Below are 263,769 nucleotides of genomic sequence, written 5' to 3' on the forward strand. Positions count from 1 at the left end.
TAATAACTGACTTTTTAGTTCCGCTCTTTCACAGGGAAGCCCTAGCAAAGAAAAAGTCCATAAACAACCAAACATTAATTAGGAGCCAAAGCTGAAAGGATTAACCTTCAAGAAACCCCACTGGTTTCTCCCTCAGTGTTTCCGGCTTCTTTATTGCTGAACCATATGGCGTTTGGAATTACAAAGTGCTCTATTGTGATGGCATGCTCACTGGCTTACACGAGGCTGGCAAGGACAAATAATATTACGACTTTAGAGGTTTGCAGTGCAGTACATCAAGATTAGATTAAATTACATCTAACAGAGTGGAGTGTTTTCAATCAGCCATGCATGCATGTTAACATTTGTGTATGACATGCCACAAATTAAAGAATCTCTTTAAAAACAATTCAATTAAATGGATTTTGGAGACACCAATAAAAAAAGATTGATGTAATTGAGTGAACTACACATTTACCTTCATCATGGGCCAAAGCGCTGGTGTAAAACGAACCAAGATCACATCACTTAGCTCTCATACCGGACAATAGGAAAGGTGCATGTGGATTCTACTAGATGCCAACATACCCATCACAGTATACAAGTAACTGGCTAAAATCACAGGCTTTTGTAAAATATTACATTACATTACATTAACTGGGTTCTAGTTACATCTACTTTTGAAGCTGGATTGTTGGTCATTCTGCAATATTAATCTCTGGTGTTAACATAGTAACAAGTTAGAATATGTATTTGGATGAGACAATCCTAAACTTAATTTAGTATCAAACTAAATGAAAGTTTAAACTATGTAGGGGTTAGTGCATTCAAAATAGGAACAATAAATCAAGTTTAAATTTAAATGTGCAGCCTTAAATGGAAAATCTATCAGTGCGAGAGTAAGTATGGCTTAAAAGAATGGAAAGCAAAAATACATACATTGCTATGAAGGATCAACATCTGATCACAACCACAGTAACTCAAATAACAGATTTTGTGCTGCTCACTGTATATTTTATTAATTTCCTTAAAATCTCTTTATATATACTTACACACATGAAGGCAACATGTATGAATGTTCTAAAACTTATCAAATACACTAAATTGCTTACTGCAAAATGTAATTAACACCCTTTATTCCCAAGAAAACATGTTATTTATTTAAGGGCTTCCAATTTTGTGGATTATGCCTTTAACATTACAAAATGATTTTGTGCGCAAGCATAGATTGATATTGATGTGCCACATACGTCCTAGAAAACATTTTCAAAGCAGTTACATGAAGTTAAATATTTTGGTAGCCTGATTCTTAAATCCATGTTTTAAAACAGAATACAGTTTGTAGAGCAGCAATAGAATGGCAAACTACAACAGCACAATTGCATTTATTGTTAAAGATATATACAAACAGTAGTATTGGATAATCAGATAGTTTTAACCAAACTGGGGTCAAAGAAGGGTGGGGTCTAGAATCTTACTATGATTAATTACAAATTAATAGGTTTAAGGTATGCAGATCATGAAAACACGGACGAGAAACGTTCATGTTAATTTACATTACTCAGGATTGGACAACGGTGCAAACAAAAAGTGCATTTAAAACCCATGTTGACAAAATCGTTCATATATTAATCTTTATACAATGCACATTTAAGCATGGTTATTCTATTCCTAAAGGCAAAGTGTAAAATATTGGAATGTATACATTAATCTAGTTTTTCTTGTAATAAGAAATAGAGAAGCAGCTGGCACTCAGTCCGAGTCTTCATCGTCAAGATATTCCTCTGCATTGCTGTGGGTTCGGATTATGTCTATTACAAAAAACAAAACAAAAACGTATATTTGAAAAATATTGGTAAATGTTATGACTTCTTACAGGAGCAAAAAAACATCTACATACTTTAAACTCCAAGGGATATACAGCTCTTTAGCGTACGTGCTCAAAAATAGGATTTTAAAACTGCAGTCAATTTCCTGGTCTTATTACATATGAAAAACAGTTATAAAAAAAAAAAAAAAAAAAAAACTTTTCCTTTTGTAGCCTAAAATGGTCTGATTTACTTAATCTCACTGAGTGCTGTCTAGATTTTGAACAGAGCATTCAGTCAACACAGCCACCTGGTGGACAGTTACTGCAGCTGTAAAAAGAAAACACTAGCAAAGCAAATCTTATTTTCTAAAGTTTTTAATTGTTTTAAGTGGAACCAGAAAGGCATTCATAAAATAAGTACTGGCAGTCACATACATTTCTTAGCCAATATGTACATGTTCTAGAATAGAATTGTGCAAGATATCTAAGATCAGTTAACTTTCAGATTCTTTCTGCTTTATCAATCATTGGGATCTACAGAAAGGAAGTGGTTTTAAAAAAACATTAGATATGATTTATTCTTTAACAGGGTCAAATGAATAAACTCCAATTAAACAAAGATCAATGAGAAGACCTATCTGATCACACTTACTGGTTCCTTGTTTCCTTTTCAGCAGGGATGCACACTGTGCATTTGTAGCCATTTCCAAGGCCAGTTTCTTCTCATTATTTAGGATATCTGTTCTTGCATCTTAAAAACAAAAGGAAAACAAAATATCAAAAAGAAAAGCATGACATAATATACTGTTAATGAACTTACTAGTTTAGTTAATGAATAGCCTCTACCAAGTACAATTATGAAAAATAACATCCTGATAAAAATAAATAAATAATGGATTTCATTTCTTTTTAAAGGTTAAATGTTAATTATAATGTCTGACAGACATATATAGCATTAGCATACATCTTTTAATTATAATTAATGCCAATCCCTCCTTGGCTATAAAGCATAGAATAAATACAATGATGGTGAATGAAGTGAACAGGTAATGTTTTTGAGTTAACAGAGTTTGTCGAAGTTCTTTGTTACTAGATCAATAAGTAGTGGTGATTCCAGACAAACTGAAATGGGGTGGCCAGAAGGGTCCAGTAGTTATTCTGGAGGTGGCACACCTTTGGTTGGGGGGGGGCGTGATTACATTAAAGGATGTACCTATACTTTCTAAATATGTCCTGAAAGTTTCATTCACATCCATTGCTTATAAGATGGGAAAAAAGCACATTTGTTGTTAGACTGTTTTAAAAAACAAATTGGATTCCTCACATCAGGACATTCACTAGTGTAAACAACTGGCATTGACAGTGAAAGCGACGTTACTGGTTCACCCCCACAGTCCCTGACATTAGATACAGGAGAGCAGGACGACATATACATTTTATTAATATAGCTTCGAGTGACCTGGACGTTTCACAGAGGTGTCACTTCAGATGCGTTTTTTATGCACTTAGCATTCAAACCTACACATCAAAACTACACATAATAAACCTTTAAAGCACGGTAATTTGGCTACAGATTTTAACTTTCTCCCGAAAATTGCAGTGACGAGAGGGGGGGCCAGGCCAAGCTTCATGACGGGTGTCCGTGGCCCCCCTGCCCCCCCCCCCGGAATAAGGTGTTTATTTTATTCTATGCCTTCTGTACATCTGGAGTGCGGATAACTATGTTATTCTGAATTTATTTCTAGGGAACGTTAAACAAGTACTTACTTTTGTTGAGTAACATTTCTACAATGTCTGAGTATCCCTTCCATGCTGCAGCATGCAGAGCTGTGTCTCCAAGTTTATTCTGTTATGAAGCAAACATGCATCACAAACACAAATGTATATGTATTACATATATAATAACAAATATACATGCATATACACACATTTTAATGTTATTACATTATTTTAAGTCTGAAAGCTTCCTACCTGTTGATTGAGTTCCACATTAGAATGGCCAAGTAACATCTCCACTACATCTGTTAAAAAGAATAACAAGTTAAAACCATCGATCACAAAGAAAAAGCAATGTTCATGGGTGTCTACAGTCTCCAATTTCAGAAGCAAGAACACTGTGGCACAGACTGCTGGACAGTTTTTAACTTTGTAAAATTCCAAATAATTTCCAATAAAATTCTGTCAAGACGTTTTTTAGTTTTTACTCTTGTGTAATGCAACTTGGAAAAATTCACTTTCCAGTGACAATAAATCTTGGTGAACTTCAACTTGCTGTTCTTTCCAGCCTTCCCCTTGCACTGCTCAAATCAGGGGTTACATACTGTGTCAATACAGCTGTATTATACTGTATAGTAGTTGTAACAAACCCAAGCTTTTTCCTTTGCAAATAATTTTCCATTTGATAATAACTTAGCTATTGGGGAAATAAGTCTACCTTTGAAGATACATTTTCAAAGGAGTACAGAAGAATCAGAAATGGGCAAGGTCATTACAATATAACAAAAAAACAACACAAAAACAAACACTATACTGATGAGAAACTTTCAGGTGAAACGTATGGAATGTATGTTATTAACAATGTACTTTAGTATTTAACAGCACACTAAGAACTACAACACCTCTATAACCTATAACAGCTAGATGTATAAGCTATAAGAAAATGGGATAAAAAATGAAGGATGTGTCTACATGGAACAGAACTAGCAAAAGACGAAGTAAGAAGGCAAACCTTTGCTTTTCCAGTAATGAAACAGAAAGCTAAATAAAAGACTGCAAGAAAATAACATGTTTATACATATTAGGTTTTCATTTCAAACAGAGATCAATGGTAAAATGTGGATTGCATAGAAACATGATAAATGTATTTTCTCGAAATAGCAGTCAAGCACACTACTAAAAAGCATTTAAGGAGAAGATGAGAGCATTATATTCTATCAGTCGATGGACTTAAAATAAATAGTTATGTACACAACACTGAGCAGTATGTATTCTACAGACTTTACCTTTGTGTCCACCATGACAAGCCCAGTAGAGAGCAGTATTCCCTGCTTTGTCAAGACCATTGATTCCAACCTTGTTTTCCAGGCATTCTCTTAGCCAGCTCACATTGCCTGAAATTCAGGTAAATAGATTAAACTCTTCTGTTTAGGATACTGATCATTTTGATCATCTCCATGCATTGATTTTTGTTTTATTTGTTTGTTTTATATATATATACACACACAAACATTATAAATATATATACACACATATACATACATACAGACACACATTAATTATTGAGACAATATAGTATAAAAACTATACATTTAAAATAAGAAAACCAAATGGATGATTTATTCTTTGGTTGTTGGTTTGCATTTTTACATTTAGATATACAATTGATCAATTAATTTGCTAATCCCTGTTCATGAATGCACTTTAATGAGACAGTAACATGCGACATTTTTGTTTGTTAGTTTAAACGTGATATATTATATTGCCTCTTACCTCTTTTGGCAGCTTCATGCATTGGGTTATCGATTGATTCTGCCTGTTCAGCAACTAGAAATGAACACAATATATGAATTTGCAAATGTATTTTAAGTATGCAGAAAGTGGGAGGAAATATTTGGTTAGGCATTCATTAATAAATGTAACATAATTCACATCACGCTTTCATAACCTCGTTGTCCTAAAAATTTGACAATTTCATATTTCTATGTCAAATGTCTGATTAGCTTTATCTATAGACATTGTAATTAAAATGTATTTTTGCAATGCAAATTAAGCAATTAAGCATTAAGCATGTTAAGCATTAAGGATGTTAAAAATGAGAATCAGACTTGTTTTGTTTTTCACATCTCTGAAAATTACTTTTCAAAACATTCAGTAATATGCAAAGCTTGCTGTTCCCATGAAATCACCAAAAGAGTATTCTAGAATAGAATCCTGGAGAGAATGAGGATTGGGGGCATTGTCACCCCAGCCTTTAAATCACAAGCATCATTCCTTAAAAAAGGCCATTAGACCCATACTTACCATAATTGCTTGGGATCAGCCCTGTCCTGCCTCTACAGGTCCCTTTCCACCAGTTGCTATCACTCTAATAATAAAAACAGTCTTATCAGAGCACAATAGAGCATTCACATTGTACTACAGACCAGATTTCATCAACACATTGGGGGGGAGGGATCCACTGATTGTACTTACTGTATCAGAAATGTACAAAATATCTCCTTCTTCAAAATAGAGTTCATCTGGCTGAAAACAGAACAAAAAACAAACAAAAGTCCTTAATTAACAGTTTTCATCCTATTACAATGCATTACTGTAAACATTATTTTCACAGTATATTTCCTATTTTTATGTTTTTCTAGCTAATAAATTACCTCTCCACATTGCAGAGGTAAGCTTAAATTAGGGATACAGATGAAGGTAGGAAACGTGAAATGGTTACTTTTAAGTTGTTCAGAGAGTTTCTTTATTTTGAGTAATTTAGCTAAGGTATGCATTATAAGTGATGAAATTAGGGTTACATTCTAGTCCTACAAAGTGCTGCCTTAAATGGTACCAGTGGAGGAGTAGTATAGATGCTTTTCCTGCTTATATTAAGTATATTGATATGCTCTCAGTCTTTCTTATTGCTTGAATGTCTGTCTAACCCCACTCATTTCCATTTTCACCACATGGGCAGGGAACATTAATTGGTTGAGGTGTTGGGCTATAGGCTGAAGATGTAAGTCTAGTGGTTATAATTATCTCCTTTAATGTTTCCATTCTTTTAGATCAAATCATGCTCAGACCTTGGCTGACTGAAGCTGCGCTATTTACAAGTTTAAGTTCCCAATTCCTCGCTAGGTTAAATAAATATATATTTTAAGGTTGCAATTATACTTACAGTTCTTGGGTCAAATGTGAACAGAGCTCTGAAGACTTTCACCTGTCCTGAAAAGTGTGGGTGGAGCGGGGGGGGTGGAAATAATATTATTAAAAATTGTGAAGAATACATTCTACAAGGATCATACAATTGTGACTAAACACCAGGCATAAAACAGAGAGTGCACAAACATCTGTATGTTATACCTCCCATAAGGCTTAATATAGCCTAGATATTCATGGCAAAGGTTGATAAATATAGCATACTACAGGAAAATGTACCAAATTATGTTTATGAAATTACAGAGTGATGGTACCTGACGTGTAAAAAAAGTTGTATGTTTCCAACACCATATTCAAGTACTACATCATATATTGTTTTTATCATATCCAAAATACATTAATGGAGTAGGACTATATTTAGCGATTTGGAAGATATCTTAGTCAGGCATTTTGCCAAGATTTGAATTATGATTGCATAGCACACTTTCCAATACAAAATTGCAATGATGACGATTAACAGGAAGGTACATTGACGGGAGATTGTTCAAGAAGCATGAGTTCGAATGTATGTCCAGTGTCAACAGTGAGCTTCCAAAATAAAGACTACTCTGCGAGTATTACACCATATACAATTATAAAAATATGTTATCAATCCAGTTAGATTACTAAAGCAATGCAGGACCAGTAGGGCTCATGTCACAGAAAGGGTATATAACATGCATACTGTAAATTATGATAATTGTGGTGCAATACAGCAGGAAAAATAATAATTATTAATAATAATAATAATAATAATAATATTATTATTATTATTATTATTAATAATAATAATAATAATAACTTAATAAATAGCTGACTTCTGCTTTTTTATTTTCTCCCCCCCATCCCAAAACATGTTTTGCAACGCCATCATGCAAAATCATTGTAATTGTGAAAACCTGACCCCAGGTTTGATCCTCTGGAAGGCTGAATGTAATCTGTTTATATAGAGAATTAACATAAACAAAACAAGGGTCCCATTAAAGTTATTAAAGTATGTTCCTGCATTTCCTCTGGTAAACTCTCAAAGTAGTGAATCACATTTTACTTTTTTATCATACCAGTTGAACTTCCTATATAAAAAAAATATTTTTAAAGCAGAAAATTACATGTAACAAAATGACAAACTAATATATTTTATGCATCTATATTTGTGATGTAATTTAGCAGACTTTTTTATTATTATTATTATTATTATTATTATTATTATTATTTTTGCCATTTGCAAGTTACAGGCTTATTTTGTAGCCTATGCAATCTCTAACGCCTTACAGTATTTTTAAAGATGCATTATATTCTTTTAACCAGTTTGCTTTCAGACCTCCCACCCTTCCCCAAAACATCAGAAGTACTAAATAAGGAACCCAAGGAACGTTTGCTTAATGGTCACTTCCCCTTTCAAACAAAAGGGCTGTATCAATCTACAACACAAAGGGATAATATGTGTAAGCATTATATTTAGGTGTGCCAAACGTCAAACATTATGTTAAACAAGAATGTTTAGGTTGGACTCATTCAACATTAACTGAATGAAACCTGATTTCACACTGATGGAAACTTGCAAGCACTGACTTGTGCAGCTGCATCCCTGGCAGCACACGTCAATGGCAGGGACAGGAATTCACACTATAGCAGACAAGAACATTTAGGAGGACAATTTACAACCGGAATCTACAGAATCTAATTTTTGCCACAGAGTTTGGCTGTTTTTTTCTGGGGGGGGGGGGGGGGGCAGTATATACTTATTCTGCAAGATGTACAAGTAAATGTAAAGACAAATAAAACTAGGTAGCAATTACCTGCACGCATCTTACATCACATAACAGTCAGAATTGATATAATGGTCTTGTATGCGTGATCACAACTGTCAGATTTAGACACTCTTTCAAATAATACAAGGCGCTGGGAAGTCTGGAAAAATATATATATTTGCACATCGCTAGCCGTTTATCCTTGCGTCTGTAAAGTACAATGTAAACACTGCTCAATACCAGGCTACTGGTTTGAAGTGTCTGCATTTAATGAACATACCCCCAATCTAAACAAAATCGTGAGTCTCTAGGTATCAGCTGGACTTAATTGTGCCGGCTCTCTCTCAATACACTACACGTAATCATTTTTTTCAATACAAGTAAATACCACTAACGCATTGGTGAATACCAGTCGCATTAGTGTAAAGCAGTACACACAGGTCATGATCTTCACAGTTTTATATACGTTTTCTTTCCTCAACCCAAGGTACCTACTACAGCAAATGTAGATATTGACAAGACCGTTCAGAGGACCCCACCCCCTTCAACAGAAATGGTTTTGTGCATAGCAATAAGCAGCAGCCTTGCTACTCATAGGGGGAAATGAGAGGATAAAGTGGTATCAAATCTAATAATATATCACAATTTAAAAAAAAAAACCTAACTAAAGTTCCTGATCAAAAGTTTTTTCAATTTTCTTTCTTCTTTTTTTTTTTAAAGTAGTTCCGTTTGACTTCATCACAGATGAGTGGTAACATGAAGAATCGTAATGTTAGCGAAGTTCCTTAGGGTTTCCTCCTCGGTTTGAACTTGAAGTAAGCATTTTTTATCGTACATACATTTATACTTACCGGGTTTAGCGGGCTTAGGAGGAGGCTTTGACATCTCGATTAAACTAACGCCAAAAAGTAAAAAGCAGGATCGATTATTACTTATTTTTTAATTAACTTTCGTGATAAAACAATGAGGAAGTAGAATTCGAATTGCAAAGCAGCTCTACTTGATGCGGAAGAGAGCGTCTGCGCATGCTCTATGTATGAGAAAATACAGGAAGCTGCTCACAGCATCAGGCGGTGGCTCAGTAAAACTGATCCTTCTGCTCGCCATTCCGGATCCACTGAGTACATCTACATACTAAATATACTTGTTATTTGGCGCCAAAATGGAACCTGTTTCACATAATAGTAATGGATGTCATTATTTAGGGGCGTGTTGGTAGATATCGCCTACGAATGGAAAGTTGCTGCATTGTGGCACGACTAACACAATAGGTGCTACTGCTGGTACTTTTCTTCCCCAGAAACAACCGATATTTGTTTCTTTCTTATTCGATCGCAGTGTTTATTTTTTCAATTTTATATACAGATTAAAAAACACGCAAACGTGACATTGAATATGACTCGACGAAATTAGTTTCTGAAATCCCTACGGTTCTAAATAGGTATGTGTGTCTTACAATCTTCACATATAATGCAATGCAATTGAACAAATACAAACGTTAAAACATTAACTCACTCCCAATTCACTTGAAATTCGTTGGGATATTATACAGTAACAAATATAAGATCGTAACATTATGCAAACACACTGGCTGTAATCTGCAAGCATAAACTATTGAAACATGAAGTAGAAATAGATTGCCTTGGTTTGACTTTTTGTTTTGTTTTTCTTTTCAGGAGAAGTGAACAATTATGAATCAATTAATAATTGGTATTGGAGGGTAAGCAATGTCAAGTATATTTTTTTTTGAAGAGGAGGGAAACTTAATTACCATAATGTGAGGCTCCATGTATAAATGTCGGCTAAATTGCATCCTCATTATTATCAACTTAATAATAAATAAACACATACATACTTTAATATGTACAGTTGCATATTTATGTTATATATGCATTGCATTTGTATAGCTCAATGTCATAAAGAGTAGGCAAGACTGTCAAATGATGATACTTTTTTTTCCAAAAGAATTGACAAGTCTCGCCAAGGTATATATCACTCAGATTGTCTTTGTTTAATGTTACAGAGTCACAAATGGTGGGAAAACTACACTCGCAAGACGTGTTCATGAACATGTCCGCAACAGCTTCATTATAGCACAGGACAATTATTTCAAGGTAAAATACATTCTCCATAGTTTCAACATATTTCATGAATATATAGGATTTGCCCGTTGTTAATATATGCCTGCATGACAAATGTATTTGCTTTATACTGCACAGTCTTAATTAGATATGTATGAATTCTCTGCATACATATTGCAACATTTATAGGTGTCTTTTCCAAAGCAATGTCTGTTAAAAAAGAGACTGGCATGTAGGAATAGGCTTTTTTATGTATCTTTTCAGGAGAAGGGTATAATTGAAAAACTGAAATACAATATTGTATCATATAGGGAAAATATCTGCTTAATTTAAGGAGGTTTTTTTTTTTAAGGATGATTCTGTAGTGGCTGTTGATGATAATGGCTTCAAGCAGTATGACGGTGAGAGTTTTTCTACTGACACCTGTCAAAAACAGATATATGTATGAAAAAACAAGACAAACATTGATTATATATTATATTGTGAACAGTGTGTATTGTACACTCAAGTCCAAATTATGGTATACAGATTATAATTTTAGTGTTTAAACCTGTTGGGAGATAATTATTTACCAACGGGTTTAAACACTAAAATATATCATTCCAAATTAATTAATTAAAATATATATAAGTGAAGATGAAGAATGCAAAACATTCCTGGAGATGATGGCATCACAGTGGAGATGCTAATAGAAGCTGGAGACGAAATTGAGAAGATTCTGGCAAAACTTTTCACAAAGTGTCTTAGAAATAAGCAAATTCCATGGAACAATGGAACAATGCAACTGTCACTCTGAAGAACTACAGGTGCATTAATCTACTTCCCATCTTATACAAAGTAATTACAAAGATATTATAAGACACACTGGACTTTGTCCCAACCAAGAAAAGAATCAGGATTTAGAAGTGGATATAACACAATGGATCATATACAAGTAATATGAGAAGCATTTGGAAGTTGCAGAGAATATGAGCTTCCTCTGTGTCTGGGCTTTGTTGATTACGAGAAAGCATTTGATTCAGTGTATACAAACACAGTCATCAGAGCTCTAAGAAATCAAAACATTGATGAAATCTATATAACTCTTATTAAATATATGTACAACGATGCTTCATCAACAATCCGATGCCACCAAGACATAAGCTCAAGATTTTTAAAAGAGTACGACAAGGAGACACAATCTCTCCAAAACTCTTCACGGCAACTCTTGAAGAAGTGTTCAAGAAAAAAAAAGAATCAATTTAAACTGGAGTTTATTTAAACAATTTAGGATTTTCCGATGACATCATCATATTTACAAGAACACTTCAAATCTCAAGCTTCAATTTCAAGAACTATCAGATGCAAACAAGAAAACTGGACATAAAATGAACCCAAGTACAACAAAAATCATGTTTAACAGCTTTGTTAAATCAACAGATACTGGAAGAAGTCAAAAGTTACAGTTAGGTCCATAAATATTTGGACAGTTACACAATTGTCATCATTTTGGCTCTGTATGCCACCACAATGGATTTGAAAGGAAGACTTTCATCTTTAATTTGAGGGTAGTTACATCCAAACTGGGTGAACGTTGTAGGAATTACACCGATTTATTTTTGTGGTCCCCCCAATTTTAGGGACTCAAAAGTATTTGGACAAACTAACATAATCATTAATGAAATTGTGAGTTTCAATACCTGCCTGAAGTCTGGAGCCCATAGACATCACCAGATGCTGGGTTTCTTCCCTGGTGATGCTCTGCCAGGCCTGTACTGCAGCTGTCTTTAGTTCCTGCTTGTTCTTGGGGCGTTTTGCCTTCAGTTTTGCCTTAGAAATCAAAACAAACCAATCAGAGAGAGAGCAAAAACATTAGGTGTGGCCAAATCAACTATTTGGTACACTGGTGAGCTCAGGAAAACCAAAAGGCCTGGAAGACCATGGAAAACAATTGTGGTGGATGACAGAAAAATTATTTCCTCGATGAAGAAAAACCCCTTCACAACAGTTGGCCAGATCAAGAACACCTTCCAGGAGGTAGTCATATCTGTGTCATAGTCAACAATCAAGAGAAGACTTCAGCAGAGTAAATACAGAGGGTTTACCACAAGATGTAAATCATTGGTAAGCCCCAAAAACAGGAAGACCAGACTAGAGTTTGCAAAAACACATCTAAAGAACCCTGTACAGTTCTGGAATAACATCCTTTGGACAGATGAGACAAAGATATACTTGTACCAGAATGCTGTGAAGAGAAGAGTATGGAGAAAGGAAGGAACTGCTCATGATCTGAAGCATACCATCTCATCTATGAAGCATGGTGGAGGTAGTGTTATGGCACGGGCATGTATTTATTTATTGATGATGTGACTGCTGACAAAAGCAGCAGGATTAATTCTGAAGTGTTTAGGTCTATATTATCTGCTCAGATTCAGCCAAATGCTTCAAAACTCATTGGACGGTGCTTCACAGTGCAGATGGACAATGACCTGAAGCATACTGCAAAAGCAACACAAGACTTTTTTTAAGGCGAAGAAGTGGAGTGTTCTGCAATGGCCAAGTCAATCACCTGAGCTGAATCCAATTGAGCAGCATTTCACTTACTGAAGGCAAAACACCCCAAAAACAAGCAGGAACTAAAGACAGCTATGTTATGTTAGTTTGTCCAAATACTTTTGAGCCCCTAAAATTGGGGGGACCACCAATGAAAATGGTTGTAATTCCTACACCGTTCACCCAATTTGAATGTAACTACACTCAAATTAAAGATGAAAGTCTACACTTTAAGCACATAGTGATTGTTTCCTTTCAAATCCATTGTGGTGGCGTACAGAGCCAAAATGATGACAACTGTCCAAACATTCATGGACCTAACTGTATATCTACATTGGACAGCACAGCCGGAGATATTATGGAAGAAATCAAAGGAAGAGTAGAAATGGGATGGAGTGCATTTGATAGAAACAGCACGATGTTGAAAGGAAATCTACCCACTTGCCTGAAGAGAAAAATAATTGATCACTGCATACTACCAGTGCTCACTTACGACTGTGAAACCTGGTCATCCATCCATCTTCGAAACTGCTTATCCTGGTGAGGGTCATGGGGAAGCCAGAGCCGATCTTGGCAGGCATAGGGCGCAAGGCAGGAATACACCCAGGATGGGATGCCAGGCCATCGCTGGAAACACACACACACACACCTACAGGGCAATTTAGTATGGTCAATTAACCTAACCCGCATGTCTTTGGACGGTGGGAGGAAATCGGAGTGCCCGGAGGAAACCCATGTGGACATGGGGAGAACATGCAAACTCCTGTGGAAGAAACTCAGTCTTCAATCAGGGTGGAATGGTCGTTGCAATGCCTTTATTACACGCAGGTTGCTCTGACTCCATGCTAAAAGTCAGAGCTTTTTATATACAGAAATCAAAGATCTGGTTATAATTAACAAGTCATTACTATGTTATCTTAAAAGCTAGCAAAGCAGAATATATTAGAGGACAGAGTCCATAGGTCAATACAAGGATTAAGGAGCAGTCACTCAAATCATACTGTTTGTCATTGTCTCCAAGATGCTCATCGAAAATAACAAACAGAGGTCAAACTACCTTCTGGCCTGACCTTATCTTTCTTAAGTATACAAAAAGTAAAACATTTGTGAGAAAGGAATTTCTAGCTTTACTTCCACACTTCACACAGACAGGCACCCCAAGCTGGGACTTGAACCCAGGACCCTTGGAGGTGCTGTGGGGTAGCAGTGCTAACCACTGTGTCACTGAGCCACCCAAACCTGATCATTTAAGTAAAAAAGTATTTAGAAACTGCAGATGAAACAAAGAAGAATGGAAAAATGTATGAGGCCTTCATCCAGCACTGGATCAATATAGGCCGATGTGATATATATTACAGAAGCATATCAAATCTATTATTAGTTTGCCTTAATGTCTTAACTTTCTCCACCAGCATCAATTAGGATATTTGGTATATATCTAGTATTTGGTTTTGAAGAAAGACACTTCACTGTTTTGTAACATTAGTATTCAATATTAAGAACTGGTTTAAGTTTAAGTTTGTGATTTTAGTTATTGATGCCCTGAACATGGACAGTATGATGAGAGAGATTTACAACTGGAAGAAGGACCCAAAGTCATATTTAATTTCTCATGGACTGAAACAATCTGCACACAGCAAAGAGGCAAATGGAGTACAGAATGAAGTGTATGTACTCATCACTGAAGGCTTTCTACTCTATAATTACAAGTAAGTATGTTATCAGTAACATAAGTAGAAAATGTAGTAAGAATTCAGATATTTAAGAAATGGTTGTGAGTAAATTTGGAAAGTCCACAATATTTGTGGGTGATAACATTTGATGTAATCAGAAACAAAGAAACTAACCAAAACATATAGTAAACCAAGACACAATACACTATTTTGTGTATGTGTTAGTACGGAGAGGAAGCAAAATACAGACTTGTCACCATTGGATAGATTGCCTGCAAATCTTAGAAAATTACATTTTACACTAAGAGCAATTGGTAATTAGTAATGTATATCACTTTAGTACTTTTATCTGTGTCCAGTCTGTCAGCAAATAGGATGTTTCTATGTGAGATACAAAAAAATATGTATTTGAAAAAGTAAAGGACTAAATTACCCCAGTGCCTTTTAAGCTGTCTGAAAACAAATCTATATTTAAGTAAAATAATAAAATATAGTAAAAAAAAAAAAACATGGAATACAATACATTTTATTATTTGAGATAACTTTAATACATCTTGGTGATGATGATGATTTAATTTTATGATTTACAAAAGGTGTTCTACTTTTGTGGCTTTACAATGAATCCACTTATTTATTTTCCAGACCCTTGAATGAGTTATTTGATCTAAGATATTTCTTAAATATTCCATATGATGTCTGTAAAAAACGGAGGTGGTAAGTATCAGTTGATTTACACCTTTTCTCTAGCAGTTACACTCATAAGATGCAGAAAACTAACAGTAGTTTGAACACATTCCAACCTAAGGTTTGGGTGAATGTGTTATCAGTAAGACTGGCATTAGTCCTTCCTAGAAAAGTACTATAGCTCTGCTGTTTGTGCAGGCTATAGATGACTGGAGAGCACAAGTTTCCAAAGACCTGTGATTTTTGTTTCTCTTCCATGATAGTACAGTAGTCATAGTGGTAAGCCAAGCTGATTGAAAATTGGCAATTCCTTATTGGAATGGTATAAAAGGTGAATTAAACATATAATGCATAATGTATCTGATTCGACTCTTTTTAGACTGCTGTACATGCATTAGTCACACATTCTTTGCAACTCTGAGCCTTATGTCTTTAATTCACAGTGCAAGAGTGTATATACCTCCTGATCCCCCTGGATACTTTGATGGACATGTCTGGCCAATGTACATAAAACACAGAAAAGAAATGGAGGACACCGTTTCCGAGCTGGGTACATTATATTTTAAACTGAAGGACACTGAGGCTTTGTAGAAATAATATACATCATTTAATTTCACAAACACTCAAACACACACATATACACATATATGTGTGAAATGTATATAGTTGTTATCTGTCCTGTTTAAGTACAGAAACATTATATATTCACAAACATCAATGTATCCTTGCTGATTATTTTTTTAATCAATTTTAAAGAAAAATGCATTTTAAATGTATTATTTAATACTCATTGAAGGTAGCTCTTTGTGAAATGAAGCTAAAGACAATATGAATGTTTTTTGTTTCTTTGTTTTTTAGTTTATTTAGATGGGACCAAGACAATACATGAGCTGTTTTCCACTGTATATGAAAACATAATGGTACAAATACAAAAAAGAACAGGTAAGTTTTAATCTGTGTCCTATGTAAGTAAAATGACAAACATCATAATATAATGTCCCCATTTTTGTTCAGTAAATGTCAAACTAAAGTAGACTACAGAGATGAGGAATTAATGACCTGTCCTGGACAGAAATAGATCAAACATTATTTGTGAAATAGTTTTTCTTTCTGCATATTGAAATACTGGACTCATCAAATAAACACATTCCAAAATGCAATCCCTTTTGATATTTTGAATTTAAAAAAAAAATAATAATAATATATATATACACTCACCTAAAGGATTATTAGGAACACCATACTAATACTGTGTTTGACCCCCTTTCGCCTTCAGAACTGCCTTAATTCTACGTGGCATTGATTCAACAAGGTGCTGAAAGCATTCTTTAGAAATGTTGGCCCATATTGATAGGATAGCATCTTGCAGTTGATGGAGATTTGTGGGATGCACATCCAGGGCACGAAGCTCCCGTTCCACCACATCCCAAAGATGCTCTATTGGGTTGAGATCTGGTGACTCTGGGGGCCAGTTTAGTACAGTGAACTCATTGTCATGTTCAAGAAACCAATTTGAAATGATTTGACCTTTGTGACATGGTGCATTATCCTGCTGGAAGTAGCCATCAGAGGATGGGTACATGGTGGTCATAAAGGGATGGACATGGTCAGAAACAATGCTCAGGTAGGCCGTGGCATTTAAACGATGCCCAATTGGCACTAAGGGGCCTAAAGTGTGCCAAGAAAACATCCCCCACACCATTACACCACCACCACCAGCCTGCACAGTGGTAACAAGGCATGATGGATCCATGTTCTCATTCTGTTTACGCCAAATTCTGACTCTACCATCTGAATGTCTCAACAGAAATCGAGACTCATCAGACCAGGCAACATTTTTCCAGTCTTCAACTGTCCAGTTTTGGTGAGCTTGTGCAAATTGTAGCCTCTTTTTCCTATTTGTAGTGGAGATGAGTGGTACCCGGTGGGGTCTTCTGCTGTTGTAGCCCACCCGCCTCAAGGTTGTACGTGTTGTGGCTTCACAAATGCTTTGCTGCATACCTCGGTTGTAACGAGTGGTTATTTCAGTCAAATTTGCTCTTCTATCAGCTTGAATCAGTCGGCCCATTCTCCTCTGACCTCTAGCATCAACAAGGCATTTTCGCCCACAGGACTGCCGCATACTGGATGTTTTTCCCTTTTCACACCATTCTTTGTAAACCCTAGAAATGGTTGTGCGTGAAAATCCCAGTAACTGAGCAGATTGTGAAATACTCAGACCGGCCCATCTGGCACCAACAACCATGCCACGCTCAAAATTGCTTAAATCACCTTTCTTTCCCATTCAGACATTCAGTTTGGAGTTCAGGAGATTGTCTTGACCAGGACCACACCCCTAAATGCATTGAAGCAACTGCCATGTGATTGGTTGGTTAGATAATTGCATTAATGAGAAATTGAACAGGTGTTCCTAATAATCCTTTAGGTGAGTGTATATATATATATATATATAAAGCATTTGTGTGGATTATCATGAATTTTCTGTCCATGTCTAGGGAAAGACACTTAAGCTTGCAAAATGGTTGCAGTCAAAAGAGAAGACAACTTCGTCCTATGCCTCCACACTTGGTCCAAAACAGGTGACCTTGAGAGTTGACTTTGTTTTGTAAAAGATATATAGTAAAGTATTAAATACCCTAGACTGACATCATAAGCTAACATAGCCTTTCTCCATTTTCTCAGGTTAATGTATTTCCTTACAATGTGTCTTACCAGATTGCTTTTTTGTTGTTGTTGTTGTTGTAGTTTTTTTTTGTTTGTTTGTAAATTACTTGCAACAATAAATAGGATGAGTAGACCAATGCCAAGCTAAAAAATAAACACCAACATACTTGTCATAAAATGTAATAATAACTTGATAGCTTGAAACATTAGCAAATAATATGCAAAATGTGGAAATGCTGCAATTACTTTAAACTTGAAAACTTAAAAACAGATAGCTATTTTCTCTCATGAAGAGTTACCAAACAGCAAAGCCTTGGCATTGACTGTTAATGTAAACTCATGAGGTATAGTTGTATTTTTTAAATATTTTTTATTTTATTAAATAGAATTTGCCTTTGTTAGTAAAACTGTAGACATAGAATTGTATCGGTGTAAGAATATCAACTTGATGTTTTGCTTGTCTGTATGTAATGTTACTAGACATTGTATCAGTGTCTGTGATACTCCAAAATGTTTCAGTAGCTACTACCACATTTATTAACTTTTGATGGTGCTGTTGGGGTCATTGTGCATTGCAGTGTAAGCATATTGTACTATTAATATGTCATAGAAGAAAATAATATAATGTTTTTCAAACTTATTAAAAAGAAATCACTTGCTTGTCATAGTGCTTTACTTAAACATGTAAACAATAATGTGAGTAAATTATAACTTGAAAGAGTATATATGTATGTATTACAGTGATTATTCTACTTTCAGTAAATCAAAAGTCCCAATGTGAACAGAACACATTTAATCAGACATTATATTAGCTGAGTTGGGTTGCTTCCAAGATTTCATTAAGCTTATGAACCAAGACAACACAAATGTGCAAATGTAATGACAGGACAAAATAACACTATCACAAACCTGTGACAAGCATCTAAGCATAAATTGATAGGGATGACCTGAAAGGACACCTGATGAACTAAGCTTTCAGAATGAGATTAATTTAATTTAATGTACCCTATTATATTACATAAAAGTTATGTAAAATTGTTTGTTGTGTATACTCACGTAAGAATCCCTAAATGTTTTGACATATTTTGAGATTTTAGATCTGCAAATTTGTATTAGTGAGTCAAAAAATCGAATTCTTATAAAACTAAGTAAATAATCATGCCCTGCTAAAGGGTTATTTTTTAACACTGAAGCAAATAATTAGATCAAACAATTGAAGGTGGGCTAGAATAAAGTCCAGACATTGCTGCATAGACATAGGTCAATCACCCCTCAGTCAATACACGTAAGTTCATGTTCATTAAAGTAGAGACCTCACTGACTTTTTCAAATATTGAATCTAGAATTAACCTGAAATCACCATTTTTCCACTGGTTACTTTATAGAACACAAGTTGGAAGTATTAAGCAAATTATAAAATGTTTCAGTGACAACTAAGAAATGTTTCTATTCACCTAAGAAGTATGGGTAATATACTATATATATATATATATATATATATATATATATATATATATATATATATATATATAAGAGTAATTTCAAACATTACACTTAAAATTGCTTTAATTAATTTATATATATATACATGTTCTCCCTGTCTCTGGAGAAAGGAGAGTGGAGAGGAGGTAGAGTTAGTCTTCTGGCACTGGAGGAGCACAGTGGTCTGGAGGGGATGTATGGAGAGACGAGTGTCTGAAGGTAACTTGGTGCAGTGTGGTCAAGACAGCGGTAGGTGAGGGTCAATGACTTGAACTGTATCGGGAGCCAGTGGAGCCAGTGGAGGGAGCGGAGCAGTGGAGTAGCGTGTGTGAATCGTGGCAGAGAGAATACCAGACGAGCTGCAGAGTTCTGGATGAGCTGGAGGGTTCGGGTAGTAGATGCAGGCCGGCCAGGAGGGAGTTGGAGAGGACCAGTGACTGGACAAGCAGCTGAGTCGAGTAGTTGGTGAGGAAGGGACGGATTCGGTGTATGTTGCTAAGGAAGAATCTGCAGGTGTGTGTCAGCGTGGTGATGTGCTGGGTGTAGGAGAGCGCAGGATTGAGGGTGACTCCTAGATTTTTTGCGGAAGAAGAAGGAGAGAGTGTGGTGGATTCCAAGGGGAACGAGATGGGGAGGTCAGCAGAAGGTGAGGAAGAGTGGGGGAAAAACAGGAGATCCGATTTTGAGAGGTTGAGTTTGAGGTGGTGTGAGTGCATCCAGGCGGAAATAGCAGACAAGCAGGAAGAAATGAGAGGGTCGGAAGAGGGAAAAGACAGGAAGATTTGGGCATCATCAGCGTAGAAGTGGTAGGAGAAACCATGGGATGCTATGAGGGGGCCCAGGGAGCGAGTGTAGAGTGAGAACAGGAGCGGGCCCAGGACAGAGCCTTGGGGAACGCCTGTGAGGAGAGGTTGGGGGGTGGATGAGGAGCCTCGCCATGTCACTTGGTAGGACCGGTCACTGAGGTAGGAGGAGAACCAGGTGAGAGCAGTCCCAGAGATTCCAAGGTCAGTGAGGCAGGAGAGGAGGATGGAGTGATCAACGGTGTCAAATGCTGCGGAGAGGTCAAGGAGGATGAGGACTCAGGAGAGGGAGGCCTCCCGAGCACAGCTGAGGGAGTCAGTGACTGCCAGGAGAACCGTCTCAGTGGAGTGAGCTGTGCGGAAGCCAGATTGCAGAGGATCATGGAGTGAGTGTTGGGACAGAAAGTCCGAGAGCTGACGGGTGGACCGCCCGCTCGAGAGTCTTTGAGAGGAAGGGGAGTAGGGAGACAGGGCGGTAGTTCTGAGGAGAGGTGGCGTCAAGGGTTGGTCTCTTGAGCAGTGGGATGACACGAGCTTGTTTAAATGCAGAGGGGAAACAGCCAGAGAGGAGTGAGGAGTTGAGGAGGGAGGAGATGAAGGGAAGAAGATCAGGAGCGGTCGCTTGGAAGAGGCAAGAAGGGAAAGGGTCCAGGGCACACATTGTAGGTTTGTGATGTAGGAGGAGAGCAGAAACTTCAGCATCTGAGAGAGGTGAGAATGAAGAAAAGGAAGCTTGATCAGTGGGAGGTTTGGGTGTGATGGTTGAGGAGGGTGGAGTATTGAAGAGCCTGCGGATGTCTGCAATCTTGGAGGAGAAGAAGGAGGTGAAATCATCAGCAGTGAGAGATGAGGGAGGGGGGGCAAGGAGGGAGGAGAAGGTGGAGAAGAGTTTGCGGGGGTTGTTGACAGTGGATTCGAAGAGTGATTGGACGTCTTCTTGGAGGTAGCACAGTTGACAGATAGATGGGAAAATCAGTCAATGGAAGGTAAGAGAGTGAGGGCAGTGGAGGCAAGGGTGGAGGGGGAGACAGAGCGGAGATTATGGCGGAAGGTGACCGAGGGAGTGGGTGGAGTGGGGAGGGAGGGGAGGGAAAGGGAGAAGGAGATGAAGTGGTGGTCCGAGATGTCCATGGGTGTCACGGAGAGTGTTGAAGGGGAGCAGCCTCTAGAGAAGATGAAGTCAAGCTGGCGGCCTGCCCTGTGAGTGGGGGGAGACGGGGAGAGAGAGAAGTTAAAGGAGTGAAGGAGAGGAAGAAATCCGGCACAGTGGGAAGGGTGGGAGAGGTGGATGTTGAAGTCTCCCAGGAGGATGGTAGGTGAGGACAGCGAGGGGAGGGAGGAGAGAAGAAAGTCGAGTTCATCCAGGAAGGAGGTGAGTGGACCATTACTTCCTGTATGTCGGCTGAGATTATCACTTCCTGTTTCTATGTAACTGAATCTTTAAATATTTAGAGATATCTTTAAATTAAATTAAATTTCATTAAATTAAATTAAATTCATAAACCCAAGATTATCACTACCTGTTCACTTGTTCGTTCATTTTAAGTAACTGAAATGAACAAACAGGAATATAATCTGTTTGCTTTGAAGCTATCTCTATTTAAAGATATATTTAAATATTTTGAAATATCTTGAAATTAAATTAAATAACATACTTAATCTAACTATTTACAAATATCTTTAAATATTTATAATTTGACGAGGGGGCGGTGACGGAGCTTATTCCGGTAAGATCGGGGGTGTTTGTGTACATTTCTTCCTCGAATGATTATTGCGTAACTCATCACAATTCCGGGGGGCTGAGCATCGCATTTTTTGTTGTAAAATAAATAGCAAATATGTATTATTATTATTATTATTATTATTATTATTATTATTATTATCGTCATCATTTGTGCTAGTATATATGTATTTTAAACGGCACAGCGTGACTCCCTTCACGTATTACTCTTACTACAGATTTGTAACTGCAAACAATACTTTTTTCCGTATTATTTATAATGTACTTATCAGACGTCCTTAACCCGGGCAAGTTACAGATGGAACAAAATACACGTTTCACGATTAATCATCCAGCTACAATATAGCAGGTTTAATTGAACTAAAGTGCGCGTCTCAGTCATGGCGTTTATGGACGCATTTATTAAACCAGCCCTTAATGTTTTAGAGGGAAACCCAGATCTGCTGTATTAATGTATTCATTAATTTATCTTGTCAATGGACACGTTAACTGAATCGTGTTCCTTCACACTGACTGTCTCCGGATTGTCCTGCACACATTCACACACACAGCCTGAACACGGCCGGCTGTCATTCAATATTAATACCATCGGCTGCTATCGATCTGATTATTATTATCCTTCAGTTTATTTTAACTAGTCAGCGCTGCACCGGTCCTGTGAAATCACAGTGTTTAATGCACTCGGATATTAACTGTATCAGTCATTGTTTCTGTACGTGGATTTCACTCCATGCTGCTAATAAAACTGTAATTTCTTCGTGATCGCACCGGCACTTGAGATTATATCCTCCGACACAATGTGTCTGCTGTCCTCCTGTGTCTCAGTCAAACACAGTCCTCCGCTCTGATAGAGACTCGTGTCCTCAGTGGACGGACGTTAGTTAACCGGCTCTGAACAGGCGCGTCCGGAAACGGGGCAATAGTTTGCCATAGAGCTTGTAGTAATGCAAGATGACAATTATAGATTAGAAATGTAATCCCAATTCTCTGAAAATGTATCTCTAATTCATTTGAACTAATTGGCAATTGTCAATTGAATTCAGGCGTAACCAATTACTAATGTCTGTATTAGAATAATCTTCTAATTTGATTGAACAATGGATTGATAATGAATTGTATGTGGAGCTTGTATTATAAAAAAAAAAAGAAAAGACGTTCACAATTTGTTGCTACTATTGTGTTGTGTGTTAATTGGATATAAGGTAAGGATGGTGCTAATGATTAATTTATATCAAATGTATTTAAGAACTTCGCCCCTCCTTTTTCTGTATGATGCTCTGAGGAAGATGAGAAAGTCGAAACGCGTAAGCATCATATTGTTCGCTATTTCTTCAATATTTAATACATGTTTATATATATATATATATATATATATATATATATATATAATTAACGATTGTGGACTGTTCATAGACGGGAGATGCTGTCCATCTGATTCTTCAATTTGAGGATAATCCATTTTATATACACTCCCTTGGACAAGTCGGCCTCCATGTAGTTTATTCGCTGCTAACACACAATGTTGGCACAACGTTGAAGCAACGTAATTTACGTTACCACTTTATGTCAATCTTTAATAAACTGAAAAAAACACACCTTGGCAGGTCTAAATGCTTTATCAGAAATCAAACATGTTGCTTATCTATTGATACGTGGTTGTTGTTGCAGAGCAAGGTTGATGACTTGCTAAAGTAAATCAGTAAACTTATTGCATAACTCAGCAGAAACTTATAAATTCAGATACAATTGTGGGGTAACACAACACCTGCCAAACAGATCAAGACGGTAAGTGTTGCATTATAAAACAACCTTTTTCAAAAGCTAAATCATGCCTTATACTTTTAATATTTAATTATATTATTCTTACATTTTTATTAATAATGTTACATGTTAAATCAAAATATACTGGAAAGACTGTTTAAGTTTGACAAATATTAAAGATCTTAAAGATCCTATTTGCATTTCACATAGTTTAATGCATGTGCTTGGGCTAAAGTATAGAATGTCAAAACAATGTAATTTAATATTTTTAAATTAAGTTTAGATCTTGATTTGTAATTAAGAAAACAGTATGTAATATTTAAGGAATGTTGATAATGCATATATTTTAATATTTACTTTATTAAAATAATACTTATTTAATGTATAAAGTGGTAAGGTAGACTTAACTTTAAAGAATGATTTGCCATCACTGCTAAATACAGACTTTCCATCTTGGCTCAATAATGCAATTTCTAAAAGCCTCTGCCAGTATAGTTTTCTAAATATGTCTATGAATCAATAATAATAAGCATATAAAATAGTCACATTGGAGAACTGTATGGTTATTTGTGTTCTGCTTGCATTTGCTACAAGATATTGTATATGTATTGTATTGTAATGTATGTCTCTATCTCTATAATATATCTGTAAATATTACTTGTATATTTGATATATATATATAAGTAATAGGGTTCACACCATTTCCTAATTAATGTGGATTTATGCAATGTGAGATGTTTATTGATTGATGCAATGAACACATTTTTATACTGTTGTTAGGATTGTTTAAATAATGATTTGCTGTATTTCTTCTGTGAGAGAGTCAGGCTAAACATGAAGATTTACCACTTGTATTGTTCCAGGAAACCAAAAAAGGCAATATAAATGTATATTTTGTTTAATATTGCTTTTTAAATCTCATAAACCCTTTATTTAAATTAGATTCTCAAGATGGGGAAAGTCTACTTATGCATCGCAGTGGTTCTGGTCTGCTCTGCTGTCCTGGCTGATCACAATGGAGACCACACACATGAGCACCAAGGTGGTAAAGGCCACCAGCACCACCAAGACCACCATGGACACGGGCACCACCACGGGCATGGACATGGCCACCACCATGGGCACCACCACCACAGCACCTCCACATTCATTAGTGACAGTACTGAGTTCGCTTTCACTTTGTACAAACGCATTGCTGCTCAGCCAGATCAGAAATCCCAAAACATATTTTTGTCTCCCTTGAGCATCGCAACTGCCCTCGCCACTCTGTCAGTGGGTGCAAGGGACCAGACCCATGACCAACTCTTTTCAGGCCTTGGCTTCAATGAAACAGAGATCAGTGAAACTGAAGTGAATGAGGCCTTTGAAAAAGTCTTCCAAAGTCTCAGGCAGAGGACAGAGCTGGAACTCTCAGTAGGCAGTGCATTATTTGCGGATGCAACTCTGAAACTCCTTCCTAAATTCCTGGAAGACATTAAGCGTTACTTCCATGCTGAGGGAATCACGACTGACTTCTCCAAAATCAGTGAGGCTAAAGATCAGATAAATAAGTATGTGGCAGAAAAAACACATGGCAAAGTCCCACATTTTGTAGATGACCTGAGTGAGGATACACTTACGTTCCTTGTTAGTTACATATATTTCAAAGGTAAGAGCTTTATTAAAACTTTTTTTTTATTATTATTTAAAAATATAACAAGTAATTTAAACTAATTACGAAATTAGTTTAAAACTAAACTAATTTAAAAATATAACAAATAATGGTATACCAATGCACTACAAAATATACATTATTATACCTTATTCCTGCATTAAACGCATTTAATATATGTACCTCATCCAAATTTTCACCCTTTAGATTTTTTCCTTTATATCTGCACTGATTTGTTTGACATATATTACATATGTGCATTTTCTGCCATGGCTTTTTAGCAATTTTCTAACATATTTTTGCTTTTTTCAGGTAAATGGGAAAAGCCTTTTGATCCTCAGTCAACACACGACGACGTATTCCATGTAGATGCTAGCACAACAGTCCCAGTGAAGATGATGAGTAAAACAAGCTACTTTGACGTATATTATGAGAGTGAGTCGGAGACTTCAGTTCTGAAACTCAGTTACAATGGATCGGCCAATATGTTGCTCATCACATCTGAAAAAGGAATAGACGATCTGGAGGAGAAATGGTGCCGGCAGCATTTGAAGAAATGGTTCAAAGGATTGAATAAGCAGTAAGTATTAATCAACATGGATATATTTAAAATTAAGGGATTTACCTGGTGCACAAGAAAGAATAAAATTGTAAAGTTGATATGTAAAAATGAAATGGAAAAAGTTTTAAATACAATACCCTCTGGATGATCATTTGTGGATGAAAGGTAGCCATAAAAGGTAGTATGTATAGTGTGGCAGATATTTATATATACAGCTGTTATTCACAACTATCCACACCTATGATTTGGAACAATGTTATTCAGTGATCATGTTTGTTAATACATATTGTTAATGAAACCATACTTATTAAGCAATTATATATTTTCAGAGTTTATTGAAAAAAGCCTAGAGAAAACAAACTAAAAAGATTATAGCTGATTAAAGGACGGGGAAATGAATAATTAGCTGAGTTAGGACGGGGAGTGTGTAAACATTTAAATTGGACTCCATTCATTTCTATACATTTTCAAAGATTAATTTAATAATCTCTCTTACACTAACTAATGTATGTATTTTTTCCCTTTTACAGACGTTATAATGTGTTCCTGCCCAGATTTTCAATTTCTACATCCTATTCAATGCAAAAAGTACTGACTAAAATGGGAATGAAGGACATATTTTCATTAGATGCAGACTTTTCTGGAATATCTGATGAAAAACTGAAGGTTTCAAAGGTATGGTAATCAATTACTTTTGGCTGCAATTGTATTACCATATTTATATAATGTACAATATTGCACTGTCTGCTTTCAAAATCCTGATAAAATGATGTGACAATTGTTTGCAGGTTATTCACAAAGCAACACTAGATGTGGATGAAGAAGGATCAGTAGCAACTGGAGTGACAGGTGTAGAACTGGTACCATTGTCTTTCCCTCCAACATTGAAGTTCGATCATCCTTTCCTTGTCCTCATCACAGATCGTGAAACCAGAAGTATACTTTTCATTGGAAAAATCGTCAATCCTACTGAAAAATAGAGCATCAGCTATTCCTCTAAGAAATAAATGCACATATATGGTTTACTTAATTTAATTTGATTTCTCTTTCATGTCATCACAATAAAAAATTGAGAAATGTCATCAAGTGTTATGATTTGCATTTATAAACATGAAGATATTCAAACCCATTGAAGGGACACATCTGCTTTTTGCAATACCTAACTACCAAGTCAAAATGTTTATTAGGCCATTTACTGATAATAAATGATGTCTCTTAACCGACAGCAATACATTGAAAATGGCAAGGTTTCATATGTGTGAAGCATTCTTCTCACGGAGTGCTTCAGTCATTATTCAAATAACACTGTGTAACTTTTTTTTTTTTTTTTTGTTCCTGGGTAGTAAGTGTTATTTCCTAATTGCTTATGCCTCAAAAGTATAGAAAATGTCAATTATTCCCCACAAACTTTGCTTTTGTGACCAGGACAGTGATATTTTGAAATTACAGTATACTGTAAATACAGTATAATCGTACATTTTGAAAACCTACTCACTTCTAAATCTTTTGTAGTCCTTTTTGTATTAATTTAGTATAAATACATTAGATTCATATGTTTTTTTTTTCTTGCTTTATGTGAACAAAAGACAGTCGCCCTTTTCCTTATTGGAAATAGTTACATTTCAAAATATCACAAAAGCAAAGTTTGTTGGGAATAATAGACATTTTCTATACTTTTGAGGCATAAGCAATTAGGAAATAACTACTTACAAAGTAAGACTGAAAGGGGAAGAATTAATACATCACAATACATTAATTATCCCTGTAATACTATACATAAATTAAGTATAGTGTCAGTAAGCTCATAGAGTCTCCAGCAAAAAGGATCTGAGAGCAGGACTAGTCAAGGAAATTACTTTCTTCTGTCAGAAGTCTTCATTGTTTCGCTATGTAAAACCGCAACATCAGCTTAAGACAATGATCAGTTCCACCAATATTAGGTTCTCTGAGCTGCACACTTAATAGCCTCACACACTTTTTACAGAGTGCTATTCTTAGTTCAACTCTCTTGAGCTGTTTTCATACTATTGGAAATCAAGCAGTCAAATGCACTGAATTTATACAAATATATTAAAATTCATACCTTTTCCAATCACTGTGACAGCTAAAACTGGGAATATACAGATGGGTGACAAATTAAAGGAAAAACCTGAATAAATTAATTGAGGAATATAATGAATGCAGATGCCTCCAGTCAGGTGTACTGCATGATACAATTAAGCAATTCACATCCTATCATGCTCTGTGGCATGTATAAAAATACTGAGCAGGCCCAGTTGACCTCAATTTTGAATCAAGATGGCAAGAGGAAAGGATCTAAGTGACTTTGAAAGAGGGGTAATTATTGGGGGACGAATGGCAGGAGATTCAGTCACAAAGACGCTCAACGGGCTACTGTTCTCAACAAGTGGGCGAGTGTGTGCGTGGCGACACCAAGAGAACAGTACAGGCCTTGTACGGCTCTGTTATGCTGTGGAGGGCATTTTCCGGGCATGGTTTGGGTCCACTTGTCCCCTTAGAGGGAAGGGTGACTGCAAATCATTACAAAGTTATTCTGAGTGTAGACCTTTATCCTATGGTGAAACATTTCTATCCTGATGGGAGTGGTCTCTTCCAGGATGACAATGCCCCCATCCACAGGGCACGAGGGCTCACTGAATGGTGTGATGAGTATGAAAATGATGTGAATCATACGCTATGGCCTTCACAGCCACCAGATCTCAACCCAATTGAACACCTATGGGAGATTCTGGACCGGCGTGTTAGACAGCGCTCTCCACCACCATCATCAAAACACCAAATGAGGGAATATCTTTTGGAAGAATGGTGTTCATCCCTCCAGTAGAGTTCAGAGACTTGTAGAATCTGTGCCAGGAGCATTGAAGCTGTTCTGGCAGCTCATGGTGCCCAACACCTTACTGAGACACTTTATGTTGGTTTTTCCTTTAATTTGTCATCTGTCTGTATATATCCAAGAGTTATTTTTCATATGTCAAAATGCAATATTAGAACTTGAATGACAGTGTATGATCATGGTAATTTATTTTCTACATCATTGTATCATATATTTGTCAATACACCTAAAAGTAACCAGCAGAAGACGCAAGTTCTTACAAATGTGGAAAGTCATCTTCACATAATAATAATAATAATAATAATAAGAAGAAGAAGAAGAAGAAGAAGAAGAAGAAGAACTACAATAACTAGTGTATGCAGTCCCAATTGTGGAGCATTTTTTCATATATATTTTATAAATATATCAGTATATAAGAGTAACACTTTAGTGTTAATTTTAGAACCTGTTACAATATTACATACATTTGAGTTTCTTAGCACTGCATATAACTGTACAAAAATATATACATAGTATGAACATCTGACCATTTTGTTACTCTGCACGTTTAGACCCAGGACCAATAGCATAAAACCTGCCCATCTCCGTTATGACTCGGATTTCGATTTCGACGCCTTGTGCGCCTTCGTTTTCGATTGCTGTGGTCTGATATGGTGAGTTCACAATGATGGCCGAAGCGAAGGAGGATCTGAATGCTGATGGAGAACATGAAGAGACATATTTTTACAGAGAACGGATCCGATGCACGCCAGAGGAGGAAGCCAGGCTTGAGCGGCAGCATTTCTGGAAAGTTATCGATGCATTTAGATACTATAGGTAACTGTAAGAATTCACCATCTATAAATGTCTTGAATGGCATGTTCTAGAATAGGGGAGAGACCTGTTTTGGAATGGGACGACTAGTTATTTTATTGTGTTGTGTTGTTTCTACTAATAAGAAAGTAGGTCAGTGCTTAATTCATGCCAATGCAACAACAACAAAACCAAAAAGCACTACGACCTTCTCGGTACAATAAGGTAGAACAACAATGAGTTCAGGCAGATGAGACCATCCGAAAGAAAAACGTGTATCGACAACAGCCTGTTTTGCTGCTGGGCTTTTTTTTAAGGATTACACCATTTAAACATGATTCTGCCTAAATGTAACGGGAATAGTAGGGACAAGGTATATCTGTTACTTTTAAGTGATTCATTATCTAGTATTTTAAACATCGAAAGAAATCAATAGTATATTACAAGAACGACAACCGTAAAATGCTCCATATTTGCATTGTTTAGGTACTACTCCAGTCTTTACACAGGTTGTGAGTTCGCCACATATTCCTGACTGCCTCGAAGTCATTTCATGTATACCTAAACATCCATATTCAACGTTCACATTATCATCATCATCATCATCGTCATCATCATCATCATCATCATAAACATTGTTAATCCTAATCGACAAATCAATAAAACCAAACCAAATATATCCCAAATATGTACATATACTTTCCAGCTGTTAACGTGACTAATGCAGTGGGGTTAAAACATAGTGTTCTTTGATCAACATTTCATAAAATTGATACTAGTATTGCTTTAATAAAACAACTTTTATTATCTAATAAAAGTACTAACAGCCTTTTGTGTAACATCTGGAATGGGATGGGACTTAATTTTTTTCTCCTGCTAATCCATAGACATTTAAATGGTTAAATGCTGTTACACTAAGTGGAAGCTGGACTCCACTGGAAAACAAGATGTGGCACCACAGTTGGTCTCCTTTTGGGTAAATGATTTCAAAATCAAATATACATACATATATATGAATAACAATCATATAGATATACTTGTGTGGTTCTGTTGAAGCACATAAACAGGCTATGTTTCAAAATGCCGTCTTGATGGCTGGATATTGATTTACTGGATTGTCTATCAGACTCCCTGCAGTTGGTTAGATAATGAGAGCTATATATACAGTACTGTTCAAAAGTTCAAAATATCTAAGTGATATAAAGTGGAACTGGGGGTAAAGGCAATATTGTTTGTGTATTTTTGTTTTAATACTATGTTTACATCCCTGATCAGATAACCATCTGCTCATTAACACTATACCACAGACATTCATAAGTAAGTTGTAATAACTGTAGTTCCAGCTCACTGTCATCCGTTTACTAGGAAAGCTCTACATTGACAAGTTGTTTAGGGAATTGCCTGAAGAATGGACAATATCGTAATCCCTGACTCCAAAGGTTTCCAAACCTTTGAATGGTACTGCTTATATAAACTTCTCATCTGTACCATGGTGAACTAAATTTGTAATAACGTTGAGATCCTATACATGTGATGCTTTAATAAACAACCTGGTAAATTTGGTCTTGTTATTAATCCATTTGAATCATGTTAGTTAAGACTTTTTCGTTTTGGGTCCATAAGTACATTCTTTAAATCCAAGGTGTTGAAAAGCTGAGCTTGAATGGCATTATGAAGAGACTGGTATAAGATTGTTCAACCTATTGATTTAAGACATCTGGTGTAAGTATACAGAGCACTCATCAGAAATAAAATGATCCAAATGCACTACCTGAGAAATTCTTCAAAATGTAATATATGTGAACCATGAACCAAACCACAAAAACAGGTAGTATATATGTATAATTTGTACTTATCACAGTACACTTGATAAAAGAGTAATCTTAATCTGTTGCTTTTGATTTGCTTTCAGAATCCATGTTCATGAGAGAGTGAACCGGGCTGAACGACAGTTTCGTTACCTTCCTGATCACCATCAGATGCTGCTTCCCAATTTCCTCCCCAACCTGAAAAAAATTCGCAGGTGCATTGATCACAATCAGGAGGTGCTGCAGGCCATTGTGCTCAACTGTGTTCACATGTTTGAGAATATGGAGTATGGAGAAGATGTAGGTAAAAGGCTGTATTCTCTTCTTCTGGACAGCTAGGCATTATTAACTGCATTGTTGATATTCACAAAGATTTTCAAAGCATTTTTCTCCAGGTTAAGACTTGGATGATTGGATGTAAACAATCATGTAGGTATGAGTAACAATTTGATCAGTTTGACAGGCATTATTTTTTTACTAGTTATAATAAATGAAAACCGATCATTTTAAAAACAATTGGGGCCCCGAGGGGCCCACAATTGTGGGTATTATTCTTTTGTTTTAGTTTCATTTTTTTATATATGTGGAGCAATTTTTGCACTGGAATAAAATGCTTTGCAAGTTGTCATATTGTTAAGTCTTGACACTGAAAAAGGTAGAAAAGACATGACAGTCAATATACTTTGTCAATAGACTTTCAGTTTATGCTTATTGAGAGAGCTTTTAACAAAATTAATTTAGCTGATTTGATTCACAGCTTTGCCCATGGAAATCTGACATTCAGGAACAATGAGGAAAACCTGTTTTTTTAAGTAGACTTCAGTTGTAAAATACACATGCATAATAATGCCATATGGATTTAAAATTGTGTTTTTTGTCTGGAAAATAAATGAAATTATGTAGTAGTCATTAGGTTTTCATAGACTTACATTGGTTTTAGTAAACTATTGTTTTCATGCGGAGTGCCTCAGTGCTTGGTATGGAGAATTACTGTACTCTTGTCATAGAACAAATGCATTAAACAGAAAAGATAATTGAATACTATATTATAGTTTTTTTCACACTTAATGAACTTAGAGTTGAAAGGTCTATATTTTAAGTTATCAGTGTATTTAGAACTTTGCTACATGTTTATTTTTCACTTGTAACAATATTGGTACTGTACAACAGGAAATATTGGCTGGTAGTACATTTGGCGGACCTGCCACATTGGGAGATTTTAACAGTTTGTGAATTGGTAATTTTAGAAAAATATATAATTTTGCACTTTAAACTCTGTAATTTAAGCTAAATGCTTACTTAAAAGACATTCTTACATGTTTTAATGATACAATCTGCTTCAGGCTTCAATAACCTGGGTGACTAAGGTGATGGTAGAAATTTAGTTCTTGCTTAGAAAGCCAAAGAGTCGGGTACTACAGGCAATTTAGAAATTGCTAGTCAGATTAATTCTGTAAACTATTTCCTCTTCCTCCCCACAATGTATTCAGAGGTGGGATTGCTTCTTTGATGGAAATATAATTGGCTTCTCAATATACCCATCTTTCAATCTAGCATAATAAATTCACCACCAACATTTCCAGATATACTGTATATTATCTGACAGATGTTTGTCTTAAAATGAATAGATATGGAATTTGTTTCAATTTCAGGATGATTTGAGGAAGGTACGGCCGTCTTCTACATTTGATATGGACAAACTTAAGTCAACGATCAAACAGTTTGTGCGAGACTGGAGTGATGCAGGCAAAGTTGAGAGGGAAGCCTGCTACCAGCCACTGATTAATGAGATCCTGAGGCTATTTCCAAGAGACCAGTGGTATTTTTCAACTATTTTTAAAGAGGATTATAAAGGGCTGATCATGTATATTTGAATAGATATTCAATACTTTATACTGGGATCAAATGTGTTTAGACTATAGGTTGTTTTAAAACTGGTAATTAGCCTAATGCAAAAGAACTACATAGAATTTCAATTTAAGGGACTTAAAGCTATTGCTTATTACTTATCACTTGTTAATGCGAGTACTCAATGAGGACAAGGTTACTTTTAAGTCAGTAAAATTAAGTCAGATGTTAGGAAATCATTTGACATGGCCTTGTGTGAATGCTCAAATGGGACCATTTAAGTTACAGAAACTTAAATGTTATTTTGGTATCAGATATAGTTTTCTAATAACTTTATCTAAACCATTGTTGTATATTAAGTGAGATTCTACTTATATTCTGTTTGCTCAGCATATATATTTCTCTTTTGCAGTGATGCTTCAAAGATCAGCATCCTGGTTCCAGGTGCAGGCCTCGGCAGACTAGCCTGGGAGATAGCCAAGTTGGGTTATGCCTGCCAAGGAAACGAGTGGAGCTTCTTTATGCTTTTCTCCTCCAATTTTGTTCTTAACCGGTACTTACAAGTTCATATCAAAGTCATTTAACAAGGAAGTTAAGTCTGTGCAGTGGAATACATCGCATTTAAATCTTTTTAAGTGTATTCCACTTCACTGATTAATTTCTTTATTTTTTACTTATGTTTTTTCCCCAAACTGTTTGAATTTTGCTTGTATTATGATTTTTCTCGTTTAACATTTGATAGGTTATGAGGGAGGAAGATGCTTTATCCGAGTTCTTCCAGCTTTGGTTAATTTGCTTTCTTTTCACATTTTAATATTACTTACCAGTATGTATTTAAACATGGGCTCTATTATTATCCACATTGTTGCCTGGAATGTACAGTGTGCTCTAGAGTTGCACAGTATACCACAAATTCTATACATTTTTGATACTAAATAAAACAAAACGGTTCGATACTAGAATTTTTGTTATGTTCAATACTTCTGTCAAATGTGTATCACGTCTCATGATGGAGAGAATCAAGTCGGTCTAGTGATTTATCTGAATCCATTAGTGAGGTTTTTTTAGGCGCTTAACTTTTCTCTGCATATTATTAATAATATTGCAGACATTCAGTGTACAATGTATCTACAAGCATATACGTAATAACTGCATATACGTATTTCAATTATCAGTGTAAAAATTGACAATTTTTTGATGACAATAACATTACTAGAAGATATCACTAGTTTTTGTATTCTTTCTTACAGCAATAAACACACCCATGGAACAAGTGCAAACAAGAGAGAATATAATAATAAATAAACAATTATTGATTACAATTAAATTGCTACAAAGATAGATAGCTAGAATTTGCTTTTTCAGACTCGCACAGCATTAAACACACCGGGAAAACAACCACAAGCAAGAGAGAAAAGGTTGCATTCTTGTAGCGCAGATGTCCACAGTTCTGTGCAGATCTACAGAATTTCACCGATCCCATTGGTGGAGCAGTGCAGATCTGTGCAGAACTGCAGAAATCTGCTCTACATGAAGTTGATGCATGGATACCTTTGCAGGGGCAGAGTGTAATTCAGCACTTGCACAAAGCAAAACAAAAGCATGAAACAAACACGCACACAAAACTTCTGAAAACATAACAATCTGTCTACTACAAAGTATTTACAAAATGTAATTTTGATTGGGAAGTGGCATAAGGAGTAACAGTTTTCAGTAATGCTTCAGAGTGTGGGAAGCATGGCATTTAAAAAGTATTTATTTTTAACCAGTATGCGGACATGATGAAGGTTGTATTTTAAATAAGGTTGTAAGTTAGTTATCGTTGTTGTTCCAAGGAGCTAAGAACGGTTTGTTTTCCCCATCAGGTGTGCTGAAGTGAATTCAATGACACTGTATCCATGGATTCACCAGTTCAGCAATAATAAGAAGTCCTCTGATCAGATTCGCCCAGTTTATTTTCCTGATGTCAACCCACAGAGCCTCCCAGCTAATTCAGATTTTTCCATGGTAGCTGGAGACTTCCAAGAGGTCTACACAGAACCTAGTAAGTTATTTCCCTTCTTAAATCCTTAGTATCTTTGTATTTGTTTTAAATCTATTAAGCAAGGCCATTTTCTTATTGAAACCATTGAGCTGTTGTTGTGCTGCACAGGATAAGTTAACTATGTGCTGACAAACATTGGGAAACGTGGCTTTAAATTATTAACATAACATCAATACATGAGTTCGTATAAAGCTTTTAAGCACATTTTATTATTGTTTATGTATCAAAGATATTTACCCTGCTTCACAATCCAAAGTAGTAAGATTATGCAACTTTAGCTGAGAGAATGCCCATCACAATACTTATTACTTATTTCTCTCCTCCCCCACCCCCCTATAACAGATTCCTGGGATTGTGTAGCAACATGTTTCTTCATAGACACAGCACATAATGTTATTGATTACATTGAGACTATTTGGAACATTCTCAAACCTGGTGGAACATGGATTAATTTGGGTAAGTTACACAGTCATGTTTTTGTTTCAAAGCAATTTTTATAAGCAGTTCAGTAAGCAGCATTGTATATTATTAGGTCCCTACTTTTTATGCAACTTGTTTTTTTTCAGTTGTAATTCAACTGCTATGCCCCAGATGTCCCTGCAACTCAAAGTAATTAGTAATTGAATTCACACTTGAGAAATCAATTAATTATGCTTTGACTAATTAGAAAAAAACAAACTAATTGAGTATAAATGGTAATTGAATAAATTGATGCGTTACAAGAAACAGTGTGAATCATGGAGTCAAATACATTGCAATCAAAAAGCATTTAATTGTGGGACCACATGCATCAATATCCACCTGGTGTTCTGTACACTGATGGGTATCATTTGTTTTGCACAACTTGTAATTTCTCTTTGGACCTCACTCGAAAGTCAACAATAGATGGAAATTTATCATCAGAAAATCACAGAAAACAAAAGGCTGACATTGGCAGCTATGAGACGACATCCTTCAGTAAAAAATGTAAGGTTAAAGAAAGTTATGAACACTGACTAGATGTAATTTTCTATTTGACAGAGGCGTTTGTGATGATAATCCTCTGGAAAAACAATTATAGGAAACAATCTCATTGAAATGCATCACAATTTGTAACACGACAAAATGTGTAAAAGTCCAAGGGGGGTGAATACTTCCTATAACCACTGTACATACAGAGTGATACCACAAGAGTACAGATACTGCAATAAACTGCAAAACATCCCATGACATTTCTGATATGTTTTGGTCAGTCCAAGAAGAAGCCACATTGTATTCAACTAGCTCATAGTTTTCTGATGGCAGTAATGATATTCGACCCACAACAATCTGGAAGTCCTCCCATTCTGTTGTATTGTAGGATTTCATGCTGACTGTAAATGGAAAAATGCCTACCTAACAAAGATCACATAAAACACAGGGCCCTATATATTATATATTTATTCATTGATTTCTTTATTTCCATATGTTGTTGAAAAAATGGCTATAGTATTTGTATTTAATAAAATGTCTGCAATACAGTACTGTTCTGGATATCATTACATTTAAAGTGATAAGATAGTGTCATATAAACTTCTGTAGCACTTTTTCATGCATCTTTCAGGTCCACTGTTGTACCACTTTGAAAATATGGCAAATGAACTGTCAATTGAACTCAGTTATGAAGATATTAAGGCTGTTATTTTAAAGTATGGATTCCTGATTGAGGTAAGAGAAAGAAAGCACACTTTAATTCCTCTTTATTGTATTATCCGGGGTGTAAAAAGTGTTTGATGCTCTGTGAATGTTAATGTTGAATTTCTTGTTCATAGGCTGAGTATGTGATGTTCAGTGTATATGAAATATAAAATACTGCATGATTCTGTTCCGATTTAAAAGATCAGTGATCTCTTGCCTACACACATTAAGCTGTGTAGATCTATAGATCATTGAAACATCCAGGGCCATTTAAGAAGGAAAAGATTGCAGAAGTGGCATTTGGAAATCAGCCCTTATATACAAAGGAGAAAAAAAGTCTACTGCATGATTGACATAATTTTATTTGGAAAATATGTGTATAGATCACATTTACACCAAAAGCCTAGTGGTCATGTGATATGTAATTTGTTTTACACAACATATGTTTTTAAAGTGTGTGTGTTTATAACATTTCAAAGTAGCAGCTGTTTCTAAATGCATCATTTTTTTATTATTTAGGTGGAGAGAGACTCTCTGTCGACAACATACACAGAGAATGACCATTCCATGTTGAAATACCTCTATGACTGTGTGTTCTTTGTTGCACGAAAACCAGCTGATCAGTTCTTTTCCAACGGTTTCCAAGCTGCAAATGGGATTCAAGTTGAGGAATCGTTACAAAATGACCATGTTGACAGCATGACATGACAGCAAATTTCAGCGGAACACAGAAAATCCCACAGAACAATGGAAAAGTTGACTTAATGGGATTCCATGTTTTATTTTTTAAAGTTATTTTGTGGAATCGATACGCTGTCCTTGGAACTTTCTTAGTTTGGTTTCTAGTTTTCGACACAGAAATCTACAAAGGAGCAGCTTGTTGATAAAGTGACCAGTTGTTATAATTTTTGCTCATGAGTAAAAATGTAGAAGCTCTGGTGCCTTGTGTTATCTCCACACTTAAATGAATGCATAACATTTCCTAATTCTGAACAGTTTTCATTTGCATGCATTTTACATTATTGCATTTGCAATTGAATATATTTATTTTGTATTTAAGTACAAAGAAAGTAATTTCAAACCAGTATAATTAGTTTTGTTTTCAGCAGCATATTTGGGTTTAAGAACTGTCTAATCTTTTCAATAAAGAATTATATTTTTTTGAACACTTTTTAAAATCTAACATGGAAGGTTTGATTTGTTCTTTTAAAATTCAGCATATTGTAAAGAGTTTTTGAAAATGTTTTTTTTCATTACATTATTAAAATCTATTTTATCCAGAAAAAGTATAATTATTTTACATAGTATGTACACACAAACATATTCCTAAAATTAACTGCAATCTATGGCAGGGTATAGTTTTTAATGAATATATACAGCAGGGCTTAAATTCAGCTGGACCTTGACTCAAGCCTGCAGCAATTTATTTTTGTGAGTACTGTGCAATTTATGTGCATAACATTTTATTTTACCCATTTATGTACATTGTATAGGAGCCATATATATAATATACATAATGTATATTGTGTTTTTTTATTTATTTTTTATTGGTGGGGGGGGGATAGGGCTCCGGGAAAAACTGAATGAGAAGTAAGCCCTTTATATAGATATATATACTGTATACACCATCAGCCTATATCGATCCACTGCTAGATGAAGACATCCCCAAGATGTGTCCACTTTCTTCGATCTACAGCTTCTCTTTTCCATGTCATGTCTGCAAAGTGTATAATTTCATCCTCCCATCATCCTCTAGCTCTTTTTCATCTATTGGGATCGATTAAATAACTTATTTTCTTGCAATGTGTCCAGTCCATTGCCCATTTTATAATTGTCACTCTTTCAATTGTCACATATTTTGGTTTCTTCTCAGATCCATTCATTTATTTTTCAATCTCTTGTTATTCCAAGCAGACATCTTATTATGTAATCTGCAGTTTCTTAATCATTTTTGCATTAATATGATGTATATATAATAGTTTAATTCTTGCATACAATTTATATCTACAATTCAGATATAATGGTGTTTTTAAACAATTTAAACTGTTGAATGAAAGGCGTAGAGATGTATCTCAGAACTGCACTGTCCCTCCAGATGAACAGAGGGCGCTACAGTGAAACCATAGTCACTCTTCATGCGGACTGCTCTTGCTGAAGGGGCGAGCACAGGACTAGCCTTTCCGAGTTGAAGTTAAGAGGGGGAGGTTTAAATTGTGTTCAGTCTCTTTGTATTATTATTTCCCCTCTGCATTAGTCGCATTAAGCAATATAAACTGCCTATATGACCAAGAGAAGGGCAGAACACCCTCTGATCTGCGACGTGCCTTTGAAAAGATGCCAGAGTGGAGAACATCTCTATCCTACGCCTGTAGCTTATCCTGACCTCCCACCATGTCCACTGGCAACAAAGCTGAGGAAAAGAGCATTTACCGGCGAAGAAGAATGTGAAGATATAACTCGTAAATCGTACAAAAGGTCGGCCATTAAAAAGGAAGAGCGCCAGCCGGACACCACTCGGACTGACAGAGCGCCGCGGTGGGGCTGCGCTTCTCGACGCTTCCGTGCGGAGGACAGGCGCCTGGCGTGGGATGCACCCGGAGCAGCGTGCAGCGAGAAAGGCCCGGCCAAACAGAGCAGCAGCGGGCCAGAGCTGGGCCACAGGGGTGGAGAGGTGATCTGAGAAATGTCGCATGTCTCACATAATAACACTGTATGAAAAGGAACAGTAGGTGTCGCCAGTTGCATATAAAAGTAACCTGGCCTATGTTAGTATATCATTTACTGATGGTATATTTTTAAATGTAAAAAAACAGGAGATGCATGTTACTCTTTACTCGAATACTAATGCAAATGATCTCTTTTTGGTATACAAATATAACTGTTTTACTTGCATTTGACAGGACCATAACAACCTACACATTGTTATAGTTGCAGTATAATAATAAATGATATACTTAAGCACGTTCTAACAGTGCCTAATTTAATTACTACCTATAAATGTAGCATTTGAGTAGTTTAAAAGTGATGTTAGATCCCACAAGGTGAAATGCTGTTTTGTGCATCAGGTTATATGATCTCTGACATTTTCCTCAGGTGTCACCCACAGAAGAACAGCTTTGCAGCTTCAACTCTTTCCAGTATTGGAGAGTCCCTCTCCCTGCCCTTGAGCTGACAGAACTACAGGACCCAGAGCTCTCTGTATCTTCTGAGACTGGCATGGAAACTTGAGAGGACATCCTAAAATGCATCATTGTAAATATCCCGAGTCAGTGTGCTGGCACAACCATACCACTTGAATTCCAATGCTTCATCCAGGGAATTGCGTATATTCAGTTTCATTAAACAGACAAACTGCAAGACAGCATCTGTTTCCACTAAGTTCACATCAAAATCCTAGTTTTTGAATTGATTATCATCTTGCAAAAATTAAATGAACATGACATGGGATGTGGAAATTATAGTAATGAGAGCTGCCAGCTTTGTTGTGATTTGTCTGTTAGTGAAGGCAAATTGATGTTCTAAATATCAGTGTCTGAAATTGTCAGAACGTTTCAGACAAGCATGTTGGCAATTGGTGTACCCAGAATGCTAACGGGCCTGAATCCATTTCAGATTTACAAAAGATCTATTTAGTATGAAGTCAGATTAAACAGATGTCGTACATGACTAATTTGTAAGCAGAAATGTTTAATTAATTTACACATTCTTTACTTAAATAGTTGCAAAAGGATTTTGTCTTTTAAGGTGTATATATTGCTAATCTTGAAAACCATGAGGTTTTGTAAAATGTTTGCATTAAAAGTATTTTCACAAGCCTTCCTTGACAATATGTGCTTCTTTTTAATGTATCATAGTAAGTTAACTTAGTTGTGTAGACTGCTACTGTCCAAACAGGACAAAACAACAACACATAAGCATAACACAACAGTTGCTTATTGTCCGAAATCTGGATTGTGAATTATGGACTTTGCTCACCTGTGTTCTGTAGTCTCAAAGTCTGCTCGCCTTTCTTCCAGAATTTTAAGCACTGAGGATTTTCAACCTGTTTTGCTGACTTACGTTATTCACAGCTTGTTATTCATTGCTATATAGTTTCCCCGAGATACTTAAGTTAATTCAAGCTTGAAGTTAGTGTGCAGTGTAATGCATCTGTATATATATATATATATATATATATATATATATATATATATATATATATATATATTTTTTTTTTTTTTTTTTCCTGTTCTTAAAGGTATACACATTATATTTTGCATTGTCTGTTGAATACATGGTTGTGGAAGGACATGTGAGAACTAGTACAGCAATTGTCTTAACTAGATGCTGGAAAACACAGCTGACCAGAGATTAATCCTCAGAGCTACAGCCTACCTGGACTAGAGCACTTTGTGCCAGGTAGTGATCTGAAAGCTCCTCCCCTTAGGTTGGCATTTCAATGAACAGGATTTCTGAGCTCCACCATTTCGATGTGAGTTCTCCTGTTTTTCCAGTGCCAAGTCTGTTGCTTGGTTTTTGGCAACTAAGATGGTAAGCTAGAAGTAAGTTTGCTCTACTTTAATTTGTTGTTGCTTTGAGTGTTCTCAAAGTTTTCAGTGTTTTTGTTCTTCATCTAATCAACTCTTAAGTAATGTTAGAAGGTATCTAAACAAATAACCATTAAATATTATTCAGACTTCATAGTTTTAACCAGATGCACATTTACAGCAATGTACAATTGTTTTCAATATACCTTTTGCATTTGTTCTTCATGAAAGGTTTGTGTGCATTACTATATCTATGCAGTCTTAACCAGAGAGATGGCCTTGATGTATTTAATCACAATCAAACATATTTAAGAACAGCACACAACATTTTAAAATGCTGGTTAAGAGCAAAATAATTGTGGGATCTTAATTAAAGTGAAGAATATAAACATTTGTTTCCGTTTTCTTTCTTTGGAATTCCAGTACATTCTGGAATAGAATGAAAACATTTTGTAGTCCTTATTAGACTAGCATAAATGGTATTTTTTTATATTTTTGTTTTTACGGCATTGATTTCTTTTCCAAACAAATCATCAACAATAAATAATTATTAATAACATCAAAAATCAACACTGACTGATATGTATATGCCTTTAAATTATGAACCCAATGAAATCCTAGTATATTAGTAGTGCTAACTCTGATTTGCAACTAAATGAATATTAAAATGTTTTCTGAGAGTGGAATGTTTTTTAAACGTGTTTAGTTTATTGTGTTGCTCATAATGTCATGTGAAACTCTTTAAGTGTTGCTGCCTTGTTAAGGGTCAGACCTTAATCTGATAAAAAAGGCTATTCTCAAGTTATTAAGTAACTGATGCCTCAGGAAAACACACATTACAATTCTAGGGAGTTGAAGAATATGATAAAAATTAACCTTGAGTACTTTACAGTAGAGGAGTGCTTTGCTGTATACTATGTATTTCAAGTAGGTTATAGTAATAGAAATGGAAATAACATCTTTCGTTATGCAGGGAGAAATAAAAAGTACATTGTTTTGCGTTCCTAAATTTGCTTCAGCTTGTAAATCAATTGCATTGCTATTAAGTAGAGACAAAAGTTTTTGAAAACCATGCGCATAGTCAATCCACATTTTCTTCTTTTCCAATGTTCATTCCTGGATTTAGCCTCGTCTGCTGCACGTTGCTTCAATATATATATATATATATATATATATATATATATATATATATATATATAGCAAGGTTGTTAAGTTGTAAGCAATAAAATCTGTACTCTGGTCCTGCAACTTGCTTTTTATTGAGTCAGCAATTAACGTAAAATGTTACAATAGTATAATATATATGTATGTTTGTGAGAGAGAGAGAGAGAGAGACAGTTACTCATATTTTAGATAAACAAAACACTTGCTCATTAAACACATATGAAGCTTCGCCAGCTGGAAAGGCGATGTACTTTTGAAATTAAATATGCATATTATTATTGTATTGTATTTAAGGTTTCTGTGTAGGTACAGTATTAGCGTTAGTCCTTCAGTCTAAACTAAACTGGCTTTCAATTATTATTAATGTTCAATCGGGCTATCAAAATATAATCCATATGATCGTTTTCTTGTTTTTGTTTTGTAAAGAGAAATCACAACATGCAATAAACTGAATCGTCAAAGTTAAAAACAAACCGGACGCGGATGATTCAAAGCAGATGGTTGGAGTATTTTTTGAAAGGAAACCGCTGTATTCAGCTTCCTTCTGGACTAGATGCTGGTCAGTGAGTTTCAGTCCCGTCCCAGAGAGTCACACAGGGTGGACGCTCTTCACAGGGATACATATAAGACCAAGAACAAATCTTTCTTATTCTCCGGCCAGCTAGAAAACAACTGTGTACAATGAAAGTCCTAGTGAAGGTAATATGTCTGATTGTATTTGCTTAGAAACGGTGTCCCTAATCTTCAATGTCATCGGAATATCCGTTTTCGATTACGAGTTTTCCAAATAATGTGTTTGGAAGGAAGTTTGCCTATATAGTATATATTCACGGTTCACATGCTAATCAGTAGATCAAAGAACTGGTGTTTATACATTTAGTTTTAAAGATATATATGAATATTGAAAACTGAAAAGGTTACTTTGAACAACCATTAAAATGATTCTTTATAAATATAGATAAAGTAATGCATTTTGAACATGCTGAAATTGTCTTAAGAACTATAGGAAATATACTAAAGTGACGTGGAAAGCTTTCCTGTAACTGCGAAGCATTGTAAAGATTTTGCATGTGATAAAGTAGAGGAAATGCTGATAGTAGATTTAAAAACATATTTACAATATAAATGTATCTTAGTAACTCACATACATTTATTGTACACATTGTCTGAATTCTAACAAGTTTTATAGATTAACCAAAAGTACATTGAGGTTACTTTGCAGAAGGATCTGTGTAATTAACTAAACCCTATAAAATGTTTAAACAGTATGGAAATATTATTCACAGAACATCACAAATGGAAAGCTCTTAATAATGCAGATTTGAAGGGGGAATTATTGCAAGAGGAAAAATATGATGGGCCCCTGTCACTAAAATGATTGTCACCATAGGTCAGCTTCCAGATGTTCATTGTCCATACAGAGAAACAATATTTAAAATAGAAGACCACACTCCCAAGAGTTATCAACTCATTTTGTAATTGATTAATCTTTCCTTGTATCTTTCAATTCTCAACAAGGGTACAAGGTAATAGAAAAGGAAAAAACACATGATTCTTACTGATTTGTGCAAACTGGAAACCAAATAACTCTACACATCAACCATTCTAATTGATTTGACTGTCTTAAATAAACACAAGATTTTGCTAATTTGAATGTTTTTAAATTGCCTATCTTAATATTTAATATTTTATTTTTATTTTATTATTATAAATATATATACGTATTTGTTTTTTAGTCCAGAATATCATGGATTGAAGAAACATTCTGCAAAAGGGAATGTATGAAATATATACCAACATCGAGAGATCCGCACAGGTTGGGATATTTACTAATGCTTGAAGCAGTTTGGTTTTCACTTGATTCAGTGGTGTGGTGTAATCACTTTGTATTGTTATAGGCTTGTTAAGTCATAACACATTCATTTGATTAAGGCCCCTATTTAATCAAAACATTGACTCACCTAGGAGTTATTTTAAATGGAAACTTTATATTTGCTGTGCTTCTTTGTGCTTCTGTCCAATTGAAAACCAGTACTAACTTTTACATTTTCTGTTTTCGTGAGTTAGATGCTTTTTTCCTGAAGCTTTTAGGCAATGTTATTGTAATGTATCTTTCTTAATACAGATGCAATCCAGGATGCCAGGTGTGCCAAAACTTAATCAGGTAAGATATTGCTTCACAGATTGAAGAGGTACAATTCTTATGCATTATATCATAAATTAATATCATATGCAAAAGAAAAAGCAGAATATCCTGTCCAATCTACTATAAAGATAGACTGCAAAACATTCAGATATGATGTGTATGTCTTTCAAATTGTCGCTTCTATACTCAATGCTTTCTGCCTCAAGATTAAGGCATATTTTTGTTCTTGCTGTGTTTATTTCATTAGTGCTAGCCATTTATGCCCATTCATATAGAATTTGGACATTCCTCCTCAGGTGTTGCTGTGGTCGGCTGATCGGAGAGCACTGGGGTTTAGACTTCACCTCCCCAACCCACCTGTCGGTCCCGGCAAGTGAGAATGAGGAATGGTCCATTGAGCGGAACACCCTTGCCAGTCCCACAGATGCCTTTGGCACCATTGACTTTCAAGATGGAGCTCGTTCCTCTCGTGCCAAGGTTTGCCAACAATCCCCTGTTCATAATGCAGGAAGGGTCAAACCATATTTTAATGACAGTTCATTAATAGTATTAAGCACAAAGACATGTTCTCTGGGGAAACATAATACTGTTTATCCTGCTTTATTCATTCTTATTTTTATTTTTTAAATTTTAAACTGAGTAAATTAATATATATCATGAACTGGGTAGGTTGAAACATATGTGTTTGTCTGGGTGGCACTTCTTGCCTTTTTGCCGGTTGACCACCTGGAGCAATTGTAAACATAGACCAAAGTAAGCCATTTCACTGAACTATAACCATGACAGGATTCTCATCAACATCATGATAGGTGCTTACTCATACTTCTCCTTTTTATTTTCAGTACATCAGAGTTTCATATGATACCAAATTAGACCAGCTGTTACACTTAATGGTGAAGGAATGGCAGATGGATCTGCCAAAACTGGTGATTTCAGTCCATGGTGGCAATCAGAACTTCGAACTGTCTCCGAAGGTTAAACAGATCTTTGGAAAGGGACTGATGACAGCTGCGGAAACAACCGGAGCCTGGATAGTGACTCAAGGCACTAACACAGGTATATGTTACCAACTATTTACCAGGCACAATCTTTTAGTCTGAGAGGAAGTTAGTGTGTAAATGACTTTCAGTGGCATACTTTTTAACCTTGGTATAAATGTAATTGTCCTTCTCTGGATGATTTCCAATGAAACATGGTGACTAGAACTGAACACAATATTCAAATCGGTAATTTTTGAATTTTAATTCTGATTTTGTTTTTACTACATATTCATGAATTAAAAGCAAACTCTATATCATAGTTACAATGGTCTTCAGTGTTTTATTAGAGAAAAAATATATAGCTAGAACTATTGTATTAAAGCTTCATTTCATGCTACAATATACTTACAAATAAATAACTAAACCACTGCTTTAGTTTTCTTATTTCTCTGTGATATCCTTAGATAAGAAAGCCTAAATGTAGTGACTGTTAGTGGAAAATGCATTGTAAAGTGATTGGTGAAAATGAATTAAAATAGATAAACATTTTTTTAACAGGAATATCAAGACATGTAGGTGACGCTTTGAAAACTCATGGCGCACATTATTTACGAAAGAGCTATGCAATCGGGATAACTCCTTGGGGTGTGATTGAAAACCAGAGTGACCTCATAGGAAAGGATGTAAGTAGTTATTGTATTTCCTCTTCTGTGTTTATGCAGTGCAGGCTCATCTGGTAAAGGGATCTGCCTTAAGTACAGGGTGTTTCCTATAGCCTGGATCAAGCTGGTCTCCAACCCTTGCTATTCTATTGCCGGCTTTTCATGGAGGCCACACACACACAATCTAGTCCAGTGTCTCCATGGATCAATGGTAACCAGCTACTCCTTGGCCATTGATGATAGCCTTAAAGACCAATATACTGCTGTATTGAGTTATAAGCATTCAGTGTTATTAGCAATTTGTCCCCTTATCAAAGCCATTTATTTAACAAAGCAGGGCCTTCCACATTGCCAAGAATGAAATAAATATTTTAAAAGAACTACATAAAATCACAATCTCTTTGTCAGCTTCATGCCATATTTTTATTGATGTTATAGCAAACACATGACACTCTCTGATGTATCACCCTTTTTGAAAATTGAATTATTATAGTTTAAATAGCTTATATATAATTACATTTGTAAACTGACTTATTTTGTTTTGCTTGCTCAGGTTGTCTGTCTCTATCAAACATTGGGCAACCCCCTGAGCAAACTGATGTGCCTTAATAGTATGCACTCTCACTTTATCCTGGTGGATGATGGGACTGTTTATAAATACGGGAATGAGATGAGCCTGAGGAGAAAACTGGAAAAGTACATTGGACTTCAAAAAATTCACTCTAGTAAGTGTAAATCTGGATGAGGTTGGGAAGTGCACCTTGCATTTAATATATTTAGGGGGGGAATAATATTATTTACTTGGAAATGGATCATGAGAATTTTGCATTCTTTCTCAGGGTTGGGTCAAGGTGTTCCTGTGGTAGGTGTGGTGGTGGAAGGTGGCCCGAATGTGGTGCAGGTGGTGTGGGAGTATCTGAGGAGAACTCCCCCTGTGCCCGTGGTCGTCTACGAGGGGACCGGCAGGGCTGCAGACCTCCTGGCTTTTGTGCACAAACAGACAGCCGATGACAGGTGAGTGAGAATGGCTTTTATTGAAGCTCTATGATGCAATACTTCACATACACACTTTCTTTTGTGTTATTACTATTTTTGTTTGCTGCTGCATTACCATGTTGATTGCACCCATTGATATATTCAATATGAACAATTTCAATTAAACAAAAAGCTTCTACCTTTATACACTATTGGTTTGTAGTAATAAATGCTGGCCATATTTTAATGTAGGTGCTGTTCCTCTCAAAATCAATTTTCTAATTTTGGTACACATACCCTGATGAAAAAAACAAGTATATACAAATTGTCTTAAATGTATCCTTTTCAAATTGAATTGTAACACGTAATTTTTTAAATATTACTAATTAATGTATATTTTATGGAAGGCTCCATATTAGAGTAATTGGATATGTGGCAGCTTAAAGCCTTGTGCTGTCACTTTTAAACAATACAGTGGCAGCCTATCTTTTAGCTTTGCCCTGTTTATTAACAAGCATTATGAATCTTTTTTTTTTTACAGGCATCTCAATCCAGATATCAAAGAAGACATCATTGTTATGATCCAAAACACCTTCAATTTTGGAAAGACACAATCGCATTACCTTTATGAAATTCTAATGGAATGTATGGAGTACCGAGATTCCGTAAGTACCAGCTACATAACTGGGAATTGATCAAATCAAATGGGTGATTATTATGAGTACAGATCATCAACGCTACAGATATTTTTACCTAAAAAGCTATACACAGACAATTTATTTGTTTGATAAGCATCTTTATGGCTTCAGTTTCAAGTACAGACAAACTTTGTTCCATGAACACAACAAATGCCATACTACCAGGTTTAATGATTTGTTGTCAAATGCTTTCAATATTTTAATGTATTTTAAGGAATACTTACAAACAATATGTATTTGCTTGATTTTAAATAAGACTTAGTTTGCTTAATACTTAGTGTAACACCTGAGTTTATATGCACTAGCCTCATTAAGTCATTTGTGCCATCTGTATATACTGCACATTAATATAGAACTGTATCCAAATATTTAAGTTGCAGTTCAATAAGATTGCAAGGTCATCTGGAGTTATACTACAGATTGCCTAGAATCTCTGTACATGCCTATCGTATGCTGAATTCTATCTGCTTTATACTTGTTGTAACAGAAAGTTTTAAAGAGGGATATTTATCTCTCTCCTAGTTTGTGGTAATTAATTCTTCACCGTTCCCTGAAGTGAAGCTTCTCATTTAGCTGCACTTCTTTTCAAGAAAATATATTCTAGTGTACTGCTTTATGCCTTCTTCAAACCACACTTATCTGATTATGCATCAGTATCAGCGTCAGTGCCAGCTCTGCAGTAAGCTGTAAATAGTAATTGTTTTGTGTGTTTTCCCACTGTGGATTGTGTGTGTTGACACCCTGCTTTTGAGACCTGTGAATCTCCATCTCAGCAGTGCTCTGAGGCTGGGGATCTGAGCTTGGCTTAGATCTCAATCAAACAGAATTGTATAGTTCGCAGTCAGGCACAAATCAAAAGCTTTTGAATTTCTAAATCGAGAGTTAACAGAATAATTGGAATAATAAGCGTGAAATGTATTTACATATTTATAAAACTGGGGATATTAATTTGTTCCCAGGACGCATCCAACTCTAAACAATTGGAAGTGTATCACTCAAAGGCTGAATTGAAATTGGAAATGTATTAAAAAAATCCTGCATTCTCACCACAATTTTATTAATCTTTAATAGGATTAATTATATAATAAGCAGCGTAAAGGACAGAAAATGTTATCGTTGAAATATTTGGAACATTCCAAATTGAGCTTCATGGAGAAAATATATATTTTTCAAAATATAGTGCAATGGAAATGTTATGCCCTGATTAATATAAACACTATATATACTTTTTTTAAATACAATTTTAATATACATTTTGTATTTTAAAATCCTTTTAGAAATAAATGCAGGAATTGTTAAATATTTGTGGCAAACTAACTCTGCAATTAATCATTTTCAGATTTTTTTTACATTACATGCAAACATGTTAGAACTCCCTGTTGAACCTATAACTTATTTATTTGTGATTTATTGTGTATTTAAAATGAAACCACAGTAAAGCCAAAATTGCCACAATAGATCAAATTACAGATAGTCTAGTTGGCACCATTGACAGTGAATTATAGAACAGTGACTGTGTGCTTCTATTGGCATAGTTTAAATCCAGATATACTTATGTCTGCATTGCATTAACCAGCAATTCACTATGGAAGTGGGAGTGTATTGGAGTTGTTGCTAGGGCCATTGGTTTTGTGAAAGTCAGCATATCCACTGATTTCTCTTGTGATATTTTGGACTTTATCTGGCAATTGGTTGATTTATATATTTGTATTATTTCCCTCAAATAGATAACTATCTTTGATGCTGAATCAGAAGATCAGCAAGATATAGGCACAGCTATACTGGCTGCATTGCTAAAAGGTAACTTTCACACACTTTTTTATTTTATTTAGATGGCGAAAAAGACTAGAAGACTTCAATATATACACCACTTAACATAAAGGATTATATTAACTTGGCTCATGTTTTACAGGGACCAATGCCTCTGCATCTGATCAGCTGAACATTGCACTGGCATGGGATAGCGTGGATATTGCTAAGAAGCACATTTTAGTGTATGGACAGCACTGGAAGGTATTTGCATTTTATGATTGGTTTGTATTGTTTTAAAATGAAACCTGAAAATATCTAATATTTTTATTGTGGTTAGTGAAATTGTATTCCTAATGTGAGCCAAAAAAACAACAACAACACTGCATTAGAAATCCTACATTTATGAAGAATGAATGAATGAACTTAAAATGAATAAATGAATAAATCATATTCAGATTCATAGAATATAAGTATATAAGATCAAAAAGTCATCTGTGCACCAGAAGTTTATTTCAACAAGGTGCTTACAACAAAGGAAAAGCTATTTGGTTGTAAGAGGGTTGTAGTTATGGAGTCACATGCATCACTGCGCAGGTGGGGTCCCTGGAGCAGGTCATGCTGGACGCCCTTGTGATGGACAGAGTGAGCTTTGTGAAGCTGCTGATAGAGAACGGCATGTGCATGAACCGCTTCCTCACGGTGTCCCGGCTGGAGGAGCTCTACAACACGGTGACTTCCTGCTCTTTTCATTGCACTTTCTTTGCATTTGTAGTCACACCCCACTCACACCATCACACCATCGCCTCAGGCATGCCCTGGAGCTCCTGATCCTCATGGCCCAGTTCTCCATTAGTACATCTCTTGTTATATATGTACAGCAGTTAAATCTGCAATATCTGCAATTTATTTTTGTCTTTTACCATTAATACAACATTTTGTATTATGAATTATATATAAAACGTATTTATGATCATCATGCACTTTGCCTATCCGCTAGAGGATGGGCTCCCTGTGATCAGGGAAGGTGGTCCTGATTTACTGTGCTCTGTCCTCCCTGCAAAACTGTGGCTATGCTCTTTGCTTTGTGGATATGGAAATGTCTGGTTCAGAAGACATGCATGTTGACTTCATCTCTCGTAAAGCTGATTAACATGTTGTGAATCAAAGGGAGGAGTGTATAAAAGCCTGACAAATGTAAAGTGAAAAAAAACATGAATTTATTTTTCTTTGTAGTGGAAGTGTTATGAAATGAACCAGGGTCCCTCTGTCTCAGATGCTTTTATATTTTGTTTTGTTTCTACAGCAGCAGGGACCAACAAATAGTGTCCTGTATCATCTTGTGAGAGAAGTGAAGCAGGTAAGCATGAGCAATAATATAAATAAAAATACAATAAAGATTAAAATGTTACAAAAATCTTGCTTTGTTCTAGAGATGACTATGTTTGTATATGTATCTATACATATTTATAAATAACATTTAATGAATCGATATACTGAATATGGTTTTGAATAATACATTTACTTTAGTATAATTTAAACTTGGTATTGCCTTACTGCAGTGGAATAAGTCATATGTATGCTTTATGATGTAAAATTACAACTTGTGTTTAGGGCCATCTTCCCCCAGGTTACAAGGTGTCACTGATTGATGTCGGGCTGGTGATTGAGTACTTAATTGGGGGAGCGTATCAGAGCACATATACACGCAAGCATTTCCGAGTTCTTTACAATAGCCTTTACAGGCAAAGAAAGGTATGTTTGGCCAAGCTGTATAATTGTTATGTTTTATTACTAGAATAGAAATGCTGTGTTAAAATATTGATACAATATAGTGATATTATATTAATTTTACTTTTATACAGCTATTAAGATATTAAAAGCTCTAACCAGCTTCACAACAATGTATTTTTCATTTTCTGGTTGATGCAGTAATGCACCAAAAAAGTACTTAAATGATAGGGAAGGTTCACTTTCTTATCTTTATAAAATTATTAGTTTGGCAAGTTGTAAAATGGCCTTGTTGCTTTTTATGTCATCATTCTTGCTTCAATGATTGTGCACACTATTTTGTCTCCCTTTTCTCTACACAGAAAGTTAGTCAAGCCGATTCTGTGAACTTTAACACACAGAGCAAACAATTCAACAGCAAAATTGAAAATGAAGACAGTATTCCACAATCACATTTCTTCAGAATGGCTCAGCCGTACAAATGCAAGGTTACTATTGCGCAAAATACTTTTTCAGCACAAAACCTTTTGCAACACATTGTTTTGCTAGATAAGTGTGATGCAATATGAATCCCTAAATAATGTTTTTTTCTCACAAATTGAGCTGATAAATCTAAACAAATCCAGCTCTTCCAGCTAATATACAAATGTTAAAAAATGTATGTACGACTGATCACATTTTTGCTTAGGTAACAAATTTAGTTTCTTGTTCTTGTTGTTTTGAATGGCTCAGTACATTTATATATTAATCTTGCATTCCAGTCTCCTTTCCAGCATTTCAGCCTGTGTTGTTCTGTTCCATCAACATATTTGTAACGGCATTTCATTCTCCTGTAGGAAAAACATGTGTTTCATCATAAGTCAGAAAAGAAGCAGAAAGACGAATTGTTTTTCCCCCAAGAGAATGAAGCTCCGGTGTTCACGTACAGCTTCAATGATTTGTTTGTGTGGGCAGTGCTAATGAAGAGACAGAAAATGGCTCTTTTCCTGTGGCAGCACGGAGAAGAGGCTATGGCTAGGGCAGTGGTGGCTTGCAAACTGTACCGCTCCATGGCATATGAAGCCAAGCAGAGCAACATGGGAGACAACACTTTTGAAGAGTTAAAGACATATTCACTGTAGGTCTACTTTCAGCTGCTCCATATTACAGCCTGATTTTTTGACTGTGCAATCCGTTGTAAGATTATGTGCAATATACTCAGCATGACTGAATATCTGGTTCAGTTATGAAATGTCACGTTTGTTATGCCTTTTGTTTATTACTGCCATGAAACAATATATATCTGCAAGAAATAAAGTAATACGTTGTGTGCTATAGCTGTAAGATTACATCTACCGTATGCACCTGTAGTAACATATTCTTCTTTGTATACTAGAGAGTTTGGGGAGCTGGCCGTGGATGTTTTGGACAATGCTTTCAGGCAAAATGAGAGGATGGCCATGAAACTGCTGACCTATGAAATGAAGAACTGGAGCAACTTCACGTGCCTGAAGATGGCAGTGTCGTCTGGGCTGCGGCGCTTTGTGTCTCACACCTGCACGCAGATGCTACTCACAGACCTGTGGATGGGCCGACTGAACATGAGGAAGAACTCCTGGTTTAAGGTAAAATGATGATAAGGGCAATTAAGCTCGGAGACTAACATTGTCGCTCCTACTATTATAAACCATTCCATTGGGATCTTGAAGAGCTACACATGCAGAGTATTGGTGTACCATATGCTCTTCCCAACCAAACACTAAATAGGTCCAGCCTGGCTAAACTCTGAGATTAGAGAGTCGTGCAGCTGTTAGTTATTTTTAGTTACAAATTTCATTTTTTCTTCTTCAGCCATGTCAGGTGGGAAGGACAGTGTAGTGTAACTAAAAGAGACAGTTTGCTTGGAATTTTATATCAGTCACAAGATGCTTTGCAGAATTAACACATTTTCTAGTTTATTGTCATATACCTTATGTGCTTTATAGGTGATTTTGAGCATCCTGTTGCCTCCCACCATTTTGATGCTGGAGTTCAAAAGTAAAGCAGAGATGTCCCACATTCCCCAGTCACAGGAGTACCAGTTCAGCTGGGAGAGTGCGAATCATGGGCCTCAAAGCAAAGACCATTCACTAGAGGTGAATACAACTAGCTCACATATCTTTATTTTTGTATTTATTGAAGATCTGTATTACACAAAACTGATAATGCTTTTCCCGTAAATGTGACATGTGTACTGCATTTACACACAGTTCCCAGGTACTGTGGTGAATCATGACAGTTTATACAAAAACAAAGAAACAAGAAGAACTGATACAGAATTATGTGAATACAATTATAGCTAACTTATTTTCCAAATGTAGAATCCAATATAATCACAACTAGCAGAACTGTTAATTCAATAATGTTAGTATTATACTAATTGCAATGTAAACACAGAATGATTAAATTTGTGCCACATTAAAAATCTTTTTGATGAACTGCTTTCAATCCCTTAAGAAGGAGTATGATCCTGAGAAGGGACATAAAAAAGCAGAGTTCACAGACCAACAGAAAGGGATTTTCTGGACAAGGAAGATCTATGAATTCTACAATGCACCTATTGTGAAGTTTTGGTTTCACACGGTTAGTGATTTCTCTTTCATTTCTGAGATAACCCATTTTCATGTTTTACAATTTGTAATTCATCTTCTCCAACATTACATGAGTTTAAGAGTTTATCAGTCTAAGAAAAACGTTTAAAAAAATACAGGTGCTGTTCCCCCTACATCTACCTAACCTTGGAGTCTCCTTTGACCCCTGTTTCACTTTCGTTCTAAACCCATAGTCATTACTAGGCAATAATTAGTCACACTGCCTTAAGTGTCATGTTTTTCCAATCAGCACCATACGTTGTTTCCACATTTCCATGGCAAATCCTTTGCTGTAATTGTGCCCAGAGCTATGGTTTGCTCCTTTTTGTGATGGTACTTGAAATATGCTACACAGTGATCATTCAGGCCATCCCATTAAATACCATTATATTGTCTCTGTATATTGCCAAACTTTATTTTTCCATATGGCAGATGGCCTATGTGATCTTCCTGATGCTGTTCACATACACTGTCCTGGTGAAAATGGGGCCTGAACCATCTGTCCAGGAGTGGCTGGTCATTTTCTATATTTTCACCACAGCAATTGAGAAAGTCAGAGAGGTAGGGAAGTGAAGATGAAATGAAAATCAAGTCTGCAGAAAAGAGCTCCAGTCTTGTATTTTGCATGAAGGAATATACCTCTTTATGTTTTTAGGATATAGTGTACCAGGGATATAAATTACTTCCAGGGCATTCAAGTTTGTATCTTCATTCATGTTGTACAAAGCCAGACTCCACTGTATAATATTTGTGTGGAAATGCATAGGAAATACTTATATCTATTTCCTCAAATGCAAATTCAGATCAAAACAATTGATTTTTCACATATTATTTGCTCAGTGTCCTCTAAAAACCTGTTAATTACAAGATAATTCTGTTGCTTCCTGCTTTTCATTGGTTCTAACAGTTCCCTTTTTGTTGGATTATTAATTAGGATCCCCTCATTATCTATAACATTGAAAACCTCTTTATGAAGATTTTATCACACACTGTTGCAGTCAAAGCAGAAACTGCTGCGGAAATTGTCTTATCTCTTAAATCTTGATTGCCCTGGTGTTATTTCAGTAAGCAATATAAATGCTAGTAGTGTGAATTTAAACATGACTTCTTAACATTGCTAAGTCTAACTTTGTCTGATAAACACATTAAAATGTAATTGTACATTCTTTTTTATATTTTGGTATTTTTTAATTAACATCTATATTAGAAAATAATATTACCATTACAGTAAGCAATATATATGATCAGATACGAATAATTGTATGCAAAGACATGTTTTTTAAATTAGAAATGTACACATAGTTATGTATGATATATCATAGAGCAATATTAATTCCTGTATTGTTTTGGTGGAGGTCCTCTTGTCGGAGCCAGGAAAACTCAGTAAGAAGATAAACGTCTGGTTCAGTGAGTACTGGAACATCACAGACGTCTTAGCCATTGTGCTTTTTGTCATTGGCTTTGCACTGAGATGGAAAGATCAGCCACTGCAGACATTAGGACGAATAATTTACTGCCTGGATATTATTTTCTGGTATGTGCGGCTTCTGGACTTGTTTGCAGTAAACCAACATGCAGGCCCATATCTGACCATGATAGCTAAGATGGTGAGTATGAGAACAACTGTCATGCAATGTGTAGCATTTCTTTCAGTCTTTTTCTTTCACTCTTCCTTTCTGTCTTTGATTATCTTGTCTTATTTTACCCTCCACATGATTACTAAGCACAAATGCTTATGGTGCTAGTGATTGGTCAGTGAAGATATTTTGCATGTACCTATTACCCATATTGATGATGCTAAAAAAAGGAATTGCTTTTGTTCCCTATTAATCTTAAGTTAAAAAAACTAAAATATCTTCTTTTCTCTTTTATAGACTAAAAACATGTTTTACATTGTGATAATGATGGCAATTGTACTGCTTAGCTTTGGGGTGTCCAGAAAGGCTCTTCTTTCACCAGATGAGCCCCCTTCCTGGGTACTGGCTAAAGATGTCGTGTTCCAGCCATACTGGATGATATTTGGTGAAGTGTACGCCGGTGAAATTGATGGTAGGTAACTGTCACTCTATTCCAAAGTCACATTTATGGGATCACCTACTAAATCACAACTTAGAAAGCTATTCGAATAAACTGTTACAACTGTATGAAAATGCCTTTACTTTATGCAACAAAGATATGGTTCTACATGCAAAGCAAATGTTTCTCATCAGAATACCACACCATAAGGGCCGATGACACTGGAGAATGGCAACGGAAAACTGCCCTGTGAAAAACAGACATCTGTGCTTTTGCTGGGGGGCTCAGAGTGGAATGAAGAAGCAGCACAATATAGAAACCATTGATAGATTTGATCAAATAACAATATCCAGAGCTCCATGAAAGCTTTTTTATTCATACCTTCATTTTTTGAAGCACTTATATTTGTGTTAATCACACTGTACACGTGTTGCTGCTGGAACTGTTTCTGTGATACAGGGCTTCTCCACATTTGTCTGAGAGATTTCATTGAGGTTTAGGTCAGTTAACTGGGGCAAGCAGCATAGCACCTGTCCTTTCTTCCTTCAGTTCTTAGATTCAGTCTGTTTTAATGTTAAACAGGTTGTCATTATATTGAACAGCTAATTAATCAGACACAATACCTAAGGGTATGGCATGAAACTGTAGAATGTAATAATTTTATTCCTCAGTTTTAAATATATAATATTTCTTGTAACTTTGTTCACTTGTGATCTACATTGCTCTACAGTGCTCACTTTTTTGTTTGTTTGTTTGTTTGACAGCTTGTGCAGAAGACCAGCCATGCCCTCCTGGTGCCTTCTTAACGCCATTCCTGCAAGCAGTCTACTTGTTTTTTCAATACATCATAATGGTCAATACCCTAATAGCCTTCTTCAAGTAGGTTAAACCAGAAATATTTAATGCTTTATATAAGTATGATTACACATTTCAGACAGCTGATAAATCTCACTGATGCTCTTTACTTAATATCTGTATTTTTAAGTTGTTTTAAATAGGCATAAGTCTAGGATTAATAAACAATGACAGTGACCTTCCCCCCCAAACAATGCCTTGCTGAACCAACAATAATTGTTGCATTCATGTTGTTAACTTTAATTGACATTAATGAGATGCCAAGAAACATCACTTTTTTATCTTTAATATTACAGCAATGTGTACTTTGATATGAAATCTATATCCAACAAATTATGGAAGTATAATCGGTACCGATACATCATGACTTATCACGGAAAGCCATGGCTGCCACCCCCTCTCATCCTGTTGAGTCACATGACCCTTTCTGTCTTGCACATCTATCAACACCGATCAAAGGAACTGGCACTAGATGATGGTTTTGGACTGAGTAAGTTCTTGCTATGTTTTCAAAACAAGCTTTAATAATATGTATAAAGGTAAGCCACCAGAGCATAAATCACTGGAAAGGAAGACAGACTGCAACTTCTGTTAATATAAAAAGCTCATACAGACACTATGTTAACATGTCTTACTGTCTACCTTACTTCCCAGTAATTTATCTGCCAGTGGGTAACCATTATGCGTATTCACCCATGATGATGTTTAAAGTGAAGAGTTGAACACTATTGAAGCACCAGCACCTACTTTGCTAAAGAAGAATATTATAGTTTAATATATCCTATTGCCAGGGTGGAATCTGTACTTATATTTCAAACATAATTTTTAATTTGTTGCAATTGACACTTTCATAGTTTTGAATAATTTTGAGTTGGAAGAAAGTATACATTTTTTGTATTCCTTCACAGAGCTTTACTTGAGCAGTGACGATCTGAAGAAGCTTCATGATTTTGAAGAAAAATGTGTTGTGCGATACTTTCATGAGAAGAATGAGAACTTCCACTGCAGTGATACCAATAGAATAAAGTCCACAACCGAAAAGTAAGGTATTCAGCAGCCCTTGTGTGTGTGGTTTTAAATTGAACGCTTCTTCATTCCAGATCATTGTTTTGTTAATAGTGAATATTACCATTTCTTGTTTTAGGGTTGAGGAGCTTTGTGAGCAGTTAAAAGAGGTTGCAGAGAAAGTTTATTTCATCAAAGACACTCTGCAGTCTCTGGACAGTCACTTGGGTCATCTGCAGGACCTTTCTGCCCTGACAGTGGACACCCTGACTGTCATATCTGCAGCTGATAGCTTGAAAGTAGAGGAAGCCCTGCTGGGCCACGAAAGATACAGCTCCTGTAAAAAGCTCCCACATAGCTGGAGCAACATTGTGCACGTGAGGTCTGTGGAAAATGTTCACGATGACATTCAGAAGCAGTACTACAGCACCCCACCTTCTCTGCTGAGCAGCCTGGTCTATGGGCGGGAGCCACTGGACTGCGGCGATAACAAAGAGGAGGAACAATGGCGTCCTGATAGTCCAGACTTGAATACCCGGAAAGAGGAGGGAAGGGAGAGAGAGCCAGTACCCTTCACAGTCTCTGAAGATCATGAGGTCAATTGGAGGTGTGGAGCCCTCATGCCTTCATGTCTGAAGTCCTCAGCCATTACTAGAGATCATAAGAATATCTCCTTCCCAAAAATGAAAACCCTATGCCTGTGTCCGACAGATTTCACAAAGAATGAAAGCATCCCCTCTGGCATACCCGTTCCTCTCCCGTGTGTTAAAAGTCTCTGTTCTGTAAAACACCCAGAGGAACATCAAACACAAAGAGTGATTTCTGAAAGTCATCTGCCCTGGAGCCAGAAGGATGCTGGCAAAAAAAAAGAATCCCACTACATCGAAACCCCCCTCTTTGCAGACTCTCATGGTGAAGAAAGCGCCAGGGGCTTTGTCAATCTGGCCTACAGTGAGGGCAGTGAACCTGGAATATTCCCGATAACCCAGATGAGACAGAGCATGGAGGGCTCATGCAAAAGAGACAAGAACTATGCCAGCTGGGCCCTCAAAATGGGTCAGTTCAGAGATAGTTATTCCTTGTTCAATAGCTCAGACAGTATGGAGTCATTGCCCACAAGGCAGCGAAGTTTTACATTGGTGTGTGACTCCCCTCTGGAAAGGGACAGCTGGTTGGTCGGGAGAAGCAACAGCCTGAGAGCCCAGGGAGCCAACAATCTGCAGAGCCCCAGCAAACACAAAGGTACATACATGTATATACAGAAAGGAAGCTTTATACTGAGAACAATATAATGTTTCCTGTGATGTAACCTTCCACCTTCCTGTTGTAGCTGCAAAACAATAGTCCAAGCCCAGACAAATGTGTTTTGCACAATATCCCTAACTAAAATGGAAGCAGCACTTTTAGAAGATTTTACCCATTTTATACAACACATGCAAATTGATTAGAAAATGCAATCAATTTTTTCCTGATCAGTATATTCTCAGTTCTCAGTATATTCACATAAAAGTTATGTTTATATATATATATATATATATATATATATATATATATATATAAAATATTATATTTGTTAATTGCATGTATAAACTATATAATAGAATATTATGAATTATTAATTAATATTAGTTTTGAGTTAAAAAATAAAACAGAAGATACATGAAACCCCAGACTTTATCTTGGATGTTAATTCTTTGTGCTTACTATGAATATAGCCATTCAGTTAGTAATTCATTGTGTTTGATTAATAAAAATGAGTTTTAGCAACACTACATATTCTCATTTAATGGGTAGACAAAAATAGTTAATTATTTATGTGTTTACCATTTTATAGAAATGTCTAAATCTTCAGAAATATACCAAGTTCAGAAGCCACGAAAAAAAGTTCTTAAGAGAAAGGCTGTAAAAATACAAGAGAAAACTGCTGATTCTTCAGAGCCAGTAAGTATAGCACATTTATAATTGTGCCAATGTCAAGACCAAAAAATATGAAGACACATGTCAAGAAATGTTGCCTAACAACAGTAACAATCTGTCTGCTTTCCTCTCCAGGTGATATCAGGTGATAGATATTCACATGGTCCTCCCATGAATCTGGAAGCTGCACCAAAGAAAACACAAAATCTCAGGAGCAAAGGAAATATAAACATCTGGTCAAAACTACCCAGCTTCAGCCAACTAAGTATGTGTAGCTAAGTTCCAGCTTTACTGTGATAAACCTAATATGTTTGTGTTAATGTATTTTATAGAATATAATACATGTTCTTGTTAGTTATTTGTGGTGTTTTTTTTCTAATCTTCATTTGCAGATGTTGAACAGATTAACTTTATGGGAAAGAGGCTTCGTCATCATGAAAGCAATGCAAACTTGTTGCAGTCAAGTGAAATTTTCGGGTTTCCTGGTCAGGTAATTACTAGAATGGCTGTCTCTTTAGATGACTTATAATATATATATATATTTGTTTCCAGTGTCAGATCAGTTATCAATAGTTTTTATTTTTGTATCAATTTCTTGCTGTGCTATAATCCACAATATATTTTGCTAAATCATTTTACATTGAGGTTTATGTTAGGGAACTAGTGTTAGGGAGATTCCTTAGATTTTTGTTGGTTGTTTTTGACTTGTTTTGGTTCTCTTACAGGAGCAGGCCAGTGCCTCAGTGTGGAACAGTAGGACAAAAACGCTGAGCCGCAAATCTTCGTATGTCCCCCGTTTATTACTTTTACTTCAGTTTGATATTCTCTGCTTTTAAAGGTGTCATTAGCGTTGTTAATCCAGGTCAATTCAATTGCAGAGATATTGGATGATGAAACACACATTTGTTGGTTTTCATTGAAGTGACAATATTTAAACTGCAATCCGGTGATACAGAGTAATTAAGTCGATGGTCAGTGTGCTGTAGCAATATTTGTTAAGGGGAAAATAGTTAGTTAGATTGTTTTTGTATTTTGAAAGGCAGTAGGATTAGCAGCTCGCAGCTCCAAAATACAGCTTTAAAGGTAGGGACAGAAGAATTAAAAATTGAAAGTAGGCAGCCCTCTCTTTAATATATTCTGTCCTTTACTTAGCGTTTTAAATACCTAATCTTATCCTAAGCACTCATTCACATGTGCATGCAGAAACATATATGTTAGTACATGTGATTGTCACTAGAGGGAGATGTTGCATGACTTCTAAGTGGAAATTGGTCACTAAGGAAGAAAGTAAGAACAAAAAACAGTAAAAAAAAAAGAAAAGATCTCCAGCATCAGGGTGGTAGAATAAAGTTTTAGCAGTGTTCTATGATAAAATAAAAGACATTGACGAACAATATTGTTCTGTATTTTGTAAATAAAGCATAACAGTTTATTGTTTTTTAATGTTAAAGAAACTGAGTCTGGGTGAACTTTTTGATAAATACTCTTCCCCATATAAAGCAAACTAGAACACAATGAGACCTTCCTTTTATCTAGATTTATAAGTGTGTATTTTACAGTTGCTTTAAATTGGTTTGATTGAATCTTTTACCAATCCTGTTCACACACAGGGAGCAGAGTTTCATAGGAATCGATGGTAAGTCTTCACCTTTTGTTTTTAATATTTTCTATCATGGCTGTGAAGAATTACTAGAAAAGTATAGTTATATTGCTTACATTCAAAACTATTAAAACTAAATGACTGTGCTCATTAAGGAATCCTAAGTTCCTGTTTTAGGACATACGAAAGAACTCTATATTATGAACAGTTTATGGAGTCTTGTGTTTTTTCTTTAATTTAATAAGTGGTTGCTTTATAAAAGTGAATATGCCTTATCATTTTAATTGAATACGGCAAATAAGCTTAAAATACAAATTATTCATTTATTTTGTGTTTCAGCAAAGGGCTCTACATTTAAATCCACCGAAGACCTCGACCATCATTATTCAGGTAATTAATTGAGGCAATATCACTACTTTGTAATTTCCCAATTCACTGTGCATTACATCATTGGTATTGCTGACCATAAGAATGGTATTACCATAATACAAACTTGGAGACCTCCTTCTGAATATTATTAAATTAATATATACAGATTCCTAGGATTTCAATGGGTTTTAAATAAATTTCTGTAAGTACAAAATTAACACCTGATGCTGGATACTTACTGGAATTATCATTTGTTGATATCTTGACAGTATGATATTATACATTCATTATTCTGAATAATGTGGAAAATGTACTTTCTTGTAGTGATAAAATGATAATAGCATTTAACATATGCTCATTTATACATATTAATTAATCTTAACAATCCTAGCCACTAACATATCAGTTTTAATATTTACATAAGAAAAGGGTTATTCCTATATCCGTTTTGTATTCAATCATTGTAAACAATTATAAAATACATTGGTCTATTTTCATTTTAGCTGTTGAGCGTAACAACTTGATGAGACTTGCTCAGACCATACCATTTACTCCCATTTCTCTTCTTGGTGAGTGCTGAATAATGCATGCTATTATTTTTTTTAAGCCTTAATAATACATATTATGTGCAATTGTGAAGAATGGATATTTAAATCAATGCATTTGCACACATCTCCTGGGCAGCGTTTTCTAAATTACTGAGAATGTATTCAGAACGATGTGTCCATGACCCACTCACTGGACTGGACAATGCAGAGTCAGAGAGGGGAAATGATGCAATGGAGATGTTTCTAGACTGACTTCATTGTATATTTAAATAAAATATGTTTAAAAGATAGGAATGAGTTGATAAGTGTGGATGGTCGTGTTTAACTTTAACTGAGCATCTTTAATAGTCATTGTCATTTTACTTTTGCATCCTTTCTTAAAACCCATCATGGGACATTTCAGAGCTATTGGCTGTCATGATAAGAGGTTACCAAAGGGGCAAAAATGCTTTTTTTTTTACAGGTCTCTTTAAATAATCAATCACTAAATTATTTCCACCTCTAGAGTCAAAAGGTAATCTGTCATTTATTCCCATGTTCAACAGCTGGTGAGCAAGTGACCTTATACAGTCTGGAAGAGAGCTCACCAGCCACACTGGACAGGAGCATCTCCTCCTGGTCTCAGAGAGGTTTGGTTGCTCTGGTTCAGCCCTTGGCTCAGGAGGAGATGGACGGCGGGCTGCGGAGGGCCGTGACCGTGGTCTGCACCTGGTCGGAGGGCGATGTGTTGAAGCCAGGAGGTGTTTACATTGTGAAATCCTTCCGTCCTGAGGTGGTCAGGACATGGGAGAAGATATTTGAAGAAAAAACTATCCTTCATCTGTGTCTCAGGGTAGGAACTGGTTAACCCAAAGAGCAAAATTATCTTAGTGTGATATCAAACCATTTAGATGTTGCATGACTTCTAAGTGGAAATTGGTAAGAAAGAAAGAAAGAAAGAAAGAGAACATAAAAACAGTAAAAAAAAAAAAAAAAAGATCTCCAGCATCAGGGTGGTAGAATAAAGTGAATGTAGATTAAGACATAGGACATGGGAGATTAAATGTGAATGTAGAGGGTTTATTGTTTACTTTGGTCTAAAACAATATCTTTCTATGAGACTCAGTGAATAATAATAACACTTTTTTTCCCTATTATTTTCGTAGGAAATCCAGCAGCAAAGGGCTGCTCAAAAACTCATCCACATATTCAATCAAGTGAAACCCCATGCCATCCCCTATTCTCCAAGGTAAACCATTATCATCCACACTACAATCAATTGTAAGGTTTGCCTATTAAATGAAAACATTGTACCTAGATCACCAGCTAACTGATTTTTATGGATTTGTTTGTGTATATAGCAGGTTGGTTGGTGTCACACCTTAGTGCAATAGCTGACTTTCAACTGTTGCTTTAATGAGTTTGTTTTGCAGGTTCTTGGATGTCTCTTTGCTCTATTCCCACTCTGCTGATGAGTGGCTGACCATAGAGAAGAAAATAAATGGAGACTTCAAAAAGTACAACAATAACAACGGAGAAGAGATCACTCCAATGAATGTTCTGGATGAAACAGTGCTGGCTTTCTCTCATTGGACTTATGAGTATTCTAGGGGAGAACTCTTAGTCCTCGATCTACAAGGTTAGATCATATATATGTACCAGTACGTTAGAATGGTTTAGCAAAGGTTTTTCTATTAGTAGTAGTAATAATAATAATAATAATAATAATAATGGTGGTAGGAGTGGTATTCTCCTTTTATTTGCATACTTGGAACTGGTTAATTAGATTTTTGATTTGTGGCCTAAATGGCTAACTAAAAGAAAGTCTCTTATCTCATCTCCAGGAGTCGGTGAAAACCTGACAGATCCTTCAGTCATCAAAGCAGAAGACAAACAGTAAGTATTAGCATCTTGTTGAACTGGAAAGATACCGATAGCATAAAATAATTTGACAGCCATGTTATATGTAGTAAATAAGGTACAATCGGTGCCAGAGGTGATTCTAGGGTATGTGGGGGCCCCAGGCAAAGGTGATTTTAGGGTATGTGGGGGCCCCAGGCAAAGGTGATTCTAGGGTATATGGGGGCCCCAGGCAGAGGTGATTCTAGGGTATGTGGGGCGGCGGAGATTTCTCCCATGAGACGGGGGCGGGGTGCGGCGGAGTTTTCTCCCGAGAGAGCGGGGGGGGGGTTCACATTTGGGGGGCCCCTCTCAGCCCAGGTCCCCAGGCAATTGCCTAGGATGCCTACCCCCTTGTGACGCCCCTGACCGGTGCAGTTACGGTATCATAGTAACAATGCTCAATGAGAAACTAAATGATATTTACCAAATTGAATATAGTATACTGAATAGGAACATGGTATAGTGGGCACATGTAAAATGGGTGGGCTTCAGTTCAGCAATGGTTCTCTCTTATGCACAGTATAGGCATATAGTCCTATAATCCAATTTAATCCATGGTGTGTTCTCTATGGCATATTATCATAGTGTCCAAGAAATGGTGTTTGGACCTGCCAATATTGGAGATGATGCTATCAAGAACTTCATCCAAAAACATCAGTGTAACACCTGCTGCAAAAAACTCAAACTTCCAGGTAAGCAGGATAACCAGATGTTTTGTGTCTATCTGCAGCAGAGGTGATTGATAGTTGAATATGTGCTCTTGTCTGTGCACAGGGTAATGTCATAATCTGCGTCTGCTCCTGGCTTAATTGCAGAATAAATCAGTGGTATTATTTGATATTTGAGTCTACTATTTCCTCCTGATAGTGTTGGCCATTGGGAACTATCAGTCATTACAGACAGATAAGAATAAATATTGAGTTCTCCCAATTTATTGTTCTAAGCACAAAAGGCACTCTCTTATGGTACTGGCTGAATGACAGTAGATATATGATCACCTTTAATCTGCATGTTCTTTAGGCATAATAATGATTTTAAAGAGAAAAACATGTCAGCTACAAAAGGGGGAGAAAAAAAGAGAAGCAAGCATTTCCAAGAAAACCTATAAAAACAGATGTTTGGGGCTGGCATTCTTTCGTGTTGTGCCCCATAAAAAATTAGCTACTTTGATTACATATTAATTACAGTCTCATAGTAAACAAGAAACCTTTGGTATTTATATCTAGTGGGAACATTGTCTTAGATGTCTGAGAAAAAATAAAATAAAAAAACAAAACAAAAATCAACCAAGACATACTTTGATATTTCAAAGGTGGTTTGTTTTTGCATCACTGTCAAATGAAAAAAAAAAATGTGTAGTATATAAGATTTCAGTTATATACAAAAAAAATCTGCTACAATATGTCCACTGAATTATTTTATTTTTCCTCAGATTTGAGAAGAAATAGTTTTACTCCTGGAAAAATCAACCTTGCCTTTGAAGATGATTCTCCAGAAATCATTACCAGACTGTGACAATAACCTCTGACTAATAAGAATATAGATGACTCAGGAAGAAACTGTAAACCTACTGTAAAATTCAGTTACATTTTGCCTTTTCTTATACTACACTTTGTTTTATATAAATGGTAAAAAAATAAATAATAAACATTTTTATACTGAATATTTCTTACACATATTATACAGTAAATTTGTTCTGAACTATACATCCATGTTTTATTGTTTACTGGTAATGGAAATATTTTCTGAACTTGTAACAGAAGGGGAATGGTTATTAATTCTTAGTTAATAGTCACTGACATACATTTGCAAATTCAATTTTTTTTTTTGCACAAACTATTTTTCTGTAATTGACTATATACACTCACCTAAAGGATTATTAGGAACACCTGTTCAATTTCTCATTAATGCAATTATCTAACCAACCAATCACATGGCAGTTGCTTCAATGCATTTAGGGGTGTGGTCCTGGTCAAGACAATCTCCTGAACTCCAAACTGAATGTCTGAATGGGAAAGAAAGGTGATTTAAGCAATTTTGAGCGTGGCATGGTTGTTGGTGCCAGACGGGCCGGTCTGAGTATTTCACAATCTGCTCAGTTACTGGGATTTTCACGCACAACCATTTCTAGGGTTTACAAAGAATGGTGTGAAAAGGGAAAAACATCCAGTATGCGGCAGTCCTGTGGGTGAAAATGCCTTGTTGATGCTAGAGGTCAGAGGAGAATGGGCCGACTGATTCAAGCTGATACAAGAGCAACTTTGACTGAAATAACCACTCGTTACAACCGAGGTATGCAGCAAAGCATTTGTGAAGCCACAACACGTACAACCTTGAGGGGGATGGGCTACAATAGCAGAAGACCTCACCGGGTACCACTCATCTCCACTACAAATAGGAAAAAGAGGCTACAATTTGCACAAGCTCACCAAAACTGGACAGTTGAAGACTGGAAAAATGTTGCCTGGTCTGATGAGTCTCGATTTCTGTTGAGACATTCAGATGGTAGAGTCAGAATTTGGCGTAAACAGAATGAGAACATGGATCCATCATGCCTTGTTACCGCTGTGCAGGCTGGTGGTGGTGGTGTAATAGTGTGGGGGATGTTTTCTTGGCACACTTTAGGCCCCTTAGTGCCAATTGGGCATCATTTAAATGCCACGGCCTACCTGAGCATTGTTTCTGACCATGTCCATCCCTTTATGACCACCATGTACCCATCCTCTGATGGCTACTTCCAGCAGGATAATGCACCATGTCACAAAGGTCGAATCATTTCAAATTGGTTTCTTGAACATGACAATGAGTTCACTGTACTAAACTGGCCCCCACAGTCACCAGATCTCAACCCAATAGAGCATCTTTGGGATGTGGTGGAACGGGAGCTTCGTGCCCTGGATGTGCATCCCACAAATCTCCATCAACTGCAAGATGCTATCCTATCAATATGGGCCAACATTTCTAAAGAATGCTTTCAGCACCTTGTTGAATCAATGCCACGTAGAATTAAGGCAGTTCTGAAGGCGAAAGGGGGTCAAACACAGTATTAGTATGGTGTTCCTAATAATCCTTTAGGTGAGTGTATATATATATATATATATATATATATATATATATATATATATATATATATATATATATATATATATATATATATATATAGGAGATGCATATACACTACCACTACTACTACCAAGTTTTACAACACCCCCATTTTTCCATTTTTTATTGAATTTTAAGCACAGTTTTTAAGTACAGTTTCCCAAAGCAGACCCAAAGCCAGAATCAGAAGACAAGTTTCTATGAGTCAACAGCTTGTGTGATTGGCGGCTCACAGGCAACAGCTTCAAGCACAGCTTAACACTGTTCGAAGTAAGCAAGTCTGTTTCAAGTGTGAAGAGAAGACTTCGAGCTGTAGGTTTGACAGGTCGAGTGGCAGGAAGAAGGCCATTGCTAAGATGGCAAAATAAGAAAAAGAGGCTTGCCTGGGCCATGAAGCACTGCCAGTGGACTACCGAAGACTGGAAGAAGGTCTTATGGAACGATGAATCAAAATTTGAAATCTTCGGTTCATCACGCAGGGTTTTTGTACACTGTGCAGTAGGCACTGAAAGGATGGTTCCTCAATGTGTGACACCAACTGTCAAACATGGAGGAGGTGATGGTCTGGGGCTCTTTTGCTGGATCCAGAGCCAGCGACTTGCACAGAGTGAGTGGCACCCTGAACCGAAACCCAAAACATGGGATGAACTGGACAGAAAGGTGAAAGAAAAAGCAATTTACAAGTGCAACACATTTGTGGGAAGAACTTTGGTGTTCTAAAACATTTGACTGGTAGTGTATATGTGTGTGTGTATATATATGTTCATATTCAGACATCTCAGGATTTAAATGCTAAAACAAAATAAATAAATAATATATACTGTATATACAGCTCTGGAAAAAATTAAGAGACCACTCCAAGTTCAATATATATCAATATATACTCCAATATACACTCACCTAAAGGATTATTAGGAACACCTGTTCAATTTCTCATTAATGCAATTATCTAACCAACCAATCACATGGCAGTTGCTTCAATGCCTTTAGGGGTGTGGTCCTGGTCAAGACAATCTCCTGAACTCCAAACTGAATTTCTGAATGGGAAAGAAAGGTGATTTAAGCAATTTTGAGCGTGGCATGGTTGTTGGTGCCAGACGGACCGGTCTGAGTATTTCACAATCTGCTCAGTTACTGGGATTTTCACGCACAACCATTTCTAGGGTTTACAAAGAATGGTGTGAAAAGGGAAAAACATCCAGTATGCGGCAGTCCTGTGGGCGAAAATGCCTTGTTGATGCTAGAGGTCAGAGGAGAATGGCCGACTGATTCAAGCTGATAGAAGAGCAACTTTGACTGAAATAACCACTCGTTACAACCGAGGTATGCAGCAAAGCATTTGTGAAGCCACAACACGTACAACCTTGAGGCGGATGGGCTACAACAGCAGAAGACCCCACCGGGTACCACTCATCTCCACTACAAATAGGAAAAAGAGGCTACAATTTGCACAAGCTCACCAAAATTGGACAGTTGAAAACTGTAAAAATGTTGCCTGGTCTGATGAGTCTCGATTTCTGTTGAGTCATTCAGATGGTAGAGTCAGAATTTGGCGTAAACAGAATGAGAACATGGATCCATCATGCCTTGTTACCACTGTGCAGGCTGGTGGTGATGGTGTAATGGTGTGGGGGATGTTTTCTTGTCACACTTTAGGCCCCTTAGTGCCAATTGGGCATCGTTTAAATGCCACGGCCTACCTGAGCATTGTTTCTGACCATGTCCATCCCTTTATGACCACCATGTACCCATCCTCTGATGGCTACTTCCAGCAGGATAATGCACCATGTCACAAAGGTCCAATCATTTCAAATTGGTTTCTTGAACATGACAATGAGTTCACTGTACTAAACTGGCCCCCACAGTCACCAGATCTCAACCCAATAGAGCATCTTTGGGATGTGGTGGAACGGGAGCTTCGTGCCCTGGATGTGCATCCCACAAATCTCCATCAACTGCAAGATGCTATCCTATCAATATGGGCCAACATTTCTAAAGAATGCTTTCAGCACCTTGTTGAATCAATGCCACGTAGAATTAAGGCAGTTCTGAAGGCGAAAGGGGGTCAAACACAGTATTAGTATGGTGTTCCTAATAATCCTTTAGGTGAGTGTATATATATATATATATATATATATATATATATATATCTTCACTTTCAAATGTCAAATTATTTAACACAATTATATTCTGAGAAGATGTACACATTGAAAACACTTTGAACAAACAAAATGAAAATGTTATTAAATCGACACTATTTTATTGCTACCCCCCACTCAAAGGACTATTATCTGTATATCATGTATAAATAAACAATGTACTCAGAGGCCGAAGCCCACCTTCAAAATACTTTGTATAATTTACCACCCCATTTAAAAAAATGAAACACCCAATGCTACAAAATATTAAAAAAAGATATATATTTACTTAATGTTTACTTAAAGTTAAATTCAATTAAGTCCCTATTTAATGTGACACTTACTATTACTACTACTTATTTATGTATTTGTCCTCATTAGAAAAAACCGGATGGTAACAGCTCGACTGTAAACCTTTTCTGAATACGGCCACCAGGATGTGTCTTTCTAGGCTCAGTTTATATACCGAACATTGTAGATCAGCACCACTATTTTTTTTTTTGTCAATGTATGTTCCACTCCTCTGTTCAATGATCTACCACAGGCAAATGCAGATAATTACAAGAGCATTCTGGGACTGAGGGTAAAATGTTAGACAAGCAAGAAGACTGCTGACCTGCACTTTTAACCAGCATTGCAAATTAAATACCTAAGGGGAATACTTGGATGTAGACTGTGATTGTTACCTTTGTACAACAAGTCACAGTATATTTAATTCATTAGGTTAAAGCTTTGTGCATCATACATGGTTGTTTCGGGAAACTCTTTCCCAAACCAACAGTCACTCTTGATCAGAAGTTTGAGTATCACAAACCAAGATATGTAAAGAAACAATAACACTACAGTGACAGATGAAACTGGTCACAGTTCCAAGTGGCCACAATGCCACTGAGAAAAAGCAAGAGAGTTTAAATAGGATAACACACAGCTGTTTTTATGGGTTTGTGATTGCAATCAAGTTCTCCTCTAGCAACAACACACTCTCACCTGACAGTCCCTGCCCTGTGAACCCGATCTCAATTGCCCACACAATTTACAGCTGTTACAGTGAGGGAAAAAAGTATTTGATCCCCTGCTGATTTTCTACGTTTGCCCACTGACAAAGAAATGATCAGTCTATAATTTTAATGGTAGGTGTATTTTAAAAGTGAGAGACAGAATAACAACAAAAAAATCCAGAAAAACGCATTTCAAAAAAAGTTATAAATTGATTTGCATGTTAATGAGGGAAATAAGTATTTGATCCCCTATCAATCAGCAAGATTTCTGGCTCCCAGGTGTCTTTTATACAGGTAACGAGCTGAGATTAGGAGCACTCTCTTAAAGGAAGTGCTCCTAATCTCAGCTCGTTACCTGTATAAAAGACACCTGTCCACAGAAGCAATCAATCAATCAGATTCCAAACTCTCCACCATGGCCAAGACCAAAGAGCTGTCCAAGGATGTCAGGGACAAGATTGTAGACCTACACAAGGCTGGAATGGGCTACAAGACCATCACCAAGCAGCTTGGTGAGAAGGTGACAACAGTTGGTGCGATTATTCGCAAATGGAAGAAACACAAAATAACTGTCAGTCTCCCTTGGTCTGGGGCTCCATGCAAGATCTCACCTCGTGGCGTTTCAATGATCATGAGAACGGTGAGGAATCAGCCCCGAACTACACGGGAGGATCTTGTTAATGATCTCAAGGCAGCTGGGACCATAGTCACCAAGAAAACAATTGGTAACACACTATGCCGTGAAGGACTGAAATCCTGCAGCGCCCGCAAGGTCCCCCTGCTCAAGAAAGGACATGTACAGGCCCATCTGAAGTTTGCCAACATCTGAATGATTCAGAGGAGAACTGGGTGAAAGTGTTGTGGTCAGATGAGACCAAAATCAAGCTCTTTGGCATCAACTCAACTCGCCGTGTTTGGAGGAGGAGGAATGACCCCAAGAACAACATCCCCACCGTCAAACATGGAGGTGGAAACATTATGCTTTGGGGGTGTTTTTCTGCTAAGGGGACAGGACAACTGCACCGCATCAAAGGGACGATGGACAGGGCCATGTACCGTCAAATCTTGGGTGAGAACCTCCTTCCTTCAGCCAGGGCATTGAAAATGGGTCGTGGATGGGTATTCCAGCATGACAATGACCCAAAACACACAGCCAAGGCAACAAAGGAGTGGCTCAAGAAGAAGCACATTAAGGTCCTGGAGTGGCCTAGCCAGTCTCCAGACCTTAATCCCATAGAAAATCTGTGGAGGGAGCTGAAGGTTGCCAAACGTCAGCCTCGAAACCTTAATGACTTGGAGAGGATCTGCAAAGAGGAGTGGGACAAAATCCCTCCTGAGATGTGTGCAAACCTGGTGGCCAACTACAAGAAACGTCTGACCTCTGTGATTGCCAACAATGGTTTTGCCACCAAGTACTAAGTCAAAGGGGTCAAATAGTTATTTCCCTCATTAACATGTAAATCAATGTATAACTTTTTTGAAATGCGTTTTTCTGTTTTTTTTTGTTATTCTGTCTCTCACTGTTAAAATACACCTACCATTAAAATTATAGACTGATCATTTCTTTGTCAGTGGGCAAACGTACAAAATCAGCAGGGGATCAAATACTTTTTTCCCTCACTGTACAATTATATGTACTATGTGTCATGTTTTTATTGGTTATATTTGTAGTGTGGAAGACATGTCTCAAACAATGATTTACAAATTACAGGTAGTTGCTGAAAAAGACTTAATAAGACACATGACTTACTTTATATATTTTATTTTTTTAGCATTGAAGAAAGAAAACAAACATTGATTGTCATTTACAGCAAACATTCAGAATATTCTGTGCATTAGAAAATTAACTAACATTATTTAACTACTCATTTTTAAGAACTGGAAATAAACAATAATCTTTACATTCTAAAGTAATGTAAAACATGAGATGCCTTACATAATTAAGTTTTGTATTTACAATTGGAAAAAAAAAGACCAGAAGTTCCACTTTTCTGGGTACATCAAAATCTGATTGAAACTGCATTGATGGCAGGGGTATGCAACATAAAACATTAATATCATTTATATGTCAAATAATATATTATCAAAATTCCCATCTCCAAACGTTGGGGCAGCCATTTGTTAAAGGAATCTAGGAATCCACATTTTTCCCCCCGAAACACACAGACAATATAATGGATTATAAACACAAATTTATTTTTCCATTATTGATGTGAAAGACCCGGGAACTATAACAAAACAACATCATGTAGTCCCTTTTACAAATATGAAAATATATATATTTCTAATTGAGCTCAAACATTTTCTAGAAAGACTTGGCAAAGCCTGAATCAGTTATATTACTTTAACTCTCTTCATATTAATAAAAAAGCCACAAACACCTGTGGTTACATTTACAGAATGCTTAGCTGTACAGAAGTATTGCTAAAATAGATAGTATTCTTTGTTCCTTTAAGTTTATTTGATTATAAGCCCAAGCTTAGTTTTTAAATTTCCAAGCTTAAAAAAAGGTTGTAGCCAAACTTCCAAACTGGTAAAACGATAAAACTGAAAATATATTATCTTAATGATTTCACAGGTATTATTGCAAAAGAAAACATCTTGCACATTATATTCTTAGTGAATTACGATTTTTCCTTATTTTTCCTAATGTCCAGTATCTGCTTAATACTGTTCAAGGCAAAGCTATTCTGAACAGGTTTTCCTGGAGATGCACATTTGTATATTTGGGTTGTATTACACATCAGGGTGAAGATGGAACACAAGGCAGCTGTTATTTAGCGATATCAATCATCTGTACCAGGAGCATGTGGTCATTCAACAATGGGGATGACAACCCCCTTTAAAGATTATATATAGAAAAAAGGATTGGTTGAGTTCTATAAAACTTCAGACTTGACATGAAAACCATTGCATAAAGATGTGAACCGTGTAGTGTTAACTGAACATTCAGTTAAAACTCTTTGGAAACTGCAGAAAACCAGAAGAAAAATGATAAGGGCATACTTGAGTCAAAACAGTACAGAGGAAAACACAAAACCATTAACAGATCTATTACAATCAGTTCTTCATTATGAAAATTATCAAAAACAAACATTATGTTGATTGTATGATGAGGCCTCTGTATCAATAACATTTGCTTTATTCTGTCCCCACATGAGGAAATGTCTATAAAACCTTAAAATATAATTTTGCAAAAATGTATGAATTCATTTTTTTTGCTTAGTATGTACAACAGGGAGGAGGAGACTCTAATTATTGTTTGTGTGGCAATTTAATTTTAAAATATGATTATTTCCCCAGTTAATCTGGACTTCAATATGCCAATATGTAAATGCATTTTTCCAGTGATGCTTTTAAGCTACTCCAATCTAGGTTTGGCAATAATGATAAAGTACTTCATTATTGGTTACAGGTGCTACATAGTCTTGGAGGTGGGTGGATTCCTTATCAGATTGCTCATTTGAAAATCTAAAGATCTAAACAGCATACTCTTTTTACTTATAAGGAATAAATAACATTTTTTGGGAGCCTTCACACTAGGCATCAAATGATTACCATGTTTTTGTACTTTTCTAAATACACTATAGCAGTGTGAGAGGTGTGGTAACAGGCCTAGGCTCTTGTTGTCTTTACTTGTGGTACTTAACTTGCAGTCTAAGGTTAACTATTCTGTATTACTTCAGGGTCCTCATTACATTGATTACGTCCATAACACCACTTCATTTTTGAAGTACTATGAATAGGAGAGTCACAACCCTTTGAACATAAGCCTCATCCCCAATACATACATACAATACATTTTGTTAAATGTCCCAAAATCATTTGTTACAGAGTTTACTATTGGTACATCTTTTCTCTTCATTCAGTCAGTTAAATAAAACACATATGTCAGTTTGTCATGAAAACTGAAAATTGTACAATGTTTAAAATGTATTTTTGTAATGACACGCATAATCTGAATCCAATCAATCATGAAAAAGTGGATATATAACAATCTCTTTACTTATCAACCTACACTCAAATGTGCAAGTGTAGGATATCACTATAGATGACGGATGAAGAAAGAACCAATAGAAGCAGTATATATATATATATATATATATATATATATATATATATATATATATATATATATATATATATATATATTCACCATCTTGTTGTGTAAGTCAAACGACCATTGACTCTCCACTCACATGTACTGTTATGTATTCAGTAGTACACTGACTACAGCTTCAGAATATTCAGTGAGAAAGTCTAGCCCTCCCCACACAACCACATACAAAATAATACACAACTGCTTAATTGTATGAGACAACATGCAAAATCCCAAACCAAAAAAACAACAAATCAATCTTACAATGTAAGCATCATGACAAGAATATGCTTTCAGTTATTGCTACAATACCTAACACAGTTGTATTCTCTCTCAAACCTTTTTTCACAGCCTAACCAGAAACAAACATTAATACTCTTTAGCTGAATTCACTGTGTATTTCTGCATGGACTGGATAGAGGGCAGCTTGAATGATGTGCCAGTGTGTTTATCAATATTAACTTTCCCTTTCTATATATTTTACTGGGATGTGTTTTTTCAGATAATCTTAACATCTCAATCAGCATATCATGAACACCATATACATTATATTCTAAATGGCCAAAAATCTATTTTTTAACATAGATTTACAAGTGTGGATTCTGAGTATTGACATATTCTAGATGTTTAAAATGTAGTTCCATCAAACAATGCTATATGCCATTATATTGACCACAGGAATGCTAGGAAGTGTCATGGAAGTTGCAGAATATCTTAAAACAAGATGTGTAAGCAGGTGAATACGTCCGTTCCAGTGTATATGGTTCTGGAGTCAGTGGGCCTCTCTCTTGTGAAGTGTAGACTGGACAAATGGTATAACATCCTCTAGAAAGTGATACAACTCAGCTGGATTTACAGGGCTGTGCATCCCCAGAACAAAGGAGCCAATCACCTTGACCAGAAAAATAAGAGGCAATAGAACTGTAGGCCTGGGGCCATTAGCGATGTTATTATTTACTGCCCATAGGCCAGACTAAATCACTTTGACCTACCTGCAAATCGCAAACTCCGAAGTTGTACCCTATTGCTTCTTGATTCATAAATAGTATAAAGTGGCTTCTAACAATAAATAAAACCATGACAGGCACCAGATTTGTACTTTGCGATTCACAGCCAGGTCAGTGTTTTTATTTGCTCTAGCCCATAGTTTGATTGTCTATTTGGTTCAGTTTCTGTGTTTATCCCTCTGCATGCTTGTGCTGTCCCCTCTTTTGTATTTCTCTCTGTAGTGGGGGCTTACTAGTTTATCCAGGTTATAACAGTGAATTCAGCTAAGAGGTCTTCATCCCACTAACACCATTAAAAGCCTTGTCTGGGTATCTCCTACTCTGAATAGTATGGGTCTCTTATTTTCAAATGGACATGTTCTCTTATTTTATGCACAAAGAAAGATCCCTGAGTAAGACACAGTGCAATTTCTGCATCTATATATGATTGTCTTTGAACAGTAAGCAATAACTGAAAAAAGTAAATATAGCATTGTCAATAAGTAGAAGGCCTTGCTGGTTTGCCTACTTGGAGACTAATGCCGGACTCATGGTCCATTCCATGGCAGTGAGACCTAGTTGGGCAGCATGAGCTCAAATTGTTATACATCTCTAGGAGAAAACATAACCTCCATTAGATTTCCAATAGATTGTTTTGCAAATACTAATTTTGCCCTTCATTAATCACCTTATAATACTACTTTTAAATATATGTACATACAGAAACAGAAAAGAATCCTTCATAGCGTTATTTGAAACTGAGAAATCATAACATTAACACCTTATAGTATTTATAATTGCAGTACCAGTCACTAACATTGTCTATTTAACCCCATTATGTTACTGTGCTGAATATTAATAGTTCACTTTGACTTCCCTTGACAGATAATAAAGCCAATGTATGGTTTAATATTGTTTATGAAAATATATAGAGTCGTAAGACCAACTATTTAACAGCTGCTGTATCTCTTTTTATTACTGGTTTTGGATAGTACTTATTGTAATTATTGAAATTCAAAGTGCATGTTATCAAGGATTACACTAACAAATATTGTAGAGAAACAAAGCAAATTCCCAGATTGTGTTTGTTTCCACTGGCTGATGAATTGTACAACATACTTTACCAATAAGGGCATACAATGCATCAACCAATTAAAAATGTCTGAAAAACAAGGGAGTTAATCTACAACTTAAAATATATCATAGTGGAAAGTCTGGTCAGTGTGGCTTCAGGCAGAAAAGATAAATTCAAATTCAAATGCAGTGAAGAATAATTTGTCAAATGATCTTACCTCTTTTTAATAAATAATCAACAAAAATTCATTATAAACTCTGAAATGTACAAATGCGGGTTTCCAGTATGAATTCACATGGGGAGTTTGAGAAAATGTTTTTTTTTAATATTTAATAAAGCTCTTTAAAGTGCTTTGTATTTATTTTGTATTGTATGTTTTACTATGGTAAAATATTTATCAAGGGTAGTGTTAGTCTGCATCCTATTCATACATGCAATAATAACATAAAATATATAATTATTGAAAGGATGGGTCAATAAATATCATACAGCCACACAAACACACATACATATGTACACAATATGATTAGAAATTATGAATGCAAAACAAGATCATGGCACACTATTCACACAGTACTGTATATGTATGATTTTGGTAATTTATTTTAAACTGCTTCCACCTAGTGGAGTAAATGAGAATTTCTGAGAAACATTTTAAAATGTATGCTCGCCAGTTTTTTTTAATTATTGAACTCAAAACTAAATGTTTTAAAATGCTCACATGTTATGAACTGCTGGTAGTTCTTTACAGTAGAAGTGTTTAAATCTGAGTTCAAATGAGAAACACATTGGCAACAGATAAAATGAGATAAAAAGGCAGTGTTACTAACTTTTAAGTCCCCTGAGTAGTCAAAATAAATTAAACAAAAACAAACTAACCAAAAGCAGTTAATATCATTGGGCACATGATTTATTCAAATTACATTTAAACAAAAAATGAACTTATGAAAAAACATGCTGAGAAGCTCAGAGATATATTGCCAAAACTGCACACTAAGTGATTGTCTATCACAGCTTGCCTGCTGGAGTTTCAGTGGAATGACTTATAATACCCTGTATTCTAGCATCATTGCAAAGTGCTCCATGGCTTGAAAACTTGAGATTGTTTTGTGCTTTATTAAACAAACTCAAGAGGGGTGGACACTACCAGTGGACAAAAAAATTGCTGGCTTTCAAATTTGTCTTAAGCTATTTATCAGAAAACTAAAATTCAACAACAAATATACAGTAAATACAGAATGCTTCATGTACTCTACCCTACAAAACAGCAAAGAAACGATGTGTATGGCTATCCCACCATGTATACCAACTCCTTACATTACCTATTTAAACCGGCCTACAAAAAGACAACTTGAAGTACATTAATTGGAAGTGAATAATATACATAGTTGTATGAATTGATTATTATCCACATTATTAGCTGGCATGCAAGAATTAAGGGCATGCTAAATACATCCGTACATGACTTTGCATATACATTCTTGCATTGTGCTAAATAATACAGGAATTAAAATGCTTCCAGTGATAATTGTACATATGATTAATATATATGCATTATACTATTTTGTTGGACTAAATTATGCTCTAATTACTGCTTAGTCCCTTTAAAGCATAATGTCCAGAACTCATGGTATGAACATATATTTATTTCAGAATTATTTGTGTTTTATGCCATTATTTTAGTGATCTAATGTGTTCTTCTCTAATGTAATTCAATAAGGATGCTGGAAACGCATGGAGGAATTTAGAAGTTTCTGGAAAACTGAATCACAGTCAAAAAGCAACTAGGAAGTTTCCTTATGAGATAAAAATAGAATTTCAGTGCTGGAGTAGAGTGGCTTCTTTCATAAAGAGTTGGTTTTGAGCAAAGTACGTATTTCACGTAGTTATTATTTTTTAAGTAACTATTGCATTTTAGCTTTCATATAGAATATTGTGCCAATAAAAAATACCCTGTTCACAGAATTCCTACAGCTTTCCGAGTATAGTATCAAAGTAATTATTGCTGTTCTTGTGAGAATCCTTCATTGTACTAGCCTTAAACTGAGAGTATATGTAGGCCAACTGTGCAAAAAGATTTCAACACTGCAATCTGAAGTTTTACAAACATAGGATCAGCCCAGGCATATCTAGTAGTATAAAGCTATAGTTGTAGTGCAGTATGAAGAATAGTAAACCCACGGATCAAATTCTATCCAATAATAAGTACTGCTGCTCTTCTAAAGGAATTCAGTCATTGTTGACGTTGCAGCTACAAAGGATGGTGAATCTGTTAACTCAGATTTCTTTTCACAAAAATATATATTCATATGTCAAAGTACCTATTTTTTTAAACATTAAATGTCCTCAGTTTGAATATCCTCTTTACACAAACATATCTAAACAATCCAGACAAGGCTTCATTAAAATGCAACCAACCCATTTCCTTTGTTCCCGGTATATCACAAAAGTCTTTTACAAGTCCCATTTCAATATTACAAAATCTGTACATGTAAAACTAACAAAAACATAGAAAACAAATCATTAGCCTTCTATGGTGATTTTGTCTTAAATTACAACTAAGCCCAAAACAGAACAGGAATTAATACTGTAATGTTCTGCTCTGCTCTAGTTTATATCTACAATAATATTCTAATACCCCCCACCCCTCTGCTTAGGAAAAGCTCAATCTTTCCCTCCTGCCTGCAATATCAAATCAAAAACCAAAAGACAAAATAAACTTACCCGAATAAAAGACAACTTACAATTTTCTAAGTCTGTACATTTCTGGTCAGTTCTGAAAAGCCCCTTATAATAGGTGCATATTTACATTCTTTAAACTGTATCGGTGAATACAACTGTAATAAATGCTTGTTTTGTTTGTTCTTCATTCTCCGTTCACAGATTGCTTAATTTGTTACTGGTCCACTCCAATGGCGTTGCTGGGGCCTCTAGTCACTTGGGCCCTGTTGCCGAGTCTGGATTGAAAAGCTCTTTATACAATGGAGGAAAGAGCATGTTGACAGTTTCTGGGTGTAACTGCTTAAATGCCTGTAATTCCTCTGTATGCAGGGTACAAAGTGCTGATAATGTAGGGATTCTGGCAATCAGCTGTAAAACAAATGGGAAAACACTGTTAGGATGGGTTAGATTGTTACAGGCCTTCATTTGAAAGGGATAGTGAAGGTTGGCTTTCTGAATCCGAGGCTCATTAAATACTTTTTGCAAAACATTAAGACAAATCTCTTGCATGCTGAACTCATACTTTTGCCAGGGAGTCTTCATCCAAGTGGTTCTTCTGCATCACATGTTGTAGTGCAAAGTAAATTTTCTCCTGTAGCTTCTGCACTTTCCTGGGTTCCATCAGCCATGGACGGTCTACTCCAAGACAAACCGAAAAAGACAATGAAAAATTATTCCCTGGACGCATTACATTTTCAAAGTTATAGAAGACAAACACTGAATTGTCTATGGGTATTTTTAGAAATATGGGCTATTTAAAAGGAAATTCCCTAAGGATTATTTATTTACCCATCTTTAATCTTTTTTAGTGTAAGACATGTATTTCTGTCCTGCCCTTAAAGCTATAATGAACTTTACTAACCATATAAATTTCTTAATTAAATCATGCATATTTGATGACAAAATAATGACAATTATTATGGTTATACAATCCTTAAGGAAAACTGACAACTCACATTGCAAAGTGAATGTACACACTAAATTACACAGTGCCTTGCAAAGGTATGCCGACCCTCACACAGTATTCACATTGTGTTGCTTTAAACCTTGCAGTCATGACACTTTAAAGTAGGAATTAATATATACTACATACACAACCTACGCCACACATTCAAAGCAAAAACAAAAAGAAGAAAATGGAAAATGAATATGAAATAAAATGGAAAAGTCATGTTTGCATAAGTTTTCAAACCTTTTGGTGTGGCAAAACTAAATTATTTCAGGTGCAGAAAATGACTAACAAGCCACACAATTAGTTGAATGGCCTCTGTCTGGCAATAACTGTACCGAGCCGGTGTGCAAAGTTGGTATCAGAAAAGACTTGTGGCTGTAATCGCTGTCAAAGGTGCTTCCACCAAATATTGAGTTGAGGGTTCTGAATACTTATGCAATCAACATTATTTTGTTTCTCTATTTAAATGAAATCATAAAACTGCCCATCTCCAAAAACATGTTGCTTTAGAATCAGAAATCCATTTTCCTTACCAGTTGATATCAGGACTGCTGCTGAAAATAAAGCAATCTCTTCCTCTGTGAGCTGAAGGGAGCACAGACTTTTGGCAAAGTCAAAGGCTGCACTTACTAGATCCTCAGACCCTACAGAAGTACACAAGATATATTTTAAGAAAATTAGGAAGAAACAGTAGGAAGAAAATCCCCAAAATTGATCTAAACAAAGTCATTTTAATTTTCACAGAAATTGTAATTATGATTTCATGCTGCAAACTATTGCATACTAGTAACACAATTCCTTAACACGATGCTTGGAAACACATCCAGAAAAGGCTATGATGTTTCAGATAAAGTGATACTGTAATTTGTCCATCAATTTGTATTGACACGTGGTTTAAACAGAACTTTGAGAAGACCTGGTGGGAATCAGGAAATAACCTGACTTTCAAATAGGCTTTGCACATTTGCATATATTTTTTTAAACATCCTAGTGACTTATTTTTATGTATTTATTTACTTAGATATTGGTATCATAATCAAAGAGAGAGTCATCAAAGGTACCTAGGGCTTTGAACATCTGCATCCCTCCATATTTTCCCTCAAAAAGCACAGTGTTGTTCAGTGGGTTGAAGGCACGGCACATTCTCACCAATACAACTTCAAGACAACCTTAAAACAAAAAGGTACCATCTATTTATTTTCAGTGATGATTAACTGAAAAAAAGACATACAAATTATCTTCTGTTTTCTTATAGCACAATTATCTAGATCAAGGCACAATATCATAACAATCTCATTCTGTTTAACCTGGTTTTGGACACAAATAAAACTCAATAATAGAATGATATGATAACGCAGAGAATGTCAAACCTGGTCCCGAAGAACAACATTGTCTTGTTTTTTAACCCCAAATTCATTAATTGGTCAAATATATAAAACAATTTTAACATGTACACAGTTTAACACATGCATTCCTTTTTTTTTAACAGGAACCAACAAGGGTAGTGTTTAAGTGATGCCTGAGAGAGTCATGGTACAAGTGATGACATTTAATTTATGTAATTATTTAAGTCTATTTGCCTCAAGACATTTAAGGGTCTTCTGGCCCTACCTGATTTAAGGAGAAGAATTTGGTCATTCTGACACAACTCCATAAACCCAGTTATCCGCTTGGCAAATTCAACCACATATTGTATGGCATGTGTGATCTGGATTGCACACTGCTGCCACAAGACTTCACGCGTCTACACAAATAAAAGGAAAAGATAAAAGAAACAATAAAAAATTACACACTTAGAATGAAAAGTATTTAAATGAGAAATTAATTCAAAAAGGAAAAGCAAGTAAAATAACACACAGATGACAAGATTTTTGTTTAAGAAAATGTGAATGAAATCAGAAATAGTGCAGATAAGGAATACATGTTTTACAGTGTGAACAAATGTATAAAATAACAATGGAATACAGTATCAGCAGTATTTCCTCAGGTTTATATCAATGCTTGTATCTCACTATCTGCATGAAAGATATTTCAGTACTTTGTATCTTCAGTAGCAATTACAGGAGCATGACATTTAGATGCAAGATGTATTAAAAGCAGCATAAATCATACACCAAATCATACAATTTCACATACATACTGGAAACCAGCTCTTGATAAGGAAACTATAGTACTATTTTTATAACATAGACTAGCTTTGGGAAGAATGGCTCTGTACCATACATAACATGATTAAGCTATTCCTTTGGCAAGTATAGGCCTAAAGCCAAAACATTCACATAGGTCTAAGGATTATTTAGCCAAACAGTACATGGTACAATCTGATGAATGAATGAATCTGAATCTGAGGTGCAGCAAGGCAAACATATCAATTGTTAACTTGCTCTCATGATGTGATGTCAAAGCAAAGAGGATGTGTCTTTTTTTACCTTATTCTGATACATTTTAATTTCTTCATATGTGTGGGTCTGCCATGCCAATTGCTGCAACTCCTCCACAGTGTATTGACATGTCTCCAGATGGGACTTTATAATATTCTGTGCAATTCGATCTGTTAGAAAAACCAGCAAAGATTAAGAAACACGAATAGAAACCTGTCTGAAGTGAAACATTTGGGAAAGGGGAATTAAAAAAAAGATATACTGCCATCTTGAGTAAACTGTATTATGTAATGTTAAGTAACCTTTTTGACAAAACCATGGTGGAAAAAAAATATTCCCACGCAATTAGAAACCACACAAAACACACTTGGAATTTAATGAATAAATCCATCACCAATAAAGAAAATGCTAAAATGTTTATCCAAAGTTATTTTTGTGAAATAGAATTAGTAAGCTTACTTTGATTTGAAACACTGAGTATTCCTGCATATCATCCCATCTCTCTGCTTAATGCAGATTTGAAAATACTGGCAAAGGCATTGGGATACTTTTTACAATCTGCCCTGCATTCTAGACTTTCCCAGTATAAAACTGTCTATTTGGGGCTTTCATTCTCTCATCACACACTCCAGCTTCATATTTTCTACAATGGATACATCCTCGCATAAAGGGATTTTATATAGTGGAATGTGATTATGCATTTGCCTTTAAAACATTTTTGCCTCAGTGTTACAGTTATGTCATTGCCACAGGTCTTACATACTTTTCCTGCAGCTTGTGCATGAACCAGTACCACGTTTTACGCTATTGTTTGAAAATTTGAACTATTTGAACTCTTTGCACTATCAATTTAACCTCCTTCTCTTACAATTTGCCAGGACTGCTGTGCATGCACTGTGGGGGATTAGTAGTCTGTCTTTATATGCAGACAATCTTTTTCTCTGATCCAGTGGTCTGTCTCCCAGTTCCAGTAGCTGTACTCTGAAAAGCCATGGCTACAAATTAAAGCTTTTCTCTTGTCTCCAATATTTGCATCTTGTCAATTTTTTACACAGGTAAAGCATGCTTGTTTCTAGAGTTTCTACTTTAGGTATTATATATTTGTATACTATAGTTCAAAGCAATCAAATTCAATACATTCTTAGAACCCATAATCTGAAATATATATGTTATACTGTTTCACTGAATACCATTTAGACCATGGTAAACTGTCCGCTTGAATTAATAATTGCCACCAGTGTGCCATAATGGTGCTACACTGTTCAGGTTTTCATAATTGTATCTATGGGACAGATTAAATCAGAATTTTGATCCACACACTAAAAGCAAACTACAAACCTGTACTTCATTACAGTTACTTTTGTGAGTAAAAGGAAAGAAACATCTTACAAAAAATGAAGCCGCCACTGAGTACAGTTTTGTAGTTTTTTATTAGCAGGTAGTTCAAAATTTGGTTTAATCCCAGTCTTTATCAATAATAATTATACTAATTTTATTACATTTATAAATTGAACTGACACAGGCACAAATTAGATTTTAAAGAAATGCTTTGGGAGTGTTTACATTTTTGCTGTATCTTTGTTTTTCTTGTATAGCACTGTAACACCATTACAGTAGATACTATTAACAGCATGAAAACCTTTGATTTAGTCTAGGCTTTAATATATTTTTCTCCTCTAACACTTAAAAGTTGAGCTGAGAATCCCTTTTATTACTTATCCCTATTGGAGAATGGTTTGCTGATCAAATACAATTTAAAAATATGTTGTTTAATACTCAAGCCGATCACATCATGCAAATAGAAGTCATTAAAAAACAAACATATAAGGAAGGCCATACTGACCGAGGTAGAATGAACAGACATACATTTAATTACAGTCACTTAAGCAGTTAACATATCAAGCAAGATTTAAAGGTGCATATGCATTCATCTATACATGCTGTGGTTGCCCTTTTAAGAGCTTCATTTTAACCTTTGCAAAAGCAATTGTTACAATTACATTTCAAATAAATTTGGTATATCAAATGATTAGGATTATGCCATTCAGACACTGCAAACTATGGTTCAATTTAAGTTATTATAAAGGCATAAATCAATGTTGATCCAAAACCATTCTATCTGCAGCACTGCCACATTAAACCAAATAAAGCCAAACAGTAAATGGTCTCGTCTTCTCCAGCAGATGGCACAACATAAAAGAGCTCAAAGTGCCTCAGCCTGTTTAAATCAGTGAAACATTTAATTGCAAAAAAACAATGGCTCACAATGCCTTATGCTTTACTGAAGAGGAGATCACAGATGATCTAAGCTTTTGCTGGAAAATGTACTGCAATAAAGTAAAATACGGAGCTGACAATGTGAATGGGGATGCAAAAGGAAATGCATTTGCAAGTGAACAACATTTTTCAATTCTTCAATGTCACAAATTACCCTTAGGAAAGGCAACTTTGAAGTGTTTGTATTGTGACATGATAATAACTCTAAAACACTGCTAGATTGAATCTAAATGAAGAAGAATATGTCTCCACAAAAATGACTGGAAGGGCATAAGGAGTGAATGACAGAACAGTTTACATTTACGGTATAAAGATACTTTGAGATAATTAGGACTGAACTGGCAAAAGTGCATGGTGACACACTGCTCAATATGTAGGAGACAATCACAGTTATAATGTGTGTGCTTGATTGATCTGCCCGAGTATATGATATGAGGAATGTGGTTGCTTTTTTACTAGTGAAACAGATAATGATATATCTGGGATGAACAGCTCATGTATGAGACACAGATCCTTGCAAAGACTTGAAGGAATTCATATCCACCTCGAACGCAAAATCCTTCCATGAAAAATGTAGCCACTATCACTGTTTTTAAGTGTTACTACCAGTAAAGAAAAACACTTTGTTTGGGTTTCCCTCTTGATGTCTACTCTTCTCCAATCTCTTTCTTTGGCAGTACACTAAAAGGACGTGAATCCTGTAAAGGTTTACCTACCTAACTCAGTCATTGTCACCCCGGGAGCTAGCTGCCCATCTGTAAAAGAGCTGTATGTAAACAAGTTCGGTACAGGCGTCAGGTCATAAATAGGCTCCTGCTTGATTTGCTTGATCCCGGTCATGTCTATCCCTGACTGATCGGGAGAAGGCTGAGTGGAGTCCATGCTGTAGAACCCATTAGCCCCTTCCGTTTTTGGCAGGTCGATTATGTGTCCGTTGGAGTACGTTCCCCCGATCTCGTTGTTGAGGTTGCTGAGGCCGTTGCTGATGCTGCTGGTGTAGACACGGGCCAGCGCCTCTGCTTCTCCGTTCTGCTGCTGCCGCTGTTCCTGTAGCCTCTGCTGGTGCTTCTGCACTTCAGCGTACAGGCTGTCTCGCTGCTTCTTGGACATCCTCCCAAACTTCACCGCTACAAGGTGAAGAGCAGCTTATTACACACTCGATCAACCGTGTACAAACAGATCACATGCTGTTTTTTAAGCAAACAAACAAACCACTAAATAAATACATAAATACAGAAACAAATAATAAATAAAAAAGCCACAGGATGTGGTCCTTTTTGGTCTTGTTTGTTTTTATAATGAAACCACACAAGGGACAACACTTCAACATCTCAGACATACTCAGTATTCAATTACAGTTTTAACAGCATTTAATCACCACTAGAAATGTAAGAGTTAGATCCTTTAAATTTTAACCTGGTTTGTTAAATAAGAGACCATTAAACCACTTCCAGAGTTTTTTTGGCAGGTCTGTGTATCCACTAATTGATAACAATTAAATTAATTATATTTCAGATAGAGTTTCAAACTGAATAAAAAACAATATAATTTGGTGAACATATAAGAAATCTTAAGTGAATTACGCATCACAAAAATCCAATTAAAAGACACTCAACACCTAGGGAGACACTTAGGTGACACTTAACACTTAACAATATTCAATATTCGAGTGATAAAACATGTTACTTTCATAACCATTAAAGAGGTGTATTGTCAAACATTTTTTTCTATGCAGAACAAAGTGTGCTGCATTATGATTTTTCCAAAGCTATGCAGATAGGCCACTCCAGGTGGAAATAAATGCCTGTTGCTGATTTCTTACCATCTCGAGACATTCCAAGGGCAAGACACTTCTGTAGTCGGCAGTGCTGGCATCGATTTCGGTTTGTTCTGTCAATTAGGCAGTTTCTCTGTCGAGGGCAGGAATAGGAGGCGTTGTTCTGTTGGCTCCTTCGAAAGAATCCCTGAAAGGTTCCAGAATGAGGGGTTCTGAGTAAATACCGATTGTACAACAGTCATGGAAAAAATGGCTGTTCAAAGATGGATTTGTTTTAGATCTCTGGAGGGAATTAGTATAAGCCATTATCTTGGATCAGCTGTCTCATCTCTGTATACCTAATTGTACACGTTGCTGCCTACAGACATAAACAGCACTGGCAGCTTTAAAGTCCAAATCACCGCCTGAATAGACAGGCATCAGCTCTGATGAAGCAGTGGGCTGAATGAGTCAGAATCATTTGGAAAGCATCTGAAAGTGGTTAATTCAGTTCTTGTATTTTTTTTTTACATTGGAGAGTTCAGCATATAAGAATGTAATTCCCTTGAAAATGATGAGCATGATATTAAATGAGGTTCCTCAGAATCACTGTTTTAATATGTATGATGTGTTATAATTATTTATAACATTTATTTAAAATGGTTTCTCCTTTATGATGAAATTGCTGTATGCTGCTGAACGTATTGATAATGTATGTTTAAACCATCTTTTACCACTGACTTTAATTAATCATAAAATAAGGATTCAACTTGTCCAAAAAGGTTACACTTTAACACAAACATACAGCAAAGAGCTTACTCACCTTACAGCCTTCACATGTGATGACCCCATAATGAATTCCTGATGATTTATCTCCACAGATTTTGCATGGTATAACTTCAATTTGTGCTGAAAAAGAAATATACTGGTTTTATTTTCTCAGTAGGTTTATATTGCCACTGATATCTGTTATACCATTACTTTATAGTGCTATAGTGGTGCAGTGTCACCTGGCAATAGCAAAGCATCTAAATATGTCCAATATGTCAAATTAAATTGAAATCTCTGTTCATTGCAATGGATTATAATTTAACGCCATTATGTCATCAGAGATAATTCCATGTTGTCTGAGTTTTTTATATTGTTTTTTCAGGGTGATTTTAAAGTTTATTCTAAGAAACAATATTAATACATATCACTGCTGTTAAAGTGTTCCGGCTACAGTACAAGCTTCACAAGCAAAAGATCATCTAGCAAGTCAGTTTGCAGACAACAGCTGAACCACTGAATACAGAGGACAGTTATGCTCGTGGATTCTCACATGCTCAACTGCAGCCTGCTCATCATTGTCATGCAGAGAGGATGATCACTTTTATTCTATGGATCACAGTTCACCAGAGTGCACTTTTAGCAAGACTAGGGCATAGTTTTAAAATCCATTTCTGCCGCTGTAGTAATTATGTTAGATTACATAGCTATTAAAATAAACTAATTAATGAACTTGTGCTTCTACACACGAAGAATACATTTACATTAATTTTGATATGGTAACAGGCTGCAGCATCCCAGCCACATGAAAGCAGAATTTGCAAGTGTCATATTTTATACAATGAAAGTATTTTGTGTAATATATTTTTGGTTGGATGCTATTGTTCACTCACTTTATTCTAGATCATGTAAAATGTTTACAGGTCTATAATTATTTTACTTTATTGTATTATTTTATTTTGCTGTACATTTGTTGTATGTTTACCAGTCTGTAAAGTGAACGTAATGGGAGTTTTTTTATTTGGTCCAACGAACCTCACAAAATGTTTATCAAGGTGATTTAGTTTTAAAATATCAAATAGTAAAATACGTATCTAAAATGTGTAAGGGGTCTGTGCATTTAAAAGAATGCGATCTGAAACACCCCAGTTCATTTGTCTCCATATTGTTCTGCTGATACTGCACACCATAAAGAGATTACGATTGTAATGCTAAATTATTTCCTACACATGCTTTGCTATACTAAAAAATGGCTTATCTCATAAAGCATTCTGCAATTAATCTCCCAGTAGTTTAGTTTCCTATATCCAGAGTGTGCAAAACACATTAGTAGGATACACTAACACTGTTTGTTCAGGTTTTATTTCAAAGAATAAAAACAGCTTTCTATGCTTTGTTAAGAAATAATGATGGGAGCATGCAGTACACATCATATAAAAGGTCAAATACGCAAACAAAATAAAAATCCTTATTAGTTTTTATAATGTAATGAACAATAGGTTATACTATTGTGCATTCTCTTTTTTGTGTTATCTGTATACATATTTTCAGGTTTAGAAGCATAACAACAGCCTAAATAATATGATTTTAACAGAACAATTTGCATACCAATCATTAACACTGTGAAAGCACTGTAAAAATGAACACATGAACCATTGAAATTGTGCTTATTCAGTATTCATTTATAACGAACAAATTTAAATATAAACAGAAATGCTTGTTATATATTCTACTCATCTGTTTTTATTAAGCGCAGACCATTTAACTCTAAGAGAGCTACTTACTACATTTGGTACTCATATTTAAGATAAGAAATAAGCATTTGCAATTTATAAATCTAACCAGTTTTGTTAAGAAATATACACAATTCACAGCTTTTAAGTTGGTAAAATAAGCAGATTATTACTCTTAAAGGATACCATATTAAGTACGATTTTAAACACATATTTAGAATTTGTTGAATAAGAGTAACAATTATGAGAAAATAAGAAAACCACATGCTGGCTGAAAACATTAACGACACACAGGATTTGTCTGGCAGACCTTATAAATATCAACAGTTAATGCATTAAGATAACTGAAGAATGTTAGATTAGATGTTATTAGTATAATACAAGCATAACTTGGTATGCACAGATTTTATTTTAAGATATAAAACATGACCAGACATGTTTCTTTTGCATAATTTATAAGAGACTGGAAAGTATCATCAAGCTTACCGACAACATCTGTTTTCATTTTCATCTGATTCTCACACATAGTGTGGAGGGAACTGCTAAAGGGCCACAAAGTACTGCCCAAATGTGCAGACAGTCTCTCTGCTGCACATCAGGATGGTCTTACAGGATAAGCAGCAGAGTACCATAATGAGATTAAAATGAAAGAAGTGTTGAATATGGAATGTTCCATCTTACTAAGTAGGGGATTGGAATGTGAAAGGATAAGGAAATATGCTGGTTTCCACATTTTTGCCTGTTTCTAACCAATTAGTTTCTTCCTCTAACCCAAAACAGCATTCCCACATTAACAACTGTAACTACGGGAAGTGTTCAACCTGGATATTAAATATGCACGCGTATTTAAATGTTAAACATTTTGACTGAAAAAGAAAGGTTACATGTGGATATATGAAATGAAGAGTCCTTCTCTGTCTGCACTAGGAAAATATTCTGTTGAAGGTGGGAACAATGGGTAAATTGATAAGATATTTATGAGAGCTTTTACCTATGTAAAATTGGTTCAAAATTGACAGAATCGAAATATAAATATTTAAGCTGCAAATGTAATACAATCATTGTTTGAATATATATAATATATATATATAATACACAAACAAGACAGATTTCCTGTACCTTTTTCATAGAGGTAATTAGATTTTATCACCCTGTTTATTAGGTTAATCAATTTCAGAAAGCACTTAATTTTATTTATGTATGTAACATTATTTATAGTCACATTATGATCTGCTTTACAAAATGTAGTTGAAAAATGAAGTAAGCACTCATCATGACATGAAATAATTCTTGCATAAAATAAATATGTATTTATTTTATGCCTCTGATCTGATTATGAAGTTTTGCATACAAAGCAAACCCCTGCCCAATAAGCAAGAAAAATAATGGAAATAGGAATTCATTCCTATTTCTTTAATCACTCTTCCAACTCTTTTCATCTATATTCTTGACATATCACATGTCAGGAAGAGGCAGCTCTTTGAACGCCAGTTTACTGGCACTGCACCGGACACACATATTCTAATGCAGGCTGCTAGGGCAAGGCACAGGAAATTAACACAAGATTTCAAAATAACTGGTAGAGAAAAGCTTAGAGAAAAGCATTTCAGCTCACTTCAAGGGTGCTGTCATCAGTCATCAAAGGCAACAGGCATGAATAGTGACACAAATAATTTGGAAAATTCTCTTATCATCTTAATGTGTTTATTAAGCTACTGGCAGTTATTAATTCAACCATATTAAGAATCCAGGCCTAAGCCTTTTAAAAAATACCACAGAACAAGCAATAACAAAATTGTAAGCAATGGAGTCAGTTGTTTAGGTATGGTAGTAACTTTCAACTGCCAAGAAACAACAAAAAAATTAACATTCAGTAATATGCATGGCATAACCACAGACACCATTACTCAGCACACATTGCATAACTTAAATTTTGTTGACTGAAATTAGGTGACTTAACTGCAAAACATTAATGTGTTACATTTATAATACTCATATATAAGCTCTACCGGAATATTCCTCTTTGCCAGAAGCCTTGTCAGCTCAAAGCTTCGTGAATTAGGATCTAAGAATGAATGACCACTGGAGAAAAGGAGACATCAAATAATATGGCACTCATCCCACTGGGAGAGGGAATTCAAATCAATATTTCAACACACTGAACAGTGCAATTGAGTTGTTTCTTTGACATTAAACATTACACTGAGCTATTGTCTTCCATGGAGCATGAAACGAAACACACTCCTTAACAAAGTACACAGATATGACTGCTGAAGTCTGGCATAAATCCATACACAAATAGAACCTGCTGACATTACCTGGAATATTTATCAGCTAAATCAAATTTCCATTCTCTGACATATAAATCTGTTTGTACTTGGATTTGAAAACTAAATAACTAAATATATTTTGTCTCAGTGTCCCATTCAAAACAATAAAACATGCTTACAAGTAATAATTGTCTTGAAAGCTAATAATACAAATAATAACAATTTTTCTAAAAGAAAAATGCGGTTATCATCATGCATCATAATTTGAAGAACATAATTTTAAAAAGACACATTAAAGAGAAAACTGTTTGGCAGTAGAATTCCAAGACTCTTCAGCTGAGAAGAAATGTTAAAAAGCCTATAACAGATTGCTTATGCAGCATTTATTACACTTTCATAAATTACACTTCCACTGTATTTTTCTTGTACACACAGAAGTACATCACTAACAAGCCTTTGAACTTTTCTTCAAACGGTGCCACAGGATCAGAAAGCTACAGATTCCAGTTGACTGAACAGAATCACAACTATTTCCCCATAAACTAGTAATTAATTATATTAACATTTGTGTAAATAAACAATCAAGAATGCAGCTGATAATTAAAAAGGGTCAAGGTAGCAGTTGTCCTGACATACGAACTAATTGGTTAAATTCTGACCCACTTTTTTGACTGCCTTCTCACCATGATTCATGCTTCATCTATTGGATGTGAGTACTGCTGTACAGGAAAGTGATTGAGATCTGAAATGATGACATGAGAAACATGCTTGCTTTTATAAACTTGTACAAACACTCATTAAATAATTCCCATATCATTTCAAACTCATAATTAAATTGACAATAAATTCAAATCAGACCTCTAGTATCTGGTATCTAATTTGAGCACCCTTCAACTGCATATAGTGTAACTCTGAAGAATGACATTCTAAACCACAATATTGGAAGACAAAAAATTTAATATATTCCATCACATAAATACATTATATTAACATGTAATGATATTTAAATTGGACTAAACATAAAATAAATAACTTCAATAATAAGGACAATTTTGTTATCCTTAAAGATCTAAAGTAAAACTATAAAACACTATTGACACATAACATGTAAGCTACAAATGGGGGCTGGGGTTAATTTTCAGTAATGAAAGCCCTTAAACAAATTATGTTAACAACATAAGAGCATAAGAGAGGTTAAAACTAAGAGAAGGTTTCTTGGCCTACATGTTATCAGGTTATGCCTGTGTTTAATTCACTGCAATTAAATAGGAAAGTAATTGGAAGGGTTTCAACTGACAAAAGCAATAACAAAATGTCATCCCAACCACATGGGGTGAATACATTCTCAATCCAACCCAGCCATGCCAAAGGAGTTGACTCCTTTGTCTTAGGGGTAAAATGTGCTTACTGAAGTGCAGACAATCTGGAATCAGATGGCACCTAGACGTTAGAATGGCAATGATGCATACTGTTTCACAAACTGTTCTACAAAAATATTGTTTGTTTATTTTATTTTATTTTTCCTGGGTAGTAAGTGTTATTTCCAAATTGCTTATGCCTCAAAAGTATAGAAAATGTCTATTATTCCACACACACTGCTTTTGTGACCAGGACAGTGATATTTTGATATTCTTTTCGTTCACATAAAGCCGGAAAAAAACTACATATGAATCCAAATTAACATGTATTTATACTAAAGTAATACAAAAATGACTACAAAAGATTTAGAAGTGAGTCGTTTTTTTAGATTTATGATTATACTGTATTTACTGTATTTATTTGGTCACAAAAGCAAAGCTTGTAGGGAATAATAGCCTTTTTCTATACTTTTGAGGCATAAGCAATTAGGAAATAACACTTACTACCCAGGAACAAAAATTGTGTTACATAGTGTTATAATTACCCCAAATATTAACAGTAACAGTTTCTAAATAACTTCCAATATAGTAAATGTTTTGCAGTCACTTTCTGCTGAGTCCTGAACATGGCTCTCTGGAGTATTCTGCGGTTTAGACCTTTTTCACTTTTTCCAAGGATACTTCATGATCACTACTTCATGACTACGATTGACACCAGCATTAGCTGAAGTCTTTTAACGCAGTACACAGGGGCTGCCAAAGGGAACACTTCAACATTCTTTATCTAGTTTAGTGCAAGCCAAAAAAATAAAAAATAAAACAGTTTGAAAAGGAAAGCTTTATTATCACTGTTCTGACACAAGCTCTAAAATTGTAATCCCAGAAGATGATATTAATTATTGCAGGAGTAGAACAGATTGACATGGAACCCATGTAGTGCTGGCAACTATAACATTATTTTTTTGTATTTTGCGGAATATTATAAAGAGAACCCAACAAATTGAGAAAACCCTCCAGAACTCAATATAACACAATTTGAAGGTGAAAAACACATGTAAATGCTATTTTCAAATTCAAAACTCAGGCCTTGAATATACATCATGGCATCCAATAACATGTTTTAACATTAAAAATAAAAAAAGAAAGACCTATTCTTAGGCAAAGGTTAAATATATACATATATTTCCTGGTATTAAAACAATAGATTATTTGCTGAAATACATCTAATTAATTATATGCAATTAATTTGAAAACCTGATTATATATGCATCAATCCAGACAGAACAATTCCATCGCTAACATCACAAATCTGCCTTGAATTTAAGGCACAGTATGTTACTTGAGTAAATAAAACTGTTCATAGGACTGAAGAGTCCTCATTGATTGAAGGAAATCCATCAATGAGTAAGCCCTGTATTGCATAGCCTTGAAATAATAATCAGCTATGTAATGTTGACAATTCTGTGATCAGTAATGATAAACTTGTCAAATTAGATTGCAGACAATTGTGTAATAATGCCATAAACTGAAAATAACAGCAAAAGCAAAGGAAGAGCTGCATTATGTAGTTTCCCCCAACAGTTTACTTATTCATCCAACACAGAAATTCTCGATATGCCTATTTTGCTTACTAAAAGCAGTTAATCAATACAACTTTAATGCCATGTTCTCCAATTATTTCAGACTGACTGTCAGATTACCTCAATTGGTTTCATTGTGTTGAACTTTGATGTGAAAATGTGTCCACAGAGGTTATTAATTTGTTATATAAGATCTTGAACTAAAACACATGTTTTTTGCAAAGTCTCAGCTGTGCATGCTATATAATAATCATGTGTGATAACTATATTTAGTATAATGAGCCTTGCTTCTTATAAGAACATATGAAGACCATAAGAGAAGCCACAAATGAAACAAGGCCATTCATAATATCATTAGTGTATCGAATGTATCTCATAATTTCATCCAGATAGTTCTTAAAGGATCCTACTGAGTCATCAGCATGATCTTGAACTGTAACCATTCTCTGTGGTCTCTTTGATTCAGCTTCATTGGCAGACATTTTTTTAAAGTAGTTAAGTCAGCGTAACACCTGATTTGGCTCAGATGTTGAGAAAAAAACATGGCTTGGCCTGGTAAATATAAAATCATGTTTAATGAGGTTGCGATTGGAAATGGTGTTGATTTACCCATATAGTAGGGAGCACTCTTCTTAGAAGCTTGATAGAAATATGTGCAGTTTGCGACAGCGGACACTGTACTTTAGGAGGTATCATCTTTTGGATTAGAAAGAAAACCAAGGCCCTTTAATGTAGTCATTAACTTCACATATATTTCTGAATACACCATGTTCAAATTTCCATACATCCCTGGCAATCGCTATATCATGGCTCCTCAAGCAGGCTTTCCCTGTAACCTTTAAGGCTCTTCCCAGGAGGGATTTTTTAACCACCTCTCCTTACATAACCTCTCCAACACCTTCAGGTTGCTTGTGAACCACTTTATTCAGTTAATACCCGCAATTGTTCCAGTATGTGGACTGAGGTCTGAAGAGTAAGATGGCCAAGTTAGACTTTTTTGATTTCATACTCCCATATTAATTTGTTGATAGACTTAAATGTGTAGTTTGGATCAGTATCATGCTGGAAATGTCCTACTGCAAACAAGCTTGAGCTACTTGGGAGAAGGCACCGAGTTTTTGATCCATCCGTCCTTCAGTATTTGTTCCCTCAAGTGGACCATGACTGGAGGATGTAGCACAGCCTGAAAGCAAACCAGATCTACCTCCATTCTTCACAGAAGGAATGACATTTATCTCAGCATCTTTTCCAAACTAACCACTGGTGCGTGTGTCCCAAAGCTCAATTTTGTATTTTACCTGGTTACAAAAACTGCAATTGTCATTTTTTATGTATTATTTTACAGTTGGCAAAATGCTTCTGAAGACTGATAACCTTTTACCTGAGACCTTTAGACATTCACAGACTTTCCATATGATGATGAATTGTAGTGACTAGATTATTCTTTTGAACAATATCCTTTTATACCCAATGACAATAATAATGACTTCCACAAGCTTCTATAAATGCTGCAGCATTACTCCAGAGCATTTTGTGCACCATATTCAAAGGGTATGGAAACTTGAACATTGTATATTTAAAACTATATCTGTTATTTTTTGCAGTTATGCAATTTAAATACACAATATGATGAATCATACATTTTTTCAGAATTTTAGAAGAAATATATTGATTATACAGCTGCATTCAGTAACATTAAGTGACTATAAATGCAAGGTATTAGTATTTGTCTATTAAAATGTGTGAATAAACATTTATATAACAACCTATGTAGGATCACACTTGAGGAACCACTCCCCATTCTACTCTACTACTGTATACCTCTGAATTCTGAATATCTATTCTGAATATCGGAAAGGAAAAGTGAAAAAAAAATTGGATTTCACACTTAAAGTCCCACAAGCAGTCAGACAAAGATAGACACCAATGGCTAACTTTAACCTACCCAATCCCTGCAATAGTCAGTTCATGGCACAATCTAGAATCAAGGATGCACTTTCAAGGTTGTAGGGTTTATTAAGGGAACCAAATGAGCTACTTAACAGCCTGTGAAGACGGCATGACTTAAATGAAAGTCTACCATTTGACACCAGTACTTTTGGGCAGTGCTGTAAATACTTTCCTCATACTCATTAAAACAGAAAATGAATTAATTGTTTAGGGATGCACACAAAATATCCAATTAATTACACACTTGCACTTAGTTCGCCTCCTAAAGTACAGTACCTAAATGCCTATCTGTACTGTTGGAGCCTGACACCATTATTAGCCATAGTCATAGCTTTAATTGAACATGTTTATTATTAACCTTCTCCCAGAAAGACATTGTTTATTTGCTGAGCTAAATGGATCCTATTCTGATGTAAATGAAAATCATTCAGGCTTTTATCAGGAGGCTGTCAAGATTGACTATGTGCAGTGAAAGGGATCTGAAGCCAAGAAACTGAACTAATTAATATCAAATGATCTGAAGTTCTCCTGAATGCCAGAATTTCTCAAAATGCCTACTTAATTAATTAAGTAATTACATTTCAAGTATGTGTACGTATGGTTACAAACACATTCCGATTTGGGTATGACTACAAATTTCCCATTACAGGGGTCAGAAAAGATTTTAACACAATACTTATTCTGCCTGCATTAACTAGACTGCATTAGGCCTTTGCGTACAGCAACCTAATCCACAAATACTTTTATGTCACGATGATAAGTTGTCGGCTTATAATTACCATAAGACCACAAGCCGTCCAGTTTGGTGCTGCATGCATGTACAAATGGGTTGCTCCTACTTTTCCCCTGCAGGTATAGCATGTGATATACATGCTTATAATATTTTTCTCTCTTCTCGCTCTTAATAAGGACGAGATACATGATTTCAATAAAGACTGTAGCTTTTTTGTTGATGTATGTTTTAATCTATTTCAACAAGAACCAGGAACATGAATGACCTAACTTATTATGTAACACTCAAGTTGTGCAAATTATGTATTTATTTATAGGGATCCATTTGATGATTGAAATGCAATTACTGTTACCTTAAGATGACATATCTCAAATAAAGAGCCATGTACAGAGACTGTGGTATTATCATGTATGAAGTGTACAGAAAAGAGCTCAGTGCTTCTCCATTGAGTTACGAGGCTAAAGCCAAGGTAGAAGACAGGCTACCAGAGGATGTTTATAAAATAAACAAGGGATACATAACATTATGATTAATTTCTTCACAGACACCCTTATCCAGGGCGACTTACAGTATACAAATAGAAGCATAGATTCAAGAACATATATTCATTCAATTCCCTTTAGAAACTGGGCAAGCGTCAGGACGTTTAGTCACATTTTCAGAACCCTACCATCAGCAGAAAAAAATGCATAAGGTATATCCCAGGTGCTTATATTTTGTTCAATTATGAGGTGAAAAATAGAATTGGTCCACAGGGGAAAAAAAATATTTGATGTTGGACATTTTCTGCTTCCTTCTTTAACTATGAAACACTATTTAAAAATGAAAAATAAAGAAATTATATATATATATAGTTGAGCTTGTGTTTCCCAAAATGCAAATATGGCGTTACCCATTTGAGTTGTTTTGTGTTGCCTCTGTTTACCCAAAGGATAGAAACTAAGTATTATCTTTGTAATACTATAATTTTACCAAGGCAAACGATTCAGCAAGGGAATAAAGAGGGAAGTCTACTCCCATGCAAGTAGAGATTGTGTGCTTTGAAGATGCACAACACAACCAACATCAATAACTTCAAACTAATTTGGACTACAGAAGGAAGATTACATCAACCTGTTCAGTAACCACTAATTGTAAGTGATCATCTAATTATAGACTTAGTGTGAACCCTTGGCCACCAATTTACCAGTATTGAATAAAATAATAATCAGAGGCTAAATTAAAATACAAGAATACAAATTTTCCTATTTTTGACATATAAAATCCTTACAGGAAAGCAGAAGTATGTTTATCAAAGTAAATGAGTTACAGTGGTGTGCCTTATGATATTCTGTAGATACAGGAATACATTCAAATACAATGGCAGTGTCTTTATGGGAAAAATATTGTATGCATACAGCCACTGCTCTGGTCAAAACAGTACTTTCTGTAGTCCAGCAGGTCCCAGTCTTGACAAAGTCACAACATCCCCATACACAGTACCACCAAGCCAACCAGTACTGAAACTTAGCAACTCACAATGGTCAGTCCCAATACACAATTTGTCAAGAGAAGACTTCTGTTTTGCAAGCTTTTCAGTTGGAATACCTTGCTACATGCAAAAAGTAAAGCCAAAGCACATAGTACAAAGTACATCTTAAATACAGTAGCCAATTCCTCTGTTGGAACAGTGCTGTGCAATAATGGTTAAAATGTTTGGTCAAGGGCTCCTCATGGATAGAAATCTGCTAATTGTTATAAAAGACAACAGAAAGAAAGAAAGACCTACAGATAAATGGACAGATGGAAGATAGATAAATTATAGATAGACAGACAAATGGATAGATAGATAGACAGAGCTGAATTGCATGTGAAATTCCAGATTTTCTACAATAGGATGGATGAAATAACATACAGCCATTCACTCTGCAAAAATACCCAAGACCCAATTTACAGGAAGATAATGTATTCAAAGCAACACATTTTGAATGACCTTGAGCTAATTTCCAAACATTATCAATTAGAGCCACTAGATGTCAGTCCGTGCTTCACATCCAGACATTCAAGGCTTGCAGCAACTACCTAACATGTCTGTTATGTATGTTTAATCAGATCAAATACAAGTTATTGTGACTGAATGGGAAAATATAAACCTATGCAACATTAGTTCAGAGAATTAAATGCTTTAAAATAACACAAAGTCTGATCAAGTCATGATCATTGTATTTAGTGATATATAAATGTAAACTTTCACTGAGCATCTGCACACAAGTCTGTGGATTAGTATCTGTCATACTTTATGTCGAAAGCATGTTTACACAAGTGAGTGTTCTTCTGTTCGCTTGCAAAAAATTGTTTCACATAATAAAACATTGTTTTAGTATTTTACAGAAAAAGTCAATAACATTTCAAATTGAAAATTAGTTCTGTATGTAGATACTAAGTAATGTATCCAAGTACAGGAGATCTTCATGAATGGTGTTAAAACACTGACTATTAACTTAATTTTAAGCCTGATGCGTTTTGTTCTTTATACAGATTTTGATTAATTCATGATCATGTATATCTTGTTTAATATTTAGCTTAATGGATTGCTTTTTTTTGTCTGATTAAATATTTTGAGTAGACCTGCACTTGCATTTAAAACAATTCAAGATCAATTTTTTTAATTTACATGTTTAGGAAGAAGAACAACCTAATTTAGGAGTATGTACATGTAGTGGTATGAAAGCCCATACAGCATTTATACATGTTTCTTTCTAGGCATTGTTTACTGGCAGTAATTTTCACCATGTTTAACAACTGGGAAAGTTCCAACTCTGCACACTGGATATTTGTCAGACTGGGGACTGTTATTTTTTTCTTCTCTGTGTGCGCATGTGGTGTATGGCATCTCCCTGTTGGCTTGGGTTCAGCTGTCCTGGGCAGAGAAAAAGCTGTTCTCATCATTGATTGGAAGGCCTGACAAGGGCACAGAAGGGGACAGCTGGCTGCAGTCCAATACATCAATGAAGAGCCCAAGCAGCATGAGAAAACCCTTTACAAACTGCCAATTGAAAATTTCACACAATGTAAGCACAGATCACCTGTAGGCCATTTTAAATTGCAAAATCTCTGATTCCCCAAACACACAAACAAACAGTCAATGTTTACTTGCGCATGACATTCTATATGCTCCATACATCTATTCTAGGCAAGACTTTCTGAAAGTGATGTACAACAAAGGCCTCTTGATTTTCCAATGGGCTTTATTATGTCCTCACATCTCTTAAAGAAGGAAACCTCTGTTCACATAAAATCAGGAATATACCCACACAGCATCGAATACAAACACTGTTTTTGAGTCTGTAAGCACTGGTAGGCCTACAGTTTTGTTTTTTGTTTTTAATTATTCTTAAACAGATGTGAGAGCAAGGGTTTCAAGTAAAAAATGAACTACATGTTTTTGCCAGGACATCGTCATATTTTGAAGCAAGAATGTAAGTTTAAAAGAGTGTCTAAATTGATTAAATCACAATATATAACCTCTATCAACATGAGAAAAAATCTAATTAAAACGCCCCTTTACAGTAGTGAGATTGCTTTCAAATTTGTGTTGAATATGTACACACTTAAACCTTAAACTGATGCAATCTTATGCATATTTATGACCAAAACAAATGACCAAATAAAAGAGATAAATTAACTGTAACAAGGCATCTACAAAAGTTCCTGAGTGTATATTCAATGAGATCCCAACTTCCAACTGCCTGGGATGTATATATATATATATATATAATTATTAAATTATACATGAAGATTGAAATAAGCAACATCAGGGATTCCAAATCCAAAGACCAAACATCAAGAAGTACTATATAACAACAACAACATTAAAACTGAGATTAGAGATGTTAGAGATGTTTCAGGGTTAAAGAAAGCAGAACAAATCTATCAATATAAATTATTTCCATAGACAGCTTAAGGAAAACAAAAGGTATCACTACCTTTCCTGCATGTTTAGGGGGCACAAGCCTAGAGTATCATACAGGAAAAACAATAATGACAAGTAAATACACAGTCCTACCATGCTCAGCATTAAAGTATAAGTAGCATTAAACAAAGCATTGGCATGAGTTCAATGTTGCAAAAAAAATACTTTAACACACTAGTGTAATTACTAATCTAAATAAGAAATCTAAATAAGTCTAAATAAAAAATAAATACAAATATTAGATGTGTTGACTTCCATGTCTCCAAGTTCAGATTTCTGTTATTCATGTTAAATTACATATATTTGGAATATTTTAAACAAGAGTGTATTGCAGATCTCAGACTAGTTTGTCCTTCAGCAAGTAAGCACACACAGAATGTGCATTATAAACAGACTAGTGAAACATCCTGTCTGAGAAGATAATAAATTGCAAAAATTTGATTCTGCCAGAAGATGACCATTTGTGCTGCTGTGCCAAAGCTGCTTGTCTGATTCTGATAAGAGATTATTAAAAACAGCCTATTTGTAATATTAGAGGATATATTTGATTATATAAGATACAAACTTCCACCAAATCTAAAAAGCAAAATTGCTTAATAATCTATATACATAAAAAGAACAAATAAAACTACATCCTATTATGATTTTATAAATCCCAGAAGCTACTAAGTACCTCCAAAAGGCATTCTTGAAAGAGCAAATTGATTGGTAAGACAACTGCAGACTACACTTAACCTGATCTCTGTCACACATATCTTTCAAATCAATTCCAATCAAAGGATGTACAAACAGATGGAATACGAAATTGCAAAATCATAATATGCATTTTAACACTTTCGTTTTATCAACGGTGTGAGAAATGTTGAAAATTATAGACTGTCAAATGCAAGACCTAGTAATTTTCACAATAAAATATTGATTCACTGTTGTATAAACTGCCCTACTGTTACAGTGCACTTTGTGGAGCACATCAAGAGGATGCTCAGCATGAGAAGGTGCTCCATAAAATCAGAAATGTTTTACTGTTAGAATAGTGTTTTTTGTTTTTGTTTTTTGGCCTTGGGACAATGAGCAGCCAACTCCTCTTTTAAATTAACTGAAAAAGTAGTAAAAGGCAAAAAAATCATTAAACTAAATTGATTTGTATATATTTTTCTGTTATTATAAAATTTGAAATGTATGATTTACTGTGCATAAGGTACTTTTTAACGTGCAGATTTCGCCCCATAACTGTACCAAGTATGTGTACCCTTGAAACAAGACAGCAACTGCCAGATGGGTCACCTCAGTCCTACAGTTCATTCACACAAGGAGATATTACAGATGAGACTCATCTTACTCAATGATAAAAAGCTCAAACAGCTGTGGAAATCTGCATTATATGTGTATTATTATGCATTCAAGCAACTGCACCAAAGCAAGGTTTGTATTTCAGCAGCAAATATTACCATTGGTTGGATGGAAAACATTTTGTGGAAAAATAAAAATGAGTATGAACTATTAGCAACATTTGTATGCCCCAGAGTTGACATAGCTTCAAAAATTAAATGTGAGATGCACATGCCTTTTTAAACCATCATGTAATTAAGCGTGTGCACAAAATATTAATTATGATTGTTCCTACTTTGTTGTACAGTTTATTAAATCGTGGCCACAAATTAAAAAGCATGTGCACAAATTAATAAACTGTGCACAAATCCAGCTTGGTAAACTGCAAAGTAGAAATCTGCACATTTATATTTTTAAGTAGGAGAAAGTGGCTTCTGACAAAGGCTTCAAGTATATTATTAGCGATTTGTGGGTAGTTCTGATTCAGTCCTATGTCATCTTTTGGGGTACCAGTGTCACTTATGCAGTGTGTTTAATATCCCCCTCTTGTGGTTGAGTTTTGAATGTGCTTTAAATGTTCATAGTTAAAATGTACTTCAAATAAACTACTTACGGTGTATAGAGACTAACCAACGACCTATAGGATTTTGTGTACCTTTTACTTCCACTACTAGACCTGAGTAATTAAAGCAATTAAAAGAATCCCAAAACTTTAAAAAATAATCACTTCAAGACAAGTGTCCCTGCGTTTGACAAGGACACATTTAATTATAATTCCTAAGGATAAACAGAAATTAACCTAACATTCTATGGAGAGAAACCTAATAACAAACTATTTATAAAAATAATATGAAAAGAAACACACTAAATTCAGTATATACACCAGATAAATACAAACAAAGGTAACGTATATACCTAAAGATAAGCACATTCTTCACATTGGACAAGGTCAGTACAGGACAGTGTGGCCACTTCACTGTGTGAAGGCACATGGGACACAGTGGCATGAAGCTGTTCAAAAGAAAAATATGATGTTGAATGGCAAGTTCCCCCAGGTCTTATTTGTATCTATATCAAAATCCCCTGCTGCATTGTGCAGCAGTTAAACTCTGTTTTTGCACATTACCTTTACTCATACACATATAAATATGCATGATTGTTTTTTTTTTCTCTTCTCACAGGTCTACTACTAATCAGTGGACTTTTGCTAAAATGCTGAATTAATGCGATACAAAATATGCAGTACTTAAAAATAAATTAAAAAATCTAACTATTGATTCAATAATATATATAAGTAGCTTCTAAATTATAGATGCTTTATAGTTTTTTAAATTAAAATATATAAACATTGGAATTGAAAAGGAAAATTAAACTAAACATATTGGCCTTCAAACCTATCAGAAACACAAGTCTTTACTATTAAACATGCACGATCAAGTGCTCAAATGTTCTAGATTTTTAGGAGGATAAAAGTGTTACTTCAGTGCACTCTGAGATGGCAGTCATTTACAGTACAAAGAGCCACAGTGTATGCTAAGAAAAAGCAAACAGCACATTTGCAGTCATATGCTCAAGTGAATGGCCTCAGCCAGCAATATATACTGTGGCTATAACAAACCAGAATGAACAGCTCTCGAGATCCGATTTCAGCATTATGTAAGAGCTGATAGTGTTTAGAAGCACTCTCACACTTCTGAGAGACAAGGGGAGATTATTCCTATTTATACTGAGCTGAGCCACAGAAGTTTCTACAGCAAGCATGTGAGCAATAGGAATGCTAAAATTAACTTAAGACTAGTAACAAGCATTCTGGCTTCTCAAGATACAGGAAAAGTAGAGAGATTTCTCAGCACATTCAAAGCAGCCTGTGGATAAAAAAAAAATAAGAGAGAGAGGAAAAGCAAATTCGAGAGATTCTCAGCAGCGGCATTATATATGTGTGCAACCGCTCCGATCCTCCCCTCCCCCGCTTTCTCCTCCAAAATCTTGATTAACAAGGAGCCACAAAAAGCGGGACTCTGAAATGTGAGGAAGCTTGTATTGCTTTTAAAAGGTAGCTGCTTGCCTAACTGACAGTATTGCACAGCTCCCCATCAACTTTGTTCTGAAGGCGGCTTGCATAACTTTCCAGAGCGCTCTGCTAATTACAGGAGTTTTTCTGCTTCACAATACTGAACATAAAAATGCTATTAGTTTAGTAGCTGAGCGATCTAGGGACCAGGAGAGCATGAAATGCAACAGTTTGCTGAGAAGTATATGGTTGGGTCTGGGTCAGTTGTTGTGGTTGCCTCGTTCTGTTGCTCTGTTGGTCTCTGTTGTAACAATCTGAAAAAATGCTTTGTATATTGCCGATATGCATGAGTAACGTGGGGAGACAGAGGCTCCTGAGAGAGGTTCACATACAGCTCTGAAAATAATTAAGAGACCACTGCAAAATTATCAGTTTCTCTGGTTTTACTATTTATAGGTATGTGTTTGGGTAAAATGAACATTTTTGTTTTATTCTATAAACTACTGACACCATTTTTCAGAAATTTCAAATAAAATATGAATGGAATGGAATGACTGCCATACATGTAGAGATGCTGATTGAAGAAATTGCAGTGTCTCTTAATTTTTTACAGAGCTGTAGTATAAATATGCTTTGGAAGAAACTGTCTCCATTGTTTCAAACATAGCAGCACGATGAAGAAAAAGTGATCTTGTGGTTAAATTCTGCACAGTCATTGACAAACATACACACATTAAGTAAATAACTGTACACTAAATCACATATGCAATGGAACATTGATTATTGTATTAAAACAAACAGTTTGCTGGTCTTGTGAGGTTAATCCATTATTATTTAATTATCTAGATATATATATATATATATACATACATACATACATACATACACACACACACACACACACACTTTTTTAAGTACAACTTGTCCGGTGATCTACAGGCAAGCTACACAGGACTTTCCTTTTTCCTTTTTGTTTTGCTTAAACTGCCAATAGTAACTATTTTCACAGGCTCAGTGGATAAAATCAGCCATGCGGTGCTTGTGTCAAGTGATTACACACACACACACACACACACAAGGCACACATGGCAATATTTTGTCTGTTTCATCCAGATCATTGATGCCTGAACTGGAAAATATGAATTACAATTTTAATTTAATCCCTAAAACAAAAAGACAAAAGGTTTGCAACAGGATCTAGTTATAGTATGCAACAGATCATCCTGGGAAATCTCCTTAATAAATTACTGTTACAAAAGAACACTATTAGTGATTATGACATGTTTAGCGACAGAAAATGTAAGAGTTTAGACACAGTGGAAAAGACCGGACATTTTAAGAAAACTTTAGGTTATAAATGAGCATCTAACTGGACCAACCAGATCTGATCTGATCTGTAAGGTACATTCTAATCAATTAAGTGGCCATACTTTAGTCTAGCTCAGGGGTGGCTAACCTTGGACCTGCAGAGCCGCAATCCTGCAGGATTTCCAGGTCCCTCTAAATTATTGGATACCTTGAACACAGACACACAATTAGTTCAATTAAGCCGTTAACAATCTGGATAGAATAAAAGCCTGTAGACCCTGTGGCTCTCCAGAACCAGGGTTAGCCACCCCTGGTCTAGATGTTTATACAAAGATAATGATCCAAAATTCCCTATACTTGACTTTAACACTCTCAAATCTCATTAGGGATTTATTCTCAATACAAAATACATTAAAGAAAACACACAGTGAGACCATTTAAAACCAGTAGAAAAATGATTAAAATAATCAATACTGTATAGAGCAATTTCTGATTATGTAATGTTTAGTGACATTCAAAATTTACTGTTAATCTTATGTCACTATAATTCAGCTCCATATTTTACAGATTTCTATATATTTAAAAAATCTTTTACAATTTAAGTTGACTAATCATCAGTAATTATTGTAATTATTCTTACTTGTTGCCCGTTGTATGTTATGCTTGTATCTCTGGTGTGTTTTTTTCTATGAAGAAAGTGTATTGACAGCAGCAGTGTGGGGAAAGCCTATTCCAGTCCAGTCTGATCCACCCCAGGGTTTTCTATCATCCAATAAATGCAGGCGACTTCACAATCATGATAAACAAATGTCCTATTCACCCTAAACAACATGCAAGAATAGCCACATTCTCATACCCTAATTTTATCTACTATATTTTAATAATGTACTACAGTCAAGAAGTTGTTTAAGAATAAAACATTGTCCCAATGAAGGCCTACACAAGTGTTAAACTTTTATATAGCGTCAATATGACATTGCATTTCACTGTTTTATGTAAAGATGAAATCAAGAACAGTATTCATTTCCCAGAGGTCTGCTTTTGGCTAAGCTTTTTGTTCTTTAGAAACCAAAGATGTTAATAGAAAACTGCTTATGACTCTGCTGGTGTATCTGTTCCACCATATAGGAAACAGCCCGAGCAAAGAAAACATAGGACTTTATGTGTCTCCGTTATCTTAAAATTCCAGTCACAATTTCCTTTTTTTTTTCAATGACACACTAGGAGCTGAACCACAGGATCAGGGTGGAATACCAAACAGAATTTAAAGGGAGTCATTTCTACCACATTTTGCATTCTGTAATACGCCTTACTCCACCAACCTACATTCAAGTTTAATATTACAATAATTATAATTATAATAACAATAATATGCAAACAATTGTAATCATCATAATATTAATATATCAGTCAAATTAATTAGTCATTGTATCATGTATTTAAATATATATATTTGCATGTTGATGTTTTCTACACCAAATCATTTTACATCGTGATGATGCAGGAAATACCTGACAAACAGAAATCCGTCAGCAAGAGACAACGTTAGATTCTAGGGAATTATGTTTTTTATTTCAGCAAGGGCACAGTGCAGTATAGTGCAAGACTTTCTTAAGTTATGCTCTTCTGTTTTGCACTAGCGGCATTCTGTACTATTATTATTTTAATGATGTGTTTTGATGACTGATTTCTTCTTTTCATACTGATTGCCATCTGCTGTCACATAATGTCCTACACGTTTAGTCCACAAGCACCCTTTTATTGCTCGAGGGATACAGGTGTCTTGTTAAGCCACACGTTCAAGTTTTGGTTTAGGATCAGCTTGACAAAATGCACAGGAGTATTGAAGCTGCACAGCTCTCCCACAATCTTGGTACAAAAGACAGCGGTGATGACGTTGGGGGCGGCTGGTTGAGGCATGCCTCGGGGATAAAGTTTGGAATCTCACACTGCCTCTGTATGTATTATCACTGCTGTGCAGATACAAAAGACGTTCCCACATCCATGGCTGCATAACCAACCACACAACAAATACAATAAAAATAAACATTGATAGAGTAGGAAGGATATAAAAGCTAACTGTGGAAATCATTTCAGAGAAATACACAGCACTATCATGACAACAAGACCAATCATTTTAAATATTTGTTAAAGCAGTCCCAAAATAATTTATGAAACCAAATAATAACCTACAAAATCCAAATTACTATCAAGATGATAAGAGCTTACCTTTTAAAAAGCCGAAGAAAAATATGCATACATGCTATTTAAACATACTGACATGTATTAATCATCAGTGTTTATTTGCTTGAAATTAGACAATGTAGTCTTTCCTGCAGACTGTTTAAGCTTCAGAATATCAGAGATATAACATTTTGCAATTGGTTGTTGCATCGTATCAGACTATTTTCTGCTTATAAATATCCAGTCAAGAAGTGCACACCGTATTATGTACATAACTAGAGCATGAATAATGGTAGGTGATTTTGTTTGACGTTTCTTATTAATTTTCCATATAAATGGAAGACTAAGCCTAGATGAACACAAGTAAGTCCCTAAACCCATCACATCATTGTACTTTTGCTCCAAGGTGCACTTAACTCTTAAACCCACTGACCTTTTGGCCTGTTCACAGACTAAAATAAGTGCTGGTTGAGTGCTATGGACACTGCTACATTTTATGAACTACAAAGGCTTTGAAAAATCATTTCCAAGTAAGTACTTCTGAGGAGTTCCCAGTGGCTCACATCTATAAAGCACAGTGTGAGGGGTACAGTGACAGTCATGTGAGCAGAAGTTCAAGGGAATACTGATTGTGTTGAGCTGCCAGTCTTGGCTGAAAGCAACCCAAAGTGTACCTAAATTGGATTGTTTTATTTCAATGTACCCATATCTATATCAGTGACCATGCATTAATGGGCATTTAGTACAAATCAAATACATTTAAACGTGCCTTTAAGTTTCTTTGTTGATGTCCCTAGTTGATTTAGTGCATTAAGTAAAAAAAGAAAGAAGAGATTCTTCTAATTTCTGTAAGTAGCAGGGACGTCATATTAAAACGAAGTAGTCATCTGGGCCAAAATGAGCAAAATCAATCAATAAATAAAACATTACACATGAAAGACCCACCTACATATTGACTTAGTCATCAGAGCTGGTGCCAGAAACAACAGTGTTATGCTGTTATTTTGAAATAAAAGTGTGCATTGGATGGGGGGTTGGGGGTATATACAAATAAATCTATATATAGATTTTGTATATATATATATATATATATATATAGTTGTCTGAAATTTAATAATTTTCAATTCATTGTAGGGCATTAATCTGAGGTTGTATACTAAATAGCATAATACAAATAATAATAGCATAATGTTTAGCATTACAATTTAGCCTTCAAGCATTATAAAATGTAATTTTAGTGACCGTTCTCCTCAATAAACCATCACAAGACAATACAAACCAGGATGTATCTTCATTGAGTGTAAGACTGGTTGACTATCATAACTGATCGATGTCGAAAATGTGCAGAGAGAAAAAATGGAAGCAACTTGAAAGACATTAATTAAATGAAAGTGTGAAATAATTTTTACAATGTTGTATGTGAGAATATGTTTTACTAAAGGATTTATAGAGTATACACTTTTGTAAGTGTAAACTGCATAGCTTGCTTCAGCTACATTTTATAGAGTATGTAAAAATCATCATGACATTTTGTAGGGATTAATTACATTAATTGCATGATAGCCACTATAAAACAGTTATAAAAACAAAAATTACTTATCATTAATTTAAAGACATTTAAGATGTTGTATTGAGAGTGGCACAAGAAACTTCTTGATGAGGTCAGTATAAAAAGTGGCATGCAGTTCATTAGTGGTAGTTGATTTCTTAAACAGCGGACCTCAAGCTCACAGTTCATTGCACCCATTCTGACAGATCTATAAGCTCTGCTAAATCACTACAGAAAAAACATGGAAAGCTGTTAAATCCCCTGTTTGGAGCCCAAGCATTTGCTCCGTAGAAAACTGAACGGTTGTTTAGTAAACAGACTGCTACAGAAAATGAAATTGATTAGTTTATATTCAATAATACTGTGGCAGAACAGCAGAACTTAATGTAAAAAAAAACCATAATACATATACATTATACAATGCACTATCTTAATTTTATACAATATACAAAGTAAGATAAATTCCTTATGTATGAGGAAGACCATAACCAGCATACAATCTTGTGGGATTAAGAAGAAATATTAAGACTAAATAAACTACCATCCATGTAAATAAACAGTCACATATTTGGATGTTACAACAAATTAGAAAAACTGCTTTTGGTTTTTGAGCTGAAGAACTGTCATGCAGTCATATATATAAAATAAGGAAAACAGAGCTATAAAATGGCTGCATTTAATTTCAAAGCACACATCCGTGCTAGGCATTTATGGGTTAAACTCATGTAACCTCCTACCATTCATCAACCTCTGAGTATACAATATTTTTCAGATCACATATTTTAAATTAACCAAAACAAAAATAAGTCACTGTCCACAACAAGTCAAATCTGACAAAAATAAACTGAAAATACAACTTAACCATCTTTTTAGAAGTTAAATATATACTAGAAAATATACTAAAGGATATTGATTGACACAGACTAGTGCTCCAAATTAATTGTAACAAATAGTAATTTTTGGTGCATGAAGATTACATTTAAAGGTGGCATTGGAAAATATATCCAGAATTCACATAGTATTTCAGCCACTTGTATAACTTTCATTGTGTTGTAGTTTGAATAACTACATGGACAGAGAAAGTGCTAGTGATAACAAAAATGCTATGAACTTGTGCAACATTCAACACATATTTTGTCTGACCTCAGGCTTTATTGCAAACTCTGTATTTAAACTTTATTCGATTTACACTGAGACTTTGAACCATATTACACCAATTGTATTTTATGATGGCTTTTTGTAAACCAGAAGTTCATAGCATGGATACAAGCACAATGTATTTCATTTGAGATTGGTGATTGGGTTGTTTTGATTTAATCCAGTCCTTTGTCAGAAAATGAAAAATTTACAAAAAATAAGAATGTGGGAGAAAGCTCTTCATAAAGTTGTATTATTGTGCTGATACCTAAATATTAGTCTTCCTTGACTCTTTCCAAGCCATGTGGATTTACACCATCAAACTTAATTGTTTTATATTTGAAAAAAGGGTAATGTTCTTATGGGGATTATTAAAAAGATTAAACTGAAATGGCACTGATTATTTTTCAAGTAAGAGACTGGTAGTTTGTTACTGTGCTACTCTATATTGGATTAAATTATTTTGGATGGGTACACATTCCTTTTAAACCAATGAAACAGGGTGTCACAATGGACCACACCTCACAGTTGAGAAAGTCAGATTCTGTGAAGTGTTCGTCATTGATTTAATTCTACAAGACAAATATCTTTGGGGTGTGCTGAAAGAGAAATGATTCTGGGGGCTTTTTTCAAGCCCTAGCCATCACCTCTGTTGTCCTTGATGCAACAATATAGGCATAAAATCCATCCAATCCATGCAACAAGACTCGTGAAAAATGGAGAATACAGAATAAGTAATGGAAGGTTGAACATTGGACAATAACATCTATTTTTGTTTTTTTCATTGCTATTCAATTGAATTGGTTAAGATGCAAAACACAAAAAGCTTATTGCATTAACAAATGTTTGAGTTCTTATTTTAAGGGTCTCCTTGTTCTTCAGAGATTTTCAATAACTGCAATTGTCTTCCCACACTTTCCCCATTATCAATAAAGTAAATGTAATAGCAACAATGGTTCAAAACTAGTCAACTATTACATTTCAGATTTGCTAATATTGAGAGTTTGTGTATTATGATATTCCAGCCACTGTGCAATAATGCTCAAACTGCAATATTTTATCAAATACAATCCCCTACCCCCACAGATAAAACCTAATGTATAATAATTTCCATCACACTGCACCAATTGTTGTCATTTATTTGTTTTATTCCTCCCTTTTCAAATGTTTGAATGCTTATCTAATTAATTTTCCCAATTCTATTGTGTCTAGAGATACTGGAATAATTGTCAAACTGGTATGATGAATAAATAGGACAGTGCACAATGCAAGCACACTAGATAAATGTAAGAAATTGTATGATAATTAGAACATAATTCTCTGGGTTCTAACAGCGTTTTATTAAGTGGTCAAAAGAGAGATTTAACAGTGTGAGAAATAATTCACATTGATAAAGTAACCTGCTACCTTTACATTGATAATGTAGAATAACCACCCCTTTTTAAAGTGACTTTTACATTAGTTTTGCGACGTTATTGTATCCCTTTGGGTTACATATTTACTACAGTTTTCAGTGAATTAAACAACTTCAATATTATTTAAGTATAGTGCTATTGATATGAATATTATATATATATATATATATATATATATATATATATATATATATATATATATATATTTAAGCAAAGTAAAGTAAAATTGAGAGTATTAAGTATTCCAACCGAATCTGATAAAGGCTTTCTTTATTCTCGATTAATTATTAAAAAAAACACTGCCTTAATGGCATACATTTGCTGAAAGATTTGTTGTGAGTTTACAAAAGCAGTATACATTGTAAATTGTCTTTAAAGTAATATGAAAATCTTCCATATTGGTGATTAAGCCGCTAGTCTACTGCAACCCACGAAATAGCTGCACCATCAACCCCGTCAATTAGGGAGTTAATAGCATTCTATTTAAATCACCAAAATACAAATGTACAGCCTAGTCTGAGTTGTTTGCAAAATATTTACACATCAGTAACGCAGTTCAACCAGGATGCTCTTATAGGCTATATCCTTATATCCTCCTATATTTTACATTAATTTAAAATGCATATAATGGCATATGCATATCACTGAGGATGGATATTAAGAATACAACTTTATTTAGTATTTGCATTTGACTGGACTATATTTTCTTGTTCCTTTCAGGCACCTCTTTCATTAAATTCTGAAATTCATGTGAAACCATTCCTGTTACTAATTGAACGTCGCGTTCCGTTTAATGATGGTTTCATCACTAAGTTGCAGTGCGTAAGAGCCAAGCAAAGCGCATTCAGCATCATTAAGAGCCTTTGATCGCGTCCACATGATTGAAAGCCCTGAGAGCCGCTGTGTGTGAACCTGTCTGGACGCCTCACATTGATGCTGCACTTCGGCGTTTCGGCGCACAGCGGCGCTTGACTGATGGAAGTAGGTCAGTAGAACACATGACACGAAGGAATATAGACGGTCGCGTCCGTGTAGCGCAGATTCCCGCAGTTCTGCGCAGATCTGCAGAATGCCACCACTCCCATTGGCGGAGCAGCACAGATCCGCAGAGAAATGCGGACATCTGCGCTACAGAAACGCGCCGATGTTCTTTATTATTATTATTATTATTATTATTATTATTATTATTATTATTATTATTTCTTGGCAGACGATCTTATCCAGGGAGACATACAACATAAGAATACTCTTTACGAATACTCTCCATGTTTGACTCTGGCAAGGCACATGATAACGTTATCTCTTTAGTCATCAACCAAACAGAGGATCAATGCATCTCTCAACCAGTTAGTCCCATTGCGGTTATTATTATTATTATTATTATTATTATTATTATTATTATTGTATAAATATATTAACAACAAGGTCCCACGCACAGTGATGCTCCAACTGCGCTTCCACTATTATGCAACTTAAAAAAAAAAAAAAAGCTTGGCTCACTATTGAAGTACAGAAAAAAAAAATACAGAAAAACAAGTAATTAACACAGATCGAGATTTGTCGTTTCATATAAGAAACTGGCACACTTTTGGTGGTTGATGTAACCTGTAGTGTGCAGAACGCGAAGTTTAAAAACGCTAATTATGTTGCAATATGTATTATCATAATCCAGTGTGCAACGGATGAATGCATTGTAGCAAACCATTTTAGCATCCAGCTACAGTGTACAGTCACATAACTGAGAAAACTATACTGCATGCATAAAATACTATACACCAGTATATACTCTGGTGTGGAGGTGGAGATCAACTTTTAAAGCACCTGCGTCCCAATGTGTAGGGATATATGCACTTAATTTAAACGCATCTTACTTTTCCGTGCAACCTAAATGCACAAGCATATATAGACAGACAGCTAGATAGATAGATAGGCAGACAGACAGGTAGACAGATAGAAAGAAAGATAGATAGACACTGTTCAATGTGCAAAATGTAGGCTACACTGAATTAAATGCACTTAGGTCAGCTGTCACAAACAGTTGTGTCCTTACCTCGCATGGTGGCGACTCTCTTCTGGATGCAGTCATGAAGATACAAACATAAACAGGGATTTCAAACACAAGATCCTCAGAAAAGGTTGAGCTTTGTCCGGCACCGAGGGGGTCAGATTGTGGGTAAAAACATTCCAGAGGGTCAATGCGTTCAGCACGTTTGTGTGTATGTATTAATAGTTTGGAAGGAGAGCAGGCGGGTTTGCACATGCCATCTGTGTCTGCAGATCCAAGTGTGGTTTTCACTGTTTCCAGGAGAGAGGAGAGAGCTGCAGAGGGGCTTATAGGAGCCTGGATTGGACTAACACTTTCTGCTCCTCCTCCTTTCCATACCGTCTCCAATCATGAACTTCTGCTCACCAGACACTGTGCTGTCTGGAGCAAGTGCAGGAGTGATTTTAGATTTAAGTTATATGCCTTGAAATGCATGCATATTTATATTAATTTGCGTTCGTGTGCGTGTTTGCTTTCCTTTGTGCTTCCACGCACATCAGTCGTTGTAGTGTAACAAGCCGTGTTTGTTAGGCGGGTCATATTCTCCGTCTTTTTTAAATGCATCCCAGGGAAGTAAGGAGGGGGTTATTCAACGGGAAAGGCATTTGATTAGAGTTGGCATATCTAATATTAAGATGTGGATCCATCTATCTATCTATCATTTAAAAAGATTGCCGACTTAACATAAAGCATATATATTTGCGTTAGCATTTACATAACCAGATGTAGCTCGGGATGTTAATGTTTGCATTGTCAAGCCTACAAATAGTTACTGGTTAATTTCAATAAATTCATTAGTATGCAATATTTTTGTATTCAATGTGGTACTTATAAAATTTGGGAGATTACAATGCTTATATGCTTATAATAAGTGACGTTGATGTTTGAAATGGCTTCATGGTGATGTAGTGAGATTTTGCTATGCATACATATGCATACATACATACATACATACATACATACATACATACATACAGTGGATGGTGTGTGTTGGTATACACGTGTGTTCAATTAATTATACTGTTTGTTCTACTACTTATTTAAATTGTTTCTTGTTTATTTTGTGGATAGCAGTAATGTTACGAGTTGTTATACAATTTATACAAAGTTATACAATTGAAGTATTTTGTGTATTGCTGTAATGTTTTGCTCTAATGTTTTTTGTCAGAGATCTGTTGAAATATTGCCTTAAGTTTAATGAACAAAATGGCAGATATGTTGTATATACCAGGGTTTGTGCAAGTTGGGTAATTATGTCCCGAAAGCCTTGTAGACATTTACTATATAATAGTCTGCAGAGCAGGCACTGAAAGGGTGAATACATAGATTTAAAGATGAATGAAAAGAAAGAATGATCAGCCACACATTTGAACTTCAATAACTGTAAAAAAGATGAGACAAAATGTGTTTAATTATTCTATGATCCATGAACCCAGTGAAAATCTAATGATATCCTATTGGATTTCTTGTTAATCACATAGCTTTAAATATACCTACTAGAACTTAATGTAGTGAATTCACAGTAAGTCATTATTTTTATTTGGAGGTTTACAGAATGGTTTACAATAGATATATGAGCTAAAAATACATGAAATGCAACACTGCATTATACACTCAAGTTTTCATGTAAAAAATAAATTGTACTGTGAAAATAATGTAATGTAAGTCAGTGGTCCCTGGAAACCAATCCATACCACACTGTTCTTGCAAAGTGTGCAGATATATATCCACAAATAATATTTTTTAGCTCTACTGAAGTTATCAAAAAGGTAATTTTACATTTTTTCAATATAGTAAAAAGGGAGGTGGTACTTAATATATTTTAAATATTCTGGGTGGAAACCAAGTTAAAATGTCAGTGAATCACAAAAGCTTTTATTGAAATAAGATCAGGAGACGGAACCACAGTAATAGCCTAAGGCATGTTTTATTATGAACATCCACACAACTGAAAACAAATCTGTTCTGCTGTTCAAGGCTGTTGGTTAATTTAATAATTTTGCTTAGATATTTAAAGATTTTACATATAATTAAATATACATATTAGCATGTGTGTATTTTCATCTTTCCTGTTATTACTTAAAAAATAGATTTCTAAAATAAAACTAAATCCTTCAAAAGAAGACCTATGCACACAGTCTAAGCTGTTTTTATTCCTTCTTCTTATGTTTTAAGTATTTAACAAAATGTCCCCAAGTAAAGTTAAAGCTTGCAGTATTACTATTTGGTTAATTGATAGTTATCAGTATTAAAATAAAGGTACCCAAAATGGACATATATGTAGCTTTAGAAATAATTAATTGTCTGCTTAAAGTCTTGACTTTAATTCCATAGAACACATCTGGGATTAACTGGTTTGGCAAATCAGAAAAAGACAACACAGACCAACATCTGTTCCTGCACTCAACACTGCTCTGTGAAAGGAAGAATTCTAACAGCCATTTATCTTCATTAGTTTAATTTAATGTGTAATTTTTAACACATCGATCTACTTAGAATATGATGTACCGTGTTACAGTTTAACAATATATAATCATCACCATCAGCCTATATCGATCCAGTGCGTGATGAAGGCCTCCCCAGTATGTATTAAACTGAAATATCATAGGATAAGGACAACTAACTATCTCTTTCTGGGGGTTATAAGTGAGTCCAGTCTTGTGATAATGCACTAAGCAGTTCTTGGTTTAACTCCAAGTTTAATTGGTTGTCCCATACTTTTACACTGAAAATAGACAAACTCAGTAAATCAAATACTGTAATAGTTACTGTATGCATTCAAACACTATGCACCTGGTCTCATAGATCATTTCGAAACACTGTCCAAAATACCTGCAGCCTAATTGAGATGTCATGTTTTGTGTGTACTGGTATAATATAGTAAATGGAGGTGCCAGCAGACAGCATTTGCATTACAATAAAAATAAATCTTTCATGAAACATTTAATTATAACTGACTTTAATATACAGAGCCTCACTTCTACGATATACAATACTTAAACCAAAAAGTATTAAGTATTATCACTTTTTGATGGTGGAAATTGAATGCATGCAATCCATAGATAATACCTGTGCTAGGCTGACAGTACGGTACAGTATGGTATGGAATTACGTTATGGAATATTTTTGGCCCAGTATTTTATAATTTGAAAGTATGGTATGATATTTTTTTCCATGTACTGTATGAAGTAATGCATTTTTACATACCTATTTCGAAACCTTTTTGTACCAGCTTTGTAGAGGTACTTTAGGATTTTGCACAAGATCTTTGATGGCCATTCAGTGATATACGTTCTATTTCATGTCACATTCATGTTTGTCCTAGCGCCTATTGACTGTAGACAACAGAAGTAGAACCACATTTGCTTATGTGCCAAGCTTGCTGCAGATTCAGCACAGTCAAAACAGCACATCAGCACAGCACACAGAAGATACCTATGGAAGGAAGGTTTTCTCACAGAGATGCTGCAAAACAGTATGTAAGCACTTTAAGGATGACATCTTAATGGGTGATTTCACACGATACAGATTTCTGAAAGGCAGTCCAATACAGAAGAGTGTTTTCACTGTCCAAGAAGCCTTATATTAATTCAAGCAATTACGGTCATATGTGTTCTTAAAGTTTGTGAATATGGAGTAAATCAAAACGCTGACCATAGCAAACAACAAACCTGTACATCATAGCAGTTACATTTATGAGTAGAAGAAAGTAACATCTTACAAACAATGAAGCCGCTGCTGAGTACAGTATTGGGTTTTCTATTATCAGGTGGTCAATGTTTTTATTTAATCCCAGCCAAGATCTGACGGTTCTACCTTCAGATTGCACTATATTCCAGATTAATTTAGACTAGGACTGAATGACGAGGTTTTTGATGCCATCATGCTCATGCAACATGTAAATTAAAATGGGAATTGCCATATTTGGCAAATAGCTTCATGTTAATGTATGTCATTTGTTCTGCAGTAATTTGTGATTCAAGAATATTGTCCATGGACGCAACATATTTATTTGTTTTTCAATGATCCTTTTTTTGTTTTGGTACGCCATACAGTACGGTATATTTCTCCAGTTCGAAATACGAAAAACATGTTTTACCTTACTGCCACCCTGGTACATGTGTGGTATATATTTTTGACCTTTTAGGAGCATATTCAAATGTATTATTTGTTCATGATGTTCTTTGCTTAAATGGTTTAGAAAGACAACACGTGCACCAATTCGAGTGTTTTGTAGAAACTGGTGATAATTGATCAAATTAGCAGGTGTTTGAAAGATCAGTTGTATTTGAACTTATGATATCAGAACAAATAAATGAGCCCCAGGTATTTAGTTTAAGGCTGCAGTTTATTGTTATTATTGTTTTTATGATTTTCTCTGTTATTACCACCTGACCAGACTTGCAAATACCAGAACATATTCTTTTAGTTCATTACAGGACTCCTTTATAGAAAAATGTATGATATGATTTTTGTTTCTCAATAGCTTCAATAAAAACATCTTTGAACAGTTGGTTTTATTACTAGAACTATTTCAATTTTCAGAAAGAAATGTTCTGTGTCAGTTTCTACTTTAATATGAATTATAAGTTCCATTCTTGATGCATTTCAGCATTTCATGCATTTCACATATTTCAGACTAATTATTCAGGAACACAACATTGTTGCCATTTACAATAATAAGAATCTGTTCAAGAAACTGCAGATACCATTGCTAAACATTAATTTACATTTAGCCTTCACAATTCTGCACATTTTTGTCTCTGATGCTACAGTTCTAGGCAGCTTCGGGGAATTTACTTTGTCGTTCCTCCTTCCCAGACATGCTCTAAGGCAAAAGACTGCTGATGCAACCACTGCTGTCCTCCCAGATTACATTTTGCAAGAGCCCTGCGTTGCTTCGTTAAATAAGCTAGCATCATGATGCTAATGGACCAAAGAACAATTCACCCAGTCTCAATGTTATCAGGGCTTTGAATATGAACCTGAAAATACGTCTCTCTGTTTGAATTGGCTATATTTGATCAACCAGCCTCTTTCTGTGGAGTGGAGATGGTCAAGATCAAACACTTTGAATAGCTAATTTTCTCAAAATAACACAAAACCTATTAGACTTATTCTCCATTTTGTTTAGTTATTAGGGGTTGTGCCAATCTCCCACCATACCCAAGTTAACAGACTTGAAGGCTAGACTTATTTTATCTCTGGGCCACAGAGGAGCTCAGAGTAGCATGCTGAGGAAAATAATAACTGAGAATAGTTTCAGCGTCTTAAAGATGAACTTTGTGTTCTGTTTATCTAGGTGCATAACTGGAAGAGTATAAAATAAGATGATGAATAACACATTTGTAATCTTGTAATAATAGTATGAAGGAGCAAGTTCCACTCAATCAGCATTCAGACATTTTTAAAAATATATTCTTTCAGTTCCTTTCTTTGTGCAGTATAGTAGGTTAAACATCTATTCTTCAACTTTCTTCAACACATAGTTTTATTTTTTTCAATTATTCAAGGTCATATTTCTTTAAACAAAGAATCCCAAGCTGCAGCAAACAGACCTCTCATTATACTTATTCTGTTACATTACACAGTAATACTGGAGTAAAAAAGGCAAATGTGATGTTTAATTTTTTCCTGTTTGTGTTTAATGCTTGGCACCTCTGATATTTTAAACAAGAAAAATAAATAGATGACATACAGAGACAGGACAATTATCTGTATCATTTGGGCAATGGTAGCACAATCTGATGAAAATATAAAAATGTCAGAATCTACAAAGACATGTATTTCAGGAGTCAACTTGAAAGCTTCTCTTTCTGAATTACAGGTATTATACACCCTATTATGAACTAACATTGGACTTTTTACTTGGACTGTTTATTTGTATAACGTGTCTTATTGACATTGTTATTGACCTCTCAGAGCATGTTCCCTTAAACAATGTTGAAAGGTTTGGCAAGGAGACATGAGTAAAACAGTGCTTTAGGACATTGCTATTTAAATAGCATATATATATATATATATATATATATATATATATATATATATTAAATATTACCAAATTATCTCTTTTCAATAATTGCTTTGTATTTTGTTTGGCGTGTAGAGAGATTATGAGAAATTACTGTAAACCTTTGCTGTGTTCAAAGGCAGTCATCAAAGGTGTCTGTGATGCTTTTAAGCCAGTTGAGTAGATAATGGGTAAAAACTGCATTAAATAAAAAAAGGAAAACATTTGGAGGCATTATGCCTGAAGTATATTGCCAATGACCTATATTTTTTCTGCTAACTGTATGAATGAATTGCTTTATAATTGTGATGTAATAAGTACATCAACCACAGTAACTGTATGTGTATAATATATAGATAGATAGATAGATAGATAACACAATAAATAGATAAAATGTATTATATCAATGGAAATTAAAACATAATAGAAATAGTATTGTTTAATATCAGAATTCACAATTTCAGTAAGGCTTATATCTTTACATTTTCTTTTAACACAGGGGACTGTGAAGCATCAATGCTTCTAGATATTGATCATTATAACAGCATTTTCTTAAAACTTTTATCAGACAGTGATAGACTTCTTACAAATATCAGGAGCCTGTTAAAAATTCAAACACATTTCCCCGTGCAACACATTTGAATAGACAAAATGCTACCAGATGAGTTCATTATTACCCAGATATTTTGTGTATATGTGGTCTTTTAAATGTGAAAGATTCTTGCATTTCCCTGTCTTTCCTGACATACTGTGTGCCGTTCCACAGCCAGATTTTACCCAGAAACCTGCTGTCCTAAATCACTTACACTTTTCACTCATGTCTCTTTGCAGAACCTATTAAATATAAAATCTATAGAATGGCTTCATTCTATAGAAAGTAGAAACACAATTGATCTATCAGACTCAAACACAGAACTTAAAGCTGACTGAAACTCTCCGCGTAGGTTACTTATATAGCCTGAGATGTAGCTGCTGGGCAATTTTTACTAGCTAATTACTGCAGAACTAGGTCATATGCTCTTCAATGTGCCTTAAAAATGATTTCTGGTTATTTCTAAAATTGACAAACAAAAATAAAATTAAGTTGTTAGCAGGATTCCAAAAGGGATATGTATTCCTTAAACACTAGAAAGCACACTGACACACAGAATTTGGTGAGGTGTCCATAAAGATAACTTGGAATTACGTGGAATGTAGCTGATGCTTAAATTCATAGGAGTTCAGTCATCAATAGAACTACCTATAGAAATTGTCTTACTAAATCTGTGTATGAATATCATACAAGTAGAGACTAAACACATGGACACATTATTTCACCAAGATGTAGCATGTATTGTATAACATGAATATTAATGTACCCCAATACTGCAAGATAAGGGGGCAATCAACAGAAACACAAATAACATGCAACTGACAAACCAGACTGTTCATTTGCTAAGTTGCCAAGTCGTTTCATTTGTTTCAAACAGATAGGGTATTTTTAAATGTATTTCAGGACAAAACAGAAAGAGCACAGATAGTGACTTCATAATTTCACCAGAAACATTATGATGTCGCCAGTTTCAAGATTTAATGAGACTGCATACATATACTCCAACGTATTTCCAAAATGTAACATTTTTACAGTATGTACCAAAAGCAAACCATCACATAGCCTTTCCAGAGCTGCATATTAGCATATCTGATAATAAATTGCATGCATCATGCCTTTCAAGACCAATTTTAGTTATCACTTCAGTCAGCTAAATATTTATTGTGAGTCCTGTCAAGTTCTGAATTGGGATTAGAATGCTAAAGAGTGCCAGTGAATGTCCTTGGGCAGGGCACTGTAATTCCAGCTCACACACCAGCTCAACCCCTTTGCAGAAACACTGTACAGAAAGAAACGTTGCAGACGAGAATAATTAGGATTGAGAGATACTCTAGTAAGGTCAGATGTATCATTAAGACACATCAAAAATGATTTGAAACTGCAGCCCATTCCAGATCATTCAAAATAAAGTGTTTCAGATTTATATTTTTGAGGAACTGGCAAACAAACCAAATATTTTTACAGAAAATACACAGAATGGGTTTTCAGTCTCTTTTAAAAGTTTCCTTCCCTGGCTCCATATGACTTTGGTGGCCACCAAATAATAATAAAAAAAGGTTACTATATATATATATATATATATATATATATATATATATATATATACAGTGAGGGAAAAAAGTATTTGATCCCCTGCTGATTTTGTACGTTTGCCCACTGACAAAGTAATGATCAGTCTATAATTTTAATGGTAGGTGTATTTTAACAGTGAGAGACAGAATAACAACAAAACAAATCCAGAAAAACGCATTTCAAAAAAGTTATAAATTGATTTGCATGTTATTTGCATGAGGGAAATAAGTATTTGATCCCCTATCAATCAGCAAGATTTCTGGCTCCCAGGTGTCTTTTATACAGGTAACGAGCTGAGATTAGGAGCACAGGTGCTCCTAATCTCAGCTCGCTACCTGTATAAAAGACACCTGTCCACAGAAGCAATCAATCAATCAGATTCCAAACTCTCCACCATGGCCAAGACCAAAGAGCTGTCCAAGGATGTCAGGGACAAGATTGTAGACCTACACAAGGCTGGAATGGGCTACAAGACCATCGCCAAGCAGCTTGGTGAGAAGGTGACAACAGTTGGTGCGATTATTCGCAAATGGAAGAAACACAAAATAACTGTCAGTCTCCCTCGGTCTGGGGCTCCATGCAAGATCTCACCTCGTGGAGTTTCAATGATCATGAGAACGGTGAGGAGTCAGCCCAGAACTACACGGGAGGATCTTGTTAATGATCTCAAGGCAGCTGGGACCATAGTCAGCAAGAAAACAATTGGTAACACACTATGCCGTGAAGGACTGAAATCCTGCAGCGCCCGCAAGGTCCCCCTGCTCAAGAAAGCACATGTACAGGCCCGTCTGAAGTTTGCCAATGAACATCTGAATGATTCAGAGGAGAACTGGTTGAAAGTGTTGTGGTCAGATGAGACCAAAATCAAGCTCTTTGGCATCAACTCAACTCACCGTGATTGGAGGAGGAGGAATGCTGCCTATGACCCCAAGAACACCATCCCCACTGTCAAACATGGAGGTCGAAACACTATGCTTTGGGGGTGTTTTTCTGCTAAGGGGACAGGACAACTGCACCGCATCAAAGGGACGATGGACGGGGCCATGTACCGTCAAATCTTGGGTGAGAACCTCCTTCCCTCAGCCAGGGCATTGAAAATGGGTCGTGGATGGGTATTCCAGCATGACAATGACCCAAAACACACAGCCAAGGCAATAAAGGAGTGGCTCACGAAGAAGCACATTAAGGTCCTGGAGTGGCCTAGCCAGTCTCCAGACCTTAATCCCATAGAAAATCTGTGGAGGGAGCTGAAGGTTCGAGTTGCCAAACGTCAGCCTCGAAACCTTAATGACTTGGAGAGGATCTACAAAGAGGAGTGGGACAAAATCCCTCCTGAGATGTGTGCAAAACCTGGTGGCCAACTACAAGAAACGTCTGACCTCTGTGATTGCCAACAAGGGTTTTGCCACCAAGTACTAAGTCGAAGGGGTCAAATACTTATTTCCCTCATTAACATGCAAATCAATGTATAACTTTTTTTAAATGCGTTTTTCTGGATTTTTTTGTTGTTATTCTGTCTCTCACTGTTAAAATACACCTACCATTAAAATTATAGACTGATCATTTCTTTGTCAGTGGGCAAACATACAAAATCAGTAGGGGATCAAATACTTTTTTCCCTCACTGTATATATATATATATATATATATATATAGAGAGAGAGAGAGAGAGAGAGAGAAAGAGAGAGAGATAAAGATAGATAGATATAGCAGGGTGGCTCCTACATTTGCAATTTATCGTTATGTTTTATGCACTTTTCATTCTCCTTTCTTCTTTAATTACTTTCTAATTCTCATACATAATCAGATGTCCTCCTTCCCTTGATCACCATCTGTCAGTTTGAAAGGAGACAGACTGCACCTGAAGGAAAGTGTACAACCGGGTAAGTAATGCCAAAAATAGGCCAAGATGATATTAAAAAAATCACTCCATATCTAAATGACAATTTACACAGGTATTACTTTAAGATAGGTATCTGTCTGGCAGATACAGTTTTGATCGGGGCTGAAGATTGATTATTAGTTTTCTTAGACAGAAAATGACCAATATCCTTGTTTGGAAGTCAAGCTCATATTTACAAGGAAATGGGTCTTGCCCTTGAACATAACAAAGATACATTAGGCTAAAAATAATCAGTCATTTGAGTTCCAGCTGAATGAAAAGTGGGCCATTCGGTCTCTGTAGTAATGCCCTTCGCTTCAAACCAACACATTCCACAGTGCTTTTTTGCTTCAAGAGAGTGGAAACACAAAATCTACAGTTGCAGTCTAAGTTGTGATTTATATTTTCTGAAAAGCAGACTACAAACTATGGAAACATAGCTTAGGAGAAGGTCGACTTGGGTCAAACACAATTTAGATTTAGAAGAAACAGTATTACGAGGGATAAGACTAATTGACGTAATTGATTATATTAGGGTTCGTAACAAAATGCAGAATATATTACATTAACTAAAAACAATACATTTAAAAATGTAATTGCCTGAGTTTATTGTTCATATGTAACAATAGTCAATTCTGAAGCAGTTCAAGAGATTGGACAAAAAGGTCAAAGATGAAAGCATGTGTGTACTGAATTTAGTATTGTGCATGAGTCAGTTGTATTAGCCAAAGCTCCTGCATTCTCCATATGAACGATCAACCATGAGCAATATTTATATTTTTATTAATATAAATAATAACAACCTGTTTTTAGTAAAATGGTAAAATAAATCATATGTTTCAGTAATAATAATGGGTTAATTCTAGAGGATGAAAAGAACATTAAAGTAGAGGTCTTCAAGGGTCCACCCGGACCCGGGACCCGTATTTTACAATATTTTAAACAGTCAGCAGGGTCCGGGTCAGGTCCCATTCTTGTACATTGTTTAACATTGTGTGTAATACCCGAGTGACGCAATGACTTTACCAATTGATGATTTGCTGTTTTATTTAGAAGGCGGGACTTATTCTGCTATATCGGTGTTTGACAGATGACATAAACCGAAGTGAATTATGGGCGTTGGCGCGATTTTTTCACGGTCCAGTACAGGACCGGCTACTAACGGTACATTAGGTAAGACACAAAGTTTTATTTTCACAACCTGTAAATTAACTTGTTAATAGCGATTAGCTGGGGGATCTCTGCCGATCGGGTTCAATCGGGTCTGTGTGTCCCGGCCGGGTCCGAGTCCAGATTTCAAATAATAGACGGGTCCGAGTCGGGTCCGGGTTGTACATTTACGGCACTTCTCGGTTCTGCACGGGTCCAGGTCCAAACTTTCAAATAATAGACGGGTCCAGGTCGGGTCCAGGTAGCACATTTCCAGGTCTCTTCGGGTTCGGGCGCACATTTTTGGACCCCTGAAGACCACTACATTAATAGTGTTTTCTTTTCTTTTTTGCTGATGTTTCACTAAGAATATGCCTCTGGAAACAAAAAGACCCAGCTTAATACCTTATAATCTCAGCATACCAAAACAAACAAATTCTCTGGGCCTAATGACAGTCTTCCTTTTGTACTAAATGAGGGCTGCTTTTCACAGGGCATTAACTAAGTTATTTTAACAGATATAAAAGTCAGGGGTTATTCTAACCAACTGTAGAACTACACATGTAACACCACTCACCACAATAGAGGATGAAACCTAGCCATGTAATTACAGACTAACCTGTTTTACTTATATTACATGTAAAGTTAAACTAGAAGATTATTTATGTGGTAACAGTAAAGGACAGCATGCATTTAGAATAGGCAGATAATGTTTCACTAACCTGTTAGATTGAATTAAACAAGCTATAGTGGTAATGGATAGCAAAGGAGCATGTCATTTGCACAAAGGCTCTGTACATTTATTTAGAAGTGTTAAATGCACATAAAAAGAGAGCAGTGATATTCATGTTGGTAACTGGTGGACTTCCACAGGGATCAATATTAGGGCCACTGTATGGTCAGTCTAATTTAAATGAAGGATCCAGACATAGGTATTGATCATCTTTTTCCACTAATTATCAAAATCCAACATGAGTTGTGATCATACAAATGTTGATAGGGCATAACATAGTATAGAAATGGAAGACAGATCTGATAAATTACTATTCATGTTGACAAGTGCAAAGACAAAAATGATCCTTCGATTTCCAAATCCAAATTCAAATAAAAACGTTTTAAGGTTATGTTCAAGTTACACAGACCAAGTCCAAATGATAATCTACTGCAAAAATAAATTTATAAAACAAACAAAGCAAAATAAACTATTAGAAAGGCTGATGAAATTTGATGATTCTATCATAAGTTTAATTTATTATTTATTTTATAATTTATCTGTGCATTATTGCAGACAGCAAGAACATTGTCTAAACATAATAACATTCTGTTAGGGTTGTTTAATAAATTAAGATAATTTAACCTACAACCTGTTGAAAGATAGATAGATGAATGAAAAAATACTGAAAATTAAGAAGCGTATCTATCATTTTTGCCTTTTTATCTTGTATCTAATATTTCTAATATTCTACATTGTCAGTCAGAAAAGGAATAACACAAGTGGAAATAAGAATATGAATATGAATTGTCAACATTTGAGAGTCTTGTACTATTCATGTCAAATATAATTTATGTATCTGTAGTATGAATAAGACTAAGGTTAGAATAAAGAAAGACACTTTAAAACAAACATGGCATAACTTGAAAGCAATAAGAACTTTCAAGCAAGAAAATGACATTGCCAAGGTGTCTCTGACTGTCTTATGGAAGAACAAAATACACTTGAGAAATTTGAACAAAGATACCACAAGTGACATAGGCAATTTCTGAAAAAATTACTTCATCATAATTTCAATCCAAAAAGAATTGAATGAAAGCCCTGAAGGAGCTTTATTGTGTCACCTTGAAACAGCAGAGAAAACGTCTATTAAACTTTAGCCTTTTCTGTGGTTTAAATCAGAAAGTTTAACACTTGAAATCATATGTATAAAAAGTCTCTGTATAAGAAATTACATTTTGTATTCAGGGATTATTTCGATTTTCTAATTAGTTTTGTTTGGTCAATGGTCAAAGATAATATACTTGTACAGCGGGTTCAAGTGAAGAGAGCGTCATTACAGTCTCTGCAGTATTATTATTGTTATTATTATTATTATTATTATTATTATTATTATGAACTTCAAAGAGAATCATACAAAAACATGTGTGTCCAATGCTGTCAACAAAGCTAAATCAATTAGTAAAGGTTACTTACTACAGTAAGAAATACAAATCCTGTTATTTACACTTTTATGTTTTATTCACATTGAATCTTCATGGATCACAATTTCTTAAATATGTTTATGGTGACCTGTAAATATATTCTTTAAAATACTATTTTAAGCAATCAGCTGCAAATGTAGAACGCCCTCAGTAATAATGTTTTTTAGTTTTTTTCCATTGTTTCATAAAAAATTGAACTTGTTCTAGTTTTACAGGTGAAATATAAAGCTCCCTGTTATGTAATAATGCTTTTGAAAACTATTTGCAATGGGTAATAGTGGTTATCTTTAGAACCAAGAATACTACCCAAAGGGGGATGGGACATGCATTGTCATACTAAGCTGCCTATAGGCTGCTGTGCATGGTCACTCAGGCAGACCCCCTCTCCCCCACTGCTGCCTGCTTTAACTAGTAGAGTGCACATTGACTCAGCCTTTTTTGCTGCTCACCGGAGACATTGTCTGACTCGTGATCTCAGAAAGCCTTTTTCTCTGTCTTTTATATTAATTCAGCACACTATAGCATCCAATATAAGCTAATGTTTATTGAAAAAGGTAGTTGTGTCTCCCAACCCACTTCATCCCAGATGGAAAGGTCCAACAAACCTCATATCCTTTAGAGAGATTGTGGAACTGGCTCCACAGATGCTGTATCACAAGTGGATGGAGGCGCCATTCCGAGACTGGGGGGCCTCCCCGAGAGAGGAGGTCCATTGCCGTGTTGGACAGGCCTGGGAGCTGAACTGCTCTGATGGAGCGGAACTGTGGTTGCGCCCACAGAAGCAGATGGCGTGCTAGACAGTACAGTCTGTGCGACCAGAGACCTCCTTGCCTGTTGATATAGGTGACCACCACTGTGTTGTCCGTCCGAACCAGCACATGTCTGTCTCATAGGACTGGCAGGAAATGAGACAGTCCAAGGATTACTGCTCGTTACTCCAGAACGTTGATATGGAGGGCCCGTGCAGGCTCTGTCCACTTGCCTCAGACTCCACGTCCGTCACAGACTGCTTCCCAACCCTGCTTGGAAGCATCTGTCATCATGACTGCCCGGGGGAGACTGGCCCTAGGGGCACACTAAGGGTTAAATTGTGAGGGTCTCCACTGCCACCAACAACATCAATGCCTCCAGCATGCTGGAGTGACAAATTGCCAAATTGCCAAATTGCGCCCGCTTTTGGTGCCCAGACAGACTGGGCATAGGACCTCCCCACTCCAGGTGGGTAAGGTGCATCGGCCGCAAGCAGCACAGTGGCGGGGGCGAGAGGAGCTCATCGTCGAGCTCACACACGCATGAACAGGGAAACGTGCAGCGGGGGCACCAGTCACTGTTTGCACCAGGGGCACACAACAACTGAAATGCTGCCGTGACAAGTGGAGCACCTAGCGGGCTCGCCGCTGTAAGTGCGTCTCCACCCGGCAACGTTTATGTACATGGGGACACTGCAACACCAACCAAACACAACCTTGCTGTTGCCGGACAGAACGCTGTGTATGTGAGCACAAGGTGCTGTGTAGGCCCGTAGGCTTAACCACAACGTGTGTGCCGGGGTTACCGGGGACACCAGGTGATGCGGAGTCCGGGGTCTGAGGGGACCGAGGGTAGTACTCCACCAGCCGTAGCAGAGTCTAAAACTGAGGCCTGCACACACGGACCAGGAGGGCTAGCAGTACTTGTTCTCAGCGAACTGAGAGAACGAGATCTCCTAAAGCCGCAGCCATGGGCTGTAGTGTTGGTGCAAGCCGGCGGAGGAGCCCTTCACTCAGGCAAGATCTCTTACGACACACTGTGGCTCAGGCCGGGCACCCAGGCCTCGGATTTTTCTGCCGCTGCTAGCGCTCCTGCTGTGAAGGAAAAAGCCCTGTGGACAAAAAACCAACACAGCAATCAGTCGAAATATATATGGCACTATATAAACACAACTATATTTTTAAAAGGCTCTTCCTGTGAATGAAACTGAAACCAAAAGCGCAGCTGGACCTCCGGTGTGCAGACAGAACAGAATCGGGATTAGATATAAAATAACGAAACACACACAAGACAGAGACGATGTGTAGCGAAAACAGTGGTGAACAACACTATGAAGTGAAGCCAGCCTGCCGAAATACACAGTTTGAATGTTAATTACAAACGCAGACAAAGAGATGTCACGTTTTATAGAACAGGAAGTGGGAAGGGTGATGTGCGCAGGGGCCAATGGCAGCTTTGATAGAGTGACATTTTAGATCGGGTTCCTACGGAAGTGCGCAAAAACCCCTCCCCCTTGGGCAGTGCTTCCAACTTGAAGGATAATAGACTTTAACTTGGTTGCTGTGTATGTGCGTGTTTATTTGTTTAGCTTATAGAGAGGGACTCATTCTGTGTTTAGGTAGACTTGACAAAGAGTTAAGTTTTGTTTTGTTTTTGTTTTGTTTTGTGCACCAAGCACTGTATATAATACACACCACATTGCATTACTTTCCTTGCTTGTTTCCTGAGCCCCACTTTACAGAGCCCCGGTATGGAAACAAACCCCCACACTGTCACAACTTGGTGAAGAATGTGGCAAGGCTGTAGGGCTAGGAAACAAAAAGACAAAGAAAACACCACCTCAAAAGAGAACATGGAATCACTCGAAGAATTGCTGCAGCATTTCAAGGCAGTAACAACTGCACACCTGGCTGCACAGCAGGAGACGCTGGCTGCACTGCGGGCTTCCACAATAATCTGCAGCTCTGCCCCTCTGCCCCTCTGCCCTGATGATGCTCCCCACATCAGCAAGGGAAGCTCCGGTGATGCTTGCCGTGTCAATGAAGGAGGAGCCACTGATGTCCTCTGTACCTGAGGAGATGCCTGTGACATGCCTGGAACAGAAGGTGGGAGAGGAATGACAGCTCACCGAGCATGAGAGGGAAACACAGCTCCAGTCCCCTGAGATGAAGAGGGGAGAGCTGTAGATAATCCCTGTACCAGAAAGGAAGGAGCTGTGCGACCACCCGCCTGAGGAAAAGCGATCACAGCCTGCAGAGCCTGAAGCAAAGGAACCGGTGACGCTTCCAGAAACTGAGCTGGTGGAAGAAAACATAGTTCTACCAGATCTAGAGTGGGAGGAAGAGATACTCTTCCCCGAATTCGATGACGAGGAGGAAGAGTGGCCGGCAGTACCAGAACCAGTGGCTCTGGCAGAACAGGAGTAGGAGGAACAGACATACCTCCCAGAGGACCCTGACAACAAGGAAGATGAAGAATGGCCTGATGTAAAAGAGCTAGAATGGTAGGATGAAGAATTCCTCCCAATACCTGAAGAGGAGGACTCAGAAGGACCCGACAGGAAGGAAAAGCCATGGCCGGAGGAGCAAGAAATCGGAGGGCTAGGATGAAGAGTTCCTCCCCATGCCTGAATGGGAAGACCCGGAAGAGGGGCTGACCAGACTGGAGAGCCTTATGCGATTAACGTAGTGGGGGGTTCCACCGCATCCCTGACCTCCGCCCCTGCTTGCTCCCTGTGGCTGCTCTACATCCCTCCTCCACCCCCCAACGCTGCCCTCTTACGTTGCGTTGTAGCTGTGGGGCACCTCCTTTGATCGTTGGTCCTCAGTCTTCCCCACCCTGCACACCTGCCTGCAGTTCCCGGGCTCTGGCTGCCCCCTGATCATGTTGTCTGGCTTCGGTCGCCTGGCTGTTACGCCTCCCTTCTGGTCATGGGGGGGGACGGAGGTGGCTGTGGTATGGCCGTCCTCCATCGCCCCTGCCTTCCGTCGTGAGGAGGGTCTGTGTGACGGTGCACTGGGCAAGGTGTCCAGGCACCACCCAGAACTGCCCTGCACTTCCCCAGACCCCAAGGGAAGAACAGACAGGTGGAACAGCTGACCCGCTGTTTCCTCTGCTACTGGCTTCTCCTCCATAAAGCCGAGCAGTGACTAGCTTCCGGGGTTGGGGAGGCAGAGGAGAGCCTTGGGGAGTGAGAGCGAGAGACAAGAGAGAGAGAGAACAGTGAATTGAAATCATAACTTGGACTTTGACTATGCCCTGGATAACAGACTTTAACTAAAACAGGCAGCAGAGCCACGGAGAGCTCCACTTGACCTGGCTGAGTCCCTGGACACCCACCCAGATCCCTGCCACAAAATTGGTGCCTTTCCCGGCTCAAACATCAGCTCTAGTCTGTAGCTGTGGCTACAGCTTTGGGATCTTGCTCCCCATTTCTCCCAGGGCTCTGGGATGTTTGGGTAGGTTATACTTGCTCTCTTTGACGTGCATGCCTTGAGCAGTCACATTATTATCTTCACTGCTTGAAGTGTGACCATATGGAGTTGTTTGCATTACCCAGCGCACAGTGCATTGCGGTGCATTTTGGTGCAGCTCAGTGCATTCTAGTGAACCACAGTGCACTTCAGTACCCACCCTGGTGACGACTCTGTACACTTCGGTGCAACGTAGTGCAACTTGTTGCAAAACAGCAGAAAGGACTCTCCATTCTCATTGCTCTTTTCTCTATCCTCCATGAAGCACTACAATGCAGTTTCAAAGTTTCAAATACAATAAGGCACACCTACTTACCTTTTAAATATTTTGTGGCACATCAATCTATGTTTAATTCTTTCAGAAACATATTAATTTTAAATATATGAGAAGATTATTTAGTTACATACTTATTTATTTAGTTAGTTATTCTCATGTGTGACTTTTCAAAGTCTGTTTCTTATCTGTTCATGCCTGAAGATCTTCTCAGTTCTAGCCAGAATTACTTTTCATTTATTCTACTGTGCCACTTTCCACTTTCATTTCAGTACTACCCTTGTAATTCCAAGAAGTATATTAAAATTAAAGCATTTTATGCTTCTTTTAACACTCTTGACTGCACCTTCCTTTTGTTTTTATTAACATTCCACACTGATCACTATAAATACAGATCATCAACCAAAAAGTATGTAGTATGTCTGTCAAGGTGATTTAATTTACCTTGATTTAATTTGGACAAGTCATCTTCACTGGCCTGCTTTGCTCATTCTGATCTGATTATGTTTGGTCTGCCAATGCAGATTTGAGTGTTTCTAGCTAATAGTCTTAACAGTTATGAAATTATGAAATTATGAAACATATTGCTATAAATGCCGACCAACATAATCACAGACTTGAAATATTAAACATTATGGATTAAAGGAAAGTATAAAAAAACAATACAGATGTTTGACAAGGATGCATGTGGGCAATGTTGTAACTGTTGAGAGCTTAAAAAAATTCCAAGAGTGCAGCAAGTTGCTTTTCCACTGAATTAGCACTTCATTTTAAAATAAATGCAAATGTTCCTTTCTGAATATACCATTATTCTCTTCATATGCTAATATAGACTAAAGCAAGTTGTTTTCTATCAGCAGCACTGCTGCTAACTGCTGCTGTAAATAAAACAGCTGATCCGTCTCTCTTCTGAACTCTGAGAGACACCACAAGTCATTTTTAAGCACTCATTAATTCAGTTTTCATTCCTCTTGCAGCAGGTGGAGTACTCTATCCTCTCAACTCATTAATCACTCACAGGCTGGGGTAGAGAGCTCAATTAATACCTGGCTAGAGACTAAGACAGCCCAATTCATAACATCGCCAACAAAAGCACAGCCAGCTGTGGATCTAATATGTTGTAATGTGACCATAGCGAAATTAATCCCTGCAAACAAATAGATGACACCTGACGGGGGGCTGTTTGTACTTGAAGCATGGTTCCTCAACATAGTGAGCAACATATTGTACCTTCACACCACTAAAACACAAGATTTTTTAAGATCATATCCGTATGCATTTTTTGCTCTGTGAAATCCTAATTCAGTACTAGAACACGTTATAATTTGATAGATTTTTGAAAACCTAATAAAGAAACATGGCTTATCTTTGTGTATATTTAGAAATATTAATCATTTTTAGATTATGTGATTAACTTAATTATGTAAAGAATTATAATGTTTAGATCTGTGATATTTCCAATTTCTGAGAATCAACCTTTTTTTAATTAATTGGTTAACATACTGTCTGAACAATACACTCATAAATATTGTTACCAAAAGGTGCATGATTTTATCAATAACATTTTAAAAATAAAATAAAATAATTAGACAAAGTGTTCACAAACAAGAACACAATAACAATAAGTAACCATGAAAGTACATGTATCAAAAAATGTAGGAAAGACAATCAAGTAGGCAGAAGGCCAGGTAAAAGCAACGTAAAAGTACATACATACTCAAACAAACTTCTCTTAATCAGTATCCAAAAGCAAGTTATAGCACAGAACCCATTAATTTATTAAAATAAAATTGATGAAGCAAGCTTTCTAAACAAATTAATGTATCCTTATATTATGTGAATATTTTCATGGATCAAAGTGAAGCCAGCCAATGGAATCCCATCTTTTCTTAGCTGAAAAAACATGAGGCTACAATCATACTGCCATCTTTCTAGCCAGTAGAAAAACAACCCCATTACTAATAGAAGGCTGAGATTTATAGGTATTCTCTCCTTAACCCAAGATAAAGTTTTCATATGAATTAAGGCTCAGACTAAGGTTAGACTACTTAGCAAAGATAGAAGTTTTGAAGTTGTGTTTCTACTAGGTTAAGTTAAATGTTTGAGTGGTAGTATGGGCATAGCTTCAAATTTTGCTGTTGGGTAGGATTGGAAATCTGTCAATTAGCTGATTATTTTCCTAACAACAGCCCAACTCCAGCAAATCAAATGTTTACATCAACCTAAATCAGTTGGAATCTTTGCAGTTTTCTCTGGGCTAACAGTTATGAATACTAATACGATTACAGAGAGAGAGAGAGAGAGAGAGAGAGAGAGAGAGAGAGAGAGAGAGAGAGAGAGAGAGAGAGATTTTTTTTAAAAGACAGTTAAATATGTCTTAGATATGGGTAGATAATAATGTCAGCACTTTGTAGCCTTGCAATATGCCTGTAGTATAGTTTAATTATTTAGCACATCCTTTAAGATTCACGAATTGCACTGGTTGCATCAAATATCAATGGAGAAAATTAAGTATTACATACTATATTTGTTCAGAAAACAATACTTTTTTCAGTTATGTAAAGCTTCTGGCTATATTTTCAAGTCATCTTTATATATATATATATATATATATATATATATATATATATATATATATATATATATATTATGTATATATGCAGTGCCTATAAAAACTCCACACCCCTTTTTTGTTAAATTCTAGTTGCGTAGGAAACATAGGAAACTCACTCCTTTCCAGTCATTTACCTGTACATTTCCAAGTATAAAGCAAAGGCCCTTTGGTAAACTTTAAATCCATATCTGTAATTTTTAAATGCTGAATTAGCTCAATAGGTAACATTTCGTGGCCAGAATTCACTGCGCTTCAGAAGCAATTAATTTCCCTTCAAGCTGCTGTTTGTAATTTTAATGACTTATCACTTACACTATTTTTTTTAATCAGTAAAGGCAGGCTTTAATACGCATTGGCTTTAGACATTTAACATGTTGATTTGGCAGCTGTCAGGGGAATCATTACTGACACTCCTGCAGTTTCTAATGAGCCTGACTCCCCTATTCACCACCTCGGTGCCATGACAAGCTTTTCTCTTTGTATCAGCTGTACTTCTATCTGTGCAGCAAATCAGCTTCACATGAAAAGCCAAAGGCATTCCCAAATGTATTGCATCTCTGAGAAAACAGTAGAAGATCAGACACTGCATTGAAAGTGGCACTGATGAAACTTTATATATGCTTCTGTAACACTCAGCTAAGGCTTCTCCTTTTTAGGCATGCTTTATCTTTTGGAAAAATAAGGTGTTGTCAAAGAAGATGAGCTCTGATAAAAAAAAAAAGTCTTACAGGAGATTGAGTCTCCTTATTAAAACAACTAGAGACAAAAATGTGATTGTTACAGTTCAGCCACATTTTGTATGAAGGTTTTTATTTCTTATATTCAGTTACATGCATCCATGGAAATCTTTTATAGTTGTAAAAATACTTTGTAACTTCATCCCCATCTGTAAAAGCTTTTCCTTCCCCTCTGCTTTGGACTCGTTGCATAACTTAGTCAAGGACTTTACATCTAAATGGGATATGAATATTATGACTGAAACCAATGTCCTACAAATCTTGCTCAGATCATGAATTTTAAAACACAGAATTGTCCTAAGCTTAAAGGTATTTGAAACAAACACATATAATGATCTTCTTATAAAATAAATAAATACATATATACATACATACAAACATACACACATATGTTCAGATACAGACTTCCTGCAGGAGAGACAATTAAGCATTACCTATATGGTTTATGTAATGAAAGCCTTTATTATTTCTTCTTCTGATTGACCTTGATTTTCTTTCCTGAAGCTAGCAAAATACCAAGTTGCCATACAGGAGCTAAAAGTTAGTGACATCTAGTTTCTTTGTTTTTCTGGCAGCGATCAGCACAGCCTGGTGCACAAATCCCCAGAGTATGATCCATCACCTTGAAGAGATCTTTGCTGTGGACTTGAAACTTTCAAGTGTAAAACATCATCAGGATGTAAAAAAAAAAATGTTTCAAAAGAATCATTCAGTACCCTAACAGTTGTAGCAACATGTGTGGACATGAGTGATTTTCAGTGTAATAATGTAAATATTATTATGAAATATAAAATGTAATTGTTAGGATATAATTTGGTATATTTTACAAGTACTTTTTATTTTTGTGTATGTTATTTCATAAGGTTATTAGAACCACCAAAATAATTGTTGCGTTAATACGAGATAGTATTACATTATTTCACCATAATTATTGTTATTTAGAGATAATAAGTGAGGCTTACAAATATAATATGAATCTTATTTAAGCATTTAACTCTAAACATTTAATACAACTTGTAGTTTTTTTCTCATTGTGTTTATTGGTAGTTACTAAGTAAATACACAGTAAATGCACAGTGATTAGGGACACTTCATGTAAAGTGTTACATATTTGACATATTGACATATTTAGGATAGCTTCAACTTTTTCTTTCAACAAAGCAATTACATTTTTATATTCAGTTGATATGGTGGCTATGAAATTTTGGAAATTGTTCCACTTTATTTATTTATTTTATCAAATTTAACTTTTTTTCTTTATAACAGGAAAGATAACCATTAAAGCTGTAGATTAAGTGCCAGATGTCTTGTTGATCTCATGGGGAAACTAATTTGGCCCTAGCAAGATTCTTATTTTGTATTTTATTATACCTGCATACTGTGTTGGTTTTATTAATAAGACTCAATATGAGTAAGGCTGGTCAGTTCTATCAGGCCATAAAATGCATTAAGATGTGCTGTGTTGTCTTTAAAAGCCCACAGTTTAGGGGGGATACGGACATCCTGATAGAGAGCCATCATTCAGCAGATGGGAACTCCAACACATCAGTGCCAGTTTGACACTTTCTCACACAATTTAAATCTTCTATCTTTTTCTGCAAGATTTCAACTGCCCGCAGAACCGTGAGGGCCTGGACCACGGCCCACCCCTGGGAGTAAGCCAATCAGCCCTCACATTATTTCTAGATAAAAATGCAGTAACCGGTTTGAAACAATGCAACGCAACCCCCACAGGCTCCCAGAATACACCTGAGACATAGCTACATCAAACCAAGCACTCAGCTCCCCTTGAGATGCAACTTTTTGTGTAAATTACTCGTTCCTTACTTCTTCCTCTATAGGTATCCAACTCCATCATTACAATTCCATTAAGCCCCATACAGCTATAGTTAGCTCTCTATATTACTGTGTCTCAGTGCAGATATGTCTCGTTGGTGTAAGGACTAAAAAAAAAAAAGGCAAACAACACACGTGATTTAAATCAAGTAATTAAATCAAAACAATAAAGAAAGATAAACACTTAGAACAAGGTTAAACAACTAAAAAGTAAAATCAAAATGAAAATGAAGTGAAGGTCTGTGCTCCTACACTTCACGTGTCACAAATATTTTGACACTTACTTGTGTTGTGCTTTTTGAAGATATTCTTTACAACTTATTCTTGATATCTTCTACTCAGCATTTTCTAGGGATCAGTATTTTCTATAAAAACAGTATCATACTGTGTCACTTACTAGGTGACTGGTTATGATATTATATTGTTTATCCCATTATTCTGACACCATACATTACCATTTATGCTGTTTATATAAGATGTATATATTCATATCATACTTTCATTTTTTGCTGTTTAATATACAGCTTTAAAATGAAACATTCCACAAACTTAGTCCCAACATTACCCCCCACACTCCATAATCCCTCCTCACCCCCCCTCAGCCTATTACAGATTCTCTATGTTCCCTACACATGTGGGAGTTATAAGCTGGTTAGATAGTCTGATGAGTCAGTACTACAAAGTAGCTGAGAAGAAACCTTACAAAGACACCCTGATGCACGAGATTCACAGAGCCTTGGAGCATTGCACAGAAAAAATAAGCATGAAACTACAAATAAAATATACTGAACCATAACACTATTTTATTCAAGTAGCCTTTGGGAGATAGAGCTTGTCACAAAAATGATGATCTGTTTTTGGTTTATTGCAGACACAAGAAGCTCTGCTCATGTAACATACTGAAGATGAGGGCACAGGGGACAGCCCATCTTGGAGAAACTTTGTTAGAAGGTATCTGTGCTGCATTGTGACAGGATGCCTCTGTAATTGGGGTGATCTGGCCCCAGAGGTAATATTGCTGTGGCTTCTTGTGCAATATGAAGTACCTGTGCCTTTTCAAACAGAGACATTCTGTGTAGCCTTATAGAGAAAATAACTGCTAAGTCCTCTGAGCATCTTGGAATTAAATATAAGTAATTGTTTCATGCATGCATGTGTATGTTAAAATATTTACAGTATCACTCCAATTGTCTATCTTATAAAGAGGCCACAGGGGCAGTGAGATTTTTAAAAGCTTTTTGATGTTTGCAGAAAAGGCTTCACAATTCACTCCCTCAAGTCTACACTTTTTGGCTGAAATTTGAAACAGGACCTGTTTGAGTGATCAAAGGAAAATGGCATCAAACAATATAAATCTTTAAAGCATGAAGGCAGTATCTTCTGAAAAAGAGGAAAAGGAAGATGATGAAGGTGGTCATGATGATGATTATGCTATCACATGGGAAGGCAATCTTCAGTAATGCAATAAAGGAACTATCACTTTAAGAAATCATCATGTGTCATGTGTGTGTGTGAAACAGAACTGTAGCTGAGTTCCAGTATGCACATGTTTAAGTAAGGAAGTTAATTAACACATCTGAAATAACTAAATCATTATGAGGAATGTTCCCCTTCTATTCCTACATATGTAATTAATTTTAACGTTATTACCTAAGATAATACACAGACATGCTCAAATTTGTTGGCATCTTTAGAGCTCATTGAAATAATGCTTAATTTCTCCTGAAAATTGGTGAAATTAAAAGCTATTGCATTGTGTATACTTGCATGCCTTTGGTATGTCATAGAATAAAGCAAAGAAGCTGTGAAAAGAGATTAATTACTGCTCATTCTACAAAGATATTCTAAAATGGCCTGGACACATTTGTTGGTATCCCTTAGAAAAGATAATAAATAATTGGATTATAGTGATATTCCAAACTAATTTGTTTCTTTAATTAGTATCACACATGTCTCCAATCTTGTAATCAGTCATTCAGCCTATTTAAATGGGGGAAGTAGTCACTGTGCCATGTGTTATCATTGTGTGCACACCACTGAACATGGACGAGAGAAAGCAAAGGAGAGAGTTGTCTGAGGAGATCAGAAAGAAAATAATAGACAAGCATGGTAAAGATAAAGGCTACAAGACCATCTATAAGCAGCTTGATGTTCCTGTGATAACAGTTGCAAATATTATTAAGAAGTTCAAGGTCCATAGAACTGCAGCCAACCTCCCTGGGTGCGGCCGCAAGGGGAAAATCAACCCCAGATTGAACAGAAGGATAGTGCGAATGGCAGAAAAAGAACCAAGGATAACTGCCAAAGAGATACAAGCTGAACTCCAAGGTGAAGGTATGTCAGTTTCTGATCGCATCATCCGTCATATTTAGAACGCAAGTGGCCTCCATGGAAGAAGACCCAGGAAGACTCCACTTTTGAAAGAAAAACATACAAAAATTGCTAAAATGCATATTGACATGCCACAATCGTTCTGGGAGAATATCCTATGGACAGATGAGTCAAAACTTTTTGGCAAGTCACATCAGCTCACAGACGAAAAAATTAAGCTTTCAAAGAAAAGAGCTCCATACCTACAGTGAAACATGGAGGAGGCTTGGTTATGATTTGGGGCTGCTTTGCTGCAGCCTGGCACAGGGTGCCTTGAATCTGAGCAGGGCACAATGAAATCTCAATACTATCAAGGCATTCTGGAGCGAAACGTACTGCCCAGTGTCAGAAAGCTCTGTCATGGATCCTCCAACAGGATAATGACCAAAACACACAGCTAAAAGCACCCAAGAATGGATAAGAACAAAACATTGGACTGGTCTGAAGTGACTGTTCTGAACGTTTGATTGCAGTGATTGCCTCTAAAGATTGTGCAACAAAATATTAGGTTAAGGGTCCCATCATTTTTGTCCATGCCATTTTCATTTGTTTTATTATTTACAATATTATGTTGAAAAACAAAATCAAAAGCAAAGTCTGATTTCTATTAAATATGGAATAAACAATGGTGGATACCAATTACCTGTTGTCAATTGTCAGTTTCAAGTTATTTCAGGCCTTCTATGTGTTATTAATGCCAAAGTGGGCATTAGGTTCAGCCAAAGGGTCTGAATAAGACTGTGTATTTAGAATTAGAGATTGATGCATATAGTATTGACAATGATTTGGTATTCATGCAGGCTGGCACACAATTGGCCGAACACTGTGCAGGGAGGCGCTCAGTAGTCGGGCAACCCTGTGGCTCCTGATGAAGTGGCTGCAGATTTGAGGTGCTTCCTGTTCTGTTTACATTGAATCCTCTGACTGATGTGATAGATAGGCAGTAGGCATTCAGGACATGCTTTGTCTTATCTGTAACAGAGAGGAACAGTGGATGAAGCAGTGAGATGAGTTTAATAATTATATATATTGTCATAATATTCTGAGCTTTTCTATTTATTTGTATCTGTACACTGGGCACCTACAGTTTCTCGCTAAATCAACTTTCTATTGCATTTAATCAAAGATCTGAATAAATCAAGGGGCTACTATACATCTCATGGATTATGATTAACATTCTCGCAAATGGAATTTGAAAACAAAATCACCATGTTCTTCCCCCCCCTCACCCTGTAGAATTTATTTAAAGGGAAAATGTACAAAATGGTGTGCTACAAACTACTGGCAAGGACTGTTTTGTCAGCAGGGGAGAGGAGCATTTCAATGCAGAGAAGCCAAATTTATAAATGGTAACCCAGGCCCACCAATCTCTATGGAAACTGGGGGCTAATAGGTGTTATTTAGTTGTCTGGTCTTTTTGTTGTTGTTTTTCCAGCATCAGGAAATGCATTTTTGAGAATTAACAATCTTCTGGTTCACACTGCCTGACCCCTGAGTGCAGTGCTTTCTAACTCTTGAATGGGTAATCTGAGCCTGAACAGGTTTACTTTTTGTATAACAGATAACAATTCTCAAAAAAAATCTGAACTTCAGCACACCCACCAATCTCAAATTCAAGACCCTGTATAGCCAAGATGAGACACAAGAGAACTCTGGGAAATGCCCAGTGATATAACATGAATTTTTGATCACCAGGTCTGTTAAAGTTTAATTTTCATCTTTACTTGTATTTTTATTATTTTATATGAATTGTGGTAAATATTTGGTTATTCATGTAGACTCAACTTTGGAAATTCATTGTGAATCATTCTTGAGGGAATGGTTTAAGGTTTACATAATCCCTAATTTTATGCAGTTTAATTTTGTACTTATATTTATATTTTGCTATACTTCACCTATTATTACTGGAAAAAAATGTTTATTGCTGTTGATTACATTACATTCGACTAAGAATAGCAAGTTCTGCTAGTTCTCAAGATTAATAACTGCTAAATCCAGTTAACTGTGTGAGGGGAATGTTTCATTTTCACCCTACGGTCCCGACACAACTTGTTTTGTACATAATTGTATGAAACTGTAAACCTGAAACCAAAGATCTTCATACATCCTCTTACTGTCTATTCTATACTTGCTGTGCTAAGTAGTTTTAATCCTAAAATGCTCAATTGTATGACTGCAATAGAGGCACATGTTTTAAACTTGTTGTTAATCCTGAGTCTAGAAAGGGGATTAAATGTATTAAACTTCGACTGTTTTACAAAAGCAGCAATCCTTATCAAATATATATTAGATTATGTGTATAAGAAGGCTACCACTCACCTGATAAGACTATATTATTAATATGACATTTGACAAAATCATAACCTTTCTCCATTTCCATTTAGCATTATACATTATAACCATGCATTTTAACGCAGATCTGAGAGACAATTGCCACTAGTTACAATCATGGATCTAACCACATTCTCTTCATTCAGTCCCAATGATGTTAAAGAGCTGAATTAAAATGTAAGAAATTATTCACATAGTGTTTATATTATTTCCCCTGCATAGTTAATCTTGGGGGTCCAGACACTCCTGTTTTTTTATTTGATTGACAGATTAAAACATGCTTCTCTGGATTCTCTGGATTTAGTTTTTTACTATTTTGTTATTTTTGTTTGTAATGACGGAGCTCTGCAAAGTACCGTTTTTTTACTTTATTTAATTGTCTTTTTACTGCATCTATATTTGTAAGGGCAGCTACTGTTTGCTAGTTACTGTCTTACTTAGTGCAGTTTGGACTATATATTCTGTAACCAGAAACGGCTGCATTGCATATGCTATTGTAGAGAGAGACTGTACGTGTTGTTGTACACTTAGCTTTGCCTTTTCTGCAATCAGAACAGGCAGTTATGTAGAGTTTAGCATTTCAGACATTCCAAGCACTTAGTTTGGCTGATGCTGTACTAGGGTATGACTTGCGGGCTCTGGAGAAAGCAGTGTAATCTAACGCAATTCAGGTGTGCTCCCCCTAATTAGTTATAGGTGGTCTATTTAACAGCCCCCCAGGACTTCCATGCCACTAGTCAGTGCCAGCAGCCTCAGTGTCCCGCTTCTGAAAGGCCATGCTTACAATGGGCAGGGATTCTAGCTGTGGGACACCAGCGAGGAGACGCCGCACATCGTCACCAGGTAGCCATGACTATTGCTCCGATTCCTATTCTGCTCTCTCCTTTCTCTCGGCGTGCACCTGCATGCCATTGCCTCCCTAATCCCTCTAACCTCATCTCCCTGCCTCTCCTCCTCCCTCCCCTCTATTCCACTCTCTGGAGGTCTGTGGAACTGCCACCCAGCTTCCAACAAGGCTGACTTCATCTCCGCCTTTGCCTCCGACCACTCTCTGGATTTCCTCATTCTCACTGAGACATGGATCTCCCCTGAGAACTCAACCACCCCTGCCACCCCATCCTCTCTGTTTGTCCTGTCCCACTACACTGCTCAAAAAAATTAAGGGAACACATAATCATCACAGTATAACACCAAGTCAATTAAACTTCAGGGATATCAATCTGTCCCATTAGGAAGCCTAAGCGATTGTGAATCAATGTCACCTGTTTTGGTGCAAATGAAAGTGAAAACAGGTGCACTGGAGAGGCAACAGCAAGACAACCCCCAAAAAGGGAATGGTTTTGCAGGTGTTAGCCACAGACAATTGCTCTCTTCTTATCCTTCCTGACTGATTCTTCTCTAGTTTTTTATTTTGCTAGTGTCCTTTTCACTACTGGTAGCATGAGGCGGTACCTGCAGCCCATTCAAGTTGCACAGGTAGTCCAACTCCTCCAGGATGGCACATCCATATGTTCCATCGCAAGAAGGTTTGCTGTGTCTCCCAGAACAGTCTCAAGAGCATGGAGGAGATATCAAGAGATGGGCCGTTACACAAGGAGAGCTCGATAGGGCCGTAGAAGGGCATCAACCCTTCAACCCGGTATCTGTTGCTTTGTGCGAGGAGGAACAGGAGGAGCACTGCCAGAGCCCAACAAAATGACCTCCAGCAGGCTACTGGTGTGCATGTTTCTGATCAAACTGTCAGGACTCCATCAGGTCCACCATTGGCGCCCCGTTTTCTTCACAGATGAGAGCAGGTTCACACTGAGCACATGTGACAGACGTGAAAGAGTCTGGAGACGCCGTGTTGAACGTTATGCTGCCTGCAACATCATCCAGTATGACCGGTTTGGCAGTGCGTCAGTCATGGTCTGGGGAGGCATATCCTTGGAGGTTCGCACAGACCTCCACGTGCTAGCCAACGGTACCCTGACTGCTGTTAGGTACCGGGATGACATCCTCAGACCCATTGTCAAACCTTGCCTTTAGTGCTGGACAATGCCCGGCCTCATGTGGCCAGAGTGTGTAGGCAGTTCCTGGATGACGAAACCATTGGCGAAGGCACGTTGTATATTGGTGCATCCGACTCCGCCAAGTAGCACCACAGACTGTCCAGGAGCTCACTGATGCCCTGATCCAGGTCTGGGAGGAGATCCCCCAGGACACCATCCGCCGTCTCATCAGGAGCATGCCCAGATGTTGTCAGAAGTGCGTACAGGCACGTGGGGGCCATACACACTACTGAGTCACATTATGAGTTGCCGTGATGAAATTCACGCAAGTTGGAACAACATGTGATTTCAATTGTTTACTTTGATTTTCAGTGTGAGTTTGAATCCAGTCCTCAGTCGGTTGGTGATTTTGGTTTCCATTGACCGTTGTTACGTCATTTTGTTCTCAACAAATTACACAATGTACAGTAAAGATTTTGATCTTTAATATATTTCATTCATCTAGATCCGATGTGTGACCTTAATTGTTTTGAGCAGTATACTACCCGCCCGCTCCAGCTCATCCAGAACTCTGCGGCTCGTCTGGTATTCTCTCTGCCCCGATTCGCACACGCTACTCCACTGCTCCGCTCCCTCCACTGGCTCCCAATACCGGCATGCATTCAGATCAAGACACTGACCCTCACCTACCGCTGTCTCAACCATACTGCACCGAGTTACCTGCAGACCCTCGTCTCTTCATACATCCCTTCCTGTGCCAGAAGACTAACTCTGCCTCCCTTCCACTCCCCTTCTTCCAGAGCCACTCCTTCTCATCCCTGGCCCCTAAGTGATGTAATGACCTTCCCACTGAAGTCAAAACAGCAGAGTCCCTGACCTCCTTCGGGCGATTACTCAAGACACATCTTTTCAGACTCTACTCTAATTTTGTAATTTATTCTCCTGTAAGATTGCACTTATACAACGTTTTGTCATACTCTTGCCTTTCCATTACTAGCACTTGTATTGTTTATTTTGATTTCCCCTATGCTCCCTCTCCCTTAGCTCTTAACTTTGACTTAACATCTTGTCTGCACTTATCAGCTTTTACAATCTAGGATGTAAGACCTAATATATTGTTTACTGTATATCTCGTATACACTTGTATAAATTGTGAACTTGTAAAATGTATTATGCCTTGAACTGCACTGTATTATTGCACTTTGTATAGCGCTTATAGTTTGTAAGTCACCCTGGACAAGGGTATCTGCTAAGAAACAAATACTACTACTACTACTACTACTACTACTAATAATAATAATAATAATAATAATAATAATAATAATAATATGATCACCTTTGATTGTAGTGGCTATTTTTCATCTTTTATTTGTCTGAGGCTGAGTGGTTAATCCTTCAGGGATTAAGTAAAAATTGAAATCTCTAGGAAGTTTTTTTATAATCTTGTTTGATTATTATTCACAGGAAATGGTTACCTAAACATTTTCATTGTGCTCAAAACCCCCTATTTAAGGAGGTGTTGTTGATTTATTTTTGTGATTTAAAGTTTCCCAGAAAATGGAAGTTGATTTATTTGAAGCATATGAGCAGCAAGTGGAGTTAAAATAAAATAATGGAAATCAAGGGCTTTACATTAATTATTTTTGAGGTTTAATTGTCTTTAAGATATATACAGAGGGAGGACAGATAATTAAGCACACAGCTTAGTGCTTTACAAATTCAAAATTTTAGGGAGATAGGAAATTAATGGATACATTTCAGAAATAAATAAATCGTTGCAATGGAGTAGAGCAATGGAAACAGTCAAAGTAAGAAAATAAGGGGCAAAGTATTTGGGCTTTACATTAATTATTTTTGAGGTTTAATTGTCTTTAAGATATATACAGAGGGAGGACAGATAATTAAGCACACAGCTTAGTGTTTTACAAATTCAAAATTTTAGGGAGATAGGAAATTAATGGATACATTTCAGAAATAAATAAATCGTTGCAATGGAGTAGAGCAATGGAACCAGTCAAAGTAAGAAAATAAGGGGCAAAGTATTTTAAACAGATTTTGTTATTTTGCGTTCTGCCAGGAATATAGAGACTTTCACAAAATGGAGAAAGACAATGATTATGATGCGTGACAATAAAACATTACCAATTACACATTACCAATACACTGTACTACGGTGTTCAGAAATATTGCATTTGGGGACAGTTATTTTATATTTTTTACTTGAATTAACAATTATTTGTATCTATTGAAGAAGAAAAAATGTTAATTGAGTTTTGTGGGGATTCAGCCTGAAGATCAGCATTTATCCCTCCAAATGAATGTAAGCTGCCTTAGTCTGATATGCATTACAGTAAAGTATCATAGCACTGTTTAGACTAGAAAGGATTATTAACAAAAGCATCTTATTTATTATTAATTTTTAAGCTTTACTATTAATGTTACCTATCTTTCTAGTCACTGAGTTTGAAAAATACTCTTTTTCTCTTTACTAATTAACTAATTGTTACTATCATCATTATTATATATTCATATACATATATAAATACATATGTACAGACAGGAATAGAAGGTGTGGTATAATAAGATATACCTTTCAGTGTAGAAAATCTGACATGGTCTATCTTATCTTGGAAGTCAATCACAACTTTCAAATCATTTTGAACTAATCCAGAATAAGGAACAAGAAAACATGTGTGTAACCAGTAAAGTCTGCACAGAAAAGTCCAAAACCTATTTAAATTTTTTCCCCCCAGTCATCTATGTCATTGGCAATCTATCTGATAGGAAAATATGACATAACACATTCCTAATAAAAGTGACCTTTGAGAAGTACTTTATTATTTGATTTAGTTGTAAAGAAAATTACTAACATTTTATTTTACAAATTGTAATGGTTGGTGTTTTTTTCTTTATCTTTTTTTGGTTTGATGAATGTAAACAATTTGTGATCATTACAATATGAACATGGATAATAAGATACATGCCCTCCTCTGGGTTTTTCATATTAACACTGAGGGTAAAATAACTGTTATTCTTGGAAACATTAATGTTTTGCTTTATTCCATTGTCCTACCATCTGAATTACTACAGTATGGTTCTGTTCTTGTAGACTGTGATTAAACTCAGTCAAATTATTTCTCTTCTTCTCGCCTTTATCTTTTTCCCAGTCACACAGTAGGTCTCCTCTTTTGTAAAACGACCATCTTTCTCTCCACCTCTCTCTCTTATTCACTCTCCCTCTGGAAGTGCAGCGCAGAATCACTGCAAGATGTAGGTCAGCAGGCCAGCTTGGCTGCCTCCTGTCTAGACTCAGTCTTCAGGGCATAAAGTCAGAGAACATGCACATTGACCAGCACAATCAAAACTATAAAGCTTCGCTGCACACTGAGAGCAAAACATTTAAATAATATTCTTTACAGCATGCTAAACATAACTCAAACACCTTTATAGTTAAAAAAACAACAACAACATTAAATCCTTAAAATGTCATAAAATGTCAATATTTGCATGTTTTTCATCCTTAAATAATGCAGAGGGGAATAAGGCTTGCGTTGTAAAAAAAAAAAAAGAGAATAGAAAGGTTAAAACTTTTATTTTCTTCTTTTCAGAATGAGTCTTCATGGAATGCTTCCTTTTCCACCTAAAAGGCCTTTTACATTATATTTAAACTGACATATACTGACTGTTTAAATTAAGCGAAAGAGTCTTTTCTTATTTAAGAATTCTGTGGTATTTCCGTCAGATGTTGGCAGCTTTAAGTGGTGCTGTTATTGTTAATATGAGGTGATAGCAGTAAGTCTCATCTCTGAGAGCACTACTGCAGGGCTGGGGTATGCGTCAGTAAAGCCTTTCAGAGAAAAGAAGGGAAGAAAACACACAACAATATATTTTGCTTGGTCAAAATTATGGCATTGGTCTAATTTGGAAAAAGAATATTGCATTTTTTTTTATGTCAGATAATGTACAGAAGTATCTGCAGCTATGAATAGAAATGTTAACTTTACCATGTTACTGTAAATCCTGTAGTGAGTTAAAGCTGACAATCTGGGTTCCTTTTAGGTCTTTTTCATTTGCAACTCACAACACGAAGGTTTGAGAAATTGAACCAGATATCAGGAGAAAACGTAAATTCTAAATTTGAAACAAAATCAAAGAAGACATCACTGCCATCATCATGTGGCAGTATACATCATGTGCTGTGTGATACTCATTGGAAAATCCCTAAATTATCTTTTTTTTTGTAACCTGCTCTTCGAGGTCTGCATGTACTCTTCAGCATTTACAGTACCCTTGACAAAGTGGATGTGACGGACCCCGAGGGTGGACATTCAAATGAGGATGATGCAATTACATTGTGCACCGCTTTAGATCTTGTGAAGCAAAAACGGAAGTTCACAAAGGTGATATTCAATGTTACTATGAACATTTTAAATACTATGAAACTGGCTCTTTAAGTACATTTAACATTTTCAATGAGCACTAAGACGGAAAGTTTCTCAGTCATATATATTTCAACTGACAGCTATATACTCCAGACGTATTAGATTCATCAAGTATTATCCTGGGTTCGGAGCTTTAATAGGGGTAGTCAACTGTGGGGAGATTGGGCCATGATTACTAGACAGAGTTACCTACTGTCTGCCACTGTGATCCAGATGTGCCAATGACTGGCCAAAATTGCACTCCCAGCTCATTGAAGCAGAAGAAAGAAGGTATTTTTATAAAATACCGAGTGCAGAAAAATCATGAGAAAAATCACTTAATGACAACAGTTCTTAAACAATTATGGTTAAATAATTTAATTTGTGTTTCCATATCTATACATCTGGTATTTCATGAGGACTAGCAACAAGATATATCTATGAGACAAACGAAACTGAAAGAATGTCTAATCTACTAATCTCTTTGAATTCATCTTTTATTTCTATTTCACATATTGCAAAAACAGACCTGCATCTTTTTACTTCCTGATATGATTCAGAATTTGAATCTGAAGCTGAATTTCATTGGAGACACTGCAATAGTTTACAGTTACAAATAATAATATACCAATACCAAAAGAATATAAAAAATTGACTAACACTAACATGGCATATCACTAACAATTAGAATCAATTTGTATAATTTTAGTGTAACTAGGCTGCACAAACTGCCATTTAGTTTAATATAAATGATCCAGCCATGACAAGCAGCTGAAAAGTCTGCCTGGCAACAGCTGTCTTTAGCCTCCAATCTTGAAATTTTAATATATGCAAACGCATAACAGCTCAAGGCTCAACTTCTATGATGGTTATTTCAAAGACAGCTAGAGGAAGATTTTTGGAGGTTTAGTATAAGTAATGGATTCAGAGTGTGCAAGGTTCTCTGCCTGGATATAGTATACTTGGAAATGCTGAATGATGGTGTTGTTGTTGAATTATTTAATTTTAATTTACTTATCTTGGGCAATATGCTTCCTTTAAAAAAAAAAAAAAAACACTGATCAGACTAATGTAAGTGAATGATTAATTTTTATTTTGAATATACCATCAAACTCAAAATGGAATACCCAACCTGCAAATTTTGATAAATGAAACAACTAATTATGCAGAAGTGGTAAACCTGAACATTGCTTGCTCTCAAAAAGTATGAATACCTTGACTGTTAGTGTGATGAATGCAAGTACTCTATGTCTCAGGTCTGAAGAAAACATCACCCTTCTTCATACGTTCTCAAGACACTGTCTTCAGTAACATGGGTATAATTATGAGTCTAACATGTATGTACACAGACTGAATGCTGCAGATATTTCATAGATTTGCATTAGTGTTGTATTACTTAAATGCAAATCAGTAAACTAAACTCACATGGAGGAAAATTTAATATAACACTAAAATGAATGTTCCCTTAATTTTCTTAGTCATTGCAACCTTTACAAGACAGTACATTTATTTTTTGTCTCTTTAGTGCAGTCAGTTCTGATAGTATTTTATTACTCACCTGCTATTTGTGTGAGAAAAAAGTCTTAAGAATGTTCATGCTTTAATATGAATATATACTGAGAGGAAATATGTTCATACACTACACTAGTTTAAGGAAATCAGGGATTGACATTTATTCAACATTTTCCAGAGGAAACATTGTTCCTTTTCTTAGTCTTATAGTGAAAATACATGGGTTGTAATGCAGTATCATTGGGATTTACAAACTTTATCAGCAAATCCAGAAAACTGGAAGTGAAGGGGATAAACAACTCCATGAAAACAATTCTCTGGAGTACCATATGGCCACTAGAGAACTGTTCAGTTATATCAACAATACATTAAAGCTATATAAGAACAGAAAAACACACAAACAAACCAAATATGTTAAAGCATGTAAACCACAGTACAATCTCAGTACTTTGGGACACATTATCAATCAGCTGAGAATCTCTTTTCATAATTTATTGGATGGATACAGAAAGAGTGGGTAACATCAATCAGAGCAATCCCTTTAGAAATTCAATAATTAGTTTACATTGTTGGCTGGCATTAGTAAGCCCATTACTTCAAAACATAAGGTCTGGTAACTGATAGGTCCGTGTCTATCTATCTATTGTCCTAGTAAATCAGTGCCAAACCAAGATCACGCATGTATTGAATACTGTGCAGTATCACTATTCAGAATGAATGTCAAATGCTGGAGGGCCCTGAAAGGAAGGTCAATAGAGTATGGTGAAATTATTTTTTGCAGAACAGACCCTAACCAATATTGTCCCATAACTGTTGTTATTTTTTGTACTTGCTAAACCACACCATGATACAGGTATAGAATATTGTTATTTCCTTAAACTCAGTAGTATTTCCTGAACCCCAGTAACTCATGCTCTTGTGTCCTGTTTTGGTGGAAAATAGTTTCTTCATATAATTTGAAGTCTTCTGCATCATGAGGCATCTGATCTTTCATTAATTTATAAGCTGCTTTATAGAGTGTGCACAAGCAGTTGCATGGAAATGTTCTATGATTAATAATTACTCATAAAGAAGAATGGTTAGTCCCAGCCACCTGCGGTTGATTTCTTGTTAATCATCTAGGGCTCACATCTTCAAGACTGGTGACAGAAGATGTATACTTCAATCTGCTTGTCTTCTGGTCTGAAGACATCATTATTCTACCAATGCATTACTCTTCACACTGTGATTGTGCTACGATGTTCTCGCAAAGCAGAGCAGTAGCAACTGTAGCATACAGCACCATGCTATTGTGTGTGTTTGTGTGTGTGTGTTGGGGAGGGGGTTCTACAGGACCAGCCAGACTATTCAAGCGGGGAGATGTAACTGCTGGAATTGCTTAGAGATTTTAGGGTCATATAAATGACTTGGGGGTGAGGAAAAGAGTTAATGTATAGTTGCCCAGGGTGCCCACAGCAGCTGCACCAGAAGCAGGTTATAGAAGGGAACAGGTCTAACATGCTGAAATACCACGCTGTGTTGAAATGCCTAAGGGCTGAATCAGCCAATCAGGTGTGACCACAGCCTTTCCTGATTGGCTGATTCATTGGTAATATTTAATATGGCAGTAGCAAGACTTTCTAGAACAGTGTTTTTGCTTCCAGTGTTTGGAAACGAAGGTCATTTTGGAATTTAAGCTTATAGGCGGTGCTTTGGATGAGACCAAAACAAAAATACATTTTCTGTTGGACTCTGTGACAATATAAGGTCAAGGTTTTGCCACTCTCCCCAAGCATTAATATTTTCTGTAAAGAGAATTTTAAAGTGCAGGTCTAGAATGATTTTAGGTATCATCATATTTTATTCATGGGTTTCTTACTATGCTCTTTTGCTTATGGATAAACTTTGTCTGACCTTTAACATTTCCAGAGTATAACATTATAAGTCTATAATGAAGGGATGCCAAAAAGGGTTCAATACAATCCGTGTTGAATGTACAATAACACCGTGCCCTAATTTACACATATATTTGCAAATCAAAGTGCATTAGACTTTTGTCTTGTTTTGGAAGACTCAGCAGAAAGCCTACAAAGCTATATTACAACAGACTGTTTATGAGAAAATTGTCGAATGGAGATAATCCTCATTTTGATCAATAATTCATTTATTTTTTTCCATCATAATTATCTTGGTACATTGTTTATCAATATACATAAGTTGCACAATAAAATATATAAAACCTATAGGTGCACCGTGCAATTAAAGTTCTTGCAACACAACATATGACAAAAAAAAAAGATTTAAGGCACCTTGATCATGCATTGGAATTTGAAACAGTGGAAACATTTTTTGATGCAGAAGACAATCAAAATGAAGGGCTGTGTGCTGTGTATCACAACAGACAGGTCTGCTAACTTCAGAGACCTGAATGACTGCCTCTGAAATCTCTGTAGAATCTTTCAAGGTTTATCTGCTAGCTAGTAAGTTTTTGACTGTACATCACTACAGAAATGTTCACTGGATACCTTGGAAATCTTGAGTTTAAAAGTGAGACATTGATTAAAGTATCTGCCAGATTGCAATGCTAAGTAGTACGGCTCTCAAGCAGTAACAAAAGAATATTGAAATATGGCTTGTACATGAAAGACTATAGTTTGTCATCATATTCTTTAAAAAGAATACGACAGTTTGAATATAATCGCCTTATTGAGAAACTACTTTGCTTATGTAATGTTTTATTCCTTTTCTTAAAAAAAGATCATATAATCTAGCCCTCAATTGTTGTTGTAGACAGTGTTGTTTTAAAGTTTTGAAATTATATATATATATATATATATATATATATATATATATATATATATTATATTATATATACAGTGAGGGAAAAAAGTATTTGATCCCCTGCTGATTTTGTACGTTTGTCCACTGACAAAGAAATGATCAGTCTATAATTTTAATGGTAGGTGTATTTTAACAGTGAGAGACAGAATAACAACAAAAAAATCCAGAAAAACGCATTTCAAAAAAGTTATACATTGATTTGCATGTTAATGAGGGAAATAAGTATTTGACCCCTTTCGACTTAGTACTTGGTGGCAAAACCCTTGTTGGCAATCACAGAGGTCAGACGTTTCTTGTAGTTGGCCACCAGGTTTGCACACATCTCAGGAGGGATTTTGTCCCACTCCTCTTTGCAGATCCTCTCCAAGTCATTAAGGTTTCGAGGCTGACGTTTGGCAACTCGAACCTTCAGCTCCCTCCACAGATTTTCTATGGGATTAAGGTCTGGAGACGGGCTAGGCCACTCCAGGACCTTAATGTGCTTCTTCTTGAGCACTCCTTTGTTACCTTGGCTGTGTGTTTTGGGTCATTGTCATGCTGGAATACCCATCCACGACCCATTTTCAATGCCCTGGCTGAGGGAAGGAGGTTCTCACTCAAGATTTGACGGTACATGGCCCCGTCCATCGTCCCTTTGATGCGGTGCAGTTGTCCTGTCCCCTTAGCAGAAAAACACCCCCAAAGCATAATGTTTCCACCTCCATGTTTGACGGTGGGGATGGTGTTCTTGGGGTCATTCCTCCTCCTCCAAACACGGCGAGTTGAGTTGATGCCAAAGAGCTCAATTTTGGTCTCATCTGACCACAACACCTTCACACAGTTCTCCTCTGAATCATTCATATGTTCATTGGCATTCTTCAGACGGGCCTGTACATGTGCTTTCTTGAGCAGGGGGACCTTGCGGGTGCTGCAGGATTTCAGTCCTTCACGGCATAGTGTGTTACCAATTGTTTTCTTGGTGACTATGGTCCCAGCTGCCTTGAGATCATTAACAAGATCCTCCCGTGTAGTTCTGGGCTGATTCCTCACCGTTCTCATGATCATTGAAACTCCACGAGGTGAGATCTTGCATGGAGCCCCAGACCGAGGGAGACTGACAGTTATTTTGTGTTTCTTCCATTTGCGAATAATCACACCAACTGCTGTCACCTTCTCTCCAAGCTGCTTGGCGATGGTCTTGTAGCCCATTCCAGCCTTGTGTAGGTCTACAATCTTGTCCCTGACATCCTTGGACAGCTCTTTGGTCTTGGCCATGGTGGAGAGTTTGGAATCTGATTGATTGATTGCTTCTGTGGACAGGTGTCTTTTATACAGGTAACGAGCTGAGATTAGGAGCACTTCCTTTAAGAGAGTGCTCCTAATCTCAGCTCGTTACCTGTATAAAAGACACCTGGGAGCCAGAAATCTTGCAGATTGATAGGGGATCAAATACTTATTTCCCTCATTAACATGCAAATCAACTTATAACTTTTTTGAAATGCGTTTTTCTGGATTTTTTTGTTGTTATTCTGTCTCTCACTGTTAAAATACACCTACCATTAAAATTATAGACTGATAATTTCTTTGTCAGAGGGCAAACGTACAAAATCAGCAGGGGATCAAATACTTTTTTCCCTTACTGTACATATATTAAAGAACTTTCCTTCATCAAAACCTAGCTGACTGAACTTTGCTGTGCTCATACTGGAGCACTGTAACTTCACTATTATTTTTATTATTATTATTATTATTATTATTATTATTATTATTATTATGTATGTATGTATGTATGTATGTATGTATTTATTAGCAGATGCCCTTACCCAGGGAAACTTCCAGTTTTCACAAGAAACATTTTCAAAGCTTTACATAGTGCTGAAAATACAATCAGTACATATGAGCTAACAAGTTAAAGTGCAATACAGTTATGTCCCTAGTATGTGCTTAGGGGTGGAGTAGGCATAGGATAAGTTCCAGTAAAATGATAGAAGTGCTAAAAATACATAAATAATCAGGAGCATGAAGGAGGATAGTTAAATAAGAAAGTGCATAAGAGCAAGAGTGTTGAGCTGTCTAGGAGATTAGGCTGTGATATAGGTACAGTCTGGACAGATGTATCTTGAGCTGGAAGGTGGTCAGGGACTGTGCAGTCCTGACCTCTGTGGGTAGTTTGTTCCACCGCTTAGGGGCGAGGGTGGGAAAGGGTGTGCTCTGGAGGAAGGGGAGCAGAGAGGGGGTATAGCGAGCCCTCGGGTGCAGGAAGACCGGAATGGTCTGGATGGAGTATAAGAAGATATGAGAGTCTGTAGGTAGCTAGGTGCAGTCTGGTTGAGACAATACGAACTGGATATGAGCTAAGATCAGGAGCCAGTCAAGAGAGTGAAGTAGTGGAGTAACATGTGCAAAGCGAAGCAGAGAGAACACCAGATGAGCAGCCAAGTTCTGGATGAGCTGGAGCAAATAGGTAGCAGATGCTTGCGGGCCAGTCAGGAGGGATTTGCAGTAATCCAGGCAGGAGAGAACCAGGGTCTGTATGAGTAGCTGAGTGGAGTAGCTGTTGAGGAAAGGTAGGGTTCTGCATATGTTGTTCAGGAAGAGTCGGCAATTGCGTGTCAGAGTGGAGATGTGCTGGGAGAAGGACAGCATGGTCAAGGGTGACTCCCAATTTCTTAAGGAGAGGGGGAGAGTGTGGTAGATTCCAGGGGAATTTAAATAGATCAGAAAAGGAGGAGGGAAAGATGAGAAGATCAGATTTGGAAAAGTTAAGTATGAGATTATGTGAGTGCATCCAGGAGCAAACAGCAGACAGACATGACAGTACAAGGTGTACTGTTTAAAAGTACTGTTTATACAGTATTCTCTAACATTATGATTGTAGTGTAGCTTTCTTAAATTGGGTCTTGGCTCTTTGTCCACAACACCAAGAATAAAATGCAATTGAGTAGGGTCACTATATCCTATGTTTCCCAATACCAAAATGCTGTCATTAACAAGCTGAAATATTATATTATAAAATTATACAATTATAAATGAAATTATAAATTAAATATTTCCTTATATTACTTTCCATTCTGTTATTGTACACAAACTATTTTCTAGTATAAGCAGACCCTAGCTGTCACACAAAAAATACCCCCTACATTATTTTAATCAGGGAAAAGAAAGGAGAATGTGATCATTTCCTCCATGTCCACTAATTTAATGTCTAGTAAGAGTTCTACATCGAGAAGCTTTCATTTCACAGAATACTAATTTCCTCCTTCAAAAAAATGGAAAGTCCAATATCGTAATCTCACAGCTGCAATGTAACAAACAGCAGAGGGATTATGCTAATCTCCATCTTTGTGCCAATAAAGGCCCATTTTTTACTCAATGACTCAATAAGTTAGCTGGAGACAAATGTATGGAATCCTATCTACAACCCTGTTTTATGTCTCGAATGTTCCAGGAGGGAAAGGGATTAAAAACAAATTCCACAGTAATGAGCTCCATCTTTCAAGGCTAGCTATGATTCCTTTTCTTATTCGGCATAGCCTGATTATTCACTTCTTTGGTGCTTTAGTCCTCTTATATCAATAACCAAATCGATAGACATATCAAAAGCAACAGAATACCAGTACATTTAAATTTACACCATCCTTTACAAAAATATTTAGGGAGAACATTAAATTTACTAATAGTTATTGGTTACATCATTTAGTATGTAAATAACATTTCTGCATTAGAAGTAGTAGAATTTGATTTCATTTTCAGGGTCAAAGGTCATTTTTTCTGAATCATACCTAATTTTGTGATATAATTTTCATTTTATTATTTTATTTTATGTTATAGTGTCATAATGATTTAAAGTGCCAATAATTAGCATTTTTAACTGAATACATTAGTGGTTGTTACTATTCAATAGGGTAAAAAAAATTAAATAAATAAGCTCCTCTGAAAATAATGTCAAGAATAATCATGTTTGAAGCCACTCATAAATCACACAGTCAGTCTGCCATCTTCTAATTATTCCCTGCTCTTGTCACCAGACCTACATTTATAACTGTAATATGCAAATAGATACTTAATTGTACATCCTTTTTATTAACAAATACAAATAAATAAAATACATGGTTGTGGCTTTAATGTTGCTTGAGTTAGTCCTCATTGTGCAAATATTGCAGCATTTTACTGGTTACATTGGTACCTTTGAATTTAATTTTGCAGGGGTCACCTTTTCAAGAACATTTAGAAAATATTTATGTAAATGACAGATTAAAACCTTCATCCGTCTATTCCAGTGGCTCTCTTGCTGTTTTCTGTGCATGAGCACATTTGGAGTGTGAGTGATGAATTGAATTTTCAAGAGGACATAATGAAATCTTGGAGAGTTAAAACAATAACGCTAGCTTATTATTATTCAATAAATGATAACCAATCGCATTTGTCATTCATATACCAATATACATTGAATATATAGAGAGTCCTTGATTATATAAAACACCATCTTGTTTTTTCCTTTTCTGGATTCACAAACACATTATTTATAACAGAAGTGAAAACTATTTAAACAGTTTTATTTATCTTTTTTGTTTGTCTTTCTTGATAATTTATATATTTACCTTAAAAGAATGTGGTCAAAGAGGGATACAAAAATACTGTAATACAACATTTCCTTTCTATGCTGTCTGTCTCCTGGAAAAATAAAAATTAATAAGTCTGATCTCCATTGAAACATTATACAATGTAGCTTTGTGCATTAAAATTAATAAACACACATTCATTGTCGATTGATATTGTTTTACCCTTATGCTTGTGTTTTTCTTGTTCTGATAATTTTTATTAAGCTTTTGAAATTATTGGCCTTATTTTCAGTTATCAAACACTCAGTCATAGTAATGAAATCCCTTTGGCTTCATAGGCTGCTTGAGATAGGACCACCCACAGAGTGGATGAGATTGGAGGGGAAATGTCATTTTTTGTGAATCATCTGAGATTGGCTGGCAACTCGAATGACCCGGAAGCTACAGGTCAACTGGAGTTGGGACGTGACTCTCGACTGGAAAAGTGGGGAATCAGTGAGTGTGCAAGTGCTGACCTGATTATATTTCGATGGCAGAGAGTTTTGTGACTTTGATATAGGAGTTGTGACATAATCTATAAATCCAACACCCTCACAGAAGTGTTTTACCTTACAGCTCTTCCTTGTGCTTCTGCTATGAACTTAAACTAGTATTAGAATTAGCCTTGATGGATTTGATTGATATAAACAAACTTGACTTCATCTTTAAATGATCTAATTGGGGGCCTACGGGCTGGGTAAATGTCAACCACCTTCATTTGTTGTACTAATTAAGCCTTAATATTAAAACATAATTATATATTTTTTATGGTGAGGCAATGGCTTTTCCTCCTCATCAAGCCTCCTTCTTTAGCCATGATACCAATGTGTGACAAACAGGCCCCTTGCTGTTTGGTTTGAGACATACTCATAGCACTTAATTGGTCGCCCTGTGGTTTGCCAATATCTCATTCTATGTCAGCAATCCTTTCAATATTGTTAATGGACTGGAGGCACACTTTTTGCTCCTGGTCTCCAGCAGCACTAGTTAAAAAAAAGCAATTTCCTTCACTGAGATGTATGTCCAATAGCCAATCGTTTCCCCTCCAGAAAATCACTTTTTTTATGCTGTGTATTTTCGTTAGCTTACAACTGCTGAGTTGTTAATAGACAGCAAATCTGTAATGCACCTTCAGCAATGCAGAAATCCGCTTGCTAACTGCTAATTAAATTACTAAACTACATTCGAGAGGAAGCTTTGCCAAGGTAAATTTGTGATGACACTATTTTTATTCAAGGTTACTTAGAGCTAAGCCTGATTTTGAACTGTTTTAATTTTTTTGTGTGTAAAATGTGTATAGTTGTAATCATGTATATATAGATATTTAAGAAAATCATATATTATTAGTGTATATAGTTCGTAAATATTTGTTTAACATTGATTTCCAGTGTGTTTGCTTATAAACCATTACTCTGAGTTTTACCCTTTTTACACTTAGCCTACATAATTTATTAGATTATATTTTCCCTCTACACCTCATCATATTTTTCTGCTAGGCTGGTTTTAATTAACATCATTTTAAAAAGTGTCCCAAGTTGACTGCCTCAGGTCTTACAGGGTTTTTGTTTCTTTTATTTTTTTGCTTTGTTTTGTTTAGGTTTTTTTTGGCTTTGATTACCCAGTACAGACTAACTAATCAGTGTCTCCCGGATATACATAAAGAATAACATTTACGTGACAATATGGTGAAACCCAGAAGAGCAACAGCTGCTTCTCAGATCATTCAAAACAGTTCAGGCTGCCACTATTCACGTCTGAAATATTTGTTTGCCAATTACTAATGTTTTCATCTTGCTAATGTTACCATTTGTATGTTGAAATATAATCCGTTTTTGAGAATGTTGTATTCTAAAATCACCTTTATTACACAAGGGTGATAAAATACGCTATAAAACTCTATACTAATGAAACAAATCCTAAAAACTTCCTAAAAATAACTAATTATAACCCCTTAAAAGTATAAATATAGAATTTCAATTACAGCAGCACTGCAACCCAAAAAACGAAAATAAGTATTTGCTTATCCAAACTCCATGTCTCCATTTTCAGCACAGTCCTCAACTCCTGTTGTCCTTGTCGCCAGAACAGGTGAGTGGTGTTTACCTGGGTGGCCTCAAGCAGACTCCTCCAGGCAGCAACTGACGATGAACCTTGGGAGACAACAGCACTAGCAGAGTCCAGGTAGGTAGATGTGCATTCACACAAAACCTGATCCACTATATACGTTCCTTCCTCACCTCTGCCTTTCTTTCCCCCACACATCTGCACAGCTGAAAAGCTGTAGCCAGGGAGGAAGCATCTCACCACCTGGAGGAGCCATGCCACCCATGTAACTACAGGTAGGTATTTAAAGAAGAGCCGTTTATATGCCTAACAATCATTGTCTTTTCCTTTTTATTTTTTTTCGGGTTTCTACACTATTCTGGTTTCACAGTCTTTCCCAGCTCTTCCATCTCTAATGGGTTCTGTATCTCCATAGGTCTGGTCTCTGTGTACACCTCCCCAACTCCTCTCAGTCATAGGAGAGTGTAAAATCCATGCTGCTGCTACTGCTTCCCTCCCTGAACCCCGTACACTTGTGGTTGCCGGTGCTATCTGCCCTCCTCTCTGCAGCAGCTACTACCTTTTTTATCACAGGCAAGACCCACTAATCAACAGCAGAAACAGGTGTGCGGACCTCTGGGAATGCTAGCCGGCCAACACCCTAATCAGTGCAGGTGTGCCTTCCTCAGCGATTTAGCTCAGCAAAAAAACGTGCAACTACCAATTAAAAAATAAAACGTGTCAAGCAAATCAGTAAATCAGTTAAAGTAATGAAAACAACTGTGAGTGAAAAATAAATATAAGAAACACAGTGTAACCATTTAAACAATAAATAAGTGATATTTAAGCTGAGATTTGTCACCTTGTGTGACTTCACTACAATGTTCTCTACTGTCACAGTGTCCTGTTTTCTCTCTGTTGAGCTGAGGGTACCATCAACCTTTGTGGACCTTCTCTTGGCAGTAATCCCACCCTGCAATGAGCCCCAAGCTATTTTTTGCCTGTAGGACAATTTATGCAAATACTTTAGAAGTAACCTCAAATATGCTAAATTGTAAGAATGTGTCATTTTTTGTTAGTCTGTTTCTCTACCAGACTCCTGTTAAGTCTAATTAAAAATGTAATGTGAATAATACTTTCAAATGAGATCCCTCTTAATATTCATTAGAAAACTAATTGAAATATTTCCTTTGGCTTTCATCAGCTCTTCAACATAAGGAACAATATAGAGTATAGAGTATCTACATTGCCTGGGTGAAATGAAGGAATATTTTCTTTCTGCATGCAAGTAATGTCATCCATTGGTGCTGGAGTCTCACTGAACCAAAGTTTCCTACTACATGGGGACTAAAGTTCCATGTTTTATTGCCGAGTGTTAAGATGTCCTTAGGGACTGTAACCCTGGAATCTGAACACTAATTCCTGTTTGTAAGCAGCAGGTTTTGAGAAAAACAGCAAAATATTATTATTTTAAAACAGCAGTTTAAACTTTACCAGCCACTGAAGTGCAGACAGATTTAATTATTTTACAAACAAATGGGAACTTAAGATAGACAAATTAGAAGGTTGTAGAATTTAAAAAGAGAGCGAAAGAAAAATAAAATAAATATATTAAAACACTAATCAGTTGGAAAAATCTGTAATGTCCTGTGAGTGTTGTAATTATAACATCTTGCCATGACTGGTGGGGAACCAAAAGGGAACATTCCCTAATGACCTGTGCAGGTCCAGACTGTAACGTTGTACCTAAACCAAAAGAGGACGAAACAGGAATGTCCTGAGAACATCCTTAATATATTGTTCTGGTCTGACCAGTGGGGGACCAACAGAAAAACTTCCCTAATGTCTTGTGCAGGCCCTGATTATAACGTCATGCCATAACAAAATAGGTCCCCAAAAAAAAATCTCTAATCTCTTGTGAATGTCCTTTATTATTATGTCCTGCCATAACCAATAGGGAACCAAAAGGGAACATTTCCTAAAGTCCTGTGAATGTCAGGATTGTTACGTCATAACACAATTCAAAAGGGGACCAAACAGACGTTTTCTAAATGTCATGTAAACATAAAGTCCTGCTCTGACCACTGTGCGACCACAAGAGAACATCTCTTAATGTTCTATTTAGGTCCACTTTGTAACATCATGCTGGGACCTAAAGGGGACATGTTTACAACATTCATTATGTTTTCAGAACGTCTTTACAACATCCTAGAGAGAATGTTCCCTAAAGTTCCCAGGCCATTTCCTGTTAGCTGAGTATAAACCAGACCATTTGATGAAGATACTGCAGTAAACTCAGCCCGTCTTATAGTCATAGCTCTTGGCTTTTGGCATGAATCAGTGCATCCACTGATCTTCGATAAATCCTCTCTTGAGTCTGATTTCATTTTAGGTTTCCTGTCTTTCAAAACAGATTTTTTTTTTAGGCGGACTATGTGTAAATGTTTGGGAGTATGCTCAGGGAATCTCATTAAATCACAGAGCTTTTAACACTGCACCATCAACAGTTCAGGATCAACTTTGGCCTGATTTGTGCCTATTTGTGCTATTCCCTGTGTGTTGCATTTTATTAGAAAGTTCTTACCATTATCCATTATAACACAGTATGTAATGTAATAACTGCTTCCACACTGATTATGTGATTAAGGCTGGGATTAAATCAATTGAAACTTTGATCCATTCAATAATACAAAACTACAAACTTGTCCTCAGTGGCGGTTTCATTTCTTGTAAGATGCAACTTTCTTCTGCTCATAAATGTAATATCCATGATTTACAGGTTTGTAGTTTGCTATTAGCAGGGCATTTTTTTTTAATCCATTCCTAAAAGGTTGTTGGAAAAAATATCTAAAATCATGTTGCTATATGACCTTCTTACAACAGAATAGCACACATTAAAAATATTTAACACAGGCAATTAACAAACCAAATAAAGTTGTATGTACTTGTATACTTATAGGAAGGACTTGGTTACCTCTTTCTGCAGATCAAAATACCTTCTGTTTAACTTGCCATCTTTTGTTTTATTATATATTATTGGTGAGAACATCAGAAAATGATTTTTTGTATTAGCCTTGATTTAATATTTTGAATTAGAGGACTACAAAGTGAGCTTTAGTATAAATTATAAGGACATGTGAAATACATGTAAATACTGTCAGTAGACTCTGATTATATTTGATTTTAATTGTTCTTGTAAATCTACAAATAATATATCTATTTAAGATTATCAGAACTATTTTAATTAGAAGTGTTATTTGTTTAGCATTTTGTTTTATTAAAACCAGGCTTGCACTGAAATAATTGTACTGCTTATATAGTAAACATTTCATTTTGCATTGAATTAAATAGTGAATACATTGTCTTTGGTGAGTCTTGTGTGTGAGCAGCATACAGAAAATAGTCCTCTGATCTCTAATGCAATCAAGGCAAGGACATATTGTGTCTGTTTAATTTGCACAGCCCTGACCAGTCAATAATAAATCTGTCTATATGTGCTTATTGATTTAGAGGCATTTTGTCCTTTATGTGACATCAAAGATGAACTTAGGTTTGCCATTTAGTGTAAAGTCCACTAGTTACTTTACAGATAGTTTTCAATTACAGTAAGGTGGAAAAGATGCCTTGTGTTCCCCCATAAGAATAATCCTTTGTAACATTAATAAACATAATTTTTGCATAACACAGTGCTGCTATTTGGAGAGAAGCAGTACAACGTGTTATTTTAAGATTTCTTCAGCTGTTCACAGAAAACAGTGATAACAAAATACTTGGAACCTCCTACCAGCTGGAAGCTGGAATTTGACAGCATGGGTATATCATAGGCTTTCTGTCAGATTTCTATAGGAAGATTGAATAATACATAAGATTCCTCTTCATTAAAACAGATTATGCACAAAGAAAATGCTACTGGATCATGATATCGTATCACATATCACGTTTATTCTTTAACTGTGTTTTTTGTCTTCCTTTTTTAAAATTGTTTGTTAATGAAATTCACATTCCATCACACTGCAATGTGAACACATACTGTGTATATTTATACATGTACAATGGCCTATATAACAATTGTAACATTGTAAGTAAAATGAACACAATGATACTACACCCAATTACAGAAACTGCCATTTGTTCTATAATTACCACAACATCTAATCAGTTGTATAATAATAACCATTATATTTATGTGATTTAAATGATAAAAACTTCAAAACATTAGGCTTAATGAGGTAAAAAGAAAGCTATTTAGTTACTGCGAAGCTTATGTCTGAGACTTTTACAAGTCAAATATCTCAAGAGGGAGTTCTTATGCGCACTTGAATGCTCTTCACTGACTGGATTGACTTAATTGTTCAGGTGCACAGTGTTTCTTCCTCAGCTGTGCGAATTATCACTCCACCAGTCTGCACACTATTAAAGATTTAAGTGTCGCACAGATCATTCATATTTCATACAGCATTGTACAAACAACAAATGAATAAAATATTTTGAAGACATGTATTACCCTGTATCAGCATATTTTGAAATAGGGGTATTTTCTTTACATTGGTTTTTCGATTACATTTATTGTTGTTGTTACAGAACTCCAACTCACCAATATTCACAGAGACCTAGACGGACCCCGAAAGATATTAACCAATAACTATCACTTTCATGCTTTTTTAACAAACAGTTATATAACCCACTCTCCACCTTCCACAGCTATTACCAGTGAAATAATACTTCTCTATTAGAAAACTGGATTACATAATTGCAGATGTGAAGAAAAGATATCCATTATCCTTCTATTACAAATGAAAGGGGTGATGCATGCATGTGTGTGCAGTTGGGGAGAGGGGTACATACTGAACTGAGGCTTTCAGAAAATTGTGTTATGTTTTGAGCAACAAAAGAGCCTATATAAAACTTGGTGAGTTAATTACTTACATTATAACTTGGCACTATATGCCCCCCTTTATTCTGAATACATGGTAAAATGTAGCTTAAAACATCTGAACCCCTGAGGGACTTAAATGGGTTAGTAGAGTGGGTTGCTAGGAGACCAGTAATAGCATCATCATTGACCTTGAGTGTAAGGACCATTATAGATTTATTAAACTCATTGTTGCTCAATCCCTCTACCACTTTGTTGTATTTTTCAGATTATTTTCTTCAGCTCCACTGTTAAAAACACAGGAGAAACATGTTTCCCTGTGACAGAAATTAAGCCTTTTAAGATCAATCAAACCGGTAGAAAGATAAAGATAAACCAGTTCAAAACAAAATCTGCATAAAAAATAAACATATAATAGAAAGAGAAGTGTGATCAGAGTACCACAGAGAACTTTACAATAATTTTCAATACAATTATAGTCTCTAAGCATGTGTAGAATACAGAAAATGTAATAAATAATAAAGGTATCTCAAAGTAAAGAAGTCATTAGTGATGTGTTAGAGGGAATTGTGAGAACCCGTATTACAATAAACGTCAGAGGAAATACAACATGTGCCATCAGTTTTAATCTGAATATGTAGTGTCTGTAATAGTAACTCTTATAGATTTCTAGAATAGTGGTATGATATAGCTAATGGAGCATCACTGATAAGAAGGCCAAAATCGGAGGATCCTAGCTTCCACTTTGGAACATATAGTGCATCCGGAAAGTATTCACAGCGCTTCACTTTTTCCACATTTTGTTATGTTACAGCCTTATTCCAAAATGGATTACATTCATTATTTTCCTCAAAATTCTACAAACAATACCACATAATGACAACGTCACCTCTCTGACTAAGGCCCTTCTCCCCCGATTGCTCAGTTTGGCCGGGTGGCCAGCTCTAGGAAGTCCTGGTGGTTCCAAACTTCTTCCATTTACGGAAGATGGAGGCTACTGTGCTCATTGGGACCTTCAATGCTGCAGAATTTTTTCTGTACCCTTCCCCAGATCTGTGCCTCAATACAATCCTGTCTCGGCGGTCTACAGACAATTCCTTGGACTTCATGGCTTGGTTTGTGCTCTGACATGCACTGTTAACTGTGGGACCTTATATAGACAGGTGTGTGCCTTTCCAAATCATGTCCAATCAACTGAATTTACCACAGGTGGACTCCAATCAAGTAGTAGAAACATCTCAAGGATGATCAGTGGAAACAGGATGCACCTGAGCTCAATTTTGAGTGTCATGGTAAAGGCTGTGAATACTTACAGTGAGGGAAAACAGTATTTGATCCCCTGCTGATTTTGTACGTTTGCCCACTGACAAAGAAATGATCAGTCTATAATTTTAATGGTAGGTGTATTTTAACAGTGAGAGACAGAATAACAACAAAAAAATCCAGAAAAACGCATTTCAAAAAAGTTATAAATTGATTTGCATGTTAATGAGGGAAATAAGTATTTGACCCCTTCGACTTAGTACTTGGTGGCAAAACCCTTGTTGGCAATCACAGAGGTCAGACGTTTCTTGTAGTTGGCCACCAGGTTTGCACACATCTCAGGAGGGATTTTGTCCCACTCCTCTTTGCAGATCCTCTCCAAGTCATTAAGGTTTCGAGGCTGACGTTTGGCAACTCGAACCTTCAGCTCCCTCCACAGATTTTCTATGGGATTAAGGTCTGGAGACTGGCTAGGCCACTCCAGGACCTTAATGTGCTTCTTCTTGAGCCACTCCTTTGTTGCCTTGGCTATGTGTTTTGGGTCATTGTCATGCTGGAATACCCATCCACGACCCATTTTCAATGCCCTGGCTGAGGGAAGGAGGTTCTCAACCAAGATTTGACGGTACATGGCCCTGTCCATCATCCCATTGATGCGGTGCAGTTGTCCTGTCCCCTTAGCAGAAAAACACCCCCAAAGCACTATGTTTCCACCTCCATGTTTGACGGTGGGGATGGTGTTCTTGGGGTCATTCCTCATCCTCCAAACACGGCGAGTTGAGTTGATGCCAAAGAGCTCGATTTTGGTCTCATCTGCCAACAACACTTTCACCCAGTTCTCCTCTGAATCATTTAGATGTTCATTGGCAAACTTCAGACGGGCCTGTACATGTGCTTTCTTGAGCAGGGGGACCTTGCGGGCGCTGCAGGATTTCAGTCCTTCACGGCATAGTGTGTTACCAATTGTTTTCTTGGTGACTATGGTCCCAACTGCCTTGAGATCATTAACAAGATCCTCCCGTGTAGTTCGGGGCTGATTCCTCACCGTTCTTGTGATCATTGAAACTCCACGAGGTGAGATCTTGCATGGAGCCCCAGACCGAGGGAGACTGACAGTTATTTTGTGTTTCTTCCATTTGTGAATAATCGCACCAACTGTTGTCACCTTCTCACCAAGCTGCTTGGCGATGGTCTTGTAGCCCATTCCAGCCTTGTGTAGGTCTACAATCTTGTCCCTGACATCCTTGGACAGCTCTTTGGTCTTGGCCATGGTGGAGAGTTTGGAATCTGATTGATTGAGTGCTTCTGTGGACAGGTGTCTTTTATACAGGTAACGAGCTGAGATTAGGAGCAGTCCCTTTAAGAGAGTGCTCCTAATCTCAGCTCGTTACCTGTATAAAAGACACCTGGGAGCCAGAAATGTTGCTGATTGATAGGGGATCAAATACTTATTTCCCTCATTAACATGCAAATTAATTTATAACTTTTTTGAAATGCGTTTTTCTGGATTTTTTTGTTATTATTCTGTCTCTCACTGTTAAAATACACCTACCATTAAAATTATAGACTGATCATTTCTTTGTCAGTGGGCAAACGTACAAAATCAGCAGGGGATCAAATACTTTTTTCCCTCACTGTATGTACATGCGCTTTTCTTGTATTATATTTTTTATAAATTTGCAAAGATTTTAAACAAACTTCTTTCACGTTGTCATTATGGGGTATTGTTTGTAGAATTTGAGGAAAATAATGAATTTAATCCATTTTGGAATAAGGCTGTAACATAACAAAATGTGGAAAAAGTGAAGCGCTGTGAATACTTTCCGGATGCACTGTAAAGGGTCGTACTCAATAAAAGTGGTGCATTAAGTGAGCATCATAAAAGAATGAAACAAATATAAATCAACTCTGAGACTGTGCTGCCTTCATCTCTAGTCATATATGCAGCAGCAAATGATAAGCCCTAGGCCTAAATGCTAAACTACTTAACATTGTTAATTGGTTGTGTACAATGCTATGAACAAATAGACAGTTCAAGTGGTCTAAATACATTTGTGGTTACAATTATCACTTAATCTGTGATCTCAATCACAGGTCTGTTAGTTACACCATGAATGTTTTCATTTATTCTAATCTTGAACTTGAGAAATCTGAAAGAAATAAAAAATGGCCTTCACAAAAAGCCTTGAATTAAAGAGATGATAAGTGATGCAAGCTCATCCCACACCACAATAATCATGCAGAGAGTTAGCTTACTTATTTCACACTAGTGTGCTATAATTCTTCATTACAAGCAGACCATTATGCTGCAGGCTCATGGAACCTAAATATAGTTTCCTATTTTTTGGGAGGGGAGTAACAATTTGAATAGACTAATGAGATGGTAGAAATAATGAAGAGTGCTTGAAAGTAACTTGAGTGAATGCAATATAAAGTTAAAAATAACTAGGACACTTCAATTTCAGTTTTTGCTTTTTGTTCCTCTCCATGTTTTTTTGGGGTGACATACAATGCAGTTTCTTAATGATAACAGTATGAAAGCTATTAGTTGCATAATATTTGTCATGATCACAATGCACATAGACATCTGAGTCTTAATAAGGTAACTGCCTGTTTTAGTCAAAGCCATTCATGAAATTGCTGTTCATCAGAGCTGACCCTTTTATTAATTAATTTATATTGATCAAATATAAGAGAATCTGCAGTATTTTTTTTCTTATCAAAAATGCATAACAGGAAGAGTAGAACAAATCTTATTTAATATTTAGTGAGAACAGCAGTATTAAGTGAGATATTAGTAACTACAACACAATCCGTTAACCATGTGTGGCGTAAAGTTCCTCTCCTGCACACTGAAATAACTAAATGTTTGGTGAAAATGCCCAGATGGCTGTCAAAGCTATAGCAGAAAATATTAAGTCACACCATTACCATAATGCAGGATTCGTACTAGAAATCACAGTGGCTATAGGAAGAATTCACCCCCCTTGGACTTTTTCCACATTTTTGTGTGTTAAAAACAGAAATTTTGATGCATTTAAATGGGATCGTGAAAGAATAAGAAGAAAAAGTTAAGTGTCAACAGTCCCCCAAGGAGATCCTAGTTACTAATGCTATTACATTAATCATCACTTAGCTGACACCCTTATCCAGGGCAACTTATATTTGTACCAATTTATACAGCCAGTTATTTTACTGGAGCAATCTAAGTGAAGTATCTTGCTCTGGTACAACAGCACTGCCCGGGCCGGTGGAAAGCGGAAGCGTGTGACGCAACTCAAGCCCCGCCCCCAGGGACTGCGTGTCTGAGAGACGCGGAATAAACACAGTGAACACGGACACCGACACAGCTGCACCGCTGCAGGACACAGTATTGTCTCTATTGGTTGAATGTCATATCGATCTGTAGCCTTAAATGTACTGTTACATTTCGCTAGCTCACATCTTTGTATATTATAAAAGTCTAGGCTAAGTAATGAATTATAATGTAAACAGTTCAAACTACTCGGTCGATTAAAATTAAAGTGTAGCTGGTAAACTTGCTATTGTTTTTTCTTGTACTAAGTATGATTGAAGTCTGAAATTTAACATTATGCATTTTACACGTGGACATTGCATTGTGAAATTGTGAACGGGATCATAACTTTATTAATTATCCGAATTTTGCATTAAAACTATATACACTCACCTAAAGGATTATTAGGAACACCTGTTCAATTTCTCATTAATGCAATTATCTAACCAACCAATCACATGGCAGTTGCTTCAATGCATTTAGGGGTGTGGTCCTGGTCAAGACAATCTCCTGAACTCCAAACTGAATGTCTGAATGGGAAAGAAAGGTGATTTAAGCAATTTTGAGCGTGGCATGGTTGTTGGTGCCAGACGGGCCGGTCTGAGTATTTCACAATCTGCTCAGTTACTGGGATTTTCACGCACAACCATTTCTAGGGTTTACAAAGAATGGTGTGAAAAGGGAAAAACATCCAGTATACGGCAGTCCTGTGGGCGAAAATGCCTTGTTGATGCTAGAGGTCAGAGGAGAATGGGCCGACTGATTCAAGCTGATAGAAGAGCAACTTTGACTGAAATAACCACTCGTTACAACCGAGGTATGCAGCAAAGCATTTGTGAAGCCACAACACGTACAACCTTGAGGCGGATGGGCTACAACAGCAGAAGACCCCACCGGGTACCACTCATCTCCACTACAAATAGGAAGAAGAGGCTACAATTTGCACAAGCTCACCAAAATTGGACAGTTGAAGACTGGAAAAATGTTGCCTGGTCTGATGAGTCTCGATTTGTGTTGAGACATTCAGATGGTAGAGTCAGAATTTGGCGTAAACAGAATGAGAACATGGATCCATCATGTCTTGTTACCACTGTGCAGGCTGCTGGTGGTGGTGTAATGGTGTGGGGGATGTTTTCTTGGCCCCTTAGTGCCAATTGGGCATCGTTTAAATGCCACGGCCTACCTGAGCATTGTTTCTGACCATGTCCATCCCTTTATGACCACCATGTACCCATCCTCTGATGGCTACTTCCAGCAGGATAATGCACCATGTCACAAAGGTCGAATCATTTCAAATTGGTTTCTTGAACATGACAATGAGTTCACTGTACTAAACTGGCCCCCGCAGTCACCAGATCTCAACCCAATAGAGCATCTTTGGGATGTGGTGGAATGGGAGCTTCGTGCCCTGGATGTGCATCCCACAAATCTCCATCAACTGCAAGATGCTATCCTATCAATATGGGCCAACATTTCTAAAGAATGCTTTCAGCACCTTGTTGAATCAATGCCACGTAGAATTAAGGCAGTTCTGAAGGCGAAAGGGGGTCAAACACAGTATTAGTATGGTGTTCCTAATAATCCTTTAGGTGAGTGTACATTTAACCGAAGCAGGTTTCCATTCAAATCAGTGCATTTTAATACGAGACCAGCTGTTTACTATCCAATCCGAAATGCGATTATATTGAGCTGAGCAGGACAATCACAAATGCCAGCGTTAGAGGTAAAAACTGGGCCGATGCAGAAATGAAAGCGCTGTTTACAATGAGGATGAAGTTAAAACAGAAACCGCAGGAGCGCAGCTGCTGTCTGAGGATATTATAGCTGTAGACGCGTCACAGAGGCTGCTTTCCATGCACACGATATTGTGATTGAATGCAGATGTGCTAATAGAGGTGCTTCTCTTTCGGGTGAATTGTAACAGCACTTTTGCAGAACAGAGGATAGACCTTTGAAAAGGGAAAAATATGAATTCGATTCCCCACTGAACCAGCACATTTTAAATTATTTTAGAAAGCTTCGGCTGCAAAGGGTTAAGATTACTTTCAAATACAATATAGAACCGAACAATAGCCGATCGATATTAATAAGTTGTGATTATAAAGACAGCGCATACACCTGTAAACAGACGTAATGTCCTGCGTCACTGGTTTGTTTGAGCAGATGTTTACTTCCCGGCATGCATTTCGTTTAGGCCGCATTTTTGACCGCATATGTGACGCACTTACGCTCCTAAAACCGCACGTGTGAACGGGGTGTCTGAAAAAAGCCGGACTAAATTTGAGGCGCCCAGGGCCGGATAGTAAGTGTGAACGGGGTCTTTCATGAGACAATTGCCTTACACTTTCAGGAGTTGCAAACCCCCAAGGCTCATAGACTCTTGTTTTGGCACAGTGGTTTGTTGCTCATTTGGATTGTGTGGACTGGGCGCATTCAGGCATGCCTGTGACAGCACAATCTGATTGCATGAGCTACACTTACCTAACTGTATAGAGCATGGCAGCTATTCTTGGTTTTACATTTTACACCTGTTGATGACCTGGTATTGTAAATGTTTAAAAGTTTTTTAAGGCAACAAAGACTATGTAGTACTAGCACAGTGCATGTAGACAGGAAAATTTGTGACTGGAGTACCAAAAGTGACTGCAAACCCAGCTCACGTAGCTAATACTTCTTTTAACCAGATCACTAGATCTGCTTGTTTTGCTTCAGGCTCTAACATCACATCTTGATTTTTCAATAAGGTAGCCTATAATGCACATCAGTATTCACGATATCTCAATTGCTGGATGAACTAAACTTTGTGGTCTGTCCACAAATTAACATATTTCATTGTATGTGCAAGAAAAAAGTTAATGCAGAAATGTATCTAACATTTGTGGGACATTACAAACAACAGTGAAAAAAATAAGAATATCCCCAGACTTCTAAGCTGATGGGTATTGTACGCTGAGTAGGAGGAGGGGAAGCCCAGCATTTTGGTCCGATTGTATTTCTGATTATGTATGTATGATTCAGCACTACATAGATCATAATCACTTTAAAGTGCCAAAATGGTTCTATTTAGGTCAAAGACATTTTTGTATTTTAAGAAAATTGTTTTTCTCATATTGTTGTATGAAATCAAATGAACCATCACTTTCAATTTAATTGTGGCTCCAACACAGAAGCTTGACAAGTATTTTTATGGAAATGTTCTTGCTGAGCAATCAATCATCTTTGTTGCATATCTATTGTCAGAGCCCCGGGTGCCTCAAAGACTTTGTTGCAAAGCGTACTTGTTAAATTAGCACTGATCAAAGGCTAAAACATTTATCATGCTTATTAGTGAATAAACCTAACAGCAGGTATCCCAAGTGAGGAAACAAACCCCCTAATTTCCTGTAAGAAAGAATCGGATATTATGCAGCATGGAGGCAAGAAATGTTCAAGAGCTCCACTTTTTTGTTAAAAAATAAGAAATTATATTGGCTGATATTACTGCGCACTTACATCCATGTTAGAGTCATCACGATACTGTACTTGTTAGAATAGCTGTGTATTCTGCATTCTGTTTTTAGTTTGTGTTTATTGTCCAGCACTGGATCAGCCTAGATTCTGTAACTTTTTTATTATCTATGATTGAATTAAAAGAGTAAAAAAATAAAAAATGTTTAGTACATTGTATTAGCTTGATTTCAGCTAGAATCATGGGAGTTGCTGTTTCTGATGTCTATTGAAATATATTTTATTTAAAAGTGAAAAATTAATACATTTGCATAGCAGGTTTTTCTATTATGCACTTTCATGGCTTCTTAAGGGGTAAAGCCCTTTCTGTTCTGGTTGTATTTAAGGATTTTATAATAATAACACGTTTCAAAACACCTTAATTATGTTACAATGCCAATGTACCAAGTTGATCCAACCAGTGCAGTCTGTAAGAGTCAAATAACTTCTCATCCATGTACTGAGAACATGCACTGACGTCAGGTCCTGATGAGTACTGACACCCCTAAAGCAATGTTGTGTGCCTTTTATATTGTCCATATGGGAAATCTTGCTGAAGCCAAGTGCTGTGGTAGCGAAAACATGTAATGCTCAGTTGGAAGGTATGATCAAATATAGTGAAGTTGTGCGTTGTAAAGGAGCCGATGTCCTTGCCCTCCCTTCCCTGTCTTTGAAGTGTTATTGTGTTAATTTGTGTTCGTTTTAATGGGTTGAACACAGCCTTTTAAAATCTGCTTCTATTGGCTTAATGTGATCTTCAAAATGTAAGTAGATTGTAAGATTACATAAAGCTATGCCAGCTTCAAGTGTTGCTTGACACTGATGTTCATGTTGAGGGACTCAGTTGGTAATTAAGACACACCATTATGTATTGTTTGGGGCTCAGAAACATGTCATGTCTTTTCTTTTTTTTTTTCTTGAAAATAAAAAATTGTTTGTAGTTGCCTCTATTTTCTATTATTAAACTACATCAGGAGACATGCTGTTTAATAGCATAACATTTAAACTGGTCATTAATGTAAAGTGTTTGGATAGGAATATATGCTGCAGGCCATAATTTCAAATTACTATCATAGGTATGTTTTTCCTCTTGGTTACAACTTGCAGCATTGCATGTTTTGATGAAAACACAAGGATTAAACAAGCATAACAGCACAAGGAATACTGCTGGATGGAAATCATTGTCCCCACATTAAATACATTATGCTATAACTTAATCACACATTTCACCACACATACAAATACTGTTACTTTTACATTTATTTGTCCTTTCTTAGGTTTCTGAGGTTTCCCATTTAATAGAAAGAGACGTTCAATGTTCAAATACTTATCTGATGTTGAGTTTTCAAATACACATTTTGCTCTTAATGTATAGATAATTTAGATAACACTGTGAAGTTCAAATGTCCAAAAATGAATCTGTGGTTTATAAACACTGAAGTTAAACAGCAGCACCCCCAATCTGAGCTGAACTGAGCAAGGCCAATGCTATTTGGGTATAAAGGCATAAACCTGCCACATTGCTACTGCCAGTTGTTGTGTTATTTGTTTCTCTTGTATGCCACTGCTTTATCTCCTAAATTATTAGAGCAACAAAGGCAACAGAGACGGAGTATACCAGCCCCACTCCACACAGTCGGAAGCACTGCACATGGGGGAGGGATTTCCACGCACTTTTGTTGGAAACCAATCAAAATGTCACTCTATCAAAGCTGCCACTGGGGGCAGGAAGTGGAAGGGACCTGTTTGAGTCCCTTCCACTTCCTGTTTGTATAAAAGGTGACATCTGTACAGGAACTTCCTCTTTTGCCTCTTCGCTGGACTCGAGAACATGAGCTCTCTGTGTGCCTTGTTGTTGATTCAAAAAGCTTTGTGGTTTCAGTTGGCTGGCTTCACTTAGAGTGTTGTTCACCACTGTTTTGCTACATCCCATCTGTCTTGTGTGTGTGCCAGGGGCATTGCTAGACCCTATTTAGTGGGGCTTCATCCGCCCTATATTTTCTCTCAGCCCCCCTGAAAATATTACGATCAAAGAACTATGAAGTAATTATGAAGTCAGACACCGCACCCGCACTACAGCTTGCACCCGCACTACAGTTCTTAGCTTGCTGAGATCGAGCTGTTCTACGCTTCATCATCCGTGTGTCTGGCCTTGGTTCTAGGCCCTGTCTCGGCCCCTCCTCCTCCATTGAACGATGACATTCACCCCGGCTCCTGAGGGACAGGATCAGGAGTTCTGGGCTTGTTCAGACAGACAACACAGCAGTGGGCAAGGCAAGGAGGTCTCAAGTCGCATGGACTGCATCGTCTAATGCGCTGCCTGCTTCTATGGGCACAGTCACAGCTCCATTCCATCAGAGCAGTTCACCTCCCCGGCCTGTCCAACACAGGGGCAGTCTTCCTCTTTCAGGGAGGCCCCCCGGTTTCGCAATGATGCCTCCACCCGCTTATGATACAACAACTGTGGAGCCAATACGGCAAAGTGGGTCTCTTCGCCTCAGCAGAGTCTACCCAGTGCCCACTATGGTTCTCCATCCAAGACCGCTCAGTAACCCTGGCAATCGACATGCTAGCTCACACGTGGCCATGCTGTCTCTATGCGTTTCCAAAGTTCTCCCTTCTCCCAGTGGTCCTGGAGAAGATCAGGTGAGAACAAGTGTCAGTTGTATTGGTAGCGACCCAGTAGTCTGGCAGATTCTGTTTCGCAGACCTGATCTCTCTTCTGAACAGAGAGCCCTGACAGCTCCCAGTGCTAGCGGACTTATTGTCCCAGGTGCAGGTCATGCTCTGGCACCCCAACCTGCTCCAGATCTGGGCCTCGTCTGCAGTAAACCAATACATATACAAGTTCTGTTGTTACCTGTAAAAAGGTGTCTGTATCTGTCTCTCCAACTCCTAGAATATGCTGCTCTGTGTTTGAATGTGTAGAAAAGCAACAATCATATTCCAATTTAAATATAGAGGCAGCTATAAAACTAAGTAAAGAATGTGTCAACACTTACAAATCACTGACATAGTTCACTGCATGGAATAGTTGTACCAAATAGTGTTTTTGTACTGAAGCCCTTATGTAAATTGGGAATGTGCATTGAGATCAACAGAGTTAAAATTCCAGATGCATTGCTGTATTTTTAAAAGTAGGTAGATATAATTGCAATAAAGAATACATACATAATAAAGGTATAGCAGGGCACCCAGTGTCTTATGAAGCAATACAACACTGAAGTTGCTAAGATTTTAACATTTTCAACATTCATAGAGGCATTGTGAAGCAGAAATAAAATATTTGAAAGCTCAATGTGTGTCTAGTTCAACCTAGCATGAAAACATAACATCAGATAATACACTATATTCATAAATATGCAGTGTAGCATTACAACGTTCAATGCAGCAAAGTGGTTCATTTTAAATTGCTGGTAATACAGTGAGGTAAAAAAGTATTTGATCCCCTGCTGATTTTGTACGTTTTCCCACTGACAAAGAAATGATCAGTCTATAATTTTAATGGTAGGTGTATTTTAACAGTGAGAGACAGAATAACAACAAAAAAATCCAGAAAAACGCATTTCAAAAAAGTTATAAATTGATTTGCATGTTAATGAGGGAAATAAGTATTTGATCCCCTATCAATCAGCAAGATTTCTGGCTTAAAGGGAGTGCTCCTAATCTCAGATTGTTACCTGTATAAAAGACACCTGTCCACAGAAGCAATCAATCAATCAGATTCCAAACGCTCCACCATGGCTAAGACCAAAGAGCTGTCCAAGGATGTCAGGGACAAGATTGTAGACCTACACAAGGCTGGAATGAGCTACAAGATCATCGCCAAGCAGCTTGGTGAGAAGGTGACAACAGTTGGTGCGATTATTCGCAAAGGGAAGAAACACAAAATAACTGTCAGTCTCCCTCGGTCTGGGGCTCCATGCAAGATCTCACCTCGTGGAGTTTCAATGATCATGAGAACGGTGAGGAATCAGCCCAGAACTACACAGGAGGATCTTGTTAATGATCTCAAGGTAGCTGGGACCATAGTCACCAAGAAAACAATTGGTAACACACTACGCAGTGAAGGACTGAAATCCTGCAGCGCCCGCAAGGTCCCCCTGCTCAAGAAAGCACATGTACAGACCCGTCTGAAGTTTGCCAATGAACATCTGAATGATTCAGAGGAGAACTGTGTGAAAGTGTTGTGGTCAGATGAGACCAAAATCGAGCTCTTTGGCATCAACTCAACTCGCCGTGTTTGGATGAGGAGGAATGACCCCAAGAACACCATCCCCACCGTCAAACATGGAGGTGGAAACATTATGCTTTGGGGGTGTTTTTCTGCTAAGGGGACAGGACAACTGCACCGCATCAAAGGGACGATGGACGGGGCCATGTAACGTCAAATCTTGGGTGAGAACCTCCTTCCCTCAGCCAGGGCATTGAAAATGGGTCGTGGATGGGTATTCCAGCATGACAATGACCCAAAACACCCAGCCAAGGCAACAAAGGAGTGGCTCAAGAAGAAGCACATTAAGGTCCTGGAGTGGCCTAGCCCGTCTCCAGACCTTAATGCCATAGAAAATCTGTGGAGGGAGCTGAAGGTTCGAGTTGCCAAACGTCAGCCTCGAAACCTTAATGACTTGGAGAGGATCTGCAAAGAGGAGTGGGACAAAATCCCTCCTGAGATGTGTGCAAACCTGGTGGCCAACTACAAGAAACGTCTGACCTCTGTGATTGCCAACAAGGGTTTTGCCACCAAGTACTAAGTCGAAGGGGTCAAATACTTATTTCACTCATTAACTGGATTTTTTTGTTGTTATTCTGTCTCTCACTGTTAAAATACACCTACTATTAAAATTATAGACTGGTCATTTCTTTGTCAGTGGGGAAACTGCAGGGGATCAAATACTTTTTTCCCTCACTGTATGTATAGTCTTATATACATACTGGACAGGAGGACAGGGACCTTGCCATCATTTAGTGTACGTATTAACATTATTTATCTCTTTATGTATCTCACACTGTTTCCTACCAGGCATATGATGAATGGGGCAAATGTGACTGTCAGTTTATAGTTCTTTGTGGCTTGATTGTTCAGGCAGGGGCATTGGTGTGGCATAATCTGGTACGGGATGTATTTGTGTTGTGAACATGATTATTTTTAACATATACATGTTTGATGAATATATGAATAAAGAAGGAAAGCTAGATATTCACCCATTTTTGGGGGATCCACCATTCACTCGAATGTCAGAATGCTATTTTTGTTAATCAGTAAAGAAACCCTCAAAACAGTAAGACTCTTAACCAGCCTGCCTAATGTACTGCAGAGACTTTCCAACTGTATGCAGTTCTAAAGGATTCTTACCCCCCCTGGGAGAAGAATGGGCTTTTTGCAGCTTAAAGTTAGAATCTGTTAAACCAGTAGGCCTTTTGGCATGTCTGCAGCCTTTAGACTCTCATGACTCTCATGCTGATTATTCCATCTTTTACTGCACACTTTTATATGTACATCTCATCTTGTTGCCTGTATATACATAATACTGGAAAACAAACAAAATGGTAAAGAAAATGAAGTTCTGCTTCAGCCCATTGTTTGTTTCCCACAGTAAGGGTAAACTTAAATGGGAGATGTCATGAGTTTCCCAACCTCATCTTTAATAATGTACTCCAATTTATGAGCTGTGAGGCTGGCCCTAGGGTCTTAAATATGGGCCAGTTGGGTGGAAGTGGAGGTGGGGGTTGATGCATTTCAGCTGGTGGCAGTACTTGGTAAAATATGAAACTCAGAGAGGAAATTGTGAAACTAATATTTACCAATTTTCCATCCGTTTTGTACTCCTGGAAACAAATGAGATAATAAATGAACACTCCTTTTTATGATGTAAAATATAGTAATTATACTTTTGTGATATTTACAGGAGAGCGTGTTTTAGTTCTCTAGGAATATTAATGCTTTATGTATTTCTGCAGTCTAATTATGTATTACTAATTTTAATTGATTTCTTAAATGACATAACTATACATATAGTATGTACTAAACATATACACTCACCTAAAGGATTATTAGGAACACCTGTTCAATTTCTCATTAATGCAATTATCTAACCAACCAATCACACGGCAGTTGCTTCAATGCATTTAGGGGTGTGGTCCTGGTCAAGACAATCTCCTGAACTCCAAACTGAATGTCTGAATGGGAAAGAAAGGTGATTTAAGCAATTTTGAGCGTGGCATGGTTGTTGGTGCCAGACGGGCCGGTCTGAGTATTTCACAATCTGCTCAGTTACTGGGATTTTCACGCACAACCATTTCTAGGGTTTACAAAGAATGGTGTGAAAAGGGAAAAACATCCAGTATGCGGCAGTCCTGTGGGCGAAAATGCCTTGTTGATGCTAGAGGTCAGAGGAGAATGGGCCGACTGATTCAAGCTGATAGAATAGCAACTTTGACTGAAATAGCCACTCGTTACAACCGAGGTATGCAGCAAAGCATTTGTGAAGCCACAATACGTACAACCTTGAGGCGGATGGGCTACAACAGCAGAAGACCCCACCGGGTACCACTCATCTCCACTACAAATAGGAAAAAGAGGCTACAATTTGCACAAGCTCACCAAAATTGGACAGTTGAAGACTGGAAAAATGTTGCCTGGTCTGATGAGTCTCGATTTCTGTTGAGACATTCAGATGGTAGAGTCAGAATTTGGCGTAAACAGAATGAGAACATGGATCCATCATGCCTTGTTACCACTGTGCAGGCTGCTGGTGGTGGTGTGGGGGATGTTTTCTTGGCACACTTTAGGCCCCTTAGTGCCAATTGGGCATCGTTTAAATGCCACGGCCTACCTGAGCATTGTTTCTGACCATGTCCATCCCTTTATGACCACCATGTACCCATCCTCTGATGGCTACTTCCAGCAGGATAATGCACCATGTCACAAAGGTCGAATCATTTCAAATTGGTTTCCTGAACATGACAATGAGTTCACTGTACTAAACTGGCCCCCACAGTCACCAGATCTCAACCCAATAGAGCATCTTTGGGATGTGGTGGAACGGGAGCTTCGTGCCCTGGATGTGCATCCCACAAATCTCCATCAACTGCAAGATGCTATCCTATCAATATGGGCCAACATTTCTAAAGAATGCTTTCAGCACCTTGTTGAATCAATGCCACGTAGAATTAAGGCAGTTCTGAAGGCAAAAGGGGGTCAAACACAGTATTAGTATGGTGTTCCTAATAATCCTTTAGGTGAGTGTATATATAATAATAATAATAATATATATATATATATATATATATATATATATATATATATATATATATATAATATAATAATAATATATATATACACACACACACATTATATTTATATATACTGTAATACATTACACTTATTTTTCTTGTCAGTATTTAATAAGGCAAAGCACTTAGGTAAACTTTCTAATTAAAACTGTGAAATTAAATTGGAAATGTATTCTTATGTTTGTCTGCAGAGGCACATTCTATTTCAGTATTTTGTTTTAAATCAAAACAAGTGCACGAAAACTGAAAATTGCTTTACTTTTATTTTTTTACATGTTTGAATCTCAGAATTAATGAATTGGTATTGAAAAATGAAAATTTCAGGAAAAGAAGTTAGACAAAATGTGTGAGAACCACCCATCATGTGGCTTCATTATTGAAAGAAAGGACTCTTGCTCATTTATTCTTATATGATGTATAAAGATGCATAAGCTGAAGGCTCTTAACATTTCCTTGTGAATGCATGTAGTTTAAAGAGTGAGGGCCTATATGTTGTGACATCCAGACTCCAGAATGCCGAGGGTGATTTTTAATACTGGCAAGCGATAGACACATGTGACCAAAAAGATGTTGCACTGACTAATACAAATCCGCTGTCCTTTCTATGGTAAATTGATTTCAATTTATGTGCATTCATACAACATAACTATTTTTACCCCATTGTCTGATTTTCCTATAGTATGACCCATAAATGATTAGTAATCTAACTTTCATTTTCAATATTTTATGGAGAGCAGAAAAAAAGTGCTTGTTGACAGAATGAATTTGGTTTATTTTGTTACAAGTATATTGCTTTGCTTAGTTTGTGGCATGGTATGGCTTAGTCCCATATTTAAATGTAAATATATGTATATATAATATATTGCACATTTAATAAAAAGATGTATATCAATTTTATATACAATTATTCTGCAAACATCTGTATTATCATTGCATAAGAATGCCAGATTTTCAGTTCGTATATTTACCTTCTCATCTCTCCATCTGCAGTTCTGCTAAATGTAACCCTCTTTTCCAGCATGGATTCAAATTCCTCTAACAAACTGTTGCAAATGCAACAGTGTATTAACCGTCCCCCCTCCCCTAATCTCAGACAACAGTAGGCAACACTTAAATTCTGCATGCAGGAATGAATACATTCAACTGTCCAGCTGAGAGTTTAAAAAAATATATGGATTTCATGTTTTGTATGTGGAACATAAAATACAAGCCTAAAGCATGATATACAAAAACCACTATACATATATTTTTCTATGATATATACTATGCAATTCTACCTCAAGTATAATTGCATTCAAAACCATAACCCTCCCCCTTTATTTTTCTTTCTTTACAGAAATCATGATTATCATAGCTTATGAAAGGACAGATATCTTAAAAATTACTTAGGCCTTACAATTTAATTGTTGTAATTGTTACTTAGAGTTTGACATAATTAAGTTTTGACTTTAGAAGGATTAAACTGAACGTTACGTTAGTTGTCAAACTCCCAAAATGTGTTATTTCATAGATCAAACTCATTCTACACATTCTACAGGCAAGGTTAATAAGTATATCTAAGAAATCCTAATTTGTAATTTACCTATACTACATCAGCGTCGGCCAAATTTAAAGCCTTATCAGTTTGCAAATGAACAAATACCTAATTATCAGTGAGAATTACAACAATAAACTATGACTTAAGTCAGAAGTCTTAAAATGTTTCACATTTGCCAACATTTGAAATGTTATTTCAGTACAGGGAACCCTCAACTTACGACCCCCCACATTTATAAAAAAAAAATGTATGTGAGATAACAGAGAGAGCCCCTAAACCCCCCCAATTTACGCCTGCAGCTCACATTTACGACGGCATATGACGTAGTCTCCATGCGTCATCCTAAAACAGGAAATGCACAATGTCAGTCAGACTTGCCAGTATGCAGCTGCTGCTTGAACTGTACGCATCTCCACCACATAGCTCTTCACTTCATAGTTATTTCTTTGCATTACTACCCTTCTGCCTTTCTCCAATAACCCAATTTATATGTATATTAACAAATATTTTTTTTGTATTAATAAATGCTTGTCACTTGCTATATACAGTGACACATGCAGTGTTAGAGTCACCTGTAAAAATGTATATAGCAAGCAGGGGAGGGCTGCTTGAGTGACAGCAGATAGTGGCCTAACTTTACAACTTCCGTTCACAGATCCCATGGTAAAGACATATGCCCCTCCCCCTTTTGGTAGTATCCTCTTTCTCAGATTACCAGGGTTGCGTTCTCCGGCTATCGTTCAATATACGACAGCTTGACTTACAACATCTCTCCAGGAACCAATTATTTTGTAAGTGTGGAGGTTGCCTGTACACAAAAAAAGTGATATTAAGTTAAGGAGAGGTGTGCTCATTTATTATGTAATGAAAATGTAATAACAACCCTGTAGTCAATCATTTGCAAATGCAAATTATTACATACGCTTGCATGTATAATGTTTACATGCAGGAGAGAGTATAAAGTCTTCACAGTAAGGGCCAGTGTTCAGTTAGATTTTGTCAATTTGAAAGATCGTCACAGAGATTGACAGCAGAGGAACAGGAGATAGCTGTATTAAGGCTGAGTGAAAGGATGTTGACACATGGAGACTGGCATCATTTGACTGTTACAACCATGTTGTTAGTATTAATATCAGCCAGACAGGGTTGTCCACATTCAGGTAAGCCTTGAGATATCAGTGCTAGAAAGGACTTGATGGAGTATGGTGGTGTGCAGTACATCTTACCTTCATCTGACATCCCTTCATTTTTTTGGAAGAAAAGTAAATGGACAGGTCTGCCTCATTAATGTTTTGACAAGGACTGTGGAGCTGTTTTAAGATGTCATGAAGTTCTGCACAAGTGACAATGCTGTGTGAGAACATCGCAGTGCTTCACTGGCCACTAATGTCACCCGAACTTAATTGATCTTTTTCAACTTGAATGTCAACAAAATTATGTTATCCACTGCTAGAGAATCACCAGGATGTAGAGTTTTTTGTATAAAAGGAGTGAACAGAACATACCAGACATTAATTCAGGTACTCATTTTATGAGGGCCCATAGTATTGGCATTAATGGGTATCTAGTAAATAGTGCAGATCAAAGTTTGTTGAGTCATTTATTTGCCAATCTCAGTAATTACAAATCAACATGATACATGAGTACGACTTCACCACCCATAAAATGTGTGGTGCATTATTATAGCTGGCAAGCCAGTTTGAGCTGCATTGACACCAGTGTTAAAATACAATTGTTTACCTTATTTTGGTCATATTTTTTGGTCAGTTTTTGATTAGAATAAAAGCTGTCTTGAGTACTTATGAGCATGTGGAGTGTCTATTATTCTCATCTATATTTGTTGTAGGTGCTGTAATATTCACATATTTATAATAGAAAAAAAGAATCTGAGTTTAAGATGAAAGTACAAATAAAATGTACTTTTCTGAAGGAGAGAGAAAAATATTGATAGACTCCAGAGCTGCATATAGTGTACATGATTGGCACCCCTGTAGTTACAATTAAATTATGTTAATTATTATGTTTATAAATGTGCAGTTGTAGCCTTACCATTTTATTAAGAAGAAGATAAAGCATAAAATCATAGTTGTACTTTCCATTGCATGAGAAAAAAAAAGCTGAGTTTAATAACTGCTGAGCTATGGGCAAAAACTGACTCCTTTGATGATGGGTGACTTAAATGAATTCATCAGATATGCTGCAGGGGTCATGATGATTTTAAGGAGTTAAGAAGAAAGATTTTTCCAATTAAATTCTAAACTAAACATATGTGAAATTAATTACGTTTTTTGTGGATTTTGTTTAAACCAAGTGAGATGAAACTATTATGCTTGGAATATTTAATATTCTATTACCAAAGCATTTTTTTTTAAATGTTATTACCTGCAGTGCTTTACAGGATTTATTATTCTGCCAGTAATTTCCTTCTCTGATTGTACATGAAGATGTAAGAAAAAGAAAGTATTCTGAATGTTTTCCAACAATTCTATCTAATATTTATGTTTTGTAAGTCACCATGGATAAGGGCATCTGCTAAGAATTAAAAAACAAAAAAAACAAATATTATTATATATGTGAACTATATTAACCATATTTGTGGTGGATAGAGAAAATAAGCAGTGCAGAATAACATTTTTATCGCTATTTAATTCAATACTAATGAATAAACAAATATTTTGTTCAGTCAAGGTAATTTTCAAACTTAAGCTTAATACCTTTCAAGTTAGTTTGAACCCCCAATCGTAAATAGCACTCAGAGCTGCTTTCCAGGTAACAGAATGGGAGAGAGGAAGACATATATGTATATGCATATACATATATGCATCATCCATCACCCAAAGAAAGCACTATAGTCTCTTTCTCTCTGCAAAATGAAGAACTATGGTGTCAGAAGGATGACATGCTTTCTCTATCTGTAATAAGAGTGCAAGCCCACAGCACAGCCACTGACATTGTTGCTGGCAGCAAACAGGCTGACCTTGAGCCAACCACACAGTCAAATGTGTCCTATGTCATGGGAGCACCTACTCACTAAGGACATAGTCCAGATTCAGACCACCGACCCCTGGAACACTGGACTCAGAGGAGAGATCTTTACTGGCCGTGCCACTTGGGAGCTCCCCAGAGAGCCCCTTCCTGTGTTCATTCCAAAATGTCACCAACTTTCTTCACATTCTATATTTGTAGGTAGTGTCAAATGAAGCAAATGAGTCCAGAACTTTTCCCGTTAACCTTCTTCTTTGGATTTTGTCCTGAAAATGATTTTACAATATATTTAGCAGTTATTAACTATCTTTGGTCATCAATTCAAAAGAAGCTGTAGTCTGGATTAGGGATGTTAATGATTAATCGAAGATCGATTAATTGTCGATAACAATTTGATCGATGGCAATTGATTTGATCGACGTAGGCTATTTCAATTAAGTATCACTATGTAATTGTTGTTGGAGGGAAAACTACCTGAAGAAGCTAGAGGTAAAATCCAAAGAAGGATGAAGTGAGCAAAAAGAAGCGTGGCTTGCGATCACTTTGATTTAAAAAAGGATCATATTCACGGCAAATACTGTGATTCTGTGTTAAAATATAACATCACGATTACACCAATGATGTTTCACCTGACAAACAAACATCCTACCGCCTTCGCTAGAAATAACTGTAATGAACATCGCGCAGAGAGGATAACACAAGAGATTTGCCGGTTAATAGAGAAAGATATGATTCCAATAAATATTGTTGACGGCGAAGGTTTTTGGGGCTTAATGAATTTGGTGGAACTGCGATATCATTCCATCGCCAGGCACCGGGTGCATAGAGAGGTGCTACAGAGAAAAGAAAGCAGATCTTACAACACAACTGGCTACAATCAGGGGCGTCGCTACTCCCTGTATTTTCTCTAAGCCCCCCTAAAAATAATACGATTATAAAGTAATGGGGCGGTCAAACAAAACACCATCAGTGTCCCTATGTATTTTCTCTCAGCCCCCCTAAAAATAATACAACAAAAGAATCCAAGAATGAAGAAGTAACTCCGCAAAACACTGTCAGCAACCCCCGCTCTGACACCGGAAAAAACATCATCAGCACACGCCCCCGATTCTGGACTCTATATCGAAGCCCACAAAAAACGTAGAAAGTCTACAAACAGCCCTAACTACCGACTGCTGGACTGCCTTGACCGTGAAGACTTACATCACCATCACCTTCCATTACATGGTGATTGCAAGGTGAAGTCTGTAGTCCTGTTAACCGAAAGTCTGCCAGTCTGCCAGTCTGCCAGTCTGACAAACAGCAGACCACCCTGCAGAAAAACTAAACGAGGCAGTGGATATATGGGGACTTACTGCCAGAATCAATTAAATGTAATACTCATCCAAAGATGGTGAGTCCAATTGTTTTTTGTTCTTTTTAAATATAGGTTAAAAACACCTTATTTTTTATTGATCTTTTGACTTTCTGTTTTAAAATATAATGTTTTCATGTTTAATCCAAAAGTGAGATAAGAGCGGTGCATTCATTTTCTGATTTGTGGTTATCTATATGGTGTCAAATATGTCCACAATCTTGTTAAAATAAAGATTTTATTGAGGAAAAAACACACATTGGAGATTTTCTGCATTAGGCAAAACCTCCCACTTTTTAATAAGATTAATCAATTGATTGATCTTTAACAATGTCGACAGTTAAGGAAAAGTCTTCAAATTTGCAACCCTAGTCTGGATGCTATGTTAGCTGCTCCTTGGTATCTGAGGTAACAAAAGTTACCCGCCCCCAACTCAATCATTACTCTATGTTGTTCAGGCAACAGACAACAGTATCTCAGAGGTCAGGGGATTGTACTCCTCACAGCATACATGAATTGAAAATACAGAACAGTCTACTGCTGTGCATTCTAGCATCTATTGTGATCACATACATAGATGCAACCTCACCCCAAAAGCTTGAGCTGACATGGAACACCTGTTGAGAAGAAGGGGTGTTCTGGAATGAGAAATTACATACATTTACTGCACATCGGACTGCGTACTGTACGCATCTGGAAAATAAGAAATCCTTCTTCAAGGTGTATAATATTGTATCAAAGACAGATTGATCATCAAATATGTTTTTCATTTTTTAATTCAAGATAGCAAAATTAATAATGGAATACACCTGAAGATGCAAGGATATTTGTGTCTGCTTTTCTTGATTCAAATGCACAAAATGGATAATCGTCAATGTAGTCATTCACTCCTTTCAAGCGTAGTGGTTATCTTTAAAGTCGGAAGCACTGCCCAAGGGGGAAGAGTTTCTGCACACTTCCGTAGGAACCTGATCGAAAACGCCACTCTATCAAAGCTGCCATTGGCCCCTGCGCACATCACTCAGAGCAGGTCCCTTCAAACTTCCTGCTTTATAAAATGTGACATCTGCGTAGATCTGCGCATTCGCAACCTATCATTTTCAATGTTTTGCTAACCTGCAATAGATTATTGGCAAATCACTTCTCTCCTGTTACCTGGATTAATTGACAGCTTGATCAATGTTACCCAATGAACGTATGTTGGCTGTTAAACTTAACTGGCAGTTGAACAGCTGAATCTAACTGAATAAAGTTTTTAAGAAATCGTGACAGATTTTCTTCATGATAATTGGTTAAAAAAACAGGTTCCTATATGTGAAGGCTGTGATGGGTGGGGGGCCGGCAGAAAGTCTTATAAGCACTGTGGGACACATCTCTTGTTAATGTGATCCAAATGTATATTAGTTTACTTGAAGCAATGAAGTCTCTGTAGTAACAAAGCAGGAATTATATATTAAACAGCTTTGGAAAATAACTGTTTTAAGAAAAAGATTGCTGCTCTGTTATACATATTATAATCATGTTGGCAGGATCTAAAGGATTAACCACATCAATAGTTTATGACCCTGGTGAGATACAAAATTAATTCCCTCATCTATAAATTACTAAATAAGACTATTTGCAGCAAAGTTTAAAAAATAAAGTGACTTTACAAAAAACGTATTAAGTGTCCACCAGAACATCATGATTTTATATATTAATTTTACAGATTAGGACAAGAAAGAGCATGAACCTTTCTTCATCTTTCTTTTGTTCTTCCAAAAAATCTTCCTAAAGATGTAAGCACCTTAAAAAAATGAAAATATTAATACATGCCGCTGATAAACATGAATAATGCAACTTTTATATTCAAGAAAATTACAAACAAAACCCATAGGGAGAGAATGGAGGAAATAATTAACTCCAAACTAGAACCTTTGTAAAATGCAGCAAATATTAATAATTTATCTACATAAACAAATACAACATGAATAAAAAATACTTTAAAAGAAAATTATTCTGCCACCCAAGCCACAGCAGTTGCAAGAACTTCCTGGGAAACTTTCCGTTCTTAAAAAAAAGCAAAAAACAAACAAACAATCAAGTTGAAATTGGACTGCATTCAAATTAATAAGATGCGTATGGACTTTGAGCATATTTATAATTTAGCTTCCTCATACTGGCTGATGATTAAAGTGAATTAGTTTGTGTAAGAATGTGTTCTGTGTGGACGTGACACTTTGACCTTTGTGAGGGCCTAGTTATTGAAAAATGAACAACAATTTGTATTTTTCCATTTCTTCTTAATTTAAATAAGAGACCTTCAAGAAAGTAAGCAACTACAAGATATACAGTATTTAATTAGATGCATTTATGTTCATTTTAGAACATAATATGCAAGATAGAGCAGAATTTAAAGGATATAAATGTTTTTAGAGCTTCCTATATATGATTAAAAGTAACTTAAAATATATTTTATGTGTATTTTCCTTGAGAAAAAATACAAATCACAGTAAAATAAAATATGATTTACATTTTCTTTAAGTAATGATGTTTATATCTTAACCAACTTAAATTGACCATCACTGATATATAGATATCAGCTTAGTTATTCTGACAAGTAACCTTTTCATATACTCTACCCAAAATATGTTTTCTGTTAGTTTTTTCCACTGACTGACCAGTTTAAAACCAAAATATTCTATACACAGCACAAGATCTCTTGCTTGTCCCATTACATTTGCTAATATAGTGTATATATCTTAAAATGTCTATATGAAAGGTACTTTAATCACACAATATTTAAGCTTTCTGTGAGAATGTTTCAGAGCAAAAATTACTACATCCGGCATCCTACATGTATTTATTTATTTATTTCATAATTTCTATTAGGCACATAAAAAGTAAATGTTATAGTATATGTATGCTGCAGATTAAGCAACCCTTTCTGACCTTGATATCCTGCTGAGATGGAAACACCGAGGAAATCAAGGTCATTTATCAGCTGCTGTTATCTAGAACGTCAATTATTTGTTGTTGCGCTGTGAACCCGTCAGAAAATGTTAGCGCACAGACAGAGACATGCCCCTGAGCACACTCACAGGGACGCCCTTAAGATACAGAGTCTCTGCTGACTGGAAATGGGCAGCTTTATAGCTCCTATTTACCAGCTAGTACTTGCATGTGTTTTGATTTGCTTCAGTAAAGTTTTCCATTAATCCTCTTGTCTTTTCTTTGTCTCATATGTCACAATAACTGGAAAAAGGCATGCACCTCTAAACCTCAAGAGAACAGGCAATTTTGTAGCCAAATGAAGATATTTATATATTGAGTTCCCTGTCTTGTTTGTAAGTAAATACTCTACAGACATTTACAAGTGATAAACATTGACCTTATTGCTGTGTTGAATGTCCAGAGTCTGAGGATAAGCATGGACATTCAACTACTGTGCAGCACGTCTGGTACTGTAGTTCACACTGCCCTCCTCCCTTGAGTCCCTAGCATAATTGTATAATCCTTACTGACTTATTTATTAATTTCACCTGAAGAGGCTCACAATGAAATCACAGTCAAGAAGTGGCTACTCAGCCATCCACTACAAGAGAAACCCGTGGTAAAATAACGGCTAATTGGCTGTTGATTTTGATTTCAGACTGCTAAATAAAACAGATCTCCCTCCAGGCTCTCCAATCTTAGAGATTTATTTTAAAAACATGAGCGATGTTTGCAGGATAGTGTAAGAAACAATGACAGTCCAACTGTATAAAGATGTATTATGAAAGCTTCAAAGACATCCATACAAAATACATGTGATCCAGAAAAGCTGGACATCAGATCTTAATTGACGTGGTCCTTAGTATTCTGCACTTTGGGCTTGTATCTACAATCAGACTGTATAGTCTAACATAGGGTAAATGTTTTCCTAAAACATTATTTTTAATTGAGCAAAGCCCTGCAAAACCTATACACTTTAAATTGTTATAGTTTCCTTGTTTCTGGTTTGTCTTACCTATGTTCTAATTATATGATAGGTGAGTTAGCCTTAGAAAAGTGGTGGGCATTCTGATAATATTCTTATGTGTATTATGTAATTAAAAAAAAAAAAAAATTGGAATGTGCCAGCTAATGCTTACTCAGACACACTATCATGATTCTATAGATTTTGCATGCCTTTTCATGTCTTTTTAAATATATGTCACTCTGGATTTGTTTTGAATCCAGGTTTCTTGAAACAATTAATATTTTCTGTCAAATAATGCCTAGTTTGGGTTGATATAGTTTCAGACAAGCAAAGGTGAAAGGAAAAATAAAGACAATGATCATGATAAAAACAGTAACAGTTTCAGTAAAACCGATGAATGCTTATCCTAATCTGCTACAGTCTACAGTCTATGCATGCAGTGGCTTGAGTGCCATGACATGCACCAAAGGAAAGTTTACTTTACTTAACACATATATAATCAGAGGAAGTAAATGGCAAGCCTTTTGTTTTGTTGTCTACCAATCCACAAAATATTTGCAATATCTGATTTAAAATTGTTTAAGAGGCATCAGAGGCATCTTTTGCACATCTAGATCATTTGGATGAATGCTAATAAATTGATTTCATCAAGCTGCTTCTTGAAGGATCAACAGATTCTGCTTGTGCAACATGGCTGGGTGATTTTTCCCCATACTCCCACAACCCACTGTGCAAAGATGTGCTTGTTTTTTGTCTTAAAATCACTTCTTATTCATTTTCATTTGTGTCGTCTTGTCCATGTGTCACTATTGATTATGAAGAAGTCTTTTAGGTTGAATTTGTCACCTCCTTTTGGGATTTTGAATATTTCTGTCAAGTCCTTTGTAATGATCTTTTTTCTAGACTGAAGAGATTCAGATCTTTCAACCTATCTGAGTAGGAACATCGTGTAACATCAGGAATCAACCAGGCAGGTTGCTCTGCTTTGAAGTGATTCCAGAATAGCAATGTTTTTTTGAAAGCGTGGCAACCAAAATCATACACAGTTGTCTAAATGGACTCCAGGAGAATATACAACTTTAACATAACTATCATTTTTATTGTTTCCTTGCATAGTCCACAGGAGAACAATGATGAGTCCAAATAAACACCTTTTAATAGGCACTTAGGTAGGCACTTTTTACCATGTTTGGTTTAAATACTTAAATACTATATATGTATATATATATATATATATATATATACATTTGAAACAAGACATATTGGGTAAAAACATTTTTTTTTGTTAAACATTATTACTTAAATGTCCTAAAAGAAAGTCACTATGTGGCATCAGGAAGGCTACATCTTCACACAAAAATTACTGTACATACACTGTACAACTGAAGAGATATCTTATATCAGATTTCTTGAGCAACAAGCTTCTGACACATTAGGTTTGTGTCATGTAGAGGCAGAGGCCAACTACTGAGAGGAATTCATTTAGATCATCACACTTCATAGTCAAAGCCAAAAGCATGAAGACTGCTGGGTAACTGACAGGCCTCTAGAGATTTGAAAACATACCCAGAATCCTTTCCATGTATCACTCTGAAAGGGGGGAAATGAGTCTGTGGCAGTGCTCCCCAATTAAATATTTTAAATTTCCCATCAGTACCTTCATTTACATCGATTTTTTAAGCAAACACAACCTGACATATGAAACCATATTGTAATGCCCATTTAAATTGTATTAACTGTAAACGTGCTTAAATGTGTTCCTAAAAAAATTGTCAATTTAAACATAGAAAATGTGTAAATCAATATGTATATGTTTGACACATATTACAGGTTAGCTGAACTGTATGAAAGCAAATAATTTGCTGTTATTCTAACAAGTAATTCATCTCTCCTGTCTCTGTCTGTCTGGACTTTCATGGGGGCAGAGTTGCTCCCTGTTTGTGACTGTAAAAGTTTACTAGCAAAGTGGAGACAGCAGGGTTTTCTTATTTATTAATCATTAAATACAGAGCACCAGATGTTGAATGTTTTCATGGAATGCTATTCAACTGACCATGATAATGATGCTTTATATTGAAATATGCAGTTATCATGCTTTAAAATCCCACCTCAAGTATCATCTGAAACTACTTCTGAAAAACAATATTCCAGTCATATTAAATTTTAGTTTTGCAGCAGTAAAAAGCGAGTCAAAGTAGTTAATTGTTATTGTTATTGTAATTGTTAAGTAGTTATTTTTTTGTTGAATCAGATTTAAATAAAACCTTGTACGTTGTTGCTGTAAGTTGAGATGGTTGTTTAAAACAGTAATTACAAATAACTTACAAGGTGTCAGAACATGCATATATTGGTTAAACAGAGTGTTATAAGTCCATTATTTGGTGATAATGGACCTCAGCTTAGCGACCGATTCAGTTATTATGTAATTCTAGATCCATTATCGCTCTGGTTCCTGTCTTAGTTAATGCTTTGCCTTGTTGGGTTAGAAGTCTCTTTGCACACAGCTAGTGACATATTTATTTATCTTGTGTTTGTCTTTGTCCTTATAAAAAAGGATAATCAAATCAAGTTTCCCAATATGAAACAACTATCAGTATACACGTTCTAGCATTTTTATTATAATAATCAATCACCTTCTACAGTTAAAAATTATTTGCATAAATGTCTTCTGAAGCAGCATTAATTTTATTCAAAATGTAAAATAAAAGACATATGTCCATCAGTTTTACTCATTACTCACCTCATAGTCAGAGGCTGCATACACTTTTGATTTGTCAGCTGTCACCTGGTAATAGTCACCTTTCTTTCTCTCCAGCAACAAAAGGGGAATGCTTGTATGCCTTATTGAAACTCAGCGGCTGCAAATTAAACTGCAGGAAAACATAAATTTTAATATTTGAATAACAAATTCTGTTCCAATTGAGACATTATTTGCATTTTCCATTAGAGCTCCTATTTAAGAGTTTGTTGAGACTGAATTATCTGGTAAGGATCAACACCGTTTTTTACACCAGACCAAAAGTACTGATGGATGTGCTTTCCTGATTGAATGAAAGAAAAATGTATTTTAGAAGTAGCTGTCTAAGGCAGTTATGGTGTTAATCAGTGACTCATTGTTATGACACTCTGAGTTAACTTCAAGGTGAGAGACAGTTATTTAGGATTAATCAATAAAGTCGGTGTCCTAGTGTTGTTGACAGCACATGACAAATGGTGTTAGTTCTGTTTGTTAGTTGTGTTTAAGGTCACATTTCCATCCTTAAGGCGTCAAAACATATTGTTAGGGAGCACAGTACGCTGTTTTAATCATGGAAGACTGTCCAACGGTAGATCGCTCTATGCACCAACTCTGTCTTTTTGTCTTTTTATATTTATTCCTTCTTTTGATTTAGCTGAGAAGGCCAACATGTCTGGCACATACAGAAGCTGACAGGTGCAAAGTGAGAGCCGCCACCAGGGGAGTGAAAAATGCTTCTCCTCAGCAGGGACTGGAAAACTTGCTAGGATTGAATGTGAAAATGGATGGATACAGCCATGCATAGTACAGCCAAATACTAGAGGAAAACCTGTTTCAGTCTGCTAAAGACTTGGGGAGAACATTCACCTTTCAGCAGGACGATGATCCTAAGCACAAGGCCAAAGCTGCAGTGGAGTGGCTTAAAAACAAGAAAGTGAATGTACTTGAGTGGCCCAGTCTAGGTCCTGACTTGAATTCTATTGAGTATCTATTGAATACTGCTGTCCATAAGCGATACCCAAGCAACGTGAAATATCTTGACCAAATCTGACAAAAAGAATGGGCAAGAATTGTGCCATGACAGTGTGCAAACTTCGTAGAAACTTACCTCAAAGACTTGGAGCTGTAATCAATGCCAACGGTGCTTCCACAAAATATAGAGTTGATGGGTCTGAAAACGTATGTAAACACATTTACATAATTTCTCTGTTAGTTTTGTCTGACATTTACTGTAACTTATCTAACTCACTATATATATATATATATATATATATATATAGATAGATAGATAGATAGATAGATAGATAGATATATTGCACTGATGGTCCAAGTTGATCACGTTTTAATGGATCTCATTATGAATTTAGGCTGTCTTATAATTGGTCAATTAACTTTTATAAACACTTTTCATGATGCCATTTGAAGGAAACTTTAAGGGAATAAGTCGAGACCTGAATGAAGAGGAATATAAAGCCTACAGCAAAGTCAAAAATAGAACCTTTTTATTGCACATCATTCCTTTGAGTCCAATTTTAAAACTAATTTGGAGCTGATAAGAATGTCATTATTGTTGAAACTTGAAGCCCAAGTTTTGATTTTGCATTTGATCATTGTTCTCTTAATGTAAAGTTAAGTCTCAAAACTGGGACACAGATTAATGAGTGTACATTTCTACGATGTGTGTTTCTGAGCCAAACTTTCTTATAGATCATATTAATATTAACAGTTAATCATATAAGCAACAGGTGTTATATTTATTTATATATTTACAAATATGTGAACGAACACACACTGTACATATATATATATATATATATATATATATATATATTAATAATTATTTCTACAATTTGTAATAAATAATATGTATATTAAATTTATTCCGCATTTCTGTTCTAATGTTTTTACACCTCAGTTGTGGTCTGTGTTTAGCCAAAACTCGATCATTTAATTTGATGCAATATACTAGGTTATAACTTTAAAAATATAATTTCTTGAAATAACTTTTTGTTGCTTTAATAGATACTCTCCAAATGTATTATTTACTGAGGCAGACTCTGAGACCGCAGAGGAAAAACAGACATTGCTATCTACAGACAACCTGCCATTCTTCAGGCAACTACATTTCTAAAGGGAATCTCAAAAATAATAAAAAAATATAGAAATGCCAGTACACACAACAGAACCATGGTATAATCATTCTATATGACATGTTAATGTCATCTATATCTGAATATTTCACTCACAGCTGGAGGCATTTCAATTAAAATGAAATGATTCTTGCTTATCAATTTATTTACATTGTTCCAGTGTTCACCCTGTCAGTTAAAATCCAATTTTGTTTGCAGTGGAGCTCACAGAGGTGCTCTGGGTCTGTAGGTGGCATCCAGGAATCCAATATAATCGTTTTCTTTCCTACTAAATTTAAATGTAGACATGTGTTTGAAGTTGGATGCATTGTCATAACTTAGAACTACTGTCAATAGAAAACAAATAAATGATAACTAATTAAACATGTACTATAGTAGTTTTAATATTAGGCTCCAAATATGTTTTTGCTACCTCTTGCTACCCTATTCAATACATTATTAAATATATATACCAACAACACACAGATTAATTTCTCTACTCTCTAGTTTTACTATTTCTAATGCCATTGGAACATTTTTGTAATATCATATATAACAACATATAAATATTAATAATAGCAATACTATTATGATTATGATTATCCACTGATTTGTTTAATATTGCTGTGGTGACACTGTAACACCTATTTTGTTCCCTGCAGTTAAAGTCCAATATTGATAATATATCAGAGACACTTAGGAAAGCCATACACTGTAATGAAACAATCAAATACATGTGAGATGTTGTGCTATTAAGGTCTGCATAATTGTCCATTAATATACCATTCAGCAATTACTTATTACATATGTTCTCTATGGAAGCAGTCATTAACCTTTACACTGCACAACCAGCTCTGGCTCTTTGGAAAAATATACTGCTGTGACTTCTGAAATTTCATCCAACTGGGAAAGACAGAAATGGTGAATCATATTGAAGGACACCAAAAGAGGCCCATAAAACATCAGTAGGGTTATAAGGTCTATAGATTTTAATTGCTGTGTGCCACTGAGCCCTTATAAAGCAATCAAGCAGGCAATCTCAGAAGGCAGCCTTGCCATAATACATTTAACAATAAAGTTTTCACCCCATCAGCAGTGTTGGGCTTATCAAGGTCCCAACTGCAATTAATGACCTTGTGTGAAGTAATAAAAAGACAAAGTTACTAATGGGCTTTCATAGTCTTCAAGATCACTTGTATAGCAGTAGCATTATATCTACTACATGTAACTTGCCAAGCAATACAAGCTGAGAACTTGCTGTTCTTTGGTTCATATAAGAATATAACATTTGTATTTTACTTTTGCTGGTATGTAACTTGAAACATTTAATTGCTAAGATATGTATTTTGAAAAACAATTATTATTATCATTTAAATACTTAGATAAATACTAAAGCTAATCCATCTGACTAAATACGGTTATTATTATTATTATTATTATTATTATTATTATTATTATTATTATTATTATTATTATTTTATTTTTATTTTTTAGCAGACACTAAGGGCCTAAGGGACTCACTAAATATAAGCGCAATACAAAGTGCAATAATACAGTGGAATTCAAGGCATAATACATTTTACAAATTCACAATTGTATAACATTGTATAAGTGCAATCTTACAGGAGAGTAAAGTACTAAATTACAAGTACTGTCTGAAAAGATACATCTTGAGTAATCGCCGGAAGGAGGTCAGGGACTCTGCTGTTTTGACTTAATTGGGAAGGTCATTCCAGCACTTAGGGGCCAGGGATGAAAAGGAGCGGCTCTTGAGGAAGGGGAGTGGTCTGGAGGGGATGTATGGAAAGACGAGGGTCTACAGGTAACTCAGTGCAGTGTGGTCGAGACAGCGGTAGGTGAGGGTCAAAGTCTTGAACTGAATGCATGCCGGTATCGGGAGCCAGTGGAGGGAGCGGAGCAGTGGAGTAGCGTGTATGAATCGGTGCAGAGAGAATACCAGGCGAGCCGCAGAGTTCTGGATGAGCTGGAGCGGCGGGTAGTAGTTGCAGGCAGGCCGGCCAGGAGGGAGTTACAGTAGTCCAGGCGGGAGAGGACCAGTGACTGGACGAGTTGTTGCTCAGGAAGGATCCGCAGGTACGTGTCAGCATGGTGATGTGCTGAGTGTAGGAGAGCGCAGGATCGAGGGTGACTCCTAGGTCCTTAGCTGAAGAAGAAGGAGAGAGTGTCATAGATTCCAAGACGATTGAGATTGGAAGAGGGGGGAAAAGAGGAGATCAGATTTGGAGAGGTTGAGCTTCAGGTGAGTGCATCCAGGCAGACAAACAGGAAGAGATGCGAGAGGGGATAAGAGTGTCGGATGAGGAAAAAGACAGGAAGATCTGGGCATCATCTGCATAAAAATAGTAAGAGAAACCATGGGATGTGATGAGGGGGGCCAGGGAGTGAGTGTAGAGTGAGAATAGGAGAGGGGGGCCCAGGACGGAGCCTTGGGGTACACCTGTGAGGAGAGGTTGGAGGGTGGATGAGGAGCCTCGCTATGTCACTTGGTAGGTCCGGTTGCTGAGGTAGGAGGAGAATCAGGTGAGAGCAGTCCCAGAGATTCCAAGGTCAGTGAGGCAGGAGAGGAGGATGGAGTGATCGACAGTGTCAAATGCTGCAGAGAGATTGAGGAGTTCTGAGAGGTAGGGTCAAGGGTAGGTTTCTTGAGGAATGGGATGACAGCAGCTTGTTTAAAAGCAGAGGGGAAACAGCCATAGAGGAGTGAGGAGTTGAGGAGGGAGGAGATGAAGGGGAGTAGATCATGAGCAGTCGCTTGGAAGAGGCAAGTGGGGAGAGGGTCCAGGGCACATGTTGTAGGTTTGTAACGTAGGAGGAGAGAGGAAAGTTCAGAGTCCGAAAGAGGTGAGAATGAAGAAAAGGAAGCTTGATTGGTGGGAGACTTGGGCGGGATGGGAGAGGAGGGGGGACTGTTGAAGAGCTTGCGGATGTCTGATATACACAACAAGATCACAGAGACAGAGAATAATAATATTATATCCTGACATTGTAACAATTTGCATTAAAGTGACGAGTGCCAGAGAATTAAACTCGTCAAAGTGAAAAGCATAGGTTAATAAATAGACATTGTTATACGACAAGCAGTATGTTTCACATCAAATCGAACAATTCACATGGAACTTTTATATAGAATATAAGGCTGTAGCTTTCAAAGAAATGGAAAAGAAAGGAAAGTCACTCCAACCATATCCTGGGTTTCAGCGCGTTACCAGAGATCAGGTGGACCTTCTGTTTTCCTCTTCGGAAGAGTTTACCCCTCAGTTCACTTGTGTCTTTATCGAGTTCAAGTGCATTTCGATTGTTTAAAACTTACGGTTTGCTCTTCCCTTTGCAAATTCACTACACCACTTCCTTATAGTTCAGAGTCCATTAAAACCTGCTTTTACATTTGTTTTGTCTCTCTTCTCCCTTCTCTAGGCGTCTCTCTCTCAGTGTCTTTCTCTCAATATCTCTCCACGCGTCTTTCCAGACAACTCTCTAGGCGTCTCTGTCTCTGTCTCTCTCGCGCTCTCTCTCTCGCTCGGCATCTTTCTAGGCAACTCTCTAGGCGTCTCTCTACACAACTCTTCATCTACTTCTGATGCTTGCATGAGAAAGGTACCATGAAATGTCCCTGTCAGGACTGTCCCTGCCAGGACTCAAATATCAGTTCATTCTGATTGGCCAGGAGTAATTGAATTACGATTGGCTCTCATTCCCACCTTGCTATTGGCTGCTTGAATCACCTTCTGTTTTAAATGTTTTTTGGCGGACCCTACTACATCATTAGACTGCTAGCGGGTAGTCGAAGATTATAAACTGACGTTTTAGACAAAAGTAGTAAATTATATATATTTGTAATCATGCTAAAATCACTAGCATGATTACACACACCAACATACACTTTGTATGTTTTCCCTAATTAAACTACATTGAATATTACTGCTTTAAAATAACCTAAAAAAATAAACAGCGATTAACTATCATCTGGGGAACGTAACATTCAAAGTTTCTCTGATTAATTCTATTTTTTACTTGCTTCAGATGGAAGCTTTCAACCAGAGCTTTTAACAAGAAACAAAAACTTGCAGTTTGCAATATTTTCTGCAGGTCTTTTGGAAAGTAATAAATACCTAATTCTGTGAACTGTTTAATCCGTGTGTGTTTATCATGACTTGTAAATGTCTGTGTGCAGTCTGCATGTTCTCCCTGTGTTTTCTTCTGTTCCTCTGTTTTCCTCCCACTGTCCAAAGCCGCTATGGACAATGTAAATGGTGTGCAATACTAAATCAAGTATTAACACCATATTCACAATATGTGTATGTGTGTGTATCATGTAGTGTATGTACATACACAAATATCTGTATCTGTAACTATTTATCATTATAGTATTATGTGTTGTCCTGACAGGGATGTTGTAATGCATCTTGTCATTTAAAACATTTAAAAAAGAAGGTGATTCCAGCAGCCAATATCAGGGCAGGAATGAGAGCCAATCATAATTCAATTCCTCATGGCTAATCAGAATGAACTGATGTTTGAGTCCTAGCAGGGACATTTCATGGTACCTTTCCTGAGCACTTCCAACATACCCCGGAAGTATACAAAATCTTAAAGTGACAGGCCCCATAGTGGACCGTCACAATGTTAATGTAGCACTTTCTTGATACTAAAACTACATCACAGGTGAAAAACAACATGTGGTTCGATAGGTCTGTACAGAGAGTACAGGTTTTAGAGGCCTTAGTATCAAGTCTACAAAAAGGACAAGCAGGTGACAGCTTAAGAGAAGCAAACAAAACAAGGAATGGACTTGGCTTTGAATCTGAACCCTGCACTTGACCTTGAATCTTGACCATATGCGATCCCTGCCTATGGAGAATGACTACTGCTTATATGTCTGACTACAAGAGTGCCTTTCACTCTAAACTGCTGCCATTAGTATTTGCCATCAAACAACTTTGCCATCCAAACCCATCAAGAAAGGAGAGTCCCAGTGACAGCCATTGCCCCAACGAAGAATTGGGTGTTATACATAAACCCGACTGCACTTGAGGATTTCCTGGAGCCAGATTACCACATCACCTCACTCCTACACAATACACCAGCACTTTACAATATATATGCAGTATATGTGTGTTATGGTAAATGTATACATTTACCAACTAGGCGTTAATTATATAAATTTAGAAAGTGCGGTTTGGTGATCTGCATTTCATCAGAAAGGTCTGCAGCCTATATGGAAATTCAGCTTTCAAGCGATAATGAGCAAACTGTTCAGTAGACATAATGTGTGATAGGCAGGCCCAGATTGAATCTGCAGAAGTTTTCCTAAATTCTGCTGAACGTTTTCTGTAAATTCTGCAACAACAAAAAATACATAATTGAATTATTATCTGTACTTTATTACACCTCAGTAACACAAACAAAATGTACATCCATTAGATTGCAGTTTTAAATTACGATACAACTACATGTATTGTTTAAACAATTAAAATATTATACCAGCTATAAAGTAACACTCAAATATTTTCATTTTGCTGTTGAGAAAAAGAAACAGAGCTATTTGATCTAAACAAATAGCCAGCCAGTATGCCCTTTACAGCAGGGTGCTAAAATCCAATCCATTCGTTTATTTTTGTTCCTATCATGGTCATCTTATTTTTGTCATTATAGGCTATTTTAGGTTTGTAAAAATATTTAGTATTTAGTAGCTTTTTTGGGCTCCAATGTTTTGCTAATATGATCGGGCATTAAGCTACCATTTAAGTAAAAACAAAAACAAAAAATATATAATTCATATAATGTTCTTGCCACGGAACATCCACAAGCAAAAAAACTGAAAGCGCATGTTTGTTACAATCTTTTATTTCTCTAAGTGATGCATTGTTCTTTCAAAGTTGCAGCAGGTTAAGAATGTTGAAAAATAATTACTTTTCATAGTAATTACTGACTTTTTAAAGACCTGGATCAATGTGTTGTCTTCACTACAACGTAGGAGCTGCAGCTATCCAGCCAGCAACACTCTTGCTTGCAAAATGATGACTTGAGCTGTAGTAAGCTTTACTTGCTGTTTACTCTGGCTCTATTTGTTCACCATCTTACGCAGACTGTAACAAAAATGTAACAAAAACAGAATTCGTATAATCACCATTTGTTGTCAACATGTGATTCTCCTGATGTAAATACATGTAAATAAAATGTTTTTAATTACAAATGAATCAACACCTTTTATGTAAATGCCGTTTTTAACATTAACCTATAAAAACCTATAAATACAATGATGAAATTATTTACTTACGACATTGCCTCATGTACAGTGAGGATTAGTGAGGCTATAGACAGGCATGTAAACAGATTCAGCCGGCTTCCTCGAATGACTAACAGGAAGTGATCTTTGCGAACTCGGAACTCCTTAAGCATGACAAACACTTATCAAAATAAAAGTCCATCCAACATTATGCCTTAAAGGCAACACACTCCTCGCCTAACCTATATGAGGTGACTACTTGACTGACCCATGAACTAAGCGGGTTTCCGAACATCAGCCTTTAGTCAGAAGTAAGACGACTTCTGTGACTGGTCTGAGGAAAGTTTTTGAATGTCCTTGATCCGTAGTCTTTAATTCCACCTTTCTCACTCTTCCATCTTCTCCAGGGAAGGTCTTATTATTATAGCCATAGGCCAGTTGTTGTGAGCAGCTTGATTGTCTTTGAGAAGAACAATGTTTCCTTCTTGCAGGTTTTGGTAGGACTTGGTCAATTTCTTTCGGTCTTGCAAGGTAGGCAAGTACTCTCAACTCCAACGGTTCCAGAATTGGTTGGCAAGGGTTTGTACTTGTCTCTACTGCTTTTAATGGTGAGAGAATGAATGGATCCTCAGGGTAATTTGAAACTGGGATTAGCGGCCTCGCATTTATGATTACTGTCACTTCTGCCACTAGCATGCACAAGACTTCATGGGTTAAGCGGATGTACTGTTCAAGAAGCTTTGAGTTCAGAATTCTTCGGGCCACTCCAATCAGGCCTCCCCAAGAACCGCCCATGTGCGAGGCGTGTGGGGGGTTGAATTCCCAGGAGCACCCTCGTTGGTTTAGGTACCTCTGCACAGTGGAATCTGGTTGGTCTTTGCTCATTCCATGTTCTTTGCAAGCCCCTATGAAGTTTGTGCAGCAATCCAATCTAAATTGTTTGGCAGGTCCTCTTATTGGAAAGAAACACCTTAAAGCGTTGATGCAGCTTGAAGTGTCCATTGAGTCGATGACCTCGACATGCATGCAGGGGCGTCACAAGGGGGTAGGCATCCTAGGCAATTGCCTGGGGCTCCGGACTGAGGGGGGTCCCCCACTCTCACGGGAGAAAACTCAGCCACCCCCCCCTCTAACGGGAGAAAACTCCAACCCCAACCCCAACCCCCAACCCCACGTTTGTGAAGGGAGGGCAGGCTTCCAGGCATTCTGGTGGCAAGTCTGCCATGTGTTGTTCTTGCATTTTCCTCTAAGTCTATGACAGGTTACAAATTTGTGTAGGACTGAGTTGATAAGCCTTTTCCCTCTGTAAGAGAATTTTGAATGCATGGTTTTTCAGTCAATCTAAATAAATAGTTGAACTGAAAACTCATAGGTCAATTGGTTTCTCTTTTAAGATTCTTTTTAGAGGGAAGATGCGGTCAAGTCACAGATGTGCAATAATCATTTATTTTGACAAAAATAAAAAACTGGGGAGTCGGTAGGTGGATGGCTTTCACACGAGTGTGGGTCAAAATGAGATTGGACGTACTCACTTGTCCGTTCTATTTTGTCTTCCTCTGATGGGCCTGCCTCATCCATTATAACACAATTTTCCATTGCATCTGCTGCTTCCCACACAGTTACTTCCAGTCTCTGCGGATAGCAAGTGCTTCTAGCTCAGCATCCCTTCTTGCCTTTTTCAGCTGCGATTCTAAGTCTTTAGCTGCTTTCTCTTTCTGGCATTCAGCTTCTCTATCAGCCTTTTCTTTTTGGTATTCAGTTTCTCTATCGGCTGTTTCTTTCTGTAGCTTAGCCTCCTTAGCAGCTCTCTCTATTTTAGCTTTAGCTTCTTGGTCAGTGTATGCAGCTCGTGCTTTAGCTGCCTCTGCTTTAGCGCAAGCGTGTGTTAATGAGCTAGTTCATGACGCAGATGAGCGTGAACTTCTTCTACTCGTCACTGACATCTTGTCATTTTGTTTCGCTTCCATCCATGTACAACACCAGGTTTCTTATGTCTTTTCACTGTGTTGTCTTCACTACAATGTAGGAGCTGCAGCTATCCAACCAGCTAAACTCTTGCTTGCAAAATGATGACTTGAGTCATAGTTAAGTGTGCAAGTGCAATTAAACTACCACAAATCTACAGCTGGTATGTTAACCCACCTAAAAGCCAAACACCCTTCTGCAAAACTAGCAATGACGGAAAAGAAGAGAACCACAACAAATAAATTAACATTATTAAATTACATACATAGCCAGCTATTGCTATTGATTTTGTATTTGCTGAAACTCGAACACACAGGTATGTTTCCGAATGTAGATCGGCAGTCTACATGACGAGTGTGGTTCAGAAACGTGTGAAAAGTAAATTAAGTAGATTGTATAAATTAGCTAAATAGATAGGTCCAAGACATTGTGTATTTCGCTGTTATGACCAGAAAACATTACCACAAGGATACTAATGTTAAGGCATTTTCATTGCAGCTCACATTGCTAAACTATTAGGCAATTGAATGGAAATTAAATTAATGAAAATTTAAAAAGAAAAACATATTGGTCGGTCAGTTACAGCTGTAAAATATTCCTTTATAAACAAATAGTCACAACCTATTTCCATACATCTTCTAATAGGAAGGTATTTTTACATAGACTAATATTTATTTTAAAAAGTTGTTGCGTTAGATAAGTATTCATCAATTACATAAATTACAAAGGCTGCAATTAAATCAAAACTTTTACCCACCTGCTAATAGCAGACTACAGAACTATACTCAGTTGCGGCTTCATTTTCAGTAAAATGTCACTTTATTCTAATCAAAAATGTAACCCCTATGATGTACAGGTTTATAGTTTGCTATTAGTGGGTTGGTCAAAGTTTTGATTTAATCCAGCCCAAAGTATTAATTTATGGGGAAATGATTTGTGATTGAGACGTGCGTTTTTTTAGCTGCATAACCAAGATTCTGCTGAAACGAACCATGTGTGGTTTGTTTACATTGTGTCTTTCCTGGCATTTGCAGAATATGGGGATGGTATTGACCAATGGAAAGGACGTTACTGGTCTGTCGTCATCCCTAGAGATGTGGCTTGAGTGGATTCTGCTTTTTCATTAAACATATTACACAATAATAATACACATTTCCACATTTACCAACTAGGCAGTAAATGTATAGATTTAATGTTTTCAGACATTTACTGTATGTATATATATATATGTATGTGTGTAGTAGCAGCGGCGGACTCAGGGCCAAAACATACAAAACATATGTATGCAATTCGAGATATCTTGAAATTGAGATTCATTTGAGATATCTTGAAATGGAGCGTTAAATGAGATATCTCAAATTGACTCCCTGTCCTATTTCAGATATCTTAAAATAGACAGGAAGTTCATACAAAACATACAGCATTTTCACAGGAAGTCAATTTGAGATATCTCAAATTAGACAGGAAGTCAATTCGAGATATCCTGAAATGGAATAAGTTTGAGATATCTGTAAATATGGGTTGCCATAGCGTTATGTCCTTGCTTGGTTGACACAGCGCTCAGCTAACTGACATAACCAATCAGAATAGGGCCACATTTTTGTGAATGCAACACAAGGTTAACCCACCTTTAAACAAGAACTTGTGACCATAACGAGATACGGACCAGGTTGTTTGAAATGGGGGAGGTTGAAAATAATATGCAGGAGTGTTATTGATGAACCAACAGGCTGGCGTATGTAATGTTAACTATTGTCACACATATGTCAGATGTTCTTTCCAGATTATGCAAAAATATAATATCTATATACAGGCAAACGTGTTACCCCCCTCACACTGGGTCAGTGTCAAACTAAATCATTTCGGTTCATTGCTTTGAAACAATGAATCAGTGAGCTTGCCATTCACACAAATGTGCTCAGATCGTTTGTAAACTAACTCAGGTTTGTTTTCGTGTGTCATTTCCATGTTTTCTCAGGACTCCGATCACTTGTGTTCATATTACAATGATCAAGTGAGCTTGATTCGTTTTATATTAATAAAACATATTTACATTTTACATGGTTAGTGCATATAAGAAATGGCAGCATAATGTGTACAATAACAAATACATATGACGGCAATAAAGTAACTACATACAGTAGTGCAGCAAACACATTTGACCGAATAATACACGGGTGTGTTCACGTGTAGGATGTGCGCAGATCTGACCGGCAAAGCAATTCAGTTTCACAATCTGTGATTGTCTGTATTGTAGCGATCTGGGACTTGGGGGGAGGGGTGTGCTCAGGGGTGTGAGGGACCGCAAAGTGGCGGTGACAAGCTGGAGGCTGAGCTCCAGAGACCGCGGAGAGGTGGTGACAAGCCCCCGAGACAGGCAGCTTCCACTCCAGGGAGAAAGGCCCAGAAGCCGCAGGATGGTCGTGACGAACCCCCGAGACAAGCAGCTGGGGTGCCGGAGAGACAAGCCCAGAAGCCGCGGGGTGTAAACAAGATGGCCTCCAGAGCTCCACCGGAGATAGGGCAGATGGGTGGTGGCCAACTAACAGCACCACTCCAGTGGCTGATAGGGGTCTCCTGCGCAGGGGGTCCACCCCAGCACAATAAAAGAGGTGTTCGAGGATGCAATCCAGCACAGCGGTGGCTTCAGAAACAGGAGGGTGCCGATTTGCAGACCCCAAAGATCCAGAGAGAAGCGGGAACCAGATGCTGTGGAGTGGTGTGCGGGCCCAGGCCAGCCCGCGGAGGGAGAATCGTCCAGCCAAGGTCCACGGGTGGGCTTAAAGGGGCCCGCCGGAGCTGGAGCTACTACATGGACGCCCTGCCAGCTAGAGGCAGGCCGAAAGAGTGCTTCTACAGCATTGGAGCCGAGATCAGAGCTGGGTTTGCCAGCCTCAACCCGAACATTTGGGGAGGGGTTACTGCTCACAGAAGCCCGGACTCTGGGGGGGGCGTGCTGGGGGGCACATTGACTGGGCCTGGAAGCAGGGGGGAAAGTACAGCCACCTTTAGCGGATGCTTTGCTGGACTCTGCCCCCATGTTTGTTGTCCACTTCGCCAGGCCCCCGGTGCATCCCCCAGATGGAGAGTCACCAGATCGAGACTTTGAAGTATCATGAACGCATCCAATATTTAAACATTCTGTATGCAGTTATTGAACACAACAATACGCTGCTGTACTTGCTGTACAAGTGGTGATTGTTTTGCCTATATACAAATATACAATAACACAGTAGTGTGACGTCCTCTAATTATCCATCTAGGAGTATTTTACTGCTACTGCCATACCAAACATATAGAGCTACTTTACATAATACATTAAATGAAGGGTTTTTATAGCAATTTGTTATTTCTGACACTTATTTTCTCACACAAAGAAAGGTTGAAAAATGATTCGCTCACACGCAGCATCTTTAAATCAATTGTACACTCTGATGTATACATGTTAACTTTAATTTGCATTATATTCCATTTGGAAAAAAAAAGAGAAATACCTTTTGTAACACCCCTGATGTAGGAAGTAAAGTAGGGCAGAGCACGACCAAGGAGAGACTGCACAGAGCCTGTAGGAACGCACTACAGCCACTGGGTGATGGCTTGAGATGGGAGATAGAGTGGACGGTGTGCAGTGCAGTGAACAAGGGAAACAGTGATGGGATAGACGGCAGGTGAATGGGAGGGGGAGCGAGAGGCTTGGCTCCACATCCGGGGCACGATAGGTGGAAGATTGGGGCAAGATGGGTACAGTAACCCTGACTGCCTGCCGGGAGCCCGGGAATGCGTGTGGTGGAGCCGAGCACCCCCAGAGTCCACCGAATCCCGCTGGGCAGAACTGCACCGAGGCAGCGCTGCGCAAATGTGTTCTCTTCCCCTACAACCCAGCGGCGGAGATCTCCAATGCGAGTTGAAACGAGTGCGTGTTGGAACTGTTGGCTTTTAATTGGATGGTTTCAGAGAAGACCTTGGAGTTTCCCCTCCCCATGGATGGTTTGTTGGACTGATGGGGGAACCAAAAGACTATGTTCGCTTCAGAGAATTGGACCCTTTCGTCCCTTGGATTGTGGGGTTGGTGGAGTGATTGTGGAGGGGGGAAAGAAGAGACATGGGGAAATGCTGTGCCGGGTTGTGTTTTGTATTTTTGTATAGGAACAGCCTTTTTTATGTAGGGATTAATAAATTGTGTTAATTTTAACCTTGTGTATGTGATGGCTGTCCTGGGGTCCGAACCTGTTGCGGGGAAAAGTGAGTCCTGGAGGTTTCCTTTCCCTCTGAAACCAATAAGGATGGCTTAGTCGGGGGGGTTTTGGGTCCTATTTTTTGGGGGGCAAGAGCCCCCCCCATCACAATGTCATGCTTTTTTCTCATTATTTTAGTTGATTTAAAGTCAAGACCAAAATGCCTCTCATCATGCGACCATGAACCGAGAGCCGAGTGTCATACTGGGTTCACTGGTTCAAATGATCTGTGATCGATGGGTCCAGTGATCACACCACAAAAACACACAACCATACAACTGAACTGGACACCTAGACTGACGTATCATTTGTCTTTCCCTCATAGTAGTTCTTGGTAGTGAGTCCGAACTGAACCGTTGCCCTTGTTAGAACCAATAGCCCAGTAAACACAATGAAGGAAACTGAAAAAACAGGGAAATTATTGAACTTGTACAAACACTTCCAGAATATCGGTCGGTGTCTCCTGTCTCAAATCCATATGCTTCTGTAGAATCTCATTCCCATGGCTACAGCGCTCATGTCGGCAATCTCTGTTTTTTGTGTGAATGGGTCCTTGCCGGCAATTTTCCGGCATTCAAAGCCAGTGTGAATGGGGGGCAACAGGAAAAAAGCAGGCAAACGTTGCCTGCAATTTTCCGGCATTTCAGCGTGAATGGGGCTATATAGTGAGTTTTGATAGGCTTGTAACCTGACTCCTGCTGCTCGTTCATAGGGTTATTCAAAAGAACCAATTAAATGAGGACACTGATCTGATTCCCAAAATTCCCAAAATGAGTAGTTCTAAAAGAATGATTTGTTCATGAGCTGCACATCACTTGTGAGTGAGATGGTAGAATTTGACATGGCAGCCATAAGACGTGATTGTAGAGTGTGATTTAAATAGAAAATGAACAGTACGTTTAAGACATTTTTGTTGCAAATATGTTTTTTCATTATTTTTATTAATTGCCCTCCTTATCCTTGTTCATAAAAGCATGGAGGAGCATGCCCCCAACTCCCCCAAGATACGTACCTGAAAAAAAAGCCTTTACATCCATTTTTACTAGATAAATATTTCATAAAAATGGAAGCCTTTACAAAAATACTGCCATTTTGTCAGTGTCAGAAACATCTCCAATGGCATGTTAGATGTCTTGTGATACAGTGATGTCATGTAATAGTGTGGATTTTAAGTTAGAAGAACAAAATACTGTATACTGCAAATTTCAAATGCGGATTTCAATTTAATTTTTTTTTTTTTTCAGTTTTGAAAGCAGGACCAGATTTACAAATAAATGACACCAAATGTGTAATGTGGACAAACTCTCCAAAGAAAAAAAGTATAAAAATAATTTATTCCTACTTTTTCTTGTCATTTACTTTATTTTATTTGCTGCACTTAAGTGTTTGACAAGTTGAGCAACACACTAGTAGAAAAACACTGTGGACTGGAGAATGTTTTGGTCAGTATCTCTTTGTTTAGCACAATGTGTAGACTGGATGAATAGTATATACTTTTGATTTGGATCAAAGTGTCACATATCCATGTCATTCTCATTGTCAGATTTGTTCGAAAAAACATTCTTGTCCTTTTCCTGTATTGTTTCACTGTTGAATAATGACAATAATCCAAATTCGCTTAACAATCCTAAATGTCCATACAACTCAGACCTAACCGATAGGACCTGATTTTGACAAGTGCATTATCCATGTCTGATGTTCTATTCATATGACCCAGTGCTCACAAAACTACAATATTTTTGCAAAGGCTACAATTCTTATGAGAAAATTATTTCATTAAAAATAATCTTCAGGCTTTGGTTTTTATGAGATACATATCTCATAAAAACTGAAGCATTTAGTTTGTGTTTTCGAGATACGTATCTCATAAAAATGAAAGTTATTTTTTTTATGATAAATGTCTTATAAAAACAAACTTTTATTTACTGTATATGTTGCCCAGTATCATTCCGTAGTACATGCATTGGTTTGTATGATTTGTATTTTGTTTGGACTACTCAATTTCACATGAAAAAAAAAAAAAAGTCTTTCAGCAATTTACAAAGGCATCACTAGAATAATTCCTTTAAAGAAATATACACCCTTTTGTTCTTCACATTCCATTGTGTGAAAGACTAGTGATGAAAATCTTCTTATTTATGGGCACTAAATAAAGGGTAACTGACTTAAATTGAACCAATTAAAAAAATATTACACCTTGTCAAAAAATACATATATACTTGTAATGGGAAGGCTACCATAGGTAGGGGACCCAGATGCAGAGCGAGAGAAATCCAAGGATAGATCAGAGGTCAGTGGCCGGTAAACAACAATGTCAAAGGGAAATCTGAGAGGCTTGGTCAAAGAGGCAGGCAAGACTCTGGGATCACACAAACGGTAATCCAGAAATCAAGAGTCATGAAGGAGTAGCAAAGATGGGTAATATCAAGGCAACAAGGAGACAGGTCAGGTGCGGTGATTAGTGCAGGTGGGGAGAAGCAATGATTCAATAAGTGACAATTCTGGGGAAAAAGAGCAAGGGTGTCATCTAGTGGTGACAGGGGGAAGTGTAACAAGGGAATGTCAAACGGGACGTGACAGTACCCCCCGCTTGAGGCGCAGCACTAGCTGCTACAGACTGGGACCGTAAATCCGGTAATGTGGTGGCAATTGCAATCTATAGGAAACAGAGTTAATTTGTCTCATGATCTTGAAGGGTCTGATATAACAAGGGCTTAGTTTCTTAGAGGGGAGTTTAAGTTTGATGTTGCAGGTCAATAGCCATTCTTCCTGCCCTGGCTGATATTGAGGAGCCAGTCTCCGGTTATGGTCTGCCTGTATCTTCTGGTGACGGATGGCTCGGTTGAGATGAGTATGGGCTGTTTGCCAGACTGCAGCGCTTTGGCAAAGCCAGTCGTCAACAGTGGGTATGTCAGATCCATGGATCCATCGGTCCATGGAAACAGGGGAGGCTGGTATCCTAGGACACATTGGAAAGGAGAAAGGCCAGTAGAGGAGTTTATTAGAGAGTTCTGGGCATACAGTATTCTGCCCACAGTAAAAACCTGCTACAATCTTTCTGGTTGTTGGTGTAGTAGGTCCGTAGAGTCCATCCAATCTCTTGATTTAGTTGTTCAGTCTGGCCATTGGACTGGGGATGGTAGCCTGAAGAGAGACTTATGTTTACATACAGAGCTTTATACAAGGCAGACCATACCCAGGAGGTTGAGATCCCTGATCGGACACAATGTCCTCTGGCAAACCGTAGACTCTGAAGACGTGATGAAACAGGGCTTCGGCAGTGTCCAGTCCGTAGGAAGACCTTTAAGGGCAACAACCTTGCAGGATTTAGAAAATCGATCGACTGCCACGAGTATGGTGGTATAGCCCAGGGAATTTGGCAGATCAGTAATAAAATCAATAGCGATATGAGACCAGGGTCAATGAGGAAGAAGTTCAAGGAGACCGACAGGGCATTGATGGGGGGATTTAGATTGAGCACAGGGTTGACAGGCAGCAATGAAGCTGGTGACATCAGTAAACAAGGTGGGCTACCAAAACTTTTTTCGGATCAGAGTGACTGTACGATTAATCCTGGGATGACTGTAGGCGGGAGTTGAATCAAGCCAATGAAGCAACTGGGAACATACAGAGGCAGGGACATATGTGCGGTTAGGTGAACAATTAAATGGAGCTGGGTCAGTAGTGAGTGCTTGTTGAATCTGATCCATTATATCCCAGTGGAAGGGAGCAACAATGTAGGTGGAAGGAAGGATGGGTTCTGTAGATAGCGAGACAGTCTCATTGTCAAATAGTAGTGATAATGCATCTGCTTTTGTATTCTTAGAGCCGGGCAGGTATGTGAGAATGAACTGGAAAATAATAAAGTGTGTACAGTGTACAGTTCTGGGCACCACACTTCAAGAAGGATATCGCTGCTCTAGAGGCAGTTCAGAGGAGAGCAACCAGACTTATTCCAGGTCTGAAGGGAATGTCCTACGGAGAGACTGAGGGAACTAAACCTTTTCACTCTGGAACAGAGGAGACAACATGGGAACTTGATTCAAGTCTTCAAAATCATGAAAGGCATCGACCACATCAAACCACAGGAGCTTTTCCAGATCAGCATGGACACACGGACCCGGGGACACAAATGGAAATTCTTCAAGGCATTCAAAATGGAAAACAGGAGACACTTCTTCACACAGAGAGTCGTCACAATCTGGAACAAACTCCCCAGCGATGTGGTAGAAGCTGAAAGTTTGGGAACATTTCAAAATAGATTGGATAGGATCCTTGGATCACTTAGATATTAATGGACACCAAACGTGCACGATGGGTCGAATGGCCTCCTCTCGTTTGTAAACTTTCTTATGTTCTTTCTTATGTTCTTAAAGCCCAGCGGGCTTGTTGGGGATTGAGTCGTTTTGCGAACTGTATTTACTCGAGATTACAGTGGTCGGTAAGTACAAGAAATTTATGTTTTGTGCCCTCTATCCAGTGTCTCCACTCCTCCAATGCCAGTTTGATGGGCAGAAGTTAATGGTTTCCAATGTCATAATTTTGCTCTGCGGGATACATTTTCTTGGAAAAGAAGTCGCACGGGTACAGTTTGGATGGCTGGCCAAGTCGTTGAGGTAGCACAGCACCCACTCCGGATTCGGAAGTATCAACCTCTACTATGGATGGAAGGGAAGGATCTGGGTCCATATGGGCACCATCAGCATCTATAATGTAAGACAGAAATGCAATGCGTTCACGGTGGAATTCACACTTTTCAGCTTTTACATACAGTTAATTCTGCAACAGACACTGGAGTACCTGGCGGGCATGGGAAATATCTTCAGAAAATGTAGGGGAATAGATCAGAATATCATCAATATATGTGATGACAAAGCTATTTAAATATGGTCTGAGTACCTCGTTAACGAAAGCCTGAAAAACAGAGGGGGCATTGACTAGACCAAAGTGCATAACAAGGTATTCATAATGGCCATTGACCGTAATGAAAGCCATCTTCCACTCATCCCCCTATTTAATTCTGATCAGGTTGTAGGCAATTCTCAGGTCCAATTTCATAAAGAACCAGGCTCCACGTACCTGTTCCAGAGAGGCGGGTACCAAGGGCAGAGGGTAAAGGTATTTAACAGTGAGAGAATTAAGTCCTCTGTAATCAATACATGGCCGAAGTCCGCCATCCTTTTTGACCACAAAAAAGAAGCTCGCCGCAGCTGGTGATGTGGAAGGACGAATGATGCCTTGTTCCAGAGCTTCCTTAATGTATTCCTGTATGGCATGAGATTCCAGGAGGGAAAAGGGATAAATACGACCCCTCGGAGGAGCTGAGCCTGGGAGGAGATCAATGGCACAGTCCTAGGGCCTGTGTGGTGGCAACTGGGATGCTTGGCTTTTGCAGAACACGGCCGCTAAATCTTTATATTTCAAAGGAAACTCAGGAGGTAGGGATAGGAGGGGACTTTCGATGTGTGTGGCATTGGAATAGACAGAGAATAAGAAAAGAAGTAAGGAGGATTTCACCAGTTTTCCAGGATTGTGATGTGTGAGCCAAGGAAGTCCCAGAATGAGATCCACGCCAGGGGAATCCGTAACCAGAAGGGAGATTTCTTCTATATGGAGAATACCAGTTTGAACCTGGAGAGGGATTGTTCGGTGACAAATATGAATAGTGCTGATAGGTTGGTTATCAATTGCCTTGATCTGGAGAGGAGGCACGCATGGAAGGAGAGGAATGCCTAGTCGAGACGCTGTTGCTCCGTGTATGAAGTTTCCAGGCAAGAGGCAAGACGTATGGGATCAGGCAAACAGTGCAGAGAAGGTAATCTAGAAATCGGGAGTCATGAAGGAGTAGCAAAGATCGGTAATATCAAGGCAACAAGGAGACAAAAGGCTTAGAATTGATACTGGAGCCATAAACAATACTTTGTGAGAAAGGGAGGACGTGAAGGGATTATATAGAGTGGAATTAGTGCAGGCAAACAAGGGTCAGGTGTGGTGATTAGTGCTGGTGGGGAGAAGCAATGATTCAATAAGTGTTGAAAAAGAACAAGGGTGACATCTAGTGGTGACAGGGGGAAGTGTAACAAGGGAATGTCAAACAGGGGACGTGACAATACCACACACCTATGTATTCAATTATGTATGTGCTGTTAAGAAGGATAGACACACATATACCAGTACTGTAACTGATATTCCAATAACATGTTTTCTAACCATACTGTTATATCTACAGCAGTGTAAGGATTTGTTATCTTTGCTTATATGCTTTAAATTCTGTATCAATTCTGGAACATGTTCTCCTTGTTTTAATATATTTTCTATAACCTGCAAATATATTATTATTATTATTATTATTATTATTATTATTATTATTATTATTAAAATATTATAATATTATTATACAAAAAGGTACAAAGATTTCCATATCAATACAAACAATGACTTTCACTTTTTGCTTAAATTGAATAGACTTAAAATCTTCATATTTTCTAAGCACCATTTGAGTCTTTAAGGGCAAAGAGAATACATTAATTCTACTGAAATATTTTTCATTAGTGTTTATATCTTCATGGCATTCCCATTTTGTGTGAACAAAAATCTAATTTCCTGTTCAGAAATTGTATACAAATACAATCAGACTACATTTGTCAAGCAGTGTTTTTTTCTTTGCCAAAACAGCAAGTTAAAAAATAAAAAATAAAAAGACAAAGAAACTGATACTTACAAAATAATACAATCAAATACAAAGGATTTCAAGGCTGTAGTCATATTTGAAAATGTCAACACTTAAAAACTCTTAATTCATAATTGTATAGAATATGCTGAATATTTTAATTATAATTTAGATACAAAAAAACATTTAAATAATTTAAATTTGATATTAAGGCTCTGTTGCTCAGTTGCATTTTAAACTGAAATAGAATAAGTTACTTATTTCTTTATTTAGTTTTTTGTTATGCCCACACCACTAATGCAAGTTATCTTTCATTATATATTATACATGAGCTCACATATGATTTAAAGTTCATATGTATTCATTTTTAAGCTGTAAACTAAACTCAGACTAAACTAAACAAACAAAAAACAGCACTATATATATGTGTGTGTGTTTACTCAAAATGTACACCACAATTAAAATAAATTTATTAGTATTAATGGTTATTAATTAATTATATCAGATGTGTTTTTATTTGTTTTAAATTAAATATATTTATGTTTCTTATTTCCATGCAACGTTACAAAAAGAAAAAAACACAAGTAGTCTTGAATAAATGCAACAGGGTTACAAGTGTCATTTTATTGATCTTGTTTTTATATTTATCCTTTGTATTGATACCCTTATTCCACCCTTGTCTTTTACTAGGTTAAATTCCCTTCCCCTCTTTGCTCTCTCTGTTACACACTGATTTAGGTGTTAATTGAATAACAGATGTGCTTTTGTATTCAAGGATAGCCATACTGGAATAATTGTGTACATGGTGTGCTGGAGAGTAGGGTTGGCTGTGCACTGGCTCCGGAGCACAGAGCCAGCTCCAGGACTCAGAGCCAGAGCGGAGCTGGAGCTGGCATTGCTGGAGCCGGAGCCGAGGTCACATGATTTCAGGTTAAATATACCAGTCTCTGGGTTCCTAACAAAAACTACATCATGAAGATGAAGGAACATTCAAATCAAATCTGGAATAAGGTTCTTCAAAATCACCAATCAGGGATAGGATATAAGAACATTCCTAAGGCATTGAAGCACAGAAGCACAGTAAAGTCCATTAATAAGAAACAGAATATAGCACAACTGTGAATCTGCCTATATCAGGCCATTCTCAAAAACTGAGTATCTGGGTGAGAAGGGCACTAGTCAGGGAGGCCACCAAGAGGCCTATGGTAACTCTAAAGGAGTTACAGTCTTCCACGGCTGAGTTGGGAGACCCTGTGCATACTGTAACAATAGCCCGGGTGCCTCATAAAAGTGGCTTTTATGGGAGAATGGCAAATGAAATGAAAGCCATTGTTGAAAAACAAGCCTAACAAGCCTAACACCTAACATCAACCTGAGAACACCATCCCTATCATGAAGCATGGTGGTGGCAGCATTATGCTATGGGGATGCGTCTCTGTGTCAGGGCCTGGGAACCTTGTAAAGATAGAGGGCAAAATGGATGCAGCAAAGTACTGAGAAATCCTGGAAGAAAACCTGTTGAAGTCTTCAAGAGACCTGGGACTTAGGAGAAGATTAATCTTCCAGCAGGACAATGACCCCAAACACATAGCCAAAGCCACACTGAAGTGGCTTAAAATCAAAACAGTCAATGTCCTGGAGTTGCTCAGTCAAAGCCAATTGAGAATGTGTGGAAAGAGAAAATTGCTGTTCATCAAAGGTCCCCATCCAACTTGCAAAGAAGAATGGGCAGAAATTGTTGTGTCCAGGTGTGCAAAGCAGGTAGAGACTTATGCACATAGACTAATGGCTGTAATTGCTGCCAAAGGTGCCAAATATTGACTGAAGGGGGTGATTACTTATGCATTTAATTATTTTCTGTTTTGTATTTGTAATTAATTTAGAACAATTTGCAGATTATTTTTTTCATTTGACATTATGGACATTTTCTGTGTTGATCCTTTCTGATTTAATGTTGTAACACAATGACATGTGGAAAAGTCCAAGTGGGGTGAATACTTTTGAGAGCCACTGTATACACCTGTCAGCAATGGGTATGGCTGAAATACCGGACAGTGTGTGGCTGAAGTTTCATGTTTGAATGGTTAAACAGATGTTTGTTATTAATATTTTGGTTTTGTTAAACAGTTACTTACATCCTACTTTGCACTGTTTTTTGTGGCTCCGGAGCTGGAGCTTGTTAAAAGCAGCCAGAGCCAGAGCAGCAGTGTAGAGCTGCACTGGTGCCGCTGGGGGGTGCTGGAGCTGGCCTGGAGCTGGAGCAGGGGGTCTTCATCAGCTCCGGAGCCAGCCTGGAGCTGAAGCTGAACCTCTGGAACCACTCCGGAGCCAAAGCCAGCAAACCCGGAGCATTGCCAACCCTACTGGAGAGTGTAGAATAAACAAGAAAATTGACTACACTTAATAATACATGTGTGTACATTGTGGGCACTCTCTCTCTTATTCTCCTTTTTGGTTAGTGGATAGCACAATAAGGCTGTGTTCCAACAAAAGTGTAAGAAAAGATCTCAGATGGAAAGCTGAAAAGGTCTCGTAGTTTAATTTCCTGAGATCTTACACAACCCTTTTTAACACATAAAGAAGGTTAAACAAAATCGTTTTCTACATGGATCTTTCAAGTCTTTATTTGTTACAAAATGCAAAAAGCTAAACAAACAGTAGGTTTTAGCCTGGTTATCTGAAAAACCCAATGTGAATCAGCCCAAAATATTGTTCATGATAATGCACCAAGGTGGGCTACAACTCTTAAATAAAGTATTTGAAGACTGTTGGACACCCCCAAAGACACTTCTTCCTAAAAAAATGAAAACAAAAACATAAAATATTGCTCTCTCAGTTGTTTGCATAACTTTAAAGAAAATAGTTATCCACAGGAAAAAATAATACTTATTTTAGAACTAACACTATTTAGTTTCCCCATAGGATGTATTTAGTCATTATTCATTAAAATTCACCTGGGGACCTACTTTTTTGAACACTCTAATAAGAATCTACAAAATTCAATTAGATATTAATTTTGCAAGGCATAAAAAAGAAAAGAAAAATGTTAAACCCCAATGTGATCCATCATGTTGACAAGACAAATGTGGACATTAATGCAGGGGCAGAAGTATCCAGCAAAGAACTTCGTCCTCCATCTGGTTGACTAGGGAGTAAAACACAATTATCTAGTAGCATTTAGCGGGCGTCTTTACTTCTGTATTGTGTTTAACATGTACAGTGGGTTGCATGTCTACAAAGAAAGAAAATATTTGCACTTAGTACATAACCCAACTTCCTAATTCCAAAAATAAATAAATAAATAAAATCTTGTTTTTGTTATAATTAAACACAAGGGGGTTATTCATAAATATATACAGTATTTCCAAATCACGCAATTTTATCTCTGTAATTGTGTTTTTTTCCATTCATGGTCACACAGCTGCACTGTATAAAGAATTGTCCCATTCTTATGATGTAGCAATCCACCGGATGTTACCATAATGGTAAAGTTAGGGGCAAGGTAATGGCTTGTGTTCAAAAGAACGACTAAGAAAACTAAAATTCACAATTTAAGGACTTTCTACTTTAAGAAAAGATGTTGTTGAAATTTCAGTTAAGGTATACGAAAAATCTACACCTACACCAATCTAAACAAATTTGCGAACAAATAACTGAGCATCTCAATACTGCGTTTGACCGTCAAACTATATATTTTTTATGATTTCCAACAGTTTTCACAATAATGCTTGCCACACAACAATTAAATGTGTTTAGTTATTGGAAACAATATACATCTTCCAGAATTCAAACTGCAACAATAGTGTATCTAGCTGTATATATAGTTGAACAGTGTTTACATAGATACTACACCACTTAGTGTGAAGCAAGTTATTTTTTTTACTTTAAATTTAAGATAACAAAATGCTTTATATACATATATATTAAATGTATTTAAAGACAAACACTTGAACATAGAAAATAAAGCTCTGAACTGTCTGCAAAGAAAATAACAATATTTGCATATCTAAAAAAACTAAGAAAATTAACATAATAATAATTGAATTACAATTATAATTTCAAAAAATATTAACTGCCAAATCCACTTAAAGAAATAGCTCAGAGCTGACCTCTCATGCAGTGTATATAGTTTTAATGAGATATTTAACAACTTCAGAATCCGAATATGTTTGTGTTGATGGTGGGCCATAACAATAGCGAGAAAACTGCAAGATAAAGCAGGAGATACTGTACGTATTCATTGAGAATTTTAATTATTTTCTCCTTAAGTTCCTGGTGCTGAGAGGGATGCCATTGTTTTCTCTCCATCTTCCCTCAGTTGTAATGTAAATGAAGGAGTCACAATCAATTAAAATAATTGCACTGCAGTCCCTCATCTTCACACAGAAACTAAGCTTCATAAAGCAAGAATGGAAGGAATTAGTGATGCTCTTCTCATTTCCTGTCCTCCTGCAGATGGTGATGACTTCAAGTTCAGACTCCATCAAACCTGAGCAGAGTATCCCAGCAGGTGGCTACACTAATGGAAAATCCTGGCTACAGAATAATGGGAATTATTGCAGACAGCCCTTCCACACCATGGAAGTCATGATGTATTGTTATTGACAGAGCTGCTTTTGAGTCTAAAAGGCTCATCTGACAGTTAATGCCCAGCACTAGTGAAGTAAAAGCCCCTTGGGGATTCATCTTAACCACACCACTACTGTCCCTAGCATGTAATGCTCCAAACACACACAATTTCTTTAAACATTTTACGGTGTTTCATGGTAAAACTCATCTTATTACACAAAGCCTTGAGGTACGTACATTTTACAAACACATAAGGAGCAAATAAAAGACGAGAGATAGAATTTTCCTCTGGTTTCTTAGTTTGTAAGCTGCCCAAGAGATCCCAGACAGCCCTGTCTGATAGCATCTCCCCTCAATGCACACATGTACAGACTCCCCCTTGGGGATGTTTTTCACTTTTCACAAGAATAAATGTAATACCATGCTGCAGTGATCCTCTTCTCTCATCCTTGATTAATACTACTACAACTAATGACAATAATAGTTTTATATCAGAGGTACATGTGGTAAAAATAGCACACACCCTACCAAAATCTGTATTTGAACTTGACATGAAAATAGGGAGATGCAAAGGGCAATACAGTACTATAGTATAAACAGAGCACAGCAACATCATGGAAAATGAAAGAGAAGCCTAAAAGCATCCATCATGATGCTGCAGCAAACCTTACTTAAGCTTTATGTCCCTTTTTAAGTCATTATCGTTGTTCTCCCATTGCTGCAATTTAATGGAGAACCATGGCCCCATTGCGTGCCTGCTTCCATTGAAAGTTTAATGCTTTAAGCATTTGAAAGGACCATGTTTTAATTATATTTAAAATGAACTCCTTGCAAGTACCTTTTGTGAATATCTGACTGAAGGTAAAGATATGTTTTGACTACAGGTTTAAAAACACAGATCAGAACATTTTGGATATTATGGAGATAATTATCATTTTAGCTTAGGGCATATATTGCAGCCTTTTTACACACATTACATGTAATCCATATAGTGTTGCTATATGAGGAACATTGACTTATATATATGTTTTATTACATTTACAACAATAACAACAACAACAACAACAAACTATACTATATATGTTTTGTGACTCTCTGAATATTATCTTGTTTATTGTGACCTAGTTAATCTGAATGACATGAGTGAAATACAATGAATGTCTAGGTATAATATTTGCATTCTACTAAAAGCTATAATAATTATATACCAGTGACCGTATTCCCGTGACACAATCAAATATCATTCTATTTTTACCATTATAATTTATACTTTTTTAAATGTATTTATTCATTCACTCATTTATGAATTATTATGACATGTTTGTGTTATCATATTAACATCAGTATATTCTGCTAGACACCTTTAACCTCTGACAGAGAAACATTAGAAACCATGCTGTCCAATTACGTTAGGAACCTTCATGATTAATGCATAATGTGAAGATGTATGTATGTGTGTCTGTATGTGTTTGACAGGGTGAATGTGATTTTCACCTCTGTCACCTTTAATAAATACAACGAAGGACATGGTTATGCAATTGTCAATGTTTATCTAAATATACTCTTCTAATATTATATTTCCTGTTTCTGTGGTTGGGTTGTTGGGTTCTTATTTGAAATCAGCAAATCATTATAATGTATCCATTTAACTTCCAACTATATCCAAATAAATTCCAAGGGTTACAAAATGCCACATATTAACTTCACAAGAACAAATTAATAAGTTTTCAAATATATGATGAAAAAATGCACAGTTAACTGAAACAAAATACAGTGTGTGCGTGCGTGCGTGCATGCGTGTTTGTGTAGTAGAATGGCATAGAAGCTTTGAAGAGCAGAATCAGTCAGATAAGAGACAGAAGCAGACTGTAGAATAGGGTTTTAAGGTAAGTTCTGGGGAGGCGCTGGAGAGTAGTGAGTGATGGGAAGTTGGTACAACCACAGGGGGCCAAGACAGGAGAAACAATACAGATGGAGGAGGGTAAGTGGAATGCAAAAGAAATTATATAATGAGAGATGAGCGGCTGAATGGTGAAGAGAAGAGAAAGCAAAGGCAAAGACCTTGAACCTCATATCAATAGAATGGGAACCCAATGGAGAGAACAAAGCAGAGGACTAACATGAGAGATGTGCAGCAGAATGAAACCAAGCCATGAAGCAAAGGTTTGAATGACCTTAACAGAGGGAAAGCAGAAGACACAGGCCCATCTTAAGAGTTGTTTAACTCCAGTTAAGACAACACTAAGGTTTGGACTGAAGCTGAGTGGAATGGAGTTGAACAGAAGGGTAAAGCTTGAAGGTGGTGTAGCAAAGTGAAATAAAGCTGGAGAGATGAGTGGAGGGGGAAGTACAGGAATTAAGATGATGTTAGGTTTGGAATTGTTCAGTTTGAGGTGAAATTAGTGCATCTGGGAGGAGATTGTAGAGCTGCATTACAATTTGTCTAGTCACATCACCTTGCAACAATTGGTCCATGAAAATCCACCCTAGTGACAATAGGTATTTGGGACCACTCATGCCTTGCCCCTATATTGGCCCTCATGACAAAACATCCTGGCAACAGCTGATCTCCAACATTAAGTTGTCCTTATGACAGGTTCTTCCCTATATAATTTAACCCAATGACGATTCAGCCACACCATGTACTTGGGCATTTGCCACTTGTGAGACAGAAGGTGAAACAGTAAATGTTACGTTTAAAAAGAAACCGGCAGATGAAAGCGAAGCAGCATGAATAGAGACAGAAAAGCAGTTTCTGTAATGGGTGAGGGATATACTGCATGACTTGAAATGCTCGACTGGAACGGGCTTGTTGAACACGATTTAGATCTCAAGAGCTTTAGAGATAGAGATAAAGGGCAGTGTTCTAGGGGAGAAGAGAAAGCCTTCTGAGAATAGGTGTGGTTCTTGAATTCAGCAGAAAAATACAAAGATCCAAGATGAAAAGAAGGAAGCAGAGTGGGAGCAATGGTGTGTAAGTGATGATAGGGGATGGGTTCAAGGGCACAGGTCACCGGATTTGGATCCAGGGACAGAGACCAAAGGTCAGATGATGGAGGGAGTGTCAGTGGAGGGATATGATATATGAGGTGATGTTGAAAGAAATGTTAAATTAAAGAGTATGGATAAGAAGTAAGTTGAAATCATAAAATATAAAAATATATAATCATTAAAATTAGTGCCACAAGAAACAACGGCGATAATTTGGTAGCATTCACAGAGTACACAGTGCAGATGTTTTCTTTCCTCTTTCTGTCAGTAAAGCTGTGTGAAATAGCAGTCAGAGATTACAACAGCCCCATAATTAGAAAAGCCCTACTAACCTGCGGTAAGGCACGTTAGCACCTCCACTGAAACCGATCTAAGGAATAATCAAGTAATCAACACATCAATCTCATTAAAAAGTATTCCCTATTAACGAGAGACAACTATGGCAATTATTCAAAAGATGCATTTATAGAGAAAGCTTAATTTGGGACTTGCCAGACTTCAGAGGAAATTTCAAAAAAGCTACAATGATCCTTACATAAACTAAAGCAGAAAACAAAAACTGCCCTGTATAAAAAATGTTTATTAATTGATTTGCTTCCTAGTCTTTCTTATATTATATCCAATATACATTTCACAGAGGTCTTTAGCACAAGCTGTGGTCATATGATTCCTTCTAAGGCCAAGCATTTTAGAGAGAGATTTTCAGGAACCAAGTCAGCTGCAGACCATGGTTGAGCATCGCCACTGCACTTTGCCACAGTTTGAATTTTACAGTGCTAGTCATAGCCATGATTCTTTGAAAGACAGAACAGATTTGATGATCTAATCCTTCTGGATGGAAGACATCCAACTCCCACTGTGCTGAATGGAAACTGTTTTACAGTCCTTATGTCTAAGGCCATTCATCTGTCTTGTATAATCAGTGGGAGGTGTAACATAGACTGTTCTTTTACGTAATGAATTAGTGAAGACTCAGTTCGCTTGCACTGGTATAATCATTTATAACTTTATAATCAAGTTAATGTCTAAAAAATACATTGAGTAAATAGTATAAATAGTGAAATGCATTTGCTTTTGAGCAATGCTTTACGACTCATAAAAAACTATTTGCTTTCTTCATCTTCTCTTCTCTCCTGCCATAGACCCATTGTTTAAACAAGGGTGAAATGACTTCCAAGCTCTTTCCTTATGTTGCTTTTACTCAGTCCTGGTTTTTGGATTTGTAAATTATATGAATGAACATGATTTTCACCTTTTATTGAATTATTCATTATTTTGCATAGTTCATGTGGGAAGGTGACATTTATTATCGTCAACTGAATGTTCCCATTGTTTAATATTTAATGTAGTTACTCTTTGCTGATTAAATATTACTGATCTTCTAGTTAGAAGAAGTTTAACAGAAAACCTTTCAGAATGTTATCAATGAATGTGATGGGGAAGAAATAGCAAAGAACCAAAGAAGAAATTAAATAAGAACAAATACTAATGTAAATTACAAAGCAGCTTCAGTCAAAAAATGGGGGATGGGGTATTTTAGGGCTTATTAACTTTTCAATAATTTTCCATGATATGCTTCAGTTCCTATTTACAGTGGCCCTGATGAAATGGCCCCAGATATAGAAATACTTACAGAAGCCACTGTTTATAACAACAATCACAAAATCAATAAAAAAATCTGAACTGAAACTATGAAATATGAAAATAATTATATACTATGAAAATAATAGACACCACAAATGTATAATATATATATATATATATATATATATATATATATATATATATAATGATACTTGTTTTATCAAACAAGAGACATATAGTCAAATGTAGATGCACCTACCCTTAATTAAAATGTTTCAATGATATCATCTCTCTAGCTCATGCAATGTGGATGGACATATGTAGTTCAGTAGATGTATCTACTGTACCTGAAAAAAAATTCTGAAACCCCTCCTTAGAATCACTATTTTGAATATTTAAATAGCCCAGTCAAGCCAACTTAGTGAAATGACTCCATATTAACTATATAAACACTGTGCTCTTCCTCAATTGAATTAAATGATCATCTTGTTTAAACTATTGGATGCTGATTTGAATTTCATAAAAAGATAGCAGTAACTTTCTCAATATCCACTACCAACATCTGAAAGGGCTGCTGTAGGTGAAGAACAGGCCTGAATACACTGTATCTCCTGTGTGAAAATGCATGTGCAAGAAGGCATTTTAAAGATTCAGCAATATCAGGTTATGTGACTAGATCAAAGGTAACGGTAGCATCCTATTAATAATTAACTCTTTGGGAGTGTGCTGGCACTTGCACACTGCTTTAGTTTAAGTGAATGACCTGCTTTGGAGCTTAGGCACCGTCAAAACCAACACACTCTGCTAGTTGCTTGCTTAATAAATTCATGGTTGCTGCCAAACTGTAACCTTATGAGCTTTAATTAAAAGATGAAAGAAGGTGCATATCACGTGTAATTGTTCTGTTTATTCCGCTGATTTATACATACCAGAGAATCCAAACTGGAATATCTTAATGAAAAGAAGCAAGGAAAGCAAGAATCTTAAGTCTTAACACCAGACAGGTCATGTAAACTTGTTTTAGTCAATTTAAGATGTTATTATCCAGGGAATTAATATACATTTCTAAAACATGCAAAGAAGACACACATATTACAGGAAATAAATAAAACTCAGTATATCCAGCAACATAACAACAATTATATATTTAAAAAAGGCTATATGTTAAATAATTACATCAAACTGGAATTTATTTTAATGACAAATAACTTAAATCATGGTATATGACTAAATTAGTTTGTAAGGAAATATTTTTGATTGAACTACTACTACAGAATAACTTTATAAGTTTAACACAACATTTTTTCACGGTTTATTAGTTGCTGTCATTGGTGGTGTTTTTTTTTTTTTTGTAGAGCTATTCTACAAACACATTAGGCTACAGTACTGGTACCAAACTCATTTTTTGTCAGGGTAGGTCTCCTTTTGTCCTATTATCTGTTAGTTGCTTTCGTAAATTGACTGTTTTCTTGAGATTGCCCACAGGGTAAGTCTAAGAGACAGATGATGCTGAAGTTTGTGTTGAATGAAAAAAAAAGAAGAGAAATTGTCTGCGTTGATAAGGCAGGAAAGTATTCCATTCATGCATGATGCCCTTGCATGTCTAGACATTCTTAGTGTAATACTGGCACATATAAAACCCTTTCTCTAACCTTTATATTAACTTGGTTTTGCCTCGGGCTAAAATCTTCTCTTGTATCCTTCAGCCACCATTTTCAACTTCTCTAATACACAGCTTTGCAATACCTTTGAGCTGTCATGTTGCATGTTGTCGTGATATTTAGTTACCGCACAGCAAAAGAATAAGAGTTAATGAGAATCTAGGGCTTGATTAAAAAAAGAGAAAATATTGAGCACTGTAGATGGGATACAAAACAATAAAACTACTGCTTTCAATACTGATTATTTTTGGTCACCTTGTGAAATACACATTCCAGATGAGTAATACACTGTGAAATGGGCATGAATATACATCACGGAAACTGGCTGCACATGGTTAATTTCCATAGGTGTTTACTGTCTAGTGAAGTGTTTATATAAATGTATATACAGGGTATGGGAGAAAAACTCTGCTTGCATTGGAAATAAATAACCAAATAGGATTTGGGGGAACATATTTCATATTGAAACACCAGGCTAATGTACAAAAAGTGAATTGTGTTGTTATACTTACATAAACACCAGCCTAGATACAATACATACTTTTACATTTAAATAAAAGTCACAGTGGAATGGAACAGCTAGTGTTTGCCCATACTGCATGGGGTTTGCATAGGCATAGAAGATGTTTATTTTATATTCCTTTATAATAATTAAAACCATTGAAAAAAAATGTCTACATGATTGTAAATATCAGATAGAATAAGAAAAGTACTTACTGTATATAGAATGACCCCCCTAACACACGGATGTAAGTAAATGCTTAAGGAACCCATATGTAACCTATTTTAGTATGTCAGATTATCTTATACAGACTTATTTTCCTTGTTTTACTACAAAGAAAGTGCATCTAAGAAGTGAATGGTCTGCAGTAAATGTACACTAATGGCAGCCATAGAGTGAGTGCCACTGGTAGCTCCATAGTATAACCTGTTTTAAATGTCCCATTCCCATTGCACATTTAAATGCCTTGAGCAGCTAATGTAAACCCAGTAATTTGTGTAATGCAACATTTGTTGGATGTCTTCTAACTGAAGATATCACACATATATTAAATATGTTACATGTTGTAGCCAGTGCAGAATCCTCTTAAAGGGATCTTGTATGAGTTTACCTGTTATATGCTGTGGGCAGACTTTCTTTGCTGAGATTAACAAGTTTTAAAAGAGACATGTGTAGTTTACTGTTTAAACCTTAAAGGACTTATGAGCAACTGTGATGCTAAAAACATTTCACTAACACAGCAGGTTCTTTGTATGTCTACAAAACCAGTTTAGTCTCTGTAAATATTGTTTTGGGCCACAGTTTTGAATTATTCATAATTATGCAAATTGCTGTGTTTTGAGAACTAATAATCAATGTCCTTACTGAGAGACTTTAGAAAAATGCTTGACATCACCTCTGTTGCATTTTGCATTGTCTGAGTGAATGAATACCAGGGCAGCACTCCCTGAATGGCCCTCTTTCAGACAATGTGATTTATGCATTGTTTGATTTGAGTGACAGGAGGAGTATTTCTATTTACCTGTTACTGGTTTTAAAGACATTTCAGACTGATCTGTAATCTGTAATAAAGAGTGATTTTGACTGTTAGTACCCTGCACATTTCTCATTTTGCATCACTTACATAGGAGGGGAACTGTTTTTTGTCTGAGAAATACTACCATAGTAAGATCAGGGACAATTGCCATGTACTGCAAAATTATGACAAGCCAAATTATCATTTAGAGATATCTCTAAATGCATTTCAAGATAGCTTCAAATATTTAAAGATATCTCTAAATCATTTAGAGATATCTGCAAACAATTTAGAGATATCTAAATAAGGTGCTTTGCAGATATCTCTAAATGATTTGGAGATATGTCAAAATGATTTGAAGATATCTTTAAATGATTCAGAGATATCTTGAAATCATTTTGAGATATCTGCAAATTACTTCCTGTTTATTTGGAGATATCTATATCATTTCAAGATATCTTCAAATTACTTCCTGTATTTTGGCTGAGATCATCACTTCCTGTTTCCTTATTCAGTTACATAGAAATTAATGAACAAGTTAACAGGAAATTATAATCTTGGGCTACATACAGGAAGTGATTTGAAGATATCTCAAAATGATTTCAAGATCTCTAAATGACCAGGAAGTAATTTGCAGATATCTCAAAATGATTTAAAGATATCTCTGAATCATTTAAAGATATCTTTAAATGATTTAGAGATATATTGAAATATTTGAAGACATCTGGAATTATTTGAAGATATCTTGAAATATGTGCAGATATAATTAAATGATTTAGAGATATCTCAAAATATTTTAAGATATCTTTAAATTAATTAAAGATATCTCTAAATGATAATTTGGCTTGCCATACTAAATAAACACATCTCTATTCGTAGGCTAAGAGATGTATAAAATCCAATCTCTCTGCCCATATTGGTTTGCCTCAACCATTGAACATGGCTAAACATTTGACTCAAGGCACCACTTCTCCATATACTGCAAAATACTAATCTGTTGGAGATGTGTGAATTCAATGGCACACTCATTCAGTGTCTGCTAACCCAAATCTTCTTCTACAAACCTACCCTGATAAATGTATTTCTGCCCAAAACTAATATGTTAGGATTTCAGATTCATATTAACACAATTTTCTTTGTAAGTTAATATATATCTTCAGGAAAGTCTTAGAGTACTGTCTGTCAGGGGTAATTTGTCAGAAATGTGTTCCTTTTTTTCATTCAAATTGATTAATTTCCCCATACCTTTCAATGCTTTGTTTCTTTTACTGACATTTCCAATGTTTTGTGTTGCCTTGCCTTCAGTATCGTTTAGTTAATTGAATTGAGCCGTTTAGGTATACAACTTGACTTATTCTCTAAATGTCCCTGGAGTAGTCCTCTGAGAATTGGCATGTTTGACCATTGTGAGAGGGTCTCTTTCCAGTCTGTCAGGTATTATCACCACACTTTAACACTTTATGTAATGTTTATTTTGTGTTTGAATGTTTGAAACAGCCTTAGGTGGCATATATCAGAGTTGTCGCACTTATAAGGGATGCAGTGACTTTCTTTTTTTTCCAACTTTAGAACTGAATTACGAAAATACTTCAATTTTCTTCTCAGTTAGGCTTATATAAGATATATGTATATTTGATTTTTTATAGCTGATAGCTTAGAAATTATGTACCTGCAGATTTTTATATCCTGGAGAGAAGTGTTAAATTTATCTACTTCATCATGTAATTAGACCAATTAAGGTGGCTGAGAGCTCGACTGGAAGAAAATCCAGAAGACACAATGGCCCTGCAGGAACCAGGTTTAACACCCCTGGTGTAAATGAATGTAATAGTGTAGCCTTAGCACTCTAAACCTGCAAAAACGTTCACAGTAGGGGGACAGAGAGAGAAGAAATATCTGTAGATACCTGTAATTTTCAATTTTTCTCATTCTTAGTAAAAAGCAAAATGATACCTTACACTGCATAAAACAAAACGTCACTTGAAAAACGATTTTTCAATTAATAGATTTAATGTGGCCATCTACAACTATCTACAATAGTTTTATACCTAGTTGTATATCTCATTTCATCTGCATGATTTTGGTTGACTTATAATCTGTTCTTGAAATGTGTTCTGCTACGTTTGTCATTAGGGAGACATTTGTCGATGGGAGAAAGAGTGTGAGACTAATTTGACCTTTTATTTCTTTAAAAAAAAGTAATAAATACCTTGAAGTGTGAAGAAAACAACACCCAAACTTGTGTTATCCACAATTTGTTCACAGCTGCAAGATCTGATGAAAAACTCTTTTGTTGGGCTTTATTACAATGAGTCAGGTGTTGGGATTTGATTACTGGTTTGATTATTCTATGTGTGGCTCTTGTAATGGCAAGGTCAGACAAAACTTCCTTAATAAACACAAATATGTGCATACTTGTTTCACATTTAATAATAAAAAGCCCCTGATAGTAGCAAAATGAATGCTTTTCACTAATGTTCCCTTTGTTCGCAGTGAAAGTAATATGTTCCGGTATTCAAATTACCTTTTTGATACCCACTATTGTTTGTGTTAGATAAAAATGCCCGGGATTAATTCTGTAACAGTATACGTAGGAAGGCTAAAAAACAGGGAAGTACAATGTAAAGGATGTTTCTCCTTTGACAGAAGCATGCAGGAGACTCGGGTGAATAAGCAAAGGTATTTTGGAAGAACGATGGCTTTTTTGAAGCCCAGAATTTTGACAGACATCATTTGAATGGTATTCAAGTGAATGGAATCATGTACAAGTTTCCTTTTTATCTCGGTGGCCTACTAAAAATAACAGTTCAACTTTTTTTGTTTGGTTTTGTTTTGTTTTATTGTTGCTTTACATCAAGTGGCTCTGAACATGCAATTCAAATGGCCTTTTCAAAAACCTTGTTTACAAAGAGTTAATGCAGCTCATACATGGAACAGGACCCAGCTCTTATGGTTGCTGCTGTATATCATTAAATGTCCACCCCATTCATTTCTGTGTTCTTTTTCTGTTGTCAAAGTCACAGTATTGTAATCACAAATAAAAGGCTACAGGATCTGCATGACAATAACTGAGCAGCATATAAACTCTAACTGTGCAGGAAGAGGAGGTCCCTCAGAACTGCCTCAAATTATTCAGTCGTATTTGATTCTGTAATATGTCAGCTGAGCCATATGCCTGGGACTTGAGAAGAACATGAGGAGTTTCAGATAACTGCCCATGGTGCAGTGCTCCCTCACTAAAGCATACATTGTCAAATCTGCTTTTTAATTCATGTATTTTATGGAAAAATTACATATTATGAACCTGTACTGGATAAACTTGATTGTACTCTACTGGATCCATCCATCCATCCATGGGTATTAAATTAATACATTATTGAACTTGATCTATGCACTCCTTTTCCACCTTGATTTCATCAACCTGTTTATAATTTCTAAAGCATTTTCTGGTTTCAATTATTATTACATGATCATAATTGTCACATACTTGTCATTTCAGGTAAGCTGTGTTGACCACAAGGTGTAAACGCCTTTCACCTCACCCCCCATTCCCTGTCACTTTGCAAGAACATATGATTTAAGTATAACAGTGATAATAAAACCGCACACTCAGTCCACTTAGCAGCACAGTGAGTGTCAGAAATGGGCTGTTATTGAATAAGCACTGTTTGAGATCCATGATGTAACCCACAACAGCAGGCACAGACAAAGCAATCACACAGGGAAGATGTGCTTCAATATAATTTATTGATTTACATTTAATGACGGTCTTTTCATTCATATTTATGAAAAGGAGTAACATTTTTCAGTTAAAATATCTTCGTTATGTATATTTATTAATATTTATTGAGAAAAGGTTCAATATCTTCATTGTCTGTTGAATAAGATGGGAAACCTAATCATAAACTGCCAAGAGAGAAATGTAAAGGCAGTGCGAAAAGGCAAGGGAGGGAAGCCCCAGGAGGAAACTTTAACTGGATAAGCCAGTCCGGAGGCCTTTGCAGAACTGTTATCAAATAATGTTATTTATTCTGTACTAATCATAATCAACATGCAATTTTGGCATATAAACAAATTCAGTAATAATAAAATGCCATAAAATAAACAATTAGTTTTGTATCACTAGCTGCCATCTAAGAGAACAACAAGTGATGAAGTCAAATATTATATAAACTCAAATTGTTCCTTTGGAATGCAAATGTATGCATGGTATAGACAAAAACATTTTTCTAAAATGTATACCAGGATGATGCTGCTGGAAAATGTTACAATGACATAACTTGCTATTAAAATAAATATATGGTCAGCATAGTGGGCTAAAACAATATTTGTTTATGACATATAATGTCTCAGCACTGTGTACAATGACTACTGCTCCTTCGCAAGCTTGTTAGTATTCTACTCTTGTAAATAACTATCCAAAACAAATGTCAAAAAACGTTGCCTTTACAAACTACCTTTTACTGAGGGCATCTTTAACATTTATAATTATCAAACCAAGAGCACTAACATTTACCATTTTATAGGACGTTAAAGTAAATCCATAATCCTCCAGATGACCTAAAGGGAAGTTTTAATTCCTACTATTATGGTTCATTTGCTCCAAGATTCCCAAGCAGTCCTATAATCGCTAGTCATGTGTGTATTTTTATTGAATTATTTAAGCTTCTTTCAAGAAAAGAGGACAGGGAGAAAGGCAACAGATTTCAATGCAAATGAAAAAGCTTTAGGAGCTCCCCACAGTGAAACGTGATTAAAGTCTGACAGTAAGTAAAAGGGGGCTGGTTTAGAGCTGTCTGCCTACCATATAAGATTTTATAAGGCCAACCGGCAGACTAAGAAAAGATTTTCAGATATTCCAGGATTTGGTGTGTGTGTGTGGGGAGGGGGGGGAAGGTGGGTGCGTGCATGCGTGCGTGGGTGCGTGTGTGTGTGACATTTTTCACTTTTTGAATATATGAATATATTTAATCTGTAAATATATAATTCTTTCAAGCAGTCCATCAAAAATCATTGATTACATTATATATATATATATATATATATATATATATATATATATATATATATATATATATATATATATTACCCTGTTCATAATACTGCAAATATTTGAGCTAGTATGAATTTCTTGTTTATTATTTAAATAATGGCATAATGCTTCAGAAAGCCCAGGAAGTCTCTGTCATTGGAAGCCAGAGCACAGTGTGACCCTGCTGCGAGCTGTAGCCCACTGTGGAGAGGAGTCATCCCGGGCTCCTGGCTAGACCGGGAAGAAACATTAGCTGTGGGCAGTGCCATGATCTATACACATGCTACAAACACTAAAATGACTTCAAGCAAGGGTAGAACATGCTTTGAAAAAGGAAGGAAAACATTTTCACTTTTTTTATTAGACAGAAGTGAAGCATTGTGAAGAATGACAATGCTTGGACTCATATTGTTTAAGTTGGTTTTGTATTTTAAATTATTATTATTATTATTATTATTATTATTATTATTGTTGTTTTTGTTTGAATGGCACACATATTACTTAAAAAGGGGTTTGAATAAGTAATAATAATAAATTGCACTTGAAAAAATACAAATTTCTGCAGCATCTTCAATCTAATCTTCATCCAAATTAAAACGTTTACCAAACCATACATTTTGCGTCGCCAACAAGATTTAGACTGGGCATAACAATATAACCTTTGTGGGTTATAAATATCCAAGTAGTGCTAACCTCAATAGCATTTAATCTCTTTTCATTATAACACTACACCCAAATACAAAGAACTTAGGTTATCGATACAGCTTTGAAGCAAGCCTTATTATTTGATCAATCCTAACTTTGCTGGGAAATATTTATGCTCCACCTATACTTATGGATTGTAAACATACATTTAATGAAAAACCCAAATATGTATCAGATTTCCTCATAAGAAAGCATGGGACTATACATTCTCTGTAACATAATGCTGTCTGGGGAAGCAATAGTCAGCCACAGCGGATTTAAAAAGCCCAGATTGTTCATTAATAAAGAAAGGATAAGACAGGCCTATAAATCAACAGGGGATTCTGAGGGAGTTTCATATTAGACAGTAATTAAATAATGGCTCGTGTTTCCTTCTTTCTCTGGGAATTAAATCCTTTTCACCTCCTCTCTACTGTAGCAGAGACATCCATTACCACGAGCAGCAACAACACTTGTCACATCCAATCAGATCCAGCTGACCGGAGGCCAACTGACATCTTCTCTCTTAAAGTGCACTTTCTTCTTCCCCCAGCAGCCTCTTGTCCTTTCACATGCATGTAGCAGTCACAAGCGATTACATCACCACAGGAACACAAACAGAAACATATGGTACTGTGGACCTCTGCCGGTTCTTGTGGTAGAGCATGCTAAGGCTTACATGGAAGCCCAAAAACCTTTATCTATAATTTATTTTTTTGAAGTGTATCAAATGTCTTCTATCGTCTGCTTCTTAAGAGGTTAAGCTCTCTGTCCAGGATATCATAGGGTGGTATCCCTCAGTAGATCCCACCATTTCAATCTTCTTAGCAGTGTTCAAGCCCCATTTTTCAGAGTCTCGGCTCATCTGTGCATCAGTGACTCAGGAGACACCAATAAAGACTGAGCCCTCTGGAAGCTCAAGCACTAATTACAAATAAAATGATGGCTCAACAAAAGCAGTGCGAGATTACTATTTTCTCACAAAAACTGTAATTACGCCGGGCTGTAAACTGAGAATGTGCCTGTCCATTTATACTTTAAAGTTGGTGTTTGTTTATTTATTTGTTTGTTTGTTTTGTGTCCATTTCAGTCCGCTGTTTGTTTGCCCTGTCTGAATGTGTATTTTTGAGTTGAAGACCGTAACATTTTTGGATTAAAATATAAAAAGAGAAAAAAAAAGGCGGAAAAATAACAAAAATATTTTTTTCACTCAATCCGATCTGAACCAAAATACACATTTTATTAATAGGACCTAAGCGATCTGAACTGCAGGTTAATTATTGGTTTCTTTCTCATGCTGACATGTGATACATATAACCACAATCAACAGGGGATGACTAGAATTAATTGCACAAAGTATGTATTGTATATTGAAGCAGAATCCTATTAATGAAATCGTGTTTGTATAATATTTTGTAATGATGATAATATACGTATTAATTGTTTTTCTCTACTGATCAAAATGAAACTAATATTCCAGGATAATTTTATTATCAACTTTAGCATAGGCAGAAATGCTACAGAGTAGGAATGTACAAAAGGATATGCATTTTGTTATGTAAAACTTTATTTTTTTTAAGAATTTAAAGCCACATGCTTGGAAATTATTTTGTATTATGTAAACCACAAACAACATTAAATATATGATATATTGTTTATAGATACGCAGAAGGTGAACAAGAAACAAGTTATTCAGACTATTTCTTTCAACAGTAGAGAGAAGCAGGAATAGCATTTTGCATTTTATACCAAGTTCATAATTCCCCTGTCACACTAATGTGTAATGAAATGCTTTCTCAGTAGTACTGGAAGATTAAAAATCTGACAGAAAGTCTGATTGGAATGCATAATGCCAGCAATTTATCAAATAGGAAATTATATCCCTTTGGCAGTCCTAATTAAATCCATTCAGGTAAGATAGTTCTCACATTGTTCATTCCAGGTGGATCCAAGAAGACATCCACTTGATTGTGCAGATCCTGTTGCGAAGACAATTACATACCGCAAAGCTTTGTGGTCAAAAACAAATTTAAAAGATGCATTTGATGGAATAAGCTTCACACGACAGCCAGTTTAAACGTTAGATTTCAGTGATGATGCTGATGGTCATATGATGACAGGACTGACATGAGAAGAATGGGAAAGTGCTATAACAATGCTGAGTGCTGAATGGAGGCTGAATGTTTACACTGTTGCCAACAATCAGATAATAATTGTAATGTTTTCTCACCACTGCTTCCACCTAGTTGGTGTGAGGTGATAACTCTTACTTTCTACAGAGATAGACCAAAATGTTTGCATGTTATGGTGCTCATAAATGTGCTGTCTTGTAGAATAATGTTACTTTGCATTGCATTTTTATCTGTATGGAAACAGCATTGGAAGTGTACAGAGTTTCCTTTTCAAAAACATTATTATTTTTATGTTAATTTGCTATCTTAATTCATGTTGTTTTTGGTAAACACGTATCTAACTGCCACAAAAAGCAGATATTCTTAAGAGTTTAACATCATGAAAAAGCATAAAACAATACCATCAAAAACTCAAAAACATTTACATTTGAACACGTGTCTTTAGGTTCTTTTAAAACAATCAGGTGATTGAAGTTGTTTGTAAAGTATTCATTGACTACATTTAATATTTTATTTAAATAATTTTAAAATCTGTTTTATTTATCCATTCTTTTGTTTCATTTTGTTTGTTTTTTATTTCCCTTTGTACAGTGTCCTTGGGTGTCTTGAAAGGTGCTTTAAATTGAATGTATAAATAAATAAATAAAAATACATTTAGAAATACATTCAGCACAAGACAAAGTATAATCGAGTTATTATCCCTTGAATACTAAAAAATGGACCAATTACATTCAATATTCTGAAGCACAGTACATACTATATTAATGCTAGGAATATTTTTTAATAAAAATTGTATATTAATAAATAGCATATTGATATTCACTTTCATACTTCCTTCATTGATATTTTGTGTGAGTCAGAATCTTATTGACCACAATATTTTTTTTCTCATTACACGAGATGTTTTCTCACAATTGAGATTAGATTATAATGTGTCGCAGTACCTACACGGAATTGCTCCTTAAGAAAATACATGTGTTTTTTCTACTTGTTTTTTTATAACAATGTGTGGTGTCGCAAATCTCTCTTTTCACTGCAGAGCTTTCTGAAGGCAAATGCAGTAACCTTTTGTGTATCTCCCCTTTCCAAAGAGAATCCATTTTAGTTCATTTCAGGGCTGTGCAGCCAGGTTCATCACCTAGACAGCAGAGCAGAAAAGTCTTCGTTGTCTTTATGTTTCAGATTAGCACAAATAAAAAATATGACAATACGGAAGACCACATTTGTGTAGGCTTATATACATTGAGGGTTGAATAAAAAGGTATAGGCTTTGATGCTTGCTTTATTTGTAGTTTATTCTTTCTTTTTTTCAAATGGCAAAAAAAATATCAGTGTGTAGGTTTCCCTAGTCACATATATCTAAATATAGCACTTAGGGAGCTAACATAAAATCTCCATGAATAATCCTATTGAAATTTTCCTTTTCCTACATCTCCATACATTTTCGTATATAAAAATGCACATGCAGTCAAGTGTATCTACAACAATAATAATATTAAAATAGCACAAAGTGTCAATGACTATTACCTTGTTAAAATCTATAACTTCTTTAAGATAGCATAGCAACTCAGATATAGATTTTCAGTTTTTATTTATATAGATATATTTACATGTAAAATCATGTCATAATGACAGCTGTTAATCCTGAAAAGAGTCACAAGCAGAACATTTTACACATGTTATGTTGGAGGGTTTTTCATAGGGGTTAAAAAACGGTCATATTTAGTTTTGGATGTTGCGGAATGATGAAAGGACTGATTCACTTCAACAAATTAGACTTTGGGGAGTGTTGTTTGAGGTATGCGTTAACCTGCAATGGATTGAAAGCATCTGCTGAGACAATTACTTACAAACTGAATACGATGACTGTAGTCAAACAACACAAATATAAATTAGATACATCTAAATTCAGTGCACAGGATGCACTTAGGAGCATGGTATGCACTTCTCTACAAGTGTAGATCAAATTCCTTGTCGATGATCAATTTCAATGTTTTATAAGATCAAGGAGCCTCAAGTGAATGAACAAGATAGGCCAAACGACCTCCTGTCATTCTTATCTTTTGTATCTTCATTTGTTGTGAATTAAGAACTACAGTTGATGTTAACTTTGCCATTAAAAAGAAAAAAAAATGCCTCAGTCTATCAATATTCATTGTGCAGCTGTGATTTTATCCACGTATAGACCAGGATCTGAGGGACAACAAAACAAATTTCGATCCTTTAAAATAATTCTCATGTATGAAACATGATAATGAAAAGGAAATATTCATATTAGGGGAAAACAAACTATTGAAAAATACTAATTAGACCTTATAAATATATGCAAATACTGTTAATTAGAGAAAGGACCTTGGGCACTACTGTATTTCTTTTCTTTTTCTTGCTGGCTTTCATTGAAGTTCCTACAATGCTACTGCATCCCCAGTGGTTACAGCCCACTGTCTCCTCCCATGATGTCCTTAGAGAGACTTTCTGTTGGTTCAAACATTAGGTATCAGAAATTCCATGGGTGCCTGGGCAGAACTTAAATACTCTGGAGGTCTTTCAGCATATATGGAATTAATGGTGTCTGTATTCTGTTATTTTAGCACAACCATTATATAAGAATTATTGGATGTAGAACATAAATACATACATAATCCATCATTGATTTTTTATCCAGTATCCCATTCTCCAAACAGTGGCTGCACTGCAAAAACCTGCTATTTGAAACGGTTTGCTTTAATCACAACTACTGATCAAAGTTATCACAATATTAAATAGTGAGTCAGGTGTGAAGGTTGCACGGCAGTATGGAGGTGGTACAGAGGAGCTCTGAACTGATTCTTTAGGAGATCAAGCAGGTGAGGTGTTTTGAATTTCTGCTAGAACTTATATTATTTTGACTCTGATTCTGTCATTATTATGCTTATTAGGTTAATTTGAAAGACAATCCACAGTAGGCTGTGCATCTATTCTTTGAAATACTGAACTGCATGTGCACAAGATAAGATAAAAGATAAGTGAAAGGTTTTAGCAGCCAGATTAATATTTTTATTTTTAATGGACATTACAAGGAGAACCATGCCCATTCACAGTAACTCGGTGCACCTGCTTTGATGGAGCAGTTGAACAGCACGGAATCAGAGACAATAAATGTTACCAATGAGAATGACTACTCGAGCCAATTAGCCATGTTGAACAGCCTGCTCTGGACATTTAATGAGGGGTGACCTTTCCGACATGTCACAATTTCTATGGAATGACAGTCCAAAGTTAATCTATACCTCCTGCCTTCACTTTTTTAGTTTTAGTTTTTCTCTAGGCTGAATATGTGTTCAACAATCTCTGAAAATTTGCTACTAACAAACTAGAATTTAAAGTGAAGATGAAGATGACTTGTCTGCATGTAACGGTACTTTTTGCAGGATATATTATTGGATATGTATTATTTTTATGGTAATATGCAGGTTAATGTGACTGATAGTTTGTAATCAAAATAGTAGTAGTAGTTGTATAATTTGAGTTAGGAGTACTATGTATCAGTAATCATATATAAAAGTAAGTAGGTTAGTGGAAATATAATAGCAGGTATGATGTTCATGATAGTACATAAGTTAGTATAAGTATTATTATACTAGACATATACTAGTATATGTAAGTATTATTATTAATTGTATTATTGTAACTTTGTCATCATTATTATTAACTGATTGTACAGGAGTAATTAAGCTATTTTTGCATAACCTCTATATAATATGTAAATGCAAGCCCAATAAGGAAAGGATAAACAAAGGGTTAGATAAAATCAAAACTTTGACCTACCTGTGAATCACAAATAACAGTTGTGATTCAACCTAACAAACCTATTGTGTTTTGATTTATAAACAGTATAAAATGGCTTCTAACAATATATTCAACCACAATATGGTACAGAATTGTACCTTGCAATTCGTGGGTAGGTCAAAGATTTGATTTGCTCAAGAAACAAGAAATGTCATACAATACAAAAAAATATATAATCTAAAAAATATATGTCTGTCATTCAGTCATTAAATTGTTGTAGAGGGCAAAGGCGTGTCTTAGGGAAAACAGGCATGTCATATGGGATGGGGGTGTGTCCTACAGTTTAGGATGGTTTATTATTTTTATTGGTAGTATTAGTAGTAGGAGTAGGAGTAGTAAATAATATGAAGAAGAAGAAGAAGAAGAAGAAGGTAAAATAAAGTAATACTATACAGGGCATAAGGCACCACTGTGCACCACAATAAATAGGAGAGAATAAGCAGTATTTATAGAGAACAGGCAGAGGTACTGTATATGATGACCGTTTTGTAATTATATTTAAAAATACAGATATCTATCTACTCAATGTTTATAAATCCTCACTGTTGATTGGTTATTGACCTTACATTATCACAGTTTCCTCTGTGAGGTTTCTGAATGATCTACTGTTGTTTTCCATGGCAATGTTTAGTTTTTTGATTAATTATAAACCAATAATTATTGATCATATCTGGTAGAAAAGCACAAGCAAAATTAGTGGAGTTAGTGCTTGTCTGAATAATTATAGTATGGGGATGATCCTGATCCTGTGATTAGTTGAGAGCTCCATAATGTCTCTTTGTTACGTATGTTTTAAAATAATCACAGATTAACATATCTTTACCTAACATTTATTGATTCTAGGATACATATATGACATATAATAATAACTGCATTAGACAGTAAAGGAGCTACCAGCATTAGAATAGTACAAATAAGCTTGATTACCTGAACCTACTGGGAGAACAAGTCGGCATACCTTCATGATGACTATGTTTCTCAAATTGTATCTAAAACTCTCATTCATTTATACTGTTAGATTTCTTTTTATTACCATTTCTCCTCCCAGGTGCATCTCTTTTGGGAGGTACCCTAATAGTGAGGTACCATCTTCTTTAGCATATAGCACATGGGAATGCCATGGACTAGCCACTAATTTGTAAAGGCACTCTTGCTCCATTGCTCTTTGACCAGTTCACACGTCAAGTCCAGGAGCAGGGGTTCAATTGGCCTTGTTTGCATTTCACTGTCTGGATTAAAGGCATTTATCGTTCTTGTAGCCTTAATCAGAGACAGACTCAATTTAATGCATTGATCATGACATGAATTGATCACTCAAAAGTAGTTACTTGGTCATGTAAATTACTCCCGTGGCTGGTAAAGCCACAACCAACCACTTCTATTGTTGTAACAAATAGCACCAGACAAAAGAGGTCTATAGCCAATCTCCTTAGAACAATGATCAATCATATCCTATGTCTACTAGTATCAGAATATTCCCAACTGAAATTAACAAGGTTTTAATGTTTTTTCATATACCTTTTTTATATAACATAATACCTTAAATATGTCTAGAAAATGTAACATTTTCCTTACAATACTAAACTAGTAGTATCACTTGCAACGGACCCAAAGTAACAGCTGCTGAAGAATACTAAAAGACCCCATTTTCATACCAGATTCGTTTTCAGAGAGCAAGAGAACAAAACTCTACATGTACTCATATGTAGACTAATAACTACAGTTTCATAAACAATATTTATCATCGCCAAATAAAATGTTTGAAGCAAAGAGTGTGATTTTTTTTATATTACAATTTTAAATATGTATATATATATATTTATATATATATATATATATATGTATATATAGCCTATATCATAACCATCACCATATATATATATATATATATATATATATATATATACACACACAAGTGTCGTCCCATAACTGTATTTGTTTTTATGTTGTCTTAATTGACAGATTTATTTCTTGGGGATTTCATTCCCCTTTGGTCTCATTTTATTGTATACATTATAATGTATTTACTGAATACATTAGAAGCCTCCACTGCCTCCACTGAGGAATATGTGAATTGTATGCAGAGGATAACTATATTATTTACATGCACATCTCTGTAAATAATTAAGATTTCTATTTTTAAGCTTTATATATGGGTAATGTTGCTTTATATTTTTTAAAATACATAGTGTATAAGCAAGCAAACTAAAATAAAAACATAAAGAAAAACTATTTCCTCTGGATCATGTTTTCAATTTAAGTAATAAAATGTAATCTGCATACTTGATATTGCTGCCAAAAAATAATTATACAAATCCTGTTGCTTCTTTAGGTTAACCTTTCTTTTGCATTGTAATACAGCATTCCATCATCATATATATGTATATATATATATATATATGTATATATATATATATATATATATATATATATATATATATATATATATATGTCATATTAATATTATTAATATTTACTACTTCGGCTTATTATTAGTTTGTGACTCAATATGTTTTACATTGTAGACTGGTAGACACCAGCGTGTCTATGTTTCTGTAATTTTACATGATTTGTTAAATATTTTTTCCCCAACATATAAATACACATCATAAGGACTGTTCAAATCAAACCCAGTAAGGATATTTTGTTAGGCATATGTATCCCTATACACCTTTTGATAAAAAAGGTTGTACTGGTGATTACACCTACCAAAAAAATAAATGTATTTTGGTGGTGTGTCATTAATTTACATAATTGCATAATGTAATGCAACTTCATTCACTCACATTAATTTCTGCTGAAATCGGGTCCTTCAGTGAACAACATTCTTACCAACCTCTAAATATGATTTTATATTGTTTTATCCAAGGCAATAACTCTTTCAACGTGATCAAAATGTTGATTTTCCTTTGCAGCAATTAGTGAACCATAGTACTTGCTATACATTGTAATATTTTGGAAACTCACATCTTCCTCCATCCTAATACTACCCTGCTCGAAAATGTACCACATTATGAGTACATGAATATGTGCAAATGTGCAATATTAAGGTGTTTTAAAACCTTATGTGTTTGAAGGTTTCATTTTCACATTGGTGTACACATTTCCATTGAATGCTTGTTAATACTACTAGTAATAATTATTATTTTAATTGAAATAATTATAATACAAACCTGCAGACAAGTTCACAATATTTATTCCTACTGAACTACTGGTACCAAACTAGTAAAACTACAGGTCCATATAAATTAATATGCAACACATTTCTTAGTTAAAGTATAATTTTGTAATGGATTTAAGTAAATTTACTGAAACAAAGTTTATTTATGATCTAGTTGTTTTGTTTAAATAATTTAAGATCATTTTGGATGAATGTAGATGAATAGTACTCTCTAATGAATAAAAAAGAAAGCTAATTGAAGTTTTTTTTTTCTTATAATTTTTAGTATTGTACTCATTGACTTTTTTTCTTTCATGTCAATTCATTACATTTAATTTATTAATGTTCAATACTTAATGTGCCAAATATGTCAAATTCAAAGAACTAAAATTGGGACATTTTTTTTTTTAATTTAGATTTTCATGTTGTTTAAAAGCTGCTATTTTTGCAAAGCAACATCTCAATGAGGTTATCAACTTTACACCAAAGTTTTCTGAAAGTTTAGACTGCACCTTTATTTTATTTTATATTTTGACCAGAGGTAAGGTACCTAAAAATAAATAATGATTTTGGAATTATACAAATATAAATCATCCCCCATAACATTAAGAATAAAAATAACTATAGTTTCACCTGCACTTTTGTAGTGCACGTCTAATGTAAATGATGGTGTGTAAATACAGTATTTCTCTTTTTTTATCCTATGTACTTGTACGAGTTTTTTTTTTCTTATGGTCAAGGGATATTCTTAAAACTTTTAGATTATTATGTGTGGCCTGGTTTGGAATTATTTAACTTTGACCATATTTATATGTAACGTGTAGACATATACAGTGAGGGAAAAAAGTATTTGATCCCCTGCTGATTTGGTACGTTTGCCCACTGACAAAGAAATGATCAGTCTATAATTTTAATGGGAGGTGTATTTTAACAGTGAGAGACAGAATAACAACAAAAAAATCCAGAAAAATGCATTTCAAAGAAGTTATAAATTGATTTGCATGTTAATGAGGGAAATGAGGGGGTATTTTATCCCCTATCAATCAGCAAGATTTCTGGCTCCCAGGTGTCTTTTATACAGGTAATGAGCTGAGATTAGGAGCACTCTCTTAAAGGGAGAGCTCCTAATCTCAGCTCGTTACCTGTATAAAAGACACCTGTCCACAGAAGCAATCAATCAATCAGATTCCAAACTCTCCACCATGGCCAAGACCAAAGAGCTGTCCAAGGATGTCAGGGACAAGATTGTAGACCTACACAAGGCTGGAATGGGCTACAAGACCATCGCCAAGCAGCTTGGTGAGAAGGTGACAACAGTTGGTGCGATTATTCGCAAATGGAAGAAACACAAAATAACTGTCAGTCTCCCTCGGTCTGGGGCTCCATGCAAGATCTCACCTCGTGGAGTTTCAATGATTATGAGAACGGTGATGAATCATCCCAGAACTACACGGGAGGATCTTGTTAATGATCTCAAGGCAGCTGGGACCATAATCACCAAGAAAACAATTGGTAACACACTACGCCGTGAAGGACTGCAATCCTGCAGCGCCCGCTAGGTTCCCCTGCTCAAGAAAGCACATGTACAGGCCCGTCTGATGTTTGCCAATGAACATCTGAATGATTCAGAGGAGAACTGGGTGAAAGTGTTGTGGTCAGATGAGACCAAAATCGAGCTCTTTGGCATCAACTCAACTCGCCGTGTTTGGAGGAGGAGGAATGACCCCAAGAACACCATCCCCACCATCAAACATGATGGTGGAAACATTATGCTTTGGGGGTGTTTTTCTGCAAAGGGGACAGGACAACTGCACCGCATCAAAGGGACGATGGACGGGGCCATGTACCGTCAAATCTTGGGTTAGAACCTCCTTCCCTCAGCGAGGGCATTGAAAATGGGTCGTGGATGGGTATTCCAGCATGACAATGACCAAAAACACACAGCCAAGGCAACAAAGGAGTGGCTCAAGAAGAAGCACATTAAGGTCCTGGAGTGGCCTAGCCAGTCTCCAGACCTTAATCCCATAGAAAATCTGTGGAGGGAGCTGAAGGTTCGAGTTGCCAAACGTCAGCCTCGAAACCTTAATGACTTGGAGAGGATCTGCAAAGAGGAGTGGGACAAAATCCCTCCTGAGATATGTGCAAACCTGGTGGCCAACTAAAAGAAACGTCTGACCTCTGTGATTGCCAACAAGGGTTTTGCCACCAAGTACTAAGTCGAAGGGGTCAAATACTTATTTCACTCATTGACATGCAAATCAATGTATAACTTTTTTGAAATGTGTTTTTCTGGATTTTTTTGTTGTTATTCTGTCTCTCACTGTTAAAATACACCTACCATTAAAATTATAGACTGATCATTTCTTTGTCAGTGGGCAAACGTACCAAATCAGCAGGGGATCAAATACTTTTTTCCCTCACTGTAGATCAAGTATAGTTAAAGTTCAGATGTTAAAACAACAAATGTCTGGTAGAAGTACTGAAAGTCCTCCTTGTTCACATCTTCTGTGTATATAATTTAGCACTGCAGCTGTGGTTTGTGCAGGTTTCCTTCTATTGAATTGTAAATGTTCAATCTTATAATTCACATTAATAATGAAAAAGTTGAAGAGCAAAGAAAACAGTGTGTGCATGACTCAGTGTGTGCATGAGTTATCATCGGGAGTTAAAATATCTGATAACCTTCCCTCTGATTCAGCACGCTGATGACTTGGTTAAAAGTGATTTAGCTAATCCATAAAGTATAAAGATCTTGTATTTTTCATTTGAAGCTTTGTGGTATTATGGCAAAATAATTTACATGCATTTTTTAATGTAATAGCTGCACCCCAAAGCCACTTAATACCACTATGAATCCATTTACATACTGTTTTGTTATTAAGTCAACACCGAAGAGTGCTTGAATACATAAAATCAGAATATTTAATTTAAATCAATGATTTCTAACCCTTGTCAAAGCACTAGCCCTCAGGTTGTATAAACGTCTTCAATCAGTGGCCAGTAGAGCCTTGACTAATTTGAAAACAACTTGGTCACATTAATTAGCCGAGGGCATGGCTGCAATGAAATCCCTGTAAGACCTTGAAACTCCCCAGGCTCTCCTGAACCACAGCAGTAAGGTGAACAACAACAAAAGAGCACTGGAAGAAAAAATATATAATCTAGAAATCCATGGCTAAACGGATTATCTCCCAGGTAGTCTAGTTTAAGGTGTGATAGTGGTCACAGGAATCATCCCATGCTAATGCTCCTGTCAGCATCCAGTCTCTACTAAAGTATCTATTTCAGATGTGTCATCTGGTGCTTGAGACACACCACCATCCTTTCTGTGGAAAAGTTATTTCCCCATTGGTTCAGAGCTTCCCCTTCAGGCAGCTTCCACCCATGGTCCCTGGCTCTGCTCTCCTTGACTTGAAGAAAAAGAAAGAACTGTAGACAGCTCTTCTGTTCAGTTGTTTCCAGCAATACAAGTTGGAATGCCATTGCTGAAACACAAATCAGATTGGAAGACCTTTTCACAAATGGAAAGATAACTTTAATCAAAATTAAAGGTCTCTATGCTAATTGATAATTTAAAATGCAATGAAGCACAACTAAAAGAGTGCAGAACTGACAGTTCTAGAGAAAAAATATGTAATATCTAGTTTACTCAGATAAATCCCTCAGTATTAATGTTAATTTAATGTTTGCCTCATGCAATAATGTGTCTAAACGCTCCAAAGTCCTTCTCTAATGTTTTTATTTTACGATATTAGCAAGAGCACAATAAATCAGTTGCATACAATGAAGAAGCCATTTAATAACATTTTACTTTTTTCTTGTTCATCTCAGTCTTGACAGTTAAGAATACTATAGTGTATGAAAATGAGCAGTGCCTTCATTTTGTTAAAAAAGCGCTCCTTGTTAGAGCAATTGTAGAGATAGCCACAAAAAGCCACTTAAAGATATGTGATGTTTTCTTTTTCTTTTTTCTGTGTGTATAGGGGGTAGTGATCACAGACAAATGATGTGGTGTCAGCTATTGAGTCTGATCTCAGTCATCTCTGAATGTAATATATACACTCACCTAAAGGATTATTAGGAACACCATACTAATACTGTGTTTGACCCCCTTTCGCCTTCAGAACTGCCTTAATTCTACGTGGCATTGATTCAACAAGGTGCTGAAAGCATTCTTTAGAAATGTTGGCCCATATTGATAGGATAGCATCTTGCAGTTGATGGAGATTTGTGGGATGCACATCCAGGGCACGAAGCTCCCGTTCCACCACATCCCAAAGATGCTCTATTGGGTTGAGATCTGGTGACTGTGGGGGCCAGTTTAGTACAGTGAACTCATTGTCATGTTCAAGAAACCAATTTGAAATGATTGGACCTTTGTGACATGGTGCATTATCCTGCTGGAAGTAGCCATCAGAGGATGGGTACATGGTGGTCATAAAGGGATGGACATGGTCAGAAACAATGCTCAGGTAGGCCGTGGCATTTAAACGATGCCCAATTGGCACTAAGGGGCCTAAAGTGTGCCAAGAAAACATCCCCCACACCATTACACCACCACCACCAGCCTGCACAGTGGTAACAAGGCATGATGGATCCATGTTCTCATTCTGTTTATGCCAAATTCTGACTCTACCATCTGAATGTCTCAACAGAAATCGAGACTCATCAGACCAGGCAACATTTTTCCAGTCTTCAACTGTCCAATTTTGGTGAGCTTGTGCAAATTGTAGCCTCTTTTTCCTATTTGTAGTGGAGATGAGTGGTACCCGGTGGGGTCTTCTGCTGTTGTAGCCCATCCGCCTCAAGGTTGTACGTGTTGTGGCTTCACAAATGCTTTGCTGCATACCTCGGTTGTAACGAGTGGTTATTTCAGTCAAAGTTGCTCTTCTATCAGCTTGAATCAGTTGGCCCATTCTCCTCTGACCTCTAGCATCAACAAGGCATTTTCGCCCACAGGACTGCCGCATACTGGATGTTTTTCCCTTTTCACACCATTCTTTGTAAAGCCTAGAAATGGTTGTGCGTGAAAATCCCAGTAACTGAGCAGATTGTGAAATACTCAGACCGGCCCGTCTGGCACCAACAACCATGCCACGCTCAAAATTGCTTAAATCACCTTTCTTTCCCATTCAGACATTCAGTTTGGAGTTCAGGAGATTGTCTTGACCAGGACCACACCCCTAAATGCATTAAAGCAACTGCCATGTGATTGGTTGGTTAGATAATTGCATTAATGAGAAATTGAACAGGTGTTCCTAATAATCCTTTAGGTGAGTGTATGTCATTATAGTATTATACTTATTTATTTATTTGTATTTGTAAAAGAAGAATTTTACAATTCTACAGTAATTGCTGTGTTACAACTTCGCCATGTACATGAAAGAGTGGATTTTCATTGGATGTATAGAAAGTACATCCTTGAAGTAGACATTCAATGCTTTTTAACAATAAAACAAGGCTTTTTGTTTTTAGGTCTGTGAACCTCCATAGCTGTCTAAAAAATGAAACTCGAGACCTTTTCATCCAGTCATAAACTGAATATGAAAGCCACTTAGAGTTAAGGTGTTGATTCAGCTCTTGTGTAAACCACAACCTGGATATGCATCGTAAAGTTGTTCTATGCTTCCTCCAGGGCATTATGAAGTCTAATGTCATTTTGGGTGACCAATGTATCAATCAGACACCAAAAATGTATTGATTTGATCAGAATTTTATAAAAACCACTGGTTCAAATGTGTTATTTTACATAAATTATATGATACTTATATATAAATCATACAGTATGAAAAATTTTAACGCACACATAGGCACACGCACACACACACACACTTATATAAAAATACATGTAATATATGAAAATGTGTTTGTATATCTACAATTCTTTATTTCAATGAATATAACTACTTGATACTATTAAGTCAAAATGTTGAAATGTAGCTTAAAGTTACTTAAGCTGTCTGAATGCAATTGTGCCTTAAGGCATCAACTGTTCTCTGTATATGATTGGATGGAGTAGCCCTTCGCTGTGATGCAAAAGCCATTGTTTCTATGGAAACTTCAGACCAGCACAGAATGTACAGGAGCAATTTCTTGTACCATTTGCCCATTTGATTAATTATGTCTTTGTGTCAGTGAATGTGGCTGGGCTTGACTGTCTCATCATGTATTAAGAAAGCTGATGTTCTGACAAATGGGGGTATTGTTTTGGCCCTATTCATCCTGATGCGTCCCTGAGAGCTGATAGACACTGAAACAAAATGACTGTCCCTTAATGAGCTGCTGCCTGTCAGAAACAGTTAGGGATTCAAACTGAACACAGACCACTGTAATGACAGCTATGGCTATTAGTGCAATGTGTAGGGCATCCATTTAGAAGTTACACTGCACCTTAAGATTAAAATGTTTAAATCAAACATATTATCAAATTAGACCCAAACATAACCTTTATGATAAGTCAAAATGTGGCTTGAGAAAAATATGAAAAACATAAGAAAACAAACTCCACAGGAATACCACAGTGACAAAGAGCACACACCGCATTCATTACACTGTCCTGTGGTGTGTATATCTACAACAGCATTTCTTAGATTTATATTTTCTCCAATGAAAATGGATGATTAATTGCATAAAAAGGATCTTAAACCTTTTGTTTTTAATCCATTACAGGCTGTAACCTGAATTTGGACTTTAGTAAGTGTTGGGCTGCTTTGTTTTTAGGCAAACTACACACAAGTGCACAGACAATGTGTAGAAATAAAGTGAAAAGTACTGGAAAAATATCTCAGCTGAAAATAAGACTTCTTTCCAGTCTTGTAAAGTTAACTATATTTTACTGCAATCATTCATGCAATCCAGTAAAATCATACATAGTGCAATTTCCCTAGCTTTTTTCTTGAGAACATAACCTGCTTCCAGATTGTTTATAGTTCTTAGTCAAATTAATTACAAAACATTGAAGGAATAAATCCAGAAAGATGCAACATTAGCATAAATAAATAAAACAATTCTAGTTGAACTTTGCAGGAACTAAACTAAACTAATCTAAGCTAAATTTAAACACAAATAAGTATACTAATATTAAATACTTTACTACATTATTTCACAGTTAATTCAAATTAATCCTTTAAATATAAGGACTGTTGAGAACAAAACAATCATGCAGCTTTGTATTAAATAGAATTTTATTTTACTCTGTTAAATTTGTTAATCTATTTTGTGCAAGATATATATATATATATATATATATATATATATATATATATATATATATATATAGAGAGAGAGAGAGAGAGAGAGAGAGAGAGAGAGAGAGAGAATCATAACTGAATGTTGAATACTGAATATTACAAGTAAATAAGTTCAGAAGGACATGAAAGTTTATATTAATCTTAATTAATTAATAATTTTTGCTTAAGCTCAGCTAGGAACATTTAAAGGAGTATTACTATTAATGGGGGTCGCACTCACAAAAAGTAGGGAATATCTGATTTCCACACAGAATTTCAAAATGATAGATTCATATAATTGTTAGATTAAAATAAACATCACATGTAAAGTCACACAAGTCACATAATTATGTCAGTTGAAAGAAGGTCAGGGCAGTATTTGCTTTTTCACATAATGGCTTTTACGGTAATAAAGTGTGTGATATAGTACCTGGGGAGGTTAAAAAATATCCATATAGAACATGGTTTCAGTCACTTTGGTCGTGGAAAAATATTAATTTCTTGGTGAAAACTAAAAGTGGGAAGCAATTAGAGTGCCATAGGACCACGAGAAACCATGTAATTTGAGGCACTAATTCTATGGAAAATAGAGGGATAGGGACCTGTGACCAAGTTTTTCTAACCTAATTTCATAATACAATGATATTAAAACACAAAATAATAGAATTGATACACTTATTAAAAGCTTTACTCACAAATAACGTCTTTAAATTTTAAAAAGATAAAATTGTTAGCATCGTAAACATATCGTCTTGTAATTTCACATTTCACAGATTATAGCACTAAACAAATCTGTACAGCCAACCCTGCTAGCAGTGAATGGCTTTGTGTGATTACTTTTTCCTTCACTCTCGGCTACATGTTCATACAGGGACAAAGCTTTAGCCCTTATTGCAGCGCCGTCATCAACTGATCCTTTTGTGCTGGTCTTCTCATTGATCCAAACATGAATGAGTTTCTCAACCTTATCTAAATGAGGAATTCTTGCCACCACCAACACTCTCGAAATCACAGGAGATGTTGTTTTCGCACAGTCTTACTCTTACTTTTTGCTCAATTATTTGAATGGAACACAAAGTCAATTCATTTAAACCACGTACTGTGTAAATGTGAAACAGGGTATTGCGTAGATTGAAACATTGGTCAAATCATGTAATGCACATATACATGAATCAGTGTAAATCGTGCACACGTGTAACTGGCGACCTGACTACTCCTGAGTGAAAGGACCCAAGTATCTACAACTGTACTGTCCTGATTCCAACTAACCACGTATCTCACATGTTTGGCCTGTAATGGATGCACCCCCTGCCTCATGAATCACTGTTTAATCTGAGAACACTGTTTGTCAAATCAGAAAATGCAACACTTACTGAAACAGGTGGGAGGGGTCCATGTCTCAGGAACAACACTGAGACATTGACTGCACATCCAACAGCCCTTCAACTATATGATGTGTTATCTGGGACTAGAGGACAACAGCAATCATACATAGATAGGGTTAGACAATATCAATGATGGCCTCTGGTTCAAAGTTCACATGCATGCTGTCAGTTGAATGACGGTTAAACTTCATTCTAATTGGTCTCTTAATTAGTCTCTGCAGTTTTAGAACTGGAAGATATTGTTAAATTGCTACACAAATTAGTTGACTCAGGTTACTTTGAGCTCTGGCAGGATTAAAATGTGAAAGTATTGCAACCAACTAGGGCTAGTCCAAAAGACCACCTAATATAGAAGAATATTGACACATTGCTTTGGGAAGTCCTGTCCCAGGAGCCATTATCAATAGAATAGTTATGGTTACTTCAGTAGACCTGTCAAACACCATCAGCCAGCCCTAGAGAACCTCCAGGAGTTCAGATTCACTTCTCCAGCCAGGGCAACTCATTAGAGATATATTCAGCTTTGTTCCTAAGAGTGGAACAACCTATCAGTGATGTAATTGGGGAAAAAACCTCTTCACATACATAGTTGATGGTGACAATGATGTAATTCCTTTATGTTTCAGGAAGGTAATGGTTTTAGGAGGGTGGGGAGTTGCAATATTAATTTTAAACACCCTTCTACATAACCAAACAAACTAACGCATATTCATTTAGCTGATAAATTACCTGCCAGAAAATCCTCTCACATTTAATACTACGTCCATAACCAGTTAATAGGTGAAGCAGAAAAATACATAGCCACATTTTGCGTATTTGTTACACATGGTGATCCCTGCTGTTGAATATATATATATATCTTATATTCTTGTATGTTTTATTCCTGTTATTTCTGGAATGTGGCAACCATCTGCCATATACACTGGAGCACTGGCAGAAAGACAGTGTAATACAACTTACTCTTTAAGTGAACCATGCACACTAAACAGAAAATGATGGTTTTATGTGTAATGTAAAACCGTGATTTGTAGAAATGGTGAGACTCTCCCTTTAATTAAACATTACAGATTAGAATCCATATTTCTTATCATATTGCACAACAGCAATACGTTTTGGTTTAGTCTCTTTTTCCTCTATTTGATGTAAAATTATAAATGTAATGTAAAGACTGACCATGTTTTTAATAATATTTATAACCACTATAATAATAATAATAATAATAATAATAATAATAATAATAATAATACATCTTTCTTGTGGTGTGTTTTAATGTATGCATTTTACTTACTTTTACAATAATACATGGAAGAATATTGTAATAGTATAGTATATGTTGCAGGAGCAGCCTATAATTATAAAAACAGACATATAAGCAAATTAAAAGGACACTACTGAACCTTTCTAACTAGTAGTATTATCCTGTGGAAAGGATTACAATTAATTACCTAATAATAAGTAACAAGCAAAAATACAGAGCTACTGCAGGCTTTTTTAAAACCTAAATAATTTCTCTAAGTCTAGGGTATAGTGTAAAGTAAAGTGCTTGTAAAGTGCTCAGTGTTTTCTTTGTAAAAGTGATCGGACGTACATTTGATAATTCTGAACCCGAGTTGGTAATAATGGCTAGATGTTTACAGTGGGTGTCTATAACAGCTGTGTGGTACATTACTTAACACTGGCCCAGTGATCAAGTTATGCTTAGACTAGCCCTGATAATCACAGATGGAAGCCTAGCTCCCTGCAGCTAGCTACAGCCACATTTAATCAGCTGAATAATTGTGGATTAGAGCTAATTCAGATTATTTTTTTGGTAGAGATTTATTTTATAGCCACAGAATTCATGCAAAGATTTCATTCACATTCATTTGCATTTTGTCTAGACATGACATCACATTCATCCTTTTGTTTTCCATAAACAATAACTATTGACCTTGAGTTGGGTAGATCTCCACTTTCAGTTAAGAACACCAAAAACCGTTGGCTTAAGAAGGAGGGCTCAAAAATGGGAAAGTAATTTTCCATCTCCCCCTCACGTTGGTATGATGTATTATAAATGATGGATGCTCAGCAATATGCATTTGAACCATCACAAGGAACTGACAATTCACTAATGCCTGGTGATAAACACGGAGGCCTGTTAAAGGACACAGAAAGAAGATCCCGAAATGGTTTTTCCATAATCACAAGATGAAAACATTTTGTCCTTGCATAGCTGTTCTGTTTACCTTTTCTGTTTGTCTTATCCTTTAAGTTTTTGGATCTTGATTAAAACAATAAAGCATTACTGGAGAAGACAGATATTAAATATTATACATGTGAGCTTTCCAAAAGTACTTTGATTGACCTTTTTTTGTATAGGAGGGGTGGTAAAAATGAGTCACCAACACATTAATTAATGGGTGAATAAAAAATATCTTTGTATGTGCAGAGAACATACAGCTACTGTCATTCCCCTTTATTCATTTAAACTTTCAATTTCACAGCAATAGAAAACCTATTAATGGTTCTTATAGGAATTAATTAATACACATATACATTTGACTTCTGAATGTTACATTATGTCACAGCAAGCTTTTCAATCAATTACTTTAAATGATCTTGTTGATGTACATGCTCAAGTTTATTGTCCATATTTACCATATATAAAGGCATTAGTGTGGAGTAGTGGTTAGGGCTCTGGACTCTGGAGTGGAAGGTTGTGGGTTATAAGTGCTGGATAAGGGCATCTGCCAAGAAATAAAAAAACAATAATAAATGTAAACAATTGTAAGCCACCCTGGATAAGGGTGTCTGCTAAGAACTTGAATAATAATTATACTATAAACAATAGGCTCTGGAAAAAATTAAGAGACCACTCCAAGTTCAGATGTTAAGTGGTCTCTTATTTTTTTCCAGAGCTGTACATATAAATAATAAATAATAAACAAGTCTGTTTGTATTATATGTACATTTTATGTCAATGGCAACCCTGCAAATAATTATTATATTTTTTATTTCTTCCATTTACAAGCAGGCAAGGTTTCTCTCAGGCAGTAGATATGTGTGGTTTTTATTGTTTGTTTGTTTTTTTTGTTTTTTTCTTCCATCAAGCTGGCACTTTTTTCTTGGAAATGAAACCCTCATGGGCACATCATATGAGCAGAGCCTCTATTTACTTCAAACAGATCTCCTTTCCCAACATGATGTTTTCATTCTCTTGATTTCATTTGAAACAACTACAATGGGGAAAAATGTTTCAGGCACATCAGAGCTACATTATCTTAATATGCTTACATATTATATATATACCGAAATTGCACAGGGTCTTACCTCTGACAAGTCTGTATTTCCTTCTTTAAAACTCCCACCTTGGACATTAACCAAGTGAGAGAAAAAGTGCATAGGGAAACGGTTAGCAGTGTGAACAACAGTATGTAATATTCAACCATTGAAACTGCATTTACTGTATCCCGTAATCACTGCTTCTCGAGTGCAATTGTGTTTGGTGGGAGTAAGAGCAAACATGTTGTGGAAAATACAGTAATTTAGCTGCCTTGCTTTCTCATATGTTTTGCTGACGTCAATCTGGATATGATTTTACAAGGTGATGAACCCGGTACTTCACTGTGATCGTCACACTAAAAGGAATTAAAAAAATATATACATTCTTACATGCCAATAATAAATACAAGAAAGATGTATTTCTGTTGTATAGAGGCAGTGATTTTCTATGCTCATAATAGATTTTTGCAGATGTAATTTATATCATTACCAACTGCAGCTCAGTGACTGTAAGGCCTCCCTGCTCTTTGGGGAGGATCATCTTTCTAGGCAAATTCCCTCCTCCTGTTGATCAGGCCAACAAGCACATCAAAGCCTGCAATTAGCAAAGATACCACAAAGAAGTGGCCACAATAGGTCTCCCAAGCGGCCTAGTGGTTAAAGCCTCCACCCAGAGTGCATGCTACACTACTACAGGTGAGAACGGACTACTCTCCAATCCTGCTTGTGCCATTGTCGGCTTTGGCTGCGAGTTTCCAAAGGGCACTGCACAATTGGCCAACCCTCGCCAAAGGGAGGGTGGGTACAAACCAGGCACAAATAAGTACCTACAAGTACAGTGCTATCCAGCCCTCACATAGCCTATACTTCCAAGACAAACTTGAGATATAATCAAAAGACAGAACATCCCTTATGCAAATGTACTACATTCAATCTGCTTGGTAAAAATAATCATTACATAATCACACATCTTCTTATTATATCTAAACTATTTGAAGGATTAGACAGCCAGCGTGTAGCGGCGGTTGCCATCTCTTTCATATTAGTGTCCAAACTAGTTTATTCAAGAAAACTGAGAGAAGAGTAGTACTCCTCCTGAAAGCATGTTAACTGTCAGTGGTATTGATTTAATGTGTGAACCATGTATCACCCCAATAACAACCAGAGATGGACTTACTCATCAGCATCACAGATTGAATTGGCAGTTACATTCTCCATTATAATAACCTTAATGGATTCAAACAGTACTTACTTTGTTCATCTGGCAATCTAACACAGCATGACTGAGCAGAGCCAGTCACTCAATGTCAGACACTCAATCAATTAAAACTTGATTTAAGCAGATAATGTTATCTGCAAAATATACCTTGATTTAAGATCAGGTTTTATACAATTTTGAAGTCCAAATTAGTGGCTACTAAAACCCATGGTTATGGTTAAGGTTATGTTTAGTTTCACCTTTCAATTTAACTGCTTTTAAACTTACAGGATTTCTAAGCTTGGAGGTCCTATCATTTTGAAATAAATATAGATATGATTTCTATCGCCCAGAATCAGACTTTTAGAATTAAGGGTAGGCAAGTAGCCTAAGTAAGTAGTGTGGTGGATTGAAAAGGAAAAATATGTATTGTTTCCATGCACCACAGAGCAGATTAGTTATGCATTTTTGCTGTTATGCAGTTATGCATGTTGAAATGCTTTTGATATTTCATGAAAATGTGCTCCTTTTTATCTCTACTCTTTTGTGTGCTTTACTCCATCTGTAAAATTGTCTTTAGTGTAAGTACAAGAGTAAACATATGAATCTGTACTTCCATGATTGCACAGGAGCACTTATACAGATTACACTGGTCTGTAATATAATCTCTGCTTGTCAAATTCCCCTCTGTCATCACTTTCCATTTTGGTGTTGTGTTAAGGTGCTGCAAGCAGAGTCACCTGTTGTGCGATTGATTTCCCCAAATGTAATTTCCCACCTTCAGTCTGAATAGCTAGTTGAACCAACGATATCCACTGGGAGGTATACTTGATAGCAGATTAGTGCTCTGGCGGTATTTCAAGTTAGCCTGGTACAGATAAAAAAACAGAGTGTTTTAAATGCCAGCATAGCTGGAAATGAAAGACTATAACTACAAACCTTAGGCTGTCACCGGGAACATCATGAGAAAGGCTGGAATTGCATTAAAGCAACAGACCTGAGACATTTCTTGTACTCTTTGAAACTGTTAACTCCAAAGCTTTATTCATACAGATTTCAATGGTGAACTGTATTGGCAGCTGAACAATATGCTACATTAGCTATTTCTCATGGCTAATTGCTCTTTAGAACATGGTAATGAGTCTTGCCCTTGAAAATGCACTGTGATACTGTTTAAACAAATAATACTAACAGCAATTATATATATATATATATATATATATATATATATATATATATATATATATATATATATATATACACTCACCTAAAGAATTATTAGGAACACCTGTTCAATTTTTCATTAATGCAATTATCTAACCAACCAATCACATGGCAGTTGCTTCAATGCATTTAGGGGTGTGGTCCTGGTCAAGACAATCTCCTGAACTCCAAACTGAATGTCTGAATGGGAAAGAAAGGTGATTTAAGCAATTTTGAGCGTGGCAAGGTTGTTGGTGCCAGACGGGCCGGTCTGAGTATTTCACAATCTGCTCAGTTACTGGGATTTTCACGCACAACCATTTCTAGGGTTTACAAAGAATGGTGTGAAAAGGGAAAAACATCCAGTATGCGGCAGTCCTGTGGGCGAAAATGCCTTGTTGATGCTAGAGGTCAGAGGAGAATGGGCCGACTGATTCAAGTTGATAGAAGAGCAACTTTGACTGAAATAACCACTCGTTACAACCGAGGTATGCAGCAAAGCATTTGTGAAGCCACAACACGTACAACCTTGAGGCGGATGGGCTACAACAGCAGAAGACCCCACCGGGTACCACTCATCTCCACTACAAATAGGAAAAAGAGGCTACAATTTGCACAAGCTCACCAAAATTGGACAGTTGAAGACTGGAAAAATGTTGCCTGGTCTGATGAGCCTCGATTTCTGTTGAGACATTCAGATGGTAGAGTCAGAATTTGGCATAAACAGAATGAGAACATGGATCCATCATGCCTTGTTACCACTGTGCAGGCTGGTGGTGGTGGTGTAATGGTGTGGGGGATGTTTTCTTGGCACACTTTAGGCCCCTTAGTGCCAATTGGGCATCGTTTAAATGCCACGGCCTACCTGAGCATTGTTTCTGACCATGTCCATCCCTTTATGACCACCATGTACCCATCCTCTGATGGCTACTTCCAGCAGGATAATGCACCATGTCACAAAGGTCCAATCATTTCAAATTGGTTTCTTGAACATGACAATGAGTTCACTGTACTAAACTGGCCCCCACAGTCACCAGATCTCAACCCAATAGAGCATCTTTGGGATGTGGTGGAACGGGAGCTTCGTGCCCTGGATGTGCATCCCACAAATCTCCATCAACTGCAAGATGCTATCCTATCAATATGGGCCAACATTTCTAAAGAATGCTTTCAGCACCTTGTTGAATCAATGCCACGTAGAATTAAGGCAGTTCTGAAGGCGAAAGGGGGTCAAACACAGTATTAGTATGGTGTTCCTAATAATCCTTTAGGTGAGTGTATATATATATATATATATATATATATATATATATATATATACACTGATCAGCCATAACCTTATGACCACTGACAGGTGAAGTGAATAACACTGATAATCTCTTTATCATGGCACCTGTCAGTGGGTGGGATATATTAGGCAGCAAGTGAACATTTTGTGCTCAAAGTTGATGTGTTAGAAGCAGGAAAAATGGGCAAGCGTAAGGATCTGAGCGACTTTGAAAACAGCCAAATTGGTGGCTAGACGACTGGGTCAGAGCATCTCCAAAACTGCAGCTCTTGTGGGGTGTTCCTGGTCTGCAGTGGTCAGTTCCTTTCAAAAGTGGTCCAAGGAAGGAAAAGCGGTGAACCGGAGACAGGGTCATGGGCGGCCAACACTCATTGATGCACGTGGGGAGTGAAGGCTGGCCCGTGTGGTCCCATCCAACAGACAAGCTACTGTTGCTCAAATTGCTGAAAAAGTTAATGCTGGTTCTGATAGAAAGGTGTCAGAACACACAGTGCATCACAGTTTGTTGCTAATGGGGCTGCGTAGCCGCAGACCAGTCAGGGTGCCCATGCTGACCCCTGTCCACTGCTGAAAGCGACTACAATGGGCACGTGAGCATCAGAACTGGACCACGGAGCAATGGAAGAAGGTGGCCTGGTCTGATGAATCATGAGTTCAAGGTGTTGACTTGGCCTCCAAATTCCCCAGATCTCAATCCAATCGAGCATCTGTGGGATGTGCTGGACAAACAAGTCCGATCCATGGAGGCCCCACCTCGCAACTTACAGGACTTAAAGGATCTGCTGCTAACGTCTTGGTGCCAGATACCACAGCACACCTTCAGAGGCCTAGTGGAGTCCATGCCTCGACGGGTCAGGGCTGTTTTGGCGACAAAATATTAGGCAGGTGGTCATAATGTTATGGCTGATCAGTGTATATGACTGTTGTTGTGTTGTGACTTTTTCTTGTGAACACAGAGCTGTAAATGAGAGACAAAAATATAATAATACTACCCACAACCTATTTTCAAACAATACATTATTTTATATATATGCCAAACAGCCTCACAAATTCCATTGGAGTGTTACAATCAAATAATTAAAAAGGCTGATTATTGATAAAGTAACAATATTTATTTAGAACATATCTTCAGCAAATGTGTACTTGCTCTAATAAAACCCAGCTATTGGCTATATCCAGTTCATTTGATTCCAATACAGTGATATTTATGGTGAAGTGCAACACACAAATGCAAAAAGAAAACCGCAACTGCAAAAAGAAACAGAAAATTGCAAAAAGAAAAACGCAATTGCAAAAAGAAAAACACAAAAACAAAAAGCAGAACACTAATTAAAAAAAAAACACAAAAAGCAGAACGCAAATGCAAAACGCAGAACGCAAATGCAAAACGAAGAACACAAATGCAAAAAGAAAAACACAAAAAGAAAAAGAGAAACACAAAAACAAAAAGCAGAACGTAAAAGCAAAAGGAAGAGCACAAATGCAAAAACAAAAACACAAAAACAAACTTAGAAACACAAAAACAAAAATATTTTTTTTGATTACAATATTGCGTCATCCAGAGTTCTGCCAATAGAAAGTGTGTCCCACCTCTTCATCCCCCACCGCTGTTATGGGCAAGCTACACGCCCACACGGGACACAGCTGTTCACTGCTCTGTGCTCTCTGTACGAGAGAAACTCTTGATTTAAAGTATAGTATTGATGCAGACCCGGAAATCACACTGCTCCTGGAATTACGATTATTTTGAATGTCACTCTCGCTTCATTTATTAAAAATACAAAATACAAATAATGACTCTATTGGCTGTAAACTCTTTACAGGGAAGTATAATTAGAAGTGGAGGTGCACTGTATAGAGCGACAAATGTAGGTCCTGTAGGCTAATTTCATATCTCGATCAAGTACTATATTTTTTAGTATAGAATGCAAAAATACCAGCTCTGGGACCAAATCTTTGTAATATAACCTGCATCAACACTTATACTTGAAATTGAGCGCTTCTCTCTGCACAGAGAGCACAGAGCAGAGAACAGATACGCTTGCCCATAACAGCGATGGGCGAAATAATGCGGTTGGCGGATGAAGAAACAACAACAAAAAAAAATCTTTCTGTTTTTGTTTCTCGTTTTGTTTTTGTGTTTTTCTTTTTTGCATTTATGTTCTTCTTTTTGCTTTTGCGTTCTGCTTTTTGTTTTTTTGTTTCTCTTTTTGCATTAGTGTTTCTTTTGCATTTGCGTTCTGCTTTTTGCATTTGTGTTTTTCTTTTTTCATTTGCATTTTTCTTTTTGCATTTGTGTTCTGCTTTTTGTTTTTGTGTTTTTCTTTTTGCAATTCTGTTTTTCTTTTTGTTTTTGTGTTTTTCTTTATGCAGTTGCAGTTTTCTTTTTGCATTTGTGTTTTGCACTTCAGGGCCACCGTAGATTTTGCTATTTCTCTGTGTTACTGTACTAAAGCCTAGCTCGGGAAACACAACTACTTTGTTGTATTTGCCTTATTTGACTTTAGCTTCACAAATATTTAGAAACTCAAACATGCCCGTGACATTTTGATGCCTGAAATGCAATTATCAATAACGTGCATGCACTCACTCATCGCTGAAAGCTTGTTGGCAATTTAATTATATATGAGACTTGAATTGATATGCTAACTCTGGCACTTCCTCCCTCCTGCTTTCTAAAAGCAATCTACAGCAATGTCAAGTATTGTCTCCTTCATTTCCTAAATCTTGCATCTTAAACACTATGCCTTGATTCCAAATGTAGCACATTTACATTTAACACAGGGTCATACGCAGCCTGTGTAAGAAGGGGATTTAAATCACTAATTGCACTATATTATATCACAAGTAATCCCTGATTTATCCTTCAGGTGTAATATCAGATTAAAGGAAACACAATATCCCTATGCCTCTTGTGGGTTTCTTTGCTGGAATTTAAAAAAACCCCAAGCAGGAAAATGCAGTTCAATTCTCTTTTTAATAGATATAGATAATATATATATATAGAAAATATATATATATATAAAAATATAGATTTTTTTTTTAATGAAAATCTGAGAAAGTGCAGAACAGAATATTGTTATTAATTAAGTCATTGCAGTAATTTGAGGTTTTCATGCTTTCTTTGTGTCTGCAGCCTAAAGAAATGTAGCATTGGTTACTATAGGAATGATTGAAATTTGGGAGCAAATTACAATTTCTGAAAAATAAGTAACAACTGTAAAAGGGGCAAGACCAAAAATACTGATGTAAAGGAAATAAAAAATACATTTTTATGGCACTGTGGTCTCCAACCCTACAATTCTGTGGAATTCCAATGTATTGGAAGCAAGAACACGTCCATCATCTGTGCTTAGCATGTATAAACAAACTTTCACGGACGACAATCACTGCAACACACAACCTTTGAATGCAGAACAGAGACCAGAAGTTAGTCTGACAGGTGGGCGAAAGAGAAGCTGCAGGGCAGTGCTGGCCTGCTGGCAGGGAAGTGAGACTGGGTGTAAAAGGAGGATAGTCTGGAGGAGGTCAGAGAAGGCGTGGAATTGAGGGTTATATTGGAGGAAAGGGGGAGTGAGGTAGGAGATATACCTTTTGGATAATAGCATGATGCTAAAATGTAGCGTGCTATTCTGTATATGGTCTTAATATTTGAAGAGGCCAGCACATATCATGTCACTTGTAATTCAACATTGAAGTGCCTGCTCATATGCCAGTCTTTGGTGGGCAAGGCCACAGGGAAACTGTTTAATTTTTTAAAAGGGAATGATTCTTACCCTTGATTAAGCTTGAGGGTTGTATTACCTTGTTAAAAGAAAGCCTAAATCTGCATTTTCCACATGAAACAGTTCTTCTAATAAAACATTTTAAGTATTTTTTACATGCAAAACTGTCTGTGATCCAAGAGAACATTTTGTGTTTGCATTATTTAATTTACAGCAGAACTTGCCCTAAGGAATGTAACTAATTAAGGGGATTTGGATATGATATCAGATTGAGTGGACACACTTGTCTGTTTGGAAGTAGATACTAGGGGATTTCAACTTAACATGTTACACCTGAAAACGATACATTATAAGTCAGAGATGGTGTCATGTTGATACATACAGAATTTATAATCCACATGTATTATACAGTTGTGGATAATAAAGTGTTATGTCAATTTTATGCTTCACTGATTTAATTGAAAGACCAAATCCTTTAGAGTGACTTTTATTTATTCACAATTTATTCATTTCTGTTTGTGTAATGATTGTACATTATTAAAAGTATATTTAGCTAGAAATGTAATACTTAAGAAACAACACTGGTTAAAAGGTTGAGAAAATTGATTGTGTGTGCTTTATTAAATGCATTGTAATTAATTTGCCAAAAGGAAGATCAATACAAAGGCTTACATCAGTTTGGCATGGATTAATCTTTATTTTAACAACCCAAAACAAATCTTTTGAGGTTGAGATTTAAATCAATGTGAAACCCATGTGAGTTTCAAATTTATAACCTTTCTGCATACATCAACTTGGCAGGAAAAAAAGATTAACCACTGATTCCTTTTTAATCTGTCTAAGAAGTAAAAAGGAATACTGATGAATTCCATGATGAGAAACATGATGAGAAAATATCCTAAAACAGAGTTATACACTTATATACACAAACATACTCAGACACACACTTTTAGAGTGTTTTGGTTAATGTATCATGTCCTCTTCTTAGGTTTTCTTGTGTTTATTTGACCTCTGTATAAACCTAAACCAAACTATTTAAAACTGTATCCAACCATAACCACCTGAAATGTATTTACTAGTATGTAAACACCTTTTAGTTACATTTTGTTGCAAGTTGTTTTAAGCCCTAATACCAATCCTGCCTTTTTCCTGATCTGCCATGAAAGGTTTGGGTGGACTTGATTAACACGCAAAAGGCCTTTCCAACTTCAACGTATACTGAAGCAGGAAATGACAACCTGGCAGGATGCCTTTGGGCAGCATCTCAAAAGGACAAATAAGTTCAGACTTTCACTTTATTTAACATTAGGATCAATAATGTATTATTAATCTACAAAGAAACCCCAAACAAGTTATACAGCTGGTTTCACAGACCTTCGTTAGCACTAGTCTTGTACTACTCTACATAAAATAACATTGGATAGTCCAAGACCAGTACTTATGTGGGTCTGTGAAACCAGTCCATAATGTGTTGAGTTATTACTGCCTGGCAGGACCTGAGCTTAAATAAGAAAAGTTGTTTGAGGCTCATGTATTGTATTTAACAATGCAAAGGTGAGCAAGCATTAGTTAAAAAAAAGCCCTTAAAATAGGATTTACCAGGTTAAAATACCCACAGCTATATTCTGGCAGCAAATACCCGGGAATCTCTGGGCCTGCATACTTATCCAAGCCACTGCATGACTAATTATCAAAAATTAATGCAAAACTTTTTCCAATTAAGATCAGCCTTTATTCCCCTTTTTTATGGATTCTTGCTATCTCCAACAAGCACCCCCATTATTCTTTTGGAATATTTATGCAGATTAAAAGCAGTTTTAAAATAGTTTACTATAATGATATTGACTTGGAGCAAAATTAATTTTAATTCCAAATCTACCCAGGCATTCTATTTTCAATGATCTAATTAAATTACAGCTCTTCTAACAGACTATTAAAGTCTCCCAATCCAATGCAGTAATTTGATCAGTGTGATCTTTCCCCAGCCTTCCCATCAACCCCACTCGAGTAAAGATTGTATTGCGGTTCACGAAAACAATTGTGTGTTGACTCTACTGACCACCAAGCAAAAGAGAAGTAGCAAATCAATAACGATTGGTAACCACCCTTTTTTAATTGAGTTTCTCAGGTGATACAGCCTCAGCCTCATGAACTGAACAAAGGGACCTTTTATAACAGTAACAATGATTTCGTAAAGATGGATCATCTTTAATGCTCACCTGAAAATCACCTCTGAGTTTCTAAAATGTGGGTATGGTCAGCACTGTGCCTTTAAATAGGATCATTCCACATACTTCTATGATTCTTTGTCTAAAAGAAATACAAAAGGGGGAAAAAGGCTTTCAATAGTTTCAGATTCTACTGGCTGCAGTTATCAAACCAGAACAGTGCTTAAAACTTTTCCAGCAACGTCAACTTTGAATGAACTCCCTTAACTGATTTTGAGGATTCTCAGTACCCACACACAAAAGGTTCTTTCAAGCAGGTCCCTTCTGAACTTACTATTGACACCTTTGTTAATCTCTTTTTGTATGTTCAATTTTTACTTCAATTATATTTGGCAAGGCCTCATTTTAGCTTGTAGAATGTAATTACAAAGCATGTTATAGACGCTCACAGTTTATAAAGTGACAAGAGCACTAACATTGATTGTTAGACCAACCATGATAGAATTCCCCATAACATTGTATGACTGACACTAAAAGGGGTATTGATCAACAACTCTCTTTGGCTGAGAAAAGGCATTATCCTGATTTCAATTCATAGAAATGTTATGTTGAAGTTAATCCTGTTCAGGTTTTTCTTTTGGTGGGGGGTTGTAGCGAAAATACACATAAAAAGACATATTTGTGTGTACTTCACTGTGGTACTGTGGCTTCCCATGTCAAATTCCCAAATTGCTTTTTAATATTAAATAAAACACTGCTAAAGCTGGTGTAGGAAATTCACTTGTGCAACTTATCTCCTTGATACCATATGTACTGTATTGTGTCCTTGTCTTTCTTTGTGTATTACATTGTTTTATACTTTTAATTCCAAACATTCAGTATTTAATTAATGACAATAAGCAGCATTGTAACACACCTTCTCAAAGTCACTTTCTAAATCCAAAAAAGGAAGTGATTGGTATGCTCTTTGGCAGAATAGTTTCTCATCTGTTCCTTAAGAGCAATATAGAAGAGCATATACTAAAAATAAAAAAAGTTTGCATTTGAAGTTTGAGATTCAACACAAAAATATCTGCCAATGATGACACATTGAAATATTCAAAAGTAAAACACTTTGTTACAGAATGTCTGATGACTTTTTTTTATTATCTTCCTATTTCTATTTATATTCTAAGCTATCTTCATTAATCCGATTCACAGAGCAGTTTACTAGCTTCCTGTTAAAATCTCCCATCCCTTTAAGGCATTACAACTGCAGTTTAAGGAAAATGCTAATTAAATACTCTGTAAAATATAAATAGTGAAATGAATGAGTATGACTTGTGTCCTTTAAGAAATGAATACATTGGAATATGCAGTTGTTTTTCTTTTACACTCTCAAGCTGGAATTGTCACTGTTTAATCAACTGGGCTAACCATTATGACTCCTGCACTAATACAGGAAAGATGTAGGAAGCTAACAGCCTGCCCCCGAAACACGGGCTGCCAAGCCACCTGTTTCTTTTCATACTGCTGGTCCGCAGCATAAGCAGCTGAACCAAGGCTTCACAAGGAGGACTAATGGAGTTCACCATTAAACCCCTACAGTCTCATAGATTGCCAGTAACCCACAGGAGCCACTGTGGTGTAGTGCTAAGGAAGCCCAGCTGATTTAAGTCCATCCAGCAGTGGCAGTGCA

At 36.4% G+C, this 263,769-nt stretch overlaps 7 protein-coding genes across 16 annotated transcripts; 5 read left to right on the forward strand and 2 right to left on the reverse strand.

Annotated features, from left to right (window-relative positions):
• Positions 1-1,332: 1,332 nt before the first annotated feature.
• Positions 1,333-9,516, reverse strand: ostf1 (osteoclast stimulating factor 1). Its single transcript, XM_066711144.1, has 10 exons — positions 9,291-9,516; positions 6,669-6,715; positions 5,981-6,031; positions 5,810-5,873; positions 5,279-5,332; positions 4,792-4,899; positions 3,761-3,810; positions 3,557-3,635; positions 2,442-2,540; positions 1,333-1,790 (listed from the first exon to the last, which is right to left on the reverse strand). Exons 1-10 carry the CDS (start codon positions 9,322-9,324, stop codon positions 1,732-1,734), a joined length of 645 nt encoding a protein of 214 aa, XP_066567241.1. The 5' UTR covers positions 9,325-9,516; the 3' UTR covers positions 1,333-1,731.
• LOC136754901 (nicotinamide riboside kinase 1) lies at positions 8,899-18,733 on the forward strand. Of its 3 annotated transcripts, none has more exons than XM_066711142.1 (10): positions 8,899-9,254; positions 10,116-10,159; positions 10,463-10,553; positions 10,873-10,921; positions 14,584-14,761; positions 15,368-15,439; positions 15,853-15,959; positions 16,268-16,351; positions 17,217-17,273; positions 17,905-18,733. In XM_066711142.1, the coding sequence occupies exons 2-10, from the start codon at positions 10,131-10,133 to the stop codon at positions 17,916-17,918; spliced, it is 681 nt and encodes a 226-aa protein (XP_066567239.1). In that variant the 5' UTR covers positions 8,899-9,254; positions 10,116-10,130; the 3' UTR covers positions 17,919-18,733. The 3 variants fall into 3 exon arrangements, with proteins under 3 accessions (XP_066567239.1, XP_066567238.1, XP_066567240.1); XM_066711141.1 differs by lacking the exon at positions 8,899-9,254 and adding an exon at positions 9,591-9,880; XM_066711143.1 differs by lacking the exons at positions 8,899-9,254; positions 17,217-17,273 and adding an exon at positions 9,600-9,880.
• A 2,919-nt stretch (positions 18,734-21,652) lies between these two features.
• LOC136754900 (alpha-1-antitrypsin) lies at positions 21,653-27,155 on the forward strand. Of its 3 annotated transcripts, none has more exons than XM_066711139.1 (5): positions 21,653-21,730; positions 24,803-25,508; positions 25,824-26,091; positions 26,604-26,748; positions 26,862-27,155. In XM_066711139.1, the coding sequence occupies exons 1-5, from the start codon at positions 21,668-21,670 to the stop codon at positions 27,051-27,053; spliced, it is 1,374 nt and encodes a 457-aa protein (XP_066567236.1). In that variant the 5' UTR covers positions 21,653-21,667; the 3' UTR covers positions 27,054-27,155. The 3 variants fall into 3 exon arrangements, with proteins under 3 accessions (XP_066567236.1, XP_066567235.1, XP_066567237.1); XM_066711138.1 differs by lacking the exon at positions 21,653-21,730 and adding an exon at positions 23,371-23,403; XM_066711140.1 differs by lacking the exon at positions 21,653-21,730 and adding an exon at positions 23,787-23,884.
• Positions 27,156-29,561: 2,406 nt separating this feature from the next.
• On the forward strand, positions 29,562-38,258 carry carnmt1 (carnosine N-methyltransferase 1). Of its 3 annotated transcripts, XM_066711146.1 has the most exons (9): positions 29,605-29,743; positions 30,607-30,695; positions 31,632-31,827; positions 33,180-33,346; positions 33,788-33,928; positions 35,241-35,419; positions 35,762-35,875; positions 37,002-37,105; positions 37,595-38,258. In XM_066711146.1, exons 2-9 carry the CDS (start codon positions 30,667-30,669, stop codon positions 37,781-37,783), a joined length of 1,119 nt encoding a protein of 372 aa, XP_066567243.1. In that variant the 5' UTR covers positions 29,605-29,743; positions 30,607-30,666; the 3' UTR covers positions 37,784-38,258. The 3 variants fall into 3 exon arrangements, with proteins under 3 accessions (XP_066567244.1, XP_066567242.1, XP_066567243.1); XM_066711147.1 differs by lacking the exons at positions 30,607-30,695; positions 37,595-38,258 and adding an exon at positions 36,295-36,385 and having other exon boundaries at positions 29,562-29,743; XM_066711145.1 differs by lacking the exon at positions 30,607-30,695 and having other exon boundaries at positions 29,568-29,743.
• Positions 38,259-39,214: 956 nt separating this feature from the next.
• Positions 39,215-40,890, forward strand: LOC136754905 (uncharacterized protein C9orf40 homolog). Its single transcript, XM_066711148.1, has 2 exons — positions 39,215-39,746; positions 40,169-40,890. The coding sequence occupies exons 1-2, from the start codon at positions 39,357-39,359 to the stop codon at positions 40,301-40,303; spliced, it is 525 nt and encodes a 174-aa protein (XP_066567245.1). The 5' UTR covers positions 39,215-39,356; the 3' UTR covers positions 40,304-40,890.
• Positions 40,891-43,309: 2,419 nt separating this feature from the next.
• trpm6 (transient receptor potential cation channel, subfamily M, member 6) lies at positions 43,310-66,169 on the forward strand. 2 transcript variants are annotated; one of them, XM_066711149.1, is made up of 39 exons: positions 43,310-43,464; positions 44,502-44,581; positions 44,891-44,929; positions 45,208-45,388; positions 45,754-45,967; positions 46,450-46,574; positions 47,107-47,278; positions 47,393-47,567; positions 48,070-48,193; positions 49,954-50,026; positions 50,139-50,239; positions 50,573-50,707; positions 51,282-51,335; positions 51,590-51,730; positions 52,069-52,194; positions 52,543-52,823; positions 53,082-53,310; positions 53,671-53,820; positions 54,182-54,307; positions 54,748-54,876; positions 55,671-55,922; positions 56,190-56,364; positions 57,096-57,210; positions 57,483-57,676; positions 58,095-58,227; positions 58,331-59,433; positions 60,026-60,132; positions 60,244-60,373; positions 60,501-60,598; positions 60,834-60,892; positions 61,719-61,744; positions 62,048-62,098; positions 62,581-62,646; positions 63,171-63,457; positions 63,771-63,853; positions 64,038-64,243; positions 64,449-64,500; positions 65,092-65,198; positions 65,939-66,169. In XM_066711149.1, exons 1-39 carry the CDS (start codon positions 43,447-43,449, stop codon positions 66,019-66,021), a joined length of 6,000 nt encoding a protein of 1,999 aa, XP_066567246.1. In that variant the 5' UTR covers positions 43,310-43,446; the 3' UTR covers positions 66,022-66,169. The 2 variants fall into 2 exon arrangements, with proteins under 2 accessions (XP_066567246.1, XP_066567247.1); XM_066711150.1 differs by having other exon boundaries at positions 54,185-54,307.
• Positions 66,170-79,756: 13,587 nt separating this feature from the next.
• On the reverse strand, positions 79,757-114,586 carry rorb (RAR-related orphan receptor B). Of its 3 annotated transcripts, none has more exons than XM_066711154.1 (10): positions 114,319-114,586; positions 87,815-87,900; positions 87,058-87,199; positions 85,952-86,362; positions 83,007-83,128; positions 82,189-82,321; positions 81,639-81,746; positions 81,111-81,221; positions 80,149-80,264; positions 79,757-79,994 (listed from the first exon to the last, which is right to left on the reverse strand). In XM_066711154.1, exons 1-10 carry the CDS (start codon positions 114,323-114,325, stop codon positions 79,839-79,841), a joined length of 1,392 nt encoding a protein of 463 aa, XP_066567251.1. In that variant the 5' UTR covers positions 114,326-114,586; the 3' UTR covers positions 79,757-79,838. The 3 variants fall into 3 exon arrangements, with proteins under 3 accessions (XP_066567251.1, XP_066567249.1, XP_066567250.1); XM_066711152.1 differs by lacking the exon at positions 114,319-114,586 and adding an exon at positions 89,979-90,131; XM_066711153.1 differs by lacking the exon at positions 114,319-114,586 and adding an exon at positions 89,979-90,130 and having other exon boundaries at positions 80,149-80,261.
• Between the last annotated feature and the right edge of the window lie 149,183 nt (positions 114,587-263,769).

This window comes from Amia ocellicauda, chromosome 8 (assembly GCF_036373705.1).
Source record: "Amia ocellicauda isolate fAmiCal2 chromosome 8, fAmiCal2.hap1, whole genome shotgun sequence".
Lineage (NCBI taxonomy): Eukaryota > Metazoa > Chordata > Actinopteri > Amiiformes > Amiidae > Amia > Amia ocellicauda.

Coding starts and splice junctions, on each gene's coding strand:
- ostf1 (XM_066711144.1), bottom strand. CDS start 9,324: ATGTCAAAGCCTCCTCCTAAGCCCGCTAAACCCG. Junction 5,333..5,809: donor GCTGATCCCAAGCAATTATG/GTAAGTATGGGT, acceptor GTTCATTTCTAG/TTGCTGAACAGGCAGAATCA. Junction 1,791..2,441: donor GAAAAGGAAACAAGGAACCA/GTAAGTGTGATC, acceptor TTTTTGTAATAG/ACATAATCCGAACCCACAGC.
- LOC136754901 (XM_066711142.1), top strand. CDS start 10,131: ATGAATCAATTAATAATTGGTATTGGAGG. Junction 10,160..10,462: donor TTAATAATTGGTATTGGAGG/GTAAGCAATGTC, acceptor TTAATGTTACAG/AGTCACAAATGGTGGGAAAA. Junction 16,352..17,216: donor ACAAATACAAAAAAGAACAG/GTAAGTTTTAAT, acceptor ATGTCTCAACAG/AAATCGAGACTCATCAGACC.
- LOC136754900 (XM_066711139.1), top strand. CDS start 21,668: ATGGTAGGTGAGGACAGCGAGGGGAGGGAGGAGAGAAGAAAGTCGAGT. Junction 21,731..24,802: donor CGAGTTCATCCAGGAAGGAG/GTGAGTGGACCA, acceptor TATTTAAATTAG/ATTCTCAAGATGGGGAAAGT. Junction 26,092..26,603: donor TTCAAAGGATTGAATAAGCA/GTAAGTATTAAT, acceptor TCCCTTTTACAG/ACGTTATAATGTGTTCCTGC.
- carnmt1 (XM_066711145.1), top strand. CDS start 29,592: ATGATGGCCGAAGCGAAGGAGGATCTGAATGCTGATGGAGAACATGAA. Junction 29,744..31,631: donor GATGCATTTAGATACTATAG/GTAACTGTAAGA, acceptor ATTTGCTTTCAG/AATCCATGTTCATGAGAGAG. Junction 33,347..33,787: donor CTATTTCCAAGAGACCAGTG/GTATTTTTCAAC, acceptor TCTCTTTTGCAG/TGATGCTTCAAAGATCAGCA.
- LOC136754905 (XM_066711148.1), top strand. CDS start 39,357: ATGACCAAGAGAAGGGCAGAACACCCTCTGATCTGCGACGTGCCTTTG. Junction 39,747..40,168: donor TGGGCCACAGGGGTGGAGAG/GTGATCTGAGAA, acceptor CATTTTCCTCAG/GTGTCACCCACAGAAGAACA.
- trpm6 (XM_066711149.1), top strand. Junction 60,133..60,243: donor CTGCTGATTCTTCAGAGCCA/GTAAGTATAGCA, acceptor TTTCCTCTCCAG/GTGATATCAGGTGATAGATA. Junction 64,501..65,091: donor ATCAAAGCAGAAGACAAACA/GTAAGTATTAGC, acceptor ATATTATCATAG/TGTCCAAGAAATGGTGTTTG.
- rorb (XM_066711152.1), bottom strand. CDS start 90,018: ATGTGTGAGAATCAGATGAAAATGAAAACAGATGTTGTCG. Junction 86,363..87,057: donor CCTTGGAATGTCTCGAGATG/GTAAGAAATCAG, acceptor TTCACCTTGTAG/CGGTGAAGTTTGGGAGGATG. Junction 81,747..82,188: donor AATTCTTCTCCTTAAATCAG/GTAGGGCCAGAA, acceptor TTTTGTTTTAAG/GTTGTCTTGAAGTTGTATTG.